Genomic DNA, 281,617 nt, shown 5'->3' on the forward strand with positions numbered 1-281,617 from the left:
GCGTGGGGACCCGCAGTGAGACCTCTGCCCAGGGTCCCCCTGTGGGGACAGGGGGTGGGGCTGCTCTCGGCAGGAGTGGTGTAGGGTCTGCTCTGCTCACTGCTGGGGGTGGGGGGCGCCTTCATCTCTAAGGGGCGCTGGGCAGGAGCTACCCCCAGTGAACACCGATGGTGGTGGGTGGTCATGACCAAGGGCTAGAGAAGAGCTCGGTAAGGCTGGAGAAAGTTTGGGTGTGGGAGTTCGTATCCAATCCAGGCTGTTACCGAAAACTGTTTCATGGGGCACAGTGTCTCCAGGGGGGGCTTTTTGAAAATGCACGTACCCTCTCAGCCCCAGGGGTTCAGGTGGCTCAGGCACAAGAGCTTGAGGACACACCTCGTACACACCTGAGGATACCGTCCCGTACGAAGCAACCCCCCCGGCTGGGGTGGCTCTCCCAGAAAATCTGCGCTGACTGCACAGGGAAGCCAACTTCCCCACTGGAGCCTCCCCGAGAACCCAGCGCAGAATTGCATCGCTCTTCCACCTGACAGCCCAAACCCTCCTGAACAGTTCTCCCTTGTTGCTGGTGGTTTGCTCTTCATCGTCCCAGATCTACACACACGCACCCATTTTTTTATCCTTGTCTTTTCTTCCTTTTATGTTTCACTTTGCAAATCCTCAACATCATAAAATCACAGCATAGATGATTTTTGGACCCCTTTTCCACATTCCGCTTGGGTAACTGTTGCCCTCTGAGCGGGCTTGCTTGGGAAGGGAGGGTTCAGCACAGCGTCGGGACGCTGTCTCCAAGCCCCAAGAAGCGTGCAGGACACGCTGCTTCTTCGACTTCGAGCCAGAGCAGGTTGGGCTGAGGAGAAGCAAGCGGTCCCTGCAAAGGCGCCCTCGGCCGCTGGAGGTGCACCTGCGGGGGGGCTCTGGGGGGCGGGGCTGCGAGGGCCAGGTCCCCGCTGTCAGAGGTCCCCAGAAGACTGGGAAGGCCAACAACCGTGCGCATCCCAGCTGGGTTTTATGGCCCGGGTCACTCACAGTGGCGTGCTGAAGGAAGCAGCCAGACCTCCTGGGTCCCTCCCTGTTTTCCCAACAACCAGAGGGCTTATCATCTGTGCCCCTCCCTGGGCCTCAGCTTCTCAATCGACAGAACGGGAATGACTGTGCCTTCCAATTTAGTAGTGAGTGAATGCCTCCTGATTTTGTGAGTACCAATGTATGGGAATGTGGTGTACGGAAAAACGAGGTACAGAAAGGCCTTCTAGAACCCCAGTCTGATTCTGAAGGTCTGAGACCATGGAGAGGCAATGACGGAGCTTTAGTCTGAAGTGCTGCAGGTTCCAGACCCAGGAAAAGCCAACGTTTCAGTTTGAATCCAAAGGAAGGAGAAACCAATGTCTCCATCCAAACGTAGTCAGGCAGGAGAAATTCTCTCTTACTCAGGGGAGGTTCACTCTTTGTTCTATTCAAACCTTCAACTGATGGGATGAGGCCCACCACCATGGGGAAGGACTATCTGCTCTACTCTTTAAGAAATACCAGCATCCACCTCCAACCCAGGAAAGGGGCTCAGAATCTCTGGGGGAGGGAGGGCACCTCCTTTCTTTAAGGTGCTGGGGGAATTTCAAGGGGCAGCAAGGTTGCCCCTCACCCAGTCCAGACTCCAGACAGTTTGCCAGTAAGGAGATGAAAGTGAGATGCACTTAGTCATGGGACATCACAAACATGTCCAAGTTCTAACCCCTGGTGCCTGTGAATGTGAACTTATTTGGAGAGAGAGTCTTTGCAGATGCCATCAACATAAGGATCTTGGGATGAGGTCATCCTAGATTCAGGGTGGGTCCTAATTCTGGTGACTGGTGTCCTCATAAGAGAAGGCGGGTGAACTGGAGACGCACAGAGGGGAAGGCCATGGAAAGACAGAGGCAGCGGTCGGAGGGATGTGTCTGCAAGCCAGGGTCGGCGGCAACGTCAGGGACTAGACGAGGCAAGGAAGGATTCTCCCTCTGAGCCTTCAGGAGAAACCAGCCCTGCCCACATCTTGGTTTCAGACTTCTGCCCCCAGACTTTGAGAGAACAAACGTCTGTGGGGCTTGGTTCCAGCAGCTGCAGGATGCTCATAGGCCCCATTGGGCAGAGGCAGAGCCTCACCGCCCCTCATTGCACCCCCGGACGGTCCTTTTCCCACCACCCCCTTTGCCCTCTGCCCCATCCCCCTCTTCCTCACCTCCACCAGCCTCTCCCCTGCCCAGTTCCGGCAGAGATGTTTGGGATGAACAGTAAGAGACAGTACACGTGGAATCGGCGGGTGGATAATCACATCAGCCAGGAAGTGTGTCCGTCAGTCTGAAATAATACAGTCAGGTTTCCGTGCCTTCCAGGCTCGGGGGTCTCCGCCCTTTGTAGGGCTCCAGGAAAGCCTTCGGGAAACACCTCCAAGGTGATTGCTAACCCGGATCCCTTGGCGTCTCCCGCTGACTGCCCAGCCCACCTTCCTTCCCTGCCAGCTACAGCAGGAAAAGCCACTGCCTTTGGTCTAACGGTCTGTAAAGGCGTTCATCCCACCAGGACGGTGGCTTTGCCCTCCTCTGGCTTGAGGGCGTCGTGCTTGGGTGAGGCTGGGTCATCTCAGCCCCGGCTGGGGGGTTCCCCGCAGGGTCACGGGCACCGGGCCTGCCTGCAAGGCTTCTTGGCAAACCGTCCACACAACCTCTCACGTTCTCCGTCTACAGTGAGTGCCTTCAGAGAGAGAGTGTGCTGTCTTTGTCCTGCGGCCTTCCTCCCAGCTGGAGGGTCCTGGGTTCAGCACGGCAGCCTGAGCAGCACCCAAGGGGAAAGTGCCAGAATGCCCAGCAACAGGGCAGCCAGGCCCGACCCGGCCCCAGCCCTCCCTGCCTCCCTGCCTGACGCAGCCTCTGCACGTCATCTGCAATAGCATTTCTTTCAAAAGGACATTGGTCCTGAAAAAACTAGCGTGCCCGTGGAGGACTGGGTGTCTATGCAAGCCCTCAGCTCCCAGGGTGTCTGTATTTGGAGTCAGGAAGTCGTGAGGTCATGAGAGTGGGGCCCTGACCCCACAGGAGTGGTGTCCTCACGAGAGGGGACACCAGAGTGCACAGTCTCTCTCCCCCTCTCTCTGTCACGCCAGGACACCGCGAGAAGGTGGCCCTCAGCCGGCCAAGAAGAGTCCTCACTAGAAACCCACGCTGCGGGACCCCGATCTCAGACGCCTGGCCTCCAGACCCGGGAGATGGCGCACTTCTGTTGCTTGAGTCCCCCAGCGTGGGGCATTTTGTCACAGCGGCCCGTAGCTGAGTAAGACGGAGTAATTTAAGGAGCGAGTGACATTGGTGACAGGAAGCACCCAGCGCCCTCAGTCTCGCAGGTTCAGGGAGATGCGGCCGGAGATGGGCTCAGAGGCTCTGGGGTGGAGGAGAAAGTTCCCAAGATCAAAGCCAGAGCCTGGCTCGGAAGGGCCATGAGCACACACTGCAGCGTCCGCGGGTGCGTCCCACTCCCACTCTCCCCGCGAGCAGCTCTGGGCCCAGGTCGCCGGCAGCCCCGGGGGGACACAGGAAGCGGCTGGGGACACGTGTGGGGCGGGGGCCGGGAGGGGTGTGGGAGAAAGCGTGGTCCCAGCCGTGTGCCTTCTCCCGTGGGCATGTCCAGCCCTGCCCGTTCAGCTTCTGGAAGGGCTCAGCCGGAGGCGGGAAACAGGAAGCGGGGACCAGGGAGGGCTTCTGTCCATGCAGAGAGGAATCAAAGCTACGAGCAAAGGAGAGGACAAGAGAGAGAAATCGGTAGCACAAATCACACTGTACTGGGTGTTGGTTCTTTTCTGAAAACCCGTTTGCAGGGTCAGCTCCCCACGCATTCGCTCACTCATTCCCGGGCCGTCCACGTGCGCCCTCCGCACCCCACCAGGAGCGCAGCCGTGGCCAGGAGGACCCAGACCCGGAGAGCCTTCCAGTCTGCTGTGGGCTACGTGGTGTCCCCCAAAAAGAAGTGTTCAAGCCTCCCCGGGTACGTGCAAGATAAGGTCTTTGCAGATGTCGTTGAGTTAAGGGGAGGTTATGCTGGCTTGGGGTGGACCTCAATCCGGTCAGACTGTGTCCTCATAAAAGAGAAGCGTGGACACACACACACATACAGGGGGAAGGCCACATTGCCACAGAGGCATGGACTGGAATGACGTCAGCGCAGGCCCAGGGACGGCAGGAGGGCAGCCCCCACAAAAGAGGGCGTGGCCCGTGACACCTGGATTTGGGGCTTCTGGCCTCCAGGCGCTGAGAGACCCCACTTCTGTTGGTTTAAGCCCCCAGCGTGTGGTGCTTTCCCGGGCAGCTCCGGAGATCTACCACAGAGCACAATGCACAGAGGACACTGAACAAGCTCACAAGCGGTCCTGTCACGACGGTAGTTGTGTCCCCACGGTCGGGAGCTCAGACCCACAGGGGGCGGGCACAGCCTGCGAAGGCTCCGGGCCGGGAGCTGGCTTCCTGCAAGGAGCCCGTCGGGGCGGACGGTCCCCGAGGCTCCGAGGGAGCAGGTGTGGCCCCACTGTCCTTCCAGCCCTGACCCAGGACAGCGTGGCATCGCGGGCTACGCCTCTGTGGAAGTGAGCCTCACCTCCTACACATGTGCGCGAGGGGCTGACCCCTCAGGGGTGCGAGACGGGGCCTCCGTGTCCCTCAGGGCCGGGTCTGTTTCAGGCGGTATTTGGGTCAGATAATGAGGCCTGTTAAGCGCCGGAATGCCTCATCTAGAGGCTGTGACGGGGAACGGCTGGCACCGAGGGGACCCGCCTGAGGAGGGGCACCCCCCACCCACGCCCCTCCAGCGCCCCCTGCACACCGCCAGCCTCGGGGTCTGAGAGTACGGCCTCACCAGGGGGCGGCTTCACCTCCGGGCAGCAGGATATGGAGCCGGAGGGACTAGGGGCCTCCCTGCAGGAAGAGGAGGAAGAATCGCCGGCCAGCCCTCAGCTCCATCCCCAGCCCTCCACTCCCTCCCTGGCAGCCTTGAGGCCCTCGGGCTGTGTCCCCATCCCACACAGGGAGCACTGCCCCCTCGCAGTGGCCCTGCTGGGGTCCTTGCTCCCTCCTTACAAAGCTTAAGGACAAGAGTGACCGTGAGTGTCAACCATGGTCACCCTCCGTGTGGGACCCCCGCTGGCCTAACGGACTCCTTACCACAGGTCATCTGGGGACAGACAGGCGGGCAGCGGGCCGGGGGTCCAGCAGCAGCCGGTCAGGGTTGAGACAGTCGGGTGACAGTGTGGCAGTCAGGACCGCGAGCATCATGAGCACACGGATGACACAGACAGGGACCTGGGGCAGGGGTCCAGCGGCTGGCCTCAGGGAGGTCTGCCAGTGGAGGCAGGGCTGGCCCTGGGCCCAGAAACTGCTGACCCTGGGAGGGAAATGACAAGGGCTGTTGCAGGATGGCGTGGGCCCTGGAGCCGATCGTCACAACCAGAGCACAAACGGACGCACAGCAGAGCGGCAGGAACTGGGTCCAGGGTCCAAGCCAGCCTGAGGTCGGAAGCCAAGGTCAGGTATCACAATCGGGGCCAGGCCTGGGGGGGGCCATCAGGTCAGCGTTGGACCAACGAGAAAACAAATATTGGTCCAACTGGCCACGGGGGGCTGCGGAGGGAGGCTAATTCCTGCCGCGCCTTCCTGCCCTGCCCCCAATCTGCCCCATCCCCCTTCCCTCTGGGTTTTTGGCCCCCTTGTCCCTTGTATCCCTGTGGGTATTCTTCATATCTGCCGGGAGAGCTGGTGCCAACAGCATGGAAGGGATCGTGGCCAAGACTGCCTCCTCCTGGCACCCAGCCCAGTGTCTAGCATACAGTAGGGACTCAATAAGTGCTTGTTGACTGAGTGGCCCTGGGTCAGTCCTCCTGAACAGGAGGCGATCCCCAGAAGGGAGGTGGCCTTCCCCTACCCTCTGTCCGGAGGGCAACTTATTTTCGGACACACAGACAGCGCGCTCCCCAGAATAAACAGGCGCACTCTGGAGTGCGGGCCGTCAGGAGAATGCTCTGCTCTGGTGGTCAGGGCTCAGGCCCCTTCACCTTGGGTCCCCTTCTCCTGGGAGACCTCAGAAGGGGACAGCCGCTTCCCAGCAGCGTTCATCACCGGCTTCCTGGCAAGGGAGTCCCAGCTGAGAAACTGATGCTCAGCAGTGTGCCTGTCTTAGAATTAGACTTAAATTGAATCTTATTATGTATTTTAAATTCTCACAGGGGTAACAATTCCCTCTACACTCCCCTGCACTTCCCTCCACTACTTTACAATCCCAGACCCAGGAAAAGCCATGGGCTGCATGCATCCCGGGACTGAGGGTGGCTCAGAAGCCGGGGCATCATCTTCATCTCCCTAGCTGCTCTGCTCATCCGAGTGAGGGGCGCGGCGGGCCGGCCTGGGGAGGACCTGACTCACGACTGGCCCCACAGGCCGCTCTTTCTGGCAAGCAAGGCGACCCCCTGGGAAACCGTGGGCGGGCATTTAAACCAATAGCAGCGGCAAAACCGACAGAAATCACCGGACACTCAGCCCCGAGGCAGGGGTGCCGCCTTCCCAGGGACAGGAAAGCAAGGCGGCCACAGTCACCCCTGCAGGGTTTGGTAAGGGGTTCTCAAAACTGGGAACTTCCTTCCAGATGACTAAGTCCTTTTCTATTTTCCAAAGGCTGCAGCGCTTCAGCGCTTTGCCGAGGCTTTTCCGGGGAAGGGGGGGCCTGGGGTTCCAATCCCAGCGCTTGCAGAGCAAATAACCGCGTGTTTACCGAGCAGTGTTCCGTGGTTTGGGGCTTGTATAAATAAAAGACAGATGAGAAAGTCCAAATGGAAAGACCGGCTTGGAATGTCCCTCCGGTGGGGGGTGGGCCGCAGAGGGCAGTTTTCCATCCCCGAAGGAGAAAGCGCAGGGTTTCCAGGGCCTCTGCTGAATGCGTTAGAGAGAAACGGTGTACGCGGCGTCTGCCTCATGCAAGCATCTCAACAGAGGGTTCCAACAAGTCGGGGGTACCCTGAGAAGGAGGAGGTGCCGTGGGTTTGGAATAGCATCCCCCCAAATTCAGGTCCACTCAGAAGCTCAGAATGTCACTTTTTGGAAATAGGGTCTTGGCAGATGTGCTGAAGGTAAGGCTCCAGAACGAGACCATCCTGAACCAGGGTGGGCCCCGAATCCAATGTCAGCACCCCTAGCACACAGGGGAGGCCGAGACTGCAGCCCAAGAGCACCAGTCAAGCCCCCGGGACACCTGCAGTGCAGGCGCAGGAGAGACCCTCCCCCAGAGGCCTCGGAGGGAGCCGGCCCTGCCCACACCTTCTTCGCAGACTTCTGGCCTGCAGGCTGCGAGACAATGAATTTCTGCTGGTCTGAGCCACAGGAGTTGTGGTATTTTGTGGCAGCAGCCAAAGAACACTGTGACAAATGGAAAGGAAGGGTCACATGGGGTTCACGCAGGCTCCTTGCCCGGGTCTGCTTCTTCTGGGTCTGCTGATGGCTTTTTTTTTTTTTTTTTAAGATTTTATTTATTTATTTTGAGAGAGAGAGAGAGCATGAGCCCAACGCTGGGCTTGATCCCACAACCCCGAGATCACACCCCAAGCCAAAACCAAGGGTCGGACACTGAACCCCCTGAGCCACCCAGGCGCCCCCACAGACATCTTAACATAGACACTTGGCCCCCGGAGCCCCAGAGACGAAGGAGAGGTGAGGAGGGGCTGCGTCTGGCCCCCTTGGCCCTCCGTTCCCCACACAGAAAGTCGTGGGACTTCCTGTCCAGTGGCATTCTCCGTGGCTCCCCCCGTGTCTGTGGGCAGTCCAGGGTGGTGCTAGGACTGTGAAGCAGCCCCTAAGGCTTCACTCTACCTTTCTTGGGGGCCCTCTCCCCGATTCCGAACTCTCCAGCGTCTTCCTGCCTGTCCAGACGCATGACCCCCAGCACCCCTTGCCACCCCCAGGGCACCAGGTCTGCCCACCTTTGGACGGGGTGTGGGGTGAGGGCACCACAGACCGGGCCACCTTCTGCCATCTCCGTCTGGGACACCCACTCTGCTCTGGCTAACAACCAGCTAGAGTTCGGATCCTCCTGGGCCCACAGGGACCCATGGCTACTTAGTGGATGTCCACACAGAGGGGTTACATACTGATGGAATGTGGACGTGCTCGGGAGGAGTGGGCAGGAGGAGGAGCTCCCCTAGGGGGATGGAAGCAGGCATGGTGGCCGATGCCAAGCATTTGAAAGTCTGTCACGGGGAAGAAGCACAGATGTATGTGGAAGAAAATAAAAAATGAGAACAAGGGATGACAGTTGGAGGTTATCCCCACATCCTAGCATGCTGACCTCTGAGGTGGGGACCGCTAAACCGAAGACCCCTGAGGCAGCCTGGCTCTGCCCCTCCCCAGTGGGGTCACCTTAGACCAACGTCCTCCACGCTGTGAGCTTCGTCTTCTTGTCCTGCACACAAGGTGTTGGCAACTCACATTTAGGAAGGTGAGTCCAGCAAAAAATCGAGTGGGTGACCCAAGCCAGGCTTAGTTAACTTGCAAGTGTCTTCTAGTTACCTACAAAGCACCCGGGCCCTTTTGCTGTGAGATGAAAGCATAAAAAATGTTTAAAAGGTGTTTTTCAGATAAAAGGCAGGCTAAGAACACATCTCCAGTTTATCCGTAGTCCTTAGCTGGAGGGACACAGGAGCCCTTAGCCTGAGGTCAAGCGGGAGGCTCTGGTCTAAATCCCACCCTGGCTCAAGGCCCAAAGAGAGTGGCCTGGACATCCTCAGCTCACGGGCCCTCTCTGCCCCACACTGGTCTACAAGAGCACCCCACAAAGGGCGCTGAGGTTGGGGGTGACCAGCATCGCTCTGGACAGAGATTTATTATTCATTTGTGGGAAGACAGGCTGACCCAGTCAAACCGGACTTTAATTTAGCTGGGAAGCTTTCATTCCTTCACGCCTGGGGCAAGATTTGTAATTAAATTCACAGTCAAAGAGGCAGGCCAGAAATCTGCCTTTTAACACATGAGCAGAGTCTGAAAGCAGATTCAGGAGCAGAGAACGGGGCACCGCCATCTGGATAACAAACCAGGGCAGGTTGGGGTCAGGACCACAATGCTTCATAAGAATAGACCCGAAAACAGGCTCTTGCAGTCCTGCCCCCTCTCCCCAACCCCCACCCACCCCCCTGACGCCAGCCACGTGCCGTCTGCCCAGGTCGGTTGGGTTTGGATTTTGTTTGCTGCGCGATAGAAAGGAGCTGAAAATTCTAAGTCTGTAAATGTTCATGCCAGTGGTTGGGTCTAGTTTTACACTTTACTAAAGAAAGCGAAAAGAATGCTTTCCCTCCATATCACTGTGGTCGTGACAACTGAATGCCGTGTTCTTGGAAGGGATCCTGGACTGCAAAACAAGGTAAACATAAGGGGCATTATTTTAGAAATGACAAGAAAGTTCTGCTCGTTTGTAGGGCTTTATTTTTTCCTCATCATCAGTGGCCGCATCTTCCCCCCTCCCAAAAAGCGTCCTTCTGTTCCCCAAAGGAAGTAATCTCTGGACAAGTAATTATTTCACAGTTTTTCAAACCTTCCAGACCTTTGCGATGATGAACACACAGGCAAAGAGCTTCCCATATTCGTCCTGGGAAGGGAATTTGTGAGGACAGTGACAATGGACCACACATCCAGCAGCCATTGGTGCGCCGGGAAGGGTCGCAATGAACCTGGCCCCATGTCCTCCTGTTCATGGGACTCTCCGCTATCATTTGTATTTGAGCAAATGTGCTGATGGTGGAAGTGCTAACTGGACCATGTCAGAGAGACACGCTAACCGTTAACCACATCCAGTGCTTTTAACTTTAAAAGGGGCGTGAAATTCCAATATGGACAGTGGCTTGGAGACGAGGTTGCCGTAATGTCAAGTCTCCTGATTCTGATGAATGCACGGTGGTGAAGTAGGAGAATGAGAACATAGAGATACATAGGCAGACATGTTACATGTTTATGTGAAGATGTGTACAGAGAAAGAGACATGTCTATACATATATATACATGGACACAGAGTATCTTAGTCCATTCAGGCTGATACCATAAACAGTAGAATGTATCTCTCACCATTCTGGAGGCTGAGAGTCCAGATCAAGGATCTGGCAGGTTGGATGCCTGGTGAGAGCCCGCTTCCTGGCCCATAGGCAGCCGTCCCCTCACTGTGTCCTCACATGGGGCCAGGGAACTCCGTGAGATCTCCTTCATTCGGGCATGAATCCTGATCTACTCACCTCCCAAGGGCCCTACCTCCAAACACCATCACGTGGGGCATTAGGTTTCAACATAGGAATCTGGGGAGGACGGAAACATTCAAACCATAGCATAGAGGTCATATATATATGAAAAGATATAAAGACATATTATTCTTTCTCTCTCTCTCTATATATATATAAGGATATGTACATGGAGATTATACTGTAAGTATATAATATATATAGAAATATATAGAAAGACAGTTTAACATATCTAGGAAAAGACATACATGCATAGATGGAAATTATAGTATGTATATATGAAAAGACATAGAGACAGAGGTTATTCCATATCTATAAGATATATACAAAGATAGGTATTTTATGAAATATATATGAAAATATATACATAGAGATTATATGTATAGATTATGCCAGAGAGAAAAAGATGTTGAGCAAATGGGACACAATTCTAACAATCGGTGAGTCATTTGAAGGGTCCAGGAATTTCTTTGTGCCATTCTTTGTACTTTTTCCCAAGGCTGAAATTAGATGCCACAATAAAACGTTTCTACATCCTCATGATGGTGCTTCAGTTTATGAAGTTTCCAGGGAACTCAGTGCCCTGGCTCATCTGGGTAGCTGCTCAGACCAAGGATCTGGAGTTGCACACCCAGGCGGGGCCGGCCGCCCAGTTCAGAGCCCAGTGCAGTCCAATCCCCCAAAGCCATGGTAAGTCCCCTGGGTTCCACAGTTGATAACCCCCAACACGTGCACCAAGCCCCCACAATGCTCCCCCAGAGACCCAGACTCTGAGCCCATTTTCCACAGTCCTTCTCCCCACCAGGCATCCTACAAATGCCCTGCTCGGGAGCAGAACTCCAGCATGAGGAGAAGCAGTCATGAGGCCCACCTGCATACACAGACACCTGCTCGCCACCCAGCTGGTCTGAACTCCTCTGTATTCCTGCCCTGCTTCCATTCCATTCATTCAAGACGCTGTGTCTGAGAACCAGCCATGTGCCACCAGCCCCTGGGTTACAGTGGTGACAGCTCAGATTGGGACTCCGTGGGGTCCCCAAAGAAGGAGAGTCTTCTCTGCTTGGTTCTCCGGGGCTCAGCCTTGAGTTGGTCCAGGCCCCACTCAGCTCCCCAAGCATCCTCCCTCCTCCCCTTCCCAGTTGGACCCTACTGTCCTCCACCCTCTGTGCTCAGAGCTCCTCACTGCCTCCTGAGTCTCAGTTCCCTTCTGTGGCTTCTCTCCGCCGGATCTCACCGCGTCTCCTATCCTGCCTTCCTGGCTGATGGGTCAGTCGATCTTTCCTTCCCTTCTTGCAAATAGGACCTTGCTGTCCATCCATGTTTCTGCTGAGATGGGGAAACTGAAGGACTCCATAAAAGTCTGCTTTTTGCTCCTTGTCCTGCTTCTATTCTTGTGAGGACCTGCAGCCCCTCTTTCCACATGCCTCATAATACAGTGTATGTCCTCCTTGTAAGGGATGAGGAGTGAATGATTTCTTTAGAGTCTTTTCACATGGTAGACACCGGGGAAGAATGACCGGATGAAGCCGTCACATGCTCATTCCAGATCACCAGAGCTACACACCTCTACGCCAAGACCCCTGGGTCCAAGGAATAAGTGACTTATGAAGGACCCCTGGACCCTTGTCCCTGCTCTGCCCAATTCCTGGATGCCTAAGAGGACACACCCACCAGACCACACCCTCAATAAAAACCCCAGACCCCAAACAAAGGGGAGACCCTCTCTCCTTTTTCTTTCCGAGTCTCCCAGACCATCTGTCTGTACCTGCTCTCCCGATGTAGCTTCAATAACCTCTGCTCTCATTCCCTCCCGGCTTGAGTTTGGCTGGTCCCGTGGGGCCCCCTCTGGGCCCTCGGACCTGGCCTTCTTGCATCACTACCGTTCCCTGGGCCGGGGTGGTGGTGTCTCTGTGCTGATCTGTCAGATTGTAGGAAGTGTTTCCCAGCACCCATGTGGATGCAGCACAGTGCTACAAAGGAAGAAGTATCAGGAGCCAGTTCTAGAAGTCTCCTGCAGTCAAAGGAGGTGTCGGGCCTGGCTACTCGAAGTGTGGTCCCCGGACCGGCAGCAGCAGCATCCGGGGAGCTCATCGGTCGCTCGGACTCCTGGGCCTGCTCTGGTTTCAGAAGACCTCCAGGCATCTCACGTGCACAGGAGGGCTGGAGAAGCGATGGGGTAAGGGCATGCCTGCTACGGGGAAGTGAGGCGTTGGAAGTTTGTTGTTTTTTTTTTTAAAGATTTTATTTATTTGTTTATTGGAGAGCGAGCGAGAGAGAAACAGCATGAGAGGGGAGAGGGTCAGAGGGAGAAGCAGGCTCCCCGCTGAGCTGGGAGCCCGATGTGGGACTCGATCCCAGGACTCTGGGATCATGACCTGAGCCGAAGGCAGACGCTTGACCATCTGAGCCACCCAGGCGCCCGAGGCGTTGGAAGTTTTGATCAACAATGCCTGCTTGGGAGCAAGGAGAAGGTCAGGCTCAAGTCTGAATGCCGAGGTTCCTACCCAAACTCCCACTGCTGCCCCTTGGACCTGGGACATCTGTCAAGCAGCCAGCAGGTGGATTGGATGCCCTCCAGCAAGTTGCCAGAGCAGTCCGACCCCCCAGGGTCACTGCAGGAGATAGAAAGCAATGAGGTTGTCTTTGTGAACCCGCAGGACAGAGAGGCCCTATCTGGCCACGACTTTCACGGCTCCAACCCCTGGACCTCACCTAACTCCTCACAGCCCAGCACCTGGTGCGCTGAAAGCATCGGCCTGAGATCAAGAAGTACGGTCCTGCAGCCGGTGACAGATTTGGGTTATAAATCTGCCCCGGGCAGCAGCCAGCCTGTGACCTCACACCTGGCTTTCGTCTGGGCTTTGTGGTGGTGGCTGGAGCTGCAGCGAGCTGTCTCTGTCTCCAAGACAGCAAGCAAAGGACGCTCAGGAAGCAAAGGACGGTGTTGGTGAGTTCAGAGGCTTAAAATACCTTGCATTCGACTACAGTGAATTTCCTAAAGTCTAGTATTGCATCTCAGTATTGCTTTCCTTACCTTCTACATTCTACATTGCACAGTGGGTATCTTCCCTGTGGATCAAGAAATGGTGACCCTTGGTCCCACTGCATCTAGCATGGTGAAGTCACGCAGGCCCCGACAGATGCCCAAACCAATGGCTCCCCAGTTGTTTGGACTAGAGATGCCTTAACCCAATTCTGGTTTCCCAGAATTCTCCCTCCCCCAGCACAGCCCCTGGTAAACCACACTGATTTTTTTTTCCACGGAGATAGGTTTTAAACAAATTCTGCATTAAAGATTCCACCATGCTTCAACTAAACATGGAATGGTCAGCTGCCGATCCCCAAATCCTGCCTCATTTTGTTTGAAAAACAAATGTTCAAGACTGTGATTTCCAGCCCCCCACCCCCACCCCCGGCCTTTGCCCAGAATCTGCCGAAATGGCCAGCCCTTTTCCTCTGCACTTTGAGACACAGAAAGAGGAAGAGTCGTAGATGATGATCTTTGTCCTAAAATGGTTCTGAAATCAAGGAAGCACGACTTCTTCCTGAGTCACCCATCCAGCCCCTGGCGGGAAGAAGGGGTGGGCGCTGAGCAGAGGTCTGCCCTCGGTTCTAGGGGGATGAGCAGGGGACTAAGATAACGTCTCCGACTGGCTGGGCAGCGGGCCTCCGTGTGCTTTCGGCAAAGGCGGATTGGGAGGCCACAGTCGTGGATGAGGCAGAGAGCCCCCACACCTCCCCAAGGTCACTTGCCGGGTCCGGTGACCTTGAAAATGGAGTTGCCCCAAATCCTCTGGGAAACCAGGACAGGAACAGGGAATATTCACTAAATATAATCAAGTTCTACAGAGAAAGCAAACACCTCCAATGCTACTTGGTATTTTTTTAGCTTGCGTATATCCACCAGTTTCCCTACTTCCTTTGTGGGAAGGGCCACTTCTGGTCCTTATGGGAACCAATGGTTGTCATATTTGCTCATCCATAACCTGTTGGAGGTATAGCTCTCCCCGTCTGCTTCCAGGTCAGCTGGCTCTGCCCCGTGCCCCATGTCCCAGGCTAACGTGACAGCCTCCCGGCCTCCCTGGGCCTCATCACGCCTCCATCTTCTGAGCGTGTCTTCTTGGGGGTGTTCCGGAGGCCAGACGGGCCTATCTCAGCCCAGGTCAGGTAAAGTCGGCAAAGTGGAGCCGCTGGGGCGGAAGCCTGCACGCAAACAGACTGTTACCTCTTGCGCTCTACTCTCTGCCATCAGTTCTAATAACTGAGAAGAGCGGACTGGGTTTGAATCATTCTCAACTCCAGCAAAGTTGACTTTGCGTTCCCAGCCATTCCACCTCTCAGGGCTTGTGTTCCTACCAGGCCCTGGGGCTCTTTCTGCTTCCCGGCAGACTCCAGCTCTCGTGGGCAGACGAGACCACAGGGATTTCAAGGTTCTGAAGCAGACATGCAAGAAAGAGGAATTTCCCGAGGTGGGCACAGGGGTCGGAGAGGGGAGGATGGTCAAGGCCAGGACGTTTGGGATCCATGGGTCTTGAAGTCTTAAGGTGGGAAAATGCATGGTATTGGCCCTGCCCAGGCACACAGCATTCAGGGTAATCTCCTCGAGAAGCTACGTGAGCTAAATAAAGGTGGTGGGTGTGCATCTGGTGGGCTAGTCCCAGGGCCTGGAGGACTGAGGGGTCAGGATGGACACTCTGCCTCCCAGGGGTGTCACCCCCCCTGCCCCTGCCCCGCCAGCCCTGAGGGCCCCTCTCTACCTGCAAACCCTAAAACAGGCAGGAACTAGACCTTGGAGGGCCCAGGGAAGCGTGGAGACTGCCCAAGGTGGACAAGAACGGGTCTCCGGTGGTCCCCAGCTGACGAGACAGAGACAGGAACTGAAGGGAAACGGGGTGGGGGGGTAGGGCTGGGAGGTGGGGCGCTGAGCCAGGAAGGAGGCTCAAGAGGGCAGATGAGGACAGAGAGAGTCTGGGTCTGCATGTGTTTGCATAAATTCCAGACTTTGTAGCCAAGAAGAGCCCCTCAGTGTTCAAAAGAGGGAAATAGCACCATTTTATGCAATGGATTATCAACTCATGAGGTCAATTTCTTTGTCCTCCCCATGAAGCAGGGCCCGAGGCTGAAAATATAAGCAGGTACACTCTTAGTCTGTTTGGGCCGCTCTAACAAAACACCGCAGACCAGAGAGCTCTAGCCCACAGACATGTACTTCTGTGGTTCTGGAGGCCGGGCATCCAAGATCCAACCGGCGCTGGCGGGTTCGGTGTCTGTCGAGAGCCTGCTTCCTGGTTCATCATAGCATCTGCCTTCCTGCTGGGTCCTCAGGTGGCGGCCTCATGACCTAATCACCTCCCAGAGGCCCCGCCTCCAAATACCATCCCAACAGGCATAGGATTTCAACATATGAATCTGCGGGGGACACAAACATTCAGACGACAGCAGGTTCACAGAATCTGTATGATGACAGAATTTGGGGGGGTCCAGCTTCTTCAGAACACCTCTGATGCTGGGGAATGCCAGGGGTCCCCAGAGGGAGCCAAGGCTGAAAAAGATGTCCAGAAGACCCCTGAGCTGAGGTGGGCTGCATAAGAGGGAGACTGGGATGGGACACACGGTTGGCTGGAGTCCCCTGCTGAAAGGAAGGAGGACATGGGGCTTCTGTGAGCCTTTAATGAAATGGCAGAGGGATCCCCAGGCTGCACATCAGCCCCCTGACAAGGGCGGCCCGATTCTCGGGGACCGGACAAGAACTCGGGGCTGGAGCCGCAGGGCCAGCCGCCGTGCCTCCTGTCCCTTGCATGCAGGACAGTAGAAAGAAGAGCCCCTGTAACCACACTGAGCCAGAGCCAGGCCTTGAGGCTCAGAGGACCAACAGGGCCCAGCTTCATCGTTTGCTACCTGGTTCACTTCCGGGGGCCTCAGCTGCATCTCGGGCAAAATGAGGATGCAGGATGATACCTAGCTATCACGTTATCGTCAGCGTCCAATGATCCACAGCCGTGAGAAGACTTCATAAAATGTAAGTGCTTTTAATTATTACTATCGTTCTTAATGTGGTCGGATATACTACTAATGGTAATAACTAGATACCTCGGTGCCAACCGGTTGCCGGGAAATCAGAACAAGGAAGACGAGCAGGCCAGCAGGGACCCACCTGCCGCCTGCTGGAGCCAGCCAGACAAGCCAGCGCCGATCAATAACTACATCGGGCAAAATACGATGAATTATGTCATGTCCAGCTACCTACGGTTAATTCTGCTTTGGGGCTACAATTATGTCACAACCTGGAACATCAGCAGGAAGGCTGGCTAAGAATAGCGCCTCTACCCGTCCTTGGCTCTGAGCTGGGTCACAGCAAAGCATCTGCCTTCTTGCTTCATCACCACTGTGGATTTAAAAATCTCGGAGGCCCGACATGCATGGACTGCCAGCCTTGGGCTCCGGGGTAGAGGTTCCTTACAGGCACCTGCTTTCCTTCATCAGCAGCTCCCTACATGTCTCAATCAGTTTCAGATCTCTCCCTGCAGGACGGACCAGCTGGGTGTAACAGAGGGAAGGGTCATGTTCCTGCCGAAGATCAGAGCTGCTTCTGGTGCAAATGCAGCCAGTCAGCCGGCACCTCCACACCGTGATTCGAACACGTTAGGAAGGTCCCCCCACCTTGGACAGATCCGGGCTGGGCTGATCCCCTCCTTTCCCCAAACTCCATCAGAGTAGGATGGCAATATGAGCTTTGCATCCATTTCATGGGGAAATTAATTTGGAAATGAGTTTTTAAGTGTCAGAAAAACCTAGCTCCAGACATATTGTTATCATCCAAAGACCATAATGAATAAATTAGACTCTTTATGATGGAATGAAATGCATCACATGGCATGACACCTGGGACAACATTTTCTCATTCTAAAAAATAACATGCCTTTATTAATTTTTCAGTTAAATGGACATAACACATATACTAATGTGCCCTTATCCATTTTCTCAGTGGACATAACTGACCTTAGTATGCAAGGAGAATTGTCCTTAATGCCTGAGGTTCGCTTTCCTCAGAATAGACACTGAGACAAGGATCTGCGTGCAAACAGGTGGTTTGGGTGGCGGTCCCAGGAAGCACAGGGGAGGAGCGAGGACAGGGATTTTATGGGAGGTCACTCCTCTCAGGCCCCACTGAGAGACCAAACAGGACACACCTCAGAACCATCCCCACCAGGCCAGAGGGAGCTGAGGCATTTCTCCACCGACCACTGTCCCCACTGGTTCGGGGTCACTCCTGGGGGCTCAACTCACCATCCTCAGCCCATCCTATGAGCAGGACAAACTCATGCCTGAGACCAGACAATATGCTTGTGGGCAGACACACACAAGCAGGATCGTGCTGGCGAGCACGGGAGCTCCCCGCCCCCACCACCAGTGACAGCCGGGCACCTCTGGGAGAGGGGCCCCGGGATATGGCCAGGCACCCACAGCCTCCCAGGGAGAGCATGCTTGGTTCCATCCTCTGCAGACTCTAGAGCTTTCATTTGTCTGTGGGTTTAAGACCTTCACTGCTGCCAAATGATCCCATCAGGATTCTCCAGAAAGGCTTGCCTTCTCTCTGCTGCATCCCGTCCCTCCCCCAGGCACTTTCCTCCCAGCTCTGGGGCCCTGCGCATGGACAGGTGTGTGTGTCCGAAGAGGAACCACAGTTCCCTACCCCCAACAACTTCCTCTCTGTGCCCACTGCTCTCCTTGAAGGACGCCGCCATCCATTGGTTGTTCATGCCAGGGACAGGGGTCACCATGACTCTCCCCAAACCCTCACCCTTCATTTTGCATCAGCTCCCAGTCCTGGGAATGTGGTGGCCTCCTGAATCCTGTTCTGACCAGCCTCTATTCTTGCTGCCACTCTGGCCCAAGCCACTGCCTTCCCTCCAGTCTGGACATTGATCGGCCACTTGCCCGTGTCTGCAGCCCCCATGGTCTGCGCGGCATGCGGCAGTCCATGCACCAAACACTCTATCCTTTAGCCTGATGTCTGGGTGCTCTGTATTTCCCAAGTGAATAAATGAATGCCATTTCTTTCAAACCCATCTGGGATCCACTGTGCACACACACACACACACACACGGAGCTCTTAACTGACACTCAACCTGCAACGCTCAGCCTGACTGTCACTTACTCACAGAGCTTCCCCGGGCTCTGATACCAGAGGAGATCTAGCTGAAACACCTGGACTCTTTCATCATACCCCCATCACAACAGAATTAAAGATTTGTGTAGTTTCGTATGTGGTGAGCATCTGTCTTCTCCATGAGACTGTAAACTCCCTGAAGGCCGGAAGAGCCAGACTCCCCAGCCCCTGGTAACAAGCAATAGTCGACAAAGTATCTGGTGAATGGTCCAAGGACGATCAGACGGGATTCGCGGAGGTCGGGGCTGCCACCCCTCTGAGCCGGGTGTTCACAGGAACTGAGAACTCACAGCAACTGTCGAGTGTGGAGCATGAACCCACGCACGTCAGCTCTGGGCGAGAAGCACCAGGAGTCTGCGGGGGTGGCCGGACGGGCTTCCAGGCAGCTGGACGTGGGAGCTTGGCTCCTGCTCTCCATGGGCCAGGGAGGGTGGCTTTGCCAAGGCATCCGCTCAGGACAGATGACAGAGCTGAGCCTTAGCTAAGGAAACGGCCAGCCTCCTTATGGAGCTATAAGCAAACTCAAACAAACCAAAGCAGGCAGAGGAAGGGACCCTCTCGGAGGCCAGAGCCCCTGGTCCCAGCTGAGCAGCCTGAAACCAGCAGAGGAGGAAATGCTGGTTTCCAGGTGGGCCACCAGGGGCAGGAGCCGTGAAGCCTGGGAAGGTGTGGGGGGATCCCAGGGCCTCAGGACAGGGCTTGGAGGTCACGCTTGGGACAGGTCACGGCAAGTGTGAGAATCCCCATCAGAGGAAGCAGTGAGGCGACTCCAGCTCGGGCCGCCCTGTGGCCAAGCCAGGGTCACCGGGCCCCAGCCCCGACCTGGGCAGAGTTGGGCAAGGCTGGCCCGTCGGCAGGAGTCGGGAACTCCTGGGCAGGCTGTAGCAGAGGGTCAGAGAAGAAGCCCCTCCACCTTCAAGGCCCACGGTGCAGGACCTTTTCTCCTCTCTGACCTCTGCTCTGTCATCACAGACCCTCCTTGCACCCTCTTTCCTTGTCCAGACCCTCGTGATCACCTGTAGGGCTCACCGGGATAGTCCAGGATAAGTCTCCTCTGAAGACCCTTAACTCAATCACATAATGCAAAGTCCCTTTCACCATGCAAGGGAACATAGTCAAGGGCACCAGGGATTAGGACGTGGGCCTGTCTGGGGGGACATGATTCTGTCTACCGTAGCCCTTGAGCATGAAAAGGGGTTATGTCCCTGTTGTCAAGAGAGCAGAACAGAGAAAGTATCGAGAGCTTGCATCAGCTCCAATACGGGGGAGCTGAGAGCAGGCTCGGCAGGCAGACCCAAGGGGACACCAGTCATCAGGGCCAGAACAGAGCCCCGAGGTGGGGGAAACCTCAGACCAAAGGCACGGAAGTGGACAGCAGGTGGGCAGCTCTGCAGAACTGAGAATGGGCTTGGGGTTTAGCCAGCAAGCAGCCTCCGTTTTCCAACCTGGATACACACGGGATTTGGGCAGCACATTCCAGAAGGTCGTCTCAACCCACCGGGCCATCCTCTCTCCAAATGTCGTCGTGAAAGGAGTAATATCCTGTTTGAGGAGGAGGTGCGAATCCTTCCAGCACTGCGAGCCATCATGCCTGTTTCCATTCTCTGAGATCCAGAATACGTGGCTCTAAACAGAAAGAATGCGATTCGTGCCAAGAGTTGCCATGATCCTCAAAGCTGAACGTCAGTTCGGGATGAACTCATGGGCATGTGGATCCGTGCTCCTGAGCAGCCTTGGTGCGGAGATGGTGCACCTGCTTATACTCCTGCTGCGGGTTTATTCCGTTGTGTGGTACGCAAGGACAAGGCTCCAGCTCTGTCGCAGACATTTGATCCACTAAGAAGAACTGTTGGGGGGCGCCTGGGTGGCTCAGTCGTTAAGCATCTGCCTTCGGCTCAGGTCATGATCCCAGGGTCCTGGGATCGAGCCCCGCATCAGGCTCCCTGCTCAGCGGGGAGTCTGCTTCTCCCTCTCCCACTCCCCCTGCTTGTGTTCCCTCTCTCACTGTCTCTCCTCTGTTGAAAAATAAATAAAATCTTTAAAAAAAGAAGAAGAAGAAGAACTGTTGGGATCGGGCCTCACAACAGTCGCCCCAGGACCAAAGCACAGCATAAGAAGGTAACCGGTAGGGCTAACGGGTCCTACAGTAGAAGAGAGGTGGGGCGAGAGGGTGGCGCTGGAAGGTCCAGGAAGCGAGGGGGTTCCCAGGTCAGCCTTGGTGACACCCGGCCGGGCCACCTGAGCCAGCCCACTTTTTTTTGTTGTTGTTATAATAGCTTTGCTGGGATATCCCTCACATGCCATACCACTCACCCGTTTGAAGTGTGAAGTTCGATCCTTCCTAGTACACTCACAGAGCTGTACAACCATCACCACCACCACGTCCACAACACTTTCATCACCCCAAAAGACACCCTTCCGCCGTCAGCTCCCCACTCCTCCCAGGCTCCCCCATGCCCTCCAGCCCTGGGCCGCCACTAATCCACTTTCTGTCTCTATAAATTTGCCTCTTCTAGACATTTCGTATAAACGGGATCTCACAACTTATGGCCTTTGTGTCCGGCTTCTTTGGCTTAACAGACGTTTCCAAGGCTTGTCCATGCTGTTGCAGGTATGTATTCATTCCTTTTATGGCTGAACGATATTCTACGGTGCGAGAGAACACAGCGTGCCTCCCGTCCATCTGTGGACGGCCATGTGGGTGTCTCCACTTCTTCGCTGTTATGAAGAGTGCTACGCCCCCATTTCTTGAGTTCTGCTTTCTCACCAAGGAATGGTGTTTGGTTGTGGCAGGGAAAGCACGTTTGCCTCACCTACAACCAGCTCGGGGGTGGTGCCATTGGTGATCCCTCCCTGTCTCCCTCAGCATGAGCTATAGGGAGCACCCCAGCTCCCATGAAGCACCCCAAGGTTTACATTTATTGCCATTGTTGCCCTCTAAGTGCATGGTCGGAGGACACGCAGGCCTGTGCATCAGTCCAAATCTTGTGCATGCCCGCTCTTCCTAGGGGTCCTAACCGTGAACCCTGTCTCGCTGGCCCAGAGTTGGCCCCAGCCCAATTCACCAACAGCTACCAGCCCAAGGCCCTGCAGGATGGAGTTTTTAGCATCTGTAAACTCAAGAACTGGTTTCATAAGCCCCGATCAAAACATAATGATTTATGTTGCTGGGTGCAATGCCCACACCCTAAAACTATCATTATAAAATTCTTGGAGTAAATCTCTCTCTCCCTTGGAGCAGAGTAATGTAAAATTCTCACTTGTGCTTTCTTTCCTTGGACCAAATCCACCAAAATCAAGGTATTACATTTTCTGTTCACTTGCTGGGAAATCAGTGGGAGTCTTAACCTAAATCTGTGCCATATCTAGCCCACTGGGAATGTACGCTGGCAAGTGAAAGGGGAGAAGCAAGTCATGGTGTGCAAATTACAGACTACAACATACACGTGCATACACGCACGCACACAGGCATGCCCTCGCACACGGGCATGTACGCACACGGGCATGCACATGCACACAGGCATGCACGCACACGGGCATGCATGAACACAGGCATGCACACGCACACAGGCATGCATGCACACACAGGCACACACACACACAGGCATGCACACGCACAGGCATGCACACGCACACAGGCATGCATGCACACAGGCATATACACACACATAGGCATGCAAGTGCCTGGCACAGACATGTCTGTCTGGTCCCTGAAGGTCCCCTGGGATATGATGGAAGGAAGGGATGGTGGGGGGGTTCCTGAGGACCATTCCATGAAGTGACCCACCAGGTCACAGCCACAACTGTATATGAGACCCACGGATGGAACCATGCAGGGGAAAAAAACCAAAGTCACCTGAGCCAAAGGTTTGGAAGGGAGGGAGAACAAGGTCTAGTGAGCAGAGAACAGTCTGGAAGGAAACAGTGGAAAAACGGGGTAATTAAGTGAGCCTGCTGCTGTAGTAGGACAGGGGTACAGACCAGGAAAAGCCCCTGCAAGGAAGCAGAAAATCCAAATTTGAGAAGCGTGAAATGTCAGCAGGGAGAAAAGGCAGAGAAGGGGAGAACTGGAGACGCCTGCCCCCTGGGAGGCTGCCTTGCCTGCAGGGAGGCGCACAGCCTTCAGAGACAGCGACCCCAGCATGTCTCTGTGCCAGGAGCCAGGGAGTCCACGGAAAGACCAGAAGATAAAAGGGGGAGGGGGCCTGGGGAACTTCACCCTCCGAGGACACCTGTGATTCACCCAGAAACCAGAGCAGACCGCACAACGGAAGCAGGTCTGCGCATCCATCAGCTGCGCTCACGTGCGGCCTTCACAGGAAGACTTCGAGGGGGCCCATCCTATCCTCTGGGGGACAGGTGAGGACCCCGGCTCAGAACAAGGACTTGCCCAGGCTTGCTCATAAGCGGGGACCCCAGATTGGCCCAGGTCTCCCGGCTGCAGACCCCGGCGCACAGGCTGGGCGGCTTGAAGTTGGGGGGGCGCTGGGAGCTGCCAGCAAGGTGTCCCCAGCCCTGGGGTCGCCGGGAGCTGCAGCCCACAGTGGAGACTGGCCTCGGGTGAGGCCTGGCCTTCGCGTCTTGGGAAAGCTCCCTGGGCCATTCTGTCCTCTGCCAGGATGAGGCTTCAGGGCACCACTCCCACGTTCATAGGGCAGGGCGGGTTCCAGACACTCCTCCGCAGGCTGCTGGCCAGTTGCGCGTTAAATTTTTTAAATATTTGACCTCTGCCAACCAGTGACATCTGGTCATTTGTAGGACTCTGTGTTTTCAAACTGAAACCGAAGGCCCAGGTGGTTGGTCTGAAGCTGGGTAGGTGAGTACACAGAAGTGAGGAAGAGGTGGGGCCTGGGGGAGAGGCCCACACCAACCACCCTGCTGGAGACAGAAGGCAGGTTCGGGGTGAGCCACTCCCCGTGAAGGCACGGCACCTGCCTGTCAGGTTATGCGGGTCCTGGGAATGCCCGAGAGCAGAGAGCTTCTCACCTGGGGCCGCGCTGGGCAAGCTGTGAGATCTAATTTGGTCTGGGCTGGATGGGCTGGCGGGGGAGGGAGCCAGCCCCCCGGTGCTAAGCTGCAACCAGGACAGGGATCCCCAGAGGAAAGCCTGAGGCCAGGGGCTCCCGCTCTGGACCTCACCTCTTCAATCGCTGCCCCTGGGGGGCATGGCCAGACCAGGGCAACCCCTGGAAACCACCAGATGAACTCAGCCTCCAGCTCCCTAGGATCTGTAAGAATTTTAACCCCTCAGAGAGGGGGACGGAGAAACTTTCTGAGGATAAAAAGCCTGGCCGTGCCTGTCAGGCTGCTGTGGTTTTTTTTGTTTTTTTTTTTTGTTTTTTTTTTTTTCAGGCTGCTGTTTTGAAATAAGTCATCCAGTTTGCCCACAAACACCATCAGGCAAGCAACAGCATATCCCTGAGTGCCCACTGAGCTCCCGTTCCGGCCCTGTCTTTATTTGTAGCCAAGGAGGCCCTTCTACTTGTAAGTGGGCCAGATTTCCCAATGGCAGGGCAGGGAGCAGCCCCTGCCAACCCTCTGGATGCCCTTGGGGTGTCTCTCTCCTGCCCCCCACCCCAGGGCTTGCATGTGTCTGGGGGCAGGAGTCAGCCCTGAAGACCCCAGCACGGGAACACTCACAGGTCTGGTGTGAGCCCCTGCTCACGTCTCCTTAGTTCCCCTGCTCCAAACTGCCAAGCTGCAGCTGACCTCCAAAGTCACTCATTTACAGAGAAAACACATGGAAATGCCAGCCTGGATTAGAGTGGAGAGAAAGCCGAGAGAACACAAGGAAAGGAAAAATTACTTGTCGTTTCCCCGAGAACAGTAGCTCTCTTACTGCTTTAGGGGGATGCGGGGCTGCCTGGGACTCAAGGGGCTTCTCTGCATGGCAACTGGTGGTGGTTATTCATGGCTTCCCTTCCCATCAGGGACCAAGAAGAAGTCCAGTCACGAATGGTGGAAATGAAGGGCACCCCAGTGATCGGAGTTCATGGGACCCATATAATTCAATGGCTCTCGGATCCACAGCACTAGCAGAAAAGGAGGAGATATTTCTAGTCACCAAATGTATACTCATGGACTCTTTGCAACCTCTGTACCAAGGTGCCTTCGCTTGATCTTGAACCACAGAAAATATTAGGAATAGGTTCAGCTGAATCTAACAAAGATCCGACAACAGAAAAGTTTAATTCTCGAGCATAAAAGAAGTCTGAACGCAAACATTGCAGGGCAGATACGGTGGCTTCGTGAGGTCATCTGAACACCCTGCTTCTGTGATTCTGTTCAGCCACATGTGGCTCAGAGTCAACTCTTGGAGCACGATGGCTGCCAGAGCTCCAGCCCCGACATCCACATTCCAAGCAATGGAAAGAAAGAGGCAGGGGGACGGGAGAGAAGTGCCTCCTCCCTTCGACAGAGACTTCCCAGAATTCCCGAAACCTATTTCCACGGATATCTCTTGGCAGAGCATCACATGGGGGCGAGGAGAGTCAAGAGGCTGGAAGAGGCAGTCCTTTAACTGGGTACCCTGTCGCCCTGAATTAAATCAGACTTCTGTCACTCAGAAGGAAGGGAGGGTGGATGTCGGGGTGGGTTCCAGCAGTCTCTCGCAGGCACTTACTGCCCTGTAGAAAAGAATGTCTTTCTAGATGGTCATCAGTGTGTTTATCTATTTGCATAGCTAACCTAGGGAGAGAGTCCACGGTTGGTCGGTCGGTCGGTCGGTGGGTTGGTGGTCGGTTGGTGGGTCGGTCGGTTGTTGGTGATAAGAGAAGAGCAGGCGGGGAGGAGCCTTGAGAGCTGCAACTTGTCTTTTTGCTTCTCCGTTTCAGCATCCATGGCCCCATCTGTTGACCAGTCGGTGGGGAGCAGGTGTTTGGCAGCGCTTACTCGGGGCATGCAGCCCTGGGCTCGAAGCTCTCAGCACTGGCAGGACTTTTCATCGAAATCAAATGTTTGGGGCCGGGTGGCACCGAGACCAATGTCTGCAAGGGCATCCAGGGCAGGGGAAGGAGAAGCCAAGTTCAGGATGAGGTTAGCCCACGCCCTAAGACCTGGCATCGTGGCCTCTTGTTCCGAATCACCTTCCCGTGAGAAGGCCCTGCTTCTAACCTGTCACGAACGAACGGGCTCACCGCGGGGCAGAAGAGGGCTCTTCCCAGAAGATGGAGGCAGTAGTACTCTCTTCTTACCCTTGGAGGCAAAGGCCTGACCCCTGACTCTCACGGCTGCCCCGGGCGGGCTCCTGCGCTCAGCTCCCGTCTGAACATGAGCAAATTGCAATGAAAGGACACAAGTTCTCTCCATCTCCAAAGTCCTGTGACTTCTTTCCCCAGATTTGCCAACCAGCCTTGCAGGGTGCAGCTGGCCCTTGAACCCCGTAGTCCCACAGTCGCCGCCACGCTCAACCCAGGGCCCTGTCCCCACAGCACGGGGACGCCACACGGGGTCACGCAGCTCTGGTCTTGACCCGAGCGGGGGAAGCACAGTGCCTCGTCTTCCTCAGCCATCCACAGACCGGTAGGTAGCAAAACGTGAGCTGCCGTGAGAGCGTGAGGGGAGGACTCTTTTCTTTCCTCTTCTTAAAATGTGTATAAATACATATGCTTTAAAAAAAAAAAATCTTTACCTCTCTCACTTTGGAAGAGGCTAAGACACACGTGTGCCCTGCATTTTCTGCTTGATTAAAGAACAGCTTGACCTGATCCATGGAAATTGTAAGCGCATACAGGGCCTGGAAAGAAATGCAGGAGCCAATTTGAGCGTAGAAGAAAAATACCATCTGGGTTTCAGTGGCAATGAGTAACACCACTGGCTCTTCTGAGCTCAGACAATTATTATACGAAAAGGGATTTTAAGTCTGCACAGTTAAAATGGTAAAAGATGTTGAACAATGAATAAGGAGACAAAAATAACCCAAGTAGTCATGCTCTCCACGCCCTTGTGCATGGGGTGCTTGTCATGTCTGGAAAGAGAGGGTGAGAAGAGAGGATGTCATCAAGGACACCTTCAACGTGTAAAAGGATGTGCCCAGAGTTTATGGTCACCCCAGATGCCCAGCAACTGAAGAGGTGGGGGCGGGGGTGGAGATGGAGAGGAAAGTCCATGTTCTACAAACTTGGGGCGCCTACTCAAAATATTTAAATTCTCGACTCCAACCACCACGCATCCATGAGAACCCCCCGCGTGTCTTGGGCCCATTGGCTTAGTCTTCCCAGGAGACTCCCTGCTGCAGACAGCCCGAGTCCTCAGGCCGCCCACCTCTCCCAGGTCTGGGACCTCTGCTTCCCTCAACCCATACCTAGGCCAGCTCTGGAAGAGCAAAGGTTTGTCCCCTTGATGCTAGAAGCCACACGCCGTGGCTGTCAGCCAAAGGAAAGATTGCCTGGCCACTGGCCATGCCACCGTTGTTAATGAGCAAGAGAGGGGGAGCGTTGGGGGGCGCCTCCAGGTCTCCACGGCGTGGAGGCAAGAAGGAAGCTGCCAACATTTCTGCTACTGTGTTCATAACAATAGTAGCTCATGTTAAGGAAGCCTTGACATGTGCCAAGCACAGTGCTAAGTGCTTTTCCATGTGTTGTTAAATTATTAAAAATAATCACCCGGAGCGCCTAGGTGGCTCAGTTGGTTAAGCGTCTGCCTTCGGCTCAGGGCATGACCTCAGAGTCCCAGGATGGAGCGTGTCATGCCGGGCTCCCTGCTGGTCCCCCTGCCTCTGCCCCTCGCCCTGCTTGTGCGCTCTCTGTCTCTCTCTCGAATAAATAAATAAAATCTTTAAAAAAAATAAATAAAAGATAAAAATAAAAATAATCACCCAACAGTTAGACTCTCTCCCCTATGTAAAACCACAGAACCCTTGACCTTCACATACCACCCGACACCGTCCTGCCTCCTCTGTTCCCCAGGTACACACACCCCTCCCCACACACATGCCCACAAGCACACACACACATACACACACAGAGTCTTGCTGTCCTAATTTCTTTCCTTGAATTCTTGTACTAATCTTGATGAGGCTGCCACCTCCATCACTTCCCCAAAACAAATCTTAAGATCAACAATGACAGCCCGGAGATCCAGAGTCGAGTGCTTTACTGGCTGAGCCAGCCAGGCGCCCCAGCTGGCCTCTTTCTGGACTCTGCAGTACCAGGCACCATGGGTCACTCCCACCTTCTAGGACACTTGGTTATAGGATGGCTTATTGGGGATTAGGGAAACCCACCACTCTGGGCAGAGGCATCTCCATGAGCATCCAGCCCCGGAACAGAGTGAGGCAGCCTCCTTCACCCGGAGCCTTTATGCAGTACACAGACTGCACAACAGTACAAGGCTGTTCTGCAGGGCTAGAGGCTGTGGAGCCATCCAGTTGTGAGAACTCAGAGGCGCAGAACAGGGAACCCGAGTAGACCTCAGAAAAGGTAGCTGGGAATGGGACAAGGTTCCTGGAGGAAAGGAGCAGAATGGAGGAGAGGGGCATGCCCTCCACTGGGGTAGGAGTTTCCCACTGATCTCTCACCAGCAATCTCACCCAGTGCTTATGTGAGATCTTATTTTTAGGAAAGACACACTGAAGTGTTTTGGCCTCATGAGGTTCATGATGTATGCGATTTACTGTGAAGTGATTCAGATCCATGTATATGTGTGTACATAGGGCAGGAGAGTGAGAGCTCAAGCATGCGGGGCAAGCCTGACGGCAGGTGGTCTGGGGTCTGAGCTACACGGGTAGCATTGTGCTCTTCCCGTCACTTGCAACTTTCCTCTTCAGTTCAAGTGATTTCCATCGAAAATGCTATTTTAAAGTGGAAGCTAAAGGCAAAACCATGGAGACGGGAAAAAGATCAGTGGTTGCTAGGGTTTGGGGAGAAGGGAGGGAAGAACGGGGGATTTTAGGGCAGTGAAACTCCTCCGTGATAGTGTGGGGGTGGTTGGACGGCATTACACACTCGTCCAGACCCACAGAGTGAGCGACACCGCGTGAACCCCACTGTCAGCTGTGGGCTCCAGGTGCCGATGGCTCGTCAATGCAGCTTCCCGCCCTGTAACAGGTGCACGGCCCCGGCGGGGGCGGGGGGGATGCTGACGGCGGGGGAGGCTGTGCGTGTGCGGGGGCTGGGGAGGTATGGGAGCTCTCTGAACGTTCCCCTCAATTTTGCTGTGAACCTAAAACTGTTCTAAAAAAATAGTCTTTAAAATAAAAAAAGAGTAGCCGCCGCTGAAACTGTACGACATTCAGTTGACGATCGGAAGAGCCCACCTTCGGGGCGCCTGGGTGGCTCAGTCGTTGAGTGTCTGCCTTCGGCTCAGGTCATGATCCCAGGGTCCTGGGATGGAGCCCCGCATCGGGCTCCCTGCTCATCAGGAAGCCTGCTTCTCCCTCTCCCACTCCCCCTGCCTGTGCTCTCTCTCGCTGTGTCTCTCTGTCAAATAAATAAATAAATAAAATCTTTAAAAAAAAAAAAAAATGAAGAGCCCACCTTCGTGAAACCCCAGGGCAGGTGGTCCAGCACCTGGTCTCGCCGCCCCGCACCAGCAGATCAGCTTCTCAGGGGGCCCACGTGCTCCCTGACAAACTGCACTACGGGCCTCCCCCAGCATGGGGTCCCCGGGCAGGGGTTGTGTGGGGGGGAGGTGCTGTGATGGGCAGGAACGCCTGGGCCCGTGGGAGCTGCGTGCAGGGAGCCAACATCACATGGCAAACGTGCCCGCATCACATTGGGAAAGGTCCTTCTGCACGCGGGTGCTCTGGAGAACCAGGTTCTGAGCCCTGGTTGAGGCCCTCGCCCCCTCCCAGACCCAAACCTCGGACTTGCTTGCTCACGGGCAACTGCAGGTCAAGGGAGCCCACCAGCCCCCAGGACAGCATCTCCTGACCCGAGCAAGGAGGACAGCCTGGCTCCACCTCCCAAAGAAAGATCCGGAAGGTGGCAGGAGCAGGGTCTGGGCCAGGACAAGGGACAAGCCCATGCAATGTGAGCTGCAGCTGCAGCAGGCTCAAGGCTCCCAGACTGCCCTTCAGAGCCAGTGCCCTGCCCCCCTCGCAGGCTGTGCTGGTGACCCCAATGGGCCGTGCGGGGGGCCTGGGGAGTCGTGAGGAGCTCGGGCAAAGGGACAAACCCACAGGGAGAAGCAACAGGCATAGCACCCCCCGCCCCCCCCCCCACAATCGCAACCACCTCACTTTCCCCTGTTCTGAGGGCTCCATGTTGAATAGCGACTCCCAAAGGATGTAGTTTTCCAACTAATGTTTTATTTCAAGGTGTATAAATATCACGGCCTTGGCCAAAGTTTGGACTCTTCATTTTAAACATATTCACCAAAATGAGTGGCGGATTTCACCATTCACATGTCTGCTTAGAGAAATATTCCAAAGAAAACAAGCCTCCATAAGCGATTGCCAAGAGTATTGTTCCCTAATATCTTTGTTTATAGAAAAATAAAGTGTCCTGCACTATGGGTTCAGCAAAGAGCCGGAGGAAGAATCCTTGAGTGAAGGAAGACGGCACAGCGAGCCTTATAGCTTCTTATTCTTACAGAGAGCACGTGGGTTATGCCCCAAGCCTAAAACCCAGACATGAAAAGATTCGGAAGGGATTGCTCTGAAATTCTGTCCTCCTTTGGGCTTTCCCGGGAAGCACAGCAAGGTTTCAGAGACTTCAGGACTGTGAACTTGAGCTCTCAACCCTTTAGAAGGAGCTTGTTTTGCATAGTCTGATTTTCTCTTTAAGACGGATTTATTGAGATACCGTGTGCCTATGATGAAATTCACTCCCATTTTGCAATACCAATATTGATCCAATCGTTGTTGCGCTCCTGAAAGTAACACAACGTCGGGTGTCAATTACACCTCCAAAAATGCCATCCTTTTGGGGTATGCAGCTCCCAAGTGTTGGCAATGTAGGCAGTCCGTTACCACCAGCAGTCGAGACACAGAGCACCCCATCTCCCCAAGAGCACCCGTGTGTCCCTTTGCTATCCATCACCTCCCCCTACCCTCAGCACCCCTGGCTTATGTCCCTTTCATTTTGCCTCTTCCAGAATGTCATCTGAGCAGCATCACCCAGTACCTAGCGTTCAGCGTCTGGCTTCTCGCACTCAGCCTAATGCTTTTGAGGTCAGCCGCTGTTTATTTGCTGAGCAGTGTCCCATTGCGTGGATGTGTCACTCCTTCATCCAAGCCCCAGCTGATGGCCATTTGGGTGGTTTCCAGTCTGGGCGACAAAGCTGCTGGACATTTTCTTTCCTCTTGGGTAAATACCTAGCTGTGACACTTCCAGCTGGCAGAGGACAGTGTCTGCACGAGGAACGGCCGGCTGTCTTTCCTGGGGCTGCACCTTCTCACACTGTGCAGGAGCCTTTCAGCGGCTCCACACCCTTGCCAGCGTTCGATATAGTCGGTACGTTTAGACCCAGCCGTTCTAACAGGTATGTGGCAGAGTCTCACCATTGCTTTAATGTTCGTTTCCCTAATGACCAGCGATGTCGAGCATCGTTTCGTGTGTTTATTGGGATGTGGATCGCTCATTTAGTGAAGTGTCTGCTCAATCCCATTTTTAGAAACGGGGGCTCTGCATTTTCTTATCCCAGCTGCTAATGTGTGGCAGGGCGGGGCGGGACAGGGGAGGCATCTCAACGTGTTGATCTCCACCACTGTCCTTCACATGACCTCTAATGATGCCCTGGAGGGCCCTGCGTTCTGCAGGACCCACCTGGCGTCCCGCCAAGTCATCCTCACGGACAAGATCCCTGTATTCGGAGCACGTTGGTGATGTGGGAGGTAGGTGAGGTCTCTTCGACACCGTGGGGAAGGCTCGGTACAGCCTCTCCAGTTTTGTATTTGCAAGCTCTCCTGAGTGGAAGGGAAGGCGTGCTGATCAAGCAGCCGGTACATTTAGAATCCTCCAGAAGCTGAAGCCTGCTGGTGCTGGGCCCTCGGGGTGGCTGGATTTTAGTCGGTCTTAACCGAGTTCTTCCAGCCATGAGGGCACCTGGGGCCATGTGGCAAGGCCACCCCGAGGCGCTGGACTGGAGGGGCAGGGCTGGAGGCAGAATGGACTGTGCCGGCCTCTGGAACTGCCCACAGGCTCCCAGCATGAAAGCAAGCTGCCCTGCGGCTCCTGGGCTCCCGCCCACACTCGCTGCCCCCGCTACCCTCTACCAAGGTGGCTGCTGTCTTTTCTCCGTGCCCAGTCCATGTGACCTCCTAGCGCCAGGCCGTTGTGACCCCGAGGTTCCTCCCGCCACCTAAGCAGCCTTGCTGCTACCGCTCACGCCCGGTGCTCTGCGTCCACGCTTCACCGCTGGGGGGACTCGTCCCCCTCCAGCCAGGGGACGCTGGGCAATGTCTGGGGATGGTTTTGGTTGTCAGAATTAGGGGGGGTTGCTACTGACATTGAATCCAGGATCAGGATGCTGCTCAACATCCTACAACGCACCGGACAGCCCCCACCTCCAGGAAGGACCCAGCCCCCAGGGTCAACAGCACGGACCCTTTCTGCGTCAGGGCCGCTGGGCACTCTGCTCAGTGATGGACGTTTCTAGTGCACAGCGTGTCATTAACACTGTGGCATTTTAGGTCACTGCCGTGCTTAAAACTGCCATGTTATCATTAATTCCATTTTATTTTTATCCTCGTCAGGGAAAAAATAAGGAAAAGGGCGAAGACAAATGGAGAAGGCATGAATAATGTATATATGCCCAATAATTTGGACATAAATGGGACTGAAGACATAAGCATGCTTTTGACAGATTTACAACTGTCACGTCAAAGGCTGGTGAGCTCCTGTGGGGTGCACGGTTGCCCAGTCTTTTTTTTTTAAGATTTTATTTATTTATTTAAGAGAGAGGCTGAGATAGTGAGAGAAAGCATGAGCAGGGAGGAGAGGGAGAAGCAGGCTCCCTGCCTACTGTGGGGCTTGATCCCAGAACCCTGGGACCATGACCTGAGCCAAAAGCAGATGCTTAACCAACGGAGCCACCCAGGCACCCCTTGGTTGCCCAGTCTTAAAGTCTGCAAAACTCATGCACAATTATCTTTTTTTTTTTAAGACTTTATTTATTTATTTATTTGAGAGAGAGAGAGAGAAACAGCATGAGAGGGCATAGGGTCAGAGGGAGAAGCAGGCTCCCTGCTGAGCCGGGAGCCCGATGTGGGACTCGATCCCAGGACTCTGGGATCATGACCTGAGCCGAAGGCAGTCGCTTAACCAACTGAGCCACCCAGACGCCCTCATGCACAATTATCTTTAATGGTAAGGTCCATTTATTCTCATTTTCACATTGTTTTAATTGGGAGGCTTAGAAAAACTGTTTTTTTTAATAAAAGTAAATTTAAAACTAGATTTAGCCATATGTGATAGTTAATTTTCCATGTGATGTGTCACATATAAATTTTGTATGTGATGGTCATCATGGCTAGGCTCTGTATGGCACCCAGCTTTTGGTCAAACGTTATTCTACATGTTTCTGTGAAGGCATGTTTGAGATGCTATTAACATTTAATTAGTGGACTTTGAGTTGAGCAGATTGTCCTCCATAACATGGGTGGGCCTCATTCAATCAACTGAAAGCCTTAAAGAAACAGACTGACTGCTCCCTAGGAAGAGGGAATTCTTTTTTATTTTTTTTAAAGATTTTATTTATTTGAGAGAGAGAGAATGAGAGAGAGAGCACATGAGATGGGGGAGGGTCAGAGGGAGAAGCAGACTCCCCGCCGAGCAGAGAGCCCAATGTGGGACTCGATCCCGGGGCTCCAGGATCATGACCTGAGCCGAAGGCAGTCGCTTAACCAACTGAGCCACCCAGGCAACTGAGGAAGAGGGAATTCTATACTTTGGGTACAAATTGCAACTCTTTCCATGAGAGGGCATAGGGTCAGAGGGAGAAGAGGCAGGGTCCCCCGCCTGCTGGACAACCCTAAAGATTTTGGACTTGCTAGCCCCCATCACTGTATAAGATAATTCCTTAAAACAAGTATGTCTCTCTCTCCCCTCTGCCATATAAATGCATATGTCTATGCACACGCACACACGCACACACGCGCACACACGCACACACGCACGTGCACACGCACACACACACACATCCTGTTGGTTATGTTTCTCTGGATTCTCTGGAGAATCCTAATAGACACTATAATTTTTCTTATAAAATGGCATTCATCTGAGATTTTAAAATGACTGACACTTCATTACTCCCATGACTTTGGCTATTTTTCCTTCACAAAGATTTTGAATTTCATCGATCCCTGGGTCGTCCACGGGCATGGGTAGCTTGTGTAACGAGCACTGGGGAGTGTGTCCGAAGAACAATGTTGAGAATGGCTGCCCTGTCCACCCAGGGAAGGGATCAATAATCATGGAGGCTCCAGCCAGTTCCGCCGCTCACAAGAAACAGAAGCTCAAATCATGTGCGTCTCCCTCCTGGGTACAGGGACAAGGGTGCGGTAAACCACCGCGATACGGAGCAAAAAATGGGAGGTTCTGAGCTCAGGTCAAGTTCAAGCTAGAGCTGGAGCTGGGCCAGGAGCTGGAAAGCGTGGCGAGGCGCAGGGCAAACAGCACCTCATTGCTCCATGTGACCAACGGTGGGTGAGGACCGGGTCCTTATCCCCCACTTTATTTTTCATGGGTCCTAGAATGCAAAAGAGCACAAGTATTTGTTGAATGAACACACAAATGAGTGAATCCCATCAAGTCAGAATAAAGGCAGTCCCTCCGCATGTACCCATGGTGGTGATGTCCCCGCACGCTGCCCTGGTAAGGAAGCCTCACGCAGTGGCCGGCTCTCAGCGCCTACCCTAATGCGTGCTCACTTCGCTCCTCAATGCTGATTGCTGAAAGACGGGTTTTTAAAAATCTGTGATCCCAAGCGTCTGAAATGAAAATACCTCCCCCACGATTTTTCAGGTTTTCATAAGAGACCTTGTGACGGCTTGACTGCATCCCCCAAAAAGATCCGTGGAGGTCCTAAGCCGGATGCCCCGGGGGATGGGACCTTACTTGGGAACAGGGTCTTCGCAGACGTGATCATGTTAAGATGGATTTGGACTTCTAGCCCCGAGACCGTGAGGGAATGAAGCTCTGTTGGTTAAGCCATCCGGTCTGTGGTGCTACAGGTGTGAGCACAGGGGACATAAGGACAACAATGGAAGCTTCCATTCTGAAACACACCACCTTCCATGCAGAACCAGGGCGCTTTCCCCATGCTGGTGCCTGTCTGCGGTTTCACATGGCAGACTCATTGACTCAGCCCTTCAGCAACCTGGGTGCGGGGGGTGGGGGGGGGGGGGGAGGCCAGCACAGAGAGGCTAAGTAAGTCACTCCGGGTCACACAGCTCATCCCTGGCGGGGTCGAGATATAACTCAGTTGGGACCCAGAACCTCCTTCTTTTTTTTTTTTTTTTTAAAGCTTTTATGTATTTATTTGACAGAGAGATACACAGCGAGAGAGGGAACACAAGCAGGGGGAGTGGGAGAGGGAGAAGCAGGCTTCCCGCCGAGCAGGGAGCCCGACGTGGGGCTTGATTCCAGGACCCTGAGATCATGACCTGAGCCAAAGGCAGATGCTTAATGACTGAGCCACCCAGGCGCCCCCCAGAACCTCCTTCTTAAGCACTAAGCGATACAGCCTGTTTCAATTTCCTGGGGCTACTGTAAGAAATGACCACACGCCAGGCGGCTTAGAACCACAGAGACATATTCTTTCACTGTCCTGGAGGCCAGAAGTCCAGAATCCAGGGGCCAGCAGGACCGTGCTCCCTCGGAAGACTCGAGGAAGAATCCTCTGTCTTTTTCCAGCTTCCGGTGGCTGCTGGCGACCCCAGCTTTCCCTGGCTCGTGGCCACCTCACTGCAGTCTTTGCCCCTGTCATCACATGGCCCTCTCTCCCTGTGTCTCTGTGTTGTCCCCTCCCAGGGACACCAGTCACTGGATTGTGAGCCTGCCCTACGCCAGCGTGACCCCATTGTAACTTGATCATATCTGCAAAGAGCCCATTTCCAAGTCAGGTACAATTGACAGGTTCAGAGGGTTAGGAAGTCAACCTATTTTGGGCGGGTGCCTGGGTGGCTCAGTCCATGAAGCGTCTGCCTTTGGCTCAGGTCATGATCCTGGGGTCCTGGGACTGAGTCTGCATCGGGCTCCCTGCTCAGCGGGGAGCCTGCTTCTCCCTCTGCCTCTCTCCCTGCTCATGATCTCAAGCTCGCTCTCTCTCTCTCGAATAAATAAATAAAAATCTTTAAAAAATAAATAGACCTATTTTGGGGACACAATTCAACCCACTATGGGGCTCAAGCCTGTCGCTGGGAATGCTGTGAGGGGGTGCTCCTCCAGGGCTCCCCCAGGGCCAAGGTGGGGCCTGCTGGCCGGGGGGACCTGAGAAAGCTGCCTGCGGCATGGGCAGCAGGAGCAGATATCTCTGATGACCTGGGAGCTCGGGGAAAAGGCCTCTGCACCATCTGGGTGTGGCTTCTCTGCCCGCATCAGAGCCTCTGTGTCTGGAAGCATCCTCTCAGCGGCTCTGGTCTCTGTAGAGGCTCCAGGGTTATTCCTGATGAGGTCGTGTGCCGGCCAGCACGACGCAAGGACTAGAAAGTGAGCCAGCTCTGTCGGGGGGGCAGTAGTGAGCACCTACTGTGTGCCAGTCACCACACAGGACCGGGAGATGACCGCACGGCTCAGCCCTTCCTCTCCGCTCCCAGCCATTCCCTCCCCCCAGCCCAGCCTTCAAGCCCCAACAGCTCCTTGCCCCCAGCAGTCCCACCGGCCCTTGGCTGCCCCTGACCACACGGCCCTGCCTCCAGCCGCCGCAGCTCGTGATGGTCTCCCAGGTGGAATGCAGGACCCATGCCGCCCTGCCCTCCACATCTTCCTCTGCACCCCCATGGCCCACTTGTTCTTTCTCTCCCATCTGGCCACTCAGCCAGCATGAAGCCCCTCTGCACCCAGGCATGGTGCTAAACCCTGGGGCTGCAGGCAGGAAGAGACGTGGGACAGTGAGGGCACTGGTCATTGCACCCAGCCTAAGGGCGGTGCCAGGAATGCATGGGAGTCCCAAAGGAACAGCAGGGAAAACTCTGTAGCTCTGCCTGCAGAGGTCAGGGAGGGCTCCCCAGAGGAGGTGATGCCCAGGCTGCGTTGAAGGAAGAGGAGGGGCTAACTAAGTGGAAGAGCGGAGGGCGTTCCTGGTAGAATGAGGGGAGGAGAGGGGAGATGTGCGAGTTACCTAGCTGCAGTTAGCTCTGCCTGGCAGCAGTGGGTCTGCCTGGAGGCCGTGGGGGGAGCCTGGAAACAGGCCTGAGCTGCATCAGCCCCGCCTTGCATGTCCAGCTGGGGCCAGAGTGATGCCAGGGCACCGGGAGGTTCCCAACGCCCACGGCCGACACTCCACACACCCCGTTTAGGTTCTACTCCAAGGTTGCTGGTTCAGGATTGTTGGTTTCCAAGTGCTTCCCACGCTCTGCTTCCCCCTCAGACAGCTCCTCTGCAGGGATCCACCTCCCAAAGTTCTCATGGGGTCCCCGCAGGGGAACCATGAGCTCAGGCCACCGGGGCTGTCCCATGCAGGCTGGACCCCGCAGCTTAAGCCTGTGCCAGCCAATCGCAGTGTGGGGTGTGGGGATGGGGAGCAGGGGCACCAGGACTGGCTGCCTGGCAACAGCAGGCCCTCACCCCCCTCAGCCAGACCTGGCGGTGCCCATTGTGACATAGCCTTGCCCCCCTCCCTGGCCGGACAGCTGCATTTTGTTGTGATCCTGCACTGGCCCTGGGTCTCCTTTCCCGCAATGGCCGATGGTCCTCGGAGGGTCTTCTCTGTCCCTTGAGAGCCAGCTCCCAATCCCAGGGTTCTGGACCCTGACTCCTGCCTGCCTGACTGCCTCACGCACAGCCCTAAATCCCAGCCTCCTGGTCACCGGCCCGCACTGCTGCCCCCCTTCTGCAGGCTTGGTTCAGCCATCTCGTTCTCCGACTGCATCAGGCCTCAAACCCGGGGCCTTCCTTCCCCGGATGCTGGTGCATGCATACACGTCCCTGACTTCCCAGAACGCTCAGGCCTTCGCACGGCCACCCTCCGCTCTTAAACCATACGTTCCCCAAAGTGCGACTCCCAGACTCCTGCTTGCAGGCAGCTGCTGCCTGCCCCCTGGACCCCGCGTGGCCGTGGCCGTGGCTGTGGCCCGGGATGAACAAGGCCTCCTTAGTGTATGTATAATATCACTGACTCCCTTCCCACCCGAGACAAAGCTGCTCACTGGCCTGAACATGCCAGGCCTGTGTGGGAGTACTCCTTCCACAGCTGACCCGCGAGGCCAGAGCCAGGACCCGAAGGCGGAGACGGAGGGCTGGGCCGTGTGGAGTGGAGCGAACAGCCCACACAGGAAGCCGAGCAAGGGCCATCTCAGGCAGGGCCCCAGGTACACCTGCTCCCACGCCCGAACTGGTCCCAGGCTCCTCCCTCCCTCCCTGACCCACAAAAGAACCTCCAAAGGCAAAAGAGCCAGAGACCCAAGAAAAAGGCTAACCAAGGAGTCCAGAAGTGACTTATTAAGGGGACTCGCGGACAGAAGCATGTCCAAAGTAGGTCTCTGCCCCCCACCTCCCTTGAGACCTACCTCTGTGGCCTCTGAAGCCTACAGGCTGGGAATCCAGACTTCCGGGGAGTAGCTGTGTAGCTCCTGGAGTAGCCCCCAGGGTGGATCAGGGGTGTGGTTACACAAAGGGCAAGGGGGTGTGTGCTCAAGAAGGCTTCAGGCCACGGTGGTCATCACCGTGGATCGTCCCAATCCACGGAATCCTTGTCCTAGAATCTCCCCATGGTACCTGCGTTACCCGGGGCCACCGCCACTACCGCGCTCTTATCGCTCACTGCCTGCCCTGCTCGCCTCTTCCCTCCACTCCGATCCCACAGTGCCCCCCAGCTCAGTGTCCCCCACAGCACACAGCCATCCCCGTACAGTGCCCACCCAGCACAGCGTCCCCCTCAGCACAGTGCTCCCCACCACTTGGCACATGTATGAGAAATGCTGCTTGAACCCCTGAATAGAGCTGCTGACCAAGCAGGAGGTGACAAACATCACTTTTGCTCATAACCCACCAGCTAGAACTGGTCACGGGGTCCCACCTAACTAATCGTGGGGCACTAGGGGCGGGGCAGGCAAGACCTGTAGTCTTTTGAGTGCCAGGGGTATGTAGGGGCCCAGCGCAGGCAGCCCCAAGATGGGCCCACTTTGGCCTGAAGATTATTTTTAGTTGAAAGCAATCAAAACCCAGCAGATTCAGGAAAAACTCTTCACCTCCCCCTCAACTGCCCAGATTTACATTGGAAAGGAGAGCCTGTACCAACAAGGGGGCTATTAACAGACATTCCTCTTTACCTAAGGAACTGATCTGCATAACAGGGCAACCTTTGTTTTCCAAACACCTCCTCCCACCTGCCTGCTAATGGTCTTCCTCCTTACTTTACCCCCACACCCAACTGCTCTTCTGAGCTCAGGATGTCCTATAGATGTAGGAAAGATGTTAGGGTTTGGAGCCGACCACCAAGAAAGAATTCTTGAGACGTCTTTGGTGGAAAAAGGGGTTTTGTGGAAGCACAGGCACAGGACCCGTGGGCAGAAAGAGCTGTGCCGGGGTCATGAGGAGTGGCCCGTTATATACCTTAAGTTGGGAGAGGTTAGGGAGGGCATAAATCTCTAAGGAATTTTGGAAGCAAGGTTTCCAGGACCTTAAGGCAGCTAGCTGTTGTTAGGAAAAGGTCATTTATTACTGTAATTAGACCCTTCACATGTGTATCAGTGGGTCATATGCTTGGGGGATGATTGCCAACACGTATCTTGGGAGGGTAGAGATAGAGGAAGTTTCCAAAGGAATTTTGATATGTTAAAGTAGACTTAAAGGATCCTGGGGGTTGGGCTAAGATTGCCTTTTGCCCTTAGCAAAGTAATAACATCCAGGCACCTGAGTTCTAGAGGAAGGTCACTCTGCCCGTTTCAAGACTGTAAGTAGTAAGGAGATTTCATTTTTCCTTTTGACTTTGTTCCCCACGTCGCTATTGGCCTCCTGTTGCCTGACAGTCTTTGGAACGTCCATGTCCGAGTGGATTCCCCATATGCACCAAACTAAATTTGATTTTCTCCAGTTCATCTGTCTCAAGTCGAGCTGATTCTTAGTCCAGCTACAGGGACCTTGAAGGGCAGAGTAAATTTCTTCCTCTTCAACGGGTGGAAGAGGAGACTCAGAAGGAAGCACAGATCTGCTACTCTATAAAAGGAGAGTCCCACTTGATCCACAAATGGAGCCCTGACCTGAGGCCAGGTGCCCACCTGCCTACTGTCTTGGAACTGAGACATGGGCTCCGCCCCTGCAGGGTGGAGATGGGCGTGTAGACCTTCTCCATGGAAATGACCAGAGAAGCTGAAAGAGGGCTTGGCTGCCTCGTTTCTGACCTCAAACTTTCTAGATGGGTTCTTCTTTCCAGCGGGTCTCTGGGCTCAGGCAGAAGACCCTGAGAGCAAAGCATCCCCTGATGGAAACTGAAACTACCCCCTCAAGCGATAAGGACTGCCCTGAATCAGGGAGGCCCTCCTGTGATTGACCCCAAGACAATGATCACTTTGACCTTCGCTGCCCACCAGCAAGGACCCACCCAGCTTTGTCCCCCTTTCCCTTCCATAAACCTGGCAGTATTTTCAGCACTTTGGAGACAGGCTTGGAAACACCAGTCTACTGTTTTCCCAGCGCTGGCCTCACTGAAATAAATCCCTTTCTTCTTTCGCTGCCACTCATGTTTCTCTGTCTTTGGGTTTTGTCAGAGGCGCGTGGCCGAGCCTGGTCTATATGGGAACCCCAGAGCCCAGTGCTCATGCGTCCCACGCCAGCCACAAAGCAACACCCAACCTGGCCTTTGAAAGATGGACTAGAGTCCTCCACCTAGCCTCTCTGGAGTAAGTCGACGTGGCCCTCACAGAGCCTGACTGGAAGGCCAGTCTCAGGCACCATGAGATTCTTCACAGAGTTCTTATTCTTCCGTGTAAAAACATCTGGGTCATTAGTCGACTGCAAAACTCTAAAAGTTAATTTAGAATTTCCTGGTTATCAATAAGTCTGCAATTGGTCAATTTTATAATTGCTGTAATCCAGTAAGATGTTCACTCCCAAACATAACGTTGAGATGTTTGGTGAGCCAGTGTCAGGGTGAACTCAGGAGCATTTCCTGTGGGCACTGCTGATCCGATCCACCTGCTGCTGAGCCTACACCAAGATGTCCCCTCGAGCCGGGCAGCCCGGCTCTGGTCACGGCTGGCCTGCGCCACCAACCTCCCATTCCGTTTCTGCAACTAGCTCCCTACCACAGCTTTGCTCAGAACACGTTCTGAAATGTTCCGTCTTGTCCACATTTAGCATCTCCTTAATTAGCAACCTTTCCCACCATCCTATTTTTAAAACTATTATAGATGTGTATGGAATTTCTTTGCATTTTTCTGTTTGAATCCAATATTCACTTTCCCTGGCTTTTCATACTGCCATAATCATGTTCAAATGTGATCATATGAGATTTTTTGAGCAAGATCTTTCTATCGCATATCACATGTCTTGTGATTGTCTTAATTTTATGATTGACCTTTTCTGTTCATCCGCATGATATCTTCAGCTCATACTCAGCATGGTCCCAGACAGCATCTCCCCACACTGGTTGCGGTTTATCCTGGGCATCTCGTGGATTCCAGACCTGATTATTTTCCTCTGGAATGGCTTTCAATTGCAAAGTGATTATTGAAGCAAGGGGTAGAAATAACAATTCTCTCCAGCTCTGGTTGAATGCCTACTCTGTGTCAGGGAGTGCTAAGCACTCGGCCTTTACCTCACTCACGTGGGATCTGCAGAGTGGAAATTCCCGAGGCGATCATTATGGGTGAGGAGCCTGCAGGTTACAGAGGTGATGCAACTTGGCCGAGGTCACCTAGTCACTAAGATGAAGAGCTAGCCTTGAACCCAGGACGGACAACCTCCACCATCCTGCTCTCAGCATCGAATATCCTGCCTCCTGGTGCCCCCCTTTACAAAATGCAAAAAAAACCAAACACCATGTGTATTTTTGTGGCTGTGTCCCAGCCGGACCACTCGTGCCCCCAGCAAAACCACGGCAGCTCATGTTCTCAATCACTGCCACTCATGGCACTTTGTTTCTCTTTCTTAACTTCAGAATCCAACCCGTTTCTCAGGCGCTGTTGAAGCTTCTTCATTTACCGCACAGTTCATATCAATTCTTTGACTTGAAGGCATTTCCATTTGGATTAGCATTCTCCAACAACAGCTCCACTTGGCTCTGTGACATTTTGTTCTTGTGTTTGGTGACGAATCACTGGTATAATTTTTGCTTATTGTCTCTTTCCATTGTTGTACCTATTTGTCCCCATTTAAAACATTATCTGAGCAATGCGATCCTGAAGGTTAATTTACACCTGCTAAAACAATTGACTTTTACTAACACATTATTGTCTTGGTGGCCACTTAGATTTTTTTTGGTGCCTGAACCTAAGGTAGGCCACTCACTCACTGGCCAGTAGAAAACAGTGAAAGCAGGGAGGGTCCTTGTGGAGAGCAAGGTGGGAGTCTCTCACGCCAAACAGTTTGGGGACCTGCAGCTACAAGATATCACCAGGACCAGCACCAGAACTAACAATGAGCAGAAGCAGAGGTCTGCAGGGAACCAAAATCCATTAAATCCCTTTGTAGAGGAGAGGATCTGGGGCACCTGGGTGGCTCAGTCAGTTGAGTAACCGACTCTTGATTTCAGCTCAGGTCAAGACCTTAGGGTCATGAGATCGAGCCCCAAGTCAGATTCCGCCCTGGGCATGGAGCCTGCTTAAGACTCTCTCCTTCTCCCTCTGCCCCTTCCCTCTCTCCCCCTCACTTAGAAAAAAGGCGGGGAGGATTTTTGCAGCAAACAATCAGACCCCTCCATGTCTGACCACTTCAAACAGGCAGCTGCCGCCGGGGGCTCTGCCCGACTGATCTCCAAGAGGAACCGAGATCCTTCCCTGCTGGGACATAAGAAGCAGTAAGCGTGGAGAGGTAATGGGGACTGAGGCCTTATCTCAAGGGTGTGCCCACAGACTGACTTCGCGTTTCGTTCCTTCACTTCCTACATCCTTCTGTTATCTGTTTGTGGTGTGGCTTGTCTTCTGTCCAGCTCTGTGTGCTGTGTAAGAAGCCAAGTTAGTCATGTGGTGAATTGTCACTGAGTTTGGAATCCTGAACCTGCTTCATCATTATGATTAACTTTGCTCTATGATTGAATAAAGCAGGACGTTGTGGAAAGACACAACTCCTGTGCGCACACCTTCATAGTGGGCTCGGGACAGTCCCTTCCCTCCTTCCTGTTACTTTTTTAAAGATTTTATTCTTGAGCAATCTCTGCGCCCGATGTGGGGTTTAAACTCACAAGCCCGAGGATCAAGAGTTGCATGCTCCTCTGACTGAGCCAGCCTGGCTCCCCCCTTTCCTGCTTCCTTTTAATAGAGAATTCTGATGAGCTAACTTCAATCCCAGGAGAAAGAGCACAATGCTTAATTTTAGAAGAATTATTACCCTGCTGACAACACAGTGGTACTGTCCTATCATCATGATAGCCATACCGTCATGATGAAGCCAATTGCTCCAGTCCATTGACCACAAGGGAAGAACTGGAAAGGAAGTCAGATTTCACCATTGCCTCCCTATCCCGCACTCCAAACGTCGTATCTTCTAAGTTTAGTTGATTTTATAAGTCAAAATCCTTGGGAATATTTTCAAGCAATATTTGAAAATTCTAGGATTATTAGAGCCAATGACAAGTCAGATGGGTTAAATATGCAGACTTGGCAAAAGCTCAGATGACATCATGATGGTTCTTGGTCACTGGTCATCACCACTCATCAATTTTCAAAGTGTTAGAACCCTGACGATAATCCGCCACCTTAGAAAGAAAGAAAGCTTAAAAGGAGCGGGGCATCTATTTTTAGAAGTAGCAGTTTTCAGGAACCAGACAGTGTAGCAAATCAATTGAGTCACAGTTAAGGCGGGGTGCCGGGGGTGGGGGGTGGGGAGGGGAGAGGAGGCTGCTCTCTAATGGAGAAAACAGATTAAAACAGTTGACCCAGTTTTTATGAGAGTGCTTCACAAGGAAACTTCTAGTTCTACAGTGTTTTATCGAGTCTAGTTCTAAAATCGATATTTTAACATAAATGTGGGGGGAAATATTTACTAAGATGTTTCAACGTGTCAGGTTTCTGAAAGTGCAAAACATGCCAAATACCCAAACGAACCTTGGAGAGGATTTTAGTGCAGTAAGTACTTTTCAAATCAAGTTTGAATGCATGTTCATATTTCTTTTTTCAGTAGAGTGATTCATGTTCTGGACCAGGGTCAACAAGGCTGACTCTTACCGAAAGAGAAGGGGTAAAGCTCTAAAGTCTCCGAGATTTAAAAAAAACAACAAACAAAACAACAACAACAAAAAACAATCACATCTCTAGTCTTTTAAAAAAGTTTCAGGGTCAGATTAACAGAGTCAGCATTTTAACTGTCTATTCATGATATGCACAGAACCACATGAAGCTTGATGTCAGATTGGACAAATGTGCTCGGCTATCTTGAAATGTCCTGGTAAGAAACGATGCCATTTTGCTTGGAGATGCATGGAACCAGCTGCTGTTTGGAAAGGGCTGCCCAGCCTGATGCCCTTTGATGAGTTCATTGTTGGCTCTCACAATGCGATGTCTCCATCTAGAAATCCAGAACGACTGTCAGCTCCGGGTAGCCTGTCCCGGAATCAGCACAATGTCAGGGGTAAAGCTGGGTCCTCTTGCTGTGTGGCCCGTATAGGGGAAGGGGATTACTGCTTGATCCCAGGGCTCATCTTCATGGCGCTGGGAGGCCAGAGGCTGGCATGGCCACTCCCACCCTCAGGCCTGCCCCACGTCTGGATCCCTGGGAGAGGCAGAACCGCGTCCCCTCACAGTCCTGAGCATGCAGGAGTCCTGCAGCGTTCACCACTTGGATTGATGGTTCCTGTCTGTTTCTCCAGAGAGGATGCCACTTCCTTGAGGGCGGGGACCCTCTAGCTTTCATCTTTGCAGAGCCAAAGCCTGGGCCATGACAGGCACATACATCATAATGCTGAAGGCTGGGAAGGAGAATAGGAGAGCTGGCCAAGATTCGGACCTCATCCACACCCCCACATACCCCCACTCTTTATAGAGTATGTAGCTCATCAAACACGAGCCACAGGTTCTGAGTCCTTCCACCTTCTGCCACCTGCCAGCTTATCCCCATCTGCACACACCTTCTCCCCTCCCCCACCAACTCATCTAACAGAAGCCCCGGGCTCCGGATTCACCCCTTCCCATTAGGAGAAAAAGAGGATAAAGGGCTGACCAGCTAACGAGTTCCACCCTAAACATCTGGAATATTTTCAGAGCTGCTTATTTGAAAGGTCTTGGACTTCACTGTCAGACCCGGATCCAACCCCCTTCCTCCACCTCCTGGCCTTAGGAGCCTCACTTTCCTGGGGTGGAGAGCTTTATCATTCCTGGAGAGCAGGTCAGATCACAGCAGGGGGCAGACACTAGTTCAACAGAAGTTGTCATTCTTCACCCCAGTGTGAGGCTTTGGGGATATAGATCCATCTTTACCAAAAGAATCCCATGCCGCAGATTTTAAAGCATCTGTATTCCTCACTTCCTTTCATGAGGGCAATTTATGGAACAGCACATAAGAAATCCCATCTAAATCCATTTTCTTATTGTATGCAGTTCACAGTCAAGTGCCCAGAATGATCCTGCTGTTACACACGCTCGTGCACACACACACACAGAGTCCTCCAATCTTGCTTAAGGCAAAGGGTTGCCAGAAACTGGTGTGAAGGTGTTGATGCAGTCCTGTTCCTATCAGTTCCTATCAGTCTGCTGAACCAGACGACCTTGACGTGTCTTTGATCTTCAAGGACCAGCACGGTGAGGAAAGAGAGAAGGAGGCAATCAGGCCCTTCTGGGAAAGGCAAGCAGGCAGCAAACTGATGCTTTTGGTTGGTGAGAAACTCCCCATTTCATAATAATGTTTAAAGACAAGGCTTCTCAACCGCGAGCACCCGGTGGGATGCTCACTTAGCCCTGCCCGATTCCCACCCTGTTGACAAGACAGCTACGGTCCACTCCAGTTCTGAGCCCACTTGAGCATTTGGCGTGGTGTCTGCAGGCAAGGGGCTGTATATGGGTATATGTATACCCATACAGACCTTCCTCCCCCAGTTTATGAAAGGGCTGTGTTTATTTGGTACCCGAAATGCAAAGAAACCAAGTCAGAGTCTTACTAATGACTAATGCCACAGAAGCAGACACCCCTGGAACCCAGTTTCTGGCCGTCGGGAGCAGATGGCCCAGGACATGGCCCTAGCAACGGGCCCCAACCTCTAGGAACACACAGGTTCACAGACACGGTCTCTGCACCCAAGGAGCCCACAAGCTCGGGTGGAAGCTGGCCTGCAAGCAGCCAGGAGCGGCTGACGACACGTTAGAGTGGGGCAGCAGGAGCACAGAGGCGGGGGCTGGCTCCTAGAAGAGAAACGGGCTCTGCCGGCGGGCGGAGCAGGAAAAGGTCTCTCCGGAAGTACCTGAACTGGCTGTGCATGGCTGGGGCAGTTGGCCAAGCGGAGGAGCAGCGAAAAGCCACCTCTGGACCACTCGGGAGGCGATGCCCGCTCTGGGGCCGCACGCACCAGCTCTGCATTTAGAGAGAGACATGGGACTAAAATGAACCGGCCTGGGAAGGGAGGAAGCCAATCTCAAGCAAGATGCTGGTGCAGCGGCCACAGTGACTGGCCAGGAGGAGTAGTGGGAGGGCAGGTGAGGACAGACTAAAGGAGCACCTAAGAGGCATGGTGGCAGGACCCGGTGATGGCTGAATGCAGAAACCGAGAGACAGAAGGGTCTTAAATAACAGCAAGTTTCTGGCAGGGTGGGTGGCTGGCCAGACAGCAGGGCAAGGACAGGGAAGGGCGAACAGCTTTAAGGTAGGACAGAAAGCCAGTAGGAAGTTCAGCTATGAGCTTGCTGAGTGGCATAGCTATGTTCATCCAGATGGCGATGTCTGACAAGCAGCTGGTTATATAGATGATGGGAACTCTGTACAAATAAATATACAGGCATGTGGTGCTAGAAATCCTGTTGGGTTGCATCAGTGCATGGGTAATACTCAAAAAAAAAAAAAAGTTTGCACTATAAGCCAGGCACCATGCTAGGTTCTGGGCAGGCAGATGTGAAGGAGCCCACTGGGGGCTGGGTGGGTCCTGGCAGGCAAATCCAAGAGAATATGCCCAATTGGTAGAACAAGCTACATGAGGTGCTATGGGAGCACAGCAGGGAGCACCAAACCCAGACCGAGGCTGAAGAGGTCAGGAAGGAAGTGGTAGAATCCGCTCCCCCTACCCAGGGAAGGGGCAGTAACAAGAGCCCATGTGACTGACCTCAAGGTCAGAGGTATATGATGGTGGTAGTGGTGTGGAAGGGGGAGAAAACAACACACAAGACAGAGGCAAGAGACAGAGTGTGAGTTGTTTGCCAGGGGAGCGGCGGGGTGTGTGTGGGGAAGGGGTGGGCTGGGGGCAGAGACGGGATCATGGGGGGCCGGGTCATCAGTCTTCTGGGTCATATTACATACATGGAGTTTGAATGTTAGCCTTAGAGCAACTGAGAGCCATCAAAAACCTAAGCACGGGAGTGGCATGATACCTTTTGCTTTTTAAAAAGATCACTTGGATTGCAAAGTGAGGGTGGATTAAAAGGGAAAAGTCAGGAAGCTGGGAGAGCAGGCGGGAAGCTGTTGGGGTGGAAAGTGGTTATAGTATCAGAGAAGTGTTCAGGAGGTAGACAGACCAGATTTGGTGACAGGCTGGACCTTAGCAGGGAGCAGACACGGTGCCCAAGTTCTGGGCTCAGCCACCTGGCCTGATGTCCCCGGGACGGATGGGACTGCAGTGGGTGAGTGTAACAACAGGGCCCAGGTCAGAGCCTCAGGAGACCCAAAGCGTGAGGCTAGATGCGGGCAGAGGAGCCTGCAGAGGAGGCGGAGAACAGAAGGTCAGCTAAGAGGTAGAGAATCTGGGGGCACGAGGCACCAGTGAACTAGCAGGTTTGAAGAAGGAGTTGGTAGAGACCACAAACGCAAGAGGTCAACTGAAAGACTGAGGTTTCTGCTGGATGTGTGGGTCAGGTCCGGTTCAGTCATGTGGCAAGGGCAAAAGCCTGATGACATGGCTTAAAGTGGAGACACCAACACATGTCTTCCCGAGAAAGGAAGGTAGGCTGGCATTTGGTATAGAACAGTTAACTGAAAAAACCTGGCTTCTAGCTCTGGCTCTTGCCACACAGCTGGTATGGTTTCCCATCTGTAAGATGGGGATAACAATGTGTGCCGGCCCAGACAAATCCCAGGGGACCCTAAAACTCGCCGCCCTTTGAAAGACTTATAATCATCCTTGTCTTCTGCCTTCTTTTAAGTACAGAGCCACTTTTTTGCTCTAGTACCATTCAGTTCAAAATATAAACACACTTCTTAAAGTTCTTCAACAGCTCTAAGGGAAAATTTTCAGGTGCAACGTTCTTCCTTTGAAATTAGGAGTTCTCTTAAAATTAGTGAAACTAAAACAATTGGCAATAAAGCTGTTATATTGGAACAAGTTAATTTTTATCAACCTAATGCAAGATTATTTGTTACACAGGCTCCTCAAACATTTCATAAATTATTTTAACCGGGGTCATGTGCATAAACTCAAGTTTAAAAAATTAAATTAGGGGTGCCTGGCTGGCTGAGTGGGGGGAGCCTGTGACTCTTGATCCCAGGGTTGTGAGTTCGAGCTCCAGGTTGGGTGTAGAGATTACTTAAAAATAAAATCTAGGGCGCCCGGGGTGGCTCAGTCGTTAAGCATCTGCCTTCGGCCCAGGTCAGGATCCCAGGGTGCGGGGATCGAGCCCCGCATCGGGCTCCCTGCTCGGCTTCTCCCTCTCCCACTGCCCCTGTACACGAACAAGGATTAACAGACGTCTGTTAAGTATTAACCACGACTTAAAATGTGTCCCCAAATCACTACTTTAGAAGGCAACCTGCTCCCCCTTGCAATCCCCTCCGCTCTGGCTTTCGGGGGACACATCAAGATGCGACGTGTAGCTGGTCCTCAGTTCGTGTTTACAGTCTGCCGTTTGTCCTAACACATTTCTGGTCCTGAAAGTGCAGTGAGCTTCCTAACTAGTGGGCCTGTACTATTCACGCAAGAGCACCAGCGGTCCGAGAGCCATCGGGGCGAAAGGTGACATCGGGGCGAAAGGTGACATCGGGGGTAGCTGCCGGCGGTCACGAAGGCCGACCGAGGGCGCAGGCTGCGTGTGGCCACGCGGTGACCGGAGCCGCCACCCTGACCTGCCCACGCGCGGCGGACCGCGAGCCCCGTCTCCCCCGTGCGCTCTCCGGGGCCCTTCCAGAGTGGCCCTTGCGGCGGGAGGTCAGTCCTGCAAGACCCGCAGCCCGTGCGCCCTCGGCGCTGGCCGGCGAGCGCCCCGAACCGGACGCCCCGCGCCCCGGGTCCCCCGCCGGAGGGCCGGCCCCCGAGGGGCGTGCGGAGGGCGCCGCCGGGAGGGGCGGGCGAGCGCTGAGAGCAGTGCGCGCCACCCCGCTCACCCCCGCCGCCCCACGGCCGCCCGCAGCACGCCGGGTCCTCACCTCGGACCCGAGCCCGCGGCCCGGGGGGCGCTGCGGCGGCGCGGGGCGGCGGCGGGGGGCGGGCGCGCGGAGGACGCGGGCGCACGCGGACGCCGGGCGGAAGGCGCGCGCGGGGCGCTGAAGGACGCGGCCGGCCGCGGCGCTCCCGTCAGGCCCGCCCCCGTCCACCCCCTCCCGCCCCCGGCGCGGCGCACCTCCCTCGCCCCGCCCCCCGGCGCCCGGCGCCCAATCACAGCGCCGCGCACGTGACGAGCGCTGCCTGCGATGACCTCATCCCTGGTGTGGGATGACGTCAAATTCAAGATGGATGGAATCACAGCGGCAGCGGCGGCTGCGGCGCGCGCGAGCCGAGTGTGAGCGGAAAGGGGCCCTGCGTCTGCCTCGGGGCTGGAGACCGGTGAGTAACTGTCACGCCCCTCGCCCTAGGAGAACTGCGGGGCCCCGTGGGAGGCCACAGCCTCCTCGCAAAACGCGGCCTTTCCTGACGTAACTCTGAGGTGATTTCTCTCTTTTTTCTCTCCACCAGCGGGTTGCGGGCTCCGAGCGCTTCTGCGCGTGCGCGGGTCCGGGCGCTCACCGAGCATGCCCCGGGCTCCCACGTAGCCGGCCGTGGCTTCACACTGCGCATGCTCCTTGCCCGCACTTGGCCTCGCCCTCGCCAGTGCGCACGCTCCGTCCCCGGCTGGTCCACCCTCGCCCGGCCAGGTGCCCCCCTGGGCCGGACGTCCCCGGCCTCGGCGCGCGCACCTGCGCGGAGCTGTTGGGACGCCTTCCGGCCGAGGGCGGGTCCCGGTCCGGTGCAGGCGTGGGGGCGCGCAGGGGACGGCGCGGGGTGCGCGGAAGCGGCGGGGCGGCTGGAGCCCCGCACCTGCCGCAGCCTGCGCCGCGCGGTCCCGCGGTCCCGCCCGGACCCTTCCGCGGCCCAAGTTGACTTGGCGGGCCCCGCCCCGGCCCGCCTCCCCGGCCCGCCCTCTGCCGGACGCGTGGCCTCGGAGCGCGCTCCTTTCCCTCCGGAGCCCCCGGAGGACCCGCTTCTCGGACGGCCCGCCTCTGGCCGCAGGCCTCTGTGCGGGGCTTTGGACGGTTCCCTGAGAATCTGCGGCCGGAGGCGCTGGGCAAGGGGGTGGCTCGGGACCAGCGGCTCTGGGCATCCCCGCGCAGGGACCGCCGCCGGCAGGAGCCCGCGGCGTGTTTGCGTGGGTTGCCCGATCGCCTCAACCGCTGATCTCGAACGAGTTCAGTCGCGGCCTGCGGAGGGTCGCAGCCTAGGGGAGCCCCTCGGCGCCAGCCCTGCGCCCCGGTTGCTGTGCGTTGCAAGCGCAGGGCTGCGTGCTTCTGGGGAATGCCACCCGAGCAGCACGTGTGGACGTGGGGTGTTTTCAGAGACCGGTTCTCCCTCGGGGTTGCCACGCAGCGGTCCGGGGGGCAAAGGTTCATCAGACCCCAGACAGTGTAGCATCCGGGGTGTTTTAGTGCGGGGGCTCCCAGCGCTGCCCACCTCTGGATCAGAGGGCATCGGCGTATTACAGCATCGTCCAGTGATTGTTCATAATGATGACCCTCGGTCATCAGCACGGAGCCTGCACCGTGGTCCGTGCACCTTGTTCAGGGGGACAAAGTGGGCTAATCGATTTTGGGTTTCTCACTGACAGTTACTCCTTTCTCCCCTCCGATGCTTGGAGTAAATCCCTCATCCACCTCTAACGTCTAATCGTCGTTACTTCTAAATTTAAGTACTCCTAAATATTGGTGATAAAAAGAAGGTAGAAATTGGGGGTATTGGTTTGCTTATTCATTCTTTCACTTGACACTGTTGAACACGGAGTGCACTTCATTCTGTGGAGTGAAAAGGTGATAACCCCAGACTTCAAGGAACCTAAGAGTGTTTATGGCAAGGGATGCTGGGTGTGTAACCAAAGAGGGGTTATTGGGAGTCTCCAGGTGAGCAGGAGATGGCTGAAGGGACAATTCTAGTTGTCCCCAGAACCAACAGGGATGAGGAGAGCTGATTCTAGAGCTGTTTACAAGCGAGGTTTGCCAGGTTGTGCTGATGGGCTAGAGAGGAAAGAGGTTTCCGGTTTGGGAGAGCTGGTGGTTGGCAGCGCATCTAACCAAATAAGGAATGTGTGAGGACAAGCAGATGTGGGGTAGGGGCCAGGGAAGTGGGCCCTAAGTACTGCCCTGGGCATGTGGAGTTAGCTGTGATGGAAGTACTCAGCGGGCACCTGTGGTCCCAGAGAGACGTCGAAGCAGAGATACAGATTTGGGAGTCCTCATCCTGTAGACCTGTAAGCCACAAGAGCCCGTTCAGAAAGCAGAGCTGCCACATGCTAAGCTCTGTAACAGATGCTGGAGCAGTGAAGGTGAGCAGGTGCAGGTCTTGAACCTTGAGTGTAATGATTTCTCTCTTTACCCAGCAGATACTTGTCAGGCCTGTGCTAAGCATTGGGGATACACAGACGAAAATAAGCATTCTTCCTTTTGAGGGCGCTCACCAGGGAGGTAGATAGAAAAGCAGGACACTCAAAATGGTTGTGCTCTTATTGCAGACAGGTGGATGGAATATTGTGGTAGTTCAGATAGAACTGAGCCATTGGCTGGGGGCACAGTAACAAGAGCTTTGCAGAGACAAGTGACATTTGAGCTGGATCTTTCTGTAAAAGTTGGCCAAGGGAAGTTAAGAAAGGTATGTTAGGTGGTGGACATTGGGTGTACAGGTTTGCAGGGTAGATGGCAAAGAGTGTCCAAAGAGGGCAGCAGAAAGATAAATATGACCAGACTATGAAGAGGCTTGTATGCCAGTCTGTAGGGTTTGGATTTTATCCAGGAAGTAATAGAAAAATCAATATAGTATTGTAAAAGGCAGTGATGGGACCAGCTTTACTTTAGGAAAACCAATGAAAGGCATAATTTCCACTCCTGCATTTAATTGGATTATCAGACTACAGAAAAATCAACAAATATTTATTGTGCAAGATACCACGTTGGATTATTGTGAAGAGTGTCAAAAGATAATTGAGTAGATTTTTAGTTCTCACACAGCTCAGAGTTCTGTTGGGGAGACAAACAACAGTATCTGGCAGCAAATAAACATTGTGTGAACGGTGCCAATCTCTGTGATACCGGAGTTGAAAGGTGCTTGCTCATTATAAACTGAAGGAGTCAAGGAACGTCTGTTAGCTAGGTCTGCCAAAACAGCACCGCAGACTGGGGGGCATACCAGAAATGTATTTCCTCACAGTCCTGGAGCCTAGAAGTCCAGGGCCAGGGTGTGGGCAGGGTTGGTTTCTCGTGAGGCCTGTCTCCTTGGCGTGTAGAGGACCAGCTTTCCTGTCGTCATGTTCTCGTCCCTCTGTGTGCTGGTGTCCTTATATCCTCCTCTTACATCCTCAGATTGGATTTGGGCCCACCTTAAAGTCCTCATTAAAACTTGATGATCCCTTTCAAAAATCTGTCTAAATATGCTTGCGTTCTTTTTTTTTTTTTTTAAGATTTTATTGAGATAGAGACAGAGTGCACGCATTTGCACAAGCAGGGGGAGGGGCAGAGATAGAGGGAGAAGCAGGCTCCCCACTGAGCAGGAGCCCGATGCGGGGCTCGATCCCAGGACCCTGGGATCATGACCTGAGCAGAAAGCAGACGCTTAACGACTGAGCCACCCAGGCGCCCCACATCCAGTTATTTTATTCCATTACTCATCAGCAGCCTGTACTTCTGTGATTTGTCTCCTCTTGGCCTGTCAGTTTGACCCTCAGAACGCTTTGTTTTCTTGTTCTGAACATCACCTTTCTCCTGCCTCAGCAAGCAGCACAGAGCAGTGAAAAGACCTCTGAGCCTTTTAAGTATCCCAAGACTGAGCCACCCAGGGGCCCCTAAATATGCTTGCATTCTGAGGGGCCGGGGAAGGGGGGGGCAGGTGGTTAGGGCTTCAGCATGTGATGGGGTGTGGAGAGGGGGACACAATCCAGCCTGTGGCAGAAGGCTTAATGGAGGGACTGGGACTTGAGCTGAGCTCTGAAGGATGATCAGCGTTCAGCTGAGTGGGGTGCTGGAGAAGGGTAGATGAGGTCTTGGACATTCGAGGTCTTGTAGTGGGAGACGCAGGACACTCGGGTTGTGTCTCAGAGACACAGCATCTGAAGCAGGAAGTCATCACAAGGGAATAACGAAGGGAAAGAAATTTTAAAAAGTATTTTGTGACCAGATTCACAGAGGTGTAGAGTCTATGTTTTAAAATTTTGCATTTTAACCTAGTGGAGAACCATGTTTTCATTATTATTTTTTTTCAGCCAACTTTTAGCACTCAGCCAAAATACCATATTGAGGCATTTCCTAAGCATTCTCTCCATACCCCTAGTTTCTCCACCCGGTTATAGCACCCTGTTTATTTCCATTATAGTGCAACCTGAATCTACCCTTTTCATTTGTTTCCTTGTTCATTATCTCATTTACCCCCTTAGAATTTGGGGGCCTTGGTCTGTTTTGTGCGTCCTGTATTTCAGGCATGTCTAATCATGCCTTGCACATAATAAGAGCTCAATAAATAAGTTGAATATATAGTCTCTAGTGTGTATGTCCAGTGAATGCTTGAAGCTTTGTTTAGGAAGCCCCATCTAGCAGCAGGATTGTAAAGGATGAACTTGGAGAGCATGGCAGGAAGAATGAGTAACACTTGAAAATGTATCAGTTAGGGTCCTTTAATAACAAGAACAGAAACAGGCTAGCTTGAATAGAACAAGGAATTTATTGTAGACACCGGGCTGCTCCTGAGGTTTAAGGAAAAGCTAGAGAATTGGGCCAGGAAGTACAGAAACCAAGGTAACTGGCAGGAATCAGTATGGTGGGTACCAGCTGGCTGCACGTGCAGGCCCATCTTCCTTCCGGGGAGAAAGTTTGCGGTCTGCGTGGCTTTGGTTGGTGCCTGCCCCTAAGCTAGCAGAGAGCAGCTCATCAGACTTACTCCTGGGACAAGGGTGGTTCTTCCAGAGCCAAACAGAAGAGGCCGCTCTGCTAATCCAGGTGTCCGTGAAGGGCCCGAGCTATGTTACAACAGAGCACGCCCCGAAACTAAAGTCAGCCCCTCTCAGGAGAGACTGAAAATGGGGTGAGACGGGCACCCAAGGGGGTGACACACCTGCCCTGGGGGGATCCGATTGAGGAAGGCTGGCTTTGAAATCCGAGAAGCCTTAGATGATTTCTGCTTGTCTGCATTGTCACCAAGTGAGTGATAAAACCTAACTTAGAGCACTTCTTGTCTCCTTCGAAGAATGCAATAGAGTGGAGCATCAGGCGTGAAGGTTTGGGGCTGAGCGGTATGTGTGTGCTCCCGAGTCACGTGTAGGTGCTTTGTTTTTCTGACGAGGTATTTGCTTTGTAACATGGGTTCCTCCTTTTTACTGGTGGAATGGTTGGGACTGTGCGAGCCGTCCCCCGCATTCCAAAGGATCGTGCGTGCAGAGTTCGGTTTTAGGCTGATGTTTTGGATGTAAGCAGACGTTTTCCTAGGGAAGTGGAACCAGGGGTTTTATGGGCCGGTCTTGAAGCAAGTTCGATTTATAACGTACCTTAGCTCTGATACCAGCCTGAGTTTTAGTCTCCAAAACTTAAAAGTCAGTGAGGTTATCTTGGTCCCTTCCCGTCTCCCTTTCTGGGCCCCTCATTCACCTCCTGGTGCCCTTTTATCCCAGTGCTTAGCTGTGCTTTGCTTTTTTCTGCGCATATCACCAGAATGCTCTGTATTCCAAAATCGTCTGCCTTCCTTCCATCCCCTTAAAAATCTTAACTCCTTGATCTAATATTAGTATAAAGAGGAAATTATATGCATTGAATTAATTTCTATTAAGACACGAATCCCTGCTTCTCTTGGCATTTCGTACCTGAGGAATTTGAGGTGTTGGTACAAAATAATTTTCTGCGGTTCAGTTGCAAAGGTCTTTGTGGCCATGCTAGGGAATTGGAACTTGAGGCCAGCGCAAGCCTTTAGTAGGAGTGTGTGTATCTGTAGTAGAAGTGGGAAGAATGGAAGCCTTGCTATTACAGTAGTCGAGTGGGAGGTGAATCCCAAGTCTTCCTGATGTCCCCACCGTGCAGTCACCCACCCTCCCACCACCTGACCAAATTAACTGCCTCCTGAAATAAGTATTCTCGTAGCATTGTTTATATCTTTCATTCTATTTGATTTTTATGTGTCTCTGTCCTACCACGGGAATGTGTGTGACTGGACAACAGGCAGCCAGCCAGCTCACTCCTCTCCCATCACCAGCATCTCTTACGATTTATAACATTTGGGACCATAAGCATTCAGGAGAGGAAGAGAGGAAGGACATAAAATTCGTGCTTGCCGTATAGGAAGCACTACATACACGAGGAGGTGGCAAACACTGTGCGTCTTGTTCTTCATAAAAATCCTGTGTGGTAAGTAGGGTTAGCCCCATCTAACAGGTTAAGGATACTACGACTCAGAAGGGTTGAGTGATCTTTAGCAGGTTACATACCTAATAGGTGACAGAGCCAGGACTGGAGACAAATACTGATTGGAAGGTCTTTTCCATGGAGCTGTGGGTTCCATGAATTGTTAACTGTAAAGATTCTCATTTTGAAATTTCAGGAAACAGCATGAAATAGGAACAATTCAGGCAGAGTTCGGGAAGATCTGTGTGTTCGAGGATCCAAGCGGTAGCACATCAGCCCAGTTTCAGAGTCTGGCTTTCCCGGGGGGTTTCCACTGAGCTCTTTCTGTCCATTGTAAACGGCTCTTCAGTCCACATTTCACCCACTTTCCTCCTCAGAGCGCCAAGGCTTCTCACTATGACTACGGTGATAGCAGGAACTCTGCCCCGATGAGTCAGGTGGAGATGAGCAATGGAAAAGGAGTGGGGGGCGGACTCGGCGGCAATGTGCAGTTCCGTGTGCGAGCTTTTCGGTTTGTGATGCACGGTCTCCTGTAAAGCAGAGGTCCTCGTTATTCATCATTGAAACATAGGTGAGAAGTTGGAGTTTGATGAGCCACCGGATTTGTGGAGGAGGAGGTACATTTGGCAACAAAGTCGGTCTTACCTGAGGGCTGAGGAGCAGGAACAGCAAAGGGGCTGGGCGCTCACTTTGCAGTCCCGGGCTCCCCCAGGGGTCCCGCTGGATTAGCGCATGAAACGCACGGGTGGTGACTTAGTCACAATGCATCCTTAGTGGAGCATTTTCTATTTTTAGTTAAGTTAGTTAAGCTCAATAAATATGCCTACTGTCTTTAAAACACAGAACTCCAAAATGTTAGTTGTTTGCAGCTAGACCAGGGAAGGGCCCATGGTTTTTGAGTTTTCATAATGAAAAAGGTAAAAGCAAGGGCATCAGGCGGAGGGTGAGGAGTCTGCGTGCCCTGTGCTCGCTCTCCTCCAGACGGCTCCAGACTTTGTCCCCGGCTGCCCGAGAGGAGAGAGGAGGCCCTTCTCCCTTGAAGGTCTTGGAGCGGCCTTAGCTTGGTCCTTGGGGCCCTCCTGCGCCCGTTCCCTCCGCAGCCCCGTCGCCTGCCCTCCCCTGCACGCCACCCCTGCTCCGGCAGCCTCTCCGCCTCGGCTCTGTGCTGTCCGACACGGCTCCTGCCCTCGGAATGCCTTTCACCCTGCCTTCCTGACTCCTGCTCGTTCAGGAAGCATCTTCTGTCGAGTGCCTCCCCTGACGTGCCTCTCAGCCGCCCCCGAAGCCTCCACCTGCACCGCGCCCGAGCCCCTGCAGCGCCCTGTCCGGGGCTCTGCACGTTGGCACGTGCTAACACACTGACCTGTCCCGCTCCCACCGCACGGGTCTCTGAGAGCTACAGGACAGGCCCGTGCTTGCTGGGCTTCCATCCTCCGTGTCCCGCCGGGCACCGGGCCGTGAGACTTGCGGAAGGTGATGGCTGAGTCCAGGCGCTGGGCCCCCCCCCCGGAATCCCAGCTCGCCCCACTGCTGGCCGCGGTGTGACCTTGGGCACAGTGCGGGCTCTCCCAGCGCCTCCGTCTCCTCATTTGTAAAACAGGCACGTGGACAGCGCCCAGCCCAGAGATTTCTGTTCGGATTAAGGGAGGGAACTGGAGACAGCACGGTGTGGGGGTTAAAGAGCTTGGCCTCTGCAGCCACAGCCCCTGCTGTGAATCCTGCTCTGCCACTTGTGCTTGGTGGGACCTCGAGCAAGTGAACTTCACCCTCTGTGCCTGGGCGTCTCACCTCTAGAACAGTCATGGTACCTGCCTGCTAGGCTTGCTGTAAACACTCAGTGAAGGTGTAAAAATGTTAGCGGTAGATGTGGTAGAGGAAGCACTCACACGGTAGCTGTTGGTGGGTGTGCAGTTGGTGCCAGGGTGAGCCGAACGGGCGGCAGGGTGGCGTCGCCCGCACCCGTGTACCCGGAATCTGACGGGCTTGGCCCCTTTCCAAGCAGGCAGTCTCGCTGATGATTCTAAATGGAGGCGAGAGCCAAATGGATCGCTTTAAGCAGTTTTCAGGGACAGCGACTATTTGTCATACAACCCACATCGGAGTGACTTGCTTTTCCCTAATTCCCAAATGTCTTCATTAAAGAGTATGGGAGCCTGTGGTTCAAGGGATTAGAAGTAGTGATTTAGAACAAAAGCAGGGATCATGGTAATTTGAAGAAAGCAAAAGAAGGAAATTTTTCTGAACTGTGTTTTTTGGTATGTAGCAGCAGGGTGCAGACGGCGTGTGCAGTTGCCTTTACTTCGTGTCCAGGGACGTGGAAATTCTCACTTGGTTTAGTCCTCACACACTCCCTTAGCCCACACCTGTGCTTTCAGGTGCCCTGGTGTCTTCTTTTGATTCCCCCAAGAGCAGACCCTGAGCCACGGATTCAGAGCAGGTGTTTATTTGGGAAGTGATCCCGGGAAGCACAGGAAAGGTTGTAGGGGTGCCCACAAAGGGTCCGTTAATGAATAGGTGCTGCTCACATTTAGAACATCAAACTGAATTCCTGGAAAATACCTGAACCAATTTTTCCATCAGACTTCATCTCAAGTAAGACATCCGGCACTTCTGGTACAGTTCTTGGAACTCTCTTTTAACTCCTCACCTTCTTATCGACCATGGTCAGTCCCTTAGAAATCCTAATGACTGCTTTACCTCCACTCCCACCTTGGTGCAGGCACCATCGAGTCTCACACGGATCATTGCAGTAGACTGACTCCCGGCTGGTCTGGGCCACAGTCCTGTCTCAGCTGCCTTGTTGCTCTTGGCTCCTAGCTGGTCTCCCAGCTTCCACCTTTCCCTGCCCGCTTTGATCCATTCTCAACATCGGAGCCCGAATGATCCTTTTGAAACATAATTCACGTCCTTGTCATTTTTCTGTCAGAATCTTCCAGCGACTGCCCTTTCACTTGCGGTGGAAAGCTCAGTCTTCCTGCGGTTCACTCAGCCCTGTTCTGTCTTCCGCAGCCCCCTGCTCCAGCCCTGCTGTGACGTGGGCTCTTCCCTCTGCCTGCAGTGCTGTCCCTCGTGATTCTCACGGCTCCTTGCCTTCTTCAAACCTTCTCGAGGGCGTTTTGTTGAATGAGCGAACGAGTGAGTGACTTGTGAAGGTCTGGTACCTTCACAAGTTTGTGGTGTGTTGGAGGTGGCCAGTACCGTGTTCTCATTTACGTCTCACCGTAGCGTTGTGGGTAGCTGCTCTTCTCCCTGCTTTGCAGTGGGGGAAACCGAGCCTTCGACGTTGACTAGCCGCCCATGCTGACTTTCCAACCGTCTTGACCCCGGCTAACAGGGAGGGAGTAGGAGTATGTTGTGCGTGCTCACGCGTGTGGACGTGTGCTGTCTTGACCCTGGCTCCCAGCACGGAGTATGTTGTGCGTGCTCACGCGTGTGGACGTGTGCACATGTAACTGACACATTTCACAAGACGTCGGCCTCCTGTGTTTGAAGCATTCTGACATTTTCTACTCTGTCCTAGTCAGTTTATGACTTTAATTGCTAGTTTCTAATCACTAAATTGATTGTAAGAAACCCTTTCTGAAAAGTACTTGTCCCTGTTTTTAATTCTGCATCTGTTGCTTTTTCCTGTGGCAACATCTGAACTAGGTTTCTCAAAAATTATTAGCACTAAAAACAGCATTTAGTACACAGCTGAGTTGTAAATGTGGCATTACAAGTTATTTCTTTCTCTGCTGACCTTTGTGAAAGATGATGAGGGGGTATGTAAATAAATGCAGGATTGTTGAGACATGATAGTAGGATTAAGGGAGAAATTTAAATGGCTAACAGAAAAGGAAGGGCAAAGGTCTCTATCAAGCAATCGCAAATAGGAATTAAAATTTGCCACTGATATGAAATGATGGTAGGCAAGAATGAGCAGAAACTCCGTACACTCTGACCAAGGCATCTGTTTGGGGATAACATCCCTGGAAGCAGTCATGTCTCAGAGCCCATTAAATTTAGTCAACACCATAGAGAGGAATCAGAATAATAGGAGAGAAGTTTGTGTATCGTGCTTGGTCATTCCAGGTTGGTGGCCTAGCAAACTCTTCTTCGTGGGCTCTTCTGAAGAGTCCGCATGCTGGTTGACCAGCAAAGGCTGTCCTTTGAAACCGGAGGAGAACTTGCCAATGTCCTGGGCGCCGAGTTTAGTACATTTACAACCTGCCCTCTGGAGGAAGAGAAAACTGTCAGTCTTAGTTACTTTGAATCCATTCAAAAATAAATGCCGGGCGCCTGGGTGGCTCAGTCGGTTAAGCATCTGCCTTCGGCTCAGGTCATGATCCCGGAGTCCCGGGATCGAGTCCCACATCGGGCTCCTGGCTCGGCGGGGAGCCTGCTTCTCCCTCTGACCCTATCCCCTCTCATGCTGTTTCTCTCTCTCTCTCTCAAATAAATAAAATCTTTAAAAAATAAATAAATAAATAAATGCCATGAGACATCCATTCAAAAATAAATGTCATAACTGTTTTATTATATTTTTAGAGCGGGGAGAGGCAGAGGGTGAGAGAGAATCTCAAGCAGGCTCCATACCCAGTGCGGAGCCTGACACGGGGCTCGATCCCACGCCCCTGAGATTATGACCTGAGCCAAAATCAAGAATTGGACACTTAATTGAGCCACCCAGATGCCCCTAAACGTTGTAACTATTTCAAAGAAGACACTCCAGTCAAACCAGAGATGAGGTGTTACAGCAACGGAAGCCCAAGTGAAGGGTCAGCTTTGGAGAGTCTGGCCTTGTGTCTGTATGAGATGGCTTTCCCTTCGTTGAGAGCATGGGTGGCATTAATATGGACCTTTTTCTTTGATACTGAATTAAATGTTTGCCTTGTGTGAGATGCTGGCTCATCCAGCCTTTGCAACAACCCTAAAGGAGGGTGCAGTCATCCCACCCATTTCACATGAGGGACCTGGTACTCAGCCAGGAAGGGGGCAGCCTCTCACCCCCGTACCTCTGCCAGAGGCCGCACCCAGCCACCAGGCCTTCGCATCTCGCCTTTAGATTGGAAGAGAACTGCAGTGAGATCTCATTTCAAACCCCTTAATTTAAAATTAGTAGTAATTACGTTTAGATCAGACCATAGTTTCCTCTGTGCTATCGTTGAATATGTGATTTGGTGAGAAAAAAGTATTCAGCAGATTGCAAGGTGGTTAGCATAAGAAAGAAACCAAGCTCTTCTGTTGTTTAACATTCTAACCTTTGCTGAACACCGTGATACAGCAGTGATCAGTGAGTGAAATTTTTCTTTCCCTTTCCAGATTCTTCCCTATTTTTAAAGGTCTGGTGAGGCCCCCCTCCCCCTTTGCAACCCAGTGGTCACAGTTCACAAGGTGGATAAGTACGTCCAATGATAAGACTGACTTCTTTCAGAATCGCAGACTCAGGAGCTTCGATTCTTCATGCTTACTCTCTGAACTAAGAGGGATAGGACCGAGGGTCGAATGGATAGGAACCCTAAGTAGCCAACCTTTCATTTCAAGCAGGGCTGTTCCGCACAGCGGCCGAGGTCCGGCAGCCCTCTGCTGGTATGAGAACATCTGTGCCACAGTCTTCAGTCCTAAAACCCCGCAGCGGCAGCGACCGACGCGCTCCACGAGCCCCGAGACCCACGGGCTGCTCTTCCCCTGTTGTCGACGTAAAATCGTTCATCCACACAGCTTTTGTCTGCCCACAGTCCGTTCAGCTCTGGCACCTATGAAAAGACAGCCAGGGCTCCCTGCCCTTGAGTGTTTCATCCCAGGGAGAGCTTTTCACCACGCTTTTCACAATAGTCGTATACTTTGTCTTTCAGGTAAGCGCCCGCGATGGAGGGGCTGCTGCATTACATCAACCCGGCACATGCCATCTCTCTGCTGAGCGCGCTCAACGAGGAACGCCTCAAAGGACAGCTGTGTGACGTGCTTCTGATTGTGGGAGACCAGAAATTTCGAGCGCATAAAAATGTCTTGGCCGCCAGCAGTGAATACTTCCAGAGTTTATTCACCAACAAGGAGAATGAATCACAGACTGTCTTTCAGCTTGACTTTTGTGAACCAGATGCTTTTGATAACGTTTTGAACTACATTTATTCTTCATCTTTATTTGTCGAGAAAAGCAGTCTCGCGGCCGTGCAAGAACTAGGCTATAGCCTTGGGATTTCCTTTCTGACTAACATCGTCTCTAAAACACCTCAGGCCCCCTTTCCAGCGTGTCCCAACAGGAAAAAAATATTCATAGAAGATGATGAAAGCAGTTCTCAGAAGAGAAGCGTCATCGTTTGTCAAAGTAGAAACGAAGCGCAGGGAAAAACTGTGAGTCAGAATCAGCCCGACCTAAGCCATACGTCCCGGCCCTCCCCTAGCACTGCAGTCAAGACCAGCGCCAGTAAGCCCCACGTTCCCAAACCGGCCGAGCCGCTCCACACTTTGCCACCGGCTGAAAAGAGCTGGCCGAAAGATGGTTCTGTGGGCTATGCAAAGTCTCTGGAGCACGCGGGGCCTCTGGATGACCCCAACAGAAGCAGTTTGCTGAAAAGGAATGCACTGCTGCAGGACCGAGAGGCGATGGACGATACAGCCGGTCTCAGCAGCCAGCTCCCCAAAGGCAAAGCCATAGAGTTGGCTTTGAAGAGACCACGGCCCCCGGTGTTGTCTCTCGGAAGCTCGTCAGAGACCCCCTACGTGCTGAAGGAGACTCACAAAGGAGGCGGGCCGGGCGAAGACCGAAACCTGCTGTACTACTCCAAGCTGGGGCTGGTGGTCCCGTCCGGCGGCTCTGGCTGCGGGAAGCCAGGCATCGACAGAAGCGGCCCGCTCGTCAAGAGTCTCCTCAGACGGTCGCTGTCCATGGACAGCCAGGTGCCCGGCCTCTCACCCTCCATAGATCTGAAATCTTCCCAGGGCCGCTCCGCGGTGGCAGGCGAGGTGCCGGGGAGCGGGTTCTGTGCTCTGCCGCAGCAGTCGTCTCTGAAGGAGTGCGGGGAGAAGGCGGCCCTCGATGAGCAGAGCCCCGCGCCCCAGCCCCACCGCCTCCGGTCCTTCAGCGCCTCCCAGTCCATGGAGAGGGAAGGGGAGCCTGCCGTGACTGAGGTCCGCATCAAGACAGAGCCCCGCAGCCCCCTGTCAGACCCCTCTGACATCATCCGCGTCACCGTGGGAGACCCGGCTGCGGTGGCCGCCGCCAGAGACCTTTCCTTGACAACCGAAGACGACCAAAAAGACATGAGCAGGCTTCCAGCGAAAAGGAGGTTCCAGGCGGACCGAAGGCTGCCGTTGAAGAAGGTGAAGGAGGACGAGCACGGGTCTCTGGTGTCCGAAGAGAACTTCGAGGAGGGCTCGAGCCCTCCCCTCCCTGACACAGAGTTTCCAGATTCTGACTTGAATAAAGATGAATTCGGTGAGTTGGAGGGAACAAGACCAAACAAAAAATTTAAATGCAAACATTGCCTTAAGATCTTTAGATCGACCGCAGGTCTTCACCGGCACATTAACATGTACCATAACCCAGAGAAGCCCTACGCTTGCGACATCTGTCACAAGCGGTTTCACACAAACTTCAAAGTGTGGACGCACTGTCAGACCCAGCACGGCATAGTGAAGAACCCGTCACCAGCCTCTAGTTCACATGCCGTTTTGGATGAGAAATTCCAAAGAAAGCTGATTGACATAGTGCGAGAGAGAGAGATTAAGAAGGCCCTGATCATTAAGCTGAGGCGCAGCAAGCCTGGGTTCCAGGGGCAGAGTAGCTCCCAGGCCCAGGCCATCAAGAGGAACTTGCGGTCGCGAGCCAAAGGAGCGTACATTTGTACTTACTGTGGAAAAGCCTACCGCTTTCTCTCGCAGTTCAAGCAGCACATAAAAATGCACCCGGGAGAGAAGCCCATTGGCGTCAGTAGGACCGCTAAGCCCAAAGAGCATGTTTCTCTCGAGAGTCCAGTAGAGAACAAGGAGGTTTACCAGTGCCGCCTCTGTAATGCTAAGCTCTCTTCTCTTCTAGAGCAAGGAAACCACGAGCGATTATGCAGAAACGCAACCGTTTGCCCCTACTGCAGCCTTAGGTTTTTCTCGCCGGAGCTAAAGCAGGAGCACGAGAGTAAGTGTGAGTACAAGAAGCTGACGTGTCTCGAGTGCATGCGCACCTTCAAGTCCTCCTTCAGCATTTGGCGGCACCAAGTTGAAGTCCATAATCAGAACACCATGGCGCCGGCCGAAAACTTTTCCTTACCCATCCTGGACCACAATGGTGACGTGACTGCTGCTGCCAGGGCCCCGGCCCAGCCCGAGCCCCATAAAGCCAACCACGCGGTCCCCGCCAAAGACGACAATGCCTTCAGTGATTGTTCGGAGCAAGTGAACTTCGATTCAGAAGACTCTTCCTGCCTCCCCGAAGACCTCAGCCTCTCGAAGCAACTGAAAATCCACGTCAAAGAGGAGCCCGCGGAGGAGGCCGAGGAAGAGGCACCCGAGGCCCGCGCCGCCCCCCAGGACGCCGGCTCCAGCAAGGACACCAGCCTATGGCCCTGCGAGAAGTGTGGCAAGACGTTCACGGCGCACAAGCAGCTGGAGCGGCACCAGGAGCTCCTGTGCTCCGTGAAACCCTTCATCTGCCACGTGTGCAACAAAGCTTTCCGCACCAACTTCCGGCTCTGGAGCCACTTCCAGTCCCACATGTCTCAGGCTACGGAGGACCCGGCGCACAAAGACTCGGAGGTGTGCCCTGTGCCCACAAACTCTCCGTCCCCGCCCCCGCCGCCCCCGCCCCCGCCGCTGCCCAAGATCCAGCCTCTGGAGCCCGACAGCCCCACAGCCTTGTCCGAAAACCCCGCTCCTGCCACGGAGAAACTGTTCGTGCCCCAGGAATCCGACACGCTTTTTTACCATGCCCCCCCCCTTTCTGCAATCACCTTCAAAAGACAGTTCATGTGTAAACTGTGCCATAGGACATTCAAGACGGCCTTCAGTCTTTGGAGTCACGAACAGAGCCACAACTGAAAGACCGCCCCTTTTCACCTGCCACAGAAGGGACGGCGGTCTCCAGAGTTCCTCCACCTAAATTGTGAAACGTGCATAAGAAACAAAATATTTTTTAAAAGAGAATAATAAAGGTTGGAAATTGTTATGCTTGAATAGAAGTTTGAGGTAAATTGATACTAATTAGTGATGTCCTTACTCACCTTAGAAAAACTAAAATCTATTGTGCTTTGGACTTTACAAGTCACAGGATGATTTGACTTCATTAATGTTGAAATGTGACTGATCTTGGTTATTTGCATGGTTCCTCATTCCACGGTGTCAGTATAATCTTTTCCCAGAGGTGGTTTTGGTTTTTTACTGATTTGCAATCAGTGAAATACTATTCAAGTGTTTCTTTTGATTATATCAGACACCTAAGTTCTAGTTCAATGTCAGCCACGTTCCGAAGTCCACAACGCATCAGGAGGAAGTGGAGTAGTTTGCAGCGTTGAGTTAGATCTTAGGATACTTTAGCAATAAAACAATGATAAGCCTCAACTTTAATAAGTTATCCTGACACTTGATAACAATAAATAATTTGGTATTTGTGGTCATGTAGAAATTTTTTTGTATGAAAATAGAAATTTAAATCCCCAGCAATAGTGATACTTAGATTTTTATAAAATAACAAAAGCTTGCTCTTGGGTCATTTAACATAACTAATGATGGAAGATTTGGGAAATGGAAATGTGAGGGTGTCTGGAAGGCCTCCAAGCCCGTTTACAAAAGCTTCTGTGGCGATAGGCATTGTAATCGGAACTGCTGTGCTGTGTGCGCGGGCCTCAGGTCTCAGCTCCGACCAGCATTGGGAGGACTGGACGTGTTTGGTCTTCTCCAATTCATGCTGTCACCAGTGGGAAATCTGAGTGCATTTGGGACCGAAAGCAAAGGCAGCATAAGGCACTCGCTCATTTTGAATTTAACAGCATTAGTGGGACAGTTAAGGTTGGGACATACACTTAGGTACCTCGGTCCCATGCCCGCGGTCAGGACAGCCGCTGTAAGTCCCGAGTTAGCATTGACTTCCCAAGATGGGACACGGGGGAGAACACCACGCCACGGTCCCCACACACTCTCAAGAATAGTGTTCACAGCGTACCATCTCCTGCCTCTGTTTCTGTTAGAATTTGTTGGAGTTTATTGTGGTAAGATGTCCTTAGTGCAATCATTCTGCTTTAACGTCACTGCTTTAACGTTTCATAAATCTGTATTAAAGCACTATCAAGGGTCCAAAATTAGTTTTTGCTACCTATTTTGGCCCATAGGGTTTGGGCTGCTGTTTTGTTTTGTTTTCTGTTTTGTTTTAGTTATAATTAAAAGGCTTTTTTAGGTGTTTCTAAAGGGAAAACTGATTTCACTGGTACAATTGAGGGGTTACGTATAGACAAGTGGAAATATTTTTGAAACTACAAAATCCTTTTAAGATAGTGCTATGGATGAAGACTCCCAAGTTTATTAATTTTTTTCTTACAAGCTGTTCTCTCAAATAAAAAAAAATTACTGTGACGAAGAAATAATTTGCTGAGTACTTCAGTGTGTACCACGTAGCAGGAAAGAGCTTGGTACTTGTTGGTCTCGTCACCCACATTCCGTACCAGCGGTAGGAAAGACAGTCTTAACTTTTTATCGAAACACAGGCCTTTTCATAAAATACCAATTGGCTTTGTAGATTAGAGAAATTTCATGTAAAATCTTGCCTTTTTATTTTTTCATTTGAAAACTACCACAAGTCACAGAATATTTGAGTGGTCCCTTCCTAATTTTGTTCTTACTTAAACTTGATGGAGAAAGGAAAATAAAATGAAGTTGCAGTAACCGATTATTGCCATCTTTATATTTTCTTGAAGAAATCTATGCATTTTCAAGATGAAACTAAAGCGTATGGTGTTCCGTGAGACATCAGGGTGGATTACTGTTCACTGAATTAATTCCCTGTATAATGTGCTCCTTTCTTACTCTGAACACCTTAGTAGCTGTCACTTCTTCGGAAAGACAGCCTCCCTCAGAGTAGTCCTTGCTTCTGGCTGTTAGAGTGTGTGTGTGAGAATTTCCACGGCACACGTGATCTTGGCATTGTAAATTCAGTATCCCAGGACTTGAAACTTTATGCTACGTTTTTGAAGATTTTTTAATAATGTTCATCAGTAAAAAATATTTTTGATCTAAATATAGGCTCAGCGTATCTGTTAGATAGTGTTTTGTCTCGTTCGTTTCACGTTTTTGTCTAGGCAAGGAACGTTAAGATTTCAAATAAAATTTCGAACCAAAAACATTTATAATGCAGTTCTGGTTTTTCTATTACTTTTTATACTCTACCTTCAAAGCGTCAGGCTGAAAGAGTTTATTTTGGTGGTCAAAAAATAAAACATGCTTCCACTCATGTAACTATTTTAAATGTCAGGAAGTAAAATAATGAAAGACACACGAATCGCTCCTTTTAAGAATGTTGATCTCAGACGGTGGGCAGACACTCGGTCTGTGGGACAGGTTGGTCTTTCATTGTTAGGACGCCAGCTTGTAAAGGTATTCTCGAAAATGTTTTTTCTGATTAGAATTAATTTTTGAAAATGTAGGAAGCTCGTTATTCCTTGTAAGTATTCAGGCTGCCTTTTTTTATGCAGTTGTGGAAAGAATGTAAAATGTTTTAATATATTCTTTATTAATCTGAGAAACTTGCTATTGAATCATTTTCTTCACGTGGGAGAGGGAAAGAGGAACACCCTAAAACATCTTTTTCTCAAAGTCAGCAATGGAGGTTACAAATAGTGTGCATTTTTTATAGTAATTTTTCAATTTAATAATATTCACCTTTAAAGCTAGTTACAGCTAGTGTGCATTTATTGTTTTATCAAAATCTACAACTAGGAGTTCAACCAGGATATCACTTTTGCATTTGTGGGGGCATGTATGTGGTTCTTGGTTTTCTGTTTTGGAGCGGATCCTTAATAGCCTTTTTAAAAATATGCTCCAGCTCTTATCAATCAGTGGTAGTCTTATCCACACACAGCACCCGTTGGTGCCGATGAGGGGAGAAGTTGTACAAGAATAAAACGTGCCCTTCCTTGGAGGCAGGGGGTGTCTTCCTCTGCAGGCCAGTGGCCTGTCCAGGGGAAAAAGACCCAAGAACCCACTGTGTGTGTGTGTGTGTGTGTGTGTTTACAACCAGAATCCAGAACCTTAGGAATTAAAGGCATTTGAATTTTCTTACCACAGAAACAATTAGATGTAATGCATAGCAGGTTTCTTTATAAATTGCACTAATTCATATTGGAATATTACAAGTCCGTTTTGTCAATTTCTGATTTCTCATTGATGTTTTTTGTAATAATTATGGAAAGTGTTATTTAAATAATGCTAATACATTTAATAAGTTCTTTAACACTGGCTTTTTTTTTTTTTTAAGTTTGAAAAATAGGGTTTTCTTTTGTGGCTTTAGCACTTTAAGAAGTTTTATGTTTCCATCATTGTTAACGTGCTTGTTCAGCGCTTCTCCCGGTGTTTGCTTCCACGCGGGGCGGGGGTGGGGTGGGGTGGGGGAGACTGAGCGGTGGTGTTTACGTTCCGGAGGAGGAGACGTGGGTTAGTGTCAGGTTTTTAAGGAATTCCTTTCAGAGACCATTGTTTGGGAACCAAAGTATTTTACTGTAAATCTTGAAAATAATTGAATTGAGTGCTCTCTAGTCATTTATTAGTGCTGTTCTCAAATTTTCCACAAAGTTATACTTGGTTAATGTTAATTTTCAGATGGGGATAATTTCTTATTGACATTAATGCAATACTTTAAGTTTTCATTGAATAAATCTTACTATTAAACAAATGTGGTTATAAACAAATTGTGTATATTTTGTTGTCAGATGCTTTAGCAGACTAAATCATTGTTCAATTTTATTTAGGAATGAGCTTTTGGGAACTGAAAACTCATGGTAAAATAGGATTTCTATCTAATGTTAATCTGTTGTTTATTTGTATCCAATTCTGTTGTCTGTTTCCTTTGCTTAAATCTTGACTAAGAATGATTGGAGTCAATAAATTTGTACTGTATTTTGTTTTGAGTCGTGGTCTCATTGTTATGTTTTGGACATTCGTAACAACGGTTAGTAGCGTATACGTTTCTGAAAGTAGAGATGGAGCCGCTCTGGGTGGGTCTCGGGAGTAGCCGCCTGAGAGCTGGGTGAGGTGGTGGTTGCCCAGCTGGTCCAGCTTGCTTGGAGAACTAGGTTTGCAGTCAAGTGTTGGTTACCGGGGCACCACAAATAACGCGATCGTTAGAACCTTATATAAGCCGCCATCTTTGCCTACCCACCCTTTCTTTACTGTTCACATGAGTTTTGAAACGATCATGGGGGTAAATGCATACACACAACAGGTTTAGTTACCCCACATTGACATTTTCAGCATAGCAATGGGTAATCTAGTTTTATTGCATGATTTCCACGGCTTCCAGGTCATCCTAACCAGGCCCTTCCATGATGCCGGGATAGATGGCCTTTTATGTTGCTAGCTTCCCCCGTGAGGGAGAGCCGAGCCGCGGGCATCTCCGATGGCTACCACCAGACTGACCGCAGGCAGGGAAGGAGCTGGTCTCGGGCTCTCTTCCTCGCCGGATCCCCTAGACCCGTCTTGGGGGCCTCTGGCCAACGGTTTTGTGATCACGTGGCACGTGAACAAACAGTATATCATCTTGTTTTAATCCGCGTTAGCTCTGTTACCCAGTTGGCCACCAAATACTGTTTTGTTTAAAATGTTTCCTGCGCTCTTTTCTTTGTAGTCATTACAGCCTTTTCGGTCTGGGACTGTTGCAGTCCTGTGGCGTCCTCCCCACTCTTAGGCACACACTCAGGACAGTAAATGCCTGTGGTGGCCAAACCACGTCGCCAGCGTGTGACGCTTTCCCCGGCCAGAGGCTCTGTCTCGGCTCCGCTGAGCACTGAGCTCTACGAGGTCTGACGGTTGAGTGGCAGGAATTCCTCCCACAAGGCATGTGTCTGGAGAGCGAGCCTCCCCGAGCTGTCACAGGAACACTTTAAAGCCTGGTTTCGCATGAATTTGGGTGTCCTGTGGTGGACCATCGGCCCCATCCTCCAGAGTAGGGTCCCATGGTCACTGTGTCATTACCACACCTGCATTTTGCCCAGCGGAATGTCTTTGCTCCCATTGACTGGGGCTGGATCCCTTCCAGGACACTCCTCTGACCCCTTTCCACTGGCTCCTCACCCCAGCTGAAAGCAGCTGCCTAAGTGTTCCCACAAAACCCTGAAGAGCCCTGTCACCCCCTCGCCACCTTCTGGTCTACCCATATGTATTCTAGGGCAGGGCTGTCCTCATCTTTGCGTTTCCAGGGCTGGGCAAAGGGAAGGGGCATTTTAAGTAGCTGACAAATACAGCAAAGAAATCTTGTCAGATGCTGCAGACAACCAGCCCATTCATCCTCAGCTAATATTAGAAGAAACTTGCTGAGTCTCTGCATATATCCCCCAGATTCTGATTCAGCTGCTCAGAGACCCAGAGCGTATTTTAATTTTTATACAGTTCCCAGTAAGCTGGAGGAAGAACAGAAATGTTCAAAGGGCAGGTATCAGATTGAAGAGTCCCTCGCCCTTTGTAAATACCATGCACTCTTGTGTGGCTGTCATTGTTTTTGGGGTGTGTGGCAGGCTATGTGTGTCACTGGCCCTGCCACAGTGCCCATTAGGTCACCCTGGTGTGGCGGGTTGTCCGGATAAACTCATCTGTCAACCTAAGAACAGTGACAGCTAACGACTAGCTACTACTGGTAGGTAGTAGTAAGTACCCTGCCTACTGACTGCATGTGTCTATGCAGGTATTTGTAAACCAGCAGCAGCCTTGTTTTCCCCTCACACTGTGTCTCACCATCCCCCGTGCTCAGACAGCCCAGTCCTCTCGCCTCCCTCAGTTTGGAATATTTCTTGGTGTTTCTTGGACGTTCATAGCCTTGATCGTTTTTGAAGATTATGGACCAGTCATCTTGCAGAGCACCCCTGAATTGGAGTTTGGTGTTTCCTCCGGATTAGACCCCGGTTATGCATTTTTGCCCCAGAACATCACCAGGCTGCGATAGTTCTTTCCATCTGGACCTGTGCGTGGCATGCACTGCCTGTGTGCTGTCACTGGGGGCGCTCTTTGTATCAGCTCTGCAGGTTTCTCTGCTGTGCCTTCTCCCCCTCTGCAGTTAATAAATATTCTGTGGGGACATATTTTCAGGCTATGTAGAACCCCATTTTTCATCTCCATTTTTACCCACTGTTTTTAGGATCTGTTGACAGGTTTTGCCTGAATTCCTTATTTTTATAGTTGTTGCCAAATGGAGATTTTCTCATACTCTCATGCCTTCTTCATTTATCCGTGTGCTCTCTACTGCAAGACAAAAAATCTGTTATTCCCATTAATCTGTTCATTGTTTCTGTGTTGTGGACTCAGGGATTCCTAGTCTATTCAAGGGGTTGCAATCAATCACCATTGTCCTTTAAGTTTCGATGCTCAGATACCCCAGATTTAGCCAGTGGGAGCTTCAGACTGGCTTCTCTGACCTGTGACATGTCCCCCTCGCTCTTGGAGTATTTTCCTGCTTTCTCACTCAACAAGGTGTTCCAGACTCACCCTGTCCTTTTCCTACCAGAGCCTCAAAATCAGGCATTTCTCTAAGGATGCTGGTTCCTTTTAGTGGAGAATATTGTTTGGAGACCAGGATCTAGGCATTAGGTGTGCTCACTGATGCAAGGTATGGATGTGCCGGGTCCTTCAGTGGAGGGCTTACAGGGAAAATACACACACACACACACACATGCACACACACACAGTGACATCTGGATTTATCTCTGAATCTTCTAGATCTATCTGGGTATGTGCAAATCTGTGAGTTCACACCAATAGCTTCAATTCCAACCCAATGCCTGATGGTTCATTCCATGGCTCCCCCTTTCCATGTTTATACCTTCCCTCTCTAATGGTGACAAACGAGGCTCCCATGGCCTCAGTCTCCCTGTGTGTGGCCAACCTCCAACCCCCTTGCACCTGCCTTCCACACACAGGCTGACGGCCAACTTCATGGGGATCTACCCTAATGGCTTTTTAACAAAGGGAGAAAGGTAAGAAGACAGGAAGGGAAGGAGGAAGGATTGTCTATTTGTCTCTTTTTTCCTTTCAGTTCTACCAATTTTTGCTCCATGTAGTCTAAATACTCTGATGTTAACTACATACATGTACAGGATTGATTAACTGACCCCATTATTATTTTTAAATGAGCTTCTTTATCTACTGTGGAAATTACTTTGTTTTTATTAATATAACTACCCAGCTCTCTCTTGACAAGTTTTAGCATGGTATATTTTTTCCATTCTTTTACCTATTTGTGTCATTATATTTAGTGTGTCTTGCAGGCAGCATATATGTAGATACTGATTTAGTCCAATCTGACATCCTCTGCCTTTTAGTCAGAGTATTTAGACATTTACATTTAACATCTTATTATTTATTTTCTACTTATCCTGTCCATTCTGTGCTTGCTGTTTTCTCTTTTTCTTCCTCCTTTGGATTAACTGAGTTTTCTTTTTCTTTTTCTTTTTTTTCCTAAAGATTTATTTATTTTAGAGAGAGAGCACAGGTGAGTTGGGGGAGGAGCAGAGGGAGAGAGAGAATCCTCAAGCAGACTCCCTGCTGAGTGCAGAGCCCGATGCGGGGCTTGATTTCATGATCCTGAGATCATGACCTGAGCTAAAATCGAGAGTCAACCACTTAACCGACAGAGCCACCCAGGTACCCCTTGTTTTTCTTTTTTATGATTCCATTTCTCTCTTTTGTTGGCTTATTAGCTATAATTTTGTTTTATTATTTTATTAGTTATGTTACAGTTTATAGTATACATCTTTGCCTTATCACAGTCTACCCTCAAGGAATATCAGACCACTTTATGTGTGATGTAAGAATGGATGGCATGTGTGTCCTTTTCTCCCTTCCCAGTCTCTGTGCTACAATTGTCAGACACGCACTTCTGTGTATGGTATAAGCCCCATAATACATTGTTACTGTTTTCACTTTAAATAGTCAACTAAGTTTTAAGAAATCAATTAATAAGAAACAAAGTATTTATATTTACCCACATAAATTCCCATTTCTGGTGCTCCTCCTCTTACCTGCAGATCCAAGTTTCCATATGGTGTCATTGTCCTCTGCCTGAAGGACATGAACATCAGTATTCCCTGTAGTGTAGGTCTACTGGTACTGAATTCTTTCAGCCTATGAGAAGTCTTTATTTTGCCAATCCTGAGAGATAGTTTTGCTGGGTATAGAATTCTAGATGGATAGTTTGTTTTTTTTTTTCTTTCAGTACTTTAAAGAGGTTGCTTCACTGTTTCTAGTTTGAATTGTTTCCAGTGAGAAATCTGCAGTTCTTGTCTTTGTTCCCCTATACAGAGGGTATCATTTTTACTCTGGCTGTTTTTTTTTTTTTTTTTTTAAGATTTTATTTATTTATTTGAGAGAGAGAGAGCACAAGAGGGGGGAGCGGGAGAGGGAGAAGCAGACTCCCTGCTGAGCAGGTAGCCCGATGCGGGACTCGATCCAGGGACTCCAGGATCATGACCTGAGCCGAAGGCAGTCGCTTAACCAACTGAGCCACCCAGGCGCCCCTTACTCTGGCTGTTTTTAAATTTTTTTCTTTATTACCAGTTTTATACAACCTGATTATGATGTACCATGGTGTAATTTTTATGGTGTGTGTGCGTGTCCATACCCACTTGGGTTCATTTAATTTCTCGGGATGTTTGAACTCATAGCTTTTATCAGATTTGGGATTTTTTCAGCCGTTATTTGTTCAATTTTTTTTTTTTCTTTCCTGCCCTCTCCTCTCCTTCATGGACTCCATTCGCACATTTATTAGGCCATTTAAAATTATCCAATAAGTCACTGTTGCTCTACTGAATTTTCCCTGCTCTGTGTTTCATTTTGGATATTTTCTCTTGCTATGCTTCTAATTCACTAACTTTTTTTCTGCAAAGTCTAATCCGCAATTAATGAGCTGATGTAGTTTTCATTTCTAGAAGTTTGATTTGGATCTTATTTATATCTTCTATGTCTATACTTAACATGTTCCATCTTTCCTCTAACTTCTTGAACATATGGAATACAGTTATAACAACTTTTTTTTTAATGTTCTTATATACTAATTCTATCATTTGTTCTATTTCTGGGTTGGCTTCAATTTATTTCTCTTCCTCCTGATTCTGGGTAACATTTTCTTGCTTCTTGGCATATCTGGTAATTTTTTGTTGGATGGCAGGCATTGTGAATTTTAACTTGTTGGGTGCTGGGTATTTTTGTATTCTATAAATGTTCTAGAGCTTTGTTTAGGGGACATAATTAACTTACTTGGAAACAGTTCTATCCTTTTAGGTTTTGCTTTTAAACTATGTTAAGTTGGATCAGAGCAGCATTTAATATAGGGCTAACTTTGCTTCACTACTGAGGCAAATACATTCCTTCTACCCAGTGTCCCATGTATTATTTCAAGCACTGTGTGAGCTCCAGGGATTGTCCCCTGTAATCCTTCCAGGTGGTCCTTTTATCAGCCTCAGGAAGTTCCTTCACGTGTACGTGTTGATCAGTACTTGACTGAGGAGTCGAGAGGCCTCTCTCTCTGTGCAGCTCTCTCCTCTCTGGTATTCTACTCTCAGAACCCTGGCTACTGTCTTCCCTGGACTCCCAGCTCCAGCTCCTCAGCAGGGGGACTGCTGGATTGCCTTATTTCTTTCTCATCTCTCAATGGTCACTGTTCTTTGTTGTCTGACATGTAATGTTTTTAAAATCATTCTTTCATGTATTTTGTCTGGAGTTTAGTTGTTCATGTAGGATAGTAAATCCAGCCACCCTTACCCCATCTTGGTCAGAAGTGGAACTGAAGTTTATTATTTTATTATCAACAGGTTTGCTAACATGTCCTAAAGCATCTAGCACTGGATGTCCACCAAAAACTCACCTATGGGAAATTTTTCCAAATGCCAAGCTTGAAAGAACTCAATAGAGGTTTTCTCAAACTTGACCCAAAAAATCACATACAGATCTCAATAAATAAAAACTAAATGTATCCCCTTCTCAGTTCAGCCTTAGTCAGGTCCTAAAAGCCCAGGTTCACCTCAATACCAACCATCATGAAAGAAATAATGGTGGCAGGGATATCAGAATGGACAGAAATAGACTTCTTTCTCTTGTGTTCAGTAAATGTGTGGTCACGTTTTTATAAAATTCACCATAGTAAGATACCACAGCATGGAAGTAGCCTGTAAAGTGAGGGGTCCTGGAACCTGAGCTTTGTTAGCTTCACGGCAAATCTACCTCTGTCTGTTTTATTCACTTACAGTGAGAAACCTCAGCCACAACCCATGATGTGAATGTTATAATCTGATCATGAGTCACAGCCTGCTGTGAGACAACCCTTTGCTTTGTCCAGGTCTCCTGATGGCCTGGGTGACAAGGATGTACTCCTTAAGAAGATGCTGGAATGACCTCAGACTTGCCGGTAGAAGGAAGAGCCATCCCTTTTGATTCGCAATGTTTTTGGTGGCAAACATGATATGTAGTTAAAATGACAGATGCCACTTGACCTACTTTCTCTCTCAGATGCTAAAGACATTGGAAAATCAGGAAGAAACCTTAATTTGTACCCCTAGAAATAGAAATTTTGTGTGTGGAAAGCAGAGATTTGGTCCTAATGATCTCAGTAATGAAAAGGAGATTTTCACAGGCATTAAAGTTGGATCTCCAATTTGAGGTCATAGAGCTTATTAAGAACCAGTTTCTGTTCACAAAAGCAAAAACCAAAGAAAGATTATTGAATAGCATGTAATGTTTGATGTTTACTTTGTCTGATTTCTCAGTAAAAGATAAGAACAAAGTGCAAAATACCCTACTAGCCCTTTCACTTAACATAATTTATATCAAGTGCTGTTGGTTCTCTAAGAAGGGCTGGGCTCTGCTTCTAGACCCCTGCCCACCCCCATAATTCTAGAAACATCCATGAACATTTCTTGATTTGTCAGTTTGAATAGTTGGAAATGACTGTAGCCTACCACTAAGGAAAGGCCTTACACAATGCAGGGACTGAAGCTCTTTCCCTGGAAACTTATTTTGATTGATCCAGAGTTCCAGCTGAAGGTTACCAGAGCTCAGGAACAGTCTTCTAATTCATACAAGTTTGAAACCTTTTTCTTTTTGTGGTCCCTAAGAAAACATTTTTGTGGTTCCCTGGAAGTACCATAAGCCCTAAACACAGTGAGTGACGGACGAGTCAGCCCTGGTTGAAGAAACAGATGAGGCCAGCAACTGCACAGGCAAGCCAAGAGAAGCAGGTCCCCAGGTAGCAAAATGGAAACGGGCTTCCAGGGTTTCTGTGGGAACGTCATTCAGTAGATGACAACCTCCTAACATTTAGGTTTATTTTTAGCCTGATAACCAAACTTAGGAATTCATATTGGAATTTTTAAAAATTGTTTTTAAAATAAATACAAAGTATTTTTATTTCTGACACATGATGAATTAGGTGCTCTGAGGAGTTTCCCATTTGGGAGGCTTTGGATTCTCGATAAGAGACACTTTCTGACCAATTACCAGACCCATGAAAAGTAGGGGTATTTTCCAAGTTCCCTTCCCAGCCAACCTCCAAGAAGGAAGCGGACCTCGTGAGCGGGGTGAAAGTTGGGTTGCCTGAGGGTGGATGCTCCCGGCGTCACTGTCCAGGAGCACTAAACCCTGGGGCAGGGACGATCTGGGGGAGCCTGACTCTGCGAGGCATGGGGCTGACAGGGTGTGCAGAAAGAAAAGTGTTCTCCTAATAAGACTGCCGTCCTTAAAAAGTTTGCAAGGTTGGCCCTTGGCGGGTGTCTGGGAACTTGGATCTGGGGAGAGTTCTCACTGTTCCGTGATAAGAGTGGCTCCCTGTGCCCAAGCTGTGTGTACGGACAGTGGGGTTTACGCTGAACACCTGCCCTCCTTCTGGTAGTCTGGAATTTGGACGCATGCCAGGCAGCATGTGCTCACATGACCAGCCCCCCGTAAAAACACCAGTACCAAGTCTCTGGTGAGCTTCCCTGGTAGACAGTAGTGCACACGTGTTGTCAGAACTTGCTGCTGAAGGAACTTAGCACACCCTGTGTGACTCCACCGGGGCGACTCCGGGAAGCCTCATGCTGGCCTCCTCCAGATTTCGCTTCATGCGCCTTTTCTCCTGACCAACTTTGCTTTGTGTTCTTGCACCCCAGTGAATCATACCCATGCGTAGGACTCTATCCCAAGTCCTGTGAGTCCCAGCAAGTCACCAACAGTGGTGGCCTTGGGGGCCCAAACGCGCGATTTCAAGTCCATGTCACCTATGGCTCACAACTGAGTCAGACGACAGTGTACGAAAGCACTCCACATTTAGGTGTTCACGACTCCACAGAGCAAGCCAAGAGGTCACAGCCCACACACGAAGAGGCAGGCCCGGTGCGTGAGCATGGTGGAAACAACCAGCAACAGAGCGAGCCCGCCGGAAGCTACAGGTATCACGGCCCCCACGTGCCGGGTGCGTGGTAGACGTTGACGACACAGTGAAAGAAATAGAAAGTGGAATACTAAGATGAGGAATAACGACATTATCAGGAGTGCACAGGCAGATTTGAGAAAGAAACAACTGGAACTTCTGGAAAAAGAAGCATAAATGAGGGGTGTCTGGGTGGCTCAGTAGGTGAAGCATCTGCCTTCGGCTCAGGTCATGATCCCAGGGTCCTGGGATCGAGCCCCGCATCGGGCTCCCTGCTCCGCGGGAAGCCTGCTTCTCCCTCTCCCACTCCCCCTGCTTGTGTTCCCTCTCTCGCTGTGTCTCTCTCTGTCAAATAAATAAATAAAATCTTTAAAAACAAAACAAAAAACAAACAAAAAAGGAAGCATTAATGATTTGAAATAAACTCAGTGCCTGGTGGGCGCTGTGTCCTCCCCAAGTCCCCATGTTGAGATTGAATCCCTGCCATGATGTGTTTGGAGGTGGGGACTTTGGAAGTTGAGTAGGTCAGGAGTGGGGGGCCCTCAGGATTGGGGTCAGGGATCTTATGAAAGAGGCCCCAGCCATCTGCGAGCCAGGCAGCGGGTGTCCCCAGGCAGGGCTTCTACAGACGCTGTGATCTCGGCCTCCCTGCCTCCAGAAGCACAAGGAGTAAATGTCCGCTGTGTATGAGCCACCTAGTCTGTCGTATTTTGTTACAGCCGCCTGAATAGACCCAGATAGTGGGTCAAAGAACAGAGCTCATATGACCGAAGAGAATTAACGAGCTAGCAGATACATCAAAAAGAAAGTACCCAGAGTCAGCACGAAGAGACAAGGAGATTGAAAATACAAAGGAAAAATGCAAAGATATGGAGGTTTACACTCCAGCCAAGATGGTGTAAAAGAGACTGGGTTTGCTTCCCCCCCTAAAACACCAGACAAAACATATGAGCCAATGGTCCTCAAGACACCGGACCCCAGGCAATGAAGTGACAATTCTTAAATAATTTAATGTTATGAAAACACTAAATGTTTAATACTATTTAATATTAATAGTTGATAACAATGATATTTAACAGTAATGAGAGAGTTGGACCCCAGAAAGTGACTCCCTTCTCTCACTCCCATCCTTAGCGATGGGGCCCAACCTCCATTCTGCACCGTCTACCCGCCAGGAGCGGGAAGCCCCACTGCAGCTTTCTCCTTGGCCAGATGCTTGAAGACACATAGGTGTGAGGCCACGTCATTGTTCATCAAAGCATGTGACTGAAAGAAAATAAGGTTGGACTTCAAAGTATATCATAGCTCTTGCTGTCCTGGAAGAACACAGAGGCTTCTAGAAATGGTCATTTGTCATCCTTAGGCAGCTGGACACAAAGGTTAAAAAATAAATAAAAAAGTGACAGCAGCTGGCCATGACTCGATGGGCTCTGGAGGCGCTGCTGATGGGAACAGGGCAGGCTTGTCATTGCAAAGGTGCGCACTCCTCCCCGACAGGTGCAGTGACATCTCGGGGCCTAGAGGGGACGAAGCGTCATGCGGGTCAGTGGCTCTCAGTCCTGGCTCTACATTAAAATCATGGGAACCATGAGGGAACACAGGTGCTATATTTATAATTGTCCCAAACTGGAAGCAACCCGATGCCCGTGAGCAGCAGAAAGGAGAGCAGGCGGCGTTCACACAAAGGACTTGTGCAGAGCCGTGAGGACAGGCAACCCCAACTGCACGCAACACCCCGCCAACAGAAGAGAGACGGAGGAGAGCATGACCTGGCTGTCTTTGGAGGGGGTGGGGGGTAGTGATCGCAAGGTAGTCACCTCTTGATTCTTGATCTGGGTTCCCTGGGTGTGGCCCACCGTGGGAAACTCACTGAACACGTGATACACGCACTTTTCTTTGTATTATACTTCAGCGAACCTTCAAAAAGTGGACGTAACACCTGCAAGCCGGGGGCCCCACGCGGAATTTCTCGGGCTGAGCCCGGACTCTGGTAGGTTCTATTGCGCAGCCAAGGTTGAGAACAGCTGATGGGGAGCAGCGCCCCGCACGCACACTGTCACGTGAATGCACATCCCATGGGCGCCGTGTTAACTGCGGGATTCTGCATTCTCAGGGGAGCACCCCTCTCCTCTGCTCAGTGCATGCCCCCCTCTTTATCCCCCATCCTCCACTTAGCTCCCAGGGCCAGTACTTGCTCATTATTACTATCACTCCCGACCTATTCAGCACCCCAGTGAGGAAGAGGGTGCTATGTTTGGGGTCCCCCTCGGAGATCCTAATATAAGGTAATCTGGTAATGGTGACATTGACCTCTGACAACATTTTAGACAGGATCATCAAATGGATGGTTTGCAAAACCTGAGAAAACTGCAAAGACTCAAGGCCAGCCAGTTCCTTGAAATCCACTGCCAATGAACATCTCTGGTTTCCGAGTTCTAGACCCGTCGCCGAGGACACCTGAGATGTAGTGTGCCCCAAACAGAAGTCCTCATCTGCCTCCCTCCTCCCTCCAGCCCGCTCACAGCCCACGTTTCCCGGAGGCACTTCACCCCCACCCGCTCCCTGGTAGCCCCCTCCAGATGGCTTGCCCGCTGCACAGGTGCCCCGCCCCCCGCACCCCAGGCCAAAGCATTCGAGGCAGCGTCCTAGGACAGGACTTCTCAAATTTTATTCAAATGCAGGTTTTGATTCCACAGCTCTGGTGCGGGGCTGAGGGTCTGCATTTCTTTTCTTTTCTTTTTTTTTTTTAAGATTTTATTTATTTATTTGAGAGAGAGAGAATGAGAGATAGAGAGCATGAGAGGGAGGAGGGTCAGAGGGAGAAGCAGACTCCCTGCCGAGCAGGGAGCCCGATGCGGGACTCGATCCTGGGACTCCAGGATCATGACCTGAGCCGAAGGCAGTCGCCTAACCAACTGAGCCACCCAGGTGCCCCGAGGGTCTGCATTTCTAACGAGCGTTCTGGTGATGCCAAAGTGTGGTCCCAGACCACGCATTGAACAGTGAGGCTCGAGGTGACATAGGAACGTGATGCCCTTCCCTGCTCAACCCTCGGATCATTTCCCATCCCCGCTGGATAAAACTGACCACCCTTGAGCAGGTCCTGCCTCATTTCCAAGCGGACCTCAATCAGGTGCACCCGAACCCAGCTAACATCTGGCAGGGTCTGGCCAGAGCCTAGAGCACAGCCGGCGCTGGTCTTCTGGCCCCACCTGCCTGTGCTCCGTCCGCCCCCCGCCCCCCTCCACTTCCTCTTTACCTTGTCTGTTTCCACGTACACCCAGGCCCCAGTCCAACCTGGCCCTGGCCTTGGCCGCCCTCACCAAGTGGGAGCTCTCTTTCACCCGGGCCCCCCACGCTTGTGGGAAAGAGTCCTGTCAGCACTTCCCACATTGTCCGAGGGGACCTGGCTCATCCCTCCAGACTGTGAGTGCCTTCCCCTTGTGCAGGCTTTAGCCGGGTCTCCCCAGAGAACAAGAGCTTACTCCCTCACAGCTTACCTTTGGGAAGGATTCTGGGGAACAGGTGGGGGTTGGGCTGAGCAAAGCAGGGAGGGAGGGGACACCCCAGGGGGGCAGCATCCAGCTAGTTATGTTGAGGACTCTGGGGGCCCCTCCTGCTGGGGACCCTCCGAGGAGGAGGACAGCAAGAAGGAAGTACGGGCTCTCCATCTTCTGCCCCAGAGCATATTCGTTCATGTTCTGCCACATCAAGATTGATGCGGGTTCCAGAAGTTTGTGCCAGTCCGTTGTGGAGCTGACGGAGAAACCCTGGGCAGAGATCCCTGGTGCCACCGAGGCACAGAGCTGCCAGGGCGGCGCTGAGGCAAGAAGTGGGTCACAAGGATAGGAGGCGGGGCCCAAAGCACCTGACACCAGGCGGGGACTGCAGCTCTCCTCAGGTGTGGCCCCAGCCCAGTGCCAGAGGATGGCTGTGAACCCAAGGGGTGCTGCAGGAAGGAAGGAATGAACGCACGTACAAATGAATGAATGCATACAAATAGCCTTGTTTGCTTCATGGATCTGGTTGTCAGATTGATAACCCAGGAAATAATCAATGATGAGCACTCCGAATCTGCAACAAGCCTTCTCCTGATGAGTGCACACAGAGCACCGAGCTCCCGACCCCGCAGGCGTCTGGCAAGCCAGCCTCGAGAATGAAGGCCCCGGAGGCCCCGGGCCGTTCCGGGCCGACTCTGCTGCACTGTCTGTCCCATGCCTCAACCAGGCCTTGCCACCCATTTCTCGAACCAAGACTTTGAAGTCATACTCATGTTGATCAAAGTTGCAGATGAAAGCTGGAAGGATGTCAGCGAGATCACGAGCAAGGCCAAAATGAAAAAGGAAGAAGCACTGAGTGGGGAGCGGGGCAGAGAAGGGACCCCGTGCCACGACTTTGTGCGTCGGGTAGGAACTTAGAACAGGCTACCTGGGACTCTAGAACCCGTTCGACCCCTCCATGCACCAGGCCATCGCGAAACAGCTGAGCCGTGTGTGAGGAAGCACGTTCCAGTGTGTGTGCCTGCGGAGGGCCGGGCCGGGGTGCGGGTGGGCACAGAACCAGAGGATAATGGGAATGCAGTAGGCTCCGGGCAGGAGCAGATACTGCTGTAAAGAGAAAGGAGAGCAAACACCGACTTCTTTCCTTTTAAAAAGCTGGAAATACGAACACATGAAATGGGAAACAAATTAAAAAATTAAAAATTACTTGCAGGCAGTCTTATTTTGGAGATCACTGTCATAGCACGGTCCCCTAAGCCCTGGCCAGTAGCCATGCGTCCCCTTCCTCCCCCCAGGGGACAAGAGAGTAGTTAGCACAGTGTGGTCCCCAAGGACCCTAGGACAGTGCGCGTCGGGTGAGACGGGTCCTGGGCACCCCTTTATCCATGAACGTTTGCTCTTACCTGAATTTTATTGTTCATGATAATCCGAACGCTTTGGTTTACAGGTAAACCTCTTGATGTAGTCCCTTCTTATAAGGGACTTTAGCAAAGTGCACGAAATACAGACCAGAATGCTGGAAAACCCAAGGACGGCTCCGAAACCCATGGGGAGCAAGCCGTTGAGATGGGGCGGTTGCCTGGCCCAGTCACGTCTCGGGGTCATCCTCGAGCCGACCCGGCTGTGAGTGTGTGTGTGTGTGTTGGGGTGGGGGGGAGTATTACACACACACTTCATAACACTTTTTTTTTCAAAAAACCAGGAACGTTCTTCAGATGAATTGTCTTTATATTGAACCTTATTAAAAGCTGAAGCTGCATCATGAATACAAACTCAGGGGAACTCTTCCCAGCATTTGTTAAATCAATCGGTCAATTCCTTTTTTTTTAAAACTGTGCTAAAATACACCTAACATCCGGGCGCCTGGGTGGCTCAGTCGGTGAAGCGTCTGCCTTCAGCTCAGGTCATGATCTCGGGGTCCTGGGATCGAGCCCCACGTTAGGCTCCCTGCTTAGCGGGGAGCCTGCTTCTCTCTCCCCTCTGCTCATGCTCTCTCTTGCTGTCTCTGTTGCTATCTCTGTCTCTCTCTCAAATAAATAAATAAAATCTTAAAGAAATATACACCTAACATAAAGTTGACCACGTTGACCATTTTTAAAGTGTCCAGGGGCATTTAGTACCTTCCGAGTGCTCTGCAACCATCTATTCCAGACATTTTTCTTCACCCCAAAAAGAAGCCCCTCCTCCCCCCACCCCCAGTCGCTGGCCACCACCAGTCTGCTTTCTGCCTCTGGGAATCTGCCGGTTCTGGACGTTTCCTGGAAGTGGAGTCTTAGGGTCTCCAGGCCAGGCTCAGAGCTGCAGGCTGGAGCATAGGATGCCTCCCGGGCGTGTGGGGCACCCCCTCTCCTACCTGGCTCCCACTTCCCCACCTTCCCAGGACAGAGCTCGGCGAGTAGCATGGACCATCCAACAAGTGGCCTCGGGCGCTGGGACAGTTCCTCCAATGGCCTCCTGGGTGTCCCCTGTCGAGGCCCCCCATTTATTACACGCAGTAATGGCAGTCTGCCCCCCTCCAACCTCTCATTAGACTTCTCCTTAAGTCTTAGGAACCTGCCGGCAGGAAGCATCTGGCACACTTGGCTCTCCACGCGATGGGGGCGTGGGGCGGCTTTGATGAGGAGATGGCAGCCGGGTGGCTCACCCCTATCGGTATCTGGACCTCCCAGAGGAGGACACCTTCATGGCCATATGGAGAGGGGGGTTAGTACGTTCTGTGTCCACACTGTCCCCAGCCCTCGATGCCCCAGGGTCCGGGCGCCCCACACGCTGGCTACCAGTAGATGGGCGGGGGGGTGGGGGGCAGTGGGGGAACCCAGGGACTCGACCCACACGGAGCAGGACAGCCCCCCCATCCATCAGCCCCTCCGGGCACGTCTCCTGCACTGAACACATCTTCGGCACCAAGAGAACTTCACGTCGACTGTGTTTGTCCTGTTCCTTCAATTTTGCGTGACTTCTTAGATCAAATTTATTTTAAGACAAAATAATTTTTTTAATGACCATTTTGTCCCGGAGTGCAGTGGATAAGTGCATTTGAGTGGTGGGCTGCGCACACACAGCGCCAGCCCCCGGAGCCTGCCTGCTGAGGGCCTGGGTGAGGCCTGGCCTGGACACGTCTCATGTCCCGCTGCAGAGGAACCATGATATTCTTTTTTTTTTTTTAAAGATTTTATTTATTTATTCATGAGAGACAGAGAGAGAGAGAGAGGCAGAGGCAGAGGGAGAAGCAGGCTCCCCGCGGAGCAGGGAGCCCGATGCGGGACTCGATCCCAGGACCCTGGGATCATGACCTGAGCTGAAGGCAGACGCTTAACCGACTGAGCCACCCAGGCGTCCCGGAACCATGATATTCTTAATGAACACACATGGTTTTATCACTGGAGCAAATAATGCTAACCGGCCCTTTCCAACAGCTCGGACTAACTAGCGGATGGTTCCCAAGGGTGCAGCGGTGGGACCTGAGGCCTTAGAGAACTGGCAGGAATGATGCTCGGTGGCCACTTTGCCTTACAGAGGCTGTTCCCAGCTCCCAAGGGCACTGTGAGTCGTCCGTGCGTGAAGCACCCGGTGACCCGGGCTGTGAGGGTAAGAACCGGAGGGTGAGTCCCACAGCTCAGGCCCCTGCCGGGGCGGTCATGTCCATTTGCCCCGTCAGGCACAGCGAGGGGTGGAACCCAAGGGTGGTGGTTGGGAGAGGGATTCTCTTTTCATGTTTTTAATTCCCTTTAAAGCTTCTTTGTTCTTTTCACTTATTGGCTTGTCTAAACTCAGCTGCATTGGCTAAGGGTGTTTAAAAACAAGATTCAGGGCGCCTGGGTGGCTCAGTTGTTAAGCATCTGCCTTCAGCTCAGGTCATGATCCCAGGGTCCTGGGATCGAGCCCCGCATCGGGCTCCCTGCTCTTCGGGAAGCCTGCTTCTCCTTCTCCCACTCCCCCTGCTTGTGTTCCCTCTCTTGCTGTGTCTCTCTCTGTCAAATAAATGAATAAATAATCTTGGAAGAAAAAAAAAAAAAAGATTCAACTGGGTAACTTTGAAGATCTAACTGGTTTTATTCATCGATTCATGAACTGGGCATGAATTCGAGTTGTACACTGTGGAAGGTTTTTATAGGAAGGACGGTGGGACCAGGAAGTTATTAGCAAAAGCAAGAATGGTTTCAGGAAAGGTCACCTTCCCTCAGGGAGAGGAGCAGGGGTCTTATCCCCAGATTCCCTCCTCTTCCTGGGGGTGGAGGGAGAGGGCCCAAGGGACCGGGTACCTCCTTGGTGGCCACCGGAACATTCCTCACTGGCCGGTTAGGACTACATTTCCGGGGGTGGTTGGAACTGCCGTTAGGTTAGGGATGAAGTCCTGGCGTGGTGACTTGGCCCAAGTGACATGACTTGGGGCCGGGGCTTTTTTTTTTTTTTTTTGACAGGATGACAGGTGGTCTCATTGGCCGGCTTTCCCCAGAGATTCTGTAACTTGGAATCTGTTTTCCATGAAGCAGAGAAGCCAAGGGGTGACAGTGAATGCCATTGCCCTGCCGAGGGGCTTCTGTGGGAGCCCTGCGTGTTCCCAGCCCGATACCCCCTTTTATAAAAATGTTCGCGTGGACTTTCTGACATCATGCAGAAGCAGATGCTCCTGTAAATGAAGACCAGCTTCCTTGACATCCCCCTCTACTCCTGGAACATTCTTCTCCTAGTCCCTTTTGAAGGGACCTGTTCAATGTGGGGGTTCGTATTTCCACCTGCTTGGTATTCGCCTGCTGCCCCCTGGCTTTAAACGTCCCGTTCCCTGGGGACAAAGACACCGAGCCTGCACCGCCCTGGCCGGTCCTGGAGCAATGGGACACAAGCACCCGGAAATCATCCCGGTCTTCGCTTTGCTGTTCCTTTGAGGAACTTGCGCCACCGCTGTTTTTCAGTCCCGCTCAGCTATGCATTTGAAAGGCTGCTGCTGTGACTCCCCGCGGCATTCACGCGGCATTCCTAGATGTGCGGGCCGGACATTTGCCAGGCTGTTCCGTCCCCCATCTTACTGGACACAGAAGCATGAAGTTAAAGCAATACATGTATGAATAATGAGGGACACATCCAGGAAGGATCTTTATGTGCTTAACAAACAGAAAAGGTAGGGCTGAAGCAGGACCTTTTTCTCCCCCCGCGGCCCATCAGCCACCTTCTTTCTGTCACCTTCTGGGTGCAAGCTGGGCTGCTTCCCTCCCGAGGGCTCTTGGCTTCATCACTGTGGCCCCCTCAACCCAAGGGACGTCGGACTGGGCTGGATGGGGAGGCAGAGCTGGGAAAGGGAGGCAGCCACGGGGGGCATCCCCTTGCTCTACTGATTCCTCCCTCCCCTGCTCAGTCACGGGGGGGTGTCCCCCCCAGAGGGAGCTGGAACCTCCCGGGAAATGATGAACCCAGAGAATGGCTGTGGCGACCCCAGGTGTTCACGGGTACAGTTACACCTCACATGAGGGGTCTGGGGGAGCGGACGATGACTCCTCCAGATTCACCGAGAAACGAGACATCACGGTAAATCCGTGCGAAGACTTGCTCTCTGCTCTCTGCAGGCTTGTCGTGCAGACTTGCAGGCGGGGGAGCGGGAAGGATCATACGGGGGAAACCCAGGTTCCAGGTGTGTCTCTGCCCCTCTCAGGCCACGTTGTCCCTGCTGAGTTACTTATTACTGGGGTTACTGTAAGGTGCTGGGTAAACAGAAGTTATTCATGTTTTCCTCCTTTAATCCCTAGCTCGGTTGTTCCCACATGTTAGTATTTTACAGGCCAGCAAAATTGTTCACTTTGTCTAATTAGATTGTTTGGGGCACCACTGGAATAGACAGGAGTCATCGGTAATAAGCATGTTAATGACTTGGTAGGGGAACAGGTGCTCCTGGGGTGTTTGGAAAGCCCTTTAACTCTCAAAGACATGAATTATCCCTCCATATATTTAGTGGATTCTATCCTGATGCCCAGAGAGGCTTATACACACACAACACAAAGGGAAATTTTAGGTTACATTTGTGGGGGGAGGCTTCCTGAGTCCCACATGAGGTAGGCTGAGCCTCGGCCCTCCCCGTGGTTTGCGGGGCCTGGCTGACCAGCCGTGAGCTGAGCCAACCCCTAGATCAAACCCGTGTTCCAAAGTCAGCACTGGGAATAGGGAAGTCAATGGGACTGCAGAGTTGGATCTAGCATGTTCCAAGAAGCTAGGAGCAGCACCCCTTCATGCGGCCCAGGAGGCTGAGCCCAGCTAGAAGGCCCCATGGCGGCCACCCCCAGTTGGGGCCTCTGATGCCGGCAGGCCACAGCAACAAGGAGGGAGGGATCTGTCTTCAGTGCCTTCATCTCTGTCTTACAGCCTGCCCTCTGGCCGGGCCCCCACTGCCACCTGAGGAAGCCCTAGGAACGGACGTGATCCCACGTGTCAGCAGACAGGTGTGGTGCCAGCATCCTTCTGAGTGAGGGAGAGCATGCATTTTAAGCAACTGCCTCCATGGAAAGACATTTTCAGCATAGAAAAGAGAAAAGAGAAAAAAAATGACAAGGTTAAATATTTCATTCATTAGTTAGGTCCCAGCCTTGGGCGTAAGCAAGATTGCCCTATCACCTTGCTGTTGGGCAATCACGCAGGAGGCTTAAGCAAAGCACCTGGCAGGGAGGGAGCCTGCCATCTGGGCCAGATTCCTCCATCGGCCCGGTGTGGGCGCAGTGCTGCAGGGCTTCGTCATCAGGCTGGCCCAGGGCAGGCCGCCACCCCCTCCCCCTGCCTGCATGGCAGCATGACTCAGACTCCTCATCAGGCCCAGCACCAGGGTGGGATTTGAGGGCCCATCCTGTCGACAGTTCACTCCTAGGGTGGGAGGGGGACAGCCTGGAAGGCACTGCTCGTGGGAGGGATGGCCCCTTGGACCCTCCTTGGTGGGCATCTGCGGGATGGTGATCTAATTTCCCGGCCCCTCCAGCAGGCCCTGGGACAGGACTCCGTGTCTTCCCCAGAAAGGGCCTAGGACAGAGCAGAAGCTCCACATACATCCCTCGGATGAACCCTAAATGAACTTCCTTCCCCTCTGGGTTTGAAAGAGGCAGTGTCTCCTGGACTTCAGAACACAAAAGGTAATTCATCTTCTTCGGACAGATCTTTGCCCAAGCACTTGAGAAATGGGACCCCTTCCTTTCCAGCTTCTGAAGTTTTTCTCTTTTTAGTAGAATTTGTTTGCTTTATAAAAGGAGATGGAAACAGCACAGGCTTTGGGACTGATGCCCCCTGGGGCCAAACTCTGGCTCTGCTACTTTCTCTCTGTGTGGCCTCGGACATGTGACTCAGCCTCTCTGAACTCAGCTTCCTCACTTTGAAAACAGGATGGTGCCATCTTCTGCGTGTTGCCCTGGGGGCTCGGAGGGCTGGCTGCACGCTCGGCGCCCATCCTGGGGACACGGAGGGCTGGCTGCACGCTCGGCGCCCGTCCTGGGGACACGGAGGGCTGGCTGCACGCTCGCGCCCGTCCTGTGCCAGTCACTCCTGCTGGGGGTGGCTTGCATGTGGCCCAGTCTGCAGACTCAGAAGCTTCTCTCCCAGCCCTTACAAGCTGCGCTTTGGGAGTTCCTGCAGATTTGTGGGACTGTTTCAAAGGCATCATGAACCGCATCTCAGCATTCGAATGGTCAGTCGGAGAATTCAAAGCCTCTGAGGACGGGGGGGGGGGGGGGGGGCAGCTGGCGCAGGGCCCGGCTCTGGTCACGGGTGACCTTTGACAGGGGTCATGGGTGCCCTGTAACCACTGCAGGCACGACAGGAAACCAACCCGAAGCAGAGCCTCCCGATTGTGGAAATGACTAGGGCCCTGTGAACGTAGCCAAGGAGACGGTCAGATGTCCCCACAGACCCCACTGCCGAGGGCATGGAGCCAAATCTTAAAAGCATTTTGCAGAGAGGGAATTCTTGGAATGTCTTCCCTCGGGGGCTGCTGGAGGAAGCTGCACATTTGTAGTCCTGGGTCCTCAGGCCAAGTCCAGGGTCGTGGGTCCCAGCCCGCCACGCCCAGGGCTGCCGGCGACCAGAGCCCAACGTGATAATTCGAGCAATAATAATAACCACGCAAACTGAAGAAGGAGCTTCTCTACCAAGTCAGAAACAAACTATAAACTTCCGGTACCTCCCCCTTCCCTCTTCTACAAATTTAAGATAATTATTTGGAAATAAGTATTAAAGTATTTATCCCAATTTTTTTTTGTTAATCATTTTTTAAAATTCCTAAGAATACCTGGGTTTGTTTATAGATAGGAAACATGTATGACATTCGACATATGTGTTAATTTTTAAAAATGTAACATCATCTGGGCGCCTGGGTGGCTCAGTTGGTTAAGCGACGGCTTTCGGCTCAGGTCATGATCCTGGAGTCCCTGGATCGAGTCCCGCATCGGGCTCCCTGCTAGGCTGGGGGTCTGCTTCTCCCTCTGACCCTCCCCCATCTCATGCTCTCTCTATCTCATTTTCTCTCTCAAATAAATAAATAAAATCTTTACAAAAAAAAAAGTAACATCATCACGGCATATCCTGGTAGGAAAGATGTCAAAATACTTCCATCCTGGATGCACAGATGAGACATACAGTGAGTGGATGACTGGGCGGGATCGCCCAGCAAGCAATGTTTGTCTACACAAAAAGCATTTTGGAAATGATTTTTACATGAAAAAAAAGAAAGAACAATGGAGCCTTTACTCCTGGGTCTTGTGCCCTCACAACCAGTTATTCTAGGACGTTCTGAAGAAAAATTTGGAAATGCAGCTTTTGCTGTTTCTTCCCTACCACCATGGGACTCACCTGGTCCAAGGTTCAGAGTGATGCCTTCTAGAGAATTCCAGGCAGGCTGCGGTCTCTGGTGGGTCCCGTAGGTTGATGTGAAGATAGTCTCCCACAGGGGGCAGTGTGAGAGCCCAGCTCGGGAGCAGTGGCCAGGACCCCTGCACTGAGACCCCTGCCCCCACCCCCCTCGCCTGCGCACAGACACTCACTTCAAAGCAGCGGGGTTCCCTTTAAGGAGTGGTTGAAAACAGCAAGCAGCTGCCCTGAGTGTTGGAACTCACCACATCTTGGAAGGTTTGGTGGCGAGGAGAGTCCTTTCTGGGCAGTGCAGCAGTCTGGCTCTTTGGGCCCAAGGAAGATGGGGCGGAGGAGGGAGCACTGTGCTGGGAGTAGGGCAGGGATGTGGGCGGAGGAGGGGGCGCTGTGCTGGGAGCAGGGAGGAGACTGGTTCCACCGGTCACTCGGGGCAGGGCGGGCTATCTGGTAACCGCCAACACATGTCACCTTGCCCACAAGGGGAGACGTGGAGCCCCAGGTATCTCGTTATCCCTGTTATTCTGGCAAGGGGGCTGGAGTCCTTGAATTATTCAACTGCGCAGATCTGGCTGCAGATCAGAAAATAATTAGGTGTTTCCTCCAAATAAGAAGAGATTTCTGAAAGAAGGAGAGCATTCCCCCACCCCACACCCCCCAGGAGCCTGCGGGCAAAATGGGGAACTAGTGTTCAGTGACTAGGTAGCTCGCAGAGAGCTCACAGGATCATTCTGCTTCCACTTACTAATATCAGATGTGCCAAGTAAGGGCTCATTCCCCGCCCCATCCCCACCCCAGCTCACCTGGGCACTCTCTGCCAGCTTCCTGTTCTGTTTCCCACAAGGGCTCTCAGACTAGCTGCCTCCCAATCCCTTCCTCTTTTTCAAAGAAAGTCAGGCCCCTTGGGTGTAAACTCCTTTGTCCTTCTGCTGCTCCCTGCCCACAACCCAATCTCGCCCTCCTCTCTGTCTCCTGGTCTCCCACCTCTAAGCAAGAAATACCTCCTTTCCTTCCCCGCCATGCACCAGACCTAGTTTAAACTCTTTTCTTGCACCCTTGGGATCACCTTCTAGCTGGTCTCTCTGCCCCACCCCCCACTTCCTTCCAACCCGGTCTCCGCCTGCTGCTGGAAGTGATATTTGTAAAATTCCATTTTTTCACTCTGTGCTTAAGAGAGCCTGTTGCTTCTCCTTTTCCATGGTACAATCCACTACCCATCACTTGGGGGCTCCAGTTGCAGGTTCTGCCTACCTCCTGACTGCCTCTAACTCTCACACCTCCTTGCCCCCTCTGCCTCAGGGCCTTTGCGCACACACACACACACACACACACACACGCCTTCATGTGCCCTTGTACCAACCTCCCCCTTCCGGGAGGCACCTCACTCCTGTCTTTAGCACTGGGTCTCCAGCGCAGATCCATCACAGCATCTGTGGTTCTCTCTGCTCTACTGTCCCGGGGCTTTTCCATAATAAGTGTCAACAATGGCATTATCCTTTGAACCAGACCTAGGTTCCTAATCCTGGATCCATCAAGCTAACCTGTCTCCTCAGCAAACTCCCCTCTGGGCCACTTTCTAGGGTTTTTCTTTCCCAGAACAGCAGCAGGGAGGGGCTGAGGGGAAGCCAGGGAGGACCCCTCTGCTGCCACACCAGAGCCAGAATCCCCACTGATGGTATCAACCAGGCCGGAGCACCGGGAATGCTAGGTGAGAGAAGGCTAAGCGCTTGGGTGCAGCCAACCCAACTCAAGGTCAAATCCGTCTCATAACAGCTGCAGAAAATGCATGCGAATCACTATTTTGTGATTTAGGCCCTTCGTTCGGCCTTCGAGAATCTCGGGCTAGTGTTTGGTGGCATTTCCTACTAATGGGAGCTGAGTCTCCAAGGTGAGGGGCGCAGGAGGCCTGCCTCGCCCGCGCACACACACATGCACACAGTTCTTAACGAATAACCCATCCCTGCGAAGTTGGGGCGTTTTTCCTGAGCCCCTCCTTGGGCGGGAGCACGCAGCCCGCGAGGGGAGGCTCCAGGCCCTGCAGACTTCAGGGTGCGAGTTGCGGATTTCTAGGGACTTTCCAAGTATGTTAAGTGTCTTGCTGTTGGGCAGATGGTGATCCTAGAAATCACCCTTCCACGCGCACAGGCGCGCACACACGCGCGCGAAAGCCAAGCCCGCGGGCCCCACCGCAGGCCTGGGGTCCAGCTAAGTGGAAAGCCCCGCGCGCACCGAGCTGTCGCGGCGCCACGCCGGAGGCACGTCCCCGCTGGAGGAAGCCAGCCCCACCCCGCCCCGCGTCCCCGCCACGGCCCGCGTGGCGTGGCGGGGACCGGCAGGCGCGCGGGGGGGCGGGGGGGGCGGGGACCGGCAGGCGCGCGGGGGGGCGGGGGGGGCGGGGACCGGCAGGCGCGCGGGGCCGCGGGGGGGGGCGGGGACCGGCAGGCGCGCGGGGGGGGCGGGGGGGGCGGGGACCGGCAGGCGCGCGGGGCCGCGGGGGGGGGGGGGCGGGGACCGGCAGGCGCGCGGAGCCGCGGGGCCTTTAAGGGGCCGGGGGTGGGGGGTGGCGGGGCGTGCCGCGGGGGGACGCGGCCGCGAGGGCCCGGGCGCAGGGCGGTCCTGGCCCCGCAGGCCCCGCCCCCGCGCCAGGCCCCGCCCCCGCCCCGCCCCGGCCCGAGCCTCCTCCGGCCACTGCTGGGCCGCGGGCGGGACGCCCGGGGCGGCGCGCGGAGGAGGAAGCGCGCCGGCCGCGGCCCGGGACCTGCCCAGACGCGCGAGTCGGGAACGCCGAGCGCCGCGTCCCCATTTTCCAGGTGTGCGGGGCCGGGGCGCAGTCCCGGGCCGCGGCCGTCGTGCGCCGGCCGGGCATTTCCTCCGGGCCCGCGCCGCCAGCCGCCGACCCAGCCCCGCCGCGCCCCGTCCACGCCCCCCCCGACCCCCGCGAGCCGGGCCGGCCGCGCGCTCATGTCCTGAGCTCGCCGCCCGCGGGCTCTGCGCCCCCCAGGCCCGGGGCTGCCCTGGCAAGTCGGGGCGAGGCGCGCCGGGTATGCGCCATCACCATGTCCCGCCTGAGCTCGTGGCTCGGTGAGGTCCAGTGGCTGGTCTTGGTGTCGCTCTTCGTCGTGGCCCTGGGCACGGTGGGCCTGTACCTGGCGCAGTGGGCGCTGGCCAGGGCGCGACCCCGGCCCCCGCGGCGGGCTGCCGAGCCTGGCGAGGGCCGGCGCCCCGAGTCCGACGCGCTGCTCGCCTGGATCCTGACGCTGAACAGCTGGAGGAGCCGGTGGCAGGCCGCCTGGGTGACCGCCCTGAATGATGAGGCCAAACGGAAAGGGGTGAGTGTCTGTGAGGGCGGGTCGTGGCTGCGAGGCTGATGGCCGGGTGCCGGCCGTAAGGGCAGAGCTCTTCCCTGGAGCCTCGCCACGGCCCCAGACTGGTGGAAGTGAGCCTTCCCCGCGGCAGAGCATTCTTGAAAGTTAGGAGAAAGACCCGGAGAGGGGAATCAAGACAAAGCGATTAGATGGTGTTCACCACCCATCAGGTGTGCCGGGCCCCGGGCTCCACCGCAGGGACACGCTGGCTGGCCTTGGATGGGACTTGTCCGAGGGCCCACTGCCCTTCCTGGAGTCCCAGGTGGCTTCAGGTACCCAGCTGGATACTTACTGCTTTCACACCTGACAGATGAATAACTGTGACCCAAATATGATTCCATCTATAGAAATGAATTTTTTCCAAGAACATATTTCCCAAAGGTTTGCACCCCTTGGCTTATGGAAGTAGTGGCTTTTGTTGTGGGCCAGCCACCTGCCAGACATGGTCTTGGGGACTTTCAGTACATATATCTTCTCTTTGGACCCTCACAACTCCTGGGACGGAGGTGTTGTCCACATTTTACAGGTGGGGAAACTGAGGCCTAGACAGGTTAGGTGACCGGCCCAAGCTCACACGGCCTGTGGGTGGCAGAGCGGGCACTGAACTCAGCTGCTTCCGCCCTCCCAGCTGGGGGGCTCACTAACTCATTCTGCCACCACACTCTCCCGCGGTTGTGTCTTCCAATTAATTCCTTGGTGACTTATTTTTACTTTTAAGACATCTTCATTTCATGACAAGCTCCTGGCGTCTACAATTTCTGGGCATTCCCTGAGAGGAATTAAGGCCTGGTGTGTTTGGGGAAGTGCCTGACCAGCCTTTGCTCATCACCCTTGCTTTTGTGTTCCTCCACCTGGTTCCTCCACCTGCTTGCGAGGCTCCGTGGAGAAGCCTGTGGCCATTCACTTTAAAAGTAGTGAGTGCTTCATGTCTGGATCCCTCACCCCCCGAAATATTCCCTAGGGGGCCCTCTGCCTGGTCTTTGCGCCATGGCCTTGACTCACATAGCCATGGATTTTAAGAACAAGAAGTCTTTGAGTGTAAATGAGTATAAATTCATTAACTCAAAAGACCGCGTGTTCTGAACTATAAAATTCACTATACCTTTTGGATGAAAAAAGCCTTCAAAGGTCAGTTGACTGCCGTCTGTCTTGATGCCTAGAATCTGTACCCCAGCTGTCCAGAGCTGGACATCTCCTATTCAGGGGAACCACCCCATCTCTCCCCGACCCCCTCTTTTTAAGTAGGCTCCACACCCAACATGGGGCTTGAACTTACAACTCTGAGATCAAGAGTCGCATGCTCTACTGACCGAGCCAGCCACCGCCGCATCTAAAGCCATGTGACCTTTGGCGCCCTAACTGACCTGTTATCACAGGCCTGGGTTCTGCGGCTGAGTTTACTCTGGGCTGGTGGTGTGCGCAGGTGGGAGCCTTGCCCCAGTTCTCTGCAAAATTTGAGCAAGTATGGGCTGAATGATCTGTAGAAGCCTTCGCTTCTAACCGTGGGACTCTTGCCTCCTGCAGATTTGGGATAGTCCTGCTTACATCATGTTGCTTCATGTCATGACATTTCTTGATTGGCTTCAGAAAATAGGATTGCCTTAGATAGGATGCTTCCAGATTGCCCATGCATGCGAACGGCATGTTGAAGAAGAAAGGAGGAACACGCTGCTCTGGGATTTGTCTTTGCTTGGTCAGGTAAAGCAGAGAATACCAAAAAAAAAAAAAAAAAAATGCCTGAAGCTTTCACCCAGATCACCTGCATTTTTGTGTGGGAGCAGGAGGGACTCTGTTCTGGGAGACAGAGATTTGGTTTGCATGTCCTGTCTTCTCTACCTGCTACTGACCACGTACCGTGGAGCTTTAGACATCAGTCATTGCAGACTCCTGCCTGGAAGTAGCAATACCCCGGCGTCAAGCTGCAAATGTGCCGAGTCTTCTCTCATGGTTTGGGAGGATGCAGTTTGGTTGTGATTGTGTTGTCAGGCGGATTGGTTGTGTGTGTGTGGTGGAAACCTCTGCCCTCCCTGATGCCTGGAAGCATTGCTTGATTTGAAATCAAATGACAGGTTTTGCAGACAGATAGGATCTGGGTAAGTGACTGGGCATGGCCTGCTGTCTCGGGCCCGCCACTGCCACTGCACTGGGTGAGCTGGTGTGGCGTGAGTGGGTGTCCCGACCCTGGCGGCCGGCCCCGCAGGAGTTTCCCTTTGTCCTCCTCCAGCTCCATTCCCACTGACTCCCACTAATCCCCGATTAGGGTTGATGCTTGGAGCCTGCCCTCCTCTGGAGAGCAACAGCTTAGTGGTGCTCGCCCGCCCCTGCCCTGCCCTGCCCTGGGGGACCACTTCTCCACCTGTCACTGGAGCTTGAGGACTCGCCGGATGGCAGTTAACCATGCCTGGCATCTTCCATGCAGAGGGAATTCTCTGTAGATGGAGACAGGAGCTCCTCCCAATTTAAGCTCTGCTCCAGCCTTGAATTTTAAGACTGGAAGGGACCCTAAACTCCTGTACAGAGTGCCCTCCGTCTGCTGGAGAGGCTTGCCCGGGCTGACCTAGCTCCTGGGCAGGTGTTGGTGTGGTCCGCCCGCGTCTGTTGTCACATCCCCCCATGGACGGCAAGTTCAACTTTGAGACCCACATGCTCCGTTCACTGAGGCACAGCGGGAAAGGAGGAAAGGGTGTGATTGTTTGACCTGCTGTCCTAACGATGGGGCTCGTATCTCCCGGCATCTGAGGGCTGGTCGCTAACTTGTGGGCTCTCCTTTGACCCTGACCATCGACTATGGCAGTGCAGGCTTCCTGTGTCAGACGGGCCCCTAGGGCTCCAGCCCTCACTCCAGAAGCATTTGTAAACTAGACAGGGTGGTGATTTAGGGAGACACAGGGGAAACCATTGCCGCTGTACCAGCTGGTCAGGCAGATGCCAGGTGTTTTGAAAGCCCAGGCGAGCTGCCCAGAGAGCTTTGAGAAAATCCACACGCTCCCCAACCCCCCAGTTCGGACTTGGTAGGTTGGCAGAGCGCAGGGAGCATACCGTGGTCTTCACGGGCTCCCCAGGTAGCTTCTCGCCTGGGTGCACACCTGTCCCTCAGCCAGCCCCCAGTCAATCAGGGTCCCTCCCACCCAGTGACGTCTCCGCTCTGGTGCCGCAAACGCCGGATTCCTGTTGACCTGGTGGCCCTTCAGTCACGGAGAACAGAAAGCTCCTAGAGCTGGCTCAGTTGCTAGCCTGGAAACCAATACCCCCTGACTTCTGTGCACGTTTATGAAGTGGTTTGTGGTGATCATCAGTTACCCCTCCAGTTACCCCAACACCCACCTGGGAGGCTTTGGAAGCCAGAATCCTTGTGGACAGGCAGCCCCTCCCAAGTCTGATGCTGCTGGGCCACATGTGGGGAACAGTGGCTGCAGAGCGAGGGCTGTGTCCTGTGGCTGGTGTTCTGGGCTCGTCTAGGACTGGACTGCCCAGCTTGGCAGAGGCCCTGAGTCAGGAGGGTCACCAAAACTATTTGTTGCTTTAGTCATTTGCCTGAGGATTTTTTTCAGAGGAATGTTCTCAATGCAAATGACCAAGACTGTGGGACCATTTGTGGTCTTTGTAAAAAAAAAAAAAAAGACGCTGTGTGAACTTAAAACGTGTTATTAATAGCTCTGACTTGTATATGAGCTTTGACATTTTAAAAAGTGAACACAGCAACAAGACTTCACAGTTTTCCTATTTCACAACCAACTTTGAGTGGCGCTCACAAAAATCTAAACTCCCTGAGCAGCGTCGGTGGCCACGATATGGGAGGTCAGTTGGCAAGAACATGAAGGTGACTTTGGGTCAGGGCTGTGGATCTGCCCCGCCCCCTAACCGATTGCCTTTCTGCTGCTCAAACATTCAGGGTTCTCTCCCATGTGGGGCCTTCCCATAGGTCATTCCTTTCGTCTTGAACACTTAATTAACCTTTCTCATTCTTTGACTTCTATAAACCTTCAGGTCTCAGCGCAGAGGTCCTCCATCCTCCCATCCAAGAGGGTGCTGCCCCACTCCCACCCAGGCCACCTGTCCTGTCACCACACCTTGTGTCCTCATCAGCTCCCGAGATTGTGGACGAGCCCAGAGAGCCCTGTCTTTCTGGGCACAGCCGCCTCGGTGCCCAGCACAAGGCAGGCTCAGAGCAGGCGGCGGCCAGGGGATGAATGACAGGCCCTGGTAGGAACTTGTCACCAGATGGGGAGGAATGGTGGCGATGTGCATCACCCCGTCTGGACACAGGCCTTCCCTCCTTGGGAGCTGGCCAAGCCTGGGCAAGACAAGCTGTTTAATGTGCTTTGTTTTTCACTTCTAAAGAATCAACAGTCAAGGAGGCTCACTGATGACTTTGCAAATTGCCAATGTGAAACCTGGGACTAGGCTCCAGTTCCGGCTGTTCTTTGCCCTCACCCATTCTCCCAGAGACAGGAATTGAGGGGAAGGAAGAGTGGGTGTAGTGTTAACGTCAACTAAAATGCAGCCAAAGCTAACTTCCATTCCCATCGGCCAGGTCGTGGGTTGCTGAGGCGGGAGGGGACTTCTTGAGCAGCTTGGAAGAAGCGGTGTTTGCACTGCTGAGGCTGGAAGGCAATTCCGGGGCTGTGTGACCTTGGGCAAGCCCTGACTTCTCTGTGCTTCATCTGTAGGGGAGAATGACTTTGGGTTCAGTCTGGAAAACAGAATCCGCTGTGAGCGGGATGAGGTCTGTGTGAGGTATTTAGCAAATAGCCAATAAAGGTGGGCTGTTTCCTTGTAAAGTCTCCCTTAAAAAAAATTTTTTTTTTTTTTTATTTTTCACTGCTTTTAGATACATAGAAAAGTTGCAAAGATAATTCAGAGTTTCCATACATTCCTCACCCAGCCTTACATAACCACAGGCAACATCAGAACCAAGAAATTAACATTGGCACAATGTTACCATAATTCCTAGTGCAGTGATATTAACAACGTGACATGTAAGAAATTAACATGGGCACAAACCCTTTAAACTGAAGGCCTGACTTGAATTTCACCTAGTCTACCAGTTTCCTTTTATTGTTCCAGGATCCCATTAGGTCCCACAGGGCACTGAGCTACGACTTCTCCCAGTCTTGCAAAGTCCGTAACAGTTCCCTAGTCTTTCCTTGTTTTTCACGACCTTGACAGCTCACGACCTTGGAAGAGGACTGATGGTTATTTTGCCAAATGTCGCTCAATTTGGTGTTTTCACAGGCTTGGACCGAGGTTATACAAACCACAGAAGTGATGTGCCCCTATTAATGTCCTGTAGCATGGGCTTTGTGACGTCAGAGTTTTTACTGAGGGGGCATTGGCCTTGATCCCCTGGTGAGGGCGGTTTCTGCTGGGTTTTCTTCCTTATACCTTGTGTCTCTTCTCTTGTCATCCCCTTGGTGGTGAAGAGCTATCTTGGGGAGCTACTTTGAGACTGTTACAAGTCCTGTTACTCGTCAACCTTCTCACTGATTTTGGCATCCATCGTGTATCTGGTCTGCTGGATGATGGTTCTCTGTTTCCTTCTCTCCTTCTACGTGGATTCATGGCAATTCTCCTGCGAGAAAGAGCTCCCACTTCTCCATGCCCTCAATGACTTGTCTCCATGTGGACTCACAGATATTTATTTTATTCTGCAGCTTATAATCTGATGCCATGGCTGCTTGCTTGGTTGGCGGAATTGCTCTCTTGTGTTCCGCCATCAAGATACATAAATATCTATCGATTTAGCACTTCTCTTCTTCATGATTCCACAAGATGTTTGTTCTAGACTCATCTCGCATTTTTTATTTTCCGCTCTTCCAGCCCCAGGCTCAGCCACTGCTTCGAGCCGCACTGATACCTTTTATTGGAGAAGTGTTTAGAAACCAAGGTCTGGGGGCACCTGGGTGGCTCAATCGTTAGGCGTCTGCCTTTGGCTCAGGTCATGATCCCGGGGTCCTGGGATCGAGCCCCGCATCTGGCTCCTTGCTCAGCTTCCCAGCTGTGGAGAAGCATCTCCCTCTCCCACTCCCCCTGCTTGTGTTCCCTCTCTCGCTGTATCTCTCTCTGTCAAATAAATAAATAAAATCTTAAAAAAAAAAAAAGAAACCAAGGTCTGGGCATCAGACGTGCTTGTTACTGCTGCGGTCTCATGGCTTCTAGGCCCTTCTAGTAGACAGAGCTAGGAGGTATGGCTGTGTTTGCCCGCACACTCACAGGCTCGTGTCTGTTGTTCTGTACCTTTCTGTCTGCCTGGAGGCTGATACCTCAGATTCTCATTCAGCAGCAGAGTCCCGATAACTCTCCTTTCCTCACTTCTGTTCTCCCTCTCCAAGAGGCAGGCGTCTGGCCCTTCCTGTCTCTGACATGGTGACTTACCTGGTCAGTTCTCGTAGACACATGAAGCAGTTTCTGCATCGCTGACCCGCTCCCCTGTGAGAAACACACTTACGGACCAGGTTATGCATTTACGCAGTCGGGATGTCGTCATCCAGAGTTTCTAAGGTTAGCTCTGTGTTCTCCCACCCCTTCAGGCGGTGATGGCTTTCGTGGGTAATGCGGTTAGGTTCATTTGTTTGTTTGTATTCCTTCGGGGGTTCCTCCCACATCCTGATTTTTTAAAAATCCAATTTTTTAACCTAGTGATTTGGGATGCCGCGTTTGTCATGAAGTTTCTCCGCGCGTTTGGGGGTGTGGTGGACACGCTGGTCTGGTCCACTGGTCCGTTGTGTGTCCCCGCACCCGGACCGCACAGCTGGAGTTACTGAGGTTCTGCGGTGTGTTTTCACGTCGGGTGGGGCTAGTCCTCCTCGTGTTTTTCTTTTCTCGGTGTCTTCCTGGTGACTCCTGCGTGTTGCTTTTCCCTGGGGACGTAAAGCCCTGCTCTGGTCTGAGTGAGGCCGTGTCTGCACATGGACAGAGTGTGAGAGGTGCATCAGCGAGGGCTTGTGTCCCGCCTGCACGCTGGGCTTCCTGCAACCCTAGGACCGGGCCCTTTGGAAGGGCAAGGGAACCTTGCGTCTTTATTTTAACTCAATAATTCATTTCCTTTGGGCGCCCACCCCTTGACGTTCAATTTCCCAGCAAAATCTTTTCCGGGTTTTAAAATAGAAGGTGTCAGAGGGAGGAGAGTAGAGAGCGCATCCACCGATACCGGGGTTTCCAGGGTGCTTGAGGTCCCCTGTAGCTGCAGCTGCTTCACCAGGCTGTGTGGGCAGCCGCGAGCACCCCTGCCCGCCCCGGCCGGCCCGCCCATTCCCTCCCTGGCCCCTGGCCCGGAGCTCACAGCCAAACAAGCTCCAGCCGTGGAGAACGTCTGCGGAGCAGCCCAAAGGGTGACTTCATCACTCTTGAGAAGTAGATTTAATTCTCCCCTGATGATTTTAGGGGGTGAGATAGATGTTGCTAAAGCAGGGCATGGTCGGATGCCTGTAAGTGAGAACGTTCTGGGTCTTTTAGGTTCACTCTTGGTCATCGGGAATTCTTAAGAAATAGCCCCAGGATAACTTCACGGCTTGCTCATTTGCACCCTGCTTGTCAGAGGAACTTTGGTGCCATCTCGTACCATTTTATTCTCCTGCCCTCGATCGTGGCCTGTAGTTGCGAATGGCTGGCCACGTGGAGAGTGTCTGACATGATGACAGAGGGTGGGAAGTTGGGAGGTTGAATATATGTTTTTTTACCACCCAATCAGAACTTACGAGACAGTGAGGCACTTCTTAGAGCGCATCAGGAAGGGTTTCACTCCAGGGTCGTGATGGCGGCGTAAGCCTTCGGCCTCCACAAGAACTTATTTTTATTTATTCATTTTTTTAAAGATTTTATTTATTTATTCGACAGAGAGACATAGAGAGAGAGGGAACACAAGCAGGGGGAGTGGGAGAGGGAGAAGCAGGCTCTCCGCGGCGCAGGGAGCCCGGTGCGGTGCTTGATCCCAGGACCCTGGGATCATGACCTGAGCCGAAGACAGACACTTAATGCCTGAGCCACCCAGGTTTCTTTTATAAAACATGAGTCTTGCCATGTGGTCCTGTTAATGTAATTGCACATCTCTCCTTTGGAGATCTTTAGTTGCAAGACCGAAAAGGGACATGGGCTGACACACAACGGAGGGGTTTACTCACAGGGTGTGGTAAGGTGCACAGAGCCCAAGGCAGAGTGGAACCAGGAGACCTTGGGCAGCAGGAGCCTGGCAGCCCCAACGGTCTGTGAAGCAGGGGCTCAGGAATCCGCTCCTTGGGCACAGCCAGCTGGCTGGTTCATTTTTAGCCAAGGAATTTCAAATTCCAGGGAGAGGTGGCTGGCCCCTGGGGGTTCCTGCCCACTTACCACTGGTTGGTGGGAGAGGAAGGCGGTGCACCACGTGGAGCAGGGAGAAGGGATTCTCTAAAACCAGAGAGAACTTCTTTCTTCTGGCAAAAGGAGCAGAGGACAGAGCCCTTGGCCCTGCTGTGCTTGGCCAGATAGTGAGCTGGACCTTCAGCGCCACACCCAGCACCCTGCCCCTTGTAAACTCGAGTGTTCAGAACCCCCTTTGCCATCTTTATTGCCACATGTCTGGTTTTGTTGTGCGTTCCTGGCTTCCTGTCCCTCTCTGGTAACCGAACCTAGCCCCGAGCGCGTTATATTGTGAGCGATATTTGACCCCCGCTGCTGATGGAAGCACAGCTTTAACTGAAGGGTTCCCAGGTTTGCAGAGCTTTCTCCCCAGTATATAATCGTGACGGGGCCGCCCCATGCTGACGTGCCCTCACCGTGCCTCTCCTTCTGTTCCAGGGCCCGCTGTTCCTGTCCTTCGAGGAGGACCCTCTGCAGCAGCCCCTCGAGCTGGCCGTGCGGCGAGTCTCGAGCGTGGCCAGGTCCGCCCAGGAGAAGGTGAGCTGGGACGCGGTCACCTGCCGCGGGCCTTTCCCGACTGAGAGAGTGAATTCAAAGCTCAGGTTGGGGGGGGGGGGTTATTCTGTTTTAGGATTACTGAAAATATGGACACCTTAAAAATGTAAAAAAAAAATTTAAGTGTGGTCTATCAACTGATGGATGGATAAATAAAACCTGGTAGATCCACACAATGGACTAGTATTTCGCCTTGAAAAAGAAGGAGATTCTGGCACGTGCCATGTGCATGGGCCTTGAAGACACCTCGCTGAGCACAAAAGGCCAGTCCCAGAAGGCACATCTCGCGTGGCTCCGTTTATGTGGCCTATCCGGGGTGGCTACATTGCCTCGCACTGGGTGGGGGGTTGCAGAGTGACTGCCCGTGGGTGCGGGGTGTCTTTGTGGGGTGATGATAAGGTTCTGAAAGCGGTGGTGCTGATGGCCATACAACTCTGTGAAATAGGTTAAAAACCATTGAATTGGGGGCGCCTGGGTGGCTCAGTCCGTTAAGAGTCTGACTCTTGATTTTGGCTCAGGTGACAATCTCAGGGTCGTGGGATCGAGCTCCGAGTCGGGCTCCATGCTCAGCGGGGAGTCTGCTTGGGATTCTCTCTCTCCCTCTGCCCCTCCCTCTGCTCTATCTCAAATAAATAAATAATTCTTAAAAAAACCTTGAATTACACAGTTTAAATGGACAAATTAAATGCTATGTGAATCATCTCATTAAAATGCATATATTTGTGTTTGTGTATATATATGACACCTAGATTTGAGCCAACTCGATGCTTTGTTGAGCTCATTTTACAGTAAGTGGTTGTTCACGGGCTGAAGTTACTTATTAGTCTGATCACGTACCGTAAATAATTTAAAAGATTTTTTTTTTAATGAAAAGTATCTATAAAAACTCCTAAGAGACTTCCTCTGAAATACAAGGCTTGTATGTGTCTACGTTTTACTGTAGGGTCTCAAATGTGCTGTTTAGCAGACGGGGTTGGGGGGAGACACCGGCGTGACCTGGCTGGAGAAGGCGAGCACTCCAGCCCCAGAACCCGCCCCCCCCTCAGATTCTGCTCCCTGTCCCCGCTAGCATAGCGTTTGCAGCCCTGGTTCCTTCGCTTTACCTACAGGTCGGGGCTCTGGAAGGAGCAAGGCTTCTGTCGTCATCTTCTACCCATAGACAACGGAGTTGTTCTCTCGTTCCCAGTAGTACAACAAGGCTGCGGTGAACCTGCGTGCTTCCTGTCCCCGCCTCCTCAGGCGCGAGCAGGGAAGTAGATGGGGGGGACGCGGGGCTGCTAGGCTGTAGGTATGCCCACTGCAGAGTGACCAGCTATTCTGGAATTAGTCACCAGAGCGCTGCTCCCCACCCACTGGGCCCCTGCGAGGGCTCTCCTTCCCCACCCCTTTGCCAACACTGGAGTCACGTGCTGTTTTATCCCTGTGATGAGTGTGGGGAAGTCTCTGGGAGGTATTGGGGTATGACAGGAAATTGGCTGCAGTAGCGTGGGATAACAAGACCCACGTGGCACGTTAGGGCTGGACGGGGCTGGGCCAGCAGGTGGCCCAGTGCTTTTATGATACTGGGGGGCTGAGGGCAGTTGGCTTCCCCCTGCATGGGAAGTGCCTCTGGGCGCGGCGAGCACCCTCTAGTATTGACCGATCGGGACCGAATCCCTTTGTGGTGGGCACTTGCTGGTTGGTGATTTCTGACACTGCCCCAGTTTCTGAGGCACGGAGTGTTCGGGGCGGGCCCGGAGGTGTAGAGTGGGGAGCTGAGAGGTGGATAGAGCAACCGGCCGTTTTTAAAGGCCTTGATATTTAGTGCCAGAAAAGCAGCTTTAGAAAGGGGAGGGTGAAATCGTGTTTATTTGAAGACAATTACAGAAACGGTGCATGCGCATTAAAAAGTTAAAAACGATACAGCCGTCCACTGCCTGGCCCCCTGCACGGAGCCTCCTTCCCCTGCGCCCCCCGGGAAGGGACCGCTGCCCACAGTGTATTCTCGGAAGCTTCTTATGTCCCGCAGACAAATGGCATAGCACACGGGGGCTTGTTTCGTTTTATGAGTTTCTGCATAGTTCTTGACTCTTACGTTTTCTTGGCCGAGTGAGAAATGGGAGCTTGTCATTGCCTTGTCATGGCTGCAGGTGGTGCTGTCCTGGGGTGAGCTGGCGGCCCGTCAGTGTCAGGCCCCCAGCCCCCCCCGAGCGGTGTGGGAGAGTGGGTCCTGGAGCGGGGACCGAGGGCCACTGTCGCTTACCAGCCTGTGGCCTGCGCACGCCCACGGTGGGGGGCCCCCGCTGGGATCCTGCTGGCTCCTGGGAAGTTGGGTGTAGGACACCCCCAAGTTCGTGGGTCCTGCACACCGCCTTCCCCACTCACGGTCGGGCTTCTTGGCTGACCACGGCACGCTTGAAGGCGCCGTTTTGTGAAGGGATCAAGCCAGGTTAATCAGAGTTTCTCCTGCCTTGTGTCCCGGAGGGGGATTCTTAACGCCGGTACGTCAGAGGAAGGCGGGCATGTACCACGGCCTCTCTACTGTTGCTCCCGGACCTCGTGTTCTCGAACCGCTGCATCGCGCGGGACGCTGCCAGCAACCGGGTTCTGCTTCTTTTAGGATCTACCCCCCCACCAGATTGAACCCTCTGTCCACTCTGTCATGTTTTTCCTGTGCTCTGCAGAGTTCTTGAGGAGGGAAATCTATAACGTTACTTGGGGACCACAAACAAAGGTGTAAAGAAATACAGAAGCATAGTTTCAAGGACGTCACCCTCCCTCCCCCAGCTCGCTCCGTACGATCAGCCTGTATCTTTCTTTTTCTTTTTTTTTTTTTAAAGATTTTATTTATTTATTTGAGAGAGAGAATGAGAGAGAGAGAGCATGAGAGGGGGAGGGTCAGAGGGAGAAGCAGACTCCCCGCCGAGCAGGGAGCCCGATGCGGGACTCGATCCAGGGACTCCAGGATCATGACCCGAGCCGAAGGCAGTCGCTTAACCGACTGAGCCACCCAGGCGCCCCAGCCTGTATCTTTCTCATCTCCCTGACTCAGCCCTGACAAGGGACGTGTGGATGGCACTTGAGCTAATGACGGGGACAAGTCCGGCCTGGACCGTGGGGCTTGAGGACATAGTCACGTCTCTGGTCATCTAGATGGGAATGGGGATCCTGGTCTCCCTTTGTGCGCGCCTTCCTGACTCATGTTGGGTCTTGAGTCTCGCCGTGGGCCACCAGGGAGCAGAACCGGGCCTGCCCTGCCCTCCAGGTACCCTGCACTTGACTTTCTCCTGCCACCCATAAAGACCCCCGTGTGCCAAAGTAATCGCCTTGGCAAATACCTGGCTCATCAGCACCCCCCCACCCCCACGTCCTGCACTGAAAGGGGGTCTTGCGTAGCTTGGAGCAGCGTGAGGGGCCCTGCAGAGCCCGTGGTGGGGGCCGGACGCACGGCCTGCCCGTGGCTCAGTAGGAGCACCGTGGACTTTGAGCACTCTGACGCCAGCGGTGTGGGCTTTTCTTCCGTGTGATGACCAACTCACTGCACACCCACTGGGTGTTCAGTAACTCCATTCTGTTCTTACCCTGACCCCCTAGACTTGGCACAGACCCCCAGGCGAAGGGCACAGCCCCACACGACTGCCCCCGTTGGATGCCAATCCCAAGTCTGGGCCATCTGGACTTCGGACCCACCGGCCGTAAAGTCAGGGGGTTCCCACCTCTCCTCAGTTTTGATAATTTGCTAGAACAACTCCTGGAATTCAGGAAAACGGTTTACTTCCTATTACTGGTTCATGATACAGGAAACAACTCAAGAATAGCCAGATGGGAGAGATGCGTAGGGCAAGGTGTGGTGGGAGGGACCCTGAGCTTCAGGCTGACTCCGGGCACGCCACCCTCCCAGCACCTCCTCATGTAGACCAACCCAGAAGCTCTCCAGACTCCGTCGTTTAGGGGTTTTTATGGAGGTTTCATTACTCAGGCATGATTGAGTAAATCACTGGCCTTTGGCGATTGAACTCAATCTCCGGCCCCTCTCCCCTCCCGTCCCCTCCCCAGTGGGTGGGGCTGAGAGTTCCATCCCCCTGATCATGACTGGTGTTGGGAGTTACCAGCCCCCATCCTGAAGCATACACAGCCCCCAACCGCCAGTCATCTCCTTAGCACACAAAAAACACTCTTATCCTTTGGGAGATCCAATGGTGTTAGGAGCCGTGAGCCAGGACCTGGGGACAAAGCCCAGGTACTTATCCCAAGCAGCAGCCCTGCGGGTGGTGTGGGTCGTGGGTTTTCCTACAGGGAGCCTGTGCGGGGCAGCTTCTTGGGCGGTGGCCGGAAGCATCCCTGTCACTTGGGCTCACTGTATGCGGGCACGGCTGGCAGAGGCGGGAGGCAGGCCCCGCACATTCCCAGTGGGGGCACTCTGCACCGAAGCCATCACCTTTAAACTTCTCTCCAGGGGCTCCTCTGCCTTCCCTTCCAGTCTCAACATGCTCTGAATGGATTTATTTCTCCCAGACTGTAATTACCCTCTTACACAAGAGCAACGAGTTTCTACCTATGTTCTCTTTCCGCATGTCCTGGGAGAGGTTTGCTCCAGAATGTTTGACCCAGAAAAGACAAACCTTCCTTTCTACATTGCAAGTGGCTCGAGAGTCAGCTCTTTGCTCCGCAGCAGGTCCCAATAGCCCTTCCACGGCACGTCCGTGGATTCAGAAATTCCACCTTCGCAAGAGGTCTACAAGGGCCCCATGGAGACTCATCCAGTCTGAATCAGGGTTTGGGAGTGGTGCTGGGACAGGCACCCACCGAGAAAGCCATGCATTTCCTTTAGGGAGCGTGGTGTGTCTCTTTGGACACAGCGTTTATTCAGAAAGCTTGCCGGTGAAAACAAGGGTCCCGCTTGGCACTGGAAGCAATCTTTGGAGACTAGGGGTGATGTTGGCTTTCTTTCTCTGGTGTGAGGCCAGGTGTCCTGTGAAAGACAGTAATTATCCCCGTCCACAGTGCCATTCGTAAATAAATAGAGGCTTCTAATGGTATAATGATCATCTGTAGGTTACAGTTCTGAATAGACGTAATAACCCACCCAGCATGGAGAAGGGCCCAGCTCGGAAGCCAGGGAGACACTGGTGGATCTGAGCATGTTTGGGCACTTCTTTCTCCCTCTGAGCTGGCGGTTGGGTGTCTGCGAAGGGTGCATCCTTCCCTGGCAGGGTGGTGGGGAGAACGAGGGCCAGCCCGGGCCTCGGCTCCTGATGCCATGAGGTGTGAGCAGCCACGGGCTCTGTCTCTTCTCATCAGTGTTCACCATACAAGTATCAACGCCCATTGTACAGAGGGAGAAACTGAGGTGAACAGAGGCTAAGTCACTTGGCCGAGAGCTACTAAGTAGTAGAGACTGGAGTCGAAGCCAGTCAGCCTCCAGAGACAAGCTGAACCCTGGCACACCGCCGTCAGCGCTGTGACTCTTCTTCTTCACACCCGTATCCTTCTGTCCCCTGTGCCCCCGCCCCCACCCGACAGCGGAAGAGACAGACGAGCATGAGGCCCTAACCCACCTTTGCTTCTATAAACCTGCAGCAACAAACAGAACTTGGACAATTGCATGGGCTCTCCCCCAGAATCTCGTTCCGCCTGCGCTGTACGTCGGGGAACCCCACAGCCCACAGTGGGTATGGGTCGTGTTCTGTGTGCGGCTGACTAAGGCTGGGACATGTTTATGTGCTGAAATATAGTCTGAGAGCAGCCAGGGTCTCCCGCGCTCTCTCTAGACCTCAGTGGGCCCCCTTGGTTTCCAAGTGTGGCCTGATTCCGGGTTGTCCATGTTTGTCTCTCTAGTTGCAAATGGGAAGCGTGGTTGATTTTTTTTTTTTGCTTTGCATGACTTGAAATTCGAGGTATCCCATCAGGTTGGTATTTATGCTAAAATGCTAACAGGTTGTGAAATTGTTTTGTACCAGGGTCTTTCCAAAGGCAGCTACGGAGATACCTCATTGGAGGCCCCACCCTGGGATGGGAGCCATGCCTCCCCAGAGCTCCACCTCTTTGGGTTACTGTACTGAGTTCTGGGCTGAGTCAATCCTGGGCTGCAGCCTGACTTTGCCTTGAGAAGACAGGGTAAAGGACCCACAGACAAGCCGGAGTCTTGTGTGTTGGACTATCAAGCAGTAGCGTTCAGGGTAGGTGGGACAGAGTGACCTGGCCCCTTGCAGGGAGCACTAACAGCCAGCCTGGAAAAGACACAATTCCCTCCTGCCTTCGTTTTAAAGGAAATGTCTTGAATGTGTCTTTTCATACATAGGGTTGATGAAAGAGAATGGCATGTTCACAAACAGACTTTTGAGCCAAGGAATGCCCACAGTAAACCACGTTCCCTAGTAACCATTCCTCTTGGGAGTGCAATATTACTGGAAAGCCTGTTCATTTTAAAGTGTCCCAACAAGAGGAGGGTTGGGGTGTTGCCAGGGTGAGATGTCAGAGCCCATGTAGTTCACGGCACACCCCTCAGTACCATAAAGTAGAGCATCGACCCAGCATTCCTTGGGTTGGGCCGCCATCTTGTTTCCAGTATTTTTCATCTTTCCCTGGGCAAACAGGATTAGCTTCATAGATGTTCTGATCATATCTAGCCGTAATGCATTTTACCTTTTAAACTGAGTCTCGGTGCCTGGGTGGCTCATTCGGTTAAGCTTCTGACTCTTGATTTTGGCTCAGGTCATGATCTTAGGGTCATGAGATTGAGCCCTACACTGGGCTCTGTGGTCATCATGGAGTCTGCTTGAGATTCTCTCTCTCTCCCTCTGCCCCTCCCCCTGCTCACACTCTCTAAACAAACAAACAAATAAATAAAAGCTTAAAGATTCCTTATTCTAGAGTAGAAATGGTCGTTTGTAAATCAGCTTTGTGCTGTCTTCAAGAACATTTACGAGGGTGAGTCTGGACGGCCGCATTGGGAGCTCTGGATGATTAGTGAAGGGGCTTTACCTTCCTTTTCATTTTGGAGTTCTTTCCTCAGGATGTTGTATAGCATGATTATAGGGAGAAGGATTCAGTGACATCAACCCTTTAGATGCATTTTTGTGGCTGTATTCCAGTTCTTTTGGGGACAGGAGTAATTAAATTATTTCCAGGTCTCTAGAATGTTCCAAGAGAAGAAGGAGCTGAGTCAGCCATACAAGAAGCTTACTTGAAAAGGAACGTGGAAGGAGTGCAGTGAGATTTGAAGACATTACAGGCCTTTCTCTGGCAAGCGTTAGCAAAACTCAGGACTACCTAGGCCTGGCGTTCTTTGGCCCCAAGTCTAAACAAAGGAATACAGTTTCAGGATAAGACCTATTTGCCTAAATATGTGACTATTTGAGCTTCTGTCTTGAAGCTGGAGAGAGCACAGAAAAGTGAACAATGGCCCCCACTCCGTTCTGTCTGCAAGGTTATGGTGACAGTGACGTGTGCTCGTCTTTGCATTCCCATGATGCTTCGCTCCTGGCCTTCCCCCTTGATCTGCAGGAGTGGACCAGGTCTCCACCTTGGGGACCCTCAATCCACAAAGTCCATCCTCCATAAACACTCTCTTCTGTAGAGAGGAGGGGTGTTTATCTGGAATACACAGTTCAGCTTTCTGTTGGTGCGATTTTGAAATGGTTTATGTAACCGAGGAGTTGTCTACTCACTTTGGAAAAAGATAACTCAAGCATAAAGCAGGTGGGCTCATGGCTGGCTGTTTTCACAGGAGCCCCTTATGCTCCTAGATGTTGGCTTCATGAAGTCCTGTTCTGGGGCCAGAGTTTCACGTCTGTTCTCAGAGAAGTACTCAGTCCCACTGTGGGTATTAGATATTGTTTCTACTTAACTATAACAATCCAGTGTCCGTATCAGAGTCCCTGAGTGGGAAGCCTGAGCGATGAGGATTGCATAGCCCTATGTAAACAGCTCTGTGTGATCGGGATGCTCTGAGGAGCTAACTTGAAAACCTCGGGAGGCACCCTCATAAACACAGGTGTGTGGGGGACAGGGGAGACTGGGTCAAGAGCAGGGTTGTTCATCGGATTTAGGCAGATGTCAGCCCTGGACATTCTGGCCCCTTGGGAAGGCCGACTGGCTGGAAGGGTCTGCTGAACATTATAGCAGGGCCCCCACCTTCTGCTGCTCCAGCGGGGTCCCCTGTGTGATGGTGAAGGCTTGCCCCCGTTCACCGGGGTTGAGAGAATTTAATCCCCCCTGTGGATAACACCTTAATGCAACTAAAAGAAGATTACTTATTTTTAAAGCCTTTCCATTTTGTTCTTGTCCATTTGACAAATGAAGCATTATTATTCCCAGGGTGGCAGGGGCAGCGGCCGGCCAGGATGAGGATTGGGCCCGTCATTGTCCCTCAGCTGGGCTCATGGCCACAGTGCTAACAGCATTTCGTTGGGCCAAGCGGTGACGTTGGGGCTAGCCGTTGTAGCTTGGCCCTCCTGCTGAGCGCTGCAGGGAGACCAAGGAAGGGTTTGTCTGCGTGACGGGTTTTATGTGGGGGATCGGGACTCCTAGGGCCAGGAAGACCCTCCAGCGGGTCTCGGTGAGAGGACGTTGGGACCCATAGATGCTCTGTCTTTGGTATTGTACTTACTCTCTTGATGTGACTCGAATAGGAATTGTGACCATTGGAGTCTTGCATTCTAGAAGTTTTAAAGTCTTTTAAGTCTAAATCCGCTTGTTTATTTATTTGCTCTTAATCATGTGCTTAGGCCACCTCCATATCCAGGGATGGGGTAGGGGGGAAGCTTTGTCTAGAACTGGATACAAAGGAGAACCCACTCCTTCTTGCTCAAGAGCACTGATGAAGCCGTGGGATTTTATTGCTAAAATTCTAGTTAGCTTAGTAGAGAAGGTTCCAGAGACCTAACGGGAGTCAAGCAGTCATCCTCTGGTGTCTTACCCAGAGCGGTGTGAGGCCCTGGGCCGTCGAGACGAGGACAGCGAATGTTCTCCTTGTCATGTCATTTGTGTTTGTAGCTCATCTGGCACGAAAATATGTTCCTCCAAAAAGGATTGTTTATAGAGCATTTATTTTTAAAATGAATAGACGACATTTCTTACACAAACATTTTTTTGTTCCAACCTTTTGTGAACTCGGGAGAGGCAGTAACATGATGAAGATATGTAAACTCAGGCACGTAGCTCAAGTTCCTTCTCAAGACCTTGCTGGGATGGAGGAGACCAGTGTGGGGTGGTGTCTGCCAGGATGGAGAGCAAGTGATGCTTTCCCTTCTCATTCTGTGCCGTCGAACCTCCGACAGTGGACGCTGGGGGTGGATGCTGGGGGTGTCACAGTGTCCGGGTCAGGTCTCCTCAGGAGGGGCAGATGGGCTGGGGGGTGGTAGTGGGATGGGGGTGGAGAGGCTCTGGATGCAGGACTGTTGGGGGTGGGGAGGAAGGAGTTAGCTGGGGATGAGAAAGAAGAAGAGGACAGATGTCCTAGCCTGATGTCCTAACCTGAACTTGGGGAAACAGCAGGCCGGATAAAGGAACTATTTGGATAATCTTTCCACTTGGTATTTTATTTTAGATTCTGATAAATCCACCAGAGAATTAAGGAATTTTCTTTTCCTTCCCAAGTGACAGCCGGCAGTGTTCCCTTGGGAAGGAGGGGGTCCCTTCTGCCTTACACTCCACCTCCTGATGACTTGGCTCTGGCCTGGCATGCTGGCCACCTGCCGGGCGTGCCCCACAGCACCCTTCCTCCCAGCAGGTGCGCACCTGGCACCTGGCTCCTCATCATCCCCGTCGTCCCCCGGGGGCTTGCTCGGCCTTCTGCGAGGGCAGGGGTGACCCCTCATTCTAGAAGATCCTCTCCTATAGAGGGGTTCTATGGCAGAAACTTGGTATTTCTCTGTTTGGTAACCTCTCTCTCTCAAACGCTTTGTGATTTTTATTGGGAATGTGGCCTGATTTATTCCTGGTGTAATTACTTGTCTTTGTTTTATAGGTCCTTAAGCGAACTCACTTTATAATGCTATTTTTGTTAAGGCTGTATAATTTCCTAAGTGTTTAATATTTTATATGTTCTTTGAATTATCCCCACATCTTGGGAAGCCACAGTAGGTTGAAAATTATCTAGATAGAAACAATTTATGGTGTTCCGAGTATATTCTTAAGTTTTTTGCTTATAAAATCTATCACTTGTTTTCTTTTTTTTTAAGAAGTTTTTTTTTTTTTAAGATTTTATTTATTTATTTGACAGATAGATAGAGAGCATAAGTAGGCAGAGCGGCAGGCAGAGGGAGAGGGAGAAGCAGGCTCTCCGCTGAGCATGGAGCCGGACGTGGGGCTCGATCCCAGGACCCCAGGATCATGACCTGAGCCGAAGGCAGCTGCTTAACCGACTGAGCCACCCAGGCGCCCCTCACTTGTTTTCTTTCTAAGGCTCAGTTTTAGAGAGAGGAGATGGCTAATGGCTTTTACTCCATGTGAACGGCGAAATGTCTGCGGACTCAGCTGGTGGGGAGAAACAGGTCACAGTATCCAGGAAAAACTTTTTATGTGGAAAGAATATAACGACTCGATTTGGGCAAAACAGAGTTTAGCTCTTGAGAAATGCATTTGGAAGAAAAGATCTGGAATGTCGTTTCCAGTTTTCCAACTCTTCCGTAATAGAAAAGATGTGAATCTGGGTACTTATCAAGTTTGGAACTCTAAAGTCTTGTCCTTGCTAACTTCTCAGGTCCTGATTATTTTATTCAGTGAACTAAAGGGGTATTTGGAACGAATTCTCCTTCCTGTCCTATCCCGTGCCTCCTCCAGGTCGTGTCTTGTCACGTGGTGGGCGAGGCCATTCAGTTCCTGGTCCGCGCGGGGCCCGCATCCCCCGAAGACATGGGGCGCCAGATATACGGTGCACGGCTCTCCCCGTTTCATCTACAGGTGAGTTTGGGTAGATCGAGTGAGTCATGGGAAGATGCTCATAAACCCATAGGGTAAGCCTGGTGTGATCGCGGGGCCCTGGTTTCCCAGGCTTTTTTTTTTTTTTTTAAAGATACGTTTTTTTTTTTTCTTTTTTTTTTTTTTTAAGATTTTATTTATTTGTGAGAGAGGGAACGAGAGACAGAGAGCATGAGAGGGAGGAGGGTCAGAGGGAGAAGCAGACTCCCTGCCGAGGAGGGAGCCCGATGTGGGACTCGATCCCGGGACTCCAGGATCATGACCTGAGCCGAAGGCAGTCGCTTAACCAACTGAGCCACTCAGGCGCCCTCCCAGGCTTTTATTAATCATTTATTTCATAATTTTCAAACTGTAGCCTTCTATGTTATATTGTATCTGTGGGAAATAAAGTGTGCATCATGTATATGCACATGCTGTGTACACATAGACACACATGTATCCACACCCACGCATACATGTATCTATAGCCATGTGCGGATGGGTATCATGAGCTCAGAGGTTGCCCAGCTACCGCTATTGGGAGATGCGATATTTTTCAAGGCGTTTAAAGAGATCAGGGGTGTTGCTGCCAAGCAGAGTTATGGTGAGTGGCATCGGCGGTGAGGACAGTGGTTCTGTTTGGGGACCCCGGGCCAGACCCCAGCCGTCCTCTGCAGCTGGGACACCCGTGTAGCCACTGGACGGGGCGTTCCTCTTTTTAGTTTTTGGGAAAAGTTAAACTTAAAAGAACCTTTACTCTTTTGTATAAGTTTGTCTGCGGACTCAGCACAGAGCATGCCCGTGGGCACATTCCTCCAGCAGCCTCCGCTCGCTGCGCGTCTGGGTCACATTTGGGTGGTTCTGTCGTCGGTCATGCTTCTCCCTTATTACATTTGTCACGGTGCTCTGTGCTCAGTGAGGACGACCCGCTGAAAGCTCACATGGTGGTCACCATTTTTCAGCAATAAAGCATGTTTGGTTTTCTTTTTTTTTTTTTAGATGTAATGCTTTTGTATATTTAATAGACTACAGTATAGTGTAAATATAACTTTTACAAAAATACGTACTTATTTTAGAGAGAGAGTCCGAGAGCGTGAGACTGGGGGAGGAGCAGACGGAGAGGGAGAGGCAGAGGCAGACTCCCCACTGAGTGTGGAGCCCGACGCAGGGCTCAATCCCAGGACCCTGAGATCGTGACCTGGGCCCAAATCAAGAGTCGGACACTCAATTGACTGAGCCACCCTGGCGCCCTTAAATACAACTTTTATATGCACTGGGAAGCCAAACATTAACGTGACTTGCTTCATCGCAGTGTTCTGGAAGCAGGTCTGCTGTATTTCTGAGGTGTGCTCGTATATATTTTACATCGTATTAATAATGACTTCTAAGTAATTATACAGAGACATATATAATAATCGTAATAGGCTTATTAGGGGAATTTCTGGTTGCCTGAACCATCAGATAACAGTGTGTCCCTCCCATGAAGCAGGGGTCCACGGAAGCTCTGTTCAGCCAGCATGTGAACGTTGTGAATTTCTGGGTCTGTTTTAGGGGTCACTGCGGCTTCAACCCCATGTTTCCCCTCCTCTGTCCCCGTGCTTGGCTGCTAATTTGGGGGATGAGCCTAAGTCATACAGCACCCTCAACCACAAGGGAAGAGGATATTCCGTATGCTTTTCTTACGTAGACATGGTTTTGAAGAGCCGGGGCAAACAAGATTTTCTGGCTACCTAAATGGCTTTTTTTCTGCAAGCCAGCCCCCCGCAGCCCCCCTCACTAACACTCCCTTCCTGAGAGCTGAGGAGGGTGTTACTTCATGCAGTTGTCGGATGTTCATGCCTTCCTGCTCCCCCAAACATTTTGGACAGTGTAATTGCAAAATAACTCCGAAGCCTGGGACACATGTAGCCGACGCCGGACACCTGTTTCAGGACGGAGTGAGTCCGGCCAGACCCATAAACCTCCACAAAGGACATGGAGTTTCCGAGATGCTGTTTATGTGCCATTTCATGCAGCTCAGAGACAAGTAACACAGTTGTATCTTGGATCTCTTAACACAGTTGAAAACCGCTCTGTGGATTCCCTCTGAAAGCAGAAGGAGCTACTGGAGATCGATCAGTTATTCATGCTGCCAGCAGGAGACACTCCTGTTGTCCTTCAGATGAAAGGGGCACAAGGGGGCCCGCCTTGGTCTCGCTGCCCCACGACCTGCCTGGGCTGGGGGCGGACTCGGGGACTTGCAGTAACACAGTCAAGTGCACCTTTCCTGGCGTCACCCAGGATTATGGGGCAGGGGAAGGCGTCGCCTGTCTTACCCTGGTGCTGGTGTGAGCCGAGGGTCCCGAGGGGTGGGTAGTACTGTCTAAAGCCGCCCTTTCCTCCTTTGCTGAGGGTGGGGAAGGGACAGAGGCGAAGTGCTAGGATCCGTGCTTTGGAGAGAGTCTCTGGCTGGAAAACGAAGGGAGGGGTATTCGTTTGCTGTGCCTGCTGAAGCAAATCACCGCAAACTTAGCTTAAAATGTAAATGTAGGGGCACCTGGGTGGTGCAGTCGGGGGAGGACTGACTCTTGGTTTCGGCTCAGGTCATGATCTCAGGCTCATGAGATCGAGCCCCGCGTCGAGCTCCATGGTCGGCGCAGAGTCTGCTTGAATTCTCTCTGTACCACCCCCCACCCCCCAGTGCTCTCTCTCTCTTTTCTAAAAAATAAATAATTAAAAAAAAAAAAAAAAGCATAAACGTATTATGTCCCCATTCTGGAGGCGCGATGTCCAACACAGGGTAACATCGGCAGGCGACCTTGCTGTCTGGAAGCTCTGGGATCATCTGCTTCCTTGCTCTTTGGGCTGTTGGCATGATTCGGTTCCTTACAACTATAGGGCTGAGGGCCTGTGTTCTTGCCGGCGGTCAGCTGAGGGCCGTTGGCAGCTTCTAGAGGCCACCTCATTCCTGAGTTCCTGGCACCTTCCCTCCATCTGCAGGGCATCTCTCGCTGGCCTGCTCTCTTGCCTTCTTCTTCCATCTCTGAGGACTCGCTGGAATGACCCAGCATTATCCCTCCATTCACGGTCCTTACCCTGGTCCCTCCTGCAAAGCCCCCTTTCCCATATCTGGTCACATATTCACAGGTTCCGAGAACTTGGGTGTGGACACCTTTGGTGGGGGGCATTATGCTGCCACCACGGATGGGTCCAATCCGATGGGTTATTGCAAGAGCTCAGAGTCCAGTTGGAGGGCGTGCGTTGGCCCAGGCAAGAGAGGATGAGAACACCGTGTGTTACGTGCACAGCCTCAGGGAGTGTGGGAACGTGGGGTTGGGCTAAGCATCCCCCTTCCCTCCCGTTCCTCCCTGTCCTGCGTGCCTTGCTATCACTCCCAGACGAGAATCCAAGGCACAGAGAATTCCTCACTAAGAATGAGTGCAGAGCCTTAATGACACCTGGCCTCAGCCTCCAATGCTGAGAATCCTCTGGTAGGTTGGGGCCAAGGAGGGTGCTGGCGGGAGGGGTGGGGTGAAGGGGAGGCCCAGGGAGTTTAGAGTTTTCCTTCCCATTTCGAAAGGCAAGGGGTGGCCAGGCAGGCGTCTAGGGAAATAAATGAACACATGCGTGCACACACACTCAGATGCACACGGACACACACACGGACGCGCGTGGAGGTTTTGCTAGAGCGTGTAGCTCTCCGGTCACTTTGTGTTTTGATAGCTGGAGCTCCACATGACAGAGAAGAGAGAGGACATCCAGATCAAGTGGTCCTTCATCAGCGCTCCGGAGACGGCCATTACGGTCCAGCCCAAAGCAGTGGTGGAGGTCAGTCTGTGGGTTTTTATGACCCTCCCCCCATCGGCGTACATCAGAACACATGCACGTCGTGACCCCCTGATCTGGGGAATAGAGGCTCTGCCCAGTGCCCCTCCCATGTGGGCAGGCTTCTCCCCTCCTCCCGGAGCATGGGGCCACCCTGACGGGGCAGGAGGGACCGCGGCTGTTCTGGATGTAATGCTGGGCCCTCAACCCAGCCGCACCTGCCATCACCTGGCAGCTTTAGAAAGCCCTGGGCCTGCCCCCTGATGCCCCCCACGCAGGTTTCCTTGGGCCTGGAATTGTTTCTAGTGCTCTTGTGCAGCCGAGGCTGAGGACCACTGATGTCCTGTCGCCGTGGGGTTCCTCGACGGGCTGTCATGCTTGCTCGTCAGACCTTCTGTCCTTCCCTGTGGCACTCCCCAGACAGCTCAGGTTGCGGCCGTGGGCTGGCTCCCCGGGCCAGGCGTCTCTCCCCCCAGTTTCTGCAAAAGTGCATCTCAAATTGGAAGGCAATCTCTCTGCTTCCCACGGTCCGAAGTGTTGGAGGAAATGAATTTGGAAGCAGGGAGTGGGTGGATAAAGTCACATTGGGGTCACTTTCAGCGGCTGGAAAGATCATGCAAAATCATGTGTGCCAGAGGCTCGGCTGATTAGTGATTCCTTTGCAGGGGTGGGATTTTTATTATGGTTGTTCGCAGTCTTGCTCTGTTTCAGACTCTCGTTCAACCACGAAGAGATCCCCAGCAGCTAAGTATGGGACTGTAAGCCTCTGTCCATACCTGTTTATACCTTTCATGCCTTGATATAAATGCATGCAGTTTTTTGTTGTTTTTAAGATGAATAAGCTTGAATTGTAACTCCTAACTGGCATACATCTGAACTGTCATTTTTCCTGGCCATTCGGTCACACCAGGGGCTCGGACTGTTTCCCAGGAGGCCCGGTTCCTGTCCTGTTTCCTCTTCCTTCCCACATTTGCATGTCCTGGTCCACCCTGCGCTGTGGTCAGGCCGGCCGTGCACGCAGAACGTTCCCGTGGCCTGCTGTCTCAGCACCATGGCTGACTCGCACCTGCCTTTGCACCAGAATGCCCTGCTGAAGGGGGCAGAGCCCTGTGTCCAGGACTCCTTGAGTTAATTCTTCCTCTGTGTGCTTGGGTGACCAGCTTGGTATCAGTTGAGTGCGCTGTCTCCTGCTAGGACTCACTTTTAGGTTTTGTCCCCCATCTTTGTAAATTTACACGGATTTTTTTTGAAAATGTAAAATATTCACACGGTTCAAAAGTCAAAATTGTGTGAAACCTTCTACTCAGACGTCCAGCCTCCACCCTGTCCCTCCCACCCCATCCACCCCTGCACACTGTAACTTTGTTCATTAATTAGTTCGTGTTTATCTGTCCCGGGTTTCTTTTTGCAAAAACAAGCTTATTCCCCAGTTCTTACCCCGAGGGTGGCATGTTCGCATCTTGCCCCCCAGTGTCCCATGGGCTTCTCTGACCGTCACGTGCTCCCCACGGGAATGAGAAGCGAGACTCTCCAAGTGTAGCATTAAGCCAGCCCCCTGGGAGCCGGTCCTGTGGGCGCAGGACCCAAGCCTCTGGGGCCTCCAGTGGATGTGGTATTACGGGGGGCAGGGGGTTGGCCCGAGCCAGCTGCTCATCTGGGGAGGAGCTCGGACATCTGAGCACCCCAACACTCCTCTTCGCCCTTGATTTCCTCCTCTGTAAAGGGACAGGAAGTCGTGGGGGTTTAAAGAAAGACTTGAATATGTAAACAAAATGAGGTCCATCCACATGATGGAATATTTTTCAACCATAAAAAAAAAAGAAAAACAGTGAGGCTGTGATGCTTTCTACCAACACGAAGGAACCCTGGGAAGGTCATGCCGAGTGAGAGAAGCCCGACACGGAACACGTGTGTGGGAGCCCATTGCTGGGAGATCTTCCCCAACAGGCAAATCATGCAGGTGGCAGGCGGATCAGGGGCAGGTCGGGGCCGTTGGTGGGGAGGGGCAGAGGGTGGGGGTGGGGAGGGGCGGGGAGTGACTGCTGGTGGGTGAGAGATAGGGTAAGCGATAACCTCTCGATGGTCGCTGCAGAACACCAAACACACCGAATGCCACTGAAATGTCTACTTTAAAATGGTTAATTTTATGTGACGTGAATTTGACCTCCGTTAAAAAAAAGGAAGATAGGGATATCAAGGACCTATTGAAGAGAAAGACGACAGAGTGGTGGTTTTAAGTGCACACTCGTGAGCCTTGTGACCCCCCACGTGTTAATTAACGTCTCTGTGTGCTGGTTTCCTCGTCCGCAAAATGGGGATAATGATATTCAAGGTGCTTGCGAAGATTAAATGAGTTAATACATATAAGTGCATGGACTTGAGCCGGACATAGCCTAAGAGTGTTGGAAGTGTTAGCTGTTTTGATAATTATTAGAGTTGCTAGCAGAGTAGACGTTCACTAATGGGCAGAGTGGGATTAAGTTTGCTGTGACAAGCCAGCCAGCCCTCCGCAGGCTAACCTCTGCAAGGCGGGAGGTTTTCCCTAGGCCTGTCGTCCTGGTGGGAGTCCCTGCGTGCAGATGTCCTGTCCCCTGAGCAGGGTGGGGACGCTGGAGCCCCGCAGCGAGGGCGTCTGCACCAGAGGGTGGACCGTTCCTCCCTGTGACCGCACCACAATCGATATATCTGTTTAGCTATCAACGGATACTTAGGTGGTTTCCAGCTTGGGGCTTTATGAATAGTGGTGCTGTGAACATTCTGGAACACAAGAACGCCTTTCTGTTGGGGAGTAATAATTATAGCTTTATGGAGTTGACACCTGATAATATAAATCATCCAGCTTTGTTCCTCTACAAGCTTATCTTTCTTATTGGGCCCTTTCATTTACTTGAAGGCTTTTTAATTAAAAAAAAAAATACCCAATGTCATGCGAGAAAGAAAAAACACACCTGTCCGAGAGGGTCTACACAGAGAAAGCAACATGTTTGTATACTGCGCCAGCCTTGACTGTTACCATTTTAAAAATAAGAGCAGGAATTACTTCTGACACCAGTAAGGAGGACCCTGTCTCCCAGAGGAGATCAGACGTCCCGGAGCCCGGGCTGCCCCCCACGTGCTTGGTCCCAGGGATGAGTCGCCTGACACCTACCCTCCTGTCGCACAGCGCACAGTCAGGAAGTGATTTGGCGGCTTCCCCCTCTTTTGGCAGGACCGGGTGGCGGAGACCGATGCCGTGTCTGAAACCCTCAAGGATATCTTGAGGTGCCTGGTTAGTGCTGCCTCCCCGTCGGTCGTTCTGAGCACCAAGCCTGTGGACGTGAGGGACGTTCAGGTAAGCCGCGGAGGGTGGCGCTTCACGACCCATTAGGGATCCCGGTCCCCCTCCTGGAGAACCTGCGTGCGTTTCAAATGTTCCTCCGCCCGCCGTGGTAGAACAAGAATGCCCGACTGCTTGCTGGGCGAGCTGCGAGTTCAGGGCACAGGGTTCCAGAGCCCCGTGGGACGGGAGAACAGGTGTCTGGGCGGCTTCGCATGGTCCAGGCCTAATTAGCCCTGAGCCTCTGCCTTTCTGGAGCCGAAACTCGACTTTTCACTGTCCACTCGGCCTGTGGCCTCGGATCTCATCCTTCCAGGACTGAGGTAGCTGGGAAACCCAATTAGCCATGAGAACGTGCCCCCGAGGCAAGGTGGCTTTTTATATGTATGTAAAATATCCAATTATATAATAGCCTCCGTAGTTGCATGAGCCAATCATATATTTATATACAAAATGTATGTTTACTCATCTACACCAAAACCTATTATAAGGAATTGGCTCACGTGATTACGGAGGCTGACGAACCCTGGGATCTGCAGGGTGAGTCAGCAAGCTGGAGGCCCAGGAGCGCCAGCGGTGGAGTTCCGTAGGTCAGGCCTGAAGGCCAGCAGGCTTGAGAGACACGGAGAGCTGGCGTCTCCATTCGAGTCTAAAAGCAGGAAAAAACTGATATCCCAGCGTGAAGCCTGTCAGGCTTGAGGAACCCCCTCTTTTTCAGGGGAAGTCAGCCTTTGTTCTAGCAGACCTTCAACTGATTGCATGAAGCCCACCCACATTAGGGAGGGCAATCTCTTTCACTGGGTCTTTTGATTTAAATGTTCATCTCATGCAAAAATAGCCTCACAGAAACACCCGGAACAACGTTTGAACAAATACCTGAGCAACCCCGTGACCCTGTCACATCGACACATACAATTAACCATCACACACAGACAACTGAAATATTTCATCTCCATCCCAGACATGTGATCGCTCTGGCCCTTGTGCTCACTGACTTGGATCCTAAGGACTTTTGCAATTCTTGCAGCTCGCAGTTGGCAAGGTCCTGGTTCACAGTAGTGTTTTCTAAATGGTGACCTTGAGAGGTTGATAAGCTTTCCCCAAAAAAACATCTGAGGTCAGATCAGTACCCAGGGTCCCTTCCTGGAAGGCTCTGTTTGTGTAGAGACCTGTGATGTCTCTGAGAAGCCTTTCCAGGATTCCCAGACCTTGGTACTTAAGGGACCCCCCCCCCCTTTTAAAGATTTTATTTATTTATTTGAGAGGGAGAGTGGGCAGGAGGGAGAAGGAGAGAATCTGGAGCAGAATCCACAATGAGCGCAGAGCCAGACCTGGGGCTCGATCCCACAAATGCAAGATCATGACCTAAGCCAAAACCAAGAGTCAGGCACTTAACTGACTGAGCCACCCAGGGGCCCCTGGACCCCTTTTAAGGAGTACTCACAGCCGCGAGGGAAGGGAGGAAGCCAGTTTGGGAAACGGTTAGAGGAGCCTTTTCTCTGTGGAAACGCCTCGATGCTCACTTGCGGACATGATGATGGACGCTGGTCCCGGCAGCACCTGCCTCTGTGCATCACCTGGATGACACTTAGATACTCCCCACCTGGATGGCGGATCTGCCTGATGGCCCTCGCCGTGTGTGTCAGGCCAGTGTCCGGCTTGGTGCAGGTGGGCAGTGGGCGCCTGCAGCCTGGAGAGGGCCTCCCACGTTCTCGTCACCACCTGGCCTGGGGCAGGTGCGAACCCAAGGCAAGCTCTGCTTCCGGGCTCCACTCACAGCCAGGTTCCAGGGAGCCCCTCTGGCTGAGCACAGTGCTGCTTCACTCAGGTTATTTGGATGTAAAAGGCTCCCAGGTAGGGCAAGAGGTTATGGTGGATGGGGACCCTCCCTTCCCATAAAAATGGAAAATTGTTCCCAAGCCGAGCACAGGGTCAGGCCCCCTGTGCGGATTGTCCCCAAGACCCCGCCCCGTGACAGGTGGTGGGTGGCTGCCTCTTTTTCTCCCCCAGTCACTGCTCTTGGTTTTCTGTTTGCAGAATCTACAACGCACTTCATCTACTCCTCAGGAATCCTGCCCTCCCAAACCTCCAAGGGCTCACGAACTCAGATTACTGGTGAAGAACATCCGAGCCTCGCTGCTAAATGATCCTGGGGCTTCAGGCAGGTGGTCGGGCTGCAGGAAGCCCTGGGGGGCGCGGGGGGCCCTGCCAGCAATAGAAGTGACTGTTCCACCACACAGCAGAGCAAGGGGTGACCTGCAGGTTCTCAGTGGCCTCTGGGTTTCCCGTGGCACCCCCAATTGGGTCTGCAGTGTGATCCTGCCTTTGAGCACAGAGCCCCTGAAAACCAGAATAGTAACGTGAGACCGTTAAACAGCCGTCCCGATTTTGCAGGCAGGAAGGCTGAGGGAAAAAAGGAATGCAATCATAACCTTGCCCTTTTCTTTCATCTGGAAGGCACCCCCCCTTTTTTTTAACTACTGAACATGTAAATACACGTTGAGCATCCCTGACTGCTACGTAATGCGCACCTTCTCCTTTCCTAGAAGACGGGGCACCACGTGGGCAGTTTACAGAGTGTCAGAAGGGCTTCGGGCCCATCGGGGACCCTCCAGTGCTAGGAGAGGCTGTTATCTGAGTGAGGACAAGTGTTGCAGAGCAGATCCTTCTTTTTAGGTGGTCCTGAATGGCTGCGCAGACCCCAAATGCACAGCAGCCTGGAATGGGACCCATCCTTCCACTGCGATTCGATTTTGCTGAGAACAGGAATGAATTCTTTATTGTCTGAAGCTGCTAAGGGTTACTTATGTGCAGGGAGTGTCTCCCAGTCCCCAAAGCACAGACTGTCCACATTTAACAACCGAGACTCTGTGCAAAGCCAGCTGTGGGTGATGTCCTCGGGGGTCCCTCCCTGTTCCTGGCCTCTGTGGGCAGGTCACATCTGGGCCTGTGTCTCCCGTCAGAGGTGATCGTGAAGATCAGTACGATGATGTGCGTGGAATACCTAACACTGTGCAGTGTCCGGTCCCGTGGTTACTGGTTACACGTTATGTTTACAGCTCTGTGCATGGGACAGGCATTGCCTAGAAGCAGAAATGACTGTTGACTAGTGACATGTCCCATCCCCCAGGTCACAGACCCCCAAACAGGTCTCTGTCTGAGCTGAGTCAGGTATAAAAGCATACCCCTCATAAGTAGGGATATGGGTTCTCTGTGTGGTGTCCCCAAATTTAGGGGTCACCCCAGACGCCTCTCCTTTTGCAAGCTGGTCATCTTGTCCAAAAGTGGGGGCCACATCTGCTGTTGTAATGTTGCCCCTGGGGAGTGTCCCTCCTCCAGGGCGGGGAGCAGGGGCTCTTGAGGTCCACCATCCAGGCCAAAGGATAGCAAGTTGGGGATCAAAAATCTTAAACTCTAAGTGAGGTGCTTTGAGAGTTTGTTAATGGCAAATAAAATAAAGAATAGTCCCTCAGACGTGGGTGAGCCAAGACAGGCGTTTAATTCAGCCTGTTATATGCAAAATGTGTATGCACATAACGCAATTTAAAAAATAGAAATGCCCCTTTGTTTGATTGCAGGCAACATTAATCCACAGTGTGTAGTTCGGCTGAACGATCCTGTTCAGAAGTTCAGTGCCCTCGCTACAAACACCACCGACCTCAGCTGGGAAGAAGAATTCACCTTGTGCGTACAGCCTGGTAAACGCGGGCTTGCAAGGGCGGAGCCCCCCGACTCACGGCTGCCAGGTCCCGAACTCAGCATGTAGCACTGTCCATACCCAAAACAGAAACATTCAAAAAATTACTTTTTTTTTTTTTAAAGATTTATTTATTTATTTGAGAGAGCGAGAATGAGAGAGAGAGAGTACATGAGAGGGAGGAGGGTCAGAGGGAGAAGCAGACTCCCTGCTGAGCAGGGAGCCCGATGCGGGACTCGATCCCGGGACTCCAGGATCATGACCTGAGCCAAAGGCAGTCGCTTAACCAACTGAGTCACCCAGGCGCCCCCAAAAAATTACTTTTGAAAAGGTGTATTAAACATCCGAGGTAGCTTTAGGTTGAATCTGGGTTTCTTTCTGAAGGCAGCTCTGGGTATGAGTTTCCCCCTGGCCCTTGTCTGCCCTGTCCGGAGAGCACTCTGGTCAGGCTCTCTCGACTTTAGAAGTACCCGCCGTCTGGAGCAGAAGGGAGGGGACTTCGGGTTGATACCGGAACCTGACTGGGAACAAAGGGAACAGTACGGCCCATTTAGAAGAAACGGTGTAGGAATTCTAAGTAATGTATCCTGGAGCAGCGTCCCCCAGCACCTTAAGAAGCCGGACTCGGCCCAGGAACGTACGGATGGCTTCGTGAGATCGATGAACTGAATCCCTTGTGATGATGGATCAAAGGAAAAAACATACTGATCTCGATACATGCTGAGATGATCAGTGATATTTCCTGCGCATTCCTAATTTAAAATCTTAATTAGAACATGATTAATGGCCACTTCTTTAATAAGCTAAGAGAAATCACTGTAAAGGACAAAGACCAGAAGTAGTCCCGTTAAAGCCAAGACAAAGATACCCGCTGTTTTGTTCTAGGAGGAAGGGAATAGTGTACCGAACAGTAAGTACCGAAAGGAAGAGGCAAAACGAATCACTTGGAGGTGATAGGGTTGCATATCTAGACGACTCAAGAAAATCAGTTAAAACTATCAGAAATAATAATAGAAACTCATATAAATATTTCAGTAAAGTGGCTGACTCTAAAACTGTAGAAATCGATTGCTTTCTGAGGCTTATTAAACAGTGAACAATTGGAAAGTGTCCTGGCAGCAGGTGTCCCGTGTATAATATAAAGAGCTTTTATAAATCTGTAATGAAAATACGAGCCCTCTCCTGGAAAACCGGGAAAAATGTCTGAGCTAGAAAATAGAAAACAAGAACTATAGCCAGAAACTTCAGAAAAGTTGTTCAATCTCAGCAATAGTTAAAGAAATACAAATGTAAACAGAAGAGAGAATTTTTTCACCTTACAAGTTGGTAAAGAATAGGCGAGAGAGCATGGCCGGTGGAAGTGTAAACTGGAAGAAAATTCCAGAAATTCCATTCCGGAAGTCCTCACTATGTATCCAAAAAAAAAAATCTCTTTAATGCATGTACCTTTTGACTGGCATTTACAGTCTTCCTAAGGAAATAATCACACAGTGTGTACAAAGATAGGTATAAGGGTGTTTATCTCATCTTGTTTATAATAACGAAATGTTAGAAACAACCAAGCCATTATTAAGGGTTGGTTATTAAGGACTGGACTAAATAAAATCTCCTACGGCCAGATAGGAGGACACTGGATGCCTATTAAAAGGGGCGTTGCTCTATACTCTCTGACCTAGAAAGAGGTCTGATATCTTAAGTGAAAAATACAGGTTACAAAAGCGAAGTATACCGTGCTCTATGTTTTGTTTTTGGATAAATACATAGCTACAGTAACTACTAGCCGCATGCGGCTCTTTAAATTTGAATGAATTAAAATGCAACAAAATTAAGTTCAGGCCCTCGGTTTGCACGGGCCTCGTTTTGAGCTCTCAGTGGCCGTTTGTGGCTAGTGGCCACCAGGCTGGATAGCGCCTAGAAGGACGTCTCCATCGTCAGCCAGAAAGCAGCAGAGAATTCTAGGAGACCACAAACCAAATAATAACAGTAACTGTTTGGGGATGGGGAGTGGCAGATAATCTTTATACTAATGGAGATTTGTATTTCTTTCCATAATCAGAAAAAAAATACTGTTTCAAGAAATAATAAAGCATTTGTAAGGATTCCCAGCACTTTTTTTCCCTTCTGCAGTGAGCTGAATGCCAAGTCGAAGGAGTTGCACCTGCAGATTTCAGGGGATGCGCAATCCTCGGAAGGTGGGTGTCGAGCAGGCAGAGGGAGGCCCTGCTCTCTGGGAGGGGTCACCCAGCCGCCCTGACCACGGCCTGGAGAAGCTGGGAGGCAGGGTGGGCCTGCCCCGAAACCACTCCGGTCTTCCCGAGGCAATGTTTGCTTGAAAGTCCATTTCAGTTATTAGCAGGGTCACACATTTTGGAAAAGAATATACTCAACTGGTTTTTGCCTTTTTTTTTAAACAAATACCTAAACTCTTATTTGGCAATTCTTGGCTTCGAGAAGCCCTTCTCAACCTCTTAGCCTTAATAAACGCGTTCTGTTGTGTTCCTAATTGTGGCAAAATGCATATACCATAGAAGTTCCCATCTTAACCATTTTTGGGTGTAAAATTCACTGGCGTTAAGTACATTCACACTGGTGTGGGACCATCAGCACCATCTACCTCCCGGACTTTCCTCTTGCCAGGCTGAGACCCTGTCTTCCCCATTCCCTCCTTCCCCAGCCCCTGGCACCCTCCCATTCTGCTTTCTGTCTCTGTGGATTCCAGCTGGCTTTTCCTTATAAAATAAGCCACAGCAGCTTATACTGGACACATTGCTGTAGAGACAAGAAAGCAACAATTAAAGGTAAAATCACAGACGGGAACACGGACCTGTATGTATGCATGTGTGTAACTCGGGAGTTTCAGTATGTATTAGGTTTTTAAAAATGCCCATAAACATACCAAAATTAGGAGCGGGGGACCCTTACGTGGCTTATCCTGCTAAGAGACCAAGCCATTTGGTTGTCTCCCAGAGTTACAAAGACACAGGAAAAAGCAATTCAAGCTTCTGTTTATTAGCAAGAATTCTTTTTCTTTTTTTTTTAAAGATTTTAAATTTTTAAAGATTCATCTATTTTAGAGAGAGAGAAAGGGGCAGAGGGAGAGAGAATCCTCAAGCAGACTCCATGCAGAGCACGGAGCCAGACCCTAGGACCCTGAGATCATGACCTGAGCCGAAATCAAGAGTTGGCCGCTTAACCGATGGAGCCATCCAGGCACCCCCATTAGCAAGAATTCTGAGCTAATTTCCTTGATTCTCTTGTCTTGGGATAAGATCAGTGAGGTGCTTCTGAGATAAGAACGAACATTCCAGGAGAGGGCGTGTGGTTTGAACCCAGGATGGGCCGATGTTTGCCCTGAGAGAAGCCGACTCCTAGTCCACTCCTGAGGCACCACTCCTTTGGCTCCTTTGGAGGTCATTCCTGTACAACCCGATGGGATCTATGAAATTTCACATTAAAAACAAAAAACAAAAACAGAACAAAGGACAACTGTAGGACCTTTACCGAGACTCCCATAGTTTTGACATTTTGCCCAATTTGCTTTATTATCTGTGCTCACACTTGGTGGTTGCTCTTGATTTTGCTTGCTGTCTCTGCATGCACACAAATGCGTGTGCACACATGCTGGAGGGTAAATGTGTGAACATTTGAGGGTATCAGGCCGGGTACTCCTCCTTTCTTAGGTGCATATTTCCTAAGAATAAGGATATTCTCTTCTGTGTCCACACCCCAGCTGTCCACTTCCTAAATCTGCACCGGTTTCTCTAACCTGCCGCCTGCCTTCCGCTTCATCGGTTGGCCCCGTCTCCTTTAGAGCAGTTACCTTCCACTCTTCCACAGGATTAGATTCTGCCTTGAGTCTCCTCTCTCTTTTGCCTCCTTTGGTCTGGAGCATGTCCACCACATCTGTCTCTGGTGTTCTAGAACATTCTGAAATGTCCTGAACCTGGAGGATGTTGGAGCGGACAGGACGTGTTGGGAGTTCTGGCTGCAGTGGCGGCTCCCGCTGACCCCTGCTCCCATGGAACCCTGTGGAAACATATCTTTACTTGTCTCCTGTCTTTTTAGCTCTGTTGGCGATGACAACCATTCCTTTGGATTTATTCAAGAAGCAGCCTTCTGGGCCCCAGAGCTTTACGTTGACCAGCGGGTCTTCCTTTGGCAGCTCGGTGCTGGGTTCAGTCACTGCAGAGGTACGACGTCATTCTCTACCATGGCCAAGCTCCAGCTTGACCCACTTGAGATTAGGAGCATCTTTACCTTGTCAGTCCTTCTTAATGCTTGCTTCAAGCAGGAAACAGGACGCTCACCTGAGAGGAGCTCCCATTTTGTACTGCGCATTTCTAGATGCGAATGGGACACTTCCTGCCCATGACTGTGTTGAGTGGTCTGCCGCGTGGGGACCTTTCCATGATGCTGTGTCACGTGGGCCTAACCCAGAAAGGGCCCTTCGATTTCGTTTGGGTCTCCAAGCCTTTGTGCCCATCATCAGGCGCTGAGTGGCTGGGTCTGAGCAGGGCACTTCTCACCTGTCGGTTCTGGGGGAAACCCAGATTAATGCCAGGAAGGCAGTAGTACTAAGTGATGTTGATTGACAAAGTCAGGTTATTGCAGAGGAGGGCAGCATGCACGCCCAGGCGTCGATATTGGTGCTGCATGAAATGCGTAACCGGCTCTCTCTGCAGTTTTCTTACCTAGAACCCGGTGAAGTGAAATCCCGGCAGACCCCTCCACCTGCTCCTGCTGCAAAGGTAGAAAAAGACCGCACGGTGATGCCATGTGGGACTGTGGTCACTACTGTCACTGCTGTGAAAACCAAGCCTCGCTTCGACACGGGGAGGGCGTCCCCCCTGAGCTGTGGTGAGTGCAGGCCGTGCAGACTCGCGGCCCACAGCCCGTGAGCATCTTGTCTCTGTGTGGTTCACACGGTCTCATGGCCCAGAAGGAAGGGTAACTAGCCAGACTTGGGCTTAGCTTTTTGAGTTTTAGCCAATTACCTTTCTATTTTCTCAAATAACTACATGACATGCCGAGGCAAGGTTCAACCCTGTAGTGCATGCTGAAGCTAAAAACCTAGATATTAGAGGAAACATCTAGTTCAATGAACTACCCAATTACACTCACGGGGGGACAACCCGCTATCTTGAAACATTAGATGTAAGTGATCAGTGTAAGTTCTTAGGTTGAGAATCTGTTTTTTAGAAGGCCTGGTGTGCAGTCACTTGAGATCTAGCTGAATTCTGTACCTGTCCCCCCAGCCTCTGCCCCAGAGACAACTTCTGTTTAAGTGTAGGAGTTACTATTTTATTTGTATTTATACTGTGTTTCTGCTTCCACGTAGATAATGTATTCTCTTCCCAGAACAGGTTGCCTGGCACCACTGTTCTTGAATACAAAACAAAGTGAAATTCTGGCTTAATTAAAATGTTTCTGAAATTTTATTTAAACCCAGGTTCCCAGCATTCTTTTGGGTCCTCGCCTCCCCTACCTCCCTCCCCCTCAAAATGAGAGACTGTTAAAAAAAAATCCAAATGGACGGGGTTGCGTGAGAGGTGTGATTTCACCTTCCAGGAACTGTAGGTTCAGATGGCTTTTGGGGCCATTGTGATCTGGATTTTCTCCTGGCAGAGTCTCCCCTGAAGACACCTGTCAAGGTGAAGGTAATCGAGAAGGACATCTCTGTCCAAGCCATCTCCTGCCACGGGGCTCCTGTCAGTAAGACCTTCTCTTCTTCGGACACAGGTAATGAGGCGCGTGCTCACGGCGTCCTCCCTCTCGCCTCCTTCCAGGCTCTCCTCCTGTCTTTCTCATCTGTCCACAGGTCAGCATTTCCTTTTCGGAGTTTGGGAGGCACTTTTTTGAGTAATAAGAGCAGAATGAGGAGGAGACTGGGGGAATGGAAGACAGGCAGAGACCAGGGGTGGCGTTAAGTTTTAGCAGACGCTTTCACAAAATAAACATGAAAACCCAGTTTATGCCTCATGTTATAAAACTTTTGAGCGTTATTCTCCTCGTGCTCAGTACACCAGTGCTCTGAATATCTTCGCATAAACAGGACTTGGGGGTGTAGTCCTAAAGGCAGCTTTGTTGTCGTCTCCCACTGTCCCAGAAAAGCTGCTCGTTAGGAGTGGTCGCCCCCAGAACTCTGCTCGCAAATTCCCCATTTTTATGGTCACGTTTAGGGAATAAATGTCTTTGGAGAGAGGAGTTACGGCCTCCCTAAGTCAAAGCACAATCTAAACTTGGGGATTACATTTGCTCCCTCTGCTCGGGTGTGACCTGCTGTCAGACGAAGGGCAGGTGGGCTCCTTCTCTCCGGCTCACCTCTCCCCATCCTCCCAGTCCTGTTTCTGGTCTTGCCAAGGTCAAGGATGGGACAAGGAGGAGAGGACGGGGGGCAGGAAGCTCTCATCTGACGGGTGCTGTCTTCGGACGGCTTCGGGTCATCCCTCAGCCTGGCAAAGCTGACAGTGTCTCCCTGCGGGAGTGGTCACGGCTCTCCGGAAACCGCAGCGCCCCCCAGCTGCAGCCTCCTAGACGCAGCCGTGGCCCTCCTGTGGCTGGCCGCTCCCGATGCCCCTTTTCCTGCCCCTCGCCGAGCGCCCCGCTGCCTCGTACTGCAGGGACTCCTTCCCCTGCACAGGATCCCTTTTTAACAGGCTGACGTTCCCACTGTAGGTTTCTCTCCCGCTCCATGGGCAGCAGAGCCAGCCGCCAGGCGCCTCCGGGGCCATCGTAGCCTTCTTGGGCACCCCTGGCACCTGGACAGGGCTTTGAAGGACCGCTCAGAGCCGCCAGGTGCTCCCCCGGGGAGTCCTCGCCAGCCCCCTCCTCGTGAGCCTCTCGTTTCTCGCTGTGGGTGGCGGCCAGGCAGCGTGTGGCCGCGTCGGCCCCTCGCCAGTCCCCCGGGAAACGGAGCATCTGTCGCCTGCAGGGGACGCTCCCGTTAGCGCCTGCCCTTCTGATCGCGTTGTTGTTCGACTCTGCCTGAGCAGGGGCTGCCTCAGTGAAGGGATAGGCACCAGCTCGGCGTCAGCGACCTCGGCCGGGCCGTCCCCCTGGCTGCCTGACATCCCCCCACGTCTCAGATGGGCATAAAAAAGGCCCCTGCGTCATAGGGTGTGGGATGGCGACACAAAACAGTGTGCTCCCAGCCCCCGGCAAGCACCTGCTAGGTGGTCAGCATCCCACAGATGTTGGCCACATGTGGGGTGCTGACCACGGGGAGGAGCTGCCTGTACGAACTCACTGTGTTGAACCACTCTCGGGAAGGAAGGGGCATTGCCTTCCAAAGTTCAAAGTCGTCTAAGGGGTCGGAGGTTTTTTGTTTGTTGGTCTTCCTGCTTTCATTGTTTTTCATCAACTCTATGGAGGTATGACTGGCATATGAGGAAGTGCAGAAATCTGAGTAAGTACACAGCAGTGAGTGTGTGGAACCATCCAGAAGCAGCGATAGACCAAGAGGGTCTGTGAGCCAAACCTGGCCCTGTTTCTGTTCATGAATTCCATCGGAGCCCAGCCTTGTCCGATCACTTCCGTTCAGGCTCAGGCTGCCTGCACGGGACTGAGGCCACCGTGAGAGCTCGTGGCCCAGGCCGGCCCACAAAGCTTAACCCGTTTACTGTCTGGCCCTTTCCGGAAGCGACTTGCCGGCCCCTGCCTGGGGATCATCTCCATCAGCCCTGGAGGTCCCCAGGACGGTGTGTGATGTGCTCAGTGCCACCTTCCCTCCCGCAGAGCTGCTGGTGCTGAACGGCTCGGATCCCGTGGCAGAAGTCGCCATCCGCCAGCTCAGCGAGTCCTCAAAGCTGAAGGTCAAGTCTCCGCGGAAGAAGAGCACCATCATCATATCAGGGATCTCCAAGGTGTGGCCATGCGCCCCGGGGGTCGTATCTGTTGGTGGCCTGGCTTCCTCCTGGTGGAAGGTAGCCCGAGCTCCTGATGATGTCCAGAAAGCTCCTTGCAAAGGGCAGGTCCCGTTCCTCACCCAGCACGAGGCTCACTCACGGCCCTGTGTTTATGAAGCTCACCCCGTTCGTGAGGAAGCTTGCAGGCTTCTGGCCCAGGATGCTCTGGTTGTTGAGGGGTTGGTGACCCATGTGAAGAAAAGCTATTGAAAGAGAAAGACTGGCCTGACTAAGGCCCCCGTTGGGGACAGAGCCGCTACCCTCTCGCGGGTCGACATGTCTCCAAACCATTTAAGTTGTTTGCAGGCAAAGGCTAGCAGAGAGGGCAGCCCCTCGGGGCCAGGGGCCGCGCGAGGGTCATGTATGCATGTGGAACATCCCAGAATGAACAAGGGGAACGCCAGCAAGGAAGGGGCTTTAGTTGTGAGGGATGAGGAGCAAGAAGACGTGGTGAACGCGGAGGGTGGGCTGGCACCCGGAGGTGGGCCAGGGGAATGCGGCAGTCTGTAGCTCATGCCGACGTGGGCCAGGGGAGGTGCGGAGGTCAGTCATCAGTGTTGCCATTATACTCAGGGCCTCGGCGGCCAGTGCCAAGTACCAGCTGGCAGGACTGGCACATGGTGCCCCGGGCCTCCCTGAGTGCACTTCCGGAGGCGGCCAGCAGGGGGCGGCGGCACGAGGAGTCTGGGACCACGTCCTCTGCTTTCTCGAAGGCTGTATCTTGGAATCACTAGGAACCCACGTAAACCTTACATTTAATGTGTCCAAACCACTGCGGTTACTATGTTTCACGGAGGCTCAGATGGCCCCATCCTGAGTGAGTGGGCACTTGGCCAGCCAAGTGCAGTTGTCAGGAAGCGGGCTCCCCTGTGAACAGCGGGGCGGCCCCGGGGAGCCCCCGGCCCCTTGCAGTCACCTTCCCACCCTCCAGCCCACGGGCCCCAAGGGTTAGGGCAGCTAACCTGTGCTTGTCTTCGACACAGAGAGGTGGCACCCAGAATTCTTAGGCTACAGTGTGTATGCCGATTACTTTCTGCTCGCAGGAAGCAAACTCCTGTAGGAAGAAGTGTTAAAAGACACACTGAATCCATAGCCCACTTCCCGTGCCTCCCCGTGCGCTGTCTGCCACTTAGAAGGAAGTCTGTCCCTTCCGCAGGCCCCCCTGCCGGGGAAGGGTGTCTGCTTCCTCCACGCCCCTCCACCTGTGAACGCGGGCGCCCCTCGCAGCCAGGGCCCCGACCCTCTGCTGCGAGGGGCGACCTGCACTGGCTGCATTTCAGTCCCTGTGAAACACGGCCGCGCCTCCTGGGAAAGACGTGTGTCCTTGCCCCCCTCCCTCAAGCTGACTTCTTTTGTCCCCGGACAGACCTCACTATCTCAGGACAATGCCGCTGCCCTAATGCTGGACTACTCGGCCTCCATGGACGGCGCCCGCCAGGAGGACACCCCGTCCCTCGTGGGGGCGGCTGCCGCTTCTGCCCCCCCGGAGGACGAGGCCTCAGCCCCTGCCCCGCCGGCCCCAGAGCCCCAGGAGAGGGAGCTAGACTCCTGGGACTTGGACAAGGAGTCACAGGCCTCAGCGTGGGGCAGCCAGGCCCCGCTGGACCCCGATGGGGACGAGCTGTCGGAGAGCTCCCTGAGTGTCTCGGAGCCGGGCACCACCAAGAAGCATAAAGGTACCCACGCCCCCCGCCCGCCCGCCCACCCGCTAGCTTTTCTCTCCTGCCCGTTTCCAAGCTAACCTTCAGTTCCATCGCCGGCTTCCCTTCCCTTCTCCTCTACAGATCCACCCCGCCCTCGGCACCCTGCCCCAGCAAGCACACCCTCGTGGCAGGGGTGGGCCCGCTTGGAGCCGGTGGGCAGGCGGCATATTCAGAATCCTTCCATCTCTCTGCACTGAGGGGGGCAGCTTGTGCTCATGCCTAGAGGCGCCCCTTCTTTTGTCCGCCCCACCCCCTGAAACAGAACCCTCCAGAACGTTTAGAGGGGGCCACCAGGCGACTCTGCACGAAGCCAGCAGAGACCGGGCTTCCTGCAGGATTGGCAGCTCTGAGGCACAATGAGCCTCAGACTCTTCCCTCCAAGTAAAAGCTGGCCAGACCTCAGGGCTGGGTCCTGCTAGCATCCAAGGGCAGATAAGTCCCCCAGAAAAGGAGCCGATTACCTTAACGTGTGTGTAGTGATGAGCAGTGACGTTGTTAGAATAATCCGTTGTTTTCCATCAGCACTAAATCGATGCTTTGCATTTGCAGATTTTGTCAGCGTGTGCGGTTAATTTAGTGCTCTGGCCTGATGGTAACCTAAAGAGCCTTTCTGAGGGACTGTAGTCTAGGGGCTTGAGGTCCCCCTTAGATGGGCGGTCAAGCCTCCCGAGCCTCCGCTCCTCCTCCGTGTGTGAGGATGCGCCCCCCTCCCAGGCAGGAATAAGGAGATCCCGGTGCAGAGACAGGACAGGAGACAGGATGCAGGCGCCTGAGCGCAGCTGGGAGTCGTGGGTGCGGCTCGGCACTAAGTCCTCGCCCCCCCGGTCCCCCGAGAATGCAGACGCAGGAAATCGCAGTCGCTCCTGAGGCCGGGAACCTCGGTAGCTGTTCTGCTGCTACCTCGCTCCGCTCCTCTGTTCTTGCCGCCGCGGACCAGTGGTTCTCAACTGGGTGACTGTGCCCCCCCCCCCAGGGGACCCAGGCAGCGTCCTGAGACAGTCTCAGCGGCCACAGCTGAGACTTTAGCTTTAGTCCAGGCAGTAGAAGCCAGGGCGCAGCATCAAGCCCGCAGCGTGCAGGACAGCCTAGCCCCTCTGGCCTGGTCCAGGGGGTCAGCACCGCCTGGGGGAGCTCCCCTGGCCCCGAAGAAGGCCGTGTGTGCTGTGCAGAGCAGGAGAGGAGGTGCAGGGTGGGGCGCCCCTTCCTCCCCTTCCTTCTCCCGATGGCCAACAGTCCGCTGCCTCTTCTCGTGAACCCCAACCCCCCAACCCGCCTTCCTGCGTTCACTCTGAGAGGCTGCACCTCGCTGACCCCGAGTCCATCCAGAGACCACCGTCCCCTCATCCCTTGCTTCCTCCTTCCCTTTGCCTTTCCTTCTGGAGAGTTCTTTCCCATGGGTTTCCATCCTGGCTGTGCCACGGCCATGCTTCTCCTTTCCCGGCACTGGCCAGGGGGATGGCAGCCCTCCGGAAGGGCACTCTTGGGGACCTAGGTGCTGACAGGTGTGCTTGGCGCTTCCCTGGAGCCTGGGCACGGGGACCTCGCTGGACGTGGCGCCCGTGGAGTCAGATTTGTAAAGGGATGTATTTGGCAGTGCTTCCAAACTTGCTTCTATTCCTGTGTTTTCGTAGAGATTTGGACACCGCGTCTCTAGATGTTGTCAGAACCTTAGACGATTACGTGTTACAGGTGCCACAGCGTTTTTGTGCGCTGGGGATTTTCAGCTTTCTACCCGGGGATCAAGGGAGCGGCTGTATGGAACGTTCTCTCCATTTTAAACTGAAGCTCATTTTCTGGCTGGAGAACCACCTGTGTGTCCAGTCACAGCAGGGGTTCACATACGTCCCCAAGACCGCAGGCGTATTTAGAACTCTCTTGCAGTTTCGCTGATTGGAAATGCACATTATCGTGACGCTGCAGCCAATACAGGGAAGCTAGTCCCCCCAATTCGGGTTGATTTTTAGCTTAACCAAGCGTCCATGTTGTTTCATAGCAACGGGAATGTCCGTAACATGACTGTGTGTTTAGAGATGGTTAAGACGGTAGAGTCCGTGTTCTGTGGACTTTACCATAAGAACAAAAGTATTGATGGAGACTTTGAAAAATACTAAAAAGTAAAAAAAAAAAAAAAAAAAAAAAAAACCCCAAGCCACCCCAAACCTTGCCAGATGTCCTGCCCAGTAACGTCACGTGCGCGCGGGCGCAATGCTTCGGGACTCACTGTCTGTCATTCTTGTTTTGCTCCTGCATACTTTTCTTTTGACCTCTGACCTCTTCTCGTCATCTCGTGCTCATTCCCTTTAACTTAAGAGGATCGCTATGCCAACCAGAATTAATTGCCTACACAGTAAGTTATTTCTGTCTTATACTTTTTTCCCCCAAAAATTTGAGTACAGCCTTGCCATGAGAAAAGCTTATTTTGCGACAGCAGGAAGCTGATCTCCCCTTCCCTTTCTTTCCTGTTCCTTTCCAGCGTGAACTGCCCAGGACGCTAGTGTCCCCGTTTTCCTCCGTAGATGTGCGCTGGTGGGGTTAATGTAGCACGTCTACCCCTCGGGGGGGGGGGCGGGGTGCTGTCCCCCAGCTCAGGGGACAGCCAGCCTCGCACCCCGTCAAGTGCAAACACACCGCTTCCCTGAGCCGGGCCCTGGTTCTAACAAGCAGTCACTTTTCTAAACGGACAATCTATGGTTTGGCTTGAATTCAAGAGCTGTTCTCTGGGCAGCAAACTACGACGTGCAAAGTGACTTCTGGTCACTGTTTTCCTATCAGATTTTGAGATGGATTCTTCAGTGACCTATTCATGTCTGTTAGGGTCTGTGGAGATAAACAAGAGTAAATTGGGAAATATTTGCTATATTAAAGCTCTAATTTAGAATAATTATTTTTGAAGTTCTTCCTATTTGTTTATTCTTCGGCTCTTTTGTGGTGGTTGTTTTTTTTTAACCTTGCTAGAACCAGGGAAAGATTTTTTTTTCCCCTCCTCTCTGTCCCCCATTTAAGATGTTGGCTATTTGCTTCAAATTTCACATACCTTCTCTCCAGATTTTACCTGAAGGATCCTTAAGGTTGCGGGCGAGGTCTGGGTCTTGCTCCTGCCTCTTGGAGTGGCTGAGGTGGTCTGGACTAAAGGAGCTCAGCTTTATAAAACCCAGACTGGGGTGCCTAGGTGGCTCAGTCGTTAAGCGTCTGCCTTTGGCTCAGGTCATGATCCCAGAGTCCTGGGATCGAGCCCCGCATCAGGCTCCCTGCTCAGGGGGGAGCCTGCTTCTCCCTCTGCCCCTCCCCCCTGCTCGTGTGCTCTCTCTCTCTCTCTCTCTCTCAGATAAATAAATAAAATCTTTAAAAAAACAAAAAACCCCAGACCACTGGGGCTCCTGCTCAGGCACTGTGAACTTCCCCAGCAGCAAAGGTGACAGATTCTGGGGGCCCAGAGGCGAGGGTGACATACCAAACTGTTAGTTACTGTCTTAGCCAGAGTTCTCTAGAGAAACAGAACTGCGAGGTGCTACATTTCAGGGAAGTGGCTCACAGCATCATGGGGTGTGACGGTCTGAAATCTGCAGGGCAGGCCAGCCGTCTGGAGACAGAATGTTGTCTTCTCCTGGAGGGAGCCCTTGGCGTTGGCCCTTCAGGCACGGAGCGGATGGGATGAAGGCCACGCCCACCATCCAGGGTAGCGCGCTCTAGTCCAGGACAGCCGAATGCACTGTTGACCCCGCATCTACCCAATGCCTTCAGGGGACAGATGAGCGCTGGCCGGGCTGACACTGAAGACAGAGCGCCACGGCTCCAAGGAGCTGAGGAAGCTCCATACCGTGACCCTTCCTGCTGACGGAGGAGTGCGCTGGCCTTTCTGTGCTGGACCCTCACACCTCTGCGGAGTGGCGCAGTCAGTGTCCCCTCTGTGGCCTTGTGCTTCCGGCACTATTTACCCCAAAGGTCACTGTGATTCGTGCCCCAGTTTAAACAGACCTTAATGTTTTCATTTAGAAAGGAGAACGGAATGACCTCCGTTTACCCTAGTCATTCTTCACGTTTGAGGAGTTAAGCTGTGCATCGGGGAGGGATTTGCGTCCTGTCTTATACATGCTACCAGCGTGCCTCTCAAGACTGATATTGTTCCGGAAGCCTGTCCACGTCCGTGTTGGAGTGCAGGGCCATGCTCTGGGATGCTCTGAGAACCAAGACCCATCCCACTCCCAGGAGGCCTTCCCCGGTGACCGCCCATGCACGTGTCCTTTACCAGACCTGCTGGCCACTTCTCAGGGCTGGGACCTGTCCCCTGCCAGCTCAGACAGCATCGCTTAGGTGCAGAGGGGAGCCAGGCATGAGCACACAGGCTTTCTGCCCTGGGGCACTTGTTAGTGGGGCGGAGTGCATCACTGCTAGGGATAAGACCTAAGCAGGGCTCCAGCCTATAGATTTGCAAACCTCAGTCCCTCCTTTCACATTTTATTGTCCCCACAGAAGCTGTGACAAGTCACGTCAAGTTAGGGGACACCCACACTTGGTGAGTTAGGATGACGTGCACCAGGGGACACAGGACATCATCCGGTTCTCGTATGGATATTGAACAGTCAGATTTAACAGAACTGCAGACCTGTTCGGAGAGCCTGCGTGGGGATGGAAGCACAGAAAACAGCCCGTTATAGGCCCTGTCCGTGGGACGCACGGGAGCTGACCCTAGCTTGTGGGACAGACCGCTGCCAGCAGGAACGTTTCAAGTCAATACGGCACACAGGTCTTTCCCTTTCCCGATTTTACTCACTGGCTGGAAGTCCCTGATATTTCATCTTGATATGGCAAGAATTTGAGTTTTAGTCATTTAAAGTGCAATTTCATTTAAAGTGTTTTTTTTTTTTTTTAAAGATTTTATTTATTTGACAGAGACACAGCAAACGAGGGAACACAAGCAGAGGGAGTGGGAGAGAGAGAAGCAGGCTTCCCGCCGAGCAGGGAGCCCGATGCGGGGCTCGATCCCAGCACCCTGGGATCATGATCTGAGCCGAAAGCAGATGCTTAATGACTGAGCCACCCAGGCGCCCCTAAAGTGTTTTTTTTTATTAGAGCGAGCATGCATGTGAGTCAGGGGGAGGGACAGAGGGAGAGAGAGAATCTCAAGCAGACTCCCCGCTGAGTGCAGAGCCCGATGTAGGGCTCGATCCCATGACCTGAGATCATGACCTGAGCCGAAACTAGGAGTCAGATGCTTACCTGACGGAGCCACCCAGGCGCCCCAAGTGCAATTTCATTTAAAAGAGTTAAAGTGACTGCTTAAAAACGTGTAGATTTCCTTTTTAGAGAACTGTGAACACAGCCACCTCCTCTGAATCTGGTGCAGACCCATGCTTCTCAGCAGCCAGATGCTGGTCTGTCCCATTCCACACAGCCTCGGGCTCAGAAATGGCCAGTCTCCCAGCTCCGGAGGCCAGAAGTCCAAGGGCCTCCTGCTGGCCATGACGGAGACTCTGCTCCATGCTCTCCCCAGGTTTCTGGTGTCTGCTGGCATCCTTGACCTTCCTTGGCTTGCACAAGCGTGACCCCCATCCCTGCCTCCAGCCCCCCTCCCCCCGGCACTCTCCCCATGGGCACGCCTGCGTCCACAGTTGTCCTTTGAATAAGAACACCGTTGTGTTGGTGTAGCGCCTGCCCTGATTCACCGTCGATGAATCACCTCTCTAAAGACCTGTCTATAAATTAAGGTCCCATTCTGAGCTCCTGGGGGTCAGAACCCCAACATATGAATTCTGGAGGGACATGATCCAACCCGTAACACCACCCCTGCTCACACCCCAGCCCCTGGCTGCAGACCCCAGACCAACTTTCAGTGCAGGGGCCCATTCCAGGGGTCCTCTAGGACCTTCCCTGTTCCCGCTGACCTCCAGCCACCGTGGCGAGGGGTTGCTCTGCCCCCCCTCAGGCTTCTAGCCCCATGGAGAGACAGGGCGCATGGGATTAGAGCACTCCAGGTTAACCGAACGGATCCAGGTGAGAGTCCACATTTATATGCCCTTCAGGGACCCCAAGCTAAGCCTAAAGCAGGTTCCTGTAGATTAGAAACACTTCCTGGGCCCCAGCGACCCGAGGTAACCTGTCATGGTGCAGCCCCTCCCGGTGCCCAGGGCATCTGATCGGGGGATTAACCAGTGGGCACCCCTGCATCTGCCCCACCGGCCAGACTGCAAAGTCAAATCCAGCTGGTGGTGGTGGCTGGTGGGGTAACACACCCCAGCTGGTGACTCCTTGTGACAGGCTGCATCTCACGGGGATTTGAACAGCTCGAGGAACAGACACTCGTGGCCCCCAGACGTAGCACAGCAGGCCTGTGGAGAGGGTAGAGCCCCATACACGTTTGGAGTCCACGTTCCGCTGCCTGTCCTTCCCGCTGTCCTGGAAAGCCCCGCACACAGCCTCTCCACGTTAGATCAGTGTAGACACACCCTCGTGATTCTGCATAATAGGCTGTTTGATTGTATCCAAAGAGAAAATGAAAAAAAAAAAAAAAGACCTTTTCAGCAGCTTTGATCAGATGACATTCAGCCTATGCCTTGGGGCTCTTGAGCTCCGTGCTGCGGCCGAGCCTGGACAGAGCAAACGGGAAGTCCGCCCTTGGCGCCAGGCCCAATGAGCAGCCTCTTAAAGTCATGGGCGGGCATGCTGTTCTACAGTGCTGATTGTGAAAGGTCCACAGACAGGGCTGGGCCCGATTCCACCACTGTCCGCCCGCATTCCTGGAGAAGAACCAGCCGATGCTCCTCGTGGTCCCCCCTGAATAAACATTCGGTCATTGGTGTCTGTCAGGGCTACTCAAGTATTTGGTGGCTCGACCGTGAAAATAATGAATTGCCAAATAGCCATAAAGCTCCTCATCCTGATGGGCAGACTCTCTCCTTTCAAAGCCATCAGCATGGACACGCAGATGTGATGAATTCCAGGCTGGCTGGGAAGGCTCTCTGACCCTGCTGGGGTTTCCACAGCATGGCCATCTTTGCTGGGGGTGGGGGGGCCAGGGGACCCGAGGGAGGGACTGCCTACTGCCCTCGGCCTTGACCAGGAGCTCAGAGAGAGGTCTGCCCTGGGACGCACCTGACAGTCCAGCTCACTGCTTCTCGGCTCAGAGTCTTTTCATCCTGAAAACTCTGGTGTTTGGTCCAGGCCAGATTCCGGCTGCTTTTCCCGTGTGGATATAGTGACCGCACACCAAAGTAAGAAACCGCTCTTATTAGAGTCGCTCAGATGTCCTTGTTTCTTTTCCTCTTGGACTAGTGGTCCCGGCGTTTCGTCCACAGCCCATCTGACTGGCCCCCTGTGCTTTCCTCTTGCAGGAGGGATTTTAAGGAAAGGCGCAAAGCTGTTCTTCCGCCGGCGACATCAACAGAAAGACCCCGGCATGAGCCAGTCGCACAACGACCTCGTGTTCCTGCAGCAGCCGGAGGGGGCCCGGAGGAAGGGGGTGACGCTCACCAGGATCCTGAACAAGAAGTTACTCTCCAGACACAGAAGTAAGAGCACCATGAACGGGGCCCCGGCGGAGCCCGCAGCCGGCAGCCTGCCGCACCAGGATGCGGGAAGACGCGGGCCCACCTAACTGCCCACCAGGACGGAGTGAGAGTCCCTGCAAGCTGTCAGACGGCCGCCTGGGCTAGCTGGGTTAAAGGGCAATGAAAACCCAAGTCTCCGGCCAGGAGGTTTCCCCCCAGAGACAACTGTCCGATTTGCCACCCGATGCCAAAGGAGATCTGAAGGCTCTGCCACATGGGCTGTGCTCTGGTCCAAGAGCTGAAGTTAAATGTGAGATTTACGTTCTGAACTAAAGAACATCCTATAAAGAATGGTGATGGGGCAGATGTGGGGGACTCAATTTTACCCGCACTGCACTCGGACACGTAGTACCTTGGGTCCACGCCTGGACCGCGTCGCAAAGAGGAGGTGTCCCCCTGTGCTGTCACTGTGAATGGAACGGATGGGTCACCTGTCCTCACGGACTGCTCAGCGTCACAGTACAGCTCGCCCTGAGTACAGAGAGGTGGGACAGAGGCAGGATTTGGGGTCCACAGAGAAATTACGGTGGTAACAGAGACACTATGACAAAGGTAGAAGGTAGTTGCCTTTGATATTAGCCATATAACTTGAAACCGTATGCAAACACTAAATCTCTCCTGCGCACATTTTGCTGAGCTCTCCTGGATGTTTACTTTGAGCCTGTTTGCAAGTGGGAGATCTATCACTTCCTATGTGGTTTTTACGTTTTCCTCTGTAGGGTCAAAGTGCTCGTGATCGTGTGGGGGGGGGCTCTCAAGTGAGGCTAGCAGCAGTAAGTGACCCACCGCATGGCCACACCCCACACACGGTTTTCCTTTTGTCCCCGGCTGGTTTGCCAAACGCTGCCGATGGCTGAAACAAAGAACTTCCAGGACAGAAGAGAAAGCTATTGTGTGTCTCAGGTAGGAGTCTTAGGGGTGGAAGTTTAATAACAAATGGGCCAAACGTCGCATCAGTCCTTTCGGGAGCTCTCCAGAATTCTGCTGTGAACAGCGCTTGACATGTTTTGGGGTGTCCTTGTTTTGGTTTCCAGTGGGGGAAAGAAAAAAAAAAAAACAGATAAACGTGGCCCGCCATGTGCGTATCTCTGTGTACCCTTCACGCCACGGTCGTCCGTCCGCCTGTCCGTGTGTCCGCGCCACTGGCCCATCCGCCCGAAGGTGCCACTGCCAGGGACGAGCTGGTTAGGGCTGTGGCCGTCCCTGTGAACCGTCTGGATGGTTCAGTGAGATTCGCTTTCTTCTGATAAGATTTAAAAGGCTATCGTGAAGCCTGACCTCTGTCACGGATAGGAAATTGGGGGCGCTCCTTCTCACAAGCGCTTTTGTTGACCCCAAAACACGTCTTTTGGGGTAACGGAGCCACTGCCGAAAAAAAAAACCTTCCCGAAAACCCAGATTACGGAACTTTTTTCCCTTTTTCTTGAGGGAGAGATTCTAAAACTACGTGAAGAATTTTACTCTGAAATACACACTCAGAAATGCCCCGGGGTCCCAGGAATTACCAGGTGACTGTAAGATGAGTTTTTACAGGGACTTTTGATTTTCGTTACCTCGTGAAACAGCACCAGGCGTTCCAACATGTCATTATACCAAGTTAGTCTCCGCAGGTTGGTAATCACTACTAGTCTTTTTGGAACCCATTTGGTCACTTTGTTTTGTCTTAGTGGAGGATTATTTCCTGCCCCCCCCCCCCCCGCCCCGGGGTAGGCAGCACTTGGGACATTCAAAAATTAATTCTCAGAGGACATTATGTGTCAGAATTTCAGGCAGAGATCAGAAGTCTTTAGCACAGTTTTTTGTTTGATTCTGAAGTTCAGATCAACTCAATTTATTCAATGTGATGGGATCAGTTTTACGTTGCCACTTCCTTGCTCTCAACAAAAAATGTCTTAGCCATTCCCATTCCTGATTGACCCCATGAGCATTTTGTTCACTGTGTAATCTTTTTGCCAAGGGTTTTCTTGGTTTCTCAACTTCCTGGTGACTTAAAGCCTCTTCCGGGTCCCGGGCAAGCGACAGGTGGGCTGTCTGTCCCGCATGGGACGCAGGACCGTCCCACGAGAGGTGGAGAGCGTTAAGGAGATCCGTGTTTCCGTGTGTCTGTTGGGCACACATCAAGAGCCCCGTACCTCTGAGTCAGATCCAGGAGCACCCCCCTCAAGACGCACACACGTTTTCTTCCTCTGAGGGCCTTTTCTGAACTTACAGGACACCCAAGAGAGCACGGAAGGGTGCGTGAACATAGCACCATGAGAAAATGGGCCGTGTTGATACTGTGAATGCTTCTTTCCTGGCTGTTTATCCAGGCCTGTGCTTTAATGGTGTAGGTATTTATGCGAAAGTAAATGTTATGAAGGGTACATGTCAATTAAGATTATACACCAAATGCTAAACATACCAATCTGTAAATCACCTTATTCCCTTGCCTTTCCTTATGCTTTAGGGGCACAAGAGCTTTTGTTTCTGTTTTGCGTTCATGATATTTTTGCAAAGTGGTGTTTTGGAGTGATTTCTCACGAACGCTAATAGGAATGTGTGTCTGCATGTCTGGAACCAGATGCTCACGTTGGTTGTGAGCTGGGGCAGTGCCCTGCATTCAAAGATCCACTTGTGTTTGCAGAGGAATGCAAGGGAGCTTGAAGTGTGTGTGTGTGTGTGTGTGTGTTATTAATGTAGCAATAACAAAACCACCGATCTCATCGTCCCGTTGGAAACCCGCTGTGAAGAAGACGGTTTAGACAGTCCTTTATTTAAATCAACTCTCAAGTTTAAGTTTAAAGCCAGCCCTTGATTCCTCCTGAGAGCTCGGCGGCCAGTTGCTGCCCACCAGTCACAGATTAGGTGCCTGTCTCCGTCTCTGATTGGTTTTACTGGCTGCCTCTTCAGAAGAGAGTTGCAAGTTTTCTTCTTGAGCAGAAAGGACACATGAATTTATATCGCTGCCAGCAGGTGTGGGGGTTTTCCTGGTAAGAGCCTCACAGTCCTGACACGTCAGAGCACAAGCTGGTGGCGCCTGGAAGTCAGAACGTTGATGTCCGCTGGGTGGAAAGCAGGTCTCACACTGGTGTAGACCCCGATGCCAGGCCCTCCCTCCCCTGCCCATACCTGCTCAGGCCCGACTACCAAAGCACGTGGCATGGACACGCTGGTGCCGCTACGTTGTGCAAAGCAAACTCAGGTCCCCCCCGGGCCCTTCTCTTCCGCATTCCTGTTTTATGTGAGGAGGCATCCGGAATACGTCGACCTGCCCAGTTCACCCAGCTTGCAACTGCTGTCATGTACCATTTACAAGTTGGCCTTGTAGGTACCCCCCCACCCCCCACCCAATAGCACATCAAAGCTACATTTTTTTAAAAAGAAGAAAATGAAAGGTTTTCAAGGTATGTGGCAAGGTCTGGCTTGATGCTTAAGTGTGGTGATGAATTTGCTGGACAGTGATTGTATTCCTCGGTAGCACTTTAAACCGAACTGTGGAAGATGTGTCTGGAACATGAATAGTCTTTGAAAGAAATAAACATGCACATGGGACACGAAACACCGACTTGTGTTTGCTGAGCCTGGGCTGTCCCGAAAGCCCCGCGTGTGCCTGGGGTCCCGGATCACGGTCATCTGCTGCTTGGTGCTCGGCGGGCGGTGTGCGTGCCCGCCGTGGGCTGCTGCATGAAAGAGGAGGTGGGCCCTTCACTCGTGGCCACTGCTGCTTGCTGTTCTTGGCAGAGACCGTTCCTAACGTCTTCCTACGTGACATTGGCATCCTTTTCTAGGCCTGAGACTAAAACCATTTACTAGGAAGTCAATGTTTCCAGGGACCCTGGGGTCATGGTGAATGGGGGGTGCTACCAGTCAGGGTCGGCTTGGCCTGGGCCCTCCCGAGGTGCAAGCTGGCAGGAGGTGAGTCTGCATGATCCCCAGCAACCTTCGGAGGGGCACTGTCCCCTTGGAGGCAGTCTTTTACATGTCCCTCAACTCCCAGGGTCAACGCCCGCCCCCGTGGTGGCCCACAGGGGACAACGTGGAGCGGGCTCCCGCGTGGGCTCAGCATAGGCTGGTATCACACTGGCACGGGGCTTGCGGTGGTTCCTGGGTGGGGCAGGGCACAGCCGGACAGATGGACAGGTCCCACACAAACCCCACAGGCATCTCGGCTCCTTCCCGGGGCGGCCCTCCTGGGTATGGACTGAGAGCCCAGATGATTCATGCCTTTAAGGGAGCACTCTACCTGTGCACAGCTCCAGCCATCCCAGGCTTGGATGCGGATTCTCAGCTCTGAACGTGGCAAGCGATGGCAACCCGGTGTCTTGTTTGGGGTGGAGGTGTCTCGCACGGCTACTTCCTGCGTGACCTGCAGTCCATCCTGGGTGAATGCTGCAGCAGGAGACCATTTGGGCCTGCTGGAAGGCCAGCCTTGCCCCAGCTGACCAGCTTTCCTAAGCAGATCTCCTGCCAGTCACCTCGAGGCACACACTGCACCCTTACCAGCCCCATCTCCACTGTCCACACATTTTTTTTTATTTTAGAGAGAGAAGAGAGAAGTCGTGTGAGTGGGAGGAGGGGCAGAGGGAGAGAGAGAATCTTAAGCTGGCTCCACGTCCAGCGTGGAGCCCGATGCAGGGCCCGAGCTCACAACCCTGAGCTCATGACCTGAGCCAAAATCAAGAGTCGGACGCGCAACCGACTGAGCCACCCAGGCGCCCCCCAACATGGCCCATGTTAACCCACACCAGCCACCTGCAGTCTGCGAATGTGCACCCCTCGTCCCCAGCATGTGCCCCGCCCTGTTCTAATGAGCCAACCAAACACCAGCCCCGCCTCCTCCGTGAAGTAGCCTTGGCCACCGAGGAGGCCGGGAGCACCAGGTGCTTCTTTCGGTCCCTATCACTTGACCCCATATCACTCCCTCTTACGCTGGCTCCTTGGCGGGCGGTGTATCCCTTGGGCTGAGGACAGTGCACACCTAGTGAGTAATGACCGGTGTCGGCTGGCAGCCCTATATGAGCGCACTGGAGCCCGGGCGCAGGGGACGGAGCCCGCCACGGAGGGGAGCCTCTGACAAAACCATGCTACTGTTTACCTTGGTCGCTTCTACAAATACGGGGCGCTGCGTGCAGATATTAATACCTCGTTCGTAGAAAAGGCAGATTGCTCACCACAGAGGTCTGGCTACCAGGATGGAGGCCTGAGCGCAGGGCCCTCCTGAAGGGAGAGCTGCCAGATCCTCCTCCCATGGTGCCTGAGAAGTACCCACGGTCACACTCCGCCCCAGCTGTCCCCGGCTCTGTACGGCCACTTCCACAGTGCAAACTGCCACGCTGCGTCCTGCGTGTGCCAAGCATTCACTACTGATTATACTGATACAAAGTCGGATGCTTAGGTGGCTTGGGCTACTTGGTATTTTATACAGAAGCCAGATAAAGATCCAAGACCACAGTGATAGTAACTAATACGAATTGAGCACTTAGTACCAGCCAGAATTTTTTTCAGTTTTACATCTAGTGACTCCTACACTCTGAGACCACCCCAGGAGTTACGATCCGTGTCTGCTTCACACATTAGGAAACGGAGGCACAGAGAGGTTAAGTAACTTGCCCAAGATTACACAGTGGTTAAGTGGCAGAACCAGAATTTGAGCCCAGGCCATCTTGCTGGAGGATCCCAGCCCCTAGCCACGAGCCTCAGCTACCCTGTGTCAAAAGGAGAGACCGGGACATCATCTTTTCTAAACGTTCAGCTCCCTGTTGTGGGCGAGGATACTCTAAAGTGAGATGCAACGCTTTGCACGTACTGAGAATTAAATTATTTGCTGATTAGATCTCTCTCTTTATCTGGGTAAGAAAAACCAGCCAGATCGCAAAGCTAGAGGGAGCGTAGAGAAGTGGCTTAGGGATATGTATTTTTATAATGTCCGGTACAAAAGGAGTCGATTAACAAAAAACCGGGGCTGAAGGGCCACGTGACTTAGAACACATACGTCTGAGGCAGCCAGTGTCGGGGCTGAGGGCATCGCCCCAGTGCGGGGCCTCACGGAATCACGATGCCGCCTCACTGCTCAGCTCGTCTCTGCTCGGGAGGAGCAGTGCTCGTAGGAAAATCTACTCAGAAATGGAAGCTCTCTCATTTTTAACTCCCTCAGCTGACTTTTAAAAATTTCACGGACACCTGGGTGGCTCAGTTGGTGAAGCGTCTGCCTTCGGCTCGGGTCATGATCCCGGGGTCCTGGGATCGAGCCCCGCGTCGGGCTCCCAGCTCGGCGGGAAGCCTGCTTCTCCCTCTCCCTCTGCCTGCCTGCCACTCCCCCTGCTTGTGCTCTCTCTCTGTCAAATAAATAAAATCTTAAAAATAAATCAAAAAATAGAAACTTCAAACTTAGAGAATAACCCATATAGACTTCACTAGATTCACCGATTTTGGTATATTTGCTCTACCTACCTACCTATCATCTATTGATCAATTGACCGATTGTTGTGTGGAGACATCGTGTTTTCCCCGAAATTCTTCAGAATGCATTTTCTGAGAAGGATGGCCTCTTCATATCACACACTCAATGGTCATCATGCTTGGGGAGCTGGACATCGAGGCTACCCAGCATCAGATGCTACATTCAGGTCTCCCCAACTGCCCAAGAACATCTTTCACAGGTGGCTTTTCTTTTTTTTTTCCTGCTTAGGGTTCAGGCAAGGTTTCTACATTGCTTTTGTTGTTAATAATAAAATCTGACACTTTCAGAAACAAAACTTTAAAAAAATTTTTTTAAATTTTGGATAGATCAGAGAAAGACAATTATATGATTTTATTCATAAATGGAATCTAAGAAACAAAACAGATGAACATAGGGGAAGGGAAAGGAAAATAAGATGAAACCGAGAGGGAGACAAACCATGAGCGACTCTTAACTCTAGAAGACAAACTGAGGGTTGCTGGATGGGAGATGGGTGGGGGGATGGGGTAACTGGGGGATTGGCATTAAGGAGGGCACATGATGTGATGAGCACTGGGTATTATATGCAACTGATGAATCACTGAACTCTATCTCTGAAACTAATAAAAAAATATAATTTTGGTTCGAAATCTGCTCTCAAAAGAATTGTTTCCAGCCTTCATAGAAGGAATATACTGAACACCCTGGGAATTCTTCTGAAGATTCAATGAGCATTGTGAATATGAATCCCAGCCCTGTGCTACATGTACTAATATGAGAAACGGCTTTAGGTGGCCTCAGGTCTACTTTTATAGGTTTTCACTCTTGCTGTAACCGGTCCATTTTTTCTGCAAACAACCTGCTTTTGTTCATGCTTGCCAGTACCTCTGGTGTGCAGAGGCCCAGAGAAGCATTTGGGCATTTGAGAATTGCAAGCGGGCACTCAAGGGGTGGGAGGTAGGTGAGGGGGGCGTGTTAGCTGTTAGCGGTCAGTCTGGGGCTCTTGGGGATTGAGCAAAGAATGAACGCTGAATGCTGAAAAGATGGTGGTGGAGAACCCCTGGAGAGCATTCCAAGTAGAGCGAATCTGTGCAAAAGACCTCGAGGACATGTTTGAGGGACAGAAGGCTGAAGGGAGGTGGGAGTCCCAGAGCTGGGTGGGGTATGAGCAGGGTAAAGGTGAGATGATCAAGAGAGGTGTGGGAGGCTGGGGTGCAGACCTACTGTTAAGTGCCGCTGGGAAGTCACTGCAGAAGGTTAGGGAGGGCGGACCCATGAGCCCTAGCAGCACAACATGCTCAGCATGCCCCCTCTGCACCGGCTCAACCTTCCACCCTACAGCAGGGCCCCTTCAATGGGTCCTTACTTATTACCAATTCATACAAGTACGCCTGGCTGTTGAATAAATTCCTGCTCATGGGCCTGCCTGGCCCAAGGCTCTATGCATTTAGAATTCCCATATTAACAAATGGCCCAGATGGGGGCTATACCAAATTATTCTCCCACCAGGAAAAGATGAGAAAGACGAGACAGCTTGTTTTCTATAGTCTCTTCAAAATAATGCTATTAAGCTTAAAAAAAAAAAAAAAAACTTTGCTAATGTAACAGGTAAAGATAATTGCACTCCAATTTTGCCTTTTCTCTCATGAAGGTGTAGTTGAATAGCCTTGCTTATGCTTAAGAACCATTGTGTTTTCCTGACCGGGACTGTCCATTTCCCTATGGGGTTCTTCATCTTTTTCCTATTGATTCCTAGGAGCTTCCTATGTATGAGGAAAATGAGTCCTTTCTGATACCAATTTCAAATCATTTCCCACCAGTTCATCCCCTCTTGGACTTTACTGGTGGAGCTTTCTGCCAAGCAGAACAAAGAAGACAGTCTTACTGCCCTGCACTGGAGACTAAAAGACCCCTCTAGCCCCTTCTATCTGTGACATTCTGGGGCCACAGGTACATTCCACGCAGGGGGTCAAGAGGCCACGCAGGCCACTAGGACCTGGGAGTCGGGAGGGGGCAGACACAGCTCCAGGGAGCAGTCTGGCCTTCAAAGCTGCCCTGACGGGGTGGTGCTTTTCCCGAACTTTCCACGTAGCAGCATCGCACTGGTCAAAGTGTGGATTTCAGGCGCCCACTGTGCCCGGCCCAGATGCCCGCCCCTCTCGACTTCTGAGCTTGTTGGGGCAGAGTAAGCGCTCCCATGCGTGTTCCCTGAGTGGATTTGGAGGCCCGCGACACCCCATCCGCTGTGTTCAGAAGTAACTATGATCTGGCAGCAAATCTCAGACTGCTTTTAAAGAAAAATTTGACTCTTCCACCCCCCACCCCCCCAAAGGAAATTAAGGCTCCAGCAACCACCAGAAGAGCCTTAAAGGGGTCCCGGGGCTGCTGACGCCTGTCGCTTCCAGGGTCCCAAGACCGGACACGCGTGCGAGTAAGGGACAGCAGAACCAGCCCCGCTTCTCCCAGGCCGGTCCGGATCCACAGCTCGCCGCTCTCCCGTCTACACCGCCCGCTTTCCGACAACCCGATCCACATCACCGCTCCCGGTCTACACTGCCCGCTCCCTGCCGTTCTCTGTCCACGTCGCCCCTGCCCTCCGCACTCCCAACCACGCCTCGCCGCTCTCCTGTCCGTGCCGCCAGCTCCGGGGTCCGCAGCACCCGCTCTCCCACTCCCCCTTTCGCGCGGCCCGCTTTCCCACTCCCCGTCCACGCCGCCTGCGACCTGCTCGCTGCCCGTGCACGCCGCCCGCTCCCGGGCCCACACCACCCGCTGTCCCACTCCCCGGTTCGCGCGGCCCGCTTTCCCACTCCCCGTCCACACCGCCCGCGACCTGCTCGCTGCCGTTGGTCCACGCCGTCCGCGCCCCGCCGCTCCCAGTCCGCGCCGCCCGAGCCGGCGCCTCTCCGCCGCGGACTACAACTCCCACAATGCCCCGCCACCGCCCCCCGGCTTCCGGTGCTGCGCAGTTTCCGGAGCGGATCGCAACCCGGAGTCCGGATCCGAGCCCGCTCTGCACATTCCACAGGCAGGTAAAGCCCGGGGCCCCGCGCCCGCCGCCGCCCCCGCGCGCCGCCCCGGCCCGGCCCGGCCCGCGCCCGCGCCCCGCGCCCCGCGCCCGGCCCGCCGCCGCGGCCCCGCCCGCCCGCCGCCCGCCCCGGTCCAGCCGCCATGCCGACTGTTCTTTGTTACATTCGCCGGCTGCGGGCTCCGTGGGCGATCGGAGTCAAAACCCGGCTGGATTTCCCGGAGCCGCTCCGGGATCGCCCTGCGCGCCGCCCCGCGGCCCGCGCGCTCCGGGCCCGCCGCCGCCCGCCGCCCGCCGCCCGCCGCCCGCCGCCCGCCGCCCGCCGCCCGCCGCCCGCCGCCGGCCGGCGCGGGGCCGCGCTCGCCCGTGGGTGCGGCGCGGGGGCTCCTCCGCCCCCGGCCCCAGCCCGCGGTCCCCGCCCCCGGGCGCCTCCGCCGCCGCCGGCCCGGCGTGATGTCACCGTCCCCCGTCGTCGGGCACGGCCCCCGGGGGAGCTCGGGAAGGGCCCGGGACCTCCGTCCCGGCGGTTAGGAAGGCGGACCCGGCAGTCCGGCGATGGGGCTCTAGCCGCCCCGCAGGGCACCCCGCCCCCCTTTCCGTAAACCCTTGGGCGGCCGAAGGGAAGGGAGTGAAGTCCGTGGACAGGTGGCACGGGGTGGGCGGCTGTGCCGGGACGGGGCTCCCCGGCCGGCCGCACAGGTGAGGCCCGGCCCGGCGGGCCCGACGGGCAGGTGGAGGCGCTGGCCATGTGGCCTCTGGCGAGAGGGACAGGTGTGCGCGGTGAGGGTCGGGTTTGGAAGACAAGAGTAAGCTCATCATGGAGAATCGAGCTCCTTGATACTCACAGTTATGGGTTCACCTCTATTAAGCTTCTAAAGTAGGGGATGGGGTTTTTCCCCCCGGAAATGCTCAGAAATTGCCCCGAACCGCCCCCCCCAAGGGTAAGTTAAAATGGTAGAGGCAAGCGTGACATCAGAGACGCACGGACCGTGTATGTATTTAAGGCTGCCAACACAAAACCACCTTTGCTTAAGCCACTTTCATAAAATCCGGATTCACCAGATAAATTCAGAGAACCCAGCTTGGTTCCCCAAGGTATTTTTGAGGATGAAAAGTAAGGAAGCATCTGGTTTTGTGATAAGCCTGAAAAGGCAATGAGGAGAGAACTATGCCAGAGGGTGCAAGGAGGTAGATGCCGCCGTGACAAGTGAGGCACCCCAACCCCAGGACAGCACACAGTGATACTTTGTTTCAGAACTGCACCTGCTCCCATTGTCCACGTTTTCACTGCTCCATGCGGCTTCCCCGAATTTCCTTGACATCACTGCCTTATGGTGAATGGTTAAGATGTGGAGCTATAGTTTGGATTTTGAAAGGGAAAACCAGCAAAATTTCTCCTTTACAGAGTTTTTCCTGTTGACATCTTTGATTTATACTTTAGCAAAAAAAAAAAGAGTTCCCAACAGAGGATATAACGTTATATTCTATTTTGGAAGCAGAAAGGACGGTTATTTTTTTCCCAGAAGACAAATAAATGAATTAAAAAATCAACCCCAATTACAAGGCTAATACATTTCCTTGGAGTAATTATAGTTGAGAAAGAACTCTGTTTGCCTCAGATAAACCTCTCATTATCATTCTTTTGATATCATTATCTGGGGAGAAAGCCAGGAAAAGAACTCTCCTCCCATTTTGCAGACTTAAGGGAGATTTAGGGTACGTTTCTGATACACGTGATTTCAGAGGGTAAGTTTGTTAGGCAACGACTTAGGTGCTTTCTCGGTCTCCTTGTCACACTTGTAAGGGGGGTAGTACCTGCCCAGCTCACCTCAGACAGCTCGTGCTGTGCATTTTCATCCCTGTGGCCACTCGTTCCATGAATATTTATTCGGTGTGGGCCTATCATGTGCTGGGTACTGCAGAGAACAGGAGAGAAGGCCCTGTCTCTTGGATCTGATGTGCTGGAGGGAGGGAGGGAGGCATTGACCAGAAACAGCAGAACTCGGTTAGGTGGCCCGTAGCTAGAGCATGTAGAGGACAGGAAGCAGGTGGAGGCCGGGGCGTGGGTAGGGGGGACACACAGGCAGTCTGAGCAGGGGACACTTGGGCTGAGATCAGTGCTGTGAGGCGCTCCTGGAGGCCTGAGGACAGAGTGTCACGGGCAGGGGAGTGGCAGGTGCAGAGGCCTGGTGTGGAATAAGCTCACCCAAGGGTGAACAAGGCAGTGTGAACGAGGGGAGAAAGCACAGGAGGGCCACACAGACTGTGCACCATTAAGAGTGTATCCTGAGTGCCCAGTGGATGCCACGGAGGGCTTTGGGCAGGGGTGGGACAAGATTTGTGTCTTTTTAGAGATGACCCCGTGCTTGCCACGTGGGGAATCCGGGCCTGACAAGATTCCATGATAAACAGGGTGGAGGCAGGAGGCAGAGGAGGAACCAGGACCAAGTGTATTTCTAGAGCCAGGAGGCCTTGCTGCAGGTTTGGTTGGGAAATGTGTGGTGGTTGACTGGAGGTGCCATTTACGGAGGTGCAGGTGACAGGTGGGTGGCAACCGGGGAGGAGGGGATGGTGACCGGGGGTCCTGCAAACAGTGGCGTCTTCAAACCGCCCCTCTGGGGTGGGAGAAACCCTTGCTCGGGGCCTAGAGTCTGGGTCCTCGACTTCCCTCTACATGCTGATCCTGAGGAAGGGTCCTTCCTCTCGGGGTCCATGAGAGAGCAACCCCCATCCCCAGTCTGGGGGTGGGCCAGGGCCCTGGGGTGCAGAAACCTCGGGATCCAACAGATACGTGGGTGTCGTGTGGGTGTCAGGGTAGTGGCTTCACTGTGGGTAAGAGACCTCAGGCTTTCGGTGGATGGAAGGCATCCTGACGCCGGTGGAGGAGGTGGGGACCCATGGGTGGTCACGGTGGTCGGTGATGCATGGCCGCAGGGGACGCTGTGGTGACAGAGCTGCTCACTCACGGTTACTCGTCTGCGGAACCAGGCTCCCTGCACTCGCATTGACAGAAACAGAGTAGGAACAGATTTGCACGTGTGTCCGTGACAGGTGGACCGGCTGGGGAAAGGCCTCTCTGCCTCATCAAGCATGGTCTCTATGTCAGATGACTGTTTATCGAAACGTATGCTGTCATTTTGTTCAAATCGGTGGGGTTCCAGTTATTGCAGTGCTAACTCAACCCTGAAGAAATGATCCCACGCTCTGGTCATAGAAAATCAAGACTGATTTGATTTACGTGCATAAACTGTGAGCCTGTTTGCAGGGTGGGCAGTAGCATCATCTCAGGCGGGAACACGGAGCAGTGGGGTTAGGGTCCGCAGGGAGAGGGGTGGAGACCCCAAAGACGGGCCGAGAACTTCCTGACAGTTGAGGGAGAGCTCGTGCCTGTGCTCCCTAAACAGATGGCAGGAGCTCTCACACCGATGCTTGATTCCAACAGACACGTTTAGAAGAGTGACCTAACAGTTTTATTTTAAGAAGCCAATATTTATAATATGCTGGAAATTATGTCCCTTGCAGCTGTTAAAACGAGGGACGAGCAGCTTAAGCTGTCAGCTCCCATGCAGGGAAGGTCAGCAAAGAGGTCGGCGGTGCCTGCAGCCAGGCATCAGGTGGGGTCAGGGACCGAGGGCTGGACTGGGGACACGGGCATGGGAGGCGACGTGGGGGCAGGTGCTGGGTCCGGAGGGAGAGAGGACCCAGGGGTAGCCTGGGTTACCCCCCACCACCACCGGAGGTGGCTTTGGGCAGGAGACAGGAAGGGAGGGGAGCTTAGGAAGGCGCCGCCAGAGAGACTAAGGAAGACTAGGACTTTGCAGAGGGAGGGCGTGAGGGCTCCCTGCAGAGTGCCTCCCGCCTCTGGGTGCCTAGCGCTGATGGAGGGCTGGCTCATCAAGATGGAAGGCGACGTGGCTGATGGGTGCACCTGGGTGGAGCCATGGGGGCGAGTCCTCCCCTTCAAGAGAGACGGGGAGGTGAGGAAGCCAACAGAGTTCTTCCCGGGAGTTTTGCAGTAGAAAGAAACAGAAATGGGGCTTTAGAGCCATGGGGGAGGTGATGTAAGGAAAACATTTTTGTTTGTTTTAATGAGTGAGCTCTAGTTGAGGCCGGTGTGAACATGGCAGGGCTGTAACTTGCTGCTGAGGAGGGTGCAGGTGGCCTTGGGTCTCCCAGGGGAAAGTGGGCGTGGCGGGCCCGTGTGGGGCAGGACAGGTGTGGCCAGGAGGGGCCATTTGGATGAGGTCCTCAAGATTGGGTAGGAGTTTGACAGATGGAGAGAGTTTCTGGAACAGGAAACAAGAAGAAGGGGTCATGGAGGCTGCAAGCTGGCCATGGATGATTTGGGGTGTTGAGGAACCCTTGGAATGGCGCAGGGGGCAGCTCCGTGGGGGCCTTGCTTAGGCCTCTCATCCTCAAAAAGTCCACAGAAATCCAACTTTGGACCCTCCCCGAGCCTTCCTGAGCCTGCGGGGTCGTAGTTCCACAAACTCACATAAAATTGAAACTTGGATTTCTCAGAGATGATGCCTTTCTTTGCCTGGTCTGGGCTGTGGGTTACTGGCTTCGTTTGGCTCGTTTTGGTGTTTAGCATGCTCGGCGTCTCCAGCTTACAGCTGTGAGCCTTGATGGATTGCAGGTATCCGCAGAACGCAGCTGTCCAACAGCCTTCGGCCCTCCATGCGGCTGGAGGCACACTCTTCGCGAGTTGGGCATCCTTACGTCATGAGCTGTGCGGGGATGATGCTCGGGATGATGGGTCAGGACTGTCACTTCCCACTCACGCTCTGGGGAGGAGAGCCTGTACCCGCAGGACAAGCAATCTTAGAGAAGGAGTGGTCCACACGTTTCGCCTTGTGTAAGGCTAAAAATGAATGTGCTAATCAGTTATAGTATGTTTGCCTTTGATTGTGACCCAAAACATAGGTGTGATTTTAGCACCGCGTCGGTCCAGAGGTTGACCGCGTCCTTGCTCTGAGCCGGCCGCTTCCGTCCTGTTAATTGATTCTGTGTTCTCAGTCTCCGCTTGTCTCTCGGGGCCCCTCTCCCTGGCACGCCTGACTTCCCTGGACTCTGTCCTGCGCCACTTCGCGTTCTGTCCACGGAGCTCCCCCACCTTCTGCTGAGGACCCCTGAGGGTCTTTTCTCCCTCAGCCTAGTTTGAAGATGGCAGCCTCCCATATGGAAACATGTGTGCCCCCAAAGACAGCTGTCAGGTGGGGCTCTGATCGGCGCAAGAAAGGCCATACTTCCTTCGTTTGCGTTTTTAGGGAGGCAGAGTGGAGACCTCTCTCTCCGTTCATTGCTCACAAATCCTCTTAAAGAACCGGACGTGCACGTTAGAGATATAGATGTTGTCTCTGATGAAGCGAAGGGGTTCAGGAAAAGAAAACAGGAGAAACTATAAAAGAAGTAACAAAAAAATCTGCAGGCCGTGGGGGGCCCCCCGCCAGCGCTCAGCCCCAAAGCAGGCCGCGACATGTGAGGGCAGTGGAGTGAGACGGAAGGTCTGAAAGCTTCTGGGGGTAGAGGCCGGCCGGCGGGCCCGGTGCCAGCCCTCCCCTGCGACGCTGGACGCGGGAGGACTGTGGCGTCCTGCCTCCCCAGTCTGAGTGAACACGACGGTGGGCCCCGCAAACCAGCTGTCGTCGGAGATGCGAATGAAGACGTCTGCAAACACGGCAAGTCTTCTCAAAAGATGTGCCTCCCGAGCACCCGTCCGAGGAAGCCACCGGGAAGCGTGCTCCCAGATTGAGAGAGTGAACCCGAGGGTGGAGGCAAGGGTGCTCAGGAGTCCGGAGCTGCTCACCAGCCGAGTGCGGGCGCGGGGGAAGCACACCCCCAGCCCCAGCCTGTGTCTGGCCTCCAGGGCAGGCTTGGGAGCGCGGTGGGCCCCTGCACGCAGCACGGGCTTGACCCTGGGGCAGACAGACCGACAGACCAAGGAGGAGCGGTTGCAGGACGCAGGGAGACGAAGCCATGGGCACCTGGCCCCAGCGCTGCCGCCTCCACGAGCAGCAGCGTCTGCACATGCACGCGCGCCGTGAAACCACCGCGTAGCCCAGGCCACACGCAACACGGTCTACACACAGATGGTACGACGTGGTCTGCACACCAACACGCACAGCAAGATCTGCGCACAACACGGAGCCTACATGAAACAATACACCAAATCTACACACAAACGACGTGACCTACACAGAACAACACAACAGAATCTAACATACACAGGCGGCAACAAAGTGCATACAAATGATAAGAACTCAGAAAATAGGAAAAAAATAAATTCATTACCTTTAAACAGGTCATATTAGAAACGTGTTAAGAATAAATTTGTTTGAGGGCGCCTGGGTGGCTCAGTCGTTGAGCGTCTGCCTTCGGCTCAGGTCATGGTCCCAGGGTCCTGGGATCGAGCCCCACGTCGGGCTCCCTGCTCATCGGGGAGTCTGCTTCTCCCTCTCCCTCTGCCTGCCTCTCTGCCTACTTGTACTATCTCTATGTCAAATAAATAAATAAAATCTTTAAAAAAAAAAAAAAGAATAAATTTGTTTGAGAAGCAGTTAATAGTATTTTCAGAGTCATGATATTACATACACTGACATAACCAAAGCGATGTTGGGGCAGCTGGGAAGGGGAGAGAGTAGGCAAGCTCCCTGTTCATCGGCCACCGTGAGAACTAAGGGTGCAGCCCCCAGAGGTGAGCCGTCAGGGGCCTCAGCGGAAGCCCGTTCTTTCCAGACGTGGAAGCAGATGTAGAAGGACAGACTGCAGAGAGGCCCCCCTGGGAGACGGGATAGGAAGCCAGGGTGGTGGAGGGGCTGCCTTTTGGTTTCCTCAGTGCGTGTATGGTTTGTAGCCGCTCACCTTTGTTTTTTTTTAAAGATTTATTTATTCGAGAGAAAGAGCAAGCGAGCAGGGGGAGGGTTGGGGGAGAGAATGTCTAGCAGATTCCGGCTGAGCACGGAGCCCGACACCGGGCTCAATCCCACGACCCTGAGATCATGACCTGAGCCGAAATCAAGAGTCAGACACTGACTGACTCCATCACTGAGGCGCCCTGTAGCTATTCACTTTAATAGAGGGAAAGTGACCTAGGATCAGAAAGACAAAAAGGTGGGAGTAGGAGGTCCTGCTCCTCTGTCATCCAAGGACCCTGCCCTGAGAGGTGACTTGAGCTGGGCTGGGGACAGTTTTCATCCCGCAGGTCACGTGGGTATGTGGCACGCCCCCCAGGGGCCCTCCTGCCCTCACATCCCAGGTCCCAGGTCTGGAAACGTGGTACCAGCCGGGGAGTAGGGGCCATCCTGAAGTTTGCAAGCTGCTGACGTGGTCCTGTGTGGTCACAGCAGAGGCCCGTGTTCCGAGTTCATCCCATTCAGGCTTCCCACGTCTGTTCTCAAGGGCCGCTATCAGCCTGCGGGGTCTGGAGGGGGGACCAGTTGGGTGGATGAAGTGGTTCTTGGAAATTAGTCTCTAGGCAATGAAATGTTCCCCAGATGGTCACCAAGCCCCAGGCTGGGCGCGGCTGTGCGGTGGCCTGTCACACTCAAACTCAGTCCTCATGGTGGCCTCACTGTGGCAGGGAGAAAGGGTGCGGGCATGAACAGTGGCAGCCCGGGGCTTTCAAAACGGTGCCCGCACAGAGAGAGCACGCACGCCGCGTGGGAATGAGGAGGAGATGGCCCCAGATGAGGCAGAGGCAAGGCCAGGAGGCAGTGGGGCTGGTGGGAGGCCGGGTAAGGGAGGCTCAGGGAAGGTCCAGAAATGAAAACTCTGGGGCATGGGAAATCACTTCATTGGGCTGGAGCAGAGTCATGTATGATGGGAGGTAAGATTAGAAAGAACTGGAGACTATAACCAGTTTCCAGAATTGTCAATGCCAAGTTCATGGGTTGGAACTAAGTAACCAGGCGCGACTGCTGTATCATGCTGCTTCTCTCTGACACTGAAGGCTTGTTTCTGAAAAATGGACACATGGCAGAGTCATGGGGGGATGAGGGTTGTGCCATGGGAAGTGCTAGGGAGCCACTGTTTTATGGGGTTGTAACGATGAGCTAGAATTTCAAAACCATACCTGTGCAGGCTGGAAGGGGGCTCATTGTGCAGATGAGGCAGCCGAGGCCCACAGAGAGGAAATAACTAATACGGAGGTGTGTAACCTCCAGCACAGGGCAGAGCCAGACGCACACCCTGCTCCCTGGTGCCCTACAGCAGGACCAGGCCCTTCCTTGCACTGACGCACCCAGTCTGTGCTCTGGACTGCAGTTCTCTAGCATGTGAAACTGTGTGCAGAAGTGTTCTTGCCCAAATCAGTTCAGACTCTGCTGGGCTGAACACATTCCAGCAGATTTTTATTGCAGGACTTCTCAGGGCCTTTACCGTGCCATTGTGAATCCAGACTCCAGAATGGGAATCTCCAGTGTCTCACAAATTTACTGGCCACAAAATTCCTCTCTACCCACCTGCTACTTCCCTAGGGTCCACTCCCCCGCCCCCGCCAGACCATCTTTCAGGAACGTTCTGCAGCACACATTTGTCAAGATAGCTTTTGTTTGTTTGCTTTTCCTTTTTGTCATTTTTCCCTTAATGCTTTTAATATTTTCATGGTGCATGTGCCCAGTGGGAAAATGTCCTTCTAGCTTAAAAAGAATTCCCCAAGCCCTAGACCAGGGCTGAGCACTTGGTATGGCTGATCCGAATGAAGATAGGGTATACGTATGAAAAAATTCATTAATCTTATATTAATTACATATTGAAATGATAATATCTTGGTTATATACTGTTCACTAAAACGTTAACAAAATTACATGTGTGAATGCCAGCAAGATTTCATGTAGGTAAAGGTAAGATTGTTCTAAAAATTTATACAGAAAGTCAAGGAATGAGTATGGCTTAAACCATTTTGAAGAAGAATAAAGTGAGAGGCAACACTCCACTGCGGTTTAAGACTTACTCCAAAACTCTGGTACTTCCGACGGTATTGACTGCTGTCCACTGAGCGTGGTGCTGGCTGGGGACGGACGCAGCGGGCGTTGGAACAGAAGACAGAACCCGGACGTAGAGCCGCAGGAGTGGAGCCACTGGTTTTGGGCAGAGGCGCAGAAGCATTTCAGTGGTGCTGACCCACTTGCTCATCTGTAGGCAGAATGAACCTTGACCTCACATCTTATACAAACATTAACTCAAATGGGAAAAGGCACTTAGCATGTAAAACCATAAGACTCTCCTAAGAAAGCGAGGAGGAAATTTGGGGAGCCAGGGCTTAGCACACGGGTCGTAGACAGAACACCAAAAACATAATCCACAGAAGGGAAAATCAGTGAGTGGGACTTCATCAAATTAAAAACCTTCGTTCTGCCAGGACTCCATTGGGAGGATGCAACGCAATGCTGTAGGGAGGGAGAAAATGCTCAGGAGCCACGTTTGTGGCGAAGGAGCTAGATATGTGAAAACCCTCAAAATACAACAGGGAAAAAAAAACCCAGACAGTCTGAGAAAATGGGCAAAGGACGTGAGGGGACACTTTACTGATGAGGATTTACAGATGGCAAAGTGGTACACGAGAAGGTGTCTGGTATCATTAGCCGTTAGGGACGTGCGAAATGAAGCCACAGTTGAGACACGGTGTCCGTCTGTGAGAGCGGCTAAAATCCAACTGGGTGACACCCCCAGATGCTGGCCAGGACACAGAGACACCAGGCCTCTCAAACATTGTGGCAGCTTCTCAGTCAACAAAGCGTGCACTGTGGGAGACCCGGGCTGACCCCTTGCACCTGGGGGCATGTGCCCCAGAGAAGTGACGGCTGCGTCCGTCCCCAGCCAGCACCACGCTCAGTGGACAGCAGTCAATACCGTCGGAAGTACCAGAGTTTTGGAGTAAGTCTTAAACCGCAGTGGAGTGTTGCCTTTCACTTTATTCTTCTTCAAAATGGTTTAAGCCATACTCATTCCTTGACTTTCTGTATAAATTTTTAGAACAATCTTACCTTTACCTACATGAAATCTTGCTGGCATTCACACATGTAATTTTGTGACACAGGCACAGAAAGCCTGTGCACGGTTGTTGATAGCTGCTTTATGTGCAGAAGCCCCAAGTGGGGTGAAGCCCAGGTGTCCCCTGGCGAGGGGACGGTTATGCTCCCTCACGCTCTTTCTTACGCTCACGCCACAGAGTATTGCTCAGCAGTGGAAAGGGACGCCCTGGATCTGTGTGACCACCTGAATGGACCTCAGGGGCCTTTTGCTGAGTGCAGAAAGCCAGTCTCCAAAGGTCCCATGCTGTACGATTCCATCTATACCACGTCCTTGAAACAACAGCATGTCAGAGGTGGAGACTGGCTTCGAGGTGGCCCGGGGTTTGGGGTGGTGGGGCTGCAGGGGGTGTGACGTAGACGGGGCGCATCGGCGAGGTCTTCTCCAGAATGGAGCAGTCCTCCTGCATCTGGATCCTGGAGGAGGCTCTGCAGATCTGCAGCTGTGACAGCAGGACACAGAGGGCCACGGACACACACCGTGCCGTGGCCACGTGGGAACTGTGGTGTTATGTGTAGTTACATAAGATAGACCGTCAGGGAAGAATGTGTGAAGGGTATTTGGGGCCTCTCTGGGCTCTTTTGGAAATTTCCTGTGATTCTATAATTATTTCAAAATGTAACACAAACAGCCCCCAGAACATTGCGTGTGTGGCTCACCGGAGAGTTGTGTTGGAGGGCGCTGCCGGAGTAAATCCGGGAAATCATCCCAGCCAGGAAGACTCGCGGGACGCCATCGCCTTGCTCCTGGATCCGTTCCTCTGTCACCTAGATGGTCCCAGGAGGGCAGGGAAGGCCCAGCCAGGCCAACACACGAGAGATAATCTTCATTTCACACTTACGTCACCAGCCTCCCTGAAAACGCCTCTCCCTCGGAGTTATTTTTAGCTGCCTGTGTTTTAAGATTGTGATGTGTTCGTTTTGCAATGTTTCAACACGGGTTGCTTTTCCTAAATCAGTGCTTTTGCAGGTCACATTAAAAGATCATCTTTTTTCCACCTCCTATCCACTAGGATGGCAACTATAAAAACAAATGAACTGGGGCGCCTGGGTGGCTCAGTCGTTAAGCGTCTGCCTTTAGCTCAGGTCATGATCCCGGGGTCCTGGGATTGAGTCCCACATGGGGCTCCCTGCTCAGTGGGGAGTCTGCTTCTCCCTCGGCCTGCTGCTCCCCCACCCCCGTCAAATAAATAAATAAAATCTTAAAAAAAAAAAAATGAACAAAATAACGGGTGTTGGGAGGATGCGGGGCGGTTGGAAGCTGTGGGCACTGTCAACAGGAACAGAAAGCGGCCCAGCCACTGTGGATGCAGCGCGGCGGCTCCTCAGACCATGAAACAGAGCGACCATGCGGTCCAGAGGTCCCCCTCCGGGTCTGCACCCGAAGAAGAGCAGGGACTCGAAGAGACGCTTGAACCACCACATTCACGGCAGCATCATTCACAATAGCCAAGGGGTGGAAACAGCCCAAGTGTCCGTCGGCGGATGAATGGCTATGCACTGTGTGGCCTGTCCGTGCAGGGGAGGGGCGTCCAGGCTCAGGAGGAAGGGCATTCTGACCCCTGCTGCCCCGCGGGGGAGCCTGGAGGACATCGTGCCGAGTGACATGGGCCAGACACAAAAGGACAGGTTCTGTAGGAGTCCACCTGCACGAGGGGCCTCTGGTAGTCAAACTCACGTGAAATAATCTGTAAAAAATGTCCACATGTTCTGCTGAGGTTACGTAGAGGCTCTCACTGCTTTTCTGTCCCGCTCCCAGGCCCCTTTACACAGACCTGTGTTCCTGAGGAAATCTGAGTTGCGTGGTCTGTGCTGCTTCTCTCCTCTCCAGGTCGGTGTTTGACTACGGGCGGGTTGTAGAAGCCTCCGGATGGCTGGTGTTCTGTAGAACCATACCGTGTTTTTATACAAGTTTCCTGCAAAACTCAGAATAGTCTCATGAGGTGTCTGGGCTTTCTGGACAGAGGGTGGTGGTGGGACGTTTTCCCCGCATCTCAGAGTCCTGGCTGATGAACATTTGTAGCCGTAGAAATGAACTCTGGTCCCCTCACCACCTGCACAAGGCGGCCAGGCTCGGGCACAGCAGGTGACCCGTGGCCATCGTTGGAGAGATGTGGATGGCTTGGCGCTCTTCTGCAGCCCTCCTTGGGCCCCAAACTGATTGTGACCTTGGGATTGACCCTGGGGGGGTGGACCTGCCTGGTAACCACAGGGGAAGCAGATGCCTCTTGCTCAGACCTTTCCCCCTTTGTACGAGAAGGAGCGCCTAGGGTTTCCCTGGGGGGTGGGAGCACTCTCCCCGGAAGTGGAGGGCAAGGATCTATTTGTTTGGCCAAACTTGGATCCCACACACCAGCCCTTCCAAGTTTCCTTCCAGCAGGCTCTGGGGTGCCCCTGCCCTGTCGTATTTTGAGGAAGGGGAGAGGGCTTGTACTTGTTCTGCTGCCCCAAATGAAGCAGACCTTCACAGCGTGGCACTGGCGGGTGCCTGTGGATACCCGGGCAAGAGACGGACGCTGCCTCGTGTGAGCCGATGAAATGTTCTCACGGGCACTGGCCATTTTCCTGAAAAGCTGCCGTTTCCTGTGACAGCATCATCAGTTTGTAGGCTTTCTTCACTAACACAGATTTTCTGTTCAAACTTTCTTTCAAGTGCCTGTATCTGGAAACCCTTCAAAAAGGCTCAGCGCCCAAGGGAGGGAAGGCAGGAGCCCCATGAAAGCAAGGCCAGGCCCATGCCGCTGCCCCCAGAGGGCGCACAGGAGAAGGACCTCCCTGGGCCTGGCCTGCGTGGGGGGACCAAGCGGGCGGGCCCTGAGTACTGGGCCGCGGGTGGTGGAGCCTTGCGCCAAGCAGGTGCTTTGTAAATACTGAGGAAGTGAGCATTTACAGTCACTTTTGACGGGAGTGTGGGGAGTCCCTACCGGGGTCTCACCGCTAATCTACCCAAATTTCTGAAGTTCCTGGCCTAAGTTTGACAAATGAAGCATTTGAAACTTTCCAAACAACTCTTAACTATCTGGAGGTACCGAGGAGTTCAGTGAAAAATATCAAGGCTTACTGTATATGGAGTATGGCGTACAAAGGATGTAAGAATTTGAAAAAGAGTGAGTAGAAAGATCAAGATCAAGCTTCTGTTGGAGATCTAGTTAAAAAACCCAGATATTGTCCATGATTTATGACAACTTGTGGTAACTGTTTAATAGGAAGGGTCCACTTCGTTTTTGGATTTGGGAGGGAGAGCAGTTGACGGGGAGGAAGGTGTCTGGAGGGTGAGCCTGGGCTCTGTCTTGAAAGAGCGGGACTTGGGCAGGGCTGGGGGCTCCAGGGGAAGCAAACTGAGGGAGGCAGGCCAAACCCCAGGAGGGGACCTCGGTCCACAGCTGGGGGCTGGGGGAGCACAGGGACATACACGGAGAAGGGGCCAGCTCTTTTACCACATGCCACCCCACCCTGTGCCTGGCCCGTGCGGGGCCGGGCAAGGCCGGTGGCTCTTGCCCTGTGGGTCCTTTGGGGTCACTAGATAAATGACACACAGAAGTGATTACAGTGGTCAGAAGTGCGGTGAAGGAAAATTGCAGGGTGCTTTTGGAAAGTGTTACAAGGCCTTAATTTGGACAGGTGGACCAGGAAACCCCTCCCCAAAGATGTGCCAATTAAGCCAAGATGTGAAGAATGAGTAGGAGTTAGCCCGAGGCAGAGCTGGGGGAGGTTCCAGGCACAGGGAACAGCATGTGGGAGGCCCGAAGGCAGAAAGGCACTGGGTACTTCTGGGAACTACAAGGAGGCCATTGTGGCCCGAGAGGGTCAACTAGGGGGAGATGGGCAGAGGAGGCTGGTGGGCTTGGGTTTCATCCCGGGGACAGTGGGAAGCCATCGGCTTTTAGGCTGGCAGGTAATATGATTGGGTTCCAGTTCTAGAAGAAGCGCCCTCTGCGGTGTGGGAAACAGGGTGGCTGGCCAGTGTGGAGCAGGAAAAGCCTTCTGGAGACCCTTGCAGCCTTCTAGGAGGGAGAAGGTGGGGTGTGGTCAGGGGAGGTGGTGGAGGCTGCAGGTAGGGTCCATGGGACCGTTGCCCCGGGCGGAATGAGCCCGGGTCTCTGACAGCCATGTTCTCAGATGTGGGAGGCCCAGGAGGGCCCCGTTTGGCAGGGGAGCCGGGAAGGGTCCAGTGCTCGTTTCTGGCACGTTCAACTGTTTGTGGCCTCCAGGTGAAGGTGTGGGTGGGCGGCTGGATATTTGTGTGGGACTCCTTGGAGTGTTACCAGCCCGCACATGGTATTCACTTAGGCATGGAATTGGGTGTGGCTGCCTGGGGAGGGGTCCTGCAGAGGAGCCGTGGGAAGGGGTGGGGCTGTGCCCCAGGAGAGCCCAGACTGGGGTGGGCTGGAGGAGGAATCCCCCACGGGAGATTGGCTGGGGGGGGCAAGAGAGGACAGTGGTTGGCCGCATCCCAGGCGACCAATCAGGTGAGGTGAAGAAAAAGACACCCTGTCCTAAGCCAGCTTGGTGGAAGGACGCAAGAGTGAATGGAAGAACAGACACGGGACGAGTGTGTGTTGGCACCATTTACAGATAATTTATTATGAAGACTTCGAGCACACAAAACAGTCAGCAGGCCAGCAGGCGCCAGCCTGCACGGACCCCATCACCTGGCCGATCTGCCCCGTGTGTCCCTGTCTGGGAGTCCCCACTGGTAGTGCGTGGAAGCAAACCCTGGCCCCAGGATTGAGTTTGTGTTTCAGTCCGCATCTCTGCAGAAGGAGCCTGACCAGGAACCACGATCCCCAGCCCACCTGAAACATCTAATGCTAGTTCTTTAATGTGCTCGACCACCAGAGTTTGGCTTTCCAGCTATCCAGTGAAAGTCACACACGCTGTTTCCATCAGGATCCGGGCCACACTGCGCTGTGCTGGAAGTCACTTCAGTGGGGCGCCTGGGTGGCTCAGTCGGCTCAGCGTCCAACTCTTTGGCTCGGGTCATGATCCCAGGGTCCTGGGATCGAGCCCCGCATCGGGCTCCTTGCTCAGCAGGGAGCCTGCTTCGTCCTCTCCCTCTGCCCTCCACTCTCCCTGCTTGTGCTCTCTTCTCTCTTTCAAATAAATAGAATCTTAAAAAAAAAAAAAGTCACTTCAAATCTGTAGATTTTCCCTCCATATCTTAATTGAACTTTTAATTTTGAGATAACTGTGGATTCCCATGCAGCTGTAAGAGAGACTGCAGAGCGACCCCATGTGCCCTCTGCCCAGAGCCCCATCGGTGACACCATGCAGGACTCCAGCATGGGGTCCCGTCCAGGATGGTGACGGTGATGGTGACACCGTGCAGGTACGGAGCACCCCACCCCCACGGGGGGCCCTCCTGCTCCCTCCTTACAGCCTCACCCGCCGTCCGTCCCGAACCCGCACCAGCCACGACTCGAGTCCCCATCTCTGTATTTCGTCATTTCAGGGAGGTTATATAAATGGGATCAGACAGTATGTGACCTTTGGGATTGGTGTCCGTAGCACCGTTCTGGAGGGTCCCCCAGAACCTGATGCGTATCAGTGGCTCGCTCCTCTTCATTGCGGACAAGTCTGCAGGTGTGGGTGGACCACAGACCGGGGTCACTATGGGGGCGCTGCGGGGCCTGTTTCCAATCTGGGCTGTTGTGCTCCCAGGCCAAGTGCATGTTGGTTTCATGAGACACCGCTGGCTGGTCTCCACTCCCGCCAGCCGCCCATAGGTGCCCGGGTTCCCTCATCCTGCGCCGCTCGGACAGGAGCACCCTGACCTCTCGGTGACCTGTTGAATGTGTCTCTCTGGCGGTCGATGGGGGCGGCCACCATTTCCTGTGCTTGTCACTTACGTATTTTCCTTGCTGAAACATATTTTGTGTCCTTTGCCCATTTACCGATTGGATCATTTGTGTTTTACTGGTGAGCTTTGAGAGTTCTTGGCACGTTCGAGGTTTGGATGGGTGGTTTGCCAAGATACCTCCCGGTCTGTAGCTGGTCTTCTTACCCTCCTCACCGTGTCTTTTGTAGAGCAAAATTTTAAATTATGATAAAGTCTAATTCGTTTTCTGTTTATAGACGATTCTTTTGGTGAGAAGTCTAAAAACTGCCTACCCTAGGTCTCAATGATTTTCTCCTATATTTTTCTAAAAGATGTTACTATTCTATGTTTTAGGTCTAGGATCGTGATGAGTTAATTTTTGTATGAGATGTGACATCAAGGCTCATTACCGCCCCCGCATCCACTTGCCCCAACACCACTTGCCGAGAAGGCTGTCTGTCCTTCCTTCATGAGTAGCTTTTACGTGCCCACCAAAAACCCACTGAGCCTGTTTGTGTGGGTCTGTTTCTCGGTTTCCATTGACCTTGGGCCTGTCCCTTCACCACCAGCGGCATCCTCATGGAAGCCTTCTTTTTCAAGGCTGATTTTCACAGCTGGTATCCCTGGGGCCTGCCTGGGAGCTCGTCACCACAGGGAACGTTTGTCTGGCATCGCCTCCACCCCCAGCTCCCCCAGCTGATATGCCTGGTCTGAGCCCATCTGGCATTCATGATAAGTTTGGTTTCCTGATGCTGTTAGTGTGGTCTCCCCGTGACCCCAGCTGTGGCTCGTTGTTTCTTGTTGCAGTGGTCATATGGGTACTAGGCAGATGGGAGGGTGGGCAGTGGTGCTCAGAGGCAGGGTGCAGCAGAATGACCTGGGGCTCTGTGAGGGCGGGGTGCGAGGACCCATCCCAGAGAGTCGGCTTCAGCAGGTCTGAGGAGGGGCCCGAGAATTTGCATTCCTGAGAAATTCTCAGGTGCTGCTGGTGTTGGTCCACGGACCACTCTTGGAGAATCACTGGCATAAGGTAACTTTTCCCAGGATGGGGGTTAAAATGGCCAAATCTCACGCTTATGGTCTTTTTGGGTTATCTTCCCTAAAACACTATGTATACTCCGTCATCCTGGAATTTCTTACATGCCGCGAATGTCCAGAGACTGGACTTCCCCGTGTGGAGGGACCATCTGAGTGCTAAGGGGATTTTGAGACAACAGTATCCATTCATCAGTTGATGGACACTTGGACTGTTCTAGTATTTTGGCTATTGTAGATAATGCTGCTGTAAACATTGGAGCGTATGTACTCCTTTCAGTTAATGTTTTTGTGTTCTTTGGGTAAATACCCAGTAGTGGAATTACTGAATCATAGGTAGCTCTATTTTTAACTTTTTGAGGACCCTCCATACTGTTTTCCAGAGTGGCTGCACCAGTTTGCATTCCCACCAGCAGTGTAAGAGGGTTAGCCCTTTCTCCACATCCTCGCCAACACTTGTTGTTTCTTGTGTTATTGATTTTAGCCATTCTGACAGGTGGGAGGTGATTTCCTGGATGATGATGAGTGATGAAGAACATCTTCACATGTGTCTGTTGGCCATCTGGATGTCCTCTTTAGAGAAATGTCTGTTCATGTCTTCTGCCCATTTTTAAGTTAGATTATTTGGTTTTTTGGATGTTGAGTTGTATCAGTTCTTTTGAATAATAATCTTTTATTGGATATGTCATTTGCCAAATATCTTCTCCCATTCTGTAGGTTGCCTTTTTGTTTTGTTGACTGTTTCTTTCCCTGTGCAGAAGCTTCTCATTATGATGTAGTCCCAATAGTTCATTTTTGCTTTTATTTCCTTTGCTTTAGGAGACCTATCTAGAAAATGTTGCTGTGGCTGATGTCAGAGAAAGTACTGCATGTGTGCTCTCTTCCAGGGTTTTTATGGGTTCAGGTCCCCCCATTTAGGCCTTTAATCCATTTTGAGTTTATTTTTGTGTTTGGTGTAAGAAAGTGGTCCAGTTTCATTCTTTTGCATGTAGCTGACCAGTGTTCGCAACACTATTTGTCTTTTTCCTCTTGCATATTCTTGCCACCTTTGTTGAAGATTAGTTGACTGTATAATTGTGGATTTATTTCTAGGTTCTCTGTTCTGTTCCATTGATCTATGAGTCTCTTTTTGTGCCAGTACCATACTGTTCTGATGATTACAGCTTTGTAGTATATCTTGAAATCTTGGATTGTGATACTTCCAGTTTAGTTTTTCTTTTTCAAGATTGCTTTGGCTGTTTGGGGTGTTTTGTGGTTCCATACAAATGTTAGGATTGTTTGTTCTAATTCTGTGAAAAATGCTGGTGGTACTTTAATAGGGATTGCATTAAATATGTAGATTGCTTTGAGTAGTACGGACACTTTAACGATACTTGTTCTTCCAATCCATGAGCATGGGATGTCTTTCCATTTGTTTCTGTCCTCTTCAGTTTCTTTCATCAGTGTTTTCTAGTTTTCAGAGTACCAGGTCTTTCAATTAGGTGAGCATCTTTATTTCCATGTTATAGGTCAAAGAATCTAGGCCCCAGAATCAACATGTCCAGATCATCCCCCAAATAAGTGGGGGGTTCTAACCTCACAGGATCAACAGAAAACAGAAGTGACTGACCTGATAGAGTTTTATGTGGTGAGCAGGAGCGCTCTCCTCCATGATGCTCTCTCTGGTCCCCAGGAGACATGGGTGTGCACTGGGTGTCAGGCCTGGGGTAGCGGCTGAAGGAAGACAGAGGTCGTACTAGACATGAGTGTCCTTGAGGAGTTCACAGCCCAGTGACGGAGGAAAGAGAAGCAGTGGTGACAGCGTGAAACCGGCTTTTAAAAATGGTGATATGTTTATTTTACCAGTGGAAACCTTTGGCTAACATAAAAAATGAAAGTCTGAGTTCATAAAGACTTTCTAATCTAGAAGACATTCAAATCAACTGCTTTTAATAAAAAAACAAAAACAAAAACATTATTTTAGGTGAGAAAACAGCTCAAAGCCCCCAGCCTCATCACAATAAAGGGGACCACACTGCTTGGTGCCTTTAAGACCTCCAGGTAAGGTCCCCACACGGGCTCGAGGAACCTTTAACAGGACTTGTCTTTAAAAATTGCTTGGCAAGGGTGCCTGGGTGGCTCAGTCGTTAAGTGTCTGCCTTTGGCTCAGGTCATGATCTCAGGGTCCTGGGATCGAGTCCCGTGTTGGGTTCCCTGCTCAGTGAGGTGTCTGCTTCTCCCTCTACCCTTCCCCCTGCTCATGATCTCTCTCTCTTTCTCTCTCTCTCTCAAATAAAACCTTAAAAAAAAAAAATCCAATTCTTTTATAAATAAATAAATAAATAAATAAATAAATAAATATTGCTTTGGTAAAAAGCTCATTATTAACAACACGCCCTTGTTCCCTGACAGGTGTCAGAAATGGCTGAAGACGGGAGTGAGGAGATCATGTTCATCTGTAAGTAGCCCCTGGCTTGTCCTCGAGCATGGGCGGGCTTTTACTGTCCCAGCAAAGCCACATCCACGTTTTGTTTTTATATGACAGAAAAGCTGCTTCTTTTTAAGTTGAAATGACTTTGCTTGCTTTAAGAAACACGTTTATTGCACAAAAAATGCACTGCAGGGGTGTGGTTTTAAAAGGATCATCTTTCTCAGAATGCTGGGCAAAGGCCACTTTGCAGAGGGTAGCACTAGATTCAGAAAAGTAAGCCGGGGGTTTGCAAAGAGATTTATGATACGTTAGATTTATGCCAAACAGGTTAAATAGGTGAGTTTTTGTTTATTCTCATTCCTCGGGAAGATCTCATTCTTTGTTAGTGTAGAGTCACTACATACTTTGAAATGTGCCACAGAGGGAAGGCTTTTCCTTGGGGGCCACGTCCTGTGTTTGCACTGTTTTCGTACATGTGGGGAGCACCGTGGGTCACCCCACCGGGCATGGAGCCTGCGATGCCCTGGGGGGCCCCTCCCAGCACCCTGTCCCCACTGATGCTTTCGTTTCTGATGCAGGGTGTGAGGATTGCAGCCAGTACCACGACTCCGAATGTCCTGAGCTGGGCCCCGTGGTCATGGTCAAAGACTCCTTTGTGTTAAGCAGGGCACGGTGAGTGGCTGCCTTGAGCTGACTTTAGTCCTTCCTGTCAAACAGGACTGTCTGAATGTGGACCCTACATCTGCAGAAAGGGGAGGCCTTTCAGGGTCCCTGGACCCAATTCCAACGTGGGGTTCCCCGCACAGACACTGGCAGGATTCAGCTCTGACCCTGTCTGCCCAGAGATGGCATTGGACCCCACAGGATCAGGGCGCAGTCCTACAAGACCGCCCCTCACCCCCATTCCACATGCCAGCCGCAAGCCCCAGGCTGTCACAGAACTCTAGGAAACACTTACTTTAACCAGTTTATTAAAGGATGTGATAAATGATATGACTGAACACCCAGATGAAGACCCTGCACCTCCACATGTTCACCAGCCTAGAAGCTCCCTACCTAGTCCTTTTGGGTTTCCTGGAGCCTTCGTTATGTAGGCATGACTGCCTGAGTCACTGCATTGGCTGACCCAACCTCCAGCCCCTCTCCCGCCCTGGTGGTGGGGGCGGGGGCAGGGACTGGAAGTTCCAGCCCTCTACCCATGTGGCTGGTGGGGTCTAAAAGTCACCTTCATTATGGCTCAGAAGTGTTTTTGGGAACTGTGGATGAAGCACTTAAGTCTGAGAAACGTATTTGGTCATCGGAACGACCAAATGCATATTTCTTATAAATCGTGATATCACAGGAGGAAACTGCAAAAAGAGAAGGCAGGACTTGGAGCGTGACTGTCCTCAGGTTGCAGAGGACATCTGTGATTTCCATCCCACGGTGAACGGAGCAGCCTGCCACCAGGATAAGCCAGGACATATTTGGAAGGGTTCAGAGCGAATCTCTTGTTCTAGTTCAGCGTCCCCAAGGACCAAGCATGGCAGCCGTGGAAGAGCCGATGGGCCGAGGCTGCCTCTCTGCTCATTCCATTTTCCCCATGGCCCAAACCTAAGCCTGCCGTCTAACGGACGCCTGCTGTGGGCTGCGTGGGACCGGGGCAGTGAGGGCAGGTCACAGCTTCTGGAGAAACACCAGCAGATCTAATGAGGAGATTCGGTGGCTCTGCCATTCTCGTCTGGGCACCTGGGGGGACGTGGCACCTGGGGGGCTGGAGCCAGGGCTCTGAGAGACAGTCTGTCCACAGTCTGGGTCAGCCACATGGGGGCTGTTTGAACTGAGACAAGGCGTTCTGTTCTCCATCCTGGCCCCCCTGCAGAGGTGTGACCTGTGTTATGTTAGACACAGTACCTGACTCATGGAGACACCGTTATTATCTTGGTGCTCTTTCTAGAAGCTTCCCAACTGGTTTTCCAGTGACTCACCTTCTCAAAAGAGATTACTGTCTTTGCCTGAAGTAGAGACCTCATCAGCTCTCCCCCAAAACCTTCACTGGTTACCTGTTGCCCACGAAACGCCAGTGGCAGCTATCAGTCCCGTGGCGGGAACCCTCCATGATTGGGTTCTTCCTCCTCAGCCCGGCCTTCTGCTCGGCCCTGGGAGGGGGCTGCGCTCCAGGCTCCCCAGTGTCCCACCTGCTCGTGGATGTGGGTCAGGCTTGCCCAAGCCTTGGCTCGTGCTGGGGTTCCAGCCCACGGGCCTTCCTCTTTTCAGCGCCCCGTCCTCCACACTCTCAGCATTTAGGTAAAAGCATCCTCAACAGGATTGGCCCATTCAGCCTAGTTGGAAACCCTTTTCTGCTCCCTGGGAATGCCGTGGCGCTTTTCCCTTTCTCGTGGTGCTCTGCACTCGGCACCTCATCGTGGCGCTCCCCCCGCCTCTCTGTGGGCTCTGCGGCTCTGGGGATGAGAGCTCGGTCCCATTCACCTCCCCTGGCCCATTGCAGCCCCCGCCCGTGATGTCTCCTGGGTGGGGGGGATGTCAAACACATCCTTTAGTAAGCGGCCCCTCCCTCTGCATGGGCCCTGGGTGAGTTGTGCCAGGGCCCTGGGGCTGGTCTCCTGTGGCTCAGGCCGTTAAGGAGCCAGGTGTGCACTGGCCGCTGGCCCATCACCCCCTCTGTCCTCAGTAGGAAGCTCCTTCTCACCCCCGAGGATGGTATTTCAGCAAGAGCGAGCCTGTGGGCTGTCTTACCCATCTGTTCCCGGTGTGAGTGGCTGTCCTCAGCCAGCGGCACTTGAGGGCTGAGGGCCTCCTGTTCCATTTCTAGATCATCTCTCCCTTCCAACCTGGAGATCAGGCGACTGGAAGACGGAGCCGAAGGAGTGTTTGCCGTGACCCAGCTCGTCAAGAGAACACAGTTTGGTCCGTTTGAGTCGAGGAGAGTGGCCAAATGGGAGAAGGAATCTGCGTTCCCGCTGAAGGTACGGGCCGGGGCCAGCTTGGGGAGGGGACGGGCGCGACCTGCCCCCCACCCTGTGTGAGGAGAGCCGTGCGTCCCACTGATTGATCGGTGTCTTCTGCGGCTTCGACGGTCCTGGTTCCACTGTCTTCCACGACAGTGGTTCTCCTTTTATTCTAGTTTGTTTTTATGTCAAAAGCATCAAGGTGGAGCTAGTATTTTGCACTTTTCCACTTCGCCAGCCCCTGAAGGGGGTGTTGAGAACACGTGCAAGAGCAGACCCCCCAGGCCGCCCTCACTTCTCTCACGGCCCGGACTGGCGTGGAGCCTCCGGGCACTGCCTTCTGCGCGTCGTGGGGCCTTGTCAGTGCGAGCACGCTCACGCCTGAGTGAGTGACTGAGACTTGGCAGAGCTCCTTCAGAAGGAAGGGGTTTCGTTTAGGCAGCGTTGAGACACGGGTGCAAAGTCGAGCGGCTCTAAAAAGCACATCAGAGAAAAGACAGCTTTTATGTGAAATGGAGCAAAACAGAATGGATGTCAGGTGCAGGGAAGGCTTTGAGTTCTCGAAGGAAGGCGTGTGGACGCGCCAGGGGCCGGGGACTCCGGTTCTGTCCCCACCTCCAGCATGCACCCGGTCCAGGTGCGCCTCCAGAAAGGTCTGTTGCCGTGAGCGGTGAGGACCAGGGTGCTGGTCTTGCTGCAGTGACCCACAGAGTGAGCTTTTCCTAGAGGCCTGGCAGATAGCCACGTGTTCAGGACAGGCCTGAGATGGGTAGCCTCGGGGTTTGGCAGTTCTGGGAAAAGTCGAGCTTACAAGGCAGATTTCAGCAAAATGGGAAGGAAGGAAAAGTATTTGATTTGTTTGCCAACAAAAAATGAAAGAAAGAAAGGCTGTTTTATGTGAAGGAATAAAGAAGCCGGAGGCCACGCCCCATGAAGGCCATTGGCTGCCATCCTTCGCGGGACCTGGGGTGCTTGGATGCACACAGTTGATGTGGGCACATGGTCGGGCCGAGGCCCCTTTGAAAAGTCCTCTGTGCCCATTTTGGCTTCCTTCAGTGACTCGGTTCTCCAGGTCTGTGTCAGATACTGAGTTGTTTTCAGCACGGCCTCGCTGGAGGCCCCCTCTGCCTCCAAGGGCCCCATCCTCAGAGGGGGCCTCTAGCTCCTTAGCAGTGGGGAGCCCCTGTGGGAAAAGCTCAGAGAGGGGAGAGCAGGGAAGCAGCGTTGGCATCAGAAAAGAGGGCCAGACCCTCCTCTACTCGTGTGGTGACTTTGAACTTCAGAATATCAACGTTTCTCCCCCGTTGCCATCCATCAGGCGGTGTTAGGGGCCAGGGCGCAGCCTGCGGGACTGACCGGAGTTACTGGACACCTGTGAGAGCAGGGAGGCGCGCAGGTGTCCCGGTGCCCATGCGGAGCCCCGGGACAACTTAGGCATCCTCATCCCCAGCTGGGCCGTGCACGGCGTTCAGGTGTCCAGATGCCACCTGAGCAGGGCGAGCGCTCAGGTGTCGCGGTGATCCCTGGACCAGGTGTCATTACGCCCACTGGGAACCGATTAGAGCCTGAGAGTCCAGCCTCTATACCCGGACCAGTAGACCTGAGTTGTCCCAGTTCCCACCTGGGCCGTGCAGAGAACTCAGGTGCCCCCTGAGCCCTGAAACGGGTTCTATGTGCAGCCTGACCTGGCCCCGTCTGGACTGGTTGCCCCCCGCCCCCCCCCCCACACACACACGCGCTGACCTGCGACGGGTGGCTAACCAGCTCCTTCCCTGGCCCCTTGGCGGCCGTGCCCCCCCCAGGTGTTCCAGAAGGACGGGCACCCCGTGTGCTTCGACACCTCCAACGAGGACGACTGCAACTGGATGATGCTGGTGCGGCCGGCAGTGGGGCCCGAGCACCAGAACCTGACGGCCTACCAGCACGGCAACGACGTGTACTTCACCACCTCGAGGGACATCCCCCCGGGCGCCGAGCTGCGCGTGTGGTACGCCGCCTTCTACGCCAAGAAGATGGACAAGCCCATGCTGAAGCAGGCCTGCTCTGGAGCCCACGGTACACGCGGCCCCGCTGCCTGGTGGCCGAGGGGGCGCTGTGCCGGCGAGCCGCTGTGGCGTGGGGGGGCCGGGGGCTGCCCTTGACCCCGCGGGCCTGGGTCTGCCGTTCTGCTTGTTCAGGGTCTGGGCTCCCCCTAAGCCGGACGCCGGCTGGGGAATCGGGGTGCTGGGGCACGACCGGCTGGTACTCAGCTCTGCCCTCTGGGCTTTCGATGCGGTAACTCCTCCCCACCCACCGTCCTGCAAGGGCACGTGGTCGGGCGATCGTCTCTGTTTTGGGACAGAGGAAACGGAGCACAGAGAGGTTGGGGAACCTGCCCTGAGTCACAGTGCAGGAGATGGAGGAGTCGGGGTTCGGACCTGGAATCTGGCTCCAGGCTGGTGCTCTCCGGCTTGTGGCAGCCTCCTCCAGATCTGGGGGGGGTGCGCAGGGGCGTGTGGGTGCGTGCATGCGTGCGTGTGTGTTTGTGCATATGTGTCCGGGAAGGACCTGGCGAAGGTCGTATGTGTGATTTGCCCAAATCCAGCTTTCCCGTGGGAAAAGCAGCCCAGAATTAGTCACCTGCCGCCCCGGGGTGTGGGGCCTCACTGTGTCAAGGGGCCCTCCTGCCAGGTCGTGAGCCGCCGCACGTGTACCTGGTGCCACCAGGGGCAGGCGCACCTGTTGTTGCCACAGTTACTTGCTCAGGGGGAGAAATAGCCTCTTTGCTCTGACCCCCGCCCCCCGCACTGCTGGATTCTGACAGGAAATGGTTTCCTTTCTCTTATGAACACGATGTGATACAAAGAGGGCCTTAATGTATTTTTAAGGCTCTGGTCCGTCCCAGGTGATCGCGGCTTTGTGACCTGCCCCCCCTGCCCCCCGTGGAGCCCTCCTGGTTTTCCCTGAGCTGGCGGTGTGAGGAGAGGCGTCCGTGAGGCTGCCCAAACCAAGCAGACCTTAAGCAGGCTCAAACAACAGAAAGGGGCTGCCTCTCAGCCCCGGAGCCTGGGGGCCCTGACCAGGTGTTGGCAGAGCTCGTTCCTTCTAGAGGCCTCTCCCGGCTTCTGGTGTGGCCAGCAACCCTTGGCATTCCTTGGCTTGTAGATGCGTCACCCTGATCCCTGTCCCTGTCCTCGTGTGGCCTTCTCTCCCCTGTGTCTCTGTGTTCTCTCTTGTAGGGACACCAGTCACTGGATTGAGGGTCCGCCCTCTTAATGACGTCTGCAAAGACTCGATACAGAGATTGCAGGCGGATGTGAATTTCGGGGGGCCACTCTTCCACACGCTAAAGGCTGGGTGGTGGGCGGGGGGGAGTGTGGAGCCACTGAGAGTGCTCTCGGGGAATGTCAGTGGGGAGCCAGATGGCCAGATGGCCTGCACTCCGGTTCTGGTGGCTGTGGAGGGCTTGCCACCTTCACAGAGATACTTGCAGAGGAAGACTGGGAGCTTTATGGAGTGTACTTTATTTTGGTAGTGAAGGCCACAGTAAGAATTTGGAGAGACCCACAGCTTTTCACCCGGCTGCTCCCAAGCCCACCTTTAGGATTTGCACATTAGGAGGCACTGACGTGTCCCACTGGGCCAGGCATCACTCTGGAGCGTGGTGCGGCCAGGCTCACGGGTGCCGTGCAAGATCTTCAGGATCTTCCCGATCTGGCTTTCTCGTGTTCCAGATTCCTTCCGGCCTGGGCAGCTGATGTGCATGCCCCGGGGCCAGCCAGACTGCAGGTCATGGTGTGGGTCATTAAAGGCTGGCCTTGTCCGCTGTGTCTTGCATGACGTCTCCCCCCTCACGAGACTCAGGTCAAAGAGCAACCTTGCTGCCCCCTTCCCAGAGTTGCAGTTCTGCTTGCTTTTACCTACGGGAGAGCTCTCTAATCTGGAGCTGCGTCTGAGAAGGGAGATTCTAACGAAATTGGTCTGGTCTGTGTCGACCCAGACAGCTGCCTCCTTATTTGCCCCCAGCCACCCTCCTGGGGGATCCTGAGCTGGCTGTCCTTCGTCCTCCGTGTGTTCCTTCTGAGAACGCGGGACACGATGGCTCATCACGTCCCCATCAGCTGGAAGGCACAGTCCCCCAAAATGAGTCTGGAATCAGGAAAGCAAATAAGCAACTTAGGCACTCTGAAATCTTAGAAATACTTTTTATGGTGTTTCACTCTGTTTTGGGAGAAATGGCAGGCAAGTGTTTCATAGAAATGTAGCGGAAGTTCTTGACTACTGTTAACTGGCTGGTTAGTTGGGTCCCTCATTTCTTATACCTGCTGAGTGATGGCTTAGCTCAGGTGGTGCTGGCAACTCCCCAGAGGACACGCGACATCCACCACCGTGCACGGTGCCTGTGGTAAAACAGTGACCCAGCAGCCACCCCAGGCTGCCGCACCCTGCCTCCACCACCCTGTTCTCCTGCCCAGCCCCTTCCCAAAGCCCTGCCGCCCAGCGGAGCTTCTAGAGCCCTGCTCCAGCCCTGCCTGCCCTGAGTGCCTGGGGCCGCGCCGAGCAGTCTTGGGTGCTCCCCTAGCTGAAACATTTTGTTGGGAGCCCACCATGCCAGCTTCTTAGACACTAGAGTAGGTGCCAAGACCTGTGAAGAGGGGCCTGGACCAGCCAGAAAGCTGGCCATCCGCGTGACTCTGATTACCCCGATCTGACAGGTCGGGAGAGGGCTTACCCTCCCCTTCCCAGCGACGAGGCCTCTGGTCTGCACGCCCTCGAGACCCCTGCAGTGGAGTGGAGGGAAGGGGGCCCTTGTGGCCATCACTATGCCTTGGGCCCAGTGGAGGAGGGGCACAGCAAGGCGAATGGGCCTTAGGGACCACCGCCACGTTCTAGAAGAATCGTGCTGGGGGCCAGTGGACAAGGAGCTGTCTGCCCATAAATCATTCAGACTCTTTCTTGGTGAGCATCAGAAGTGTGGAGACTCATTAATTTCATTCGGCCTCTTTTTCAAATTTGCTTCAAAATGCATCTCGGTTATAGAAATCAGCCAATTTGCAGATGGCAGAGCTGACTTCTCAACACAGCAAAGTCGGAGGATCAGACACGTCCTTGAAAAAAAATAACTTCTACTATATTTTTTTCCGGGTAGGAGATTTACTTTTCACATTTTTTCTTGGGCTGACATTGAAGTTGGTTTCCTTGCTTTGCCCAGATGGACCTGTTGACAGGTGAAGGAAGGAGGGGCCAGGAAGCGCATGGGTCTAAATGGGCAGGCGCGAGGGCGCACATCGGCTGCGGTCCTCAGATATTGTCATCCTATCTTCAAAAGTACTTTTCTAGTGAAAAAGATAAAATGTACACACATCTATAACATGTGGAAAACTGTTTTCAATCACCATTTTAATGACTCTTGCATTTTTGACTAGCAGTTCGCGGTATCTGTTAAAAATCAGCCCGGCTGATGTATAGTTTGCGCATAAGAAGACTTGGCAGTTTTCGGTGCGCAGCTCAGGGGGTTTCGATAGAGGTGGCCGGTTGTGTCAGCCGCGCCACAGCCGAGGTCGAGAACATCGTCACCGGCCCAGAGGGGTCTCTCGGTTCCCTCGTGTGGCTTTGCGCTCGGGCCCCTGGCGCCCAGCAAGCTGCCTTCCATCCCTGCAGCTGAGCTGTGTCCCTCCTGGTCTCCAACAGAGCCCCGCGTTGTCCCACAGGCGAGGTCTCGCTGCGCGCGTTCCCAGGCGTACTTGTAACTCGCCGTCCGCCTTCAGTATCAGCCCTCCTGTCGCTCCCTGTGCTGCATCGCTTGTCACCGGGCGGTGTTTCTGTTGCTTTGACGGGTCTCTTTTGTTGGACGTTTAAGTGATGGGCCATGGTGAACTGCCTTCTGATTGTTGGCTCGTTTTTGTTCTTTTTTTTTTTTAAGATTTTATTTATTTATTTGAGAGAGAGAAAGAATGAGAGAGAGAGCATGAGGCGGGGAGGGTCAGAGGGAGAAGGAGACTCCCTGCCGAGCAGGGAGCCCAATGCAGGACTCGATCCCGGGACTCCGGGATCACGACCTGAGCCGAAGGCAGTCGCTCAACCAACTGAGCCACCCAGGCGCCCAGGTCGTTTTTGTTCTTAAAAATTCTGATCTTTTAGCGATAATTTTTGGAAAATAGAGTTCTTCCCTTGACAGGGGGGTGGGGGGGACAGAGGTCACGACGGGTCCTTCTAGTTGGTCCTTTTGACTGACCTCAGCGCAGGTTGAAGAGAAGGGCTTCTCATGTCACGTTAGTTTGAATCCCGTTTGTGGGGGTGGGGACCGTCCCACTGGAGATGGCAGCCCCTGGGGGCCAGAAGAAATGACCTGGATTCACAGGTGTCCTTCCATCTTACCCACTCCTCATCCCTTCCTGAACCTGTCACATGCAAATGTCTCCTCCCCTCTTTCGAGCCACGTGTGTTTAAGAAGGTGAGTGAGAAGCGGGAATTCAGCTCTGGCTCCCATTCATCCGTGATCTCGTCCTGACAGTCTTTGTGCAGTGGATCCGCGGGGGGCGAGGGAGAGCAGAGGGCTGGCTGGCCTGGAACGTCCCCTAGACCGCGGGTCTCCCACGGCACCTGCTCCGGACCCCTCCTGCTCTTCCTGTGTTCGTATAACCGAGCATTTCACATCACACGTTTTCCCCTTATTATCTGAGGAGGACTCAGGAAATGGACACCAACAGTTAGGGCCATGGCCTGCATCTCTTGCTTCCTGTCTTTGCAACCTTGTTGCTGGTTTGGATACAGAAAGAGGGGTGCTTTGTCCCTGCTCCGAATGCATGTGCAGCTGCGATTCTGGGTGATTTTTGTTTAAGGACGCAGGAGTTTGCTGACCGGGCGGCCCCCCGGAGTGTTGCATGTGATGGGTCATGCGGTGGCCGAGTGGGAGTGGTGGTGAGGGCACCTGGGGCCGCCCGACAGGGCCTGGAGAGACGGGGCCGTGCCAGGGGATCACGGCCGGAGGCTCGCTGAGAATGTCCCCAGTTTTTAGGTCCATGGAGTAGGATTGTTGACAAGGGAGCTGCGGTTCCCCTCTGCACAGCCAGTGTCTCCCCCATTCCCTGAGCCCTGCCCACGCGTCTTTGGGGTGCGAGGAAGAGGGGCTGAGGGCCCTTCATAGCGGCTGCCTGCCCACTCTTCAATTCTAATGCAAATTAGACAGAATTAAAACCTCGGTTCCTCAGGGGCAGGAGCCCCAAGCGCCTGCCACCTCAAATGCGAGGCGTATTCAGAGTGATCGGCGCAGAAAGTTCTGCGGAGCCCCCCCCACACCGGGCCCAGGGCACACTGACAGCCGGTCTCTCTCGTACGAGCCAGAGAGAGACTGAGGAATTCAGTTTGATCTGAAGGGTTTCTTTCTCGAAGTCGTGCAGAGGGATGCATCTGGTCCCACTGGCCCGGCTTCGGGAGGAGTCACGTTTCTGTGACTGGCGACAGACCCCGCGTTGCGCCGATCCAGCACCACCTGACTGTGCTCAGTCTCCACACCTGTGAAATGGGGGCGTCCCTGGGGACCGCAGGAGTCCAAGCGTGCGAAGCCCGGGGAGCGGGGCCGAGAGGGGAGCCGTGCTGACCGCCTCCACAGCGCCGGCCCCCGGGCGGAGAGGTGCGCCCCCCGCGGCGCTGGGCTTGGGGGCGACGCGCTGCTCTGCATCACCCTTCCCTCTGCTCTCTCGAAGCTGCGGGCACGCCAGAAAGCAGCGCCGCGGTGGAGTCCGAGCCCAGCCCGTGGGTGTGTAAAGTGTGTTCCGCCACCTTCCTGGAGCTGCAGCTTCTGAACGGTAAGCGCCGGCGTGCACGCTGGCGGCTGCCACGGGGAAGTCCGGGTGGAACGGCTCCAGGTTGTGCTCTTCCTGCCACGCCGTCCCTGTGGACAGGTGGCCGGCAGGACGTTCCCTGGCCTTGTGTGAGCAGCGCACTCCCGGGCCGCTGTGTAGACCCCCCCGTGTCCCCCAGAGCTGCACGCGCTCATGCTCGGACACTTGGCCTGGAACAAGGCTCCCACAAAGTGCCTGGCCCCGGGGCGCTCTCTTTCCCTCAGGCTCTGTGACGTCTCGCAGCTGGGGGCCCTTAGGCTCTGTTTTCTCCAGTCTTTCCAGGTGCGTTCAGCCAGGCGGGCTCATCGTTGGCTTGTTCTGCCGTGTGGCCAAACTGCCAAGCCCTTCCTGTGACACACATCACATTCTGTTGTGTTTGCTTTTTAATTTTCTTTCCCTCCCTGGACCCAGCTCCTCGAGGGCACTCACCCAGCACGATGGCCCTAAGTATGGAACAAACAGAGAAGTAACAGCCCCTTCACGCAGAAGGCCTGTGCTGAGCCAGTGGAGATTTGCACTGGGGAGGATAGGTCCCTGGCCCTGATGTCCGCACAGGCGCCATCTGTCATTTGCGCGTGGGTCCCCACCTGTGTCGTGGGTTGTCTCCCTCCTCCTCCTTGCCACGGCGCTGTGGTCCAGCCGGTCTGGGCCTTCACTGAGGGGAGTTTGTCTGTTCTTGAACTCTGTACCCATCCCTGCCTGCCTGGTTCCTGGGGTTCTGTAGTTGTCTTTTCTTGGGAGGTCTCGAAGGGCTTTCTTCAGTTGAAAGTAAAGCAAAGATTATTTGCTTCTGTGCAGTGTTTTTCAAGATAATATCGTTTATCGTGAGTTGAGTATTTCTCAGTATTTCTCTTTAGAGGCTACATTCTTAAGTAATTGTAGTATGAATTCATCATAAACATTGGAAAACATAAGTGAGTATAAAGAAGAAAAGGAACATTGCCCGTGGTGTCTCCGTCCGGGAGAGCCACAGTACCGTGCTGGAACACCCTTCCGCACTTCTTCCTTGCACGTACATGTGCATGCATGCTTGTACTTTCTATAAAACTGTGCGCATGGTGAACCTGCCCTGGTTTCATCACCTAGTTTAGCTTTTAAAATAGTAGTCCTGTTTGGTGCGGTGAAAATGCTTTTATTTTCAAAAGCAGTGGGAATAAAGTTTATTTGACTATGAAAGGGCACACACTCAGCAAATCAAGGTAAAAACAAACAAAAATGGTGGTAGGGGGTGGGCGTACTGACAGGCCGCCTCACTGTCCTTGTGTGTTTTCTTCCCTCTTCTGCAGAGCATCTGTTGGGTCACTTGGAACAAGCCAAAAGCCTTCCCCCAGCCAGCCAGCATGAAGCAGCTCCTGAGAAGGAACCAGATGTGCCTCGGGGGGAGCCTCCTGCAGTTCCCAAGAGTGTCAGTGCCACCAAAGAGCAGAAGAAAAAGCCTCGAAGGGGGAGAAAACCCAAAGCATCAAAACCTGAGCAGCCACTAGACATCATAGAAGGCAAGGAGCCAGCAGGTGAGGTCTGGTCCTGGGGGAGGAGCCAGCAGGGGGGCTGGCCCTGGGGGAGGGGCCAGCAGGTGAGGGTGGTCCTGTGGGAGGAGACAGCAGGGGGCCTGTCCTGGGGGAGGGGCCAGTAGGTGAGGGTGGTCCTGGGGGAGGAGCCAGCAGGTGGGAGCTGGTCCTGGGGGAGGAGCCAGCAGGTGGGAGCTGGCCCTGGGGGAGGAGCCAGCAGGGGGCTGGTCCTGGGGGAGGAGTCAGCAGGTGGGGGCTGGTCCTGGGGGAGGAGCCAGCAGGTGGGGGCTGGTCCTAGGGGAGGAGCCAGCAGGGGGACTGGTCCTGGGGGAGGGGCCAGCAGGGGGGCTGGTCCTGGGGGAGGGGCCAGCAGGTGAGGGTGGTCCTGGGGGAGGAGCCAGCAGGTGGGGGCTGGTCCTGGGGGAGGAGCCAGCAGGTGGGGGCTGGTCCTGGGGGAGGAGCCAGCAGGTGAGGGTGGTCCTGGGAAAAATCAGTGTAGAGAGAATAGGTGGAGGTGGGACCTAGCCTTCCCTTTCGCCCTGACTCAGCTCTTCATAGCACAGTTCCCGTGTAACACAGCGGGCGCTGCAAAGCGTGCAGGTTGTGAATACTGACCAGGGTTCCACCTGGGTCACCACACCCTGTCAGGACGGAGAACATGGCCATCTCCCCAGACTTTCCTCCTTGGCTTTGCATGAATCAGTCTTGCCCCTCCTGGGGTTTCACGTGCATCCCTCTTGCCGTGCCCAGCGTCTTGCTCGTGGCACATGGAGCGAGATTCTCCCACGCTGGGTTTTTGGCTGCTCCTTGTCCTTGGCTGCCAAGCGGCGTTGTTCCCCATGTGAATGCCTACGGTCCGCTCACACAGCACCTGTGCACGGGCTTGTAGCTTGCTTCCAGGCCGCGGCCAGGCCCATTTTCTGTGATGGTTTCCTCAGTTGAGTTTGGAGGGACTCTGACCCGCTTTCTTGGGTGTGCAGGGCCCATGGCCCCTCGGTCCTCCTATGACCTCTGCCGGCAGCGCCTGGTACCAGCAGACTCCCGGGGGGTCTCACATATCGGGACCAGATGGGACGCTGAGGCCTGGGTCCCCTCGCTGTCTTCGTACCTGCCACTGGGCGCTTGGCTGTCTGGTAGAGCCCTTGTTTCCTTTTCTGAGAGTGAGAAGAAATGTGTATTCTTTTTTTTTTTTTTTAAAGATTTTATTTATTTATTTGACAGAGAGAGAGAGAGAGAGATAGCGAGAGCAGGAACACAAGCGGGGGAGTGGGAGAGGGAGAAGCAGGCTTCCCGCGGAGCAGGGAGCCCGATGTGGGGCTCGATCCCAGGAACCTGGGATCATGACCTGAGCCGAAGGCAGACGCTTCACGACTGAGCCACCCAGGCGCCCAGAAATGTGTATTCTTTCCCAGAGTTGAAAAAGTATTCAGAGGAGCAGCATTCATGTAATACTCTGGGATAGTCTGGGCCTTTCTGGCTTCTGCAAGCCAGCTGCAAGTTCGTGTTCTGCTCAGAATTGATAGACAAGTGATTTAAACCTCCCCTCCCCTGAGCAGCGCCCCTACTTCTCTCTACACAGGTAGAGAAGATGTGAGGGGCGCCGAAAGCTTATTAAGTGCTTATTTCCCTAATTATTAGTTGCATATGACAACATAGAGCAGATGAAGTGGTAGAAACCAGGGGCTAAAATTTTGGTGTTATTGTCCCATATTTCACTTGTCCAGGGGTTCAGGCCAGGACACCTGTTACTGCAATTATTTGCTATCTGACTCTCGTACAAAATGATTATCTGCTTTTGAACATACTCACAATGACTTGTCTGATTTTAAAAGTTAATATTTGTAAATCTCTGTCAGGACTAATTTAATAAGTGAAAAGGTCCCACTGTGTATCAGAATGTTTCGATTTTAGTTGGTAGGAAAAGGGACTGAAATAGTGTTTTAACTGCTGTGGTTTTAGAAAAGAATCACAAATTATAATTTCAGCCTGGAGTTAGGAATAACTTTTTGCTTTTCTAAACAGGTGAATGCGTGGATTCCAAAATATCGCTAGTTTTTCTTTCTTCTTTCTTCCCGTGTGTATCTTGCGATCCGTGCCTACGACTTTGTCCTGGTCCTCTCGGGCGTGTCCTCCTGGGTGGGTTGTGATCTGTCCCCTGCCCTGGCGATGGCGCTGACATGGCCCGTCCCGTCCCCTTCACACAGAGCCAGTGGCAGAGATCATTACCGAGGTCCCGCCGGACGAGCCCGTGGCCGCAGCGCCGGACGAGCGCATCATGGAGCTGGTTCTGGGGAAGCTGGCCACCAGCACTGGTGACGCCAGCTCAGTACCAAAGTGAGTCCCTGTCACGGCCCTCGGGGCGCTGGTGTGGTCGGCATGCCATCCGGGCACGAAGGCGCCTCCAGCAGGGAGGCTGGCTCACTCCGGGTGCGGGGACATGGGTGAGCTTGGGGAGCAGCGGGACCGTTCCGGAACTCAGGACCAGTCGTACATTGCCTGTGAAAATGGTTAAAAACAAATTTTTTTTTTATTTTAGTGAAACCTACATCACCTAAAATTTACCATCTTAACCACTTTTTTTTTTTTTTAAAGATTGTATTTATTTATTTGAGAGAGAGAGAATGAGAGAGAGCACATGAGAGGGGGGATGGTCAGAGGGAGAAGCAGACTCCCTGCCGAGCAGGGAGCCCGATGCGGGACTCGATCCAGGGACTCCAGGATCATGACCCGAGCCGAAGGCAGTCGCTTAACCAACTGAGCCACCCAGGCTCCCCATCTTAACCACTTTTAAGTGCCCAGTCCTGCGGCATTAAGTCCTTGCATGTTGCTGTGCGACCTTCACCCCAGTCCATCTGCAGAGCATTTTCACCTTCCCAAACTGAAACTCTGTTCTCCTTAAATGCTAACTTCTCCGACACCCCCCTCCTACCTCTGTCTCTGTGAAGATGGAGGTACCTGGTAGGCAGTCGCTGTGTCTCTAGGGTCCTCGTACGAGGGCAGCCGCACGGTGTTTGTCCTTTTGTGACCGGCTGTGTCACTCAGCTGTCAGATTGACCCCCCCACCCCGCCGTGTGAAGGCCAGACATTGTTCCATCATATGGATATACATAGACCCTATTTTATTATCCATTCCTACATCAGTGGAACCTTGGGCTGCTTCCATCTGTTGGCTATTATGAGCAATGCTGCTATTATAAAACAGTGTTGTATTTGAATTTCTGTGACTTTAACACCTTGCTCTGTGTTTTTCTTTTCTTTTTTGCGAACACGGAAAATATTTTGTATTTCAGTGTTCATTTTTGGTTACGTCTTTGCTCTGACGCTGAATAAGCTGGTGGTAATTTTGGGGGGCCTTTTTTGGAGTGCCTCTTACATTTCTCACAATGTGCCTGGTCCTGTTGTTCCTGGAACCCATGCAGATACTGACAGCGAGGACCAACGTGTCATCAAAAACAGGGTCACTTGGTTCTCTGTCTACCCTGTCTTCTTGCCCAGAGGATTTCTGCGGCTTATCATCGGAAATACCTTTCATAGGGAGAAGAAATTTCAAAATCAGGGTCAGAGAAAGTATAAAGCAGAGTAGAGGCCAGGCCACGTGAGAAAAACCACACAGCCAGGGTTATTCTCTGCACAGACTGAGTCGCGAGCTTCCTGGCGGCCAGAGTGAAGATGCAGTCAGCCGTGTGGCCACACAGAAAACACGGTGCCATTGTACATTCATGGTGTCTGTGCCGTCCAGATGCCCCGGAGGCGGGGGCGAGGCCGAGTGCCTTCCCTCCTGTCTCGCATGGTGCTAGGAAGGTTTGGAAGGAGCTCTTTCCAAGATGATTGTGACCTCGGACTTTTTCTCCAGTGCTGCGGTCTGCCCCGCCCCCGCCCCGTCTCACTGTTCTGTCTGACCTGGCAGGTTCCCGCATCATCAGAGCACCACCATCGCCCTCAAGAGGAGCCTAATTCTGTCGAGCCGGCACGGCGTCCGGAGGAAGCTTGTCAGACAGCTGGGGGAGCACAGACGGGTCTATCAGTGCGGTATCTGCAGCAAGATCTTCCAGAACAGCAGCAACCTGAGCAGGCATGTGCGCTCGCACGGTGAGTCCCTGCACGGCCATCCGCCACGGGGACGGGGCCGGGGAGCACCGTTGGCCGGGGCCCCCCTCCGGCGGTCCTGCAGGGGGAGGTTGCCCCGGGGGCGTGGGGGAGAGGTTGCTGAGGGCCTCGCAAACACACTGGCCATGGACCCGCTCCAGAGGCGGCGTGTGCAGCCCCGGTCCACGCCCGGAGTCATGGACCGGCTGCTTATTGGTTGGCTCGTAGGCGACAAGCTATTTAAATGTGAGGAATGTGCCAAGTTGTTCAGCCGCAAGGAGAGTCTGAAGCAGCATGTCTCCTACAAGCACAGCAGGAACGAGGTGGGTGGGACCCGGCTTCGGCTCCGCGGGCTGGCGTGGGGCTGGTGTGTGGGCGGAGCGGGCAGGCGGCAGGCCAGGCTGCCAGGAGGGAAGGTGCAGTCGCGAGGGAGGAGGAGGAGGGGAGGCCGTGGGTGCGGGGGCTGGCGACGGGCTGCGGAGGAGGCTGCAGGGTCCCCTGGGCTGGCGTTTGCCCTGCGGTCTCTGAATGGGGCATTCTTCCGGGGCACCTGGATGGCGAGAGTGAAAATGGCCTCGTGTTCCAAACCGCGTGGGAGAGAAGCAGACAGCGGTGTAGACCGTACGCTCTTGGAAGATGCCAGAGCTCTGGTCAGGGGAGGCGTGCTGAGGTGGAGCGCCCCTGCCCCTCCCACGCTAACGGTGCCCCCGTTGCCAGGTGGACGGCGAGTATAGGTACCGATGTGGCACTTGTGAGAAGACCTTCCGCATCGAGAGCGCCCTGGAATTCCACAACTGCAGGACAGGTGAGCAGACACCGCGCCACGCGGGTTCTCCTGCGGCCACGTGGACACCGTGGCACGCTAGGACACACCAGCTCACGTCTGTCATCTCCCTCTATTCGACTAGCTTCTGAGCAGCTGTTCCTTATCCTGAAGGAGACACGGGTGGAAACTTCCCGTGTGAAGGGGAACGTACCTTCTGCCGTCCTCTTAGTCTTCCAGGGAAGCCGTGCCCCCCCATCCGAGGCTGTCGTGAAGCGGGGGGTGAGCAGGGGTGTGGGAGTGCTCTAGGACCACGGGAGAAGCACCTGCAGGAGGGGGTGACGGTTTAGGAGGAGCGCTCCGCCTCACTGATGGAAGGGCCCCCTTCACTGTCCGCCCTGCGTAGACCAGTTTTGCTCTGTCCGCCAGATGGAACCTCGCTCACTCGTGTGCTTGCACAGGCCTGTGGCCGACGGGGCCTCCGTGGGCCCGGGCGAGCGTGTCAGGCCCCGTCCAGCTGAGGTCCCGCTCCCCCCAGCAGGGAGCAGGTGCCGTGGTGGGTGGGGGAGGGTCGGGGAATCCTAGCACGCCCAGAGAGGCCGGGCCCAGTGGCCATGGGCTTGGAGACCTACCAGGTTGGCCCTTGGTTCCGAACTCCTGTCCTGTTGAGCCGTGGTTGTGTTGGTTCTTGCCCCCCGCCTCTCAGAGGCCCCTTAACCAGCATTTGCTAAGCCTCCGCTGCCCGTCCCCACGGTGGCTAGCATCTCCTCCCCGGCATCCGCTGGCTGCCCCTGTGTGTTCGGGCCTGGCGGCTCCTGTTTGCTGCACGGCTTGTCTTCTCATGGTGCCTTGGTCCCATCGCGGGGCTGCTCCATGTGGCAGGCGAGTCTCGTTTCTCCTGAGCTCCCTGCTCCGCAGCATCCGTGGCTATGGCATGAAGTGGTGGCCTCGGAAGCTTCCAGGTGAACCGGCAGGTGTGTGGGGTGCTGCACCCCTACACTCCGGGCTCTGCACCCCAAGAGCCCCCTCAAATCTGGGGGAGATCCCCCGCCGTTTCCACTGGTGCAGGGTCTGTCTGCCGTGCTGGCTGTGTGTGGCCGGAGTCGGGACGGCGCCCCGGGTGGCCGCCTGCGGTTCTGCAGGACTGCCCGTGCCGTGCCGTGCCGTGCCCGGGCCCTCGGCTGCTGGGGGTGCTAGACTCCGCGAGTCCTCTTTTATCTCAGCTTCTCTGGACACAAGTGAAGCAGAAAGTAATAAAAGAAGTCAGAGCAGCTTCTCGTGCCCATCAGCTTATGGTCCTGTTAAACCAGGCGTGTATTTCTTTTCATCACATAGAAATAACACAGCCGCAGTGAATTAATTTCCAAGGTTAGAAGTTTCAGATGGAAAACAAACAATAAACCCGGAAACTGAGGTCTTTTGTGTAATATATCATTTGCATCTTCTTATACTTTTCCACAGCATTCACGTTAAGGGAATGTGTCTTCCGTAGAGCTTTAAACCAAGATTTCTGCGACGCAGGGAGAAGCTTTTTGAGATGCATAGACTGATGGGTTCTGCTCAAGCGTTTGCTCAGCGGGACCTGTCCCGGTAGCTCATCTAAGAGGTGCTCGTGGTGTCCTTGGCCATCCAGGCAGAGCCAGAGACGAGCACCGGCTCATGCCCAAGCCCTCGAGCAAAGCATGGTCCGTCAGCCTCCCGTGCAGCCCGGCTCCCCCAGACGCCCACCACCCCCTCTCCCGGTGTCCCTGCACCTCCCCTGGGTCCCGAGTAACAGGCGTTTGCTCTTAGTTGCTGCATTTTATGGAAACGTAAATGTAGGCTTTGAGGGCAGGAGGATTGTTGGTGGCAGGTTACCGTTGGGACCAGGCGCCTGTCTGGCTTCCTGAGCTGGTGACGGGCATGTGCGGCGTCAGGGAAGGCCACCTGTGCTGGGGCAGACTGGTCCTGGACAGCGGAGACTCGGGAGCAGCGGGAAGTGGGTTCTCTGTCTGCACCACTGGCACTCGTGACCGAGAAGGCTGGAGCCCAAGGACGGCACTGCGCCTGCCACCGCTCCTAGGCCCCAGGATGCGGGCCACCTGCCCGGGAGGGAGGCTCACCTGTGCGCGTTAGTGCAGCCTGGGATGGGTGGGAGTGGGGGGGGGGTGAGTGGGGGGGGGTGTGCGGGAGTGTGGTGGGGGAGTGTGGGGGGTGTGTGCGAGAGTGGGGGAGTGTGGGGTGTGTGTGAGAGTGTGGGGTGTGTGTGCGAGAGTGGGGGGAGTGTGGGGTGTGAGAGTGGGGTGTGTGTGCGAGAGTGGGGGGGAGTGTGGGGTGTGTGTGGGGTGTGTGCGAGAGTGGGGGAGTGTGGGGTGTGTGTGAGTGTGGGGTGTGTGCGGGAGTGTGGGGTGTGAGTGTGGGGTGGGTGTGAGTGTGGGTTGTGTGTGCAAAAGGGGGGAGTGTGGGGTGTGTGTGAGAGTGGGGGGGAGTGTGGGGTGTGAGAGTGTGGGGGGTGTGGGGGGTGTGTGTGAGAGTGGGGTGTGTGTGTGGGGTGTGTGTGGGGGACTGTGGGGTGTGAGTGTGGGGTGGGTGTGAGTGTGGGGTGTGTGTGCAAAAGGGAGGGAGTGTGGGGGGGTGTGTGAGAGTGGGAGGGGAGTGTGGGGTGTGAGAGTGTGGGGGGTGTGGGGGTGTATGTGTGAGTGGGGTGTGTGGGGGGGTGTGTGCGGGAGTGTGGGGTGTGAGTGTGGGGTGGGTGTGAGTGTGGGGTGTGTGTGCAAAGGGGAGTGTGGGGGTGTGTGTGAGAGTGTGGGGGGAGAGTGTGGGGTGTGAGTATGGGGTGTGTGTGCAAGAGTGGGGGGGAGTGTGGGGTGTGTGAGTGGGGGGTGTGTGCGAGAGTGGGGCGGAGTGGGGGGGTGTGAGTGGTGGGGGGTGTGTGCGGGAGTGTGGGTGGGTGTGAGTGTGGGGTGGGTGTGAGTGTGGGGTGTGTGTGCAAAAGGGGGGGAGTGTGGGGGTGTGTGTGAGAGTGTGGGGGGAGAGTGTGGGGTGTGAGAGTGTGGGGTGTGTGTGCGAGTGGGGGGGAGTGTGGGGGGTGTGAGTGTGGGGGGTGTGTGCGAGAGTGGGGGGAGTGTGGGGTGTGTGAGTGGGGGTGTGTGCGAGAGTGGGGGGGAGTGGGGGTGTGTGCGGGAGTGTGGGGTGGGTGTGAGTGTGGGGTGGGTGTGAGTGTGGGGTGTGGGGGGGTATTTGTCAGAGTGTGGGGTATATGGTGTGTGGGGGGTGTGAGTGTGAGAGTGTGGGGTGGGTGTGAGTGTGGGGTGTGTGTGAGTGGGGGGGAGTGTGGGGTGTGAGAGTGTGGGGTGTGTGTGTGAGAGTGTGGGGGGCAGTGTGGGGTGTGAGTGGGGGGTGTGGGGGTGTGTGCGAGAGTGGGGGGGAGTGGGGGTGTGTGAGTGTGGGGTGTGGGGGTGTGTGCGGGAGTGTGGGGTGGGTGTGAGTGTGGGGTGTGTGTGTGAGAGTGTGGGGGGGGAGTGTGGGGTGTGAGAGTGTGGGGTGTGGGGGGGTATTTGTCAGAGTGTGGGGTATGTGGTGTGTGGGGGGTGTGAGTGTGGGGGGTGTGAGTGTGGGAGTGTGGGGTGGGTGTGAGTGTGGGGTGTGTGTGAGTGGGGGGGAGTGGGGTGTGAGAGTGTGGGGTGTGTGTGTGAGAGTGTGGGGGGGAGTGTGGGGTGTGAGTGGGGGGTGTGGGGGTGTGTGCGAGAGTGGGGGGAGTGGGGGTGTGTGAGTGTGGGGGTGTGTGCGGGAGTGTGGGGTGGGTGTGAGTGTGGGGTGTGTGTGCAAGAGTGGGGGGGAGTGTGGGGTGTGTGTGCGAGAGGGGGGGGAGTGTGGGGTGTGGGGTGTGTGTGTGCGGGAGTGTGGGGTGGGTGTGAGTGTGGGGTGTGTGCGAGAGTGGGGGGCTAGTGTGGGGTGTGTGAGTGCGAGAGTGTGTGGGGTGTGGGGGGGTATTTGTCAGAGTGTGGGGTATGTGGTGTGTGGGGGGTGTGAGTGTGGGAGTGTGGGGTGGGTGTGAGTGGGGGGAGTGTGGGGTGTGAGTGTGGGGTGTGAGAGTGTGGGGTGTGTGTGAGTGTGGGGTGTGAGTGGGGGGTGTGTGTGCGGGAGTGTGGGGTGTGTGTGCAAGAGGGGGAGTGTGGGGTGTGTGAGTGTGGGGTGTGTGTGCAAGAGTGTGTGGGGTGTGAGTGTGGGGTGTGGGGGGTATTTGTCAGAGTGTGGGGTATGTGGTGTGTGGGGGGTGTGAGTGTGGGGTGGGTGTGAGTGGGGGGTGTGTGTGAGTGGGGGGGAGTGTGGGGTGTGAGAGTGTGGGGTGTGTGCGGGAGTGTGGGGTGTGTGTGCAAGGGGGGGAGTGTGGGGTGTGTGAGTGTGGGGTGTGTGTGCGAGAGTGTGTGGGGTGTGTGGGGTGTGGGGGGGTATTTGTCAGAATGTGGGGTATGTGGTGTGTGGGGGGGTGAGTGTGGGAGTGTGGGGTGGGTGTGAGTGTGGGGTGTGAGTGGGGTGGAGTGTGGGGTGTGAGAGTGTGGGGTGTGTGTGTGAGAGTGTGGGGGGGGAGTGTGGGGTGTGAGTGGGGGGTGTGGGGGTGTGTGCGAGAGTGGGGGGGAGTGGGGGTGTGTGAGTGTGGGGTGTGGGGGTGTGTGCGGGAGTGGGGGGTGTGTGTGAGTGTGGGGTGTGTGTGCAAGAGTGGGGGGGGAGTGTGGGGTGTGTGTGCGAGAGTGGGGGGGAGTGTGGGGGGTGTGTGTGCGGGAGTGTGGGGTGGGTATGAGTGTGGGGTGTGTGTGCAAGGGGGGAGTGTGGGGTGGGTGTGAGTGTGGGGTGTGTGTGCGAGAGTGTGTGGGGTGTGAGTGTGGGGTGTGGGGGGGTATTTGTCAGAGTGGGGTATGTGGTGTGTGGGGGGTGGGAGTGTGGGAGTGTGGGGTGGGTGTGAGTGTGGGGTGTGTGTGCAAGGGGGGGAGTGTGGGGTGTGAGAGTGTGGGGTGTGTGTGAGAGTGTGGGGTGTGTGTGCAAGGGGGGGAGTGTGGGGTGTGAGAGTGTGGGGTGTGTGTGAGAGTGTGGGGTGTGTGTGCAAGGGGGGGAGTGTGGGGTGTGTGAGTGTGGGGTGTGTGTGCGAGAGTGTGGGGTGTGAGTGTGGGGGGGTATTTGTCAGAGTGTGGGGTATGTGGTGTGTGGGGGGTGTGAGTGTGGGAGTGTGGGGTGGGTGTGAGTGTGGGGTGTGTGTGAGTGGGGGGAGTGTGGGATGTGAGAGTGTGGGGTGTGTGTGAGTGGGGGTGTGAGTGGGGGGTGTGTGTGCGGGAGTGTGGGGTGTGTGAGTGTGGGGTGTGTGTGCGAGAGTGTGTGGGGTGTGAGGGTGGGGTGTGGGGGGTATTTGTCAGAGTGTGGGGTGTGTGTGCAAGGGGGGGAGTGTGGGGTGTGTGAGTGTGGGGTGTGTGTGCGAGAGTGTGTGGGGTGTGAGTGTGGGGTGTGGGGGGGTATTTGTCAGAGTGTGGGGTATGTGGTGTGTGGGGGGTGTGTGTGCGGGAGTGTGGGGGTGGGTGTGAGTGTGGGGTGTGTGTGAGTGGGGGAGAGTGTGGGGTGTGTGTGAGAGTGTGGGGTGTGAGTGGGGGGTGTGTGTGCGGGAGTGTGGGGTGGGTGTGAGTGTGGGGTGTGTGTGCAAGGGGGGGAGTGTGGGGTGGGTGTGAGTGTGGGGTGTGTGTGCGAGAGTGTGTGTGGTGTGTGGGGTGTGGGGGGGTATTTGTCAGAGTGTGGGGTATGTGGTGTGTGCGGGGTGGGAGTGTGGGAGTGTGGGGTGGGTGTGAGTGTGGGGTGTGTGTGCAAGGGGGGGAGTGTGGGGTGGGCGTGAGTGTGGGGTGTGTGTGCGAGAGTGTGTGGGGTGTGAGTGTGGGGTGTGGGGGGGTATTTGTCAGAGTGTGGGGTATGTGGTGTGTGGGGGGTGTGAGTGTGGGAGTGTGGGGTGGGTGTGAGTGTGGGGTGTGTGTGAGTGGGGGGAGTGTGGGATGTGAGAGTGTGGGGTGTGTGTGAGTGGGGGTGTGAGTGGGGGGTGTGTGTGCGGGAGTGTGGGGTGTGTGAGTGTGGGGTGTGTGTGCGAGAGTGTGTGGGGTGTGAGGGTGGGGTGTGGGGGGTATTTGTCAGAGTGTGGGGTGTGTGTGCAAGGGGGGGAGTGTGGGGTGTGTGAGTGTGGGGTGTGTGTGCGAGAGTGTGTGGGGTGTGAGTGTGGGGTGTGGGGGGGTATTTGTCAGAGTGTGGGGTATGTGGTGTGTGGGGGGTGTGTGTGCGGGAGTGTGGGGGTGGGTGTGAGTGTGGGGTGTGTGTGAGTGGGGGAGAGTGTGGGGTGTGTGTGAGAGTGTGGGGTGTGAGTGGGGGGTGTGTGTGCGGGAGTGTGGGGTGGGTGTGAGTGTGGGGTGTGTGTGCAAGGGGGGGAGTGTGGGGTGGGTGTGAGTGTGGGGTGTGTGTGCGAGAGTGTGTGTGGTGTGTGGGGTGTGGGGGGGTATTTGTCAGAGTGTGGGGTATGTGGTGTGTGCGGGGTGGGAGTGTGGGAGTGTGGGGTGGGTGTGAGTGTGGGGTGTGTGTGCAAGGGGGGGAGTGTGGGGTGGGCGTGAGTGTGGGGTGTGTGTGCGAGAGTGTGTGGGGTGTGAGTGTGGGGTGTGGGGGGGTATTTGTCAGAGTGTGGGGTATGTGGTGTGTGGGGGGTGGGAGTGTGGGAGTGTGGGGTGGGTGTGAGTGTGGGGTGTGTGTGCAAGGGGGGGAGTGTGGGGTGGGTGTGAGTGTGGGGTGTGTGTGCGAGAGTGTGTGGGGTGTGAGTGTGGGGTGTGTGTGGGGGTGTGTGTGCGAGAGTGTGGGGTGTGAGTGCGGGGTACGTGTGTGTTACCGAGGGACCTGGAAGAAGACAGCTCTGCGAACGGTGCGCGAACCTGGGCATCTGCGTGTGGGCCGGGACCGGTGGCAGGTGGGGACGGAGCCCGGGGCAGCGGGGGGAGGACACAGCTTCCTCTGAGACCAGGGGTCGGGGCTGCAGTCCGGTTGGGTGCAGGGTGAGGGCCCAGACCGGTGGCAGTTGAGGCAGGGGTGAGGCAGGGGAGCGGCGCTTGCCTCCCCCGCGAGGACCAGCTGGCTCGGCCCGGCGCGCCCGTCTCCCGGGCGTGTGGGCCCCCTGCCCGCGCCGCAGCTCGGCCTCGCCGCCCCCCCGGGCCTCGCCGCCGCCCCCACGGCCAGGATGCCGATCGCGTCTTCAGTGCCGTTTACCTAAAAGCCGCTGTGTGTCTGCTTGCTCTCCGGACAGATGACAAGACGTTCCAATGTGAGATGTGTTTCAGATTCTTCTCCACCAACAGTAACCTTTCCAAGCACAAGAAGAAGCACGGGGACAAGAAGTTCGCTTGCGAGGTCTGCAACAAAATGTTCTACCGCAAGGACGTCATGCTCGACCACCAGAGGAGGCACCTGGAAGGTGAGCGCGGCCCCCTGGGTGCGAGCTCCCGGAGCGGGTCAGCGGGGCCGGGGGCCGGGGGCCGGCGCAGCCGGTGGCGCGGCCTCTCGGGATGCGGTCCGGGGACGCCCCGTCCGATGGGGTTCGACTCGGGCGCAGAGAGGTACCGGCGGGGCTGAACAGTGTCTTAGCGGGAACACCTGCAAACATCCCGAATGTTCCACGGTGGGGAAGAGTTAAGAAAACCGGACTCTTTATGGCATTGAAGGCTATCCAGCCCTTAAAAGCGTTTTCCTGAGTCTTTTACTATCTTGAGAAAATGCTTTTGATACGACAGAAAGTAGGGGAAGGAACAGCCTATGAAATTGGGTTTGGGGTATACTCTCAGCCTCCTGCAAGCAGCAGAATGTTCTGGGCAGACGCTGTGGGCGGGGCCATAAGTAATTCCTCCCTCAGTCCTCACGCTGTCTGCGGGCCCAGATGGCCCATGTCGTCCGCAGCAGGGGTGCCGGGGAGCTTCCTGTCCACGTGGGAGGAAGACGGGGGTCAGTGGGCTTAGCAGCGGGCTGGGATGAGGGTGCAGCACCATGAGGGGCTGGAGCAGGATGGAAATGGGGGCGTGGCCGTGCAGGGCCACCAGGAGTCCCCAGTGGGAAGGCACCTGGGCCTCTTGTGTGTGCTCAGCGCCCCCGCCTGGACTTTCTTAAAGGAGCAGCTCAAACAGACCCTCTTTAAACGGGCCTTTTCGTTGTGATCATCCTGATTATTCCCCTAAAAGCCACTTCTCCCTTGCTGACCAGCCCTCAGTAGGTGGCACTTACTGACCAGAGCACCTTTTTTTATAAAAGTTTGAAAAGAATCATTTGAAAAGAATTACAGATGAAGCACAAGCTTGTTGAAAAAGAAAGCAGAGTTGCATGTGAAGTGTAACTGAGGCACCCACATGTGCGTGTACACACATCATCAGCCTTTTCCAAATAAGACGAGTCCTATCCTGTATGAGTTTTGCACCCCACTTCTCTGCCCAGCTGCTGTTCATGTGGCTTCAGAAAATCCACCACTTTTTTTCTCTGTGACCCACCGGGTGGTGCACTCGGGCCTCTCCAGCTACACCTGGTGCCCGGATGGCCCTGGGCAAGCCACTGTGCCTCAGTCTCCCCCCAGGCTGGTGGATGGCCGAGCCATCCCCTGCTGGTAGAGCCCCAAGCCCCATGTACCAGCTGCCGACGGTCCTGCCAGAATCAGTATCTCCTGACAGGCAGGCACCTGGGCTGCGTTTGACAACTTGATTTCACCACGTTTTACAGCCGACACACGAGTCAGATCGTTTTCTGCAGGAACGAACGGATGTGTCTCATGGTTTTCCCCTTTACGTTGGCACACAGTCTCCATGACCGCTTCAGCTCTGGTGTGCCTTGTGCCACTGCGAGCCTTTGGAGAAGGATGTATTTTCATGTCCCGTTGGCTGGGCGTTCTTAAGTCCGGCTCTGCATCCACTCTGAGATGCGGGAATGTTCCAGAACAGGTCAGCTGTGTGGAAAGGGACTGAGAGTGAATTTATCTTTTATTGAAAGAGATTCCCTGTCTCCTGCAAACTTCTAAAAATCCGACTTGATTCCGGTTATGAACAGTTAGGTTTTAAAACCGGAAGGAGTTCATTGTCACTTGATTTTTCTCCCTGATCCTGATTGACCGATTTAATTTACAAGGACGAGTATTGGTATCTTTTTTAACAAAAAATGTCATCCCCAAGAATCCTACCTTTGCCTTGAGCCCGTGGATTGAATGAAACTCCCTTCTTCAGCGTTAGCTCAGTGCAGCTCTCCGACGCCGTAAAACCCCCAAGCCCCGCTGCCCATGTATTTTCCAGGCTTCAGAGGCACGGACTGTGTCCTGTTCCCGTGGGCACGCACGGCCGCTCTTTCCCTGGAGCCCGTAGGAGCAGAGGCGCGTGCAGCTGCGTCCCGTGCTGGGGGCGCTGCTCACGCACGCATGGTGCCGCCCAGGCAGCCAGACTGGCTGAGCGGCGGGTGCCCGGCGCACGCCTGCCCCGGTGCACTCACTCTCTCGCTTGGGGGGCGCCCATTCCAGGAGTGCGGCGGGTCAAGAGAGAAGACCTGGACACCGGCGGCGAGAACCTGGTCCGCTATAAGAAGGAGCCCTCAGGATGCCCCGTGTGTGGCAAGGTAAGGCGCCGCGCTCCTTTCTGGAATCCGACCTGGGAGCCCCACCCTGCCCTGCAGTAACGCTCAGAGCTCTCCCCACGGAGCGTCAAGGGAGGGGTCTTTTAGGGAGCGAACAGATGCTCGGGTCATCGGGAGCGCCAGTGTCCACTCGTGTCACGCCCCTGTCATTGTCCTCCGGCGCTGTTGAGACGCGTCTCCCGTGAACGAGCTGAGAAGTGCTTTCTCCTCCACTGCTGGTTTTCCCTTTGCCGCGATTTCCCCCCGAGCCCCTCCCGGTGCTCGCCGTCTCCTCCATAGCGTCCCTGACACGTGTCCTTGTGGTGGAGGACCAGCGTGCAGTGTGCCCAGGAGGTGGGGAGTCCCGGGCCTTCACCTTGTCCCATCAGAGCCGGCCCCTGCACTTTGGTGAGGGACAGCGCTGACCCGCCCCTGGCCACGGGCGCTCTGGGGCTCTTGGCTGCTTCCGGTGACTTCTTGTCTTTAACCCGATCTGCCTTGAGAAGAGGGGTGTTGGCTGAAACCTGCTGCCCCCGCCCCTCCCCGGGAGGCCTGCCTCCCCTACCTGGCCAGTCGTCCTCCCACCCAGCACCCCAGAGCCGTGGTCACAGGGTGGTTGGCCCCAAGTCCCCTGAAAATCTGGAAGAGAGATGTCCCATAAAAACACCAGCCTCCCATTCCTCGTGAGTCCTTTCCCTTCATTCATCTCTTGTGTTCTCCTCGTGGAGCACGTGGGGTCAGGCAGGCTGGAGGAGACCTGCTCTCTGGGTTATGTGGCCTCGGGACTGGCCATCCAGACGGACGCTGTCAGATCAGTGGGGCCCTGCAGGTGGTCTCTGTTGCTGCCTCGTCCCCAGAGCTCCATGCCAGAGGGCACAGGGCCCCAGCATCCCAGCCCGGCTCCAGCAGACAAGTATGGGGCCACACATGAGCCTCCACGCCCGTCGCACTAGACCAGCAACAGGAGACGGGGGAGTTGGTGTGAATTGTGCCTGAAACCCGGCGCCCAGACCAAGGGTGGCACTCTCCTTTGGTACCGACTCTCAGAAGATTGCAGCCATTTCTGTGATATACTGGCTTCTTGAAACGCCCCGTCCTAGTGAAATATTTAAGTGAGCAAATAAAATGGAGCCGGATCTCACTGGTAGTGGACACGAGAGGACAGCTGCTTCTCTGGGATAACGTAGGCTCATATTTAGATGATCGCTGGCTCACATTTCGCTCGTGACTCTGGCCCCGAGGTGGGCACCAGGCAGGCATCCAGTGTTTCTCTGCCTGGTTACGGTTTGTCAGGTCCCCCCCCTCTGCCCGTAGGTGTTCTCCTGCAGAAGCAACATGAACAAGCACCTCCTGACCCATGGCGACAAGAAGTACACCTGCGAGATCTGCGGCCGCAAGTTCTTCCGTGTGGACGTGCTCAGGGATCACATCCACGTCCACTTCAAGGTGCCACCCAGCGCCGCCCTTGCCCAGGGAGCTCACGTGGAGGCGTGGCAGGCCCTCGCGCTCAGCACCCTAAAACACTTGTCCGCTTGGCCACATTGCGCCTCTTCCGATGGGCTCTTGTGACCCTCTGCCGCATCTCAGGCCCCAGCTGCAGGGCTCACATGACAGTTCTTCCATTCCGGGTGCTTCCTGGTGAGGATAGTGAGGAGGTGGGAGCGGGGTGGGTGGGCAGCGAGGATTCGGGGTCATTGTTAAGGGCAGAAGGGCAGAAGGGCCGATCCAGGGAGCAAAGGAGGAAATCCTAGGTGATGCCAAGGCCAGATGAAGATGGTGAGCACGCGCCCTGGAGATGCCCGTCCACCCACCCGCGGCACAATGTCTGTCCCTAGTAGTTCCGGCCCCGGGTGCGGGTTGGAGTTTCGCTGGGCAGGTGGGAATCAAAGGCAGGGGGGTGAGGCAGGAGTGTGGGAGGCCCCCCAGTGCAGGGGCTGAGCCACATGGACAAAGCTGGGGTGGGGGAAGAAGGGCCCAAGAGCATCCGGCCGGGAGCCTCAGCCGGGGTTGGAGGGACTTAGGCCTCAGCCCGCTGCTGCTGGAGCGACGGAAATGGGGGCCCGGAGACCTGCCATGGAAGGACGGTTTCCTGAGGATTAAATTAGACTCAGCAGAGGCAAAGGGCCTGGCCGCTGAGAGCGCCGCGGTGGCATGGTGCCCGTCAGGTGCTGGTCCTCGGGTAGCTGGCCCTTTTTGAGTAAGGAACGGAACAGTAGGCCCTCGTGAAAACGTCCCCTCTGCTCCAGGAGGGATAGGGGAGAGACAGGATAGTGACCTTTCCAGAGGACACCTGTCCACCCTCCTCAGAGTCCTAGGTTTTGTTTAAGAAGGAAGCTTGGCCAGCTGTGGTGCGCCATCCTGGCGGCCTCCGCTGGGAAGTGGCCCGCGGCAAGGACGGCGGGCCACGGGTCCGCTGCGGCTGTCGGGGGGAGCAGCTAGGATGGGGAGCCAAGTCCCCCACAGGCAAGGCCTCCTCCGCTCCGCACCTGGCCACGGACCCACTGCAGGGCCCCCTCTCAGCGGCTCACCTGGGGCTTCTCCAGCCCGTGACGTGACTAGTGAAGTGTTTCTCGTGGTCTTTTTCAGAGAAGTAAGCGGAACTTTAGGGCGATCCTTGCCAGGCTACAAGGAAAGAGGCCTTAGAGATGACCAATCCCATCCCAGGGGGCAGACGCCACCATCACGGTCGGGGACACTAGTGTTCCCAAGTCCAGGCAGCCCCAGGCCAGGCTGCACCCCAGGGATGCAGGGCAGAGGCTTGCTCGGCTTGGCTGCCCCGGGCCGGGCAGAACTGTGTGAATGCAGGCAGGAGCCTGGCGGGCTTCCCGCCGGGATGTGGGTGCACGCAGGGGCCCGGGGATCCCCAGGGGAGGCAGCAAGCAGGACCCGGGTGGGACTTGCATGCGGTCTGCCTTCTCCGCGTGGGGTGGTCGCTGCTGGGGTGCGACTAAGCCGTCAACGCCGCGGCCACCCTGTGCCGCAGGACATCGCGCTGATGGACGACCACCAGAGGGAGGAGTTTATCGGCAAGATCGGCATCTCCTCGGAAGAGAACGACGACCACTCAGACACGAGTGCCGACTCGGAGCCTCACAAGTACAGCTGCAAACGGTGCCAGGTACGCGCCCGCGCCCGCGCCCGCGCCCCGCTGTCGTCCCGCAGACGGGCCTGGGGCGGCTCCGCGGGGTGGTGGGGCTGGTTCTCCGCCCGACCGCAGGCTCAGACTGGGGGCTGGCCTGCACGCGGCCCCTCGGCCCGACCCGGCCGGGGGAGCCGTGCCGGCCGGGTGAGCGCTGGTCCCCGCGTGAGGCTTCAGTGCTCGGGACGAGGGAGCTCGCTCCGGGCGGTTCGTGTTGTGCTTGGGTGTTGGCAGCTGCGCGCCCATCAGGGCCGGTGGGCGGGGGTGAGAGGGCGGAGGTCAGGTGGGTGGGGAGCGGGAGGGGCCCAGGTGCGGGCTGGTCTGGAGGGCAGGGCGCAGGCGTCCGCCTCTGCACCCCCCGCTCTGCGCTTTTGAGGCGTCCCTTTCTGTCGGGCCGGGGCGCCTCCGTGCGCGGCGGGGCCGTGCTGCTGGACGACGGGAGGCCGGGTGCCGGGCGTGAACGCTGTGCCCGTTGGCAGCTCACCTTCGGCCGGGGGAAGGAGTACCTGAAGCACATCATGGAGGTGCACAAGGAGAAGGGCTACGGCTGTAGCATCTGCAACCGGCGCTTCGCCCTGAAGGCCACCTACCACGCGCACATGGTCATCCACCGCGAGAACCTGCCGGACCCCAACGTGCAGAAGTGAGGAGGCCTCCCGGGGCTGGGGGCTGCGGGGTCGGGCCTGATGCCACGGGGGGCGCGTTCCCTGTGGGGAGGCAGGTGCTCTGACGGGTGAGTCCGTCTCCTCGGGGAGCCCCGCGGCCGGGTCTAGAGGGAAGCATGCTCCCCTCGTTCATCCTGTCCGTCGTCGGTCCTGTCTCCCTCACCCTCCTGGCCTCACAGCACAAGTCGGCCGCATCACAGAAGAGCAGTGTGATTCTCGGTCTGGCCGCAAAACCACCAGAAGCCCCTTTTCCCGCCGTAGTTAGGCTCCAGGGATGCCAGCCCCGCGTCTGCTGTAGCCCGCAGTCGGTGCTGGGTTCAAGAGCGGCGAGGGGGCCGTCCCCAGTAGAGGCTGGAGTAGCGGCTCGGGCTGCCTGACACAGGGCCACTGGGCAGCCCCGACGATGAAGTGTACTGTCTCAGTTCCGGAGGCCGGGGCCCCTAGGTCGAGGGGTTGGCGGGGCTGGTTCCTTCCGGAGGGAGCAGCTGTTCTGGGCCTCCCTCCTTGGCGGGTAGACGCTGCCTTCCCCGTGTCCTCACATGGTCTTCCATCTGTGCACGTCCGTGTCCTAATTTCTCCTCCTCCCAAGGACACCCGTCATACTACCCTACCCACCCGATGACCTTGTGTCTCTCCTAACGACCTCTGTAAAGACCCTGTTTGCACATGCGCTCAGAGCGTCAGGACGGCGGCCTGTGGACTTTGAGGGGCACGGTTCAGCCCTATCGGAAGTTAAAACCCCCGTGCGTCCACCTAGCCGCTCCCTTGCCTCCACGTTAAGGAGGAGAGGCTCGGGGTGCGCGTACCCTGTTGTGGCCAGGCCCGCCTGAGGCTCCCGTCCGCTCACAGGTACATCCACCCGTGCGAGATCTGCGGCCGCATCTTCAACAGCATCGGGAACTTGGAGCGACACAAACTCATCCACACAGGTAGCGCCCCGCCTCGGGGACCGGGACGGGACCGGGTGTCCCCGTGTCCCTGCTCCGGCAGTCCCTCGCTCCTCCATGCCTTTCTCTGGCGTCTCCCGTCCTCGGGCCCTTGCCTCCGCGTCCGTCCCCAGCACGGCCCCCTGCCCCGTGGCCCCGGGTCCTGGGGACCTTCCCACTGCCGAGGAGCCGGCGGTAAGCTCCCGTGGAGGCCGGGGGCGCGCCATGTACCTGCCGCCACGCTTCTCCGTCACTGCTCTTGTGCTGGGACCGCGGACGTGGACCTGCGGGCTGACATTCTGACGTGCTTGTTTAGGTGTGAAGAGCCACGCCTGCGAGCAGTGTGGGAAGTCCTTCGCCCGGAAGGATATGCTGAAGGAGCACATGCGCGTGCACGACAACATCCGGGAGTACCTGTGTGCCGAGTGCGGGAAAGGTGCGGGGGCGCGGGGCTGGGTGGGCGTGCGGCGGACGCAGGAAAGGTATGGGGGTGTGCGGCCCGGCGGGCATGGGGCCAGGCAGGCACGGGAAAGGTGCAGGGGCACAGGGCCAGGTGGGCACGGGGCGGGGCGGGCGCAGGAAAGGTATGCGGGCACGGGGCTGCGTGGGTGTGGAGCGGGCGCGGGAAAGGTATGGGCGTGCGCGGCCCATTGGGCACAGGGCTGGGTGGGCACGGGCTATCACCTGCAGGCACAAAGCTGGATGGGCACAGGGCTGGGTGGGCTCAGGAAAGTCATGGGGGCACAGGGCTGGGTAGGCATGGGGCGGGCACGGGACGGGCACGGGAAAGGCATGGGGGCACAGGGCTGGGTGGGCGCAGGAAAGGTATGGGGGCACAGGGCTGGGTGGGCGTGGGGCGGGCACGGGACGGGCACGGGAAAGGCATGGGGGCACAGGGCTGGGTGGGCACAGGAAAGGCATGGGGGCACAGGGCTGGGTGGGCATGGGGCGGGCGCGGGAAAGGTACGGGGGCACGTGGGCACGGGGCTGGGCAGGCGTGGGGCCGTGCGGATGCGGGAAAGGTGCAGGGGCACAGGGCCAGACGGGCACGGGCTGTCACCTGCGGGCGCAGCGGACACATGGGAGCCGGGGAGCGCCTGCCAGGCCGCTGGGGGGGAAGCCCAGACTTGACTCACTTGTGTCACAGAGAAACAAGATGCAAGGGCAAGTGTTTAAATGAGAGGTTAGGGGGAAAATAGGGTGGTCCGCAAGGCAGAGGACGTGATGAGTTCAAGGCACAAATAAATCGTTTTTAAAGTGGGGAGGCAGCCCAGCCAAGGGTTATCTGCAACACCAGGTAATTCTAAGAACCTCTGTGTGTTCTGCACACATATGCAGAATGCCTGGCTCTTACCGCCTGCGGACTGGAACCAGGTACGCGTTAAACGGTGGTTTATTGTAACCAGTGATGACCATGGCCTTCATGGTAGGCAGGTGAGATTAGTTGAATAATAATAAACCTCTTAAAATATCGCACACCCGTAAGTAAAATGAGGAGGAAAAAAAAAGTCATCTCAGTGGTAAATTTTTAACCCATTTCTGTTAAAACGAAACTGTGTAGAAGAGGGGGAGCCCGGAGCTTCTCGGGCTGTCACCAGGGCAGCAGGACCGTCCCCGTGCGGACACGGGGCACATCAGGGCTGTCGGCTTTGCCATTAGATCTTTTTTAAAACTGTATATTTTTATGAAGTCTTTCTTTTTCCTTTACTTGGTTTTTTAAATTAAACACAAAGTGAAGAGAACACCAGTGTCTCATCGTGCCACTCATTGGATAGCCCGTTAGCACGCGTAAAATAAGATGACATGTAAAAGCCTGGAAGAGTGACCCACAGGGAAAGCAAAACGTGACCCTTTCCCCTCCCCCGCCCTCGACCCCCATCTGTCTCCCCAGAGGTGACGGTTTCTTGTCCGTCCCCCAAGTCTCTTTGTGCAAAGACAGCGTGCGGACTCCTTCACTGGAAAAGTAATGCAGGCGCCTAACCAAAAACAAATCTTTTTTTCTCATGGTAACGCAAGGTGGCACACAAGGTAAAGTTGTCGCTTCCGCCTCAGACCTGTTACACTCTTCAAAAGAACCACTCTCACCATTCTGTAGGAACATTCTAGAGGTTTCTGTGCTTGTCTTAGTGATGTCCTGGCTCTCCCAGCCCCTTCCCCACTTGCGGGAGGGGATGGTGTTGAGCAGCACAGAGATGGGCAGGGTCAGAGGTAGACCTGGTAGGGATGTACCCCCCCCCGCCCCGGGGGGTCAGACAGAAGCCATACCTGGGTTCCCTGGCAGGGCAGGGGCAGCTGCCCAGGGAGGACACTGATGTCAGAACCACGTCTTACAACGTTATGTAGCTGGTCATATTAGAAGTATGTTTAATATTTAGCTTCGTGATTTTTTCCATGAATTCTGAATTGTCTCATAAATGCTCGTGTTAGTACTTGGGCTAACACGTTATTTCACACACACTAAATTATTGGTGTGGTCATTTTGCTTTCAGATTACAGTCATTACCACGTACAAGCAAATGCTTGTGTTTATCTGGGTTTTTTATTTTCCCGTATTTTGCTTTTTATGTACTTGGAAATTCATCTTAGAGAGTTTTCATGTCAGAATAGGTAGAATTGCCTTAATTTAGCTCTCAAAACCGTGATAGGGTTCTATCCTGCAGAGTCCTGTAACCAGACCCTTTTACTTCTGTATCGAGGGCTTTTTCGTGTGTGGTCTTTTCATTACAAGCAGTGTTGCAGGAAACACCCTCGCGTACTGTTACTTCACATTTTTTCCTAGACATCCTAGGCCTGACTGGGATTTACTCAGGGGCGAAACTGTTCGGAGTGACGTGAGTCCCGGCCCCAGCAGCAGTTTCGGTGAGGAGCAGGATGGGGCAGGATACCCAGGAAAATACCTTGTTCAGAATCACTCGGCGCGCTGTGAAGTGCCTGGGACAGGCCCTGGGGAGGCAGTGTGGACTGCATGAGGAAAGCCACCGTGCATTTAAAGATATAAAGAGGGCCAGCCCCGGTCCAGGCTTGGGAATTCTACTCGTTAAAAACAGTTGCTGGCCCAGAGTAAATTGCAAATGTGATGCAGAGTGAATCCAAGTCCCAGCAGAGAGAGGCTTAAAATTTCCACTGTGTGGCAGTCCTGTGTATTTTAAAGCTGTTCTCAGATCTTTCTTTAAAATGGAAAGAGAAGCATGGTTTGTCACCAACACGGGCTGCGATGGGGGGGTCAGAATGGGGAGGTGAACTTTGTTGTGCCTTTCCTTCTGTGCATTTTCTTTTTATGACCATGTGTCATTTTGTGACATAGAATCCGTTTATTTTAGATGCATGTGGGAGAGGGGTGCAGGTGTGGGACAAGACAACAGGGACTGGTTCTCTTCCACGCATCTCCTCTGCCATGGTCCCAACAGGGCCAGAGCCAAGATGCCACTGTGTCCGGCTCAGCCTGGGGACAGCCGGTGCTGGTGAAGGGAAGGAGGCAGGCAGACTCGTGGACTTGGGGTGAGAGTGTACATTGGTACAGTTGGGATGGGCTGTTGGGCGCTGTTAGCTGCAGTTAGAAATGTGGCTTATTTTTGGTACAAAGATCTATTTGCAGCTTAAACATAATGTAGCCCGGTTTGTGACAGAGAACAGCGTGAAACCCTGAGCGACTCCTTCTGTTGGCCTCAGGGCCCTTGCACTGGCTCTTCCCTTCACCAGGAATGCCGTTTTCCCAAGTAGCTCTCAGACCCTCCCACACTCCTTCCGGATCACTGTTTAGATGCATCCTCTGAGGGGACCCCCTTCCATCCCACAGGATGAGCCAGCTTCTGGGCCACTTCCATTCCTTCCATTCCTGTCCCTGCTTTATCCTGCTTCTCTTCATCCCTTCCCACGTGGCGCTTGCCCTTTGTTTGGCCCCCTCCCTGTGTAGCTTGGCGCACAGCCCAGCCTCTGGCACCTGGAGCAGACTGGTCCCATGGCAGGCACTGGCGCGGGGTGTGTCTGTTAATGGACAGATACCAGCTAGGAGTGGTACTTCGTGCTGAGAGCAGCCTGGTGGTAGGTTTGTACCAGCCGGGCCAGATGTTGAGGCGAGTATCAAATGGCAGCACAGACAGGGGGGACTGCACTGGGGAGGGGCCATTCTGCGTGACTGAACGCGCTCAGCAGTGTCCCCGGGTGCCCGTGTGACCTGGCAGGGCTGCTGAGCGCCATCCTCAGGGCTGACCTCTGATCACCGGTAGCTTTTTCACTGAGTGTGTGGGATTTTTTTGATCAAAAAGTTAAAAATAATTTTTTAAGGGGAAAACACTCTTCTGAAGTCAGCACTGGGCCCACCCGTGTCTTCCCATCCTGTAGCCTTGGAAGCCTTTTCTGGTGGCCAGTCACTTCAGAGACTTCTGCTCCTTCTGCTGGCTCAGGCAGGGCTGTTCTCATGGCTTCTCACAGCATAGCCAGGCCCAGGATTTCATGCAGCCATGGGGTTCATGCAGGCCTAGTTCAGCCAGGCCTGGGGTTCATGCAGCCCTGGGGTTCATGCAGGCCTAGTTCAGCCAGGCCTGGGGTTTATGCAGGCCTAGGGTTCATGCAGGCCCAGTTCAGCCAGGCCTGGGCTTCATGCAGCCCTGGGGTTCATGCAGGCCCAGTTCAGCCAGGCCTGGGCTTCATGCAGCCCTGGGGTTCATGCAGGCCTAGTTCAGCCAGGCCTGGGGCTTCATGCAAGCTTAGTTCAGCCAGGTCTGGGTTCTTGCGTGCTTGGGGTTGAGCCAGGCCCAGGTTCATGCAGGCCTGGGGATCAAGTAGGCCTGTTTCAACCAGGCCCAGGGTTCCTGCAGGCCAGGTTCAGCCGGGTCTGGGGTTCATGCAGCCCTGGGGTTCATGCAGGCTCAGGGTTCCTGCAGGCCTGAGTTCGGCCAGGCCTGGGTTTAGTAGGGGCCAGAGCTGGCTGAGACCCTCCTCCACATTCACCAGGATGGGGAGTTTTCCAGGTAACCTGGTGGGGACTCTGTTCAGCACTACAGTTCTTTGGCTGCTGTTACCGAGGGCAGTACTAGCCGTGGTCTGTGTCTGCCCTGCTCCGGAGCCCCTGCAGGAGGTCACTTTCTGTGTGGTTCTGAGTTAGCCGTCCACTGTCTCTTGGCTGGTTCAGTTTGTGGCCTGCAGGATGGGACCCATTCTGCTTTGTGTGTGTGAGCCACCACCCACCTGCTCTGCAGTGCCCCTTGCCCACCCCGCAACCCCGTTAGCCCTTCCCACGCAGCACTGCCCACCTAGTGGGCATCCTGTACTGGGACCCCCCCTGCCGCTGACCCCCGGCCCGTATCGGGACCCCTGCCGCTGACTCACACTCTGTACAGGGACCCCCCTCCCGCTCCGCTGACCCCCATCCTGTACCGGGACCCCCGCCGCTGACTCACACTCTGTACAGGGACCCCCCGCCACTGCTGACCCCCATCCCATACCGGGACCCCTGTCGCTGACCCCCGCCCCATACCAGGGTCGTCCCTTCTCCACTGGCCCAAGTTTGTGAGGTTGTAGTTTATTTCACGTCCTTTAGCAAAGGTACATTTCCTTAAAGGCAGATTGGAGGTCCACACCTGCGCCACGCAGCACCCAGCATCCGGAGGACTTACTCCTCATCTCAGTGTGCCCGCCGTCTGGAGCCCCAGCAGCTCAGGCAGGCGGCCCCCTCTCAGCAGATGACTCGGCTGTGTGTCACAATGGTCACATCCGCCCCTGTCGTTCCAAGCACTGACCCTCAGGTCTGGGCAGGCCCCTGACAAGGTGAGCTGTCTAGACATGGACAGTAAACCCCTAAGGTCCTCTGAGGGCATAAGTGCCCATCTTGCCACTGGTGGAGGGGGCCCTCTAGGAGATTCACCCCCACGCCCTGACCTCCCCCAGTTCTCTTGTTCTGCACCCACCAAGGCCTGTCCCTGCCCGAGCGTCCAGGTCACGGCCCCTGTGGGGGGTTGAGGCACCGGGTGGGGGGGCTGTGGGTACTGTGGGGGGGTGATCTAGGTATGGGGGCACTGTGGGTACTGTGGGGGGGTGTCCTGGCCCAGGGTAGGGGATCAGGCACTGTTGCAGGTCTGGGTCGTGGGCACTTCGGGGGTGTTAGGGTGCAGGCACTGCGGTGGGTGTCCTTGGGTCCAGGCACCATGGGGGCTCCTGGATGCAGGTATTGTGGGTGTATTGGGGTGCAAGCACTGTGGACTGTCCTGGGTGCAGGCGCCATTGGGGTATTGGGGTGCAGGAACATCGGAGGGTCCTGGATGCAGGACGTATTGGGGTAGGGGTATGATGGAGTATTGGGGTGCAGACACCATGGAGTTGTGTGGGGTGCTGGCACCGTGGGGTATTGGGTTGTGGGCACCATGGGGGTGTGCAGGGCACAGGCACCGTGGGGGTGTGCGGGGCAGGGGCACCGGGGGGTTGTGCGGGGCGTGGGCACGGGGGGGTGTGCGGGGCGCAGGCACCGTGGGGGTGTGCGGGGCGGGGCACCGGGGGGGTGTGCGGGGCACAGGCACCGTGGGGTGTGCGGGGCGCGGGCACCGTGGGGGTGTGCGGGGCGGGGGCACCGGGGGGTTGTGCGGGGCGCGGGCACCGGGGGGGTGTGCGGGGCACATGGGCACCGTGGGGATATTGGGGCGCGGGCACCGTGGGGGTATTGGGACGCGGGCACCGTGGGGGTTTGCGGGGCGGGGGCACCGGGGGGTTGTGCGGGGCGGGGGCACAGTGGAGGTGTGCGGGGCGTGGGCACCGGAGGGGTGTGCGGGGCGGGGCACCGGGGGGTTGTGCGGGGCGGGGGCACCGGGGGGGTGTGCGGGGCGGGGCACCGGGGGGGTTGTGCGGGGCGGGGGCACGGGGCGGCGGGCGGGCTGGCTCACGTGCATTGTCGGCAGGCATGAAGACCAAGCACGCGCTGCGTCACCACATGAAGCTACACAAGGGCATCAAGGAGTACGAGTGCAAGGAGTGCCACCGCAAGTTCGCGCAGAAGGTCAACATGCTCAAGCACTTCAAGCGGCACACGGGTGAGCCGGCGGCACGGGAAGCCGGGAGACGGGCGGGGACAGAGCTGCCTGTGGCTTCCCGCTTCCTGTCGCTTGGCTCTCGGGAGCCGCCTCTGTCAGAGACGGTCCCCTCCCTGCGAGACCCGTCCCCGCGCCGCCGCCCACGCACACAGGAGCCCAGGTCCCCGCTCGGCTCACCGCCGAGGCATCTGCTGAGCTCCCCCAGGTCTGCAGGGTCTGTGCCTTGCACCCAGCCGCGTGCCCGAGTGTGTGCCCACGAACCGATCACCCGAGGGCCGGCTGTCCGTCGCGGCTTTGTCTGGGGCAGGAGACGCTGGAACGTCTTACGTGTCTGTGTGTCCGCGGAAAACAACAGCGCACCCGCTAAAAGTGATGATGTGTGTTAACTTACATAGAAGTTTGTGATGCAGCAGGGAAAAAACAGCCTCTAGCAACAACTATGAGCTCTTTTCTCATAAAAGACACGTGTGTGGACAAACGCGTGTGAGAGTGAGAACCAGGGGACACGGGAACTGAGGGAAGGTTACCCCTGCTGACCAGCTGTGTCCGTGTGAAACTTCTTCCCTGTGGTTCCCTGTGTCCCCACCCCCCCATAACTGGGTTTTGAGAGCTGCACCACCTGGTCCAGCTTCCCTGCGTGCCCACCTCCCTCACTGCCCCCCCCGTCCCCTCCGCGTGCCGGCACCCCATCACTGGTTGACCACGGGTGTCTTCCTGGGGAAGCTCTTCCAAGACTCACGCCGCCTTTTCTGGGAAGCGTCCTCACTCCCACGACTGGGTCCTGAGCCACCTCCCGTCCCACTCCGCACTCCACAGCCACACAGGCTGCTGGGGTGTGGTCACCTCTGTCCCTGCCTGTCCCTCCACGAGCCACGGTGAGCCCAGGGCCCCGTGCACATGGGGCTTCACACACGCTCCCAGGACCGAGCGCCGTGGGCCTCTGAAGTCACTCCTCGTTTCCATTTCTGGGGAAACCCTTGTTTATGAGGCATGCTGAGGGTCCTCTTTTTGTCTGTACAGAGGGGTGCTCCATGCGTGCTTGCCAGGCCACGGGCGACTGGGATGACCCCCCCCCCCCCGCCCCGACTGAGAGACGGATGAGCTCTGGGCAGCTGCAGAAATGCAGGTGCCGAGCAAGGCTGACCACATTGGTTCTGCCCATGCGGAGTGGACAGAGGGCCCGGGGCCCGTGGCCTCGCCAGTCCCACCGCGGGAGGCGCTCGCCAAGCCGCCCGATGCTCCGGTTGAGTGTGGGAGCCAGCGCTTGCTCTCTGGGGTCCCCTGGCCATTCCCTTCCCTGTGGCTTCTGCACACACGGAGACCCTCGGCCGAGGGAGCCCCTGAGGTTAGCGCACCCTCTCCTGCAGGGATTAAAGATTTCATGTGTGAGCTGTGCGGGAAGACCTTCAGCGAGAGGAACACGATGGAGACCCACAAGCTCATCCACACAGGTAAGCGGGGCGGCAGGCCAGGCGCTCGGCCCCCTCCGCAGTCCCTGGCGCGGCGCCCCGCGTTTGCAGGAGTGGGACAGCTGTCCATCTGCTCCGCAGTGCGGGCTTCTTCAGGGCATTTGGTCTGCCCTGCCTCCACGGGTGGCCCCTGTGCCCCTTAAAAATCAGCCCACCAGGACTTTCAAATGTCCACTCCCGAATTTTCAAATGCTGGAGCAGCGTCACCCTCTGTGAGGGAGAGGCGCCGTCCTGCTCATCTCGCCCGCTCGTCTCCACCCCGCCTGACTGGGCAGACGACCCTCGCAGCGCGGCCCGAGGGCGAAGCTCCCGCTCGCCTGTCCTGTGGGCCGCGGGATGGCCCCGCCCGTGACCTCTGCTTGTGTCTTCCTCCCCATGCGTGCGGGAAGTGGGCAAGCAGTGGACGTGCTCCGTGTGCGACAAGAAGTACGTCACCGAGTACATGCTGCAGAAGCACGTGCAGCTCACCCACGACAAGGTGGAGGCGCAGAGCTGTCAGCTGTGCGGGACCAAGGTGTCCACCAGGGCCTCCATGAGCAGACATATCCGACGCAAGCACCCGGAGGTGAGCCTGGGGCGGCACGCGCGGCCTCTCCCTGCCCCCTGCCCCGCCGCTCGGAGACCCGACGCACTGGCTCGTGGACCCCCCTCTGCAGACCCAGGCTTCCTAGAAGTGGGGCCCGGGCCGTACATTCCCCCTGCCCCTGGGAGGCGCCGAGCAAATGAATGAGTGAGTGAATGAATGAATGAATGAATGAAGAGCTTCAAACATATTTTTTGCTGAAGTTACAGGTTGTTCTCGCTGGAATTACAGCAAGACAGAAGCACAATCCTGGTCCCCTCCCTCCGTCCTTCCCATTGGGGTGGCTGACCCGGGGCGCAGAACGGGGGCCTCCCAGCGCCGTGGGGGCCGAGGCTGGTCTGAGCCCCGGGGGGAGCAGTTGCCCAGAGGCAGGCTGACCCTGCCCGCCTGGGCGTGTGTTCCAGAGGAAGGTCCGGGGCACTAAATAATTCACGTACTTTAAAGAGAGGCAAAGTGAAAAACACAAGTAGAAAAACACGCGGGTCCGTAGCTATCCGATCGCTTTGGGGGCAGAAGTCACGGACAAAAGCATCCCTCAGTCTGCCTGGCAGAAAGTACCCCACTCAGGACGCTGTAGGCCCGGCGGGTGAGCAGAGGAAGCCCGGACGCAGGTGTTGGCCTTCCTGTCGGCAGCCGATCTAAGCTGCTGGGAGGAAGGGTGACAGCCGTTCGAGGAGGAGACTCGAGGAACCGAGCGTGCACACACGTGCAGAGGAAACATACAAGGTTAAAACCCAAAAAAAGCCTTCAACCTCGCCGAGGCCAGGAAACGCGAGTGCCAACCGAGGATGCCATCTGTCGTCTGGTGGATCAGACTGACGGTGCTGGCTGGCTGGGGGCGGCGCGCTGGTCACTGACGTCCTCCTGGGGGCAGCACGGCCGTGTTGGGCCCCTCCCTGCAGCAGGAGCAGTGGGCTCGGGGTTTGAGACACACGTGCGAGTGGCCGTGGTAGCGTGTCCTGCACGTTGTACGTGCATATGCGACGCTCCCCGCTATGGAGTAAGTGGTCGCGCAGGGAACAGAAGACGGCGTCGTGTGGCGGCCGGTGTTGAAATTACCCATGCCGAGCCGCCCGCCAGGCCTCCCACTCTGTCGGCCGGCCGCGACACCGGGGCTCAGGGCCCAGGGCAGGCGCTGCAGGCCCCCATGTGCTGAGTCTGCAGTTTGTGCGAGTTCTCTGTCGCTGTTTGAGTTTCGGTAGTTACCGGTATTCACAAGGAGCGTGTAAGCCAGTCCCTGCAGCCCGGACGCGTGATACGCGTGGCTGGGTGCAGAGAGGGGCCTCGGCCAGCACAGAGGTGCTCAGCGAGCGCGTCCGTCCAGCGAGTCCTGTCAGCAGGGTCGGAGAGCACTCCCTAACGGGTTGATCACTCTGCAAGGTTAGCTTCCTGTGCCTGCTGCTCAAGTGGGGGCGGCGTTCGCCACGAGCCCCCCCTGAGCATGCCCGCAGTGGGCAGAACAGGCGTGCTGGCAGGGGAGGGCTCGCAGACGAAGGGCAGAGGATACGCGGCCGTGGCTCTTCTCCGCCCTTGTTTCTCCAGGCTCCGGCCTCTTCTCCTGGGGCCGTTCCTTTGGATCCTTTCACCCTCCTTTCATTCTGTGTTGTTCAGACACACACGTACGAAGCCGCCGCTGGTGGTGAGCCCTGGGGAGCCAGCCATACAGGACGCGTCTCACCCTCCCGGACCTGACAGTCGGGGGTGGGAGACGGGGGAGAATAGGAGGTAGATGAGAGCTGAGAGTAGTTACAAGGAACACATCACATGTCACAGAGGTGACCCCGGGCAGCTGAGAAGGTGGCGGTGGGGGGCGGGGAGGGATACCTGGGCGGGCTCTGCCGCGGTTGCTCACGAGGCCTGGCGCTGTGAGTGTGCGTGTGGCAGGGAGGGGGCAGGGATAGAGGTGGTGGTGCTGCTTGTGTTTATGGTGGCATTGATGATCCTGGTTGTGCTGGTAGGGTTGCTGATGGTTGTCATGGTGACGATGCAGGTGGTGCTGGTGGTTATGGTTGTCATGGTGACGATGCAGGTGGAAGTGAGGTGCTGGCGACAGTGGGTGAGATCACATCAGTGGCACCTGGCCACTTTCACTCCGCGTCCTTTGCGAGCATCGCAGCGCAGGTCCTGAGCTGAGCTGGGTTGGGAACCCAGGGGTGCCCGTAAGAGATAACAAGAGTCAGTTGCCGGCGCAGCATCCTGGGCTCATCACCTGTGCTCACCCATAGGTCCTGGCCGTGCGGATTGATGACCTGGACCACCTCCCAGAGACCACCACCATCGATGCCTCCTCCATTGGCATCGTCCAGGTACGCACCGAGCAGGCCCATGGCCTGGGGCAGGGAGGCTTGGACACGTGTTGTGCGGAGCTGGAAGCAGAATTCCCTCTTCTTCAGGGACCTCAGGCTTGCTTATTAAGGCTTTCAACTGATTGGATGAGGCCCACCCACAATACGGAGGGTGATCTGCTTTGCTTAGAATCCACTGATACAATGTTAATCTCATGTAAAAAAATACCCTCACAGCATCTTTGCTGGACAGCCAAACACGTGGGCACCCGAGCCCAGCCATGTTAACACGTAAAATTAACTATCACAGGTGATTTCCATAAAAGGCCAGCATAACTAGATTGTTGTAACTAAAATAACTATTAGATGAACTTAGTTTTTAAAGAACTTTTAAGCCAATGCCTTCGTAAAAATGGTGTTTTATTGTAAAGGGACTATGCCATGCTCTCGATTACTGTAAAATCACGGTCACACCTCTGTATTTGAAACAGTGCTTTGAGCATAGTGCTCAGGTGCTGGGTTGTAGTGAGTGAGCGCGAGAAGGCCTGTTCCCCTCCTCTCTGTAGTGCCCCAGACGCCCACGGCTCACGTCCTGCCCCCACGAGGGCAATCCCATGATGGCCTCGCCCTGGCAGGCTTCCTCTGGGTCTGTCTGCTGCTGGGTGGGGTCTCACCGTGTGGGATGGCACGAGCGGCCCAGAGGCGTGCTTGGTGACCAGGATGGCCTCTGACACCCAGCCCAGGCGTGGCATCGGCCTGGTTCTGGAAACTTGGTCACGCTGCAGCAGTGTGCCCTGGACAGGCAGAGGAGTGTGCAGGGCACCTGTCTGGGGTTGCTGGGGTTGCTGGGCACGGTAGTCGTCCCCAAAGGAGATGATGTAATGTTCTTGTAGTCACACCCGTTCTGATCCAAGGCCGTTTTCTCTCATGAATTTGCTTCAGCCTGGGGACAAGAGCACAGGCATGAATGGATTTTCAGCCTCAGGCTGAGCTCACGAGAGCTGAAATGGGCGTCAAAACTGTGTCTTTAGAGATGTTCACATTCCAGCACAAATGTGGCTTTTAAAAATATGACTTATATGTAATTTCCTTCACTTTTTCAAGAAAGTGAATCCAACAGGAACATGCCCCATCTCTGGAAGCACATGTGAGCAGACTTGCTGTGGTCACTCCGATTCCTAGGGCCGTGTCCGGGGACCGTGCTGGGACCTCTGTGGCCACCCTGGGGACACAGCCCAGTGACCCGGACGTTGCCAAAACTTGTGTTCCTGCAGCCTGAACTGAGTCTGAAGCAGGAAGATCTGGCCGAGGGGAAGCACGTGAAAGCCGCCAGGAGGGCCCACAAGAGGAAGCAGAAGCCGGAGGTGGAGGCGGCGGGAGCCCCGGGGCCGGAGGAGGCCGCCTTCAGCGAGTACTCGGAGAAGGAGCCCGTGCTGTCGGGTGTGGGGGACGAAACCGACTCTGCGGTGCAGAGCATCCAGCAGGTGGTCCCCTTCCTGCGGGGGCGGGACATTGGGGGGAGCAGCTGGGGGGCGCGGGGACCTCACCCGTACCCCTGCGGATACGCTGATGCTGGCCGGGGCCCCGCGGTGGCGGGCGCTCCATGGGGCACTTCTCCCATAAGCCAGCGTCAGCGACATACTTCCCAGCTCAGATCTAGAGGTCACACTTGTCACTGTGAATCGCGGCTTGACCGTGGCGCCTGGGCGGGACAGCCGCCCCCGCCCGCGTGGGAACCGGGTGGTTTCTGGGGTTATAAGAGGCCCACGTGTGTCCCCTTAGCGTGGGAGTGGGGCCCGCTGCATCTGCCCCTGGTGAGGTCACACCCGAGGTCCCTGGAGGGTCGGCGGAAGCAGAGATGCACGTGGCCAGCCCGTCTGCTGCTTTTAATGGAAGCCTCCGATTCGCTCTCTTTGGTTTTGAGGCTCGCGATTCTCTCACCGACGTGTGTCTCGTACTTGGTTTTGGGCGCTAATCGTAACGCAGACATTCTTGCACTTATTTGGCCGTTCGTTCCTCTCCGTGGAGAAGATGCTGCTTCTCCTGGATTTTCTCAGTCCTGGTGCCGCAGATGTGGGGGTTGCTCTTTGTAGCTTGATCGCTGGGGTTTTCGTTCGCCAGCGACAAGGTGCGGGAGAGGAGCGACCGGAAAACGCAGAGCGCGCCTTCTTCTGCCTTTCTCGTCGTTACTTTCCTCTGTTTTTGTCCTGGCCCGTGAGATCTTTTGTTTTTCGCTTCAGTGAGTGGCTCCATGGTCCCGTCTGTATCTTACTGCTCTGCTTCACTAGAATCATTTTTCTGGGACAAAACTAACTTGGTTTAATCCTTCACCAAAAGACGTTTCCTCTCTTCCTTCGGGCCAGGCGGGGGGCCAGGCATGGGGTTCCTGCAGCGGAAGGCTCTGCCGTTGGCCGTTCTGCAGACTGTTAATGGTCCTGCATTGTGTGTGACCCTTGCAGGTGGTAGTGACCCTGGGTGACCCAAATGTGACCACTCCGTCGAGCTCAGTGGGCCTGACCAACATCACCGTGACCCCTATCACCACCGCCGCTGGGACTCAGTTTACCAGTCTCCAGCCCGTGGCCGTTGGGCACCTAACCACCCCAGAGCGCCAGCTGCAGCTGGACAACTCCATCCTGACCGTGACCTTTGACACCGTCAGTGGCTCCATGTTGCACAACCGCCAGAACGACATCCAGATCCACCCCCAGCCCGAAGCCTCGAACCCGCAGTCCGTGGCCCACTTCATCAATCTGACCACGCTGGTCAACTCCATCACACCCCTGGGGAACCAGCTCGGCGACCAGCACCCGCTCACGTGGCGTGCGGTGCCGCAGACGGACGTCCTGCCGCCCCCCCCACCGCAGGCGCCCCCCCCGCCGCAGGCGCCCCCCCCCGCCACAGGCGCCGGCCGAGCCCCAGCAGCAGATGTACAGCTACTGAGTCGCGCGACCCGGGACTCAGACAGAGACCGACACACGGGTGTTCTTTTTTATTTTTGAGATTCGTTCGCTGGGTACCAAACCGAGGGAAAAAAAACCTCATGGCAATGTGAGGTTGACTTAGCTTTGCAGAACTCTCTCCAGATCCCCCGCCTGGCATCACAGTCTGTCGGCGCACCTCGAGTGACCCCCGGCAGGTGGCCGCCCGTGCCAGCCGCACGGCCCGTGCCCAGCAAGGTGGCACGTCACTGGCCCGGCCCTGCTCGCGGCGGCCGCCCCCAGCAGAACTCAGTCTGGGGGACACGGGCTCTGGGAAAGTGGGGCAAGCGGGAACAGAGAGGCGAGCGATATGTCAGGAGGAACACAGTGGCTCGCCTGCCTCCTTCAGGGCGTAGTTGCCGCAGCGGGGGACGCAGTGAGGATCCCCACAGGGCAGCGCACCGCGAGGAAACTCCCGATTTCTCGCTTCTGGGTGTTTTTGGCGAATGAGCAGTTAGACGTTAAAGTGACGTTTATTTTCTTTGAAATTTGAGTTGAGTCAAATTTGTTATACAACTTTGGGCCGAAGATGTGTGAGAAGGCACCCTGTGGCTGCGGACGACCCTCTGGGCGCAGTCGGTCCGGGCGAGGGGTCTCTGGGGTCGCTGACTCGGGCCTCAGAGGCGTCTTTGTAACATAACGTGGATCGATGTTTTTTGTTTTGTTTTGTTTTGTTTTTTACTTTATTTCAAGCCTATGTTATGTATTCAAGACTGTCGTGGCCACGTTGTTTTTGATTTTTAACATGCTGAAGTCGTTTGCACTGTAGGAATGTTGGTCCGCGTGCAGCTCTGCATGGCTTCTTGAGCGCAAGGGACACAGCACCATGTGTGACAAGTCCCTTCTGGCGGCTCCTGCAGAGCTGCCTGGGGATCCTCTGCCAGCCAAATATATTTATTACGGCTGAGACTCAGCCAAACCCACCGAAGAACAGGGAAGAAATTCATGTTTTCTTTCTGTCTCAACTGAATTCCAAAGGTTGACGTGTTTTAAGACCAGTGTTCTAGAAAAATGTTGAACGAGCTTGGCTCTTCACAGCAGGAAAATAGAGGTTTTTCTGAAGTACAGAGGTACTGCCATTTCCTGCCAGGCAGCAATGAAAGCAGAAAAGTTTAGTTCACGTGGAGAAGCGTGAACAGCCTTCGTGGACGAACGTGCCGAGTAACAGCCACGTCTCCGTCCCTGGGACATGCGCTTTCACGCACGTGAGCACCTGTCAGAGGTGCTGGGCCAGGCTCACGCTCTCCTGCTGCTCAGCCAGGGACACAGGGGCTCAGTGTTTACCCTCCTGATACCTTGTAACGCTGTCCACAATGACATCATAACATTTGCCTTATTCTGGCCTCCTCACTCTTTATCGTGCATCCTATATTCCTTGGGAGATCCACGTGGAGGAAAGAACGACAAGGAGTCAAGAAGTGGATACATAGGCCGGAGGAATCTTGTGTTTCCGGTGAGGCTAAGGATGATTCGTTCTGCAAAATGCAAGTTTCCTAGCACTTCACTTTATTCCGATTAGCAAGATTCTGAGGCTAGGGCTAGAATTTGTTTCGTGCAATGCATGCCTTCAGAACTGCGGAGATGCTCACACACGCAGTACGTAAGAGGGCCTCCAGACACAGCTCAGTCACACTTCTGTCTCCTACCTGGCGGTCGAATTCATAGTGGGAGATTATTTGACTTTTTAATTTATGATAATTATTTTTATGTTATTTATGTATATAATTAACTGCTTTATACACAATAGTTTCATCAAATGAACTTGGGCTAGGAGTGATATATTTTCTAAAATATTGTCTTCATTCTCCAAATATAAATGGTCTGGGTACCCACGGGATCATCAAGAGCACCAAGGTTCCTAATGTATTTTTTTAAAAAAATCACTGACAGTTTTTTTTTTTTTTTTTTTTTTTTTTTGCTCTTGCAGCATAGAAAGGGTGAATGACCAACTAAAAATACAAACACAGTTAACCCTCTGTTAGCCTTTACCTCTTACTCCTCGTCCCGGTGTAATAAAGGCCTTTTAAATCACAATTTTATTTTTTTAAAGACATTGTTTTCGTGCCTGGAGTAAGGATGCATCAAATGTTTTTAAAGCACCTCGTGTAGGCTGTGTGGCCCTGGTGTCCTCCCACTGTTCCTTCACACACACCAGTGGAACGATCCTTCGCGTAACCACCAGTTAGAACTCTGAATAAAAATCGGATTCGCTCCTGAGTTTTCTGTAGACACACTTGGTCTTAATAGGGTCACTGTGGGAGGCAAAATAGGTCCCTGTCGTCTTTAAAACCATTGCTATGAATTTGCATACAAGGGACTGGGGAGCAAAAAAAAAAAAAAAAAAAGTGCCACTCAGCCAAGAGAGTCCCCGACTGTAGATTGTTCTGCACATACATCCCTGTTTACTGATGGGAAGTGTTTAAATTTTCGACCGATCCCAGGTGGACAGCTATGTGCATAGGAGTGGCCACCAAGCTCTGTGAGTCCGTGTTGGTTATTCTAAGAAATCTTGGGAACTTACTCGTGACCTGTGGATTTGTAAAGCTGTGTAGTTCCGTGTCACTTTCACGGTGTGAATCTCGCGGAGCTGGATCCAAGGCCACGGTGGCGAGGAGGGGACTGGGTCTCTGGAGCGGCGCTCGCGGGGGACGCATGGCCTGTGTCGGGCGCCACCTCACTGTGCCCAACGGGAGCCTACCTTGGAGAATCCGGGTGTGGGGGGCAGAGTCACGGACCTTACGCGTTCTTTCCGGCCACGGCGTCCGAAGGCGTAGAGCTCGTGGCTTCTCAGCCCAAGACGGCATCGTCGGTGACGTCCCGTGGGATTTTGAAAGGCATTGAGACTGTTTTGAGAAGTTGAGTGTGTTTTGTGTCCCATCAGTTTGTATAATGACAAATAAAAGGTGCAGTGACCTGTGTTTTTCACTTGCTGGCCCTCTGCCCAAACTGCCCGTCCCGTGTCGTCACACACTGGGCGTCATTTGAGGACGGTTGTGGCTCCCCCTGCCCATTGTGTCGTGTTTCCTGCCCAGCCCGGAACCCATACAGTCTTCGGGGCATTTGAAATGTTCCCGGACATACTGAGCTGTCAGAAGCTTTCACAGGGGGTTAAAAAAAGGCAATGAAGAAGGTGCATGTGGGCATTTTTTGCAAAGCTTAGATCAGGGGAGAATGGACAGGGAAAGTTGGACAGCCAGAGAGGGGAGAACCGAAAAGCAGGGCATTTCTTTGGCCAGGGGCCCTGGAACGATCCCTTACGTTATCGGACAAACATTTAATTATATGTTCCGATTTGTTAGGAGCGGTCATTGTAAAGTTATGAAACGCCCGAGGTGCCATCTGCTGTTTGGGGAGTTGAGCGATGAGAGCCTGTCTTAGATCCGTTAATCGTATTTTCGGGAGCTTCGGGGGGCAGCTCTCATCTGCCCTCCGGCCCAGGAGGAGCCCCTTGCTGTGTGTGCCAGACCCTGTAGCTGTCTGTGCAGCCTTTCAGAACACTTCAAAGGAAGAAGGGGGACTGCTGCTCAGACACATGGGACTTCTCTGTGAAGTACGGATACTGAGAAGCAATTTGCTCCACTAACCGCCGCGTGGTGGGACCGAAACTAGCAACAGCAATCTGTGAATAGTCTTTCCACGCACACGGGAAACCAACTCCCGTACGATGGGGGGACCTGAGCGCACCGACATTCAGGGGCCCTGGTTCTGGAACGACGGTGGGGGAACGAGCTTGCGTGGTGGTGCAGCAGGTGCAGCAGGTAGAATAATCCAGCAGTGGCCCTAGGTGGCCCGGACAAAGAGCCAGCACCGTGGTCCCTGGGCGCAGACCACACCCGCAAGCCTGGCGCTGCACGTCCTGCTTCTTTGAGCTGAGCAGCCTCCTCTTTCCCCACCGACAAGTTTGCCTGCCCACATCCGCTCCATACAGATGGATCCCCTTCGGTGGGACGTAGACCCACCCCGTGTCCTCACAGAGAGCCCAGCCCCGCACACTTCCTGTCTCTAGATCAGCAGGGCCACACTAGGAGCTTATCCCGCCTGTGCTGTGGGGGGTGCAGAGGGGCGACGCTGGCTGCTTCCTTCGCTGAAGCAAAGTGCACCAGCTCCTCTCCACGAATCGGGACGTCTCAGCACCAAGCTCGGCGCGTCTAACCTGTGGGATTTATGACCCCAAAGCTGGCCCTCTCCCGCTGCGCCCATGTAAGCCAACAGCCCCGTCATCCATCTCCTCACCCAGAGCCAACCTGGACGTGTCCCTGTGTCCCACATTTACGTCTGAGTGCTTAGGGACCTGTCTGTTAGGGACCTGTCCTTGACTGTTCCCCTCCCCAACTTGCCCCCAACAGCCCCTCCACCCCACTCCCGTCCCCAGGAGTCTGTTCTCCACGCCACCTCGACGGCCCTCTAAGGGTGCCCTTCTACTGTGTCATCCATGCACCAAGTCCAGTGTCCTCCGGTGGGTTCTGAGTGCCCTCTGGACACAAGCAGGTCCTTTCTGTGGCTTGAGGCTCCCTCCAGCCGCGCCCCTCCTGGGGTCCCTGCACCTGGTTAATGCCTGCTTGTCCTTCAGATCCCGGCTCAAATGTCCCTTCCTCAGAGAAGCCTTCCTGCATCCTCCAGAAGCTAGCATTTCCCACTCTGTGAGCAAGCTGTATGTTTTCAGCACAGCACTCACCAGTTGGGGATGACTGAGTGCTCACCAAGGAGCGTTATTTGTCCCAATCCTCGCTTCCCTGCTATTCAATCAGCTCCAGAAGGAAGGGACTGTGCTGTTTTCTTCATCATGTTGTCGTTTTCCCGGGTCCACCCAGCGCAGTGAAGCCAGATGCAAGCCAAGGTTACGAACGCTTGGAGTGAAGGGCCGTCCCTTGCCGGTCAAGTCTCACATTCGGTTTGTGTGGTTTCGTAGGACTTACTGTGGACTGAGCCCTGTGCCTCATTCTTCCTACGCTCTGTATCCGTCACATACGATGTTCTCTTCATATATTCTGTCTCGTGTAGTACTCAGAAAACCCTGTTTGGTCAGAATGGGCTATTTCATGATGCAGTAACAAACAAGCCTAAAATCTTAGCAGCTTGGAACAACAAATAACCTTATTGCTAAAGCTATCGGACTCCTGAGTGACTTCTTCAGTCACTCAGCGAACAGCCCCCCACCACCCCGGCCCATGTGCCGCTGGTTGTCCTGCCAAAGGGAAAAAAAACTCTGGGGTCTTGAACATGCAATTCCCTGATCAGAGCACTCCTGCTTCTGGCCAACTAGGGACTAGGGACTGGGTTTATCCTCCTGTATTGAAACTAAAAGCCAAGCGAAACACATGACGCTGGGAACTCGAGCCCTTGGCATCAGGAGTGAAGGACAGGGCTCCCTGAGAGATCAAAAACCAGCAAGGCAAGCCCTGTGACTGCCCAGCTTTTAGCTGGGAGAGTTTCCAGGCTGCAGTGAGAGGGAGCCCAGGCAGAGGACAGCAGTCTCTGAACCGATGGGATGGACCTGGCGGTCCAGGAAGGCCAAAGCAGCTAGAGTTTCCTAGGCAGAGAAAAGAGAGCTGTACAGAGAGAAAAGTACTCCAGAGATCAGCAGAGCATCCCCCTCACATGTTCAGCTGAGCACTGTCAGGGCACGCACGTGAAGAAGGTAACTGTTCCCACTTTGCAGAGTGAGAAGCCTCTAACTTGGGGCCCTTGGGGCAGAGTTCTCAGAAACATTCTGTGTAAACGCCATGGGAAATCGCACTAAGCTCTGCCCTGGTCCCACCTAACAAAGCTTAAAAGCAAAACATGAAAGCTTAAAAGCAAAACAAAGCTTAAAAACAAAATCAAACTGTTTCCAAGATCCTTAACTGACTCCCAGAACAAAGCCGAAGCACTTTTTTTAAGCTTTTATTTATTTGAGAGAAAGAGAGGGAGAGGGAGCACGAGTAGGGGGAGGGGCAGAAGGAGAGGAAGAGGGGCAAGCAGATTCCCCACTGAGTGTGGAGCCCCACACGGGGCTTGATCCTGGGACCCCGAGACCATGACCTAAGCCAAAGTTAGATGCTTAATGGACTGAGCCACCTAGGCGCTCCTGAAGCATATTTTTATAGGAACATAAAAATATCCATCCCCCAGCCATGTAACATTCATGAGGGCAGCCGATCAAAAATTACCAGACCGTGAAGAATCAGGAAAATAGGACCCATGATGAGGAACAAAATTAACTAATAAAACCCAGCTCAGAAATGATAGAATTACTAGACAGGGACATTAAAAGAGTCAATTTAACTGTTCTCCATATGTTCAAAAAGCTAGAGGGAGAATTACTCATGTTAGAGGCATGGAGGGTGTGTTTTTAAAAACAGATCTGATTGAACTCCTAGAGGAAAAACTTCAGTGATGACATGAAAACTATGCCAGATGGTGTTAACGGAAGGTCAGACTCGGCAGAAGAAAGGATCAGCGAACTGACAGCAATAAAATCTATCCAAAATGAAATATGCAGAAAAGGCGCTTGGGGGGAAAACTGAGCAAGCATCAGTGAGCTGTGGGACAACTTCAAGCAGCCCAGTATATGGGATATTCAAGTCCCTGAAGAGTCCTCAGAGCAGGGAGGGGAGAGACTGGAAAAATATCTGAGGAAATCATGACCCTAATTTTTCCAAATTGGAGGAAAACTATAAACCCACAGATTCAAGAAGCTCAATGAATCCCAAGCACAAGATCATGAAGAAAAGCATGTAAAGGCATATGATAACAAAATTGCTTAAGACCAATGATAAGGAAAAATCCTAAGAGCTTCCAGAGGAAAAAGACACATGACTCCAGGGAACAAAGACAATGTTGACCGACGACTCAGCAACATAGTGCCAACCAGAAGTGAGGCAAGCAGCATCCTGAAGTATTGAAGGAAATGCTCAACATAAATTCTGTTTTTTTAAGATTGATTTATTTATTTTAGAGAGAGAGAGAGCAAGACCATGAGCGCGGTGGGAGGAAGCAGAGGAGGGGGAGAAGCAGACTCCCCTCTGAGCACAGAGTCCAACATGGGCCTTGATCTCACGACCCTGAGATCAGAACCTGAGCCAGAAAAACCAAGAGTTGGCTGCTTAACCAACAGAGCCACGCAGGCGCCCCCAGTCAACATAAATTTTATACCCAGCAAAAATATCTTCCAAAAGAAAAAAAAGGTAGCTAAAGAAAGACTTTTTCAAATGCAGAGAGGATGGAAGAGTGAGGTGCAGCAGATCAGCACTCCAGCAATCCTAGAGGAAGCCCTTTGGGCAGCCGGAAGACTCCAGCGGACAAGAGAGCTTTGTTATGGTAAATGATCACACAGTGGAAATCCAAAAAAATAAAGATATTTATGTGACACAATCATATAAGTCTAATGCCTAAAGTTTCAATACATTTTTGAAGACCCTGGGGTACATATCAGTGTTCAAATATATAAGCTGGTGAAGGATTTGGTTTAAAAAAAATCCTATTCCCTGGACTGCCTCCACCCATCCTGATCACTGCCTTCCAGCTTTCTAGCATCCTCCCTGTCACAAGCTATTGGAGACTCCTGATGGATGAAATGAAAGATAGAGGAAGTTTCCCATAAAGACCATAGTAAAAAAAATACCCATGTCTCATGTTTTTAGTCTCTTGGGATCCCAAGTAAAAATCTGTCTCTGCAGCAGGTTATCTTTTTGGTAGCCCGCACATGGATTTTTCTACTTCTTTAGAAATACCTGAAACGTGTGTACTAGATTTTTAGTTTTTATGTACATCTTGTAAGCATCAATAAAAATATGTAACTGAAATGAATTGTATTTCAGTATCCAGCAGACCAGTTTAGGACAAGAGTAGTAGTAGCCTGTTGTACTGACCCTTGCTTGGGCAGGGGCTCTGTGAACACGAGCTCACCTAACGCCTTTAACTTTCTGAGATGGCTGTCATCTCATCATGGGGTGATGTGGGGTTTCTCAGCCACAAGGTTCACCTCCTTGCCAGTGAAATATCATTAGACCATTTTCTTAATGTATCTGTAATGCCATATTTGTGGAATCAGGTTTCTTCCCCTGTATTTAGAACAGTGTCGGTACTTTTGGCGAAATTGTGGTATGAGAAGCTGCTAGCCCCCTACTTGGGCCAAATAATTTCTTTTAAGAAAAGAACACTGTTGGTGGGGATAACGCACACTAGGCAGACATTCCTTGGCTCCTGACTAAGAGCATCCCACCAGGATTTATCAGAATGCTCCCGAAATAACCAGCATCTGAATGTGATACCTAATAGTACAGAGACTTTTCTTTTTTAAACTAGGACCCATTTTTTTTTTCCTTTTTAATTTAAAAGGCTACAACAACAAAAATATTAAATGACTTCACTGGCTCCTGTTGGTTATGGCTCCCATAAGCGAGCTTTCCCACTCTGGCTATAATTAACCGCCGACCCCACCCCTGCCTCCAAGTGGAGTCAAAGCCTAAATATTTCAACTGATTCCTCACCAGCGACAGGCAGACTTCTGACTCTCCAGGGCTCGCGGCACCTCCCGTGTACAATGCAAATGTGAGAACTTCTGTTTGGTGGACAGCTCATCCCTGGCTCCAGTGACTCAGGGCTGAGCCAAGCGTCTTTCTCCTCAACTTGGGGCCAGCTCAAGTTTTATAGCCCTTAGCTGCGATTTGGCACCACGATTTCCAACCAAGAACAGAAATCTGGCTAAACTACCCCGGACATGATTTATTTTTATTAATGAAGCAAGTGGAAGAGATTTCACAATGTCACACAACCATGTGAGTGTTCCTGTCCCCAAACACCTTCATGTTGGATAATGGAGGGTACGTCTTCTTCTGTCCTCACTAAAGGTCAAGAAGAGCGAGGAGAGTTAATGTCTCAAAACCTCTCACTTTGTAAACCCACCAACGAACTCCCTAACCGGTCCTTGTCCTTCTGCGTTTTCTCCAGACATGCTCTCCTCTCTGACTCGTCTCTGAACCTTCGGGGGTTCCCAATATTAACTGTAAGCTCTAAATTTTACTTATTGTAGTTAAGGGTCTTCCTGACGAGGGCTGTGTGTGTGTTGTTGAAGTCTGGCGACTTAAAAACTCTGAATCATTTCACTTAAGTTAAATGTGACAAGTGCATAGAGAACTTCTAGAATATATTGACTAGCGTCCTGTCTCCGGCAGTAAAGATCACAGAACATCTCCGAGAGGATAATGTTTTTAAAATCCTCACTTTCCCAGGGGTGATAAAACCACGATGAGTCTGCACCACCTGCCTGTGTTCCGACGAAGGGAAACTGAGCATGCCTGAACCACCGTGGAGGCAGGAGTCCGCGTGTGGGCATGGCAAGAGGCACAACGGCCCCGAGACATCTGAACAAAGAACATTGCTCAGATGTAGAGTCCTTACCCACACCTTCATACCCGATGTGACTGCAAGGCTGGGGGGAAACTACCTGTTACTCACCGCAGGTTCTATCTTTAATCTGTGCATGAATAATAAGCTCATTTTTGCACAGGCTAAACGCCATCTCTTGTTCTTGCAAACAAACGGTTCATCATTGTGCGTTTCTGTGCCTTGCTTTTCTTTCTAGGCATGTTACTCCCTCCATACATCTTTGAACTTGATTTCTTGACTGATCAGTTTCCCAGGGGAATTTAAATTTTTGACCAATCCGGCATCCAAAGCATTGTGGTTACATCAAAGCTGAATGCGTTTTACAAACTTCAGATATTAAGCTTGTGAAGAGACTAAGTTCATTACTGTCCCATGACGCTGGGGGGGACACGAAGCTTCCCGGGCTCTCTAGCTTGTGTGGTGCTCTGTCTTCCCTTCACCTTGCCGTGCACGTGTAAACACTGCTTACGTTACCAATCTTTCCTTCGCTTTTAGGATGCCTTGCAAAGAGTAATGGTACCTCACTCACAGCCAGGAAATCATCACCCAGTTGAAGGAGCTCTTTTTATAATACACAGGACGTGCCTTTAGGGTGGGAAACATGCCCTCAGGAGAACGTTCGGCTTGTCCCTCTTGTCCAGGAACGTTTTCAAAAATGGTTAAGTTTTTGATCTCGAGAAACAATAGATTCCAGAACACAGTAAAATCAATTGCTTTTTTTTTTTTTTTTTTTTTCTTGTTAACAAATGAAATACCCTTGCAAAATATTTTTTCTGTGGTCCGGATTTAATTAGGACAGTCGAAGTATGACATTTTGAAGGTTCCTGAATCACGGTGCTGTGCTTTAAATCGGCACTCCCTTTTGAATCTGAAGGCAGGGCATGACTGGGTGTAGAGCACGAACAGCTGTTCTGGACAGACTGGCAGGTAATTCCTAATTAATCATGGAGGTGCAGTAGGCCTTGAGTAACTTCTGAACTGAATGGGCAAGGCTGTGACGTCAGCATCACGTCATTACTCTACAGGGAAGGGTCAGCCTGGGAAGGCAGAGGAGACGGGGGTGAGGGGAGGAGATGGGGCGGTGGTTGGGGGGAGCCCCAGTAGGCCACATTCACAGACTTGCCTTCCTCCCAGCTGCCCCTGGGAAAACACTGTCTGCCAGTCTGGTCGGAGTTCTTTTTCACGTTAATTATATTTTGATTTGAAGTTCTCTTAAGAAAGGTCTAGAAAATGCATTACTTGCTGTTAAGATTCCGGGGGTGGGGGGAATGGGAGCTCAGAAATGGGAAGTTTTAGAAATGTTTAGAGTTTTTAAGAGAGAATGGCATATTTTATTGTAGTTACTGTTTTTATTCATTTAAAGGAATTGGTCTTTTTTTTTCTCGAGAAGTCAAGTGCATGTACTTTTGGATATCCATCCAACAAATAGCTTCGTCGGGTGCAAGCTTAAGGAAAGCCATTTACCAGAAAGCTAAAGTACCTTTAAAGGTATTCGTCTTCCTAGCTTATAATTTTGGGTGACACAGACTTTTTTGGGCTTGACAGATTCGGGACGCCCTCAGACTATGTGCGGAATCAGGGTGATCCTGCTCTCCGGGGACAGCAGCAAGGGGCGAATTTCGCCTTCTTCTAATTTCTAGGAACCTCCCTAATTTTGTACAGATGTGGGGAGCCGAAGGCCCCCGCCTGGTGCAGTTACAAACCACTTAGGTCCCGGACATCTGTGATGAATTAAAATGGTCAGAAGGTGCTTGATCCTTGCCCACTCCACTTCCAAATGGGAAGCACGCATGTTGGCGCATTCTAAGATCAGGCAGCACATGGCTGGGCTCACATGACCCATGATAAAATCTGCCGTTGGCCTAATGATGCTTTCCAAATTTGAGGCCCTGTTCACAGCAGCTTTTCTCGTGGGAAATGCCAGTTGAAATAAAACATTTTCTTCCATGCAGTCTCTCAAACACACACACACACACATTCACAAATTCAACTCAAGTTCCAAGATTTTTGGCTAGCTTTTTTTTTTTTTCAAAACTTATTTTATTCATTTACATACTTTAAGTATCTCCATGCCCAATGTGGGGCTTGAACTCATGACCCCGAGATGAAGAGTCCCGTCCTCTATGGACTGAGCCAGCCCCTCGATGAGCATTTTATTTTATTTTTTTTTATTTTTTTTAAAGATTTTATTTATTTGACAGAGACAGAGATAGCGAGAGCAGGAACACAAGCAGGGGGAGAGGGAGGAACAGGTTTCCTGCCAGGCAGGAAGAGACTCCTGATGTGGGACTCGATCCCAGGACCCTGGGATCATGACCTGAGCCGAAGGCAGACGCTTAACGACTGAGCCACCCAGGCACCCTTGATGAGCATTTTAAAATAGATTTTTTTTTTAAGGTTTTATTTATTTATTTGACAGAGAGAGACACAGCAAGAGAGGGAACACAAGCAGGGGGAGTGGGAGAGGGAGAAGCAGGCTTCCCGTGGAGCAGGGAGCCCGATGTGGGGCTCGATCCCAGGACCCTGGGATCACGACCTGAGCCGAAGGCAGACGCTTAACGACTGAGCCACCCAGGCGCCCCTTTAAAATAGATTTTTAAATATTCATTGAGTTTGTCTTTGCAAATGGGTGTTAAACATGAGTAAATTAGAGTACAGGTAGAAACGCCTTCTGAAATATTTAGGTCTGCTGATTTATTATTGCAAATCTATATTCAAACAAATTTTTGTTATTTTTAATTGTAATGTTATTTTATTTTTTTAAAGCTAGTTTAAGTTTGTTGGTCTATTATTATTTTTTAAAGTTTATTTATTTATTTATTTATTTTTGAAAGCTCTACACCCAGCTCGGGGCTCGAGCTCACAACCCCGAGATCTAGTCACAAGTTCTAGTGACAAAGCCCCTGCAGCGCTATTTTATCTGAATCTGAATCTGAAGCATTTCTATCTGTGCTTAACCTCCTGGTTCTATGTGACCCTCACTGATACTTCTATGTCACGTCGATTTTCAGGGAAACGTGTGAATGCTAGCCTTTTTAAAATCTTTTGTTAAGTTATACTTCCATGATGCGTTCAGGTGGAATTTTAGAGTGTGTGTTTGTGGAGCAAACACTTTGCCAGTGAAGGACCCCGGGGAGCCAGGAGAGAACACATGGTGAGATACGGTTCTTTGTACCTTTCCTAGAAGCACAGATCAACTTTGTGGGGATTTTCAGACTGAATACAACGAGACTAGAATAGTCCACTCTGAAGATGCTAAGAAGTCAGATTTTAAAATATGATTAATTAGAGTCTGCCCAAGCCATGGAAAGAATTACTAAGATGAATCCCCAGAGAAAGTGAACACTTAATTTTTTAAAACAACGACAGTGACTCTCTATCCTGAATTTCCCTGTAATGAGGGATTTTATTGTGCTGTTCCTTGGCTCGCGGCCCATGATTGGATGCTGAGTAGTTCAGCATAGAAACATGTATGGTTTGCACAGCAATTACTCTCTCTCTCTCTCCCTCAATTCCTATGTCTGCCCAATGGCTGTTTGCAATGCTTTGTGCCCATCTGCTGTGTGGGGCGCTCCATTCTCCCTGTGCTGGGGACTTGCCTGGGAGAGCCCCTTCCGTTCTGCTTCTGGCCTTCCCTCGGTCCACGGAAGGAAGGAATGAGGAACCCTCCAGTGGGGCCACATCACTCACCCCTGCATATTGTTGGAGAGTCAGTCCTGGAAGTACAGGCCCATCTGGGCTGGAGGCTAAAATATTTAAAAGAACGGCTTTAAAATATGCCAGAAGTACCCGGCAAGTAATTAGAGTTTATTGGAAACAGGATACATACATTTATTCAAGACAGTAGACATTACTTTAAAAATCTCTGATGCTAAAGTAGGCTTTTTAATTTTTTTTAAGATTTTTTAAAAGGTTTTATTTATTCATTTGACAGAGAGCACAAGCAAGGGGAGTGGCAGTCAGAGGTAGAAGGAGAAGTAGGCTCCCCGCTGAGCAGGGAGGCCGACGTGGGGCTCGATCCCAGGACCCCAGAGTCATGACCCAAGCTGAAGGCAGATGCTTAACCAACCGAGCCATCCAGGAGCCCCTAAAGTGGGCTTTTTAAAAAAATATTTTAGGGGCACCTGGGTGGTTCAGTCGTTAAGCGTCTGCCTTCAGCTCAGGTCATGATCCCAGGGTCCTGGGATCGAGTCCCACATCGGGCTCCCCGCTCAGCAGGAAGCCTGCTTCTCCCTCTCCCACTCCCCCTGCTTGTGTTCCTGCTTTCGCTGTCTCTCTCTGTCAAATAAATAAATAAATAGGAGAGGGAGCATGGGCAGGGGTGGGGGGGGAGGAGCAGAGGGAGAAGGTCAAACAGACTCCATGCTGAGCACAGAGCCCAAGGCGGGGCTCGATCCCATGACGCTGAGATCATGACTTGAGCCGAAACCAAGGGTCGGACACTTAACCCACTGAGCTCCCCAGGCACCATTAAAGTAGGCTTTTTAATAGGTAATACAAATGTCATAGTGGTTGCTTGCAGAGTTTTGAATCAAAGTTAGAAAAACTGTACTGTTTTAATGCTTCCCTTGATTGCTTTTTCATTCATGGCTGGAGCCCGGTGCCCAGCGTGCGGCATGGTTTGTGCGTCTCGTCTCTGAGATGAGCGGCCCTTCAGCTGTGGTTTCTGTGATAACCGGGGAGCGTCAAGGGCAGGTCAGAAGACAGGGCACCTGCCAGCCTGTGGTTCAGGAGACTGGTGGCCAGGCTGCAGAGTGCCCATGTGGGACGAGTCTTCTCACTATCGTGCAGGAAAGTAAATAGGTGGGTTTTTACGTAACAGAGCCCAGAGCATCTGCAAGCAGGGCCTGAGGACAGGGCCCACGTCCTGGGTCTCTACCTCGGGTCCATGTCCCAGCTCCCGGGCTCGCGTCCACCTGGCCGCCCAGCTCCCTGGGCTCCGGCCCCGGCAGTGTGGACCAAGCCTCCCTCTCCTAGGTGCGCCTCTCCCCTTTCCTGCACTTGCCCATGGACACTTGCTAGTTGCGGGAAAATTCTCTTCTCAGAAAGTGAAAGTATTTCAACATTGATCTACAAGTGTGGAAAAATGAGAGCCTTTTAAAAAGTCAATCACATATTTAAAATGTTTAGTTAAGGGGCACCTGGGTGGCTCAGTCAGTTGAGCGTCTGCCTTCGGCTCAGGTCATGATCCCGGGTCCTGGGATCGAGTCCTGCATCGGGCTCCCTGCTCAGTGGGAAGCCTGCTTCTCCCTCTCCCTCTGCCTCTCTCTCTCTGTCAAATAAATAAAATCTTTAAAAATAAATAAATAAAATGTTTAGCTAAACGTTCATTAAAAATTATTAGTTAACGATCATTTATCAATATTGCTTCATAAATGGTAATAAAGCACTACATTAACACCAGATGCCAGTAATGAAGGAAGCTGGGGGGGGGGGCAGGTAGGGAGGCAGGGACAGAGGGTACAAGGGAATTCTGTGCTTTCTGCGTGATTTTTCTTTTTTTTTTTTTTAAAGATTTTATTTATTTATTTGACAGAGAGAGACACAGCGAGAGAGGGAACATAAGCAGGGGGAGTGGGAGAGGGAGAAGCAGGCTTCCTGATGAGCAGGGAGCCCGATGCGGGGCTCCATCCCAGGACCCCGGGACCACGACCTGAGCCGAAGGCAGACGCTTAACAACTGAGCCACCCAGGCGCTCCTCTGTGTGATTTTTCTAAAACATCAAAACAAAAACCTAAAATTGCTCTGAAAATGAAGTGTGTTAATTTTGTTAAAAGGCAATTATTTTATATGTATACGTATGTATGTATATATACACACATGCATGCATGTACCTCTGTGTGTATACATGTGGGTGGGTGTGCGGCGGTGTGTGTGTGCGTGTGTGTCCGTGTGTGGGTGGGTGTGCGCTGGTGTGTGCGTGTATGTGTGCACGTGTGGGTGTGTGTGTGCCGGTGTTTGTGTATGTGTGTGCGTGTGTGTGCGCGTGTGGGTGGGTGTGCGCCAGTGTGTGTCTATGTGTGTGCACGTGTGGGTGGGTGTGCGCCCGTGGGTGTGTGTATGTGTGTGCACGTGTGGGTGGGTGTGCGCCCGTGTGTACATGTATACGCATGCGTGCGTAGATCTACATCAAGCATCCCCGGGAGATCAGAAAGCCTGGCTCGGTGACTGTCTCTGGGTAACCTGTACGTGCCCCCTGCAGCTTAGCACTGTGGCTCGGTGTTTGCCCGAGGGAGATGCAACCACATCATGGGGGTGCCCGAGAGCGGGCGCCCCAGGGTGTGTGGGAGGCGAGGGCGTGGGAAGACGGGGTGTTGTGCCGCCTCATCTGCCCCACCTCTTCTCTCTGGTCCTCACTCTACAGACGGACACACACACCGTGGGTCCTGAGGGGCTCGGGACCCTGTCGGTCGGGAACCGCCGGGCGCTCTTCCCTTGACAGTTCCCCGTGTCCGTCTTCCCTGCTCTCCCTCTGGGGTTCCTCCTCGTTGGGTTTTGTGCTGACCTACTCCGCGTCTCCTTCAGCGGCTTACCCCTTGGCCTCTTGCTGTACTCTCCGGAATACTGCCTTGGCCTTGAAAATGGTTTAGTTCGAGTTCTTTCTGGTGTTTGGGTCCTCTTTCTTCCCACCACTGTGTTCGAACTCCCCTGGGGTCGCCAGTCTCCTGTCATCAGTACCCCCGCCCTCCGGCCTGTATCGGCACTGTGTCCTCCAGCTTCCGCTGTCCTCGTGGCTTTCTCCGTCCCACACTGGACGTGCTCCCCAAATCTCTGGCAGTCCTGAAGGTTCTTTGGGAATAGAAAAGCTAGAGGCCCCATGTGCTTCGGCAGTCACTTCCCCAGAGGACCCCAGATGCCGGACGTGGACCGTGAGGGGCTTCTATGTGTGGGGTTCTCCTGGCTGCATTCTGGGCTGGGGGTCTGGTGTGGGTGAGTGGGGAGACTCTGGCTCAGGCTTGCACACACACGCACACATGCTCACATGTACACGCACACATGCACACACACGTGTGCACACACAGGGTAAAGTCCATCCGACCTTAAGAGGGAGGCTGTCCACAGATAGTTTTACAAAAGTTAGTTTTTTTCATGCATTCTACAGTCGTTCCTTTGATCTCCTCCTGCTTCCGACGAGATAGATTTCACATTTGAGCCATTTTCCTGAAAAATCAATCTTGACTTTTCTCTCAACAAATTCAAAAATGAGCATTTAATTTATGCACCATTTGTTTACGCTTTAAAGTACCCATGAAATCAGTCATCATAAAGCAGGGTTGTGTTTGAAAATAATTTAAAGATTACATAATTCAAGGCGCTTTCTTCTGAGCTCCGTCCAGCTGCAGAACCTCGCGTGCTTCCATCAGAGAGCATGTCTGGACGTCGCACGGCCCGTCTCCTGGGACAGGAGGGGTGTGTTTGTGCCGCCCACACTTTCCAGACCTTCCGACCCGGAGTCAGAACGGGAACCAGTTAGAGAGAGCAAGCAAACCTTGATTTCCGCAGAGCCCACTCCACATAGTTGCGCAAGTAACTTGGACCCACTGCTGCCTCGTAACTTTTAAATGACAGATTATTATAGAAACGTGAATATGTTTTCTCTGAGCTCTAAAATTAATAGGGAAAAATAAAATACAACAATCCCCCCATTGCTTCTGGATGGAAGTAACTGAGCAGGTGGGGAGAAATGGTAAGGGAACCCTGAATAACCTCTTTCACCTTTTGTTCTTAGAAGGGCCTAAAGGCTCACTCCACGAAACACAATGCAGCTCATTTTGGTAGGAATGGGAGTTTCCTGTTTATATAAAATGAGTTGGCAGGAGGTGCAGAGGAAGAAGAGAGAACAGTTCTGCTGGGGGAACCACCCCCCCCAGAAACATAACTCCCATTACGATGGATAATTGGCCCAATTCAAAGCATCTTGGCATGATCATTTTTTTTTTATTAATTTTGCTTATTATTCTGTGCTATTCCCCTTGCAAACTCAGGGCTCCTTAACATCTCTGTTCCCCATGACACAGGTGATGATAGAGTTTAGGCATCACGTTTGCTTTCTCCCTTGACATACCAGCCCCGACTAATAACACCCACAGCATAACTACTGGGAAAGGTCCGAGGTCGTTCTTTCTTTTTCGGAGTTCTTTTGTCTTTGTCGTGCTTTTTCCTCGAAGAACTTTCTCATCCCCACACCTCACCCGACTTGGAGAAGCTCCGTCCAGCTGGTCAGGCCACCCACCGCATGGATACACACTTGGTTCCTCTTATCTTATTTTTGATATATTTTGATATGCCTTTGACATATCTGGTATATTTTTGCTTTTTAAAAGTTAATTTTGTTTCATAAGCATGGGAGCTATTTATTGGGTCCCAAGTCCAATCTGTAAGATGAGGTGTGTACAAAGAAGTTGTGTCTCCATCCCACGCCCTCCAAAAATGGGCATCCTCCGAAAATGCTTATGGATTATTCTCCCCCTGCTTATTTTTTAAAATAGAAGCAGATTAAGAGGTGATAGATTCATAGACAGAAGACAGATGAGAGAGAGTAGATAGATAGTTGATAGGTAGGTAGAGAGAGAGAGAAAGAGAGATGATAGATGGCTGGCTGTCTTTCTGTTTCGCACCAGTCTTGGATCAACGGTAACGCACATCTCACGCTTCCCTCCGCTTGCTCTGTTCACAGAGATCTCTGCCATCACTCCAGAGCCGGGTACCGAGACTGCCCTGCCCCCTCTTGGAGACGGCGCAGTACTTCCCCGTGTGGATGAGGGAACATCACCCACTGATGGGGCTCTGGGTGGCTTCTGATCTTTTGCTTTTACAAAGTGTATGATATTTTAACAGAAATGGGTCTCATTATGGAAATGGCTGCAACTTGCTCTTTCCTTGACTATAATTTGATATTATTCTATGTGCCCACTTTTATGGGATGAGTGGAAGGTGGCGCGGTTGCAGGGCATCCCTGAAAGCCCAACCAGGAGGGAAGAAGTCAGAGGCCGCAGTGGTGCAGGGCACAGGACATGCACTATTCTGGGGACACATTCATTTATTAATCCCCCCAGTTCTGTGAGGGAGGGACCCTGGTGTCATCTTCTCATTCTACAGAGGGAGAAACTGAGGCAAGAGAGCCTGGGGCGCCGTTGGGAGGTGGCGGGGCAGGTCTGGAAGGCCATGGTTAGCTCACATTACTGCCTCCTTCAGGCTGGATGCCTGGGATTTCACTGAGACCTGGACTGAGAGACCCAGGAGGGCAGAGCCAGCCCACGGCCCCCTCATCCCGACAGCAGCACCCGGCCCACAGCAGGTGCACCACAAATATTTGTTGACTGAATGAAAGAGCGTGTGCCTGGGAGTCGGGCTGGCTCCCCGGTGGGGCCCTCCTGATTCCCCTGCCCCACGGCTGCAGTTCCCATGCTCGGTCCACAGATGGCAGATGGCCACCTTGTGGAAACGCTCCCTTGAGAATTTGGCAAAGCCACCAGGGTGTGTGTGAGAAACAGTACCCGAGGAGCATTCCTTTCCAAATAGATGTCTTGGGGAGAAGAGTCTTGGCTGGGGATGTCTGATCAGGAGCCGCGATAGGAGAGACCCCGTTGGCAGAGGCACACACGTGCAAGGCTCGCGGCCCTGGGGTGGGCGTGACTCACGGTGGATGAGGAGGGGGCGCAGCCCCATCCTGGGCCCGGGCGGTGGGAAAGCTCAGCCCTCCCCAGTGGCAAGCAGAGCCAGGAGGCCGGCCAACCTCCAGACGCCTGTTTTAGGATCCTTTCAATACAGCCGGCTCAGCTGCAGAAAGAGAGCACCTGACTTCTCTACCTCTTTTTGTCGGAGGACCTGTCCAGACAAGTGAAGTCTCCTGCCCTGACTGCTCATTTCACTGACCTTGAACAGTAGCATCAAGCTTCCCCGCAGTGGCTTAGAAATGGCTTTTTTTTAAAAAAAAAAAAAAAAGCAAAATAGGGAGCACCTGGGTGGCTCAGTCAATTAAGCGTCTGACTCTTGCTTTTGACTCAGGTCGTGATCTCAGAGTCATGAGATCGAGCCCCGCATCGGGCTCCACACTCAGCCAGGAGTCTGCTTGGGATCCTCCCTCTCCCTCTGGCCCTCCCCCTGCTCTCTCTCTCAAATAAATAAATCTTTAAAACAAAAAAATAGAAAATACGACACAGTCTGCAAAAACGTAAATCTACCGTTTGTGCCAAGAAGAAGACGGGCCTGGCTTTAGCAAACGGGATTGTTAAACAAGAACCTTTAAGGCCCTGCCTGAGGAGCAGAAACCATGGGTCCTGTCTTACACATACCGAGATTTATCTTTAGGAACGGGCTGACACGATTTGGGAGGTTCACAGGCCCCAAGATCTGCAGGTGATTAGGCAAGCTCAAGCCCCTGGGAGAGCTGATGTTTCAGTTCAAAGGCCATCAGGCAGGAGGAAGGCTCTTACTTCCGTTCAGGCCTTCAACTGATTGGACGAGGCTCACCCACATTACTGGGGACGGTAATCTGCTCTCCTCCGTCCACTGATTCCAATGTTAGTCTTATTTAAAATACCTCACAGACACACCCAGAACGTCTGACCAAATATCTGGGCACCCTGTGGGCCAGTCAAGTTGACATGTAAAATTAACCATCACAGACCACCCCCCAGATGACTTATTGACCAGCTACAGTCAGCCCAGAGTGCACACAGAGAAATTTAGTCTAATCTCCTGTTTTTGGACAAAATAAGGATCCTTAGGGGTGCCTGGGTGGCTCAGTCAGTTAAGCGTCTGCCTTTGGCTCATGTCATGATCCCGGGGTCCTGGGACTGAGCCCCATGTTGGGCTCCCTGCTCAGCGGGGAGTCTGCTTCTCCCTCTGCCCCCCCCCCCCCCCCGTTCATGCCTTCTCTCTCTCAAAATAAATAAACAAAATCTTAAAAAAAAAACCCATAATGTCACCTCCATAGGTACTGGGGTTTAGAAATACAACATGTCTTTGGGGGCGGGGGGACACAGTTCAGCCCAAAAGAGTGGGTCTCACCAGGTCCTGTGGGCACCCAGCCCCCAAGTTCTGCCCCTGCCACTCCCGGGGGTTGTGGGAGAGTCTTGGGGTTTGGGCCATGCACCTGACAAGGCATTTTCCTTACCTCTGTGGTCGGGTCCCTCCAGACTTGTCTGCTTGGTTGGGCTGCCAAGATCCTTGATACAGCTCTGAAGACCCCACGGGCAACTCACAGCTTTAAGAGGTCCTGACAAAATGTGGAGTCCTCCTCTCAAGGAGTGAGTGAAACATTCTGGTCATTGTTGCTGCCCCATTTTTTTTTCAGCTGTCTGTCCTCTGTCCCCTGGGTCCAGGAATTGTCTGGGGGCCACTGGGGGCCCAGTCTCTGTGCTCGATTCCCCACGGGCCCCACCACCTAGGGCCTTGGGCTCCACGGGTAGGCCCTGCCCAGCTGCACCCTTCCCTCCAGGTCCGCCTGGTTTATCTCCGTGACCACCTCACCCCCAGGGCTGTGAGTTCAGCAAGGGAGGCCCACCAGCTCTTCCCGGCCGGTGGTTTAACTGGACAGGTCTCCCCTACATGTTGGCTACGGGTCACTTTCTGATCCCACTCTGTTGCTGGGGTCTGCTGACCTGCTTTTTGAAGTCAGCTCTGCCTTTGGGCAACTGCTCAAAATAGGCATTCAGCTGCTGGAAAGGACCATTTGGCTGGGTTTCTGGACCCCCCTGGGCCTCTTGCCAGCCATTGATAAGATGGGTCCAGTCCCTGGGGCGCCTGGGTGGCTCAGTCGGTTAAGCGTCTGCCTTCGGCTCAGGTCATGATCCCAGGGTCCTGGCATCGAGCCCCGCATCGGGCTCCCTGCTTAGCGGGGAGCCTGCTTCTCCCTCTCCTCCCATCTTGTTTCTCTCTCTAGCTATCTCTGTCTCTCTCTCTCTCTCTCAAGTAAATAAATTAAAAAAAATTAAAAAAAAAAAAAAAAAGATGGGTCCAGTCCCTGCTTTGCCACTAAGATTGCCATTACTGACACGAGATCTGGTCCTGATTTTTTTAGCCCAGAGCAGAGCTTTATCTCCAGCTATCAGCTCCAGGCCTGTGCTCACCTGGGAAATAAAAGGCTTTGAGGGACACACCCATGCGCTTGAGGGTGACAGTCCCCTTCCTCCCACTGTGTGTGTTTACCACATGCTCTCACCCGTTTGTCCACCGAGGGACACTTGGGCTGTTTGAACCTTTTGCTCTTGTGAATAATGCTGCTAGGAACGCTTGTGTACACGTTTTTGTTTGAATTCCTGTTTTCACTTCTTCTGGGTAGACACTGAAGTGAAATTGGGCTGGGTCATGTGGCCATTTTATGCTTCACTTTTTAAGAAAGTGCCACACTGTTTTCCCATAAATACTTTTCAGGTTGTTTGATCCTAATGAGCTAATAAACGGAAGTGCCGGGCATTTCTTTGTCCCCGGGGGCCACTGTAGAAAGATTACGGAGGGACAAAGGGCTAAAAAAATCAGGACCAGACCTCATGTCAGTAATGGCAATCTTGGGGACATTTAGGCTGGGGTCACAGCTATCTTGAGAGCCTCGGGCTCAGGGAGCACATCCTGTGGGGCCCAGGCGCTGGGGGCGCTCTCTGGGCGAGCACGCAGGACTCACCCCTGAGTCACGAGCCGCCATGCCTTTCAGGAGGAGCGTTAACAGAGACATCCTAACCCCCCAGCCTCCAGAGCGGCTCCCAGGGGGTGGCAACAAGCTGGGCTGGACGGGTGCTGTTTTCGGTGGGTCGCCCAGGAAGGCCTGGGCAGGCGGCGACATGACGTTGAAGCAGGTGAGGCCCACTGGGGGTGAGCACCAGCGCATCCCAAGAGAGGAGCCACACCTGCCGAGGCTCAAGGAAGGCGCTCAAGCTGTGGAAGAACAGAAAGGCCAGTGTGGCCAGGACAGAGAAGCATGGTGGTGAGTGACGAACCTGGACAGGGGCGAAGGGGGGCGGGGGGGCCTGCCAGAGGAGCGGCCCAGAGTGGAGCAGTCAGGTACTCAGCAGCAGGCCCTAATAAACAGGCTGATACGCCTAGCTGTGTGCCCCATGAGCTGGTCACAGAGGGATCGGAGTCTGGGACTCGGTGAAAGACAGAGAGGTGGGCCCCAAATGGGTTTAAAGCAGGCATCTTTAAAGTTCAGCTGAACTTTCCTGACCGACGGGACAGCTGGTGCAAAGGCCCTGGGGAGCCTCAGTCAGAGGACTTGGGGTGGGGGTGCAGCGGGAGGACCAAGAGCAGCAGAGACTGGAGGGTGAAGCTGGAGGGGCGTGCCCATTTCCATCCTAAGGCAGTGAAGTCAGATTTGCATTTTCACAACCTCCCTGAAGAACGGCTGGGTGGGGGTGGGGGGGCTCTCTAGGATCCAGACAGGAAGTGACCCTGATGACAGGCCCGGGGGCTGGGGTGGGGGCCAGAGTTCCATCAAGATCAAGACATGCTTTGTAGGGCAGAGCTGGTGTTTTGGTGATCAGACTGTGATGGCCGTTTTTGTCGGAGGGAGGGTACACATTGAGGCCAACACACCGTGTGTCCAAATGGTGGAAAACTATAAATCAAGCAGGCAAAATGTTAAATAAAATGTGTTCCGTCTTCCTGCTTTGACAAATACACTCTCACAACAACTTGGAAGGCCAGATTTGAACTGCAAACTCAGACTCCTGGCCCTCTTCCTCTCCACCCCCAGCTTCATAGCAAACAGAGAGAGGCCTCGCCCCCCCCCCCCCATATGCCAACCCCGTGCAGCAGCCCAGCCACGCCCCCTGCACAGAGCTTCCGCTGGCTGTGCCTTGGGCAGGGGGGTACTCACACCAGCAGTGGGCTCATCCTATGGAGGATGGACTTGGGGACATTTAGGCTGGGGTCACAGCTATCTAGAGTTTGATGGAGGTGGGTGGGCATCTCCTGGCCCCGAGTAGATGGGCCAGGCAGGCGTCTTGTCCAAGTCTCGGGTGGGACCGTTGATGGTGATTGGAATCTTGTGGGACGGAGGAGGCACGAGGTTCTGCAGATACTTCTTGGTTCCTGGCCTTCAGAAGAGAAGGCAGTTTATTCATGGAAATGGGGCACTCTGGAAAGAACCAGTTTGGGGGTGAAAATCACAGGCTCATCTCAGACATGTGGAGGTACCTTAGAGATATCCTAGTACGTGTGCCATGCTGAATTTTGGGGTCTAGTGCTCAGAGGATAGGTCGGGCCTGGAGATGCACATGTAGGAGTCTTGGCTGAATCGATGAAACTGAGCTGGTGGGTCTGGATGAGATCAGCTTGGGATAAAGAGGAGAATGTCCAGTCAGGGAGGAGAGGGCCTGGATTGGGCTTTAAGAAGCCCCGACACTTAAAGACCAGGGAGTGAGTAGGAGGGTGCACAGGAGATGTAGAGAGGTATTATAGGAGATTCAACAAGCATCTTCGTAATGCTGTTCTTGTGCAGGAGGCTGTGAGCCTGAGATGGTGTGTCCGTGGGGATCACTGGAGTCAGAGAAGACGATTCTGGAAAGGGAGGTTTGTGTATAAGAAAATATTTGCTAAATATTAAAATTAATAAAATAGTAAAATTCGTATGGAACCACAAAACCCCCCAAATAACCAAAGCAATCTTGAGAAAGAAACAAAGTTGGAGGTAACACAATCCCAGATTTCAAGATGTACTACAAAGCTGTAATCATCAAACAGCATGGTACTGACACAAAAACAGACACATAGATCCATGGAACGGAATAGAGAGCCCAGAAATGGGCCCACAACTCTATGGTCAACTCCCTAACAAAGGAGGCAAGAATACACAACAGGAAAAGGACAATCTCTTCAACAAACGGTGTTGGGAACACTGGTCAGCCACATGCAGAAAAATGACACTGGACCACTTTCTTACATCATACACAAAAATAAACTCAAGGGGTGCCCAGGTGGCTCAGTCGGTTAAGGGTCTGACTCTTTATTTCAGCTTGGGTTATGATTTCAGGGTCGTGAGATCCAGCCCCATGACAGGCTCCATGCTGGGCACAGAGCCTGCTTAAGATTCTCTCTCCCTCTGCTCCTCCTCCCCCCGCCCCCCGCCACCATACTTGCTTGTACGTACTGTCTCTCTCTCTCAAAAACAAAAACACCCAGAAGAAACACAACCAAACCTCAAAATGGATTAAAGACCTAAATGTGAGACCTAAAAAAATCCTAGAAAAGAGCACAGGTAGTAATGTCTCTGACATTGGCCAGCAACATTTTTCTAGATATGTCTCCTGAAGCAAGGGAAACAGTCAAAAAGGAACTATTGGGACTTCATCAAGATAAAAAGCTTCTGCACAATCAACAAAACAAAAAGGCAACCTACGGAATGGGAGAAGATATTTGCAAATGACATACCCAATAAAGGGTTAGTATCCAAAATATATAAAGAACTGATACAACTCAACACCAAAAAACCCAAATAATCCAATTTAAAAATGGGCAGAAACATGAACAGACATTTCTCCAAAGAAGACATCCCGATGGCCAACAGACACATGAAAAGATGCTCAACATCACTCAGCATCAGTTGGCGAGGATGTGGAGAAAACGGGACCCTCATGCACTGTTGGTGGGAATGCAAACTGGTGCAGCCACTGTGGAAAACAATAGGGAGGTTCCTCAAAAAGTTAAAAATAGGGCTCCTGGGTGGCTCAGTTGGTTAAGCGACTGCCTTCGGCTCAGGTCATGATCCTGGAGTCCCAGGATCGAGTCCCGCATCGGGCTCCCTGCTCGGCAGGGAGTCTGCTTCTCCCTCTGACCCTCCTCCCTCTCATGCTCTCTGTCTCTCATTCTCTCTGTCTCAAATAAATAAATAAAATCTTTAAAAAAAAAAAAAGTTAAAAATAGAATTATCATATGATCCAGTAATTCCACTACTGGGTATTTACCCCCCAAATACGAAAACACCAATTTGAAGGGATATATGTGCCCCTATGTTTACTGCAGCATTATTTACAATAGGCAAGGTATGAAAGCAGCCCAAGTGTCCATCAGTAGACGAATGGATAAAGAACTAGTATATATGCACAATGAAATATTACTCAGCCGTAAAAAAAGAATGAGATCTTGCCCATTTGTGACATGACAGACCTAGAGAGTATTAAGTCAGACACAGAAAGACAAATATCATATGATTTCACTTATATGTGGGATCTAAAAAAAAACAACAAATGAACAAACAAGCAAACCGAAAGCAGAAAAAGGCCCCTAAACACAGAGAACAAACTGGTGGTTGTAGGGGTGGGGGAGGCATGGGGGGGGGGATGGACACAAATGGGGTGGAGGGAGTGGGAGGCAGGCTTCCAGGTACGGAGTGAGTGAGTCAGAGCGTGAAAGGCACCGCACAGGGAACAGAGCTAATGGGACTGAAATGGCAGGGTAAGGTGACAGACGGTGGTGGCACTTGTTCTGAGTGCAGTATGACAAACAGAGATGCTGAATCACTGTGTTGTACACCTGAAACCAACATAACGTGTGTGTCACTATACTTTCAATGAAAAGAAGGGAAAATACTTGCTGGATAGGAGCTAGGAGTTAGAAGTCAGTCCCTCTCCCCCTCTCTCCCCCCAAACCCCGGGTGGCTGTGGAAATCCGGGCGGCAGAATCTTGCTCCGGGTGCCCTTCAGCACTTAGGGAGGCAGACTCGCAGCGGTGAGCAAGTTATGCTCTTCAGCAAAGAACATTCAAATCGTGCAGGGAAATTCTCGGAAACAGCCAGCAAGTTGCAGCAGGAGGAGAGCAAAGCCACCTTCCTGGGGCGGAGCCTGCTCGGCGGGAGGGGGCTGGACCTGGGGGAGCCTCCCGAGGGTGGGGGGAGGGGAGGGGGCGGGCGAGGGCTGGGGAGGGGAAAGGGGAGGACCCGGCGCGGCGCGGACGAGGCGCCCAGGGCTCCGCTGCCCCTCCGCGTGGGCGGTCCCGCAGGGGACCCTGGTGGCGCTGGGTCATCCTGGGCCCTGGGCTCGGTGGCCCCACGCTCGCTCCGGGACTAAGGGAGCCGGTGGCCCAGGAGGGCCGTGTCAGGGCGGCGCGCCGCTCCGGGGACCTCGAGGAGGACCAGCTCACCGGGCAGACGCCCACGGCCGAAGTGACACACGCCCGGCACCGTTTATCCAGCACCCGGCCCCCTGGAGCCCCGCGGCCATCCTGAGGCAGGGACCCCTCTCCCCGGGTTCCAGGGCCGGCCAAGTCACCTGCCGCAGGAGGGACCCGCGCCTGCCGGCTCCCCGGCCGCCGGCCCGGTCGGCTCCCCGCGGCGGGACGCAGGGGCGGCGCGCGGAGAAAGGGACATCCCCGCCGAGCCGGGCACACCGGGGCCCCCGGGCTGGGGAGGCAGGGGGGCGTCGGTCGAGCTGCGCGGGCCAGGCGCCCGAGGAGGAGGACGCGGACTTGGCACTTCTTCCGAGTCCCCGGGGGCTTGCCCTTCCCTCCGCGGTGCCCTGCCCTCCTCACCCGAGCTCCCGGACGGGTCGACTGTCACTTCGCTGAGCGTCTTGCCCTCGGGGCTCACCTCCCCCACTTGCGTCCGCCCCGAGCCCCTGGGGGGTGCCCACCTGCTGCGCTGAGTTCCTCGCGCGCGGGGTCCACCCCGGCGCCGTGCACAGACGTGGTCGCTAATCCTCACCAGGGCCACTTCCCGAGGCTGGGAGGCAAAACTTGCGCCAGTATTTTTCTTTAAGTCAGTCCACTTTTATTTTTACCTAAAATATACGAAACGTGCAACTTCATGCCTTGATGAAAGGTTTTCATTGACATAAATTATTGACACTGTAGTGGGTTCAGTCATTTCAGAGAATATGAGTGCTTATAAAATTATGGATGAGGTTTCTCTGTTTATTAAGAAAATTGCTGCAGCTCATTAAGATGGAAAATTCAATACATTTTGCCTTATTTAATATTCTGACAACTTACTGTATTTTAAAGCTAACATTAAAAGCTTTAAATTTCAATTTATATATGCTTAATCTCACATAAAATGACACGCAGTATTAATTTTTTTAAAGCTTACAAGTGATAAAACATCTACAGGTAAAAAATGACCATCTTTCTGTTTTGTGTCCTTTCAGTGATTTAAAGCGTTTCAACTAATTGATTTGCTGTGTTCATCTTAAATCTTTTCACCTGTCACTTGTACTTGCTATGTATTTATGTTAAATATTTGCACAAGAAAAACCCCGTAAATATTTTATACATACCTCAATATAATATCAAGTCTTTTTGTTTTTTGTTTTTTGTTTTCTGTCAAAAAGGGTAGGATATCTTCTACATCTTAACTGTCTTTGGGGTTTCTTGGATGGCCCCAGAGTAGCCACAAAGGCTTATCACCTCACATTATAAAATAAACAACAGGGAAAAAATCACTGAATTATTGAAACTGTGAGTTACTTTTATACTTAGAAATGCCAGCCTTACCTACCTAGGGCCAGTGACCATTAACACAAACAACAGTCACTCTCCTGTAATCCCACAGGGTCTAGAGCCTGGGCTCTGTTCACGATTCCTGCAAGGGACTTTGTTTTCCTTTTACAGATTAAAAAACTGAACTTCAGAGTGGGTTGAGTGGCCTGCGTGAGGAACACAGCCAAGTCTAAGGAAGAGCCGTGCCAGTCTATCCAACCCTGGCCTTGATCTTTGCCCCAATGCGCTTGCTGTTGGGGACTATCGTGGTGGCTGTGGGCTCTGCTTGTGGGCTCAGGAACCCAGTGCTGAGCCTGCAGCAGACACTCCATAAATATTTGTTGAGTGAAGCACCAGATGATTAAATAAATGAAATTGCTGTATTTTATTACTAGACCAGTGTGAGCTGTTAGTCACTTATGCTGCTGGGCCTCATACAGTAGGATTCTGGAGCATAGGAAGTCTGGAGAAAGGTGTCTCTATCTGAGTCCCGGAAACAGCGTCCGAAAGTGACTCATTTTCTAGTCGATTGATTGTTTTTCACCAGCAAAACCGTGTTTACTTTCAAGTTATCTTTGTATCTTTAAAATCCCCATTATTAAAATGTTCACGTAAATGTTACATTTGCTACAATCAATAACCATTTGTCCCTCCAGTCTCCAGGAGATCAATTCTGAGTTCAAGATTATGTGGAGAAGGACCAGTCCGCCTGGTCTTCCTAAGAGGCCGACGGGGAGGGGTGGTTGGGGGGGTGGGGTCTGGAAGTGAGCACGGGCCAAAGAGAAGCCCTGTGGGGGAGGGGACAGTAGGCCGTTTCCAAAGCAGCACTAGGGCTCCATTACTGGGGATAATATAAAATTATCATATGCCCAGTGGAAGGTAAAGCCTATAGAAGCTAGGTCTGAGGCTTCCACATGCCAGCTAGGATCAGCATCTCCTTCCTTGGGTAACACAAAGATACAGTTAGTGTCGTTAAAATGCTCCCTCCTTGATCCTCTCCCCCCATCCTACCTCCATTGTTAATCTCATTAGACCCAGAAGAAACCTTCCCTCAATGTACAGTCCCGCAGGAGTGAGTGGTTTTTAGGCGTGGAAGTTTGCAATCACACTTCTCGACCTCTGACTCAGATATCTTTCCAAGATCCAAGCTCATTCAAGGCTGGGAATCTTTTTCGCCCAAAGGTGGAAAACCACCTTTTCTCCCCAATTCGTTCTACGTGTACCAAAGATACTGTTGTTTAGAAAAGGATGGAGGTACCCTGCTGTCTTTAAACTGCACTTTAGATCTGCTGTTGGGGTGATTAAAAAAAAAAAAAAGTTACTTCCAAAGTGTAGAAACGTGAGACACTAATTTCCAGGGAATTATGCTTAGTGAAAAAAAAGCCAATTCCAAAAGATCCCACACGATGTCATTCCCGTGTGCAAACATAACCTATTTTGAAATAACACAATTTTAGAAATGGAGGTTAAGACTCGTGATGGCCAGGGTTTGGGGGTTCAGTTCTACAAAGGGGCGCCGGAGGGGCCATTTCCCGATGGTTTGTTCTCGATCTTGACAAGCAGCGGTAGATACACGAACTTACCCAGGTGATAACATTGTACAGAACTTAATGCACGCCAACGAGGACAAGTAAAAGCGGGGGAATCTGAGGAAGATCCGTGCTTTGTATGAAAGTCCATCTCCTGGTTGCTGGATGCTTTTTTCCTTTTTTGGCCAAGTTCTGCCAGGTGATGGCGCCGGGACAACGTAGCAGAGTCGCTTATTCCCTACAACCGCGCAGAAAACCAGATCGCCTCGGCCCCAAGCCACGCGCCCACCCACTCAGGCCAGCCGCCGCGCGCGCCCGCCGGAGAACGCAGCGGCCCGACACGCCCCTCGGCGCGTCCGCGGGGCCCCGGCGCCCGGCGGGAGGCGGGGCCGGCGGGCGGCGGAAGTGACGTCAGCGGGCGGGGCGCACACCTGGGCACCTGGGCGGCCGCGGCGGCGCGGGGCGGCGGCGAGACGCGCGCGATGGAGGGCGAGGGCGGCAGCCCGTGGGCCCTGGGTCTGCTGCGCACCTTCGACGCGGGCGAGTTCGCGGGCTGGGAGAAGGTCGGCTCGGGCGGCTTCGGGCAGGTGTACAAGGTGCGCCATGTCCACTGGAAGACGTGGCTCGCCATCAAGTGCTCGCCCAGCCTGCACGTCGACGACAGGTCAGCCGCCCGGGCGGGGGCGCTGGGGCGGGCGACGCGGCCGGGATCCGGGGGCCTGGGATTCCGGGGGTTCTCGTCCCCACCTGGGTCGTCTCCGGGGCACGCGGAGGGACAACCGAGCGCCCGGCGGTGGCCGCGCCGCTTGCTGGGCCCGAGGGACGCGGAGGCCAGGGTGGCGAGCTACCCACCGGTCTCACTGAGCGCTCCGGGTCCCCGACTGCGGCTCCTGCGGGGGACTTCGACGGGCCGCGTTTGGTGGAAACGTTGCGAGGCGCCCAGTGGTGTTACCTGGCCTCGCGTGAAGCCTCGGATTTTCTGGGCTTTGGACCCGCGCGCCTCGGAGGCGCGTCCGGCCCGCCGGGGACCCGCCTGGGCGCTGCGGTCGGCGCCCGGCTTAGAAAAATTGCCGTGTGGGGAGCTGGGCTTTGTGAGTTAGTTAGACTCCGTTCGACTTACTTAGTAATTTACGTTGGAGCACAAATTGGTGTAAGACGGTAATTATTTCGGTCGGAAGTATTGGTCTGGCTTGGCCAGGCTTCCTCGGCGCTACGGGGCTCGGGCTTGGCCTTGGGGTCCGGCCGGCGCCCCAGCGGGTCGTGTTCCGCCCAGCGCCTCCTCGCCACACACTCTAGTTTTAGCTGACTTTATTTCGACACGCAGCCTCTGGGGAGGGGTCTTTACATTGACCTGCTTTGTGGTCGAGCTAGAGCGCCCTCCCTCCTGCACCCCAACCCCCACCCCCAGCTCCAGCCCCAAAGCCAGCACAGAACCTGCCTGTCCCTGCCTAACAGGGGTGCTCAAGTTAATGCCGATTGGAAAGGACGCAAAGCCGCCCCTTAAACTCAGTCGCTGGATTGTGATCCACACATCATTTTGGAGGTGGGAGTGGGAGAGGGGGGTGTCGAGAAGCAGCTCTTTTTTTTTTTATTCCACCTTTTACATTTGCGTTTTAGGAGTTTATAGGTAAGCTTCGGTTGAGCACATTTAAATGATCATTTGGTGAAAGTTTGCATTCTGCCTGGAAGTTGTGTTGAATTCTGTGTGGAGATCTCCCTTACAGAGTCAGTCCCGGACACAGACTAAAGAAAGCAACTCCCTTTAAACCGCACACGGCCCCTGCTGTCTCAAACACCTGGTTTTTAATCCTTGGCTGACGGAGTGTTGGCGCCTCCAAACCGGTGGGATGGTGGCGATGCCCTTCTCAGGGGCGGGCTGAGTCCCCAGGCCTAGGATGGGAGGATTGCTGTGCTTCTGCTGCGGCCTCATGCAGTAGAAAATCGGCCCCGTGTGCTTGCCGCCTCGTATTTTCATCCCGGCCTGAGAGATGACACAGTACAGCTCTTGGAGGCTCCTTGCTGTAAGCCTCAAACCCAGCGTTTTGTGGAAACCTCCGTAGAGTGGTGACAAGTGCCATAAAAATAGCACCAAGAGGGGCGCCTGAGTGGCTCAGTTGGTTAAGCGACTGCCTTCGGCTCAGGTCATGATCCTGGAGTCCCAGGATCGAGTCCCGCATCGGGCTCCCTGCTCAGCAGGGAGTCTACTTCTCCCTCTGACCCGCTTCCCTCTCGTGCTCTCTGTCTCTCATTCTCTCTCTCTCAAATAAATAAATAAAATCTTTAAAAAAAAAAAAATAGCACCAACAAAGGTGAAGTGCTGTGCACCACCCCCCCACCCCACCCCCCGCAGCTGCTGCAGATCCTGGGAACTTCTCTGGCCGGGAGGGGCGCTGTGGTTATTTTGACAAAATCCAAACCGCTTTGAATACCAGCTAGTGGTTAGATCCCGAAAGGCAAGACCCTGGCGGCCTTTTTGGGCTCTTGGGGACATGTGTCGGATGGAGTCTTCTGGTCAAAGTGAGCTTTATTCATCAACAACGTTTTTTACGCCACTTCTTGTGTTGGAAGAGCAAAGTAGGCAAGCTCGTCCCCGGGCTGTCGCATCAACCTGCATCCACAGACTCTGTGATTTCCAGCCACCAGGCCCTTGTTTCTTGGGTGGCCCAGATGGAGGTAGGGTTTCTCCACTCGGAGGCGGATCACTGAGGATATCGCATAGCCTGGGTGAAAAGTGTTTTGTCCTTTAACTGGAAGCCTTTCCTGCCCTGCCCAAACCAGGCAGGTGGTGGCATGTCCTGGGCGGCCAGGCCGAGGTCAGCATCGCCCAACAGGAAGAGATTCACCTCTTGCACTTTGCCGGCCCGGTAGGGCAGGCTGGAGTTCTGCATTTGCAGCGGTGGCTGATTTCTCTGCTCTTGGTGGGGCCAGTTCCCCCCGGTTAAGGACTGACGTATTCAGCTCGGGGTTCTGGAAGGAATGTGTCGGCACCTCTGGTTGCACTGCAGGCCTGCAGAGTTCCGTCTAGACCTCCAAATGGTGGTTTTGCTACCTGTCCTGCCACATTTTGGCAGGTCGACCCCGACGGTGCTCTTTTGACGAGCTGCCTCCCATCCCCACCCCGCTATTTGCAAGATGTTCCCTGAAGTGGGGAATAGGATTTTCGTGGGGTTCTGGGAGCAGCCCCCACCCCCGCTGCGGCCCTGGCCCCAGCCTTTATGCCCCGTCTTTGGCCAGATCCCCAGGACCCGCCCCAGGCCCCTCAGAGCTGCAGGCCACCCTCGGGCCTGTGAGTATGTGCAGGGGAGGTCAGGGACTGCACCCTCGAGGATCCCTGGGGGCAGGGGCCAGGGAAGCACCTGCCAGAGGAGCTTCCAAGGGGATCTTCAGGGATTTCACAAGTGATACCGTATCGATCTGTGTTTCCCACTCCCTATGGGCATGTCCGGTGGCTTTGGGGAGATGTGTGACCTCCCTGGCGAACCCTGGTGAGGGGGTCATGAGGGCCAGGGTGGAGTCTAGGGATGGGCATGTTACCACTGCAGCAAGCACAGTGACCCCACAGGCCCCATTCCTCCAGCCTCCGCCCCTCCCTTGGGCTAAGACAAAGCCCTGAATAACAGAGCGCGTGGCCCCAGCAGCGACGCCATTGGCACCAGCTAGTCCGGACGAGCCCGAGCAAACCCCAGGTTTGCAGCTACAGAGCTGACAATCTGACAAGCCCGTTTCTTGTCGGTTTTAAAAATAGCAGTGTGGGAACCCTCGGAGGCTCCCTGGGAGCATACTCGGGTGGGTGCGAGGTGAGAAGGCCTAGCCCAGAGGCACCAGCTAACACATGATTAAACCACCCATTTTCCCTGCCGTCTTTCCCAAAGCTGGTTCCCGGTCCCCCCTCTCAGGAGCTCTTTGTTCCTGGCCCCCTTTCACCACACCCGACCCTTGCTCTCCCCCTGCAGTGTACTGCCCCTCACCACCACCATTTCATCCCATTCTTTCCCCTTTTCCACGGCAAATGCTCCAGAGAGGGAAGCCTTGGTGTCCCTCACCATCGGCCTGTCTTTGGAATTTCTGACTGAGAGTGAGGCTAGCCCGTGGCTTCTTAGAAAGTATCTTTAGTATCTTTAAGAGATGGTCTGTCTAATGCTATTTCTGCTATTTTCCCCTGCCGCGATGCTCTCGCTGGGAGGGAGAGAATACCCATCGGCCAGCCCTAAGTGAGCAACAAATTGAATTAACGTAAGTGCTATTGAAAAAGAATATTGGAGGGCGCCTGGGTGGCTCAGTTGGTTGGGCGACTGCCTTCGGCTCAGGTCATGATCCTGGAGTCCCTGGATCGAGTCCCACATTGGGCTCCCTGCTCGGCAGGGAGTCTGCTTCTCCCTCTGACCCTCCCCCCTCTCATGTGTTCTCTCTCATTCTCTCTCTCTCAAATAAAATCTTAAAAAAAAAAAAAAAAAAAAAAAAAAAAAAAAAAGAAAAAGAATATTGGACAAATTGAACCCCACCTTGGTCCTGTTAATGCTCAGATATTTTCCATCTGGGACCAAGAGAGGAGGTCCTGGCGTGGGGGGGAGGTGCTTTGTCCATTCCTCCTGGGAAGCAGAATTTAAAAAGCCTTCCCCAAAGGCTGAAGAAAAGGAGCCCCTTTGAAACAATCCCAGGAGAGAAATGTGACGCCCGTCCTGCCGAATTGTGCCTGATTTTAGATACTCTGTTCGCGCATCACAATTCGCAGGGTGCTTTAACTAAGACTGAGGTCAGTGGATTCAGGTGCCTCAAGCTTGACTCCTAACAGCGAAGAAAGGGATTTGATGGTGCAGACCGTGACCCGCGAGCCATGGCCTAGGTGGAGGCTGGAGTTCCGTGCGCTGGGGGCCTCCGGGAGCTCTGGATCTGTAGTTTCTTCTCTGTTGTCTACCTAAACCAGAAACACAGCTTGGAGGGAAAGTATATTTAAACTAAATAATTGCTGTTGACAACAAAACAATTGGTGGTTTCTTTCTGTGTGAGGAGCACTCAGTCCTGTCTGGTGGCTCCCTGAGAGGGCTCATTCCAAGCTCATTGAATTGCAGATGCCGCCCAGGTTATCTGCCTGGGCTGGGGCGGGGGGGGGTGGGGGGTGGGGGTAGCTTCCCTAAGCCCATGGCTCCTGCTGGGGTGTAGGTGGGGGGCGGGGTCCCTGGGGCAATTAAAGAAAAGCTGAGAGGTTGGGGTCATTTGGATTTGGGCTGGGTGCTCACTAGATAGTGAACGGGTTGCAAAATTTTTGTACCAGCCCTTCTGAACAAAACCAATGCTAGCGCTTAGGGGGCCCCGGTCAACCCCACTCCCCAGGCCTGTGTGAGGCATCTCCTCTCTGTGTCCCCTCAAACCTCCACGAGAAGGTTTGTCCTGCAACCCCCCTTCCTTGCCCCAGGGAGGTGTGGTGATGGGTAGGGTCCTCTCTGCTTGAAGGCATGCTGATGGTGTCATCCGAAGACCGTTTTCCAGGCTAGCTGGTTTTCCTGGATGAAATGTCCTTGCATGTGTGGTCAGTTGCGCAAAGCCTGCCTGGCATTCTTCCGGAGAGGGCACGGGGCTCTTAGCACACTCAAGCTGTGATCGGCATTTGGGAGCAAACCAGCACCGGGGGCCCTTTCTGAGTTTTTGAACTAAGGTACATGCGGTGGGTCTCTGTTGGGGGGTAAAGGGCCTAGGGATCAGGGGGAGCCGCGCACCTGCTGAACTCGGCTGGTGGGGAAGCAGGCGTGAGTGATGTGCTGCCAGCTGGCTGTTAAGTCGCTAATGAGCTCAACAATCAGAAGTCACCCTGGTTTTAGGTATTACACCCTTTGGGCAAATGGAAGAAAACACTTTATTTGCAGAGTAGCTCAGAGCTTCCAGTAAATGAGAAATTCCACCTTGATGTAATTGACTTTGTTCTCAGAATCCGCATGGGTTATCAGTCAGGCTTGGGTGGAGGGCTCATCTCTGGGTGTCTCCCTCGGGAAGATGACCCTCCCTCGTCACTGTCCAGCCGGTAACACCCAAGCCTGTGCCCCAGGAGGGGAGCCTCCCACCGCTCTCCTGCTGCAGGTGGGTCTCTGTGCATCCCCCGGGGTGGGGGGGCAGGGCGGGCAGGACACAGGCCCGTGCCACAAGGATGCGGTGCCCCATAGACACACACCTGGAGGGGAGGGCGGCAAGCCAGCCACTTTAAAAGAAAATAAAAGGAATAGGAACAGACAAGTTCTAACACTGATTCTTAACCAACTAGGAAACAGAAGTGGCTGCTGATTATTACGTCCACTTGCTGCTTGGGCGCGAGTGCTGTTAGAAGTGGTAGTTAGTGGGAGTAGTGAGTGTTAGAAGGTAGTTGTCCTGGTTTAGTGCAGATAACTAGGTCTTCCGAGGAGGAGGACAGGGGAGATGGGCCCAGGGGTATCATTTTTCTGTCTTTAAATGACCGGCGTTTTCCCGACGCTTGATGATGCTGGCACCCAGCCGCTCCCTCTCTTAGATGCCCGCAGACCCAGGGCACGGGGTTAGGGTCTGCCTCTGTGTGGGTGGGGCCGGCTGACCTGCCCCCCCCCCCCCCCCCCGCCCCGGGCGCCAGAACCTGTGGCTTCAGAGTTTCCACCGGAGGGAGGGAGCGGCTCTACAGCCCCGCGCAGGGACCCCCCCTCCCCACGCAGCATTGCACTTTTGTGGGCATTTGGCTTTCCACTGATTGGCCATTTAGCCAGAGTGCTAAGAAAGCAAGCCATGCTGAACTCAGTTTTGTTTTATAGTAATGGCATCTTCATTCCTGATACGTGTTTCACTGGTTCCTAAGGCCACTGGGATTCTTTGCTCCTTGAGTGTGTTCGAAACCAAATTCTCCACTTTCTCCGGGGTGCTCCCCCGAGCATAGATGAGAAGCCACCCACTGACTCCCGGCAGAGATCCAGGGCGTCCTTGCTAACTCTCTCCTCCACACCCATCAATCGTCCAGTCTCATTGATTCTCCAAAACATGCCCTGTGTTGTGTCTGCCCCGTTCTCTCTCTCTCTCAGGCAGAGCTTGGGTGCTACTGTCTTTGACGAACAGGGTAACCCGGGGCTCCTCCTTGCCAGCCGGCACTCCTCCCTGGGAAATGTTTTCTAGGTGTATGGGATGCCTGGCAGCATGTAGTCTCAGAGAGGAGGTCAGTCAGAAATGAACTCATTTGGTTGGTACAGTGTTGGGACTCTCCCTCAGGCTAGCACATGAGAGCAGGTGCAGGTGTGGGGAGGGTGGGCAGGAGCCGGTGCATCCAGGCTCTGGAAGATCCCCTGCGGCGGGTTCTGGGCTGCTTGTGCTGGAACCTGCATTTTGGGGAGTCCCTGAGGCCACCCCAGCCTGCGGCATGCAAGGCAGTGTGCAGATGCTGGACCTGCTCAGTTCCCAACTGCAGTAGGGTGCATCTGCGTGTGGTTCTGGACCTTTCCTTTAGGAGTTTATTAGAAAGCATGTTCCCCAGCATGCACCTGGGACCTACTCTCCAGGAAAAACAGATTAGCTTTTTTTTATTGGATAAATTTGACATTGTGTAAATTTAAGGTGAATCCTGTGTAATGTTGATACCTTTATATAATGCAATATGGTTGCCCTTGGAACGATATTTGTCATGTTACATACTTACTGTGTGGAATAAACTATGTTTATTCAATTGTATGTGGCTATTTTCGCACTCGTGACAGGTTTGTACCCTTAAACGCCATCAGTCTTATCCCCCCACCCTCTTTCTCCTGGTCCCCACCATTTTATTCTTTTTCAGATTCCACATATAAGTAATATCACATAGTACTTTCTCCATCTGGCTTACTTCACTGAACATAAGGTGCTCAAGGTCCATCTCTGTTGTTGCAAATGCCAGGATATCCTCCTTTCTCATGGCTGAGTAATTGTCCATTGTGTGTGAACCACACCTTTTTTTATCCATTTATCCGTTGATGGGCATTTGGGTTGTTTCCATATCTTGGCTATTGTGAATAATGCTGTGATAAACGTGGGTGTGCAGATCTCTTGTGGAAATCTTGTTTTCATTGCCTTCGGGGATCCTCCCAGATGCAGAACCGCTGCATTGTGTGACAGTTCTACTTGAACTGTTTTGACGAACATTCAGTTTGTTTTCCACAGTGGTTGAATGCATTTACATTCCCACCAAGAGCGTTTCAGGATTTCCCTTTCCTCCACATCCTCACCAGCACCTGTTTCACGTGCGTTCTTGATGCCAGCAGTTCTGACAGGTGTGAGGTGATAGCTCATTGTGGTTTTGGTTTTCATTTCCCTGATGGTTAGCGATATTCAGTATCTTTTCATGGGCCTGTTGGTCATTATGATGTCCTCTTTGGACAGATGTCTGTTTGGTTCTTCTGCCCATTTTTATTTTTTTAAGATGTTATTTATTTGCGAGAGAGAGAATGAGAGACAGAGAGCATGAGAGGGAGGAGGGTCAGAGGGAGAAGCAGACTCCTTGCTGAGCAGGGAGCCCGATGCGGGACTCGATCCCGGGACTCCAGGATCATGACCTGAGCCGAAGGCAGTCGCTTAACCAACTGAGCCACCCAGGCGCCCCTCTTCTGCCCATTTTTAAATCAGATTTTTTTCTTTAATTAAGTTGTGTTTATTATCTATTTCGGATATTAACCTCTTATCCATATACGTGGTTTGCAAAATTTTTCTTCCATTTTGTTCCTTGTTTCAAAAGCAGAAGCTTTTGAGTTGGATGTAGTCCCATTTTGCTGATTTTTGCTTTTGCTTGTGTTTTGGTATCAATGTCCAAAAGATCATTGCCAGGACAGATATTAATGAGCTTCTTCCAATGTTTTCTTCTAATTTTATTGTGGCAGGTCTTATTTTTAGGATTTTGATCCATGTTGAGTTAATTTTTGTGAGTGGTGTGAAATAGGGGTACAACATCATTATTCTGCATGTGTTTTTCCAGTTTTCTGAGCACCCTGTGTCAAGAAGATTATCTTGTCCTTATTGGGTGTTTGTGGCTCCCTTATTAAATATTAGTTGACCATAGAAACAGAGTAAAATTAAAATAAAGGCTGGGAGTACTTACGCAGGAAATTCCAGACTATAGTGGTTTATTTTAAATTTGGCCGAGATGCGCTTAGCTTGGTCTATACTGGGGGTTCTCAGACTTGGCATTGTTCTCATTAGGGCTGGATAACTCTTTGCCTTGGGAGCTCTCTTATGCATTGTGGGATGTCGAGCAGCATCTCTGGCCTCTACCCACTGGATACCAGTGGCAGGCCTGAGCTGTGACGCCCAAAATGTCCCAGACTTTGCTCAGTGTCCCTGGGGGCAAAGCTGTCTGTACGTGAGCATCACTGATCAATACTCAGGGATCCTCTCCCCAAGGCACCCATGTACAGCTTCTTGGCAGATGCCCACATGAGACCCCCGACCGCAGTGGTTGGATGTGTGGGTCGAGGGGTTGAGATCCTCCTGCAGCACCCGGTGGCCAAATGGGAGCGGGGCCTGGGCGTCTTCATCTCAGCCAGCTTTCTGGGTGCGTTCGACCTGTCCCGTTTTGACAACCACTGATCTAGATGGCACATGATCAAGCCCCGTCCTCCTGTGATTCAGCCCTTTTACCTGCATACTCTGGGACTTTTGCCCCATAACGCTAACACAGACCGGGATACGGGGACTCCAACCTGTGAGTCCCTGGCCTCACCAGACAAGACCTTAGACTGGGGGCTGGCACACTCTGTGGAGGGCTCGGGAGCAAACGTTTGGAGCTCTGCAGCCCATCGACTCCATGCCACAGCAGCTGGTCTCCATCTCGAGCAGGAAAACAGGCACAGCCGTGTGGCGTGAACGGGTGAGACTGTCTTCCTGTCAGAACCAAGGGCAGGCTGTGCATAGTGCTTGGGGGTCTCTGAAAAGGTTGGACATAGAACTGCCCCATGACCCAGCCGTCCTGCCCAAAGGGTTGAAAACAGGGACGCGAACAGGTATTTGTACCCCAGCGTGTCCAGACATACAGCTTCATTCGTCTGATGACTGGGTACATAAAGTGTGACGTGGTCCTACGACGGAATAGTATTCAGCCACGAGAAGAAATGAGGTTTGGACACACGCTACAACACGGCTGAACCATGAGCACATCATGCTGAGATGCTGAGTGGAAGAAGGCGAGACACTGGGTACTGCACTTCTGTGAGATGCGTAGACAAGTTCGTACAGGCAGGAGGTAGCCTGGGGTGAGCGGGGCCGGGAGGACGGGGCTCCTGCTGAATGGACCCAGAGTTCTTGTTGGGCCGATGAACAAGGTGTGGGCGTAGAGCGTGGGATGGGGCACAGGCCTGTGAGTTTACTTGATGCCTTCGAATTGTACACTTACGCATGGTTAAAATAAAAACCCTGTTAGGTGTATTTTACTACAACTAAACAACGGTTTTAGAAGAAGTTGGCTTCCCCGGCTGACATGCCTCTGACATAAGTGTGGGGCTGGATTCAGGGACACTGGGCCAGATGGAGTGTTGGCTTCACAAAGGAGGTGACGAGGGGTCTTCGGACGATGCTTTGTCTCACGGGAGCCTCTCTTCCCTCGTCCCAGGAGAAGGGATTGCCAGCATCAGCCGCCTCGCTCGGTGACCCCAGCGCACAGTGGCTCAGTGCTGCTCCTGGGTTTTCCAATGAGAATTAGCATTTCCTCCTCCTCATGCACAATCACCCACAGAGCACAGAAGCGTCTGGATAGCCGTAGGACTGATGACCTCGGGAGGCCCCGAATGGGATCATGCAACATGCATGTGGGTCATTTTCTCCACCCATGGAGCTGGTGGCCTCTGGGCCGTGGTGCTATGTGTCAGTGGCTGGGTGAGGACCACGCACGTCTCACGTCTTCCAACTTTTTCAGGGAGCGCGGGGAGCTTCTGGAAGAAGCCAAGAAGATGGAGATGGCCAAGTTCCGCTACATCCTGCCCGTATACGGCATATGCCAGGAGCCTGTGGGCCTGGTCATGGAGTACATGGAGACGGGCTCGCTGGAGAAGCTGCTGGCCTCCGAGCCACTGCCGTGGGATCTGCGCTTCCGCATCATCCACGAGACGGCCGTGGGCATGAACTTCCTGCACTGCATGGCCCCGCCTCTCCTCCACCTGGACCTCAAGCCCGCAAACATCTTGCTGGACGCCCACTACCACGTCAAGGTAGGACTCGCCCGGCACCGTGTGCGGGGCCCAGGCGGCCGGGGCGATACAGGGTGGAGAGGGCATGGTGCTTGGGGGAAGGCACTTGAAGCAAAGGCCTCTGTCAGCATAAGGACTCCAGCGACTCCCAGTCTTGTCGTGGTCACCGTAAGCCCCACAGAATGTGTAGCTGGGAAATGGACCCTTATGCACCTGCTAGATCCTGGAGCAGGAGTCTAAATTCTGGGCACTCTGGAAAAAAGAGCTTACGGGGTTGCAGATTCGGGTCTTACTGGATGTCTATTGAAATCCGGTTAGGAGTCAGACTGTGGGTGGGCTGTGGGTAGACTGTCTCCATGGGACCCCGGGCTCTGTGGTGACGGCTGCATCCCTTTCGGTGGTCTCAGGGATGGTGGTGGTGGGAGATGCGAGTGTTCCAAAATGGAGGCTCCACGAAAGGGGCTCCGAAGGGGGCTCATTCTGTCCTCATCATGTGAGGCCTCTGAGGTCTGGTTTTGTTCTTCTTTTTGGATAAGTTTATAAACCACAGAAAGGCATGAGGGATAACAGAGCTAAAAACCAGGTACCAGCCACCTGGAATCACAGTTAATAACGTTGTCAGGTTTGTATTTCTTTGAATATGTCTCTCCTTTGGAGTGCCTTTGTGTCCCGGGTCCTGTGGTGGACACCAGGGCGGGACACGTGTCATGGGTTTTCTCCCTGTGGTGATGCACGCCCGCTCCGGAGGCCCGGGGCCGTGTGCTGGCCTATGGGATGCACCTGCCGCCGCGCTTTCCCTGCACCTGGCCCGAGAGTGAATGAGAAGAATCCCAGAGCAGTGGCCTGAATCCCTTCCTCTTCCCTGTGGGAACCGGTCAGGGAAGGGACTCACCTGTTCAGACACTTAGCTCTTCCTGGCTGGTCACATGGCACTTTCAGGGTCCCCTCCTTTGCTGGCCCGAGGGCCAGGAGGGACTGGAGTTCAGTCTGGCCCTGCCCCCCGGACTCTGTCTGGAAGGAGGGGTGGGACCAGGTGGCAGGCACCTGCAGGCAGCTCCCCGGGCCCCAACTTTGCCGCAGGCCCGGCCAACCCGAGGCCGACGGGGAGACCACTTTCCACTGCGAACTGTCCCTTGAATGGATGTCACCCAGAGATCAGATTGCAGCGGGCAGATGGAAATGCTCTCCTGCTAACAGATGGTCTGGTGTGAATGGGTGCCACGGGGGCTCCCAGGTTTGCTGGAGCCCGGTTTCCTTCTGGCTGGCATGCTGGCTTCCCGTGTGGACCTTCTGCCCCTGCTGACATTACAGGGTTGTTTCAAGGAGTGTGCGGTCCCCTGGGCACCCAGGGAAGCGTGCAGCTTCTGAGCTCGGGCTTGGACACACACAGGACTAAGGAGCAGTGGCAGACCGTGTGGTGTGCCAGAGGTCCCGCCCCCGACAAGGTGCCCTGGGTGGTGGCCTGCTTCCTGCTAAAGCTGCGGCGCGGGGGGTCACACCAGAGGCCAGGGTGGCCCGGCCATCGGTCACCCATCTGCGGGGACAGTGGGTTCTGTGCCGTGCGGGAGATGCGCACAGACCGAGCGTGCAGCACAAGGGTGTCATGAGGGTGGAACAGGTATGGGGCCGAGGTGCCCCGCAGGCTGCCTGCGGGGTGCGGGGAGGGGTTATTCGCAGAACTCCAGCTGAGGGTGGGGGTGCCACGGGGCCGGGGTGCTGGGTCTTCAGAGAGGATCAGGCTTTGCTGCTGGCAGGAGGTGGGGGCACAGGCAGAAAGGTCATGGAAAATTGTAGGCTTCTTAGCGGGAGGGAAAGCAGGAGGCTAAGTTAGATTAGGGGAGGGGGTGCTGAAGGGCGGAAGTGGGGGTCTCCCGGGAGGCCACACCAGGTGTGCAGTGCTGTCACCTGGTGGGTGGGGTCACCGTCTGTGTTGCGAGGGTCAGAGGGGACAAAGTGCTGACAGCTCAGTGCCTGGCCTGCGGACGTGCTTGCTGAGGGTAATGCTCTTGGTACCATTGGGGTTGGTGGCCAGATGGTCATTGTTTGCTCCCCGGGGATGCTGACCTTCGTCCAGGGAGGCCTCCAGTGCTGGGTCCGCAGTAGACACCTGATACTTGCTGTTCCCTGCGTGACACGCTGGGGGCTTGCTTTCCTGGTAGGTCATCCTGCTTTGGCTCTGAGCTTCCTCCGTTTGAACACTTTTTTCTCCCTCTCCTGTGTGCACGCTGGCTTGGCAGCCTGGCACTGATAGCCGTTTTAGTAAACGGGTGAAGTTTCTGGAAGAACCCAGTGCCAGTGGGTCCCAAGGAGCCTGGGGCGACGGGCGGAGCAGAAGCCAGGCGGGAGCGGGTGGAAGCCAGGCCCCGTCTCTGCTGGTGGGACGCGCAGTGACCCTGGGGCTTCCCCAGCGCCCAGAAAGGCCCCCAGGGAGGGGGGCCTGCTCTTCTGTGACCACTGCTCAGCCGCCAACAGACAGATGACATGTTTCCATCACACATTTCCTGACTCTGAGAAATATGGCGCGGAGGGCAGTGTTTGAGCTGCCATGTTGACTGGAAGCTCTGTATTGATCGATCGGCCCCCGGATTTCGGGGCAGTTTGCAGTCTGCGATTATCTGGAGCGATGAGACTTGAATCTGGGATCTTGAAATGAGATCATAAGTTGTCAGCCTCCCCCCTCCTCTTTGGGCCCCTCAAGACTGCCTTTCTGTACCCAGCAAGGATGATTGGAGCTCAACCAACTACCTACGTTGCAAAATGCATTAAAGAGGCTTAATATTAAATTAATATTTGATGTTAGTATTAACTAAGTGAAATACCAAGGGAGCAAGCCCATTTCAAGTTGAAAACGAAATAGCTTAGTTTATTGTTTTTTTTTTTTTTTTTTAAATAGGCTCCACATCCAACGTGGGGCTTGAACTCATGACCGAGATCAAGAGTCACATGCTGCACCCACTCAGCCAGCCAAGTGCCCCCTGAAATGGTCTCGTTTAAAGTCTCAGGCTCCTTCAGGTCCAGTTTGCCCAGACCAGACCATATCCAGAGGGACCCTGAGGGTCCTGTTCCCCTGTGGTCCGACAGGCCTTTCTCTCTAAGCCAGCACAGCCCTGACCAGCCCCTTCCTTGGTCTCGTCCGGCTGGGCCCAGAAGGTGAAGGGCCCATGTCCTGGGGGCACCTGTGAGCACTGAGCAGTACTGAGGCGGGCACTGAATGTGAAAATGTGTTCGCAAATTATGGGGCGTTTGCTGTTACACGATAGACGCTGGGATGGCCTGGGCCCCGGTGTCGAGGATCAGGGCAGACAGTCAGGCCCTGGGCAGGACAGGCGGGAAAGGGCCAGAGGAGAAACCCGGTGGGGAGGGGGTGGGGCGTGGAGGTCAGCGGCCACCAGAGAATTCGGATTTCTGATTTGCATTTTGATGCCATAGCTTTTACATGGAATTTATGCTTATTTTCTTACACCAAGGACGTTTTGAGGTGGCTGGCTGTACCTGCAAACAACTCGAAAGGCCTTGAGCCGGCCGGGGGCGGGGGGGGCACGGGGTGAGGCCCCTATAACCCAGTCGGTCTCCACTTACGAATTTAAAAGGTTGAAGCGGCTGAGAGTTTGAACTGAAACATTGGCACTCGTCCACTTGGAGAGGCACAATGCCCGGCTCTTTCGGCCCTGAGCTGCTTTGTGGATCTGCCAGGCAAGCCGGTGGGCGGGGAGTTTCTTGAAGACCCACACGGCAGGCGGCGAGCAGCCAGGGGCCCAGGAACCGCCAGGCTGCACATGGAGAGCCCGGCCCCGTCCTGCCCCCGTTCTGTCCCATCCACTCTCCACAGGTGTGGTCAGGGAGCCCTTGCAGGACCGGGGGACCGGGCGTAAATTCTCCCTGTGTTCAGCGGTGCTGACTCCAGGCTGTGGGCTCCCCTCGAGGGCACGGCGAGCCCAGAAGTCAGGCCCGACTCAGCCCCATTCCCTATCCCTCCATCCATGCGTTTGAGGAGGGGCCCTGGAGTTCATTAGAAGGCTTCACAATAATTCATAAGCCTTGGAAGAGACTTTAAAGGGGCAGTTTTCCATGTGGGTCCCGAGTCCCTTTGTGCCAGCGAGTGTGACCTAAGCCCACACACAGCGCTTCAGCTGCCGTCCGAGGTTCCTGATTTACACAAGAGGGGGGAGCTGTGGGGAGATGGTGACGCCCCCCTCACTGTGGGGTCCCGTGAGCTTCCTGAGCTTTCCGGACACCTTGGCCCAAAGGAGAGGAGGAGACAGAGGTGTGGGGGGGCCTCTATAGCTGGGGTCCGGGGCTCCTTCAGGTGGTGGGCCCCGCACAAGGAGGAGATGTGCGTCACACCTTTTATGTGGATGCCTTGTGTTGGGTGAAGGAGCCAGCAGGTGTCCGTTGATGACACGCCATTCCAGGTGGAGGCATGCCCCCTCGAGGTTGCATGGTGTGTGTTTTGTTTGCTTTAAGGGGCATCTGAAGGCATATTTCCCTTTAAAGAGCGTGCTGCCACCTGCCCACCTCCCCAGCGGGGCTGCGGCCTAACCAGTGGCCTCAGCAGCGGGCCTTGCTGGTCACATGTCATCTGAAAACCTGAAAACTCGAAGGACTGCTTTTCTCCTGTAGGCCGATTCGGGCTGTCCCCAGTGGCAGGCGTTAAGATTGTAATCTTCTTGAGTTCTGTCTCCCAGTGAATTCCTTCCTTAAAGCGTAATCTTTCCCCTGCCCATCAGGCTCCCCCTGGCCGGGACTCGGTTCTTCCGAAGCCGGCTCTGCCTTCCTGTCTTCCCTGGAGGAGCACAAGGCTGGCCCTCCGGTGCGGGTTCCCGAACGCACCTGCACGGCCTCGCTGGGACGGGGCCATGCGACACTGCAGAGGGGAGGGGTTGATAAAGCCCCCAGAAGGCAGCCCTCGGTGCCTCCCCCTGCGCGGCCCCCGCAAAGCTTGCTGAGCCCTGTCTCATTGCTGTGTTGCAGATTTCCGATTTTGGGCTGGCCAAGTGCAACGGGCTGTCCCACTCCCATGACCTCAGCATGGATGGCCTGTTCGGCACCATCGCCTACCTCCCTCCGGAGCGCATCCGGGAGAAGAGCCGGCTCTTCGACACCAAGCACGATGTGTACAGGTATGTGACAGGTGTGCGTGCGGCCCAGCCGGGGCTCTGCACCTTGATTCTTCGTGCCCCAAGTGCCAGCTTTCCTAGGGGCTGCTCGGTGTGGTGAGATACAAGGTTCAGTCCAAATGAAAGGGTTCGGGGTTTTTAGCTGGTAGGTCCAGGCTGCCCCAGGTGTGCGAGACCGCCGTCCCCTGCCGGCCGGGTTGGTGCCAGTTAGAGACAGTTATGGAACCAGACCAGTGGCTCCTGCACTGTGAAAGCTCCGGGGTTTCCATAAAGTGGGGTTTTTATAGCTCGTCCGCCGCACTCAGTGCTCTGTGTCTCCATGTGCATGGATTTGGATGCCTAAGCCGGGCCCCTCTGGCCCAGCAGCTTATGCTCCTGATGTCACTTACCTTTGACAGAGGAGTGCAGACTCGCCGGGGGCTGTCCACAAACTAGCGTCCGTGGGATTTAGGTACTCGAGAATAATCCCCACGTCACTGGAGCCGTCCTTTTTCCAGTTGCAAAGGTCTTACCCAGACCTGTTGGAGGAGAAAAGAGGGAGGGAGGGAGGGTGCACCTAAGCCCCTCATTGTGGCTCTTGGCTTACGCATGGTGACTGTGACCCTGAGCCCCAGAGCACGAAGCTTCGCCTTTGTGACATCGCCCATGCCCGGAGTGCTGGCAGCCGGCTGGACAGTCAGCCTTGTGCGTGTGCTGTGGGCTCTGAGCTGTCCATCCACTGTCAGTGGTACCGGGCGGCGGGGGGTGGGGGCAGTCCCAGCTTGTAGAATTTGGGGAGAATAAGGTTCTGTGTTTGTTTTGGAGTTGAGAGTTTCAGCTTTTGAACTTGCAGCCTTCAGTTACTTTTCCATGGAGAATTCTTGCCATCTCTATCAATAGCCACTCTCAGCTCAGTGCAGCATGCTGGTGCGGTGTTTGGGCTCCTGGTTTTGTTTTGTTTTTAAAAAATGTATTAGACTGTGCTTTTTTGGGAGGGTATATTCAGAGTAATTTTATACACTATATAGATAGATAGATAGAGAGAGAGAGAAAGTGTATGTATAATTTCTACCAACCAAGAAAGGGCCCCCGGAAGGTCAGCCGGCCCGACTCTTGTGTTCTCTGCCCAGCCTTGTGTGACACCTCAGCGAGCAAGCTCCTCGCACCGCCCAGAGCCGGCGTCAGCGTCTTGCGCCCTGTGCCTGCCGGAACTTGGGGGGAATTAAGCAGACACAGGCCCTTCTGCCCATGAGCCGACAGTCCAGCCGCAGAGCGGCGTTCCTTTCCCTTTGCCCGCCCCCCCGCCCCGCGCGGTTTGAGCTGGCACAAGGCTGCGTGGCAGGGTCGTGTCTGTTGGGTGGCATCTGAGCTGCCACCCTGCTCCGCGGGGAGAGCGCCTGTGTACCAAGCCCGGGAAAAACATCTTGGTGTCCTCTCTCCCTCCCTCTCCCACTCCCTTGCTTTTGAAGACTCCGGAGTGGTTTCCTTCCAGCCTGCTGCCGTGTGGGTGGGCCTCTGGCTCACAGCTACTGACCTGGCTGATTTTCCTTCCAGCTTTGCCATTGTGATCTGGGGTGTGCTCACACAGAAGAAACCGTTTGCAGGTGAGTGGCCTTGTCCTTGGGGGCAGTGTGTCCGTCTGTCCTGGGACAGTGCGGTGTGCCGTGCGTGGTCCCGTCTCTGAGCTGTGCCTGCAGTCGCCTTCCTGCAGGGATGGGGGGCTTGCTCTGGGCCGTGAAGCCGGCGGGACCCTCCTGGGGGGGCCGTGGAGTTGCTGCTCCATCCTGCCCAGCACGTCCTCACAGAGCCACGGCCCACACGGCAGGCCTCTCTGTCCGGAGACGAGCAGTCCTGCAGCATAATTCACGGACAAGAAAAGGCTGCTGTCTGAACGGGTCTGTTCAGTGCGTTTCTTTTTTTAGGTGCCTGGTGATTCTTCCGTGTGTGTGTGTGTGTGTGTGTGTGTGATGTAATATACGTGACATAAAACTTACCCTTTTATCCATTTGAAGTGTCTAATTCGGGGGCATCAAGTGCATTTGCTGGTGTATAGTCACCCCCACTGCGTACTCCCAGAACATTCCCACCCCCCCCGAAGGAAACCCCCTGCCCATGCAGCAGCCCCTCCCCATCCCCCCCCGCCCCGCCGCCCCCCCAGCCCCTGACGACTGCCTAGCTGCTTTCTGTCTCTCTGGATTTGCCAGCTGTGGATACTTCCAGCCAAGTCTTTCTTTTTTAATTTAAATATGATAAAATACATATAAAATGTACCATCTTATCTGCCTTTAAGTGTACGGTTTTGTGGTATGAGGCACATTCACCCTGCTGGGCAGCCAGTCTCCAGGATGGCTGGGTGGGTTTGGCACCGATGTGTCCCCAGCGCCCCCCTCGAGGGCTGCGACGTCTCGTCCCCCTTCAGGCGACCGCTGTTCCGATGTCTGTCCTCAAAGTGCTAATACCTTGACGTGTTATAGAAACCAAGGACTTTTTACCCTCATCGTTTTCCTCTACGGGCATATGTGGGTCACTCATGCTGTTTTGCAGTTTGACCAGAAAGATCTGAAAATTCAGAGCAGAGTCCGTGTGTGGCCCCAGGTCTGGGAGTCCCGTCCTACCTAGTGTGCGTGTGCGTGCCTATTGTCTGCCTCCCTGACTCCTCCGCCTCCGTGGAGGCCGTGGTCTGAGATTGTCTGACAGACACGATGCCCAAGGCCAGGCGCATGACATGAACGTCCAGAGCCAAGGCCTGAGTGTTTTATCGCTTGGGACGTAGGGGAGTTCGAGGTACGGGAGTAAACGGTGTTTCTTGAACCTTTTCCATCTGTTTGGCAGCAGAAAGTCTTCCAGGCGTTTACTTCACTTTCATTTTACTCAGAGGGCCTGCTAGGCTTTAGAAGCGTGTGTTAGAGAAATAATGTGTAGCTGCCCGAGACAGCTGTTGAACAAGATTTAACGGGAAGGCGGCATGGAGCGGCGGAGTAGGATCCTGGCAGGTGGCGGTGGGGACTTGGGGCCAGTCTTCCACACCTGCTGACATGGGTCTGCTGCCACGGCAGAGCTCCTGTGCTGTGGACGAACTGGGAACTGCAGGGGGGTGGGGGGCGCTGGGAACAGGAAGCTCGGGGTCCAACCTGATGGACATTGTGGTTTTAGGCTGAGCAGAGAAAAAAGTCTGGCTCACTGAGGGTCACCTTGGGCCCCTTGGTCTGTGCCCAAGGTTATGATGATAGTAGTGAGTCCATCGTGCTCATGAAGGTCGCAGAGGGGGACAGGTGGGGCCCCACATTATGAACTGCAGGGGAAAAGGCCCCCGTTTATGCACCCCAGACCTGAGCACGCTTTGAGGAGGCCCGGCGTCCTGGCCAGCATCGCTGTGGCCAGCTCCCTGCACAGGCCCCCCAACCCCGCTGGGGCCTGCGCCTTGGTGTAGAAATCAGAGTTTGGGAAGAGTTCTGTGTCATCACAGGGAGATTTGGGTTCACTTGGAGGCTGGACCACATGACTTCATGATTTATAAGTGTTGCCTCCCTTTGGCACGCACGGGCCACTTTGGAACATGTCTCATCAGTTTTCTTCTTTGAACCCCGCTTTCCTTTGAGTTGGATGCCCAGAAAGATCTGTCCTGTGATACAGCACCCTGGTTCCATTTGGTATATCGTAGGGAGTTTCTAAAACCTGGAAAAGGGAGCACAGACATGCCCTGGAAGATCCAGGATTAGAGAGTGCTCCGTGCTTTGCCAAGGAAGTGGAGTGGTCTCCCGAGTGACGTTTGGGGATGGCGTTGGTGACACACCGCCCTCCTCCGGAAGGTGAAACGGCCTCCAGGCCCGCGGAGCTGCCCTGACTTGCGTGCTTCTCCCTGGCAGATGAGAAGAACATCCTGCACATCATGGTGAAAGTGGTCAAGGGCCACCGCCCAGAGCTGCCGCCCGTGTGCCGAGCCCGGCCGCGAGCCTGCGGGACCCTCCTGCGCCTCATGCAGCGGTGCTGGCACGGGGACCCACGCGAAAGGCCCACCTTCCAGGGTGAGTGCGCGGGGCCCCCTGGGACCTGCCGCTTGACTGCTGTGCTGGTGACACGGGAGAGAGTAGATGGGCAGGAGTGGGACGGAGAGCAGACCCAGGTGCACGGACAGGCTGCCCACTGGCCCGGGGCCTGCCGGCGCCTGGGGCTGGGGCGGGGCGGCTGGCACGTGGGGGACAGTCGCAGCCTGCTGCCCAGAGTGTCCCGTGCTTGCTGCTGTGAGTTCAGATACGGCGGTGCATCTTTAGGGGACTGATGGGACCACTCCCTTGAGGCTTTCTTTGCGTTTCTCTTGGGGTCTTGTGCCCCTGGAATGGATGTATCCTCGTGGTAGGAAAGCGATTCTGATGAAGTTAGGATTGGTCATTACATTGAAAACACACTGGGGAGACTATAGGGGCCTCACCTGCCAGGAGCCGGCCACCCCACCACCGTGGGCACATGCGCTGGCGGCGAAACCAGGACGCCGTGGGTCCTCCTTGGAGTCGGGCAGACCTTGCTAGCGGTGGCTGACAGGAGGCCCCGGAGTGGCCCGTGACGTCCGCTGGGCCAGCGGCCTGGGAAGCCGCGGTGCCGGCCAGCCCCCTGGGGTGCGGCGCCCCAGCTGCTGCCTCTTCGGTCCCCGCCCGAGGTCGCATGTTTACGTAGTGAATGTGGAAGTCATTGTCCGAGTGACATGCCCTGTTTTGTTGTCACCCCCAAAAGAAATTACTTGTGAAACCGAGGACCTGTGTGAGAAGCCTGATGGTGACGTGAAGGAGACGGCACAGGATCTGGACGCGAAGCAGCCCCTGGAGCCCAAGAGCCCGGTAACAGCCACCTCTTGGACATCATTTCTCGGGGGTCACTCTCCTTTCTGCAGGCTCCCCTGCCAGCCCGGACCGGCCCCTCGGGTCATCTGGCACACGGAGCCCTGTCCCAGGCCAGTTGGCCTCGTGCTCGGGAGCCAGCCCTGGGGTCCCACATGCAGGAGCAGGAGGGCAGGTCGCATGGCCGGCCTGGCAACCCTGGGTGCCTTTCCTGCCCAACTGCATGCCGTCTCCACCTCCGGTCTGTGGTTCAGAATGGACAGTGTGGGCCCACACTTGACTTTGGAGGGCCAGTGGTCGGATGCTCTTTGAGCCAGGGGAACCGATGGCTCTCATGGGAGGGGGTCTGGGCTCTGCTAATCTGGCTATCTCTGCTCCCCTGACTTGGACATCTGGCCACTTTGTAACTGCCGCTCATAAATGGTTTGCTCTAGGAGAACCACATAGTTCCGTGAGGTACGATGACTAACCCCAAAGGCTAGGGCTCAGTAGGCCCCGGGGGTGGCGAGGCCGCGGCAGACTCATAACGGGAAGCCTGACGTGTTATCTGATACTGGGTGATGTATCCCAGGCCATCCGTGCAAGGCCGTGAGATAAGTACGCGTTCAAGGCGTGCCCGCTGTCTGAACATAAAGGGGCATGTGTGTGAGCAAAGGTGCCTGGGGGAGGCGACCTGGCCACTGATAAGGAAGAGCAAGGCGCCCAGTTCGAGGGTGTGACTGCACCGAGCCACCAGGTCAGAGCAGATCTGCAGTTCCCAAGGACACGGAGGACTGGGGACAAGTGGGCTTGAATTGGGGCGAGTCCACAGCCGCCCTCGGGCTTAATCCCTCACTGGAAATCTGCCTTTCTGGAAGCCCAGTAGGGACATCCTCGAAAAGGCCCTGTCGGTGCATACAGATTGGATTGGCCCTGTTGTCGCGTTAGCTGGGCCCGCCCCTTGCACTTGCCCCCATGCCCCAGCCCCTGTCCCGTATCCTTCCTTTCTTACCAATGCTGGCCTGCCGGGGTGGACACGGCCCAGCGCTCAGGCTTCACACGCTCCCAGCGCCGTCATGTCCCACCCCGCTCGACGGGCTTCCCGTGTCTCTCCAGTCCGTCTTTGCTCACAGTGTGTCTGCGCCCGGTGGACTCTGGGCTCCCTGCTGCTGTGCATGTCGCGAGGGGCCGAGCACCCTGTGTGGCTGCCCGGGGACCCAGTGCCCCCTCGCCCTCCTCCTGCACAGCCTGTGTCCTGGGTGGGGCTCATCCACCCCCCCTCTGCTTGGTTTGCAGAAGCCCGTGTGCACGCCTCTCAAGCGAGCATCCGCGCCAACCTTCGACAGCGACTACAGCCTCTCTGAGCTCCTGTCCCAGCTGGACTCCGGCACCTCTCAGACCCTCGACGGCCCGGAGGAGCTCAGCCGCAGCTGCTCTGAATCCAGGCTGCCGTCGACCAGCAGCGGCAAGAGGCTCTCGGGGGTGTCCTCTGTCGACTCTGCCTTCTCCTCCAGAGGGTCACTGTCCTTGTCATTTGAGCGGGAGCCTTCAACGGGCGGTAAGCGAGGACCCCATGTCCTGGGAAGTGACGTGCTTAATGATGGGGCTGGGGGCAGGCAGTGTGTGTAGGAGTCCGTGTGCAGCTAACAGGACCGGGCACCCAGCTTCTGGACCCAGTCCTTCATTTCTGTATCCGGGAACTAATTGGTCTGGGGCATCAGCGCATAGCTAGCTCACTGAGCACACATCCAGAGAGACGTGCTGGCTGAGTGGCTCTGTGGGGTGTCACTTCAGAGTAAGGGGAACGGGCCATGCCCCCCGCGGCTGTGCAGGAGGTCTAACCTGTGCCAACCCCAGGTGCCAACCTCTGACCTCAGGTTTGCAAAACCCTGGGTTCTGTCAAGTGATTCCAGCAGGTGAATCAAACCCCACACTCTTGAGATCTCTCTCGTAGAGGCCAGCCCTGTACCCCCTTTTTCTGAAACCCCTTTACTTTCTTATTTGTGAGCTCCCCATTTATTTTAGCCATGCATTATAATGGGTGAATTGTCCCTAGAGGTTTTAACATATTGGTCCCGTCATCTACCCTCTGTTGGGATGGGGTCCTTCTCAGGTGATCTTACATTTTTATGTTAATTTTGATGGGTTTTCCTTCAGAAGGGGGTTTTCCTGCCCCTGGCCCAAATGCTGGTCCCTGGGCACAGGGCTGTTGCTTGCTGGAGCTCCCTTGCAGCCCTCCCTCCTTCCCCCCGCTCCCACCCTGGGAGGGTAAGATGCGGTCCTGTCCTGCGCTCAGGGTGCTGCAGCCCCACAAGGCAAATACGGATGTCCACGCTCAGGGTTGTGGTGGCATAGGGGTGGCCGAGTGCCCAAGGGCCGTGGACAGAGTGTGGACCCCAGCAGGAGGGGAAGTTTGTTTTTCCCGGGGGATCAGGGAATTCTTCCTGGAAGGGAGGGCTTTTCCTGCATGGTGTGAACCTCGTGGGATTTTTAGAGTGGAATATTTGGGGCAAAAGAGGGCATTCTGGGTTGAGGAAATGTCTTACAAAGACAGCTCGCTGGGCAGGGCCCAGCTGGACAGCTTGACTGGGTGATGAGACTGAACAGGAAAGAGATTCCCCATCTCTGGGGGAGAAGTATGTCGTAGAACTCTCTCTGGGTCTGATACTCTCAGAGGATCAGTTCCTGGCTCCTCTCCAAAGCCCGTGTAAACACACGAACCCAGACTGGGCGGACTGGGTGGGTTGGATTTTCTTGAATTCCATTCTGTACCCCCCACCCCCAAGCAAGTCCCCTGGAGGGAGTTTCACGGAGGGAGGGGTTCTTGCTCCACGCAAATCAGAACCCAGACACTGTAGTAGGGCTAACCTTTCCATCATGAATAACAGTCCTTCTGAAACGGGAGAATTCAGTCCTTTGAGGATTGTTTTAGGAAACCTTCACGATGTCTCCAGAACAAGAGGCTGCATTTGGAGGCCGGGGCGGGGAGCAGCCAGTGGCCCGGGAAGGGCACCCCTGGCCTGGGGACTGGGGGCGCCCGCCTGGCCTTTGCGTCTCTTTCCCGTTTCTCTTCTTGATGAAGGACCGTCGGCAATCACTGCCGTTTCTGAGCACACACGGCTGAGGTTTTCATCCTGATCTGATGACGACCCTACAGGACAGTAGGATGACTTTCCCTTTGCCCGAGGTCTCCCCGGTACATCTGAAACCCAATAACACGGCACAGATGGCTCTTGAGTGATTTCAGGCACATGGCGACCCAGAGGCCGCGGGGGAGGTGTGGGCCACGTCGGGGCTCCAGCCAGGCCCTGGGAGTGGCCCGCGGCCTGAGCCTCGCATCCCTCTCCCCACAGATCTCGGCACGACAGACGTCCAGAAGAAGAAGCTCGTGGATGCCGTCGTGAACGGCGACACCAGCAGACTGATGAAGATCCTGCAGCCCCAGGACGTCGACCTGGTGCTGGACGGGGGCGCCAGCCTGCTGCACCTGGCCGTGGAAGCCGGGCAGGAGGAGTGCGTCAAGTGGCTTCTCCTCAACAACGCCAACCCCAACCTGACCAACGGGAAGGGCTCCACCCCCCTCCACGTGGCCGTGGAGAAGAGGGTGCGGGGTGTCGTGGAGCTCTTGCTGGCTCGGAAGATCAGCGTCAACGCCACGGACGAGGACCAGTGGACGGCCCTGCACTTCGCGGCCCAGAACGGGGACGAGTGCAGCACTCGGCTGCTGTTGGAGAAGAACGCCTCCATCCACGAGGTGGACTGCGAGGGCCGCACGCCCATGCACGTGGCCTGCCAGCATGGCCAGGAGAGCATCGTGCGCATCCTGCTGCGCAGAGGCGTCGCCGTGAGTCTGCAGGGGAAGGACGCCTGGGTTCCGCTGCACTATGCCGCCTGGCAGGGCCACCTGCCCATCGTCAAGCTGCTGGCCAAGCAGCCCGGGGTGAGCGTGAACGCGCAGACGCTGGACGGGAGGACGCCGCTGCACCTGGCCGCCCAGCGAGGGCACTACCGCGTGGCCCGCATCCTCATCGACCTGCGCTCCGACGTCAACATGTGCAACCTGCTGTCTCAGACGCCCCTGCACGTCGCTGCGGAGACGGGCCACACGAGCACTGCTAGGCTGCTCCTCCACCGGGGTGCCAGCAAGGAGGCGGTGACGGCAGAGGGCTGCACCGCCCTGCACCTGGCTTCCCGGAACGGGCACCTGGCCACCGTCAAGCTGCTGGTGGAGGAGAAGGCGGACGTGCTGGCCCGGGGGCCCCGCAGCCAGACGGCGCTGCACCTGGCCGCCGCTGGCGGGCACTCGGAGGTCGTGGAGGAGTTGGTCAGCGCCGACGTGCTCAACCTGTCTGACGAGCAGGGGCTCAGCGCACTGCACCTGGCCGCCCAGGGCAGGCATGCCAAGACGGTGGAGACGCTGCTGAAACACGGGGCGCTGGTCAACCTGCAGAGCCTCAAGTTCCAGGGCGGCCACGGCCCCGCTGCCACACTCCTCCGGCGAAGCAAGACCTAGCCTGCTGCGCCCGAGACTGGGGCCCCCGTGGGCTTCCTGTCCCATTGCTGTGTTCCACTGTGGGGACAGAAGGATGCTGTGCCGGCCGGTGCCGCTCGCCTTGTCTGTGGCCTGGCGGAACATTGACCGAGCGGGCCAGCGAGAGGCAGGTGGCTGCTGACTCCGGGTTCACATGCGGCGTCTGCTCTGGCGTGTCACCCTCCGAAGGCAGTTGGTTAGAACGCGCTCGGCTGTCGACCCATTCACCGATCGGCACGCCCGCCGTCAGACGGACGATGGGTCGGAATCATTTCGTTGTGCTCCTTGCTCCTCGCGTGGGCCCCTGGGTGCTCGAGCCGTGGCTAGGAGTGAGTGCGAGCTGTCTTGAGCCGAGCCACCTGTGATGGCCTGGAGCGCAGCAGTCTGGGGAAGCAGGGGCGGGAGGAGCTGTGTCTTTTATCTTCCTACCCAGCGGTAGGCAAAAGAGCCTGTTTCAGAAAGTTTTAGTGGAATTCTTGTTTTGTAGAATATCTTTAATAGACAAATATGGTATTAACTGTTGCTTTAAACTTGTTAAAAACGTTCACGTCCTTGGGTTGTCTGGTCTGTGAAGAACTGAATATAAAGTAATAAGGTTGGTTTTTAAAAGCAAGCCAACAGTCATCCGACCTGCTCTTTTATGTCCAAATTTGGCAGTCCTTGTGGGTGGCCACCACGTACCCTGACGGTGCAATTTGCTCTTGCGCATTGCTGGTCGCCTCCAGTGTTCTTTGAGCTCTAGAGCGCCATTTTGGTTTCGGACTGCCATCAGTGTTACCAGCTAGATGGGCCACCTTGCTTGGTGGTTTTCTTCCAGCTCTGAAGTTGGTGAGGTGGTGGTTTGGACAGAGTGCTACCGTCTTGGGGCCTCGCGGGTTGTCTGAGCCGCGGACAAACGCCTACACCGCGTGGGAGCCTTGGCTTTTAGGGCATAACTCCCGGGGGCGGCTCCAGGACACAGCGGTGCACTCTTGGATGCGAAAGACTGGTTTCTAGCCCCATGCCTTCCTTGGCTCGTGTCCCGCGTGGCAGCCCCCGAATGCTGTTCTTTGAGTAGGTTCGCTGCGGGACGCGGCCGTGTGCTCAGACGTGCCCTGTGGCCTGGTGTACAATACAGAGATTGATGTTAATGTACCGTGTATGTTAATATGAATCTGTGCACAGGATACTTCTTTTCTATGACAGGAAATATCCACTCTGCTTAGAACTGGCTATGTTTTAATACGCCTTGCTCTTTCACGACATTGAGCTACGGTTGTAGATAGGATGTGTGGAAGACACATCGTTCTGTCTGATGTCAATAAAATGAAGCAGTCTTCTACTTTTTTGGTGTCGCTGAGACTACTTCTTCTTCTAAAAGAGCGTAAATAATTTGATTTCTGAAAACCAGAGATTTGAGGCAGTCGTGTGCTTGGAGATGCCCTTCTAGAAGGGTACTCTGGGTGCCCTGAATTAACCTGTGATGGGAGGGGACAAAGGAAGGGGGAGGGTGGCTCCAGACTTCCTGCCTCCTTAGCTAGGCCCTTCCCCATGTGTGAACCAGCAGAGACATGATCTAACCTTAGTAGAGGAAGCTCCTCACACCAATGTTTTGATGTCTTTTTAAGCGTTTACAATTCTTATTTTTGTTAAACTTAATTTTGAAATAGTTTCAAGTTATAGGAAAGTTAGAACACATAGAACTCTGGTGTATCTGTTACCCAGAGTCCCCTGTTCATTTACATTTACCTCATTAGCTTGATCATTCTCTTTTCTTTCTCACCCACCCGTTCACCTACCCATGCACCTATTTATCCATCCACCCACCCATCCACCCACCCACGTATGCATCCACCCATCCATTCACCTGCCCATTTACCCATCCATCCATCCATCCATCCACCCGCCCATCCATCCATCCATTGACTTGCCCATCCATCCATCTGTTCACCTTCCCATTTACCCATCCATCCATCCATCCATCCATCCATCCATTGACTTGCCCCTCCATCTGTTCACCTGCCCATTTACCCATCCATCCATCCATTGACTTGCGCACGCATCCATCCATCCATCCATCCATCCATGCATCCATCCATCCATCCAACCATCCTATACGTGTCCTTCCATCCATCTGAGTAGGTTGCAGAGAGTGTGCCCCATCATCCCTAAATACTTCAATATGTATTTCCTAAAAATAAGGACCTTCTACTATATACCACAGGGTACCCATCAAAATCAGGAAATTAACATTGATACAATACCATCATCTAATCCACAAATCCCTTTCAAGTTTTGTTGACTGTCTCAAAAATATTCTTTATAGAAAAAACAACCAATGGGAGCAACCAGCGAATCTTTCTTCCCCCTTTCTGGTTTAGGACACCACCATACTTTGTTGTCCCGACTCCTGAGTCTTTAGTCCTCTGTTCCTTAGTCTTATCTTTTACAACTTTGCCTTTTGGGGGGCAGTACAGTCAATTATTTTGTAGAATGTCCTCAATGTAGGTTTATCTTAATTCTCACAATTTGCTTTTCTTATGTATTTTGGCATAAATACCACCGATGTGATACAAGGTATGAAGCATAGCTTTCCCTTCTCCCTTTTTAATATTTATTTGTATCAGTATGCAGTTAAGGGTTCCCATTTAATCAGTGGGCTTTACTCCATTATTGTCATTTATTTTCACGTTCAAAGTATCCCCAATTTGGCCAATTCCAGTGCCTTCGTGCTGGTTCTCATGTCCCTTTGATGCATCCCTGTCATTCTTTGAGCACTTCTCGCTTTCTGACACAAGGGGCGTTCAGACTGATCTTGTCCTTCCTCCACCCCAGCCTCAGATACCATCAGGTCTCCAAGGAAAGTGGTTTCTTTTAGTGAAGAATGGTATTTAGACACCAAGATCTGGGGCTTAGATGTGCTCACTGTTCCAGGGGTGTCATTCCCTCTAGGCTTCAGCAGACAGATCTGGAAAAGATTGATAAAACCGACATATATATGTATGCATACAGATCTCTATCATATTAGGAAGCATAGTTTCACATCAGTGCCTTCATTTACAATCCAACACCCCGAGGTTTCATCCCACGTGTCCATATTTGTGTCCACTTTCTCTGATGGTGAGGAGGTTAGTCCCTATCGTCCTGAACGTAAATGTACCTTTGCTCAGCCCCTGCGTGTGTGATAAATCTCCCTGCCACATTCGTTGGCTGCTGCCTCAGCCTGTGTGCCTTCACATGGGCTGAGCAAGCCAGGGTTCGCTCAGCCTTGTGCTCCGTAGTGCACCAGCCAAGTTCCCCACCCCTGCAGAATGAAGATTCCTTTAAAAAGCATTTTATACCCAGGGGGCACCTGGGTGGCTCAGTCGATTAAGCATCTGCCTTTGGCTCAGGTCATGTTCCCGGGGTCCTGGGATCGAGCCCCGCATCAGGCTCCCTGCTCAGCATCAAGACTTACGAATCTTTTCTTACTAAGACTCTGCCACTCGGCTTAACTTTAATTTTTTTTTTGCACGAGGTACCCACATCATTTCAGTTCCTGTCTTGAGGTAATGATAGTTTAACATTACATTTTCTCCCTCTTCACATCTCAGAAAATGGGCATTTTCCCCTCTTCCCTCTGATCCCTATCCCATGCTTTTTTATTTAGGAGCATCTTTTAGTTTGAGGATTGCATGAACTTTTCTCTTAGACCCTCTGCTCTTTGACCCTTTGTTCCGGGGAGGAAACCAAAGTGAGTCTTGTATTTCATGTGTTCTGCTGTTGCTCTAGGGCTGAGGGTCCCTTAGGACACCCCCAGCTAGTCCCTCCTGGCCCGTACCCCTGAGCAGCATCAGAGAGGCATACCAGCCTTTCTTCAGCAGCTCTGGGATGTGGAGATGGTAGGTTCTAGAAAAGAAGTGGTTCATCCTGGCTGGAGCAGGTACAGAGCAGCACCCTCATACACTGACATTTAGGTTCATAGACTCCCGCTCACAGTAGCCTGGGATGATGTCAGAACCAGGGGGGACACGGCACCAAACATTTTCTTGTTACTGACCAGGATATGCAGGTTGGGGACCACCTGGCAAGTAGTGGTAGCAAAGGTCTCAACCCCAGCCTCTGGTTCAGATCTGCCATGGCTCACACTCCACAGAGCTGGGCATGGAGGACCCAAGTCTGAGTACCACTTTCTTCCTATGCCCGTCCCTGCACACTTCCAGCCAAATGAGAGATGCGGGCCCCTGGGCTCAGGTGCATCTCAACTTTACTGGCAGCACATCTGCTTTCCAGATGTGTCCCTGAAGCCAGAGAGAGGTTGGATACCTGGCTTCCTTAGCAAACAACTGGTTCACCACTCCCAGCTCTGATTAGCTAAGAGTCACCATCTTTATCCAGGTCAGTGAACCTCAATCCAGTTCTCCAGGGACTCTGCTGGAGGCATCTCACGGTGCTCAGCTCTAGCTGCTTATTTCAAAAGCGCGGGTGTGGTGGGCAGCGTTATTAAGGCCTCCTGTTGACACTGCAGCTGAAGGGAATAGGTGTTTGTAGAAGTGGACGTTCAGAGGAGAGAGAATCCCTGCCCCTAAGCTCACATTTTGGTGGCCGTGTTCTTGGAAACAGAGACTCTTAACCCTGGATGAGTTTTCCTTCCCTCCGCCTCCTTCCTTCCTTCCCTCCCTACCCCCGCCCCCCCATCATTATTAATTATCATGTGAAGTCAGGAGTTCAGAATGCTGCCACATGGGCCCTGCGCTGGACACACTCTCAGGGGAGAGCACCAGTCCTTCTGCTGTGTCTGTGTCCTAACATCTGAGACCAGGCAGATGCCGGGATTGATAGCGATCATTACATGAGGAGAGGCAGCGGATGGGCCATCTCTTCCATGAAATGGTGCTGGTCACTGATTTAGGCGCACTACCTCATGAAATGCCAGTGTCAGGAATGGCTGGATCCAGATGTTCACAGTGTCACCTTTCCTTGATGTTGGCTTTGCTAATGAGCAGAAAATGGCCTGACATCTCCAAGCTTGAACAATCTTGGCCCAAGGATTCCAATAGTATTAAGAGCTTTTTCTCCCAGTGGTTTTCCTTTCCCAAACCCCAAGTTAAACATAATTCACAGATTCTTAGACACCCTTCCCCCACCACCCTCACGTTTTAACAGCTGTGAGAGAGTTGATGGCATCTTACAATTGAAATTGGCAGCATATTTTCTCCTTTGGAGGTGCTGAAGATAATGGTACATTTTACAATTCATGGTATCTCAGAAGTTTTGCAGTATGGTGGCCTCTGCGCCTGGCTGTCCCATCCCTAAAGCCCATCATGGCAGCCAGGGGAAGAGAGTGTTCTGGTCAACCAAGCTGGGTCAGGCTGGATGATCTCACCCATGAATGTGGGGTTGGTAGTTTCCTAAAGGAAAATCAGGATGTTCTTACTGGAAAAGGGGGACTAGGGGCTGGGTAGTGACAGCCACATGTGTCCTCCCACGGGGGACCCTCTGTGGAGAGCCCACAGAACACCTGGAGCCACCTGTGAGTGGCTTGGAGTTGTGTGGAGGGTGTTTCTTTGCATTTTCTCAGGAAAACAGATAGTAGGCTCCCCGATCCAGAGCGCCCCCTCTCAGCACCCCAGGAGAAGGGCCGTGCATGTTCTAGAAAGGTGTTGCTAGAAGCCCAACAGCAGAGATGCTGCCCAGTGGCTTTGAAGACGCAGCAGGTGGGGCAGAGAGACAATCTGGGGACCACCTGCTAGATGCATCAGAGGTGGGGGAGAAGACCCAGGTGCCAGTGCTCACTGGAGCCCCCACATGACGTCTAGAATGAGGAAGAGAGTTACCTTCAGCCACTGAGCTCTCTCAGGAAGTGGAGGCACGGAGCCAGCATCCCTGCTGAGGGGATGGGGTGGGGGCCGTGTTCCTAACCCCAGCGACACCTGAAAGACCGCCCACCTAATTGAAGGGACGAAGCCATGGAAAAAGAGGGAAAGGCTTGTAGGAGCAGTCCCCTTGCTCAGGGTAGCCACTCTGCTAAGCGCAGGAGGGAAAGAACATTCTGGAGCCTCCCAGGTAGGTAGCTGCTGTGGGCCATGATGAAGAAGAGACTAACAAAGAGTAAGTTGTCTCCCTGGCCAATGGAAAGTGCTAACATCTCTATTAAAAATGTTTGCACTAAAAGAAGGAAGCTCCGATTTTAAGAGTGTGTTAGATGCTGGGCGAGAAAGAAAGAAGAATGCCCTGGGGACAGGAGGAAGCAGGCTGCGGGACAGGAGGTGCTCCCTGCTCATCGCTCCCCCACACAAGGGTAGGCACGGTTAAAACAATACATGTGGGGTTGTGTGTCGTTCTTCTCCAAGTGTGAGTGGTGCTGCCCCAGAGACTGGGAACCCAGGTGCTGGGAGGCCCCCCTGTTTTTATATGACAGCTTCGGGGTCAGACCCTGCCGCTTGGAACAGGGCCTGGAGGTTGCATCAAGCCTCGGTCCCTCTGTGGCAACCAAGAAGAATGAGGTCTCCCTGCGGGCGACTTTCTTCCTCCTCCCCGCCTGGGCCAGCCGTGCTACTGGAAAAACGAGACCAGGGGAGGCGGCACCCGGAGGGGACTGAGTGGGGTCGGCGGGGAGGTGGCCCTTGGGCAGAGAGTGGGTCACAGGGGTGGCTGTGGCCTCGGGACCTCGTTTTTCTCTTTCTTGGGTGGCTGTGGGGCAAGAGGCTGGCACATGGTGAAAGGCCAGCCAACTCCCCAGGGGAGAATTTCCCCTGCCTCTGCCCCTCTTATGCCTCCCAGGAACAAAGCCAGGTGAGGAGGAGGGCCATGCTTTGTGAGGGCTGCCCTGCTTGGTCCTTGGGAGGGCGCAGAACAGCGGGGAGACCCCGCTTCCCCCTACCCCCGCCTGCAGGGTAGTGGCAATTTAGTGGGGCGGGGAGAGGCGAGGGACGTGGGCTGATGCAGAGCCATGGAAGGCAGTGTGGCCCCTACACTCCGGCTCTGTGAGCCCAGAGAGGGGAGCTGGTCTTTCCAGGGTGGACAGAAAGGCGGCAGACAGAAGAGCAGAACCATTGCTTCTGAAGGAAGGATCTGGGAGAGGAATCTGGGGGTGCATCGATGGATGCATCTCAAGAAAGGAGCTTGCAAACACCACATGTGTTTTCAAGACCAAACAGACACATGTGTGTCTCGAGGAGCCCACCTGGTCCACCTGGTGAAGCGTATCCCAGCCTATGTCTGGACCGCCATGGGCCGGATGACACCGCGTGGAGACGGCATGAGGCAGGCTGCCAGCTGCGTTGTCTGGGAACTCTTCCCGTCCAGTCCACAAAGACAGAAGCCCAGAGCCTGAGAACGAGCATTTCGAAAATGTAGGGCCATCTGCCAGAGTCACGTCATGACCGCTGAATCTGGCAAGAATACTGCCAGTCTTCAGGGCTGAAGGCAGTAGCCTCTGGAGGGCGAGGAGAAGCATGGGGCCAAGGTGGGGACCGCCTACCGTCTTTCCCAGAGCAGCGAGACCAGGCCTCTCCCCACCCTGCCCTGCACCCCCGCCGGCTCTCTCCCCACCCCGCTCCAAAGACGGGACCAGCTTGAACTGGACGTGCCTGGGCCCTATGACTCTGGCACAGGACGGGTGGGTCTGGGGAAGGGGCTCCGTGGAGGAGATCAGGTCGAGTCCATGTCCTTGAAGGTGAGGACCGGGCCAGCCCGCTCTCTAGCCCTCACCCCTGTCTCAGCACCCAGCTCCTTAGCGGGGAGGAGATCCACAGCTTGACAGGCAGAGGCCCCCCACCCCCATCATCTTGCGGAGACCCTCCCCCACTGATCAGCTCCCCCAGGCACACAGGGTCTCCAAACATCAGTTACTAAGTCCTGTCTGGAAAGGAAGCAGGGAGCCCACGAGACGCAGAGAACGCCCCCTCACAGGAGGACAGAGACACCACCCCAACCCATCAACGAGCAGGGAACAAAGAGAAAGCGGGGACAAAGGATCAGGAGAAAAGTTTTTAAAATCTACAATTCTTTCAGAGAGAAGACAGGACATTTGAAATAAATGGCAAGCAGAACGGGAGTGTGTGTGTGTGCGCACGTGTGTGTGTAAACATCTAGAGAACAGAAATCGAAAATTTTGTAAATGTGATGCGAAGAATAAAACTCTTAAAAGAAGGAGGGTCAGAGACAATCCAGGTGGCCCAGCATCCCCATGACGGGAGCCCCAGCAACAGAGGGAGAAGGAAGCATCCCCGAGCTGAAGGACAGGGGCCTGCGGCACCCTGGAACAGCAGGATGGGGCTCAGAGGCCATCCTGAGAGCTCCCGGGGGAGTAATCCACAGCATCAGACTTGTAGATAGCAAAAGGGAAGCCAGAGGACAGACAACAGCGCTGTGGACATTCTGAGAAAAGTGTTCTAATTTTCTCCTCAAATCTCAGCGTCCCGCCCACATTCCCATCTCCCTGGGCCACTCTCTGCACCTGCTGAGTGGAGCTGACTTGGCCACGAGGAGCCTGCATCTCATCTGTAGTTAGCCTGTCCACGCCCATGTTTCTCTCAGTCGCTGTGTGTTTCATTTCTGAAAGTTCTACTTCGTTCTTTCCAAATCTGCCTTGCTTTTCTCAGCAGGGTCTTGTGTTCAGCTCCGTGTTTTACATCTATAATAACTGCACACGTGTTTGCTTAAAGCCATCATCTGAGCATCTTAACTACCTGAGATTCTCAGGAATTTCATTTCTCTTTGTCAGATCTGCCAGTGGATTGTCTTCCTTGCGCGTCATCATTTCGGATTGCGAGCTCATGTTCAGTGGGGCTGTGCCCATGGGAATCTGCTATGCTCGGGCTGAAGATTTGTGGTGGTCAGACTCGGGGTTGTCCTGCCAGTCTGTGATCAACCCTATGCTGATTTCAGGGCTGGGAAGGGGCCAGGCCCAACACTACCAATTCTCAAGGGGGACTTTTTTTCCCCATCCATGGCTCAGGCTGAGACCCCTAGGCTTTTGGGTGTTCTCCCTTTGCTGGTAGGTGGGCATGTTCCCTTGTGTGCCTTTCAAGGGTATCACGCAAGCCCCCTGGTGCGGACATGCTGCTGGTCTTTATGTCTCTCTTCTCTTTTGGCCTCTGGAGATTTCACTCCCTTATGTTTAGCTGGGCATTTAAGAGGAGTCCCACATTTTATCCAACCTTCTTAGCTGTGTGGTAGGAAAGTTCTCATTTGAGCCCATACAGGCAAGGGGCGGGTCTCATCATATTGACCATCACAGTGATGTAGAAACAGTGAATTTTGATTTCATTGTAAGTGGTGGCATGACTCACTAAGTGGCTGTGGGCGTGGGCAGGGTTGTTGTAAACAAGCTATATCTTCATCTTCCATAGTCGGAAATTAATACCTAAAATATCAGACGGAAAAAGCAAACCAATGGCAGGGTAAGCGTGTGATGGGCAAGCGCTAGAAGAGAGGGTGGCAAGATTTGGCTGTGGCCGCCTGCATGGGAGAGTTGGCCCAGGGTGGGCCAGCCGTGAGCAGGGGACACCTTCTCCCTGTGGGGTCCTGCTGTACTGTAGTCAAGGGGCCCTGCTTTTACTTTTTAGGGCAGCTGCCGTGACTTTCACCATCCATGCAACAAACTTTCTTCTGCATCTCCCAGTGCCAGTGACTGGGGCAGGTGTGGAGCATTTCAGGGCTCTCATGCCGTAGAAGGGAGGGTGCATACCAGTGATGTCCCCATTGATGTGCATTCCAATTGACCCCAAGACCTGCCCCATTGATTTAGACCTGGTCGCCTGGCTTTGTAATTAATCCACAGCGGCTTTCCCTCTCCATGCAGATAAACCTCAAAGGCTCACGGTGGCTTCTTGGGAAGGCAGCATGACCAGGGAACTTTCCTTCTCGTCCCTTTAGCCCCGAGTGGGAATCACAGATGTTTACTTGGCTCTGAGTAACTGGGTGGGGCTTCCCTCATGAGCTAGTTCCTCCTGCTCTCCTCCCTCCACCCAGACTCCGGATTAGCGTCCCAAGGAAGTAAAGACCTTTGCCTCGGACTGTGGGATCCTGCTCTCAGGCCCCATCCAGGGCTCCTCCACTTGCCCTGGTGTGTGGGCAAACCCGGCTACTTCACGTGGCCTTGGTGGGCGGTGGAAGGCCATGGGGCCCCACCTTTGACAACAGTGCCCGTGGCCTGCCTGGTGGTTGTTAGCCCAACCTACTCAGGTGAGTAAAACACACCTTCATTGCCTTGCACGGGGATGCTTCTCATGATGGAGGCTGCCACAGAAAGAGAGAGCACGGCACTCGGTCAGGACACTTCAGTCCCTGTCCTGGCCCTACCAGTCCTGACCTAGTGCCCTTGGTCAAGTCGTGATGCCTGAAAACAGAGCAGATCGCAAGTTTTGTGAACGCTGAAACACCACTGGTGGTATGTACCTCAAAAGAATTGTAAATAGGGACTCAAGTAAGTTCACGTACATCGTGCTCATGGCACCGAAGGGGGAAACAACCAAATGCCCATTGGTGGATGAAGGGATAGACCAAAGTGCTCTATCCAGATGCCGGCGTATTCGCAGCTTTAAAAAGAGCAGAGTCCTGATGAAAGGTCACATATTATACAATTCGATGAAATGTCCAGAACGGGCAGATCGTGAGACAGATGGGTGGTTGGCAGGCCCCAGGGGAGGGGGAAGGAGGAGACATGGCTGGATGGGTCAAGGGGGTCACGTTGGAGGATGGAGATGCGGCAGCTCGAAGAGCCGTGGTTGCGCAACGTTGTGAATGTGCTGCCACCGAGTGTCAGTGGGTAAAGGCTACTTGTATGTCGTGTGAATTTCACCTCAATAAATTAAACCAATGTAGGTTGGCTCCTCAAGGGAAGTCAGTCCGAGGACAGCCAGAACCCGAAGGAGCACAAGCCGATGGCCGTGGTTCACGTCCCTCTTGCGAACAAGGGGGATGGTGAAGCAGCTCACCGGGAACCGAGCCCGGGTGCTCCCATTTCTTGCATCGACTTTCTTCTTGTTTTATGATTTGCCCAGTTGCTTTCATAGGTGCATTAAAGTCATGGAACCAGCGATGCAGGATGAAGAAGCCAGACTAAAGCGTTCACTCATTCATGCATTTCCTCTGTCCTTGGATGGATGTTTATCGCACAGGACCATGTTCCTGCCAAGCACCGTGGTCATTCCCTCTCCTCTGGTTTATAAAGAGCCCACTGCCTTCCCCGTCCCTCTGTTCACCTTCTGAAGGACAGTGGGTGATAGACAGAGCCAGCCTCGGGGAGAGCGAAGGGAGGAAGCCCAGAGATCCCCAGCCTGGGGAGTGAGCCTTCGTGTGGCTACTGGGGGATGGTCGTGGAGACCGGCATGCTGGGGTGTGTCAGGGCTGGGCCACTGGGACTCACCGGGATGCTGGTGGGAAATAGGCATAGTGGAAACACAGGGAGCAGCCTGGGGTCAACCCCAGAGTGAATTCTGGACCCTTTTTGGAGCGAGATGGGCAGTGGCTTAGGACACCATCCCCTCCTGTGGCCCCAGCATGTGAACGGGGTGCTAATGAGGCGTGAGCCTCCTGGCCCTTTCTGGACTCTCCCCTGCAGGTCGACAAGCTCTTGGGGCCCAGACTCTCTGGGTTCC

General features: G+C 53.8%; 4 protein-coding genes and 1 long non-coding RNA gene across 11 annotated transcripts; 4 read left to right on the plus strand and 1 right to left on the minus strand.

Moving 5' to 3' along the window:
• The first annotated feature begins 49,464 nt into the window (after positions 1–49,464).
• Positions 49,465–68,697, plus strand: ZBTB21 (zinc finger and BTB domain containing 21). Of its 3 annotated transcripts, XM_045902422.2 has the most exons (3): positions 49,465–49,598; positions 61,447–63,029; positions 63,630–68,697. In XM_045902422.2, exons 2-3 carry the CDS (start codon positions 61,460–61,462, stop codon positions 64,622–64,624), a joined length of 2,565 nt encoding a protein of 854 aa, XP_045758378.1. In that variant the 5' UTR covers positions 49,465–49,598; positions 61,447–61,459; the 3' UTR covers positions 64,625–68,697. The 3 variants fall into 3 exon arrangements, with proteins under 3 accessions (XP_045758378.1, XP_045758376.1, XP_045758377.1); XM_045902420.2 differs by having other exon boundaries at positions 61,447–68,697; XM_045902421.3 differs by having other exon boundaries at positions 49,516–49,698; positions 61,447–68,697.
• A 23,713-nt stretch (positions 68,698–92,410) lies between these two features.
• Positions 92,411–144,144, plus strand: C2CD2 (C2 calcium dependent domain containing 2). Of its 5 annotated transcripts, XM_064578633.1 has the most exons (15): positions 92,411–92,832; positions 101,641–101,739; positions 112,522–112,641; positions 116,341–116,445; positions 119,651–119,773; positions 121,796–121,919; positions 123,337–123,442; positions 125,583–125,647; positions 127,521–127,645; positions 128,138–128,312; positions 129,081–129,194; positions 131,190–131,317; positions 132,726–133,035; positions 135,375–135,409; positions 135,536–135,673. In XM_064578633.1, exons 1-15 carry the CDS (start codon positions 92,560–92,562, stop codon positions 135,596–135,598), a joined length of 1,965 nt encoding a protein of 654 aa, XP_064434703.1. In that variant the 5' UTR covers positions 92,411–92,559; the 3' UTR covers positions 135,599–135,673. The 5 variants fall into 5 exon arrangements, with proteins under 5 accessions (XP_064434703.1, XP_064434691.1, XP_064434713.1 ...); XM_064578621.1 differs by lacking the exons at positions 135,375–135,409; positions 135,536–135,673 and adding an exon at positions 140,391–144,144; XM_064578643.1 differs by lacking the exon at positions 135,375–135,409 and having other exon boundaries at positions 135,536–135,672.
• Positions 131,317–149,953, minus strand: LOC135362580 (uncharacterized). Its single transcript, XR_010407450.1, has 3 exons — positions 149,858–149,953; positions 133,524–144,974; positions 131,317–132,413 (listed from the first exon to the last, which is right to left on the minus strand). It is a non-coding gene; the product is annotated as an uncharacterized LOC135362580 (long non-coding RNA).
• Positions 149,855–218,074, plus strand: PRDM15 (PR/SET domain 15). Its single transcript, XM_064578617.1, is given in 25 exon segments — positions 149,855–150,056; positions 169,328–169,373; positions 169,925–170,018; positions 172,159–172,312; positions 174,097–174,349; positions 179,980–180,081; positions 181,404–181,628; positions 183,830–183,959; positions 185,533–185,714; positions 185,940–186,034; positions 186,429–186,516; positions 193,766–193,933; positions 196,004–196,098; positions 197,410–197,541; positions 199,079–199,213; positions 199,714–199,877; positions 200,749–200,828; positions 201,142–201,261; positions 207,713–207,844; positions 209,212–209,295; positions 209,703–209,878; positions 212,122–212,202; positions 213,456–213,665; positions 214,641–215,066; positions 215,068–218,074. Coding segments are annotated over 25 exon segments (3,531 nt in total). The 5' UTR covers positions 149,855–149,954; the 3' UTR covers positions 215,125–218,074.
• A 26,876-nt stretch (positions 218,075–244,950) lies between these two features.
• On the plus strand, positions 244,951–271,314 carry RIPK4 (receptor interacting serine/threonine kinase 4). The gene is made up of 8 exons (XM_045863578.3): positions 244,951–245,132; positions 255,345–255,636; positions 260,587–260,735; positions 262,266–262,315; positions 264,578–264,736; positions 265,440–265,543; positions 266,822–267,080; positions 268,876–271,314. Exons 1-8 carry the CDS (start codon positions 244,951–244,953, stop codon positions 270,033–270,035), a joined length of 2,355 nt encoding a protein of 784 aa, XP_045719534.1. The 3' UTR covers positions 270,036–271,314.
• The last annotated feature ends 10,303 nt before the right edge of the window (positions 271,315–281,617 follow it).

Source organism: Mirounga angustirostris, unplaced genomic scaffold (genome assembly GCF_029215605.1).
Source record: "Mirounga angustirostris isolate CCGP_5_RB_7025 unplaced genomic scaffold, mMirAng1.0.hap1 SCAF_1, whole genome shotgun sequence".
NCBI lineage: Eukaryota > Metazoa > Chordata > Mammalia > Carnivora > Phocidae > Mirounga > Mirounga angustirostris.

Excerpts from the sequence above, each read along its gene's own strand:
- ZBTB21 (XM_045902420.2), top strand. The coding sequence starts at position 61,460 with ATGGAGGGGCTGCTGCATTACATCAACCCGGCACATGCCATCTCTCTG.
- C2CD2 (XM_064578621.1), top strand. The coding sequence starts at position 92,560 with ATGTCCCGCCTGAGCTCGTGGCTCGGTGAGGTCCAGTGGCTGGTCTTG. Across the intron at positions 116,446-119,650 it reads AGCCCAAAGCAGTGGTGGAG|GACCGGGTGGCGGAGACCGA; the intron begins GTCAGTCTGTGG and ends CTCTTTTGGCAG. Across the intron at positions 131,318-132,725 it reads TCATATCAGGGATCTCCAAG|ACCTCACTATCTCAGGACAA; the intron begins GTGTGGCCATGC and ends GTCCCCGGACAG.
- RIPK4 (XM_045863578.3), top strand. The coding sequence starts at position 244,951 with ATGGAGGGCGAGGGCGGCAGCCCGTGGGCCCTGGGTCTGCTGCGCACC. Across the intron at positions 260,736-262,265 it reads ACCAAGCACGATGTGTACAG|CTTTGCCATTGTGATCTGGG; the intron begins GTATGTGACAGG and ends TTTTCCTTCCAG. Across the intron at positions 267,081-268,875 it reads GCGGGAGCCTTCAACGGGCG|ATCTCGGCACGACAGACGTC; the intron begins GTAAGCGAGGAC and ends CTCTCCCCACAG.